Here is a 268,721-nt window from a genome sequence, read left to right as displayed (position 1 = left end):
AGGTTCCTTGCAGGTTTGGGGCTGCATTCTGGAAATGGAGTTGGAGATTTGGTCAGGATCAATAGTGTCCCCAATGCTGAGAAATACAGGTAGATACTTATTAGTGTCCCCAATGCTGAGAAATACAGGTAGATAATTATTCATAATGCCAGCAGGACAACAACCCCAAACATACAGCCAATGTCATTAGGAACTATCTTCAGTGTAAAGAAGAACAAGAAGTCCTGGAAGTGATGGTGGATTGAAGCCAAAGGCTTCACATCAAATATTGATTTGGTTTAGATGTTTCTTTTGCTGACTTTGCATTTTGTAAATTGATAAAGAATAAACAATTAAAATATAATTTAAAAAATATATATTTTTGAAAGCATTCTTACTTTACAGCATTTCTTCACACCTGCCTAAAACCTTTGCACAGTACTGTAGATAGGTGTGATGGTCAGACCTCTACATACATTTGGCCATTAAAGTGGAGTTCCACCCTAATTTTATACTTACCTCCATCTTCTCGCTCCGGGTCACCTGAAAAAGAAATGGATAATCGCATTTTTTTTTTTTTTACTTACCTCATAGCGAAGAAAATATACTTACCTCACTTCCTGGCTCTGCAATGATTCCTGGGAGCTGAACGTCATAGCTCCCAGGAATCATTGCGCCTGCACCGGCCCCGACGTCAGTTCCGGGGCGCACGCGTCATCCCCTTCTAAACTGCTTCTGGGAATGCCCAGAAGCTGTGGAGGGATGACGCGCGCGACCCGGAAGTGACGTCGGGGTCGGCGCAGGGCATCGTGGGACCGAAGAAGGCGGAAGAGGACCCCGAAGAGGATCTCGCTGGCTTCAAGCTGCCCACATCTGAGATGGCAGTGCTGGACAAGACGTTTTCAAGGTAAGTATTTGTCCTAACAGGTAAGTGCAGCCCGGGACAGATCAGGGGCTAGCCATTGTGGAATGCACTAGCCCTGACTGTCCCGGGGGTATTTAAAAAAAAAAAAAAATTCCAGGGTGGAACTCGGCTTTAAGGTTGAGGTGATGGATGGGTCTCTACATACTTTTAGCCATACAGGTAGGTGTGACAGTTGGGTCTCGACATACTTTGGCCATATGGGTAGATGTGATGGTCCGGTCTCTACATACCTTTGGCCATATCGGTAGGTGTGATGGGCGGGTCTCCCCATACTTTTGGCTATATAGGTAGGTGTGATAGTCAGGTCTCCCCATACTTTCGGTCATATAGGTAGGTGTGATGGTCGGGTCTTGACATACTTTTGGCCATATAGGTAGGTGTGATGGTTGGTTATCTACATACTGTTGGCCATATAGATAGGTGTAATGGTCGGGTCTCTACATACTTTTGACCATATAGGTAGGTGTGATGGCCAAACCTCTACATACTTTTGGCCATATAGGTAGGTGTGATGGTCAGACCTCTACGTACTTTTGGTCATATAGGTAGGTGTGATGGATAGGTCTCAACATACTTTTGGCCATATAGGTAGGTGTGATGGTCAGGTCTCTACATACTTTTGGCCATATGGGTAGAAGTGATGGTCCGGTCTCTACATACTTTTGGCTATATAGGTAGTTGTGATGATCGGATCTCTACATACTTTTGGCTATATAGGTAGGTGTAATGGTTGTGTCTCTACATACTTTTGGACATAAAGGTATGTGCAAGGGCGTAACTACAGTGGTTGTAGGGGTTGCAATTGCAACCGGGCCCCATGCTCCAGGGGGCCTGTGCGGCTCCCCTATACACCTGGATAGGAGGGGCGGCAGGGGGCAGCATGTAGAGAAATCACTGTCCTCCTTTTTCCTCCTATAGCTGCAGGAGGAAAATGGAGGAGATTGGTTGCTCTGTATGCTGCCCCCGCCACTCCTTGACCTGAAGGACCTAAAGGTGCTAAGAAAACCCTTGAGTGAATTTGTTTTGTTATCAAGAAGACCAACAAAAGAAGTGCCCACCAGTCCTAATCTGAAGGACCCGAAGTTGCTAAGAAGACCCTTGGAATTATTTGAGGTATCATGAAGTCCAACAAAAAATGCGTCCACTAGTCTTGACCTGAAGAACCCATAGGTACTAAGAAAACCCTTGGGTGAATTGTTGTGTAATCAAGGAGACCAACAAAGGACATGCCCACCAGCCTTGACCTGAAGGACCTTTAGGTTCTAAGAAGACCCTTGAAGGAATCGTTGTGGTATGAAGGAGACCAGTAAAAGAAATGCCCACCAGTCCTAATCTGAAGGACCCGAAGTTGCTAAGAAGACCCTTGGGTTATTTGTGGTATCGAGAAGTCCAACAAAAAATGCATCCTCTAGTCTTGACCTGAAGAACCCATAGGTACTAAGAAAACCCTTGGGTGAATTGTTGTGTAATCAAGGAGACCAACAAAGGACGTGCCCACCAGCCTTGACCTGAAGGACCAAAAGGTTCTAAGAAGACCCATGAAAGGAATTGTCATGGTATGAAGGAGACCAGTAAAAGAAATGCCTACCAGTCTTGACTTCTCCATGAATGCATGGACAAATTCTTTCCTGTGGAGAACATTGTGTCTGTTGTTGGGTTACATGATTTATTGTTATGGCATGATGCATTTTTTTCTTTTCTTAAGAGACGCTTTAAGATTTAGGCTGGAATAAAGAACTGTTCGCAATATTATAAACGTAAGCGAGAAACCTATTTTGCTTTCGTCTTCCACCAGCCTCTCCATTAAATATTCATATTGGCGTTGTATTTGGGATTCTTGGAGTGGTTGTCCTGGTTAGAGGTTACCATGGTGTTCATATGGAAAAGTAAATATAAAAAATGATTTTATGGAGATCCAGAATCATCAACGGCAAAACCTAAAGATCTGCTAAATGACTAACATTTGATGCCATATTTATGGAATAAAATAAAGAAAGTACATGTGTTTGAGTATATTCATAGCACAAAGGCTCCTTTGTCATGGATTTATTTTCATCATGTTAAAAATCTCTCTCTTGGCATTAAAATTAATAATGATGGATGAAATGTGTCAGTGTAGTTTTAAGGCAAAATTGGTATGCAAATCACCACAGTACCACTAGGTGGTGCACTATGTCAACATTTCAAGTTAGGAAGAATTAAAACATAATTTGGAACCAGGTCCACCATCCCTTATCCTCTATAATCCAACTTCTGGAATAGGAATTCACAGCTCTGTTCTTTTTTTTTTTTTTTTTTTTTTTTTTTTAAATTAAAATGTATGCCATAAAAAATAAAATAAAAATGAATATATATATATATATATATATATATATATATATATATATATATTTATATTTGTTTTTTTATGGCATACATTTAAATTTATTAAAAAAAAAAAGAACAGAGCTGTGAATTCCTATTCCAGAAGTTGGGTTATAGAGGATAAGGGTTGGTGGACCTGGTTCCAAATTATGTAATTATCCTTTATAATCCAACTTCTGGAATAGGAATTCACAGCTCTGTTCTTTTTTTTTTTTATAAATTAAAATGTAGGCCATAAAAAATATATATATATAAATATATATATATATATATATATATATATATATGTTTTTTTATGGCATACATTTTAATTTATAAAAAAAAAAAAAAAAAAAGAACAGAGCTGTGAATTCCTATTCCAGAAGTTAGATTATAGAGGATAAGGGATGGTGGACCTGGTTCCAAATTGTGTAATTATCCTCTATAATCCAACTTCTGGGATAGGAATTCACAGCTCTGTTCTTTTTTTTTTTTTTTTTTTATAAATTAAAATGTATGCCATAAAAAAAAAATAAATAAATAAATATATATATATATATATATATATATATATATATATATATATATAATTCTTATTATTATTATTATTATTATTTTTTTTAAATTTTTTTTTAGGTTGAAAAAAAAAATGCAAGTTCGAGAGCTTTAACCAATAAAAACAGTAACCAGTAAACAGATAAGTACTTAAATAAAATAAATTAGTAATAAACCTCCATTGATCCAGAGGAAGGCAAAAAAAAACAAAAACAAAACCTCGTCCAATTTGCACCAGCGGTGGAAAAACAAATCTCCAGTGTTCTTACCTATAAATACTTATATCTAGTTATAGATATTTAACAATCGCTTGTGCAGAGGTGGTCCACCACACACACTTGTAAGCATATTGATGCAAGTACAATCCAGAAAAAAGTTGTAAAATATGACGCAGGCAGTAGGTGCACTCAACTCAACTCAAAAAGGGTACAATTTTGGAATTTTCAAACATAATTTAATGAATGTTAACGTTTTGGCAGCCTGTTTTTCTTAAGACATCCTGCTGCCTGCTTTATATTTTACATATTTAATAATAATTATTTAAATACATATTTAATTATAATAAATAAATAAATAAATATATATATATATATATATATATATATATATACTGTATATATATATATATACATATACATATAGATATATATGTATATATATAGGTATATATATGTACATACATTATATGTATATATTATATATATATATATATATATATATATATATATATATATATACACACACACACAGTATATATATATATATATATATATATATATATATATACAGTATATACCGGTATATATATATATATATATATATATATGTTTGTACATACATTTTATATATATATATATATATATATATATATATATATATATATATACACACACACAGTATATGTGTACATATATATATATATATATATATATATATATATATATATATATATATATATATATATGTATATATGTGTGTGTGTGTATACTGTAGATAAAATATACACACACACTATACATATTTAAAATAATATGAATAAACATATTTTTGTACGCAAGCCGCAAAAAAAAACAGCTTAAATGAATAATTATAAGAAAAAATAATAACCAAAAATTGCTGTATAATAGCTCCAAGTAAAAATAAGAGTGACTACAGGACATTAGAATGGACTAAGGGGGTCAATTCAATAAAAGTTACCGCATGTGATAAGAAGGTCACATGACTCATTTTTTGGAAAATATTGCATGCAAAATAAAAAAGAGTAATTTCATCAAATTAAAATATTGAATGTGAGGTAAATACAGCACATTTGTTAAAATAGTGAGATAAATACTGCAAAAAAAAAAAAAAAATGAAATAAATAATTAAAGTAAATTCACTGGCAGTATTTTAGAAATATACAAAATAACGATTAGAGGAACATTGCACTGGCCAGGAAATAAAAAGTATACAATGTATCAGTGTGGAAATGTTCTCCTCTGAGGAATGTAAATAAATTGTAACATTTTATCAGAAGGAGATCATTTTGTGAATGAAAGCACACAGAAACTTTTCATAGTTTCACAATATTGCTGTGTGCTTTTTGGTAAAACCTGCAAAAAAAAAAAACAAAAACAAATAACAGCAAAAATAACGCCAAATTTAAGCTCTAAAAATTTCAAAACAAAAATGTTTAACCCATTTGGTAAATAACGCATGTTTTTTAGTGAATTTACTACTTTTGAGATAATTACCGCAATAATTATTTTTAACTCAAAAAATAATGCGGTATTTATCGCTTAGTAAATTGACCCCCTTTTATCTTTTTTTCTGTCTTTACAGTGACTAAGGACATAACCTTGTTACATGGCACCCCAAAAAGCATTATAACCATTATAAACCATTATATGTCCAAGACTGGCACACAACCATCCTTGAAAATAAAGCCATATTTTTGCCATGTTTTCAGTTGTGTGGTGCTATTTAAATGATGTAATGACTCTAAGTATGAAGTAATATTTTTTTTAGGGGAATCGTTTGTTACTAAGATGATGCAGAGTTACCTCTGTGACACCAGAGCCATTTGGTCTTGGAAATTTTTTTTAAAGCTTTATGTTCTTAAATAATTTTTTCTTTTAATAAATAACTAGATATTTTATAAATACACACACACAATCTTTGTTTTACAAAAAAAAATAAAATAAAAAATTCAATGTTTGACAAAAGATTCACAGAGCACTATAGACTAACAAATAAGCAAGCACAACAGTTGGAGTCCGCTTTCAGGCTGCCCCAGTCTAATTGAAACCTCACATTGAGCTGTACAAGGAACCGTGAATATACAATATGTTATAAAATCTAATATTTGTGAAACTTCCATCTAGTGGTGTGGGGGGGGGCACAACTAAGAGGGGTGCAAATAGGCGTGGCACTACCATAAGGCAGCCCTACAGCATGGGGGGCTGGCAGTAAAATCCAGATCTGCAGCCAATTGCTGGGGATTTGGATTTTAAAATGCCTGTCCCCCCCCCAGCAGGCAAACTAAAACCTCCACATTGCCCCCGATAGGATAGAGAGGGCAGCTTGGAGCTTTTAGTTTACCTCCTGTTTAGCTGCTGTCACTGAGAAAGCAGGGAGAATAGAGAGAAGATGGGGCATATTGGGCAGATCCTGATCCAGGGTTAGTGCAGAAATTGAGCCCCACGCTGTGTGTGGGGTTCAGTCCGGGGGTGCCGGTGAAGTAGGAGATCAGGGTGGAGAAGGCACCCCGCTGGTTACTGCAGCTGCAGCCACCACAGGAATTCCTGCTGGAGGTATTCTCCTGCCTATGCGGGACACAGGTAATCCTCCTATCCCTGGTGCTGCAGGACCGGTGAGATGTAGGGGGATTGTGTGTGTGATGGGGGAGGGGGGTATCCGGGGAGTGTGATCAGAGTGGACAGATCTGGGGGTATCTGGAGGTGTGATCAGAGTGGAGGGATCAGGGGGGATCTGGAGGTGTGATCAAAATGGAGGGATCTGGGGGTATAATCAAAGTAGAGGGATCTGGGAAGATCTGGAGGTGTATTCAGAGTGGAGGGATCTGGGGGGGGATCTGGAGGTGTAATCAGAGTGGAGGCATCTGTGGGTATAATCAGAGTGGACAGATATGGGGGTATAATCAGAGTAGAGGGATCTGGGGATATCTGGAGGTGTATTCAGAGTGGAGGGATCTGGGGGGGGGGGATCTGGAGGTGTAATCAGAGTGGAGGCATCTGTGGGTATAATCAGAGTGGAGGGATCTGGTGGGGTATCTGGAGGTGTAATCAGAGTGAAGGAATGTGGGGGGATCTGGAGGTGTAATCACAGTGGAGGCATCTGTGGGTATAATCAGAGTGGAGGGATCTGGTGGGGTATCTGGAGGTGTGATCAGAGTAGACAGATATGGGGGTATCTGGAGGTGTGATAACAGTGGAGGGATCAGGGGGGATCTGGAGGTGTGATCAGATTGCAGGGATCTGGGGGATCTGGAGGTGTAATCAGAGTGGAGGCACCTGTGGGTATAATCAGAGTGGAGGGATCTGGTGGGGTATCTGGAGGTGTGATCAGAGTGGACCGACCTGGGGATATCTGGAGGTGTGGTCAGAGTGGAGGCATCTGGGGGTATCTAGAAGTGTGGTCAGAGTGGAGGGATCTTGGGGGATCTGGAGGTGTAATTAGAGTGGAGGGATCTGGAGGAAACTGGAGGTGTTATCAGAGTGGAGGGATTTGGTGGGGTATCTGGAGGTGTGATCAGAGTGGAGGGATCTGGGGGGATCTAAAGGTGGGATGAGAGTAGGGGTATCTGGGAGTTTGATCAGGGTGGGGGTATCTGGGGGTGTGTGATCTGAGTGGCGGGTATCTGGGAGTGTGATCAGGGTGGGGGTGGGGTGTGATCAGGGTCGGAGTATCTGGAGGTGTGTGATCAGAGTGCGGGGGGTATCTGGGAATGTGATCAGGGTGCGGGGAGGGGGGTGTAGGAGGTGTGATCAGGGTGGGAGTATCTGGGAGTGTTATCAGGGTGCAAGGGGGGGGGTGTAGAAGGTGTGATTAGGGTGGGAGTGTGATCAGGGTGCGAGGGGGGTGTAGGAGGTGTGATCAAGGTGGGGGTATCTAGGGGTGTGTGATAAGAGTGTGGGGGGTATCTGGGAGTGTAATCAGGGTGAGGGGATATCTATGGAGGTGTGATTAGAGTGGGAGTATCTGGGGGCGTGTGATCAGGGTGGGAGTATCTGGGGTGTGTGATCAGAGTGTGTGGGGGGGGGGGGGGTATCTGGTAGTGTGATCAGGGTAGGGCTATCTACAAGTCCACAGGTTAGAAGGTATAAATTACTGGCCTTGCCCCCGGGTTCTGACAACCCATGCTACGCCTCTGCTTCCATCATCTTCTTTAGGAAGTGCCTGAACATATACAGTACCTGAAAAATCAGCACAAGGGATATACCTCACAGTCAGTAGGATGTGTCCGTTGTGCTGATTCTTCTTCTGCTAGTTGTAATGTTCCTCCGTCCATGCCCCCTAACCACCCTTGCCGCCGTAATCTTCCAGTGCGGTGAAGGTCAATACAATGAATGCGATGTTACAGGCTGTTATCAAGAGATAACGGAATGGAGGGGATTGAGCTATCAGTCGTCTGTCCATCCTCCATTGATTGAAGCTCTAAAGTACGGCTTATATTATTGGCAGATCAGGCAGAAAAGGGTGGACATAGTCTCTTGATGAGAGCCTGAGATAGCCCCTTAGCTGTATTAATCCCTGCCACACCATAAGAATACAGTGGAGTGGAGGGGTGGAGGAGGATCACAACTGATAGAAGAAGAATCAGCACAAGGGACATCCTACTAACTGTATTGTCCCTTGTGCTGGTTTTTCTTTTGTGTTTTTGGCTGCACTTAGGCTTTAATGAAAGCTTCAAAAAAGATTGAAAGAAACTTTGGAAATGACATGAAGAAGGTGAACGTTATACGAGAGGTATTGATTGAGGCTACCTGCCTGCATGCCACCATAATAAAGCCATCACCTTGATTACTGTTTCAGAATTTCGCAGGGCACGTTCGGCTTGTTCAATGACATAATAGAAAGTAAGCCAAAACCTCAAGATATCTACTCAGAACTGACCGGTCTGCGGGGAGAATGTATCTGATTGTTTCCGGAGATTACCATCTTAGTAAGTCATTGGTTTCAGTGTTGCGAAATGTCCTCATAATAGAACTCAATCAGTTGTAGAATACATGACTTCCCCTTTACAAGCGGAAACGATTTATTTCCTGGCTGAAGCCACAACAATGCTCTTTATTATCTCCATATTACCAAGTAGGTCAACATATCTCAGCTCTACATTATCTCATCAGTTAAGAGTCCTTTATGGGCCAATGTTATGCAGATAATGTAATATATGACTTAAAGTGAAACCTCACCCACCCACTTCCTGTCTTCTCACCCCTACTCCCCCCTCTCAAAATTAAACGTATTATTATTGTAAAAAGTTTTAGTTTATTTAAACATATATAAAATATATATAGGTGCCAACATGCATCTCTTGTAAACATCATAATACCAATATAATAAAAGCACAGGTCTGGTTCTTTAACAAGCTCTCTAATAGAGGTTCCTGAAAATCCAACGGGTTTCGCTTCCTGCTTCCTTAGGGCTTAGGGAAGCCAAAACAGTACTCATCTCAAGATACACCACATATATGTGTAGGTTCACTCCCAGCAAGCGCTGGGACAAATTGGGGACTCCGATGCACAGGGCTGGTGGCTCCGATTGCCGAAGAGCTGAAGAAGGGTTTGAAGGAGATGTGAACAGGGGATGCAGAGGTAAGCAGCTGTGTAAGAAGGCTGAACTCTGCACTCTGTGTGTAGTGCACCCCTAAACTTTGCACTGTGTGGAGTGCACCCCTAAACTTTGCACTCTGTGTGTAGTGCACCCCTAAACATTTCACTCTGTGTGGAGTGCACCCCTAAACTTTGCACTCTGTGTATAGTGCACCTCTAAACTTTGCACTCTGTGTGGAGTGCACCCCTGAACTTTGCACTCTGTGTGGAGTGCACCCCTGAACTCTGCACTCTGTGTGGAGTGCACCCCTAAACTTTGCACTCTGTGTGTAGTGCACCCCTAAACTTTGCACTCTGTGTGGAGTTCACCCCTAAACTTTGCACTCTGTGTTGAGTGCACCCCTAAACTTTTCACTCTGTGTGCAGTGCACCCCTAAACTTTGCACTCTGTGTGGAGTGCACCCTTAAACTTTGCACTCTGTGTGGAGTGCACCCCTAAACTTTGCACTCTGTGTGTAGTGCACCCCTAAACCTTGCACTCTGTGTGGAGTGCACCCCTAAACTTTGCACTCTGTGTTTTGTGCACCCCTAAATTTTTCACTCTGTGTGGAGTGCACCCCTAAACTTTGCACTATGTGTATAGTGCACCTCTAAACTTTGCATTCTGTGTGGAGTGCACCCTTAAACTTTGCACTCTGTATGGGGAGTGCACCCCTAAGCTTTGCACACTGTGTGGAGTGCACCCCTGAACTCTGCACTCTGTGTGGAGTGCACCCCTGAACTCTGCACTACGTACAAAGACAGTGGCGAAGTGTCTGTCTGACTCTGACATACACAATCATACACATTCACACACTCTCTGCGGCTGTCTCCATCTTTAGGCTGGGAGATGTCCAGTCGCCCTATGGCTGAAAATGGCGGGTTGGGGTGGGGCGGGGCTGGACTGTGCCTCACCTGTCCATTGGTGTAGGGTGGGGTGGCGTTGCAAGCCAAGCCCCGCCTATGCCGCCTCTCCTCACTGCTCAGTCAGTTTAGCAGTGAGTGAGTCAGCAGCCTGGCGCTGTCACAGAGTGTTTTTTTTTTATCACCTGATTAGAGCCAGAGTGTCTAATAGGCTTCAAAAAAGGGTGGGCCCGGGGCGCAGAGCAGTGCGCCCCAAGCCCACCCATTGTGTGACAATAGCGAATGAAAATTCGCTATTGTCACACGGATCCTCCTCCTGGCTAATCAGGAAGCGGGTCCAAGACCCGCTTCCTGATTGTCCAAAAGGCAAACGCATGCCATTGGCCGAGGAGGAGGTGGGAGGAGTCAAGGAGACGCAGGGAACTGAGGAGAAGCCGCCGCTGCAGGTAAGTCGCTCTGCATTGAAGGGGGCACGTTGGTCTGTCTGCATTGAAAGGGGGCATGCTGGTCATTCTGCATTGAATGGGGGCACGCTGGTCATTCTGCATTGAATGGGGGCACGCTGGTCATTCTGCATTTAAAGGGGGCATTCTTGTCACTCTGCATTGAAAGGGGGCACGCTGGTCATTCTGCATTTAAAGGGGGCATGCTGGTCACTCTGCATTGAAAGGGGGCACCCTGGTCATTCTGCATTTAAAGGGGGCATGCTGGTCACTCTGCATTGAAGGGGGCACGTTGGTCTGTCTGCATTGAATGGGGGCATGCTGGTCATTCTACATTGAATGGGGGCACGCTGGTCATTCTGCATTGAAAGGAGGCACGCTGGTCACTCTGCATTGAAAGGGGGCACGCTGGTCATTCAAACTTGTATTTAGATGCATTTTACTTTAATTACATCAGTATTTTCATAACAAGCAATACATGTGCTTAGGGGGTAAGGGTTTATTTAACAAAGCTAGTGGAAGAGACTCGAGTGCTAAAATCCCGCGGGTTACGGGGCGCAAATTACTTGCCTTGCCCCGGGTGCTGACAACCCACGCTACGCCACTGTACATAGAGCACCCCTGAACTCTGCACGTAGTACACCCCCCCCCCCCCCCAAACTCTACATTCTGTACATAATGCACTCCTGGTATTAAATGCCCCTTTAAGACCCTTCCACTGTTAGTAAATATTGACCACACACACTATTTGATGCGGGTTTAAGGGGTCTTGGTTGAGTTCCTGCACCTAATTTCTGAGAAAAAAGCCCTGGGTAGAACGATCCCCATTTCCCCAGTAGTAACAGCTTTACTTTTATAAAAACTTCAGAGCATTATTCCTTTTTCTATAGATCTGTGGTGTGCTTTTATTCTGTATAACACCTTTGCACCAAGTTCTATTAATAAACTCAGGAAGTGTGAAGGCCGTTATAAGCCGCTGCCTTCAGAAATTAGGTCATTTGTTATCTAATGGTCGCAGCTAACATGTCGGTCCTGGTTTTCATCCTGCTGCTGGGTAAGTACAATTTTGTTTAAAGTCTACTTTTGGTCTGAGATTCGTCCGAGAGTCACAAAGAAAGCTCTGGATTCAGTAAATCATTGTAGATCAGAGGGAAGGCACGGATCTGTCAGGACAGGAAGTGGTGGAAAATCTCACCAATAGGGACACCACATGAAAAAGGAGTTAGTAGAGCATGGAAAGGTGAACACTTCTGTCAATGAATTACTGCTTGTGTTATCCCATGACTACAGCTGTCACAGGGACAGAAAGTAAGGAAGAATCTCTCAAAGGTGGTCACAGATGGAAATAGAAACATGAATTGACTTGACGTAAAGTGGTTGTAAAGGCACAAGGTTTTTTACCTTCTGGGTGCAGCAGCCCCCCCTCCCCCAATACTCACCTGAGCCCAGGGCTGGCCTTACCATGGGTCCCACTGGGTCCATTGGACCCAGGCAGCACTTTGAGAGGGGCAACAGCAGTTTTGTGTGTCATCAGTTTGCGGCGCATTACGGGTGGGATTTCTCCATCTCATACTGCCACCCATAGTGCAAACTGATGAGTATGAGGAAGCGGAGTCATATAATTGGGCATGTAGACAAGGTGCTGTTGCATATAAATCTGAGTTTCTGATACATTTAATTTTAGTTTTGATTATCATGATATAAAATAAAATTGTGTGGACCTTTTGGTGGTGGGGGGGGGGGGGGGCAGCATTTCATTCTTGGACCCAGACAGCACAATGTCTGGGGCCAGCCCTGCCTGAGCCCCCTCTCTATTCATCGATATCCACAAGAGCCTTGGCTCTCCGGGGACTCGCACTCCTAATTGCCTTTTGGCAGCAGCGGGAGCCATTGGCTCCTCCTGCTGTCAATCACAGCCAGTTTGCCAATCAGGAGACTGAGGGGGTAGGGCCAAGCCTCGGCTACGTGTGTGAATAGAAAAACGAAGTTGCAACTCTGGAGCACATTCTTGAGCCTAATAATCGAGACTTTTTTTAGCTGAGAACACTATGTAAATGCTTTACTTTCTTATATGATAATCCCTGAGGAGTTTGGGATCAGAATCAAAAGTTCATGCATCAAAGTTCCTTCAGATATCTGGGAGCACTCAATGAGACACAGAGACGGAAGGTACGATGTCACAGAATGCTCGGCTTTATTCAAACAATAAAGAATCTTTTATAGAGAGAGTAAAAGGGGAAGTCCCTTTCCAGTAGATTATACATAGAATTGATACAAGAATAGCAATTTACCATTACGTGCTTCAAGTCGAGTACTTCCATATGAGCTAATTAAAATAAGGCATAGTTATAATTGGCATTACATTAGACTTGTTCTAAGGGTTAAGATAAGGTATAATTAGTTACTTCAAACGAGCTTGCTCTAAGGGTCAGTTTGACCACAAAGCGTAACGTCCTGGAAACTTTCAAGGACATTTACTTAGATAGGCTTTTTAATTAAGCTGAGTCTAGGGTTTTTAGTAATAAGATGGAGTTAAAGGAACAAACTGGAGGATAGATTATTCCTTCAGATTGGTTCCTTCTGGTTTTGCAAGCTCTCTGGATACTTCTGCATTGTGGTGGATGTGTGTAGGAGATACCCCCTGTTTTCATATTGAGTTCCCTGGAGGGGAAAAGCGTGTTTGACCTACGTGTTGATTCAGCGGGTCTACCAGTAAGGTGAGCGGCTTGAGCTACCTGTGGTGGAGGATTTTGGCACTGTGTCATCTACAGGTTATCTACTCATAACCACCACTCATCACCCATTGGGACTGTTGTGTGTCTTCCTTGCACCATCCTTTGTATTTGTTTATATTTTATATTTTTTCATATTTTATATATTAGCGCTGCACTGGTATTTTATTATGGACCATGTTTGAGATTTGATCATATGACCACGAGTGCATAGCTGCTTTACTGTTCTTTCAAGTTCTGTTTTGCGCTGTTTGGCTTTTTGTGAAGTCCTTGATGAACATCCAGTAACAATGAGTAGAATTGATGTGCGTTTTGATCACCCAAGTGCACCTCCACCAATATTGATATAAAATGCCTCCTTACCAGAGGCCTAGACCAGGGCCGTAGATATTTTTTTTTCCTGGGGGGGGGGGGGGGGGGGTTCAGCCTTGAGTACCCAGAGAACAATAATTATCACACCTGCCACGCTGTGACGAATTGTGGTGTGTAAAAATATACAGTATATACAGCGCCCCCAGCAGGCACATCTGTTAGTGAAGCAAATAGTAAACATGTCTTCAGTGTAAGCCGGGCCCTGAATGTCAGCCTCATGGATGAGACAAGTGGTCTTTCCAGTGGCAGTGCAGCTCCTGCAGCTGATAGGCTACACTAGCCTAGCTGCTGTGATATTGACTGATGCTCTGGGGAGGGGGGGGGTTGTTTGGACCCCCCTGATCCCCCCCTTATCTACGCCCCTGGCCTAGACTCAAAATTATAATTGTTTAGACAAGCGTGATATGCAAGTGTAGCACCCTCCTCCTAGGTAGGTGCTAGGTTGGAAAAAGCTTAGCAACTCTGTCTGATTATCAGGGGAGCCTGATTGCTAGTTCTGCCTGTTGCAAGTGTCCATGTGTGATTCATCTGGGCTGAGGGAGTGTCCGCACTGTATCCAATGGGAGAGCCTGTTGGACAGTGGAGGAAACCCAGCCAGTGACACACAGGCTTTTGTGGCTGTCCCCGTGGGTTGGGGACATTCTGGGATAGGTAATAAAAGTCAGGGGGCACATGTGACAGGGTGTCTTTGGACCGGAAGCCAGGTCCCAGGAGGAGGGTCTCTCCTCCTGTCAGGAAGAAAGGTGGTCACAGGCAGTTGGCCTAGTGCAGTGTTTCTCAACTCCGGTCCTCAGGGCACACTAATAGGCCAGGTTTGCATGAAAACTGAAATACATCACAGGTGATATCAATTGCTGCTCAGTGATTGCAGTACTCTAATCTGCATCTCCCCAAGGTAATACTTAAAATCTGGCCTGTTAGTGTGCCCAGAGTTGAGAAACACTGGCCTAGTGGACCAAGTGTGTGATGCTGAGCCAGGAGGTCCAGGATAATGACGAGTGGAGCTGAAAGCAGAGCAACCCAAGGAAAAACAGTGTCCATGAGTACCGAGAAGCTCGATAGGGGTCTGCCCAGGAAGGGGACCCCTCCAGTGGAGAGTCAGTGGACAAGGGTTAGCATGGCTGGAAAGTGAGAAAGGGGGTGCCAGGTTAGGACCCTGAAGAGCAATATATTCAGGAACATATCTTCTACTTCACTTCAGTGGCAAGGTGAAGCAGCGGCCTTGCCGCACACACTACAGTCAGTTGTCCTCAGAAATCATGTGTAGTTTAAGTTGGAGTATCCCACTCATCCCTTCTCCCATCCAAGTTCTAAAATAAAACACAAAAACTAAATCCCCTGTACTGTTCATTGTCTGAGCCAAGTCTTAAAGTGATAAGATTTTACAGACTGTTGCTATGGGTAACCCAGGGGAATCCACACTCAGCAGCTCCCTAGGGGGCAGTGCTACACAAGCATAGAAGATCCAATCAATTTCCTCTGTTATATTGCAGGTGGTGGTACTGCCATGGCGGATGGTAAAGTTTACTCCATAGTAGGGCCCATGAAGGAAAGATAAAACGGCCACATTGTGTAAAACTGCTTGACAGTTTATTAAAAGAAATCAGTGCTAAACACTTACAGAAATCCAGTAAAAAATGAGTATTAAGAGATCCAAGACATCCTAGAAGTCGATCGACCAGTATTCAGGGTTGGCGTGCCTGGTACCTTATGGACATGAACTCCACCCGACGCGTTTCGTTAGAATAAACGTCATCTGGTACTGGATGTTCATTAGGGAATTCACCTGCATTTTTTAGAACATTACTAGTTGTTCACATTTTATGGACACTTGTTTATTCATTATCTATGTTTAGCACCACAACATTTTTAATTGTTATCTTTTATACATGCCTAAGCGTTCAGCTTTAACAACATATAAAATGTAACGCTGATCAAGATCTCATTTGACAGATTAATTAAACATAATTTAATTTGATTCTGTAATAAAACCTCGCTTTGTTTTTCAGAGTTTACAGAAAAAACTGGTGAGTACCAAAAAGATACTGACAATAAATATTTGTTATAATAGTAATCATCATTAAAGTGGTTGTAAAGGCTGAAGGTGCATTCTATACATGAAGGTAAAAAAACCTCCCCCCACAGCCCATCCTAATACTCACCTGAGCCCCCTCTTAATCCAGCGATGTGCATGAGAGCCTCAGCTGTCTCGGGACTCCCTCTCCTCATTGGTTGAAACAGCAGTGGGCGCCATTCGCCCCCACTGTTGTCTACCACAGCCAGTGAGCCAATAAAGGGGGGTGGGGGGCGGGTCCGAGCAGCAGCTCTATGTGTCTTATGGATGCATAGATCAGGGCTCGGAAGCGAGCATGCAACAGTGCCACCATAGCAAGAGGCTCACTTTTGGGGGGCACTGGTCAAGGGGGAGGAGTCAGGGGACCTGAAAAGAAGAGGATCTGGGTTGCTCTGTGCAAAACCATTACACAGAGCAGGTAAGTATAACATGTTTATTATTTCTTTTTAACCACTTGCCAACCAGCCGGCAGGTTACCGCGAATTTCTGTACCTGTACAGCAGTGACAAGGAATCTTTATGGATGGATCGGGGGTCTAATAGACCCCAAACCCCTCCACTGCACTTAAAAAGTATTCATTGGCAGCCAAATAAACCTGAAGTGACGTCATGGCATTGTGACGTCACTTCCGGGTTACATGATCGGAGACCCGATGGAAGCCAAATCCGGCTTCGTTCAGGACTCCAACCAGCCAGCGGGAGACCCGGGAGATCCTCCACTGTGTGTTAAAAAGAACTTCAGTCTTGGAGCTCTGATTGTATTCTGATTTCTGTGCAAGTACACAACTTGGCAGTTTGATGGCGGGAGGTTTATAATTTTAAAAGCATTTCTAAATATACCAAAAGCACATAGGTATTGCTATTCTGACTTTAGCCCAGCCTTTTTCAACATTTTTACCCCAGAGGAACCCTCTTGAAGTTATTTTTTGGGCCTTGGGAAACCCTTGCTAAAACCAATTCAGTGATGGTCAGTGCAAAGAATGCTAAAAAGACCCAAGACCATTGGTAACAGGCAGCTGGCTCTACCAAGTGGTGCTCGCCTCTAAACCATGTAGGCACCTTCTAATAGGAGGTTAATCAGCCACAGCTTAAGGAACCTCTAAAAGGTACCCCAGGGTTCCAGCCTTTTTCATTATTTTTACCCCGTAGGAACCCTTTGAAACTATTTTTTGGGTCTTGGGAAACCCTTGCTAAAACCAATTCATTGGTGGTCAGTGGAAAGAATGCTAAAAAGACCATTGGTAACATGCAGCTGGCTCTACCAAGTGGTGCTCACCTCAAAACCATGTAGGCACCATCTAATAGGAGGTCAATCAGCCGCAGCTCAAGGAACCTCCAAAGGTACCCCAGGGTTCCAGCCTTTTTCATCATTTTTACCAGAGAGGAACCCTTTGAAACTATTTTTTGGTCTTGGGAAACCCTTGCTAAAACCAATTCATTAGTGGTCAGTGGAAAGAATGCTAAAAAGACCCAAGGCCATTGGTAACATGCAGCTGGCTCTACCAAATGGTGCTCGCCTCGAAACCATGTAGGCACCATGTAATAGGAGGTCAATCAGCCACAGCTCAATGAACCTCTAAAGGTACCCCAAGGTTCCAGCCTTTTTCATAATTTCTACCCCAGAGGATCCCTTTTAAAATGATTTTTTTGCGTCTTGGGAAACCCTTGCTAAAACCAATTCATTAGTGGTCAGTAGAAAGAACGCTAAAAAGACCCAAGGCCATTGGTAACATCCAGCTGGCTCTACCAAGTGGTGCTCGCCTCAAAACCCTGTAGACACCATCTAATAGGAGGTCAATCAGCCACAGCTCAATGAACCTCTAAAAGGTACCTCAGGGTTCCAGCCTTTTTCATAATTTTTGCCCCAAAGGAACCCTTTTGAAATTATTTTTTGGGTCTTGGGAAACCCTTGCTAAAACCAATTTATTAGTGGTCAGTGGAAAGAATTCTAAAAAGACCCAAGGCCATTGGTAACATGCAGCTGGCTCTACCAAGTGGTGCTCACCTCTAAACCATGTAGGCACCATCTAATAGGAGGTCAATCAGCCACAAGTCAAGGAACCTCTAAAGGTACCCCAGGGTTCCAGCCTTTTTCATAATTTTTACCCCAGAGGAACCCTTTGAAATTATTTTTTGGGTCTTGGGAAACCCTTGCTAAAACCAATTCATTGGTGGTCAGTGGAAAGAATGCGAAAAAGACCATTGGTAACATGCAGCTGGCTCTACCAAGTGGTGCTCACCTCAAAACCATGTAGGCACCATCTAATAGGAGGTCAATCAGCCACAGCTCAAGGAACCTCTAAAGGTACCCCAGGGTTCTAGCCTTTTTCATAATTTTTACTCCAGAGGAACACTTTGAAATTATTTTTTGGGTCTTGGGAAACCCTTGCTAAAATCAATTCATTGGTGGTCAGTGGAAAGAATGCTAAAAAGACCCAAGGCCATTGGTAACATGCAGCTGGCTCTACCAAGTGGTGCTCGCCTCGAAACCATGTAGGCACCATCTAATAGGAGGTCAACCAGCCACAGCTCAAGGAACCTCTAAAGTTACCTCAGGGTTCCATGGATGGAACCCTAGATGAGAATGGTTGCTTTAGATTTAAAATTTATCTGTAGGTCAACACAGTTCAACTCACTTCTACTGTTCTGTGTGTGTGGTTCTGTGTGATCTCCTCTCCTCTACAGGAGGTGCCATCAGACCGGTGGTGACCTTCACACCCAACTGGGGGAATATACTACAAGGGGACTCTGTGACTCTAACATGTAATGTTCCGTCTACTGTACCAGAGGAGCCCCGGACCTATCACTGGTACAAAGATAACCAACCAATACCTGGAGATCAACAGATCCTTCACATATTGAATTCAACAGAGGAGGACAGTGGAGATTACCGATGCCGGACCAATGCTGGTGATGTCAGTGATTCTATGTCACTAAATGTTTCAAGGAGTAAGTCGTCGCCTTGAAAAAATAATGTATTTATACTGAGATTACATTACACACAGGTGGACTCTATTTACTAATTAGGTGACTTCTGAAGGCAATTGGTTCCACTAGATTTTAGTTAGGGGTATCAGAGTAAAGGGGGTGAATACAAATGCAGCCACACTTTTCACAGATTTATTTGTATCATTTATCATTTTCCTTTCACTTCACAATTATGGCCACTTTGTGTTGGTTTATCACATAAAATCCCAATAAAATACATTTACGTTTTTGGTTGTAACATGACAAAATGTGGAAAATTCCAAGGGGTATGAATACTTTATCAAAGCACTGTATGCATCTATTAACAATCCTTCCATCTATCTATTTGTATTTCCATCTACCATTCTATCTATTCATACATTGTCTGTCTGTCTGTCTGTCTGTCTATCTATCTATCTGTCTGTCTGTCTGTCTGTCTGTCTGTCTGTCTGTCTGTCTGTCTGTCTATCTATCTATCTATCTATCTATCTATCTATCTATCTGTCTGTCTGTCTGTCTGTCTGTCTGTCTGTCTGTCTGTCTATCTATCTATCTATCTATCTATCTATCTATCTATCTATCTATCTATCTATCTATCTATCTATCTATCTGTCTGTCTGTCTGTCTGTCTGTCTATCTATCTATCTATCTATCTATCTATCTATCTATCTATCTATCTATCTATCTATCTATCTATCTATCTATCTATCTATCTATCTCTTTCTCATTCCAGATGAGGTCATTCTGCAGGGTCCCCCCTCGATCTATGAAGGAGACCCCCTGACTCTGAGATGCCGCCATGGGATCGGTTTCATAGAACTGAGTACGAGATTTTACAAGGACGGTAAACAGATCCAATATTCGGACTCGGACTCAGAGTTCCGTATAGATAAAGTAGATCTAACAACGACCGGAACATACAAATGTACAAAAGTAATAGCACGCTCGGGGAACTTCAAGTTCCAGGAGGTCTCTGATGAGCTCAATATCACTGTGAAAGGTAAGTCACTACAATAATTTACATACAGTATCTCACAAAAGTAAGTACACCCCTCACCTTTTTGTAAATATTTTATTCTATCTTTTCATGTGACAACACTGAAGAAATGACACTTTGCTACAATGTAAAGTAGTGAGTGTACAGCTTGTATAACAGTGTAAATTTACTGTCCCCTCAAAATAACTCAGCACACAGCCATTAATGTCTAAACTACTGGCAAAAAAAGTGAGTACACCCCTAAGTGACAATGTCCAAACCGGGCCCAATTAGCCATTTTTCCTCCCCGGTGTCATGTGACTCTTTAGTGTTACAAGGTCCGGCACTTCCAGGGTGACAACACTCTATCCTGCCTCCCTATTGTGCTACTCTGTTGTCACCCTGTCACATGGGATTCCCATGGAGACTTAAAGGGGCATTGTTGTCACATCAGGAAAGAAGGGAAATTCCATGCAGCCATTCCCAGAGTTCATGTAGATAGGAAGTGGCTGCAGGAGGTCAGGTTTAATGAAGAATGAAAAGAAGGGGAAAACTATATGATATTTTAGACAATGTGGCAATTGTTTATTATGATACGTTAGTAAACATAATGCCATTAAGTGAGACTTATAACTGAACAGACTATTTTCTCTCCAGTTCAAATGTATTTGTTTATAGGATTCAGGAACATACCTCATTCTGGCCACTAGATGGAGCTGTGGATCATAGAAAATAAATACTATGTGTTGCCATCTTGTGGTCACAATGCAGTATTTTACTTAATCCTATGAATGAATACTGGTAAACTAGAGAACAAAATAGCCAAATTATTTATTATTATTATTATTATTATTATTATTATTATTATTATTATTATTATAAAGTATTTATATAGTGCCAACAGTTTGTACAGCGCTTTACAACATGACAATTTAATTTTGCCACATGCACACAGAACAAAAATACATACATTCCCTTACATCAGGCTCCCAATTACAGTCCCCCCTTACATCAGGGCCCCCCTTATATCAGGGTGCTCATCACAATCCATCCTCACATAAGGGTTCCCCTTATATCAGGGTGCCCATCAGAGTCTCCCTTACATCAAGCCTCCCCCCTTATATCAGGGACCCCATTACAGCTTCTCCTTTCCTTTTATCAGGGTGCCCATCACATCCCCGCATACATCAGGGTCCCCCCTTATATCGGGGTGCCCATCAAAGTCCCCCATACATCAGTGTCCCCCCTTATATCTGGAACCCCCATCAGAGCTCCCCCTCTCCTTATATCAAGGTGCCCATCACAGGCCCTCCTTACATCAGGGTCCCCCCTTATATCAAGAGGCCCATCACAGTCTCTCCATACATCAGGGTCCCCCCCTTATATCAGGGGGCCCATCCCCATCCCTCCTTACATTAGGGTCCCCCCTTATATCAGGGGGCCCATCACAGTCTCTCCTTACATCAGGGTCCCCCCCTTATATCAGGGTGCCCATTACAGGCCCTCCTTACATCAGGGTCCTTCCCTTATATAAAGGGGCCCATCATAGTCCCTCCTTACATCAGGATCCCCCCTTATATCAGGGTGCCCATCACCGTCCCTCCTTACATTAGGGTCCCCCCCTTATATCAGGGTGCCCATCACAGTTCCTCCTTGCATCAGGGCCTCTCTTTATCTCAGGGTGCACATCAGAGTCCTCATTACATCACGTGTCCCTATCAGAGTCACCATTACATCATATGTCCCATTTCATCACATGTCCCCATCAGATTCCCCCCCTTACATCAGGATCTCCATCAGAGCCACCCTTACATCAGGTGTCCCCATCAGAATGTCCTCTACATCAAGGTTCCTATCAGAGTGCCCCCTTACACCTGGGTCCCCATCGGAACCACTCTTACATCAGGTTCCCAATCAGAGTCCCCTCTTTCATCATCAAGGTCCCCATCAGAGCCCCCCTATACATTAGAGTCCGATTCACATTCCCCATTACATTGGGTTCCCAATCAGAGTTCCCCATTAAAACTGCATGCACATTTATTTTGTGGGAATGGGGGGGGGGGGGGGGGGGTAAAATTGAATGTTTTCAGACTATTTGCTCTCTCTAGTTTAAAAGTATGCATTTAGGATTCAGGAAAATACATAATTTTGCCCACTAGATGGAGATGGTCAAAGAAAATAAATACTATGTCAATGCCATCTAGTGGCCATAATGTGTATTACTTAATCCTATGAATGAATACACTTGAACTGGGGATAAAATAGCCTTATAAAGTAATAACATTCAATTATGCCTCCATGCATACAGATCAAATGTACATGCAGTTTTAAAAGATAAATCGGTCTGCAAATTATTTATAAACACATCCCCCGTATAGAGGTTTTATATAGCCAGCCTCAATCTTAATCCGGTAATATGACATTGTTATGATTTCTTCTTTCAGAGCTTTTCTCCCCTCCGGAAATTAAAGTGACCCCGTCCAGGGTGACCCAAGGTGGTGAGATGACGGTGACATGTGACACCAGAATAAACCCTATGAGAGCCGGTACAGAGCTTCTGTTTGCCTTCTACAGTAATGGACGGACTGTGAGGGAGTTCAGTGTATCTGATACATACAGAGTGCGGTCAGCTCAGCTGGAGGATTCTGGGAATTATAGCTGTGAGTTTAGGGCCACGTGTGGCTCCGGGAGGAAGATGAGCCATGTGTTCAGCATCCGGGTACAACTACAAGGTAACACAATAAAATAAACTCTACATCAGGGTCCACATCAGAGCCCCACTTACATCAGGGTCCCCATCTGAGTCCCCCCTAAAACATCAGGGTCCTCCTCTGAGTCCCCCCTAATATCAGGGTCATCATCAGAGCCCTCTTACATCAGGGTCCCCATCTGAGTGCCCCCTTACATCAGGATCCCCATCTGAGTACCCCCTTAGATGAGGGTCCCCATCTGAGTACCCCCTTACAACAGGATCCCCATCTGAGTACCCCCTTACATGAGGGTCCCCATCTGAGTTCCCCCCTTACATCAGGATCCCCATCTGAGTCTCCCCTTACATCAGGGTCCCCATTTGAGACCCCCCCACATCAAGGTCCTCACCTGAGCCCCCCTTACATCATGGTCCCCATCTGAGTCCCCCCTTACATCAGGGTCCCCATTTGAGTCCCCCCTTACATCAGGGTCCTCATCAGAGCCCCCTTACATCAGGGTCCCCATCTGAGTTCCCCCTTACATCAGGATCCCCATCTGAGTCCCCTCCTTACATCAGGGTCCCCATTTGAGTCCCCTCGTACATTAGGGTCCTCATCTGAGCCCCTTACATCAGAGTCCCCATCTGGGTCCCCCCTAGCATCAGGGTCCTCATCAGAGCCCCCCTTACATCAGGGTCCCCCCTTACATCAGGGTCCCCACCTGAGTCCCCCCTAACATCAGGGTCCTCATCAGAGCCCCTCTTACATCAGGGTCCCCATCTGGGTCCCCCCTAACATCATGATCCTCATCAGAGCCCCACTGACATCAGGGTCTCCCCTTACATCAGGGTCCCCATCTGGGTCCCCCCTAACATCAGAGTCCTCATCAGAGCCCCCTTACATCAGGGTCCCCCCTAACATCAGGGTCCTCATCAGAGCCCCCCTTACATCAGGGTCCCCATCTGGGTCCCCCCCTAACATCAGGGTCCTCATCAGAGCCCCACTTACATCAGGGTCCCCCTTACATCAGGGTCCCCATCTGGGTCCCCCCTAACATCAGAGTCCTCATCAGAGCCCCCGTTACATCGGGGTCCCCATCTAGGTCCCCCCCTTACATCAGGGTGCCCACCTGGGTCCCCCCTTACATCAGGGTCCTCATCTTACACAAAAAATAAAAATAAAATAAACAATACAAATTAAAAATAAAAATAAATAAATGGAAAGTATAAACAATTTAAATTACAATAAACAATAAAAACTAAAAACAAAATGTAAAGGGAAAGTGTAAAAAATAAAATTAAAATAAACAATAATTGTTTATTTTTTTAAAGTGCCCCCATCCCCTCATGCTTGCACGCAGAGAAGCGAACACATACATAGGTCGTGGCATTCAAACCACACATGTGAGGTATCGCCACGGACATTAGAGCGAGAGAAATAATTCTAGCCCTAGACCTCCTCTGTAACTCTAAACTGGTAACCAGTAAACATTTTTAAATCATCGCCTATGGAGATTTTTAAGTACCGTAGATTGTCGCCATTCCACGAGTGTGACATGTTGGGTATCTATTTACTCGGCATCTTTCACATTATACAAAAAAACCTGGGGCCTTTATGTAGTCCTCTCATAACTTTGGTGGTCTTTGCACAGATCTTATCAGTTTTGGTCTAAGTGGAAAAGATGAAATGGTCCCACCACTTAGTGACTGCCCTATAGAATTTTTACGTCTACAGGGTGGCAGCTGTGCTCCACATCTTATATATATATATATATATACAGTGCATCCGGGAAAGTATTTACAGTGCTTCACTTTTTCCACATTTTGCTATGTTACAGCCTTATTCCGAAATGGATTATATTCATTATTTTCCTCAAAATTCTACAAACAATCCCCCATAATGACAACGTGAAAGAAGTTTGTTTGAAATCTTTGCACATTTAATAAAAATAAAAAACGAAAAAATTCCATGTACATAAGTATTCACACCCTTTGCCATGACACTCAAAACAGCTCAGGTGCATCCTGTTTCCATTTACCATCCTTGAGATGTTTCTAAAATTTGAATGGAGTCCACCTGTGGTAAATTCAGTTGATTGGACTTGATTTGGAAAGTCACACACCTGTCTATATAAGGTCCCACAGTTAACAGTCCAAGGAATTGTCTGTAGACCTCCGAGACAGGATTGTATGGAGGCACAGATCTGGAGAAGGGTAACGAAACATTTCTGCAGCATTGAAGGTCCCAATTGAAAGTGGCCTCCATCATCTGTAAATGGAAAAAGTTTGGAACCACCAGGACTCTTCCTAGAGTGGGCCATCCAGTCAAACTAAGTGATCGGGGAGAAGGGCCTTGGTCAGGGAGGTGAACAAGAACCCGATGGTCACTCTGACAGAGCTCCAGCGTTTCTCTGTGGAGAGAGGAGAACCTTCCAGAAGAACAACCATCTATCAGGCCTGTATGGTTGAGTGGCCAGTCGGAAGCCACTCCTCAGTATCGATCACCACTGTATAGCGCTGCATGATGGCGCAATTGTCAGTTAAATTACCGCAGTGCCATATCGCCAAAAATTGCCTGGTCATCTTGTGAGGTCAAGTGGTTAAAGACTGCACAAAAATATTGCAAAAAAAGTGAAAAAATAAATATCACACTATATAAATCTGATGGGATGACATAACCTTAATAACAACTTGATACAATATAACATTTAACAATATAATATTAGATGATACAATATTACAGAACACGACTTTAACATCTGTTCTTTTATCATTCCTCAGATTACACGGTGCAGAATATCATACGACTGGCGCTGTCTGGATTTGTATTAGTTGTCGTTGTATGTCTCGTTTTATTCTACAAGAAGTGCTAGAGGAGAGGAAAAACTCCAAAGACACTGGGAAAGGACAGATTTAATCTGGAGATACAAATAAAGTTTTTAGTGGATTTAATGGGTCATTGTTAAGATATCATTTAATTTTTTTTGTACCAAAAATGCATAAACTCATGGAATTGATAACAACCTATGCCAGACTTCTGAAGTATTAGGGGTCACTGGATGTCTCACCTTCTTCCACAAGAAGTGCCACTCTGACCAAGGATTTATTGGTGGGTTCTCTGGAGTAGTTTGAAGGCAAAAGTTCCTCAACCTTGGAAACCTAGAAATAGAAAAATTCAAGTCTGAAATCCATCGGTTGGAGGAAGATCTGTGTAAACTGGGATAACCCTAAGGATCCCTGAAGTAGTCTGAAGGCAAAAGTTCCACAACCATGGAAACCCAGAAAACCCAGAAATAGAAAAATTAAAGTCTGAAATCCATCGGTTGGAGGAAGATCTGTGTAAACTGGGGTAACCCTAAGGATCCCTGGAGTAGTGTGACGGCAAAAGTTCCTCAACCCTGGAAACCCAGAAAACCCAGAAATAGAAAAATTAAAGTCTGAAATCCATCGGTTGGAGGAAGATCTGTGTAAACTGGGGTAACCCTAAGGATCCCTGGAGTAGTGTGACGGCAAAAGTTCCTCAACCCTGGAAACCCAGAAATAGAAAAATTCAAGTCTTAAATCCATCGGTTGGAGGAAGATCTGTGTACCACTGGAGTAACCATAAGGATCCCTGGAGTAGTCTAAAGACAAAAGTTCCACAACCCTGGAAACCCAGAAAACCCAGAAATAGAAAAATTAAAGTCTGAAATCCATCGGTTGGAGGAAGATCTGTGTAAACTGGGGTAACCCTAAGGATCCCTGGAGTAGTGTGACGGCAAAAGTTCCTCAACCCTGGAAACCCAGAAATAGAAAAATTAAAGTCTGAAATCCATCGGTTGGAGGAAGATCTGTGTACCACTGGAGTAACCATAAGGATCCCTGGAGTAGTCTAAAGACAAAAGTTCCTCAACCCTGGAAACCCAGAAATAGAAAAATTCAAGTCTTAAATCCATCGGTTGGAGGAAGATCTGTGTACCACTGGAGTAACCTTAAGGATCCCTGGAGTAGTCTAAAGACAAAAGTTCCACAACCCTGGAAACCCAGAAAACCCAGAAATAGAAAAATTAAAGTCTGAAATCCATCGGTTGGAGGAAGATCTGTGTAAACTGGGGTAACCCTAAGGATCCCTGGAGTAGTATAAGTGCAAAAGTTCCACAACCCTGGAGTGAGTCAAGTACAGTAAGGCTTTATTTTTCATGAACTTAGAAGAAAATTCCAATGCATTTTGGTGGCTCAAAATTACTCGTTCATCAGGGCTTATGTTAACAGTGATGGAAGATAATAATGGACAATATATTGGTGTCAGTGGGAACCTAACTGAGAAGTAGAGATTGCTCATTGCTCAAGGAACCCCTGGCCACCTCTGGAGGAGCGCTGGTTGAGAAACCTTGGATTAGGGTATTTATTTCTTAACAATTGCTGAACGGGAGAGAGGTGGATGTAAGAAAATGATGGGGAAGGAGGAAGCTTTTCTGAAGATGATAGGTAAGTAAAAATAGCTTAACCTTATTCACTAATCTTCTTCGTGAACATTCATTTTCAAAGTAAAGATTGGTGCTGCAAGGTCAACAGCCTCTACAGTACTCCTTTAGTAGATCAACGTCAAAAAGTATAATTTCTATACAGGGTTTACCTTTTATTGCAAATACCGTATTTATCGGAGCATAACACGCACCTCAAATTTAGTAGGAAAATTTTAGGAAAAAAGCTTACATTTTAAATAAACAGCATTGAACTCAGAACTTTTTTTTTTTTAATCAAATGCAGTCTTACCAGTGCCCGTGAATGCAGCATCACCAGCGCAGTCTCCATCAATGCAGTCTCGCCAGCGCAGTGTCCCCAAAGCAGCCTCGCCAGCACAGTGTCCCCAAAGCAGCCTCGCCAGCACAGTGTCTCCAAAGCAGCCTCACCGGCGCAGTGTCCCCAAAGCAGCCTCGCCAGCACAGTGTCCCCAAAGCAGCCTCGCCAGCGCAGTGTCCCCAATGCAGATTTGCCAGCCCAGTGTCCCCAAAGCAGCCTCGCCAGCACAGTGTCCCCAAAGCAGCCTCGCCAGCACAGTGTCTCCAAAGCAGCCTCACCGGCGCAGTGTCCCCAAAGCAGCCTCGCCAGCACAGTGTCCCCAAAGCAGCCTCGCCAGCGCAGTGTCCCCAATGCAGATTTGCCAGCCCAGTGTCCCCAAAGCAGCCTCGCCAGCGCAGTGTCCCCAATGCAGCCTCGCCAGCGCAGTGTCCCCAAAGTAGCCTCGCCAGCGCAGTGTCCCCAATGCAGCCTCGCCAGTGAAGTGTCCCCTATGCAGCCTCGCCAGCGCAGTGTCCCCAATGCAGCCTCGCCAGTGCAGTGTCCCCAATGTAGCCTCGCCAGCACAGTGTCCCCAAAGCAGCCTCGCCAGTGCCATTGCAAAATATATATACACGCCATTGCACAGAGCGGCACAGAGTGGCACAGAGCGGCGATATAGTTAAAAAAAAAGCCGGGCAGCACTGAGGCAGAGGGGGCGGGCCGGGCCGAGGAGAAGGGAGTACGAGCGGCTGCTGTCATCTCACATCCCGGCACCTATGATAGACGTCAAACGTCCCGCATCCCGGCATTGGGCCACTGTGCTGTCTATCATAGGAGGTGGGACTTCCTATGACAGCAACCGCTCGTCCTTCCTTCTGCTCGGCCCAGTCCGCCCCCCTCTGCCTCTCAGCACTGCCCGGCTTTTTTTTTTTTTTTTATATATCGGCGTATAACACGAACTGGTGTTTTGCCCTCCATTTTTAGGAGGAAAAAGTGCGTGTTATACGCCGATAAATACGGTATATATCAGCTAAATACCTGAGATTACACAGTGCAGCATATAATACGACTGGTGATCTCAGGATTTGTATTAGCTGCTTCTGTATGCTTAATCTACTTCCACAAGTGGTAGAGATCAAGAGGAACTTCCAAGAAAATGCTGACTTTAGTAACCAATTGGCGCCTAAGGGTAAAACAAATGGTAATGCTTAAGCACAATTTTGCAACTTTGACATGTGTTAGTAAAACTGTACATATATCATCACAACTACTTTGTGCATCCAGGTGGATTTTACAGTGTTTTTTTTAGGACAGATTGGGCTTCTATTTGGTGGTAAATGACAATGGATAGCTCCTGATTTTATTTTTTTTAATTATCAAAGGAAAACTGGCCCAAAATAGTAAAACAATTATTTTTTTTTTTTTTCATTTTGCTGTATATTTCTTGTTATCTCCATAACCTTTCACCAAAGGACAACCCAAAATAAATTCTCATTTACATTTTGGGCTAACTCTACTGTTTTTTTTTTTTTAATTTATGAAAGTGTTTTTTTTTTCCTGTGTTTTTTTGTGTTTGAAAAACCGCCGCACGGCAAATTTGCAACACCAACCATTTTATTCTATAGGGTCTCTGGTAAAAAAAGAAAAAAAAAATAAATATATATATATATATATATATATATATATAATGTTTGGGGGTTGTAAGTAATTTTCTAGAAATAAAAAAGGAGATTTTTTTTTTATGTAGGAGTGAAGTGTCAGAATAAGCCTGGGAAGGAGGTGATTAAATAAAAGAACAATTTTTATGATATTTTATTTGTTTAATACCAAAAATATACATACAGATTTTGATAACAATATATTATGATAAAAAAATAAAAATAAATTCTTTAATTATGGGGAATACAGAAAGAAGTGGTCACTCCAATCTCCCACCATCAGGAGAGTTTAGGAAGGAAATACAGAGACGCTCCAAAGTAGAAATGAAGCTCGCATCACATCATCATCATATTTCTAGACGTTGATCGTGTAGTAGAGTTCAGTAAGTTTTTACTTTACAGTAATGTAGCACTGTCCCCGTAGGGCTTGCTGTGTGATGACTTGTTGTGCCTCCTCTGATTACCTGCAGACAGTCACTTAGGGCAGTGGTCCTCAACTCCGGTCCTCAGGGCCCACTAACAGGCCAGATTTTAGGTATTACCTTGGGGAGATGCAGACTGGAGTACTGCAATCACTGAGCAGCAAATTATATCAGCTGGGATGTATTTCAGTTATCTTGCAAACCTGGCCTGTTAGTGGGCTCTGAGGACCAGGGTTGAGGACCACTGACTTAGGGTACAGTTCACACGTTCATCCTTACTCCCGATGGCTCCTCACTCAATAAACAGTCCATGGGTATTGGTTTTTAGTAATTATTGTGGAACTTGGATGAGAATAGTAGGATACTCCCACTGGAACTATTTACATTGAATAAGGACAACTCTTACTTGGCCTCACCAGGTTGCTTGTGGAAGCAGTCACACTGCTTTAACCATGCTGCCACTTGTACGGAAAGGGTTAGGTCTCCTTACTCTATCTCCAGCAATAAACTTGATGAACTACATTATCTTGAGGATCTCTGCGCTTACACAGGGGAGAATGACAGGCGGCTTTGTTTACATCAGCCGCCTGCCTTTCTCCATCTGCAGCGGACGATCGCGAGTGACCGGCGGACATCCGAGCCACCGGTCACTCGCGCTGGAGTGTCCGAGCGGGCGAGTGACGTACCGGTATGTCACTTTGCCCAGGAGGGGCTGGCCGCCGCCGTATATAGTCGTGCGGCGGCCGGCAAGGGGTTAAAGAATAAGGTGATCTTGTGTTTACTTTGAATATCCAATCATGTGTAGGGATGAGTGGAGGGATTTAGCTGAAAAAATATTTTGCTGTAAAATGACCAATTTAATTGAAATGTATTATTGGGCTGGAGTTGACATTTGCTGTGATCATTTGGGGTGAGCTCAGACTGCACCTCTGGATCCACCAGTTGTCACTCCAGGAGCTAGGGGTGGTGAGGACCATAAATGGTGGAGTTTGATGGGGAAAAAAAAAGTCTTTATTTTATTTCTATTTGTTTTTCTAAAAAATGAATGGATGATGGGGGAGGGATGGGAGTGAGGGAGAGATTTATCTTAAGGTTGGGCCTTAAAGTAAGCAAAGGTTCAACCTTATTAAATATGTGACCATTAAATTACTTTTCAAAGTGAAGATTGACTTTGCAAGGCCAACAGCCTCAACTCCATTAGTAGATCAACGTCAAAGAATGAAGATCATTTCTATACGGGATTTATGTTTTATTTTGACCATGTATCCTCTGATTATCTCCTCAGATTACACGGTGCAGAATATAATACGACTGGTGATCTCTGGATTTGTATTGGCTGCCGCTCTCTGCTTCATCTACTTCCACAACAAGTGGTAGAGAAGAGGAAGAACTTCCAAGAAGCTTCCAACATCGGGGGCATTTATTATAGGATGGAAAATTGTTTTAGTTGACTGAAAGAACATTTTTTTTTAGGATATTTTATTTGGTTTATATGAATAAAAATGTATGCAGATACTTTATAAAAATAACAAGCAGAGAGATGCCCATGGAGCTCACACAGCCTACAATTTCCTGAGTTATGGGGAACTCCAATCTCCCACCATCAGGAGAGTTTATGAGGAAGGAAATACAGAGACGCTCCGAAGCAGAAATGAAGATTATTTTCAGATATTTTCAAGCTTTGCCACTTATAACCTAATATTAGAAACATTGCATGCTTTTGAAAAATACCTATACTCCTAATGTCCTCATTGTATGCATGGACAGTACATGTCTAGGGTAGTTCAGATCCCACCTGTTTAACCATATTACCAGGGGCAGACTGGCAACTTTCGGCCCAGGGGGCAAGACTCGGCCCCCCCCACTCTCCCTCTTCCCGTTCTCCTCCTTACCCCCATTCCAGGCTGAAGTCCTGCTCCAGGTACTATACTCACCGGCTGGCTAGCAGGGGGCGGTTGGGGGGAGCTGGGACATCTCAGTTGGGGCTGGCCAGGGGAGGAGATTCTCCAGTGGGGCATGGAACCCGCCTCTGCTCAGACAGTTTAAACTATCTATGCTGGGGAGGGAGGCCTGCACTCTGTCCTTATCTTCAACCTGCACTCAGTAGGTCAGTGGCGGGAACTTTTTACTTCTCTTCACCAGGAATCCTTTAGGCATGTCTGGGGCAGAAGTGGTGCAGCCTTTTCACAGGACGTCAGAGCGGCCCAGGGGGCAATTGCCCCCCTGCCCCCTGGCCCAGTCCTCCCCTGCATATTACCTGGATCAGTACCCAACACCACCCCCCTTTACCTTTATATGACAACACTAACTCAGCATTGGGATTAAATGGCCGGTTCAGCCTTTTATTAATCAAAACCATAAATAACAGAAAAACATAAAACAGTCAAACCAATCCAGATCAAAGAATGGTTGCAGATCCTTGATGATTCCATCTCCCTCAACTCTGGAGTCTGTGGTACCAATAAGTTAGGTTCTGTCCCCAGCCGCCAAAACACGGCCTCGAGGACTATCCTAACTGACTACAGACCCCTACCACCTTTCACTGCCCGGTCGGTCTAGACCAGTGGTGGAGAACCTTGGCACCCCAGATGTTTTGGAACTTCATTTCTCATGATGCACCAATACACTGCAGAATGCATGAGCATCATGGGAAATGAAGTTCCAAAACATCTGGGGTGCCAAGGTTCGCCATCACTGGTCTAGACTGAACAAGACCAACCATAGGACTCCATACCTGAGATGGATCCCACCATTTTATCGTACGACGCCATGTTTTGGACCCTCGTCAAAGACCTCAACCGCCAATGTCCAACCTCCTTAGTAGAGCGACAGAAACAGCATCACCAGGGCGGGCGGGAGGGAGGTTTCTCCTATGATCTCCAGTCTGCAAGTGAAGCCCTCCTTCTCCAACTACTCTCTCTCCTGCTCCTCTACATCACCTTGTCTGCTCTGCCAATAAGGTAAGAGTCCTGAACTCTCATATCCCAACAACTAATTTAACCCCCTACTGCCTGGTTTTCCTTCCACCCTGTCACGTATGCCCTATGCTTATCGTTTTCTTCAAGCTCCGGGCATGTCTATATAATGGGGTAATGCACGCTACATATAAGTCTGTTCTTAGACTGCAAATGAATAATAAAGAGGTTGGGGCTGAGTGCTTTTCCTCAGCAGGTTCTCCATAGTCAATGTTCATACAACTATCTGTATGGATCAGTGAATGGGATCTTCCATGAAAACTCAGCCAATGGTATGTATTTAGTGGAGCATGATGGGAAAGGGAGGAGCTTCAGACAGACTTTGAGTTATATAGACCCCAGCCATTGGTGTCTGAAGAGGAGGGAAATGCTGAATACTGCAAAAGGATAGAAAGGTTTAGCTCTGTCTTAAGGTGTTTTAACCACTTCAAGTCCTGACACTTTCACCCCCTTCCAATCCAGGCCAAATTTCAGCTTTCAGCTCTGTCACATTTTGAATTACAATTGCGGGGTCATGCAACACTGTACCATATGCATTTTTTTTATAATTTTTTCACACAAATAGAGCTTTCTTTTGGTGGTATTTGATCACTACTGTTTTTTTTTTGCTACATAAAATAAAAAAAAGAATGAAAATGTAAAAAAAAAGAAAAAAAAATTTTGCTTAGTTTTTGTTATAAAACTTTAATAAATAAAAATACAACGCAAATCAGTGTATATTATTTAGTCTTTGTGAAAGTTATAGAGTCCACAAACTCTGGAATATATATCTGACAATTGATCAGTTTAGACCATAAATGCAGGATGCTGGTATGATGTATTGCAGTGAGCAGGACACTAATATGGGGTATGGAAGTGATCAGCACGCTAGTATGGGTAATGGCAGTGATCAGGATGCTGGTATGGCCTATGGGGTGATCAGTACACTGCTATGTGGTATGGCGGTGATCAGGATGCTGGTATGCTGTATGGTGGTGATCAGGATGTTGGGATGGCAGTAATCAGGATGCTGGTATGGGGTATGCTGCTGATCAGGATGCTGGTATGGGGTATGGCAGTGATCAGGATGCTAGTATGGGGTATGGTGGTCGATCAGGATGCTGGTATTGGGTATTGCAGTGATCAGGACACTGGTATGGGGTATGGCAGTGATCAGGATGCTGGTATGGGATATGGCGGTGATCAGGATGCTGGTATGGGATATGGCGGTGATGAGAATGCTGGTATGGGGTATGGTGGTGATTAGGATGCTGATATTGCGGTGATCAGGATGCTGGTGTGGGGTATTGCAGTGATCAGGACACTGGTATGGTGTATGGCAGTGATCAGGATGCTGGTATGGGGTATGGCGGTGATCAGGATGCTGGTATGGGATATGGCGGTGATGAGAATGCTGGTATGGGGTATGGTGGTGATCAGGATGCTGATATGGCGGTGATCAGGATGCTGGTGTGGGGTATGGCGGTGATCAGGATGCTGGTATGGGGTATGGCAGTGATCAGAATGCTGGTAGGGGGTATGGCAGTGACCAGGTTGGCAGTGACCAGGTTTCTGGTATGGGGTATGGCAGTGACTAGGATGCTGGTATTAGGTATGGCAGTGATCAGGACACTGGTATGGCATAGGGGATGATCAGAACACTAGAATGAGGTATGTTGATGCACAGGACGCTGGTATGGGGTATGGCAATGATCAGGATCCTGATATGGGGTATGGCAGTGATCAGGATGTTGGTATGGGGTATGGTGGTGATCAGGGTGCTAATATGGTGTATGGCGGGGATCGTGAGGCTGGTAGGGACCCCATGTTGTTTTTTTATTTTTTTTCTTTATTTTATGTAAATTCTGTAAATCCTTCCAGGAAGGGGAATGATTTCATTTCCTTTCTGGCAGGATCTTAGCTTAGCTTGGTTAAATGATGAGGCTGGCATGGTAAGAGAAGAGCCAATGGAGAGAGAGATGGAGTAGGGAGTAAACTCTTTAATTGCTAGCTGTGGGATGGACATCCCTACTACTAGACACAGAAGGCACGCCTTCAAAACGGAAGGAACTGCTCATCGCTGATTTACAAAGAATTTATCAAAAGAGAAGTAAGGGGATCCATTTTTTTTCCTGCATCATACTTACATAGGTGGATGCAGCATCTGTCCCCTGTCGGCTCTAAGACTGACAGTCACCAGCTCTCTGCTCAAGGATCTCTGAGAACCGAGCGACTGGCTGTGTTTGATCGCTCGGTTCTCAGAAATCCTTGAGCAGAGAGCTGGTGACTGTCAGTCTTCCGCTCTCTGTTCTGCCCCCACCCCCTAGTTGACTGGAGCACTGCGCTGTTAAGGGTAGCGGGAGCAGCCAGCTCAGGCTCGAAACAACTCGCTGAGCGCCTGAGTTTACTTCCGGTCCAGACATGTGGGCGGATCCTGACTACCTTGTAGCAATTTTGCCCGAGCCTGGACCAGCTCTGTGAGGTCAGCCATCAGTCAGCTTCAGCCCGCTGTCTGCTGAAAACGGGTCACAGAATGCACTGCACTCCTGTAATCCACAGAAGAAGAACAGCCAAATGAGCTTTCCACATTCTTCTCCTTCGATTGACTGTATGAACTACCTCAATAAAATAGACTTGGATCGATCTACTGGCTGCTCCAAGTGTCTGGAGTTGATCCTTAGCTCCCTTGCTGTGGTGAAGTTGGGATAGTGCCATGTTAAGCTAAAGCTAGACTGTGCATCCCATGAGGAACACACATGGAGAAGTAAGGGTCCTGGTGGAAGCAACGGTGGGCAGACCTGGTCAGGCTAGGGCCGGGGTCCTCAATAGGCGGACTCCGGGCCTTTTCCGGACCCACACATGCTTTAATCTGGACCGCCAAAGCAGTCTAATTCCTTCTGTCATCAGCGGGGGGGGGGCAGAATGGAGAGGATCGGAGTGGCTGTGTCTTACACTGTGGCAGCACCGCATGATTACAAAATGCCAAGTTTTTCTGCTTACCCGGCGGAGAGGCTGTCATACAAAGTCCCGCCTCCTGGACACCGGCTTCTATCTATGATAGACAGAACACTGGTGACGTCTATCATAGGAGCTGGTCCAGGAGGCAGGACTTTGTATGAAAGCCTCTCCACCAGGTAAGCAGAAGAACTTGGCTTTTTGTAATCATGCGACTCTCTAATCTGCACTGGTCACTCTGCATTAATGGGGGCAAACACCCTGGTCACTCTGCATTAATGGGGGCACACACACTGGTCACTCTGCATTAATGGGGGCATGCACCCTGGTCACTCTGCATTAATGGGGGCACGCACACTGGTCACTCTGCATTAATGGGGGCACACACACTGGTCACTCTGCATTAATGGGGGCATGCACCCTGGTCACTCTGCATTAATGGGGGCACACACACTGGTCACTCTGCATTAATGGGGGCACACGCACTGGTCACTCTGCATTAATGGGGGCATGCACCCTGGTCACTCTGCATTAATGGGGGCACGCACACTGGTCACTCTGCATTAATGGGGGCACACACCCTGGTCACTCTGCATTAATGGGGGAACACACACTGGTCACTCTGCATTAATTAGGGCATGCACACTGGTCACTCTGCATTAATGGGGGTACGCACACTGGTCACTCTGCATTAATGGGGGCATGCACACTAGTCACTCTGCATTAATGGGGGTACGCACACTGGTCCCTCTGCATGAATAGGGGCACACACACTGGTCACTCTGCATTAATGGGGGCACACACACTGGTAACTCTACATTAATGGGGGCACACACACTGGTCACTCTGCATTAATGGGGGCACACACACTGGTCACTCTGCATTAATGGGGGCACACACACTGGTCACTCTGCATTAACGGGGGCACACACACTGGTCACTCTGCATTAATGGGGGCATGCACACTGGTCACTCTGCATTAATGGGGGCACACACTGGTCACTCTGCATTAATGGGGGCATGCACACTTGTCACTTTGCATTAATGGGGGCACACACACTGGTCACTCTGCATTAATGGGGGCACACTGGTCACTCTGCATTAATTGGGGCACTCACACTGGTCATTCTGCATTAATGGGGGCACACGCACTGGTCACTCTGCATTAATGGGGACACACTGGTCACTCTGCATTAATGGGGGCACACACTGGTCACTCTGCATTAATGGGGGCACACACACTGGTCACTCTGCATTAATGGGGGCACGCACACTGGTCACTCTGCATTAATGGGGGCACACACACTGGTCACTCTGCATTAATGGGGGCACACACTGGTCACTCTGCATTATTGGGGGCACACACACTGGTCACTCTGAATTAATGGGGGCACGCACACTGGTCACTCTGCATTAATGGGGGCACACTGGTCACTCTGCATTAATGGGGGCACACACACTGGTCACTCTGCATTAATGGGGGCACACACACTGGTCACTCTGCATTAATGGGGGCACACACACTGGTCACTCAGCATTAATGGGGACACACACCCTGGTCACTCTGCATTAATGGGGGCACACACCCTGGTCACTCTGCATTAATGGGGGCACACACCCTGGTCACTCTGCATTAATGGGGGAACACACACTGGTCACTCTGCATTAATGAGGGCATGCACACTGGTCACTCTGCATTAATGGGGGTATGCACACTGGTCACTCTGCATTAATGGGGGCATGCACACTAGTCACTCTGCATTAATGGGGGTACGCACACTGGTCCCTCTGCATGAATAGGGGCACACACACTGGTCACTCTGCATTAATGGGGGCACACACACTGGTAACTCTACATTAATGGGGGCACACACACTGGTCACTCTGCATTAATGGGGGCACACACACTGGTCACTCTGCATTAACGGGGGCACACACACTGGTCACTCTGCATTAATGGGGGCATGCACACTGGTCACTCTGCATTAATGGGGGCACACACACTGGTCACTCTGCATTAATGGGGGCATGCACACTGGTCACATTGCATTAATGGGGGCACACACACTGGTCACTCTGCATTAATGGGGGCACACTGGTCACTCTGCATTAATGGGGGCACTCACACTGGTCATTCTGCATTAATGGGGGCACACGCACTGGTCACTCTGCATTAATGGGGGCACACTGGTCACTCTGCATTAATGGGGGCACACACTGGTCACTCTGCATTAATGGGGGCACACACACTGGTCACTCTGCATTAATGGGGGCACACACACTGGTCACTCTGCATTAATGGGGGCACACACACTGGTCACTCTGCATTAATGGGGGCACACTGGTCACTCTGCATTAATGGGGGCACGCACACTGGTCACTCTGCATTAATGGGGGCACACTGGTCACTCTGCATTATTGGGGGCACACACACTGGTCAATCTGAATTAATGGGGGCACACACACTGGTCACTCTGCAATAATGGGGGCACACACACTGGTCACTCTGCATTAATGGGGGCACACACTGGTCACTCTGCAATAATGGGGGCACACACACTGGTCACTCTGCATTAATGGGGGCACACACACTGGTCACTCTGCATTAATGGGGGCACACTGGTCACTCTGCATTAATGGGGGCATGCACACTGGTCACTTTGCATTAATGGGGGCACACACTGGTCACTCTGCATTAATGGGGGCACGCACACTGGTCACTCTGCATTAATGGGGGCACACTGGTCACTCTGCATTAATGAGGGCACACACACTGGCCACTCTGCATTAATGGGGGCACACACACTGGTCACTCTGCATTAATGGGGGCACACTGGTCACTCTGCATTAATGGGGGCACGCACACTGGTCACTCTGCATTAATGGGGGCACACACACTGGTCACTCTGCATTAATGGGGGCACACTGGTCACTCTGCATTAATGGGGGCACACACACTGGTCACTCTGCATTAATGGGGGCACACACACTGGTCACTCTGCATTAATGGGGGCACACTGGTCACTCTGCATTAATGGGGGCATGCACACTGGTCACTTTGCATTAATGGGGGCACACACTGGTCACTCTGCATTAATGGGGGCACGCACACTGGTCACTCTGCATTAATGGGGGCACACTGGTCACTCTGCATTATTGGGGGCACAAACACTGGTCACTCTGAATTAATGGGGGCACACACACTGGTCACTCTGCATTAATAAGGGCACACACACTGGCCACTCTGCATTAATGGGGGCACACACACTGGTCACTCTGCATTAATGGGGGCACACTGGTCACTCTGCATTAATGGGGGCATGCACGCTGGTCACTCTGCATTAATGGGGGACACTGGTCACTCTGCATTAATGGGGGCACGCACGCTGGGCACTCTGCATTAATGGGGGACACTGGTCACTCTGCATTAACGGGGGCACACACTGGTCACTCTGCATTAATGGGGGCACGCACACTGATCACTCTGCATTAATGGGGGCATGCACACTGGTCACTCTGCATTAATGGGGGCACACACCGGTCACTCTGCATTAATGGGGGCACACTGGTCACTCTGCATTAATGGGGGCACACACACTCATCACTTTGAATTAATGGGGGCACACACTGGTCACTCTGCATTAATGGGGGCACACACACTGGTCGTTCTGCATTAATGGGGGCATGCACACTGGTCACTCTGCATTAATGGGGGCACCCACACTGGCCACTCTGCATTAATGGGGGACACTGGTCACTCTGCATTAATGGGGGCACGCACGCTGGTCACTCTGCATTAATGGGGGACACTGGTCACTCTGTATTAACGGGGGCACACACTGGTCACTCTGCATTAATGGGGGCACGCACACTGATCACTCTGCATTAATGGGGCATGCACACTGGTCACTCTGCATTAATGGGGGCACACACTGGTCACTCTGCATTAAAGGGGGCATGCACACTGGTCCCTCTGCATTAACGGGGGCACACAAACTGGTCACTCTGCATTAATGGGGACACACACACTGGTCACTCTGCATTAATGGGGGCACACTGGTCACTCTGCATTAATGGGGTCACTGTTCACTCTGCATTATTGGGGTCACTGTTCACTCTGCAATATTGGGGTCACTGGTCACTCGACATTAATGGGGTCACTGGTCACTCTGTATTGGATGGGGGCAAGTTTTGGGGAATTCCTTTATTCGTTGTTGGCGTTCTGTATTTGGAATTTGATGGTCACTTTTCCGGACCTCGGACTGAATGGAAATTTGGTAAGTGGACCTTTCAAGTTTACATTTGAGTACCCCTGGGCTAGGGGTTTGTGGTGGATAGTGGAGTTAAAGCACTATCTTGGGACCCCATGAAGACGTTAGGCCCAGTGTAAGAAGTGTCTTCAGCCCGTAGCAGTAATCACTGTGTTCTCCCAGCAGGGTCCCCTCCACCCACAGGGAGAACACAATAGTTCCATTAGAGGAGGGATTCTCCATCAACCCTGCCTATGTTGATAGGGGAATCGAGCGATTTTCTTTCCTACAACCTATGATTGCAGGAAAGAAAATTGCTTCCCCCATGGCCTGCCTTAGTCTGCCCTGATTCATGGGGATGCCGGAGAAGAGAATGTGGGTGACTCTGTGATGATCTCAGCCCGCCCACGGGTTACTCTTGAATTTTGTCCTCTGCCTTGGTTTTACCAGTGATGACATTTCCTATACTGTATATAAAAGTTGGGAAGTTAGAAGAGTCAGAACTTCTGCTTTACTGAGAGAAGCTGACATCTCGCTGGGCACTGCGACCATGTCTGCCGCCATCATCATCATATTCCTGTGTAAGTACAAAGACATTTCTTCTAGATTTCATCTGGGAGCCCTTCCTGTGTTACACCGACAAAGAGACACACCAACTATAACACACATAAATCACATAACACACACATACATACTATATAATACATACACAGACACAACACAAAGTGCAAAACACCCAACATAACACACAGCAAACAGAACATACAACACAATACATAACACACAGCAAACAGAACATACAACACAATACATAACACACTGCAAACAGAGCATACAACACAATACACAACACACAGCAAACAGAACATACAACACAATACATAACACACAGCAAACAGAACATACAACACAATACATAACACACAGCAAACAGGAGATACAACACAATACATAACACACAGCAAACAGAGCATACAACACAATACATAACACACAGCAAACAGAGCATACAACACAATACATAACACACAGCAAACAGAGCATACAACACAATACATAACACACTGCAAACAGAGCATACAACACAATACATAACACACAGCAAACAGAACATACAACACAATACATAACACACTGCAAACAGAGCATACAACACAATACATAACACACTGCAAACAGAGCATACAACACAATACATAACACACTGCAAACAGAACATACAACACAATACATAACACACAGCAAACACAATCTTGTATCAATAAGTAATAACATTATTATTGGGTCCAATTTAAAATAATTTAAATACGTTAAATTGTTACATTTTCCCAGTTCAGTTTATGTATAAAATAGATATACAGCTGAAATATGAGAGAGGATTCCAGACTGAAGGGGGGAGGGGAACACTAAATTATGGCTGGGTGTCTAGGCAGGGAAGAGGGGGGGGGGTGATCCCATCCTGCCTATGTAGAGCCCCCCCCCCCCCTATATCTCAGCAGTCTACATAGGCAGGAGGGGAGAGCTGGGATATACTGGAGGGATATAGAAAATAGATCAGATATGGGAAATTTTACATTTTGTGTTTTCTTTTCACAGCAATCATGGCGGGAAAATCTGGTAAGTGCAAATCTGGGATTGGGAATTCACCATAAAAATAATCCTTACAATTAATAAGTAATATTTGTATCAATGTTTGCAATTGATGTGTAGATAAAGTGTTTAATTTGATTACTTGTATTTGTTTTAATTTTGCACTCAATTAACACAGTTGCAAAAAAAAATAAAAAATAAAAGCTCCCTGCAAAAAAGGCAAAAATAAATAAATAAGGGCAAAACTGGGATTGGGAATTCACCATAAAAATAATCGTTACAATTAATAAGCAACATTTGTATCAATGTGTGGAATTGATGTGTAGATAAAATGATTCATTTGATTACTTGTAAAAAAAGAGGTAGAGGTATATTTTCTCATTTGCAGTCAAAGTAAGATAACATCTACTTTTTTTTTTTTTGTAAGCTCCCAATCACATAGAAGAGCTAAAAATACATCTCTGCTTACATTTGACTGCTTTTTATTTGCTGAACAATTCTACTTCCCTTCCCCCTGCATGTAATGGTAATGAGTGGGCTCGAGAGTTCACCATAATTAACCCTGTCTGTGCTGTGCTCGCAGATCTCAAAAAAGTAAAAAAATAAAAAAAAAATAAAAAAAAATTTAAAATTATTATTATTTCTTTAACATACTGTCACCAGTCAGTGTCCCTGATAATCGCCACACCAGTCATATAATGATGCTGTACTGCTACAAAAACAGCAATTATTTCCAAATAGTGCTCTAATAACACACGCAGTCTTTGATTTCATAAATATGTTTACAGTTCGAATTCGGCTGGAAGTTGATGTAAAATTCGATTTAAATTTCAATTAGAATTTTGGCGACAAAAAAATAGTGAAAAAAAAAAAAAAAACATTTCTCCAGTTTCTTCATTTTAATAAAAATTGTGACAAAAAAATGACAATTTAAAAAGCTCACACCATGCCTCTTATTGAATACCTTGGACTGTCTACTTTCCAAAAAGGGTTATGTGGGGGGTATTTTTTCTTTCCTGGGATTTTTGTGCCTCAAAAAATTAGACCGTCGGTACCTCAGGATTGATCAATTTTCACATATACAGAATATACCATAGTTTGTAGATGCAATAACTTTCACACAAACCAATTAATTAGACAGAGCGGTTCGTTTTGTTCCGTAAAAATATTCAAATTCATTATTCGGAGATTCGGATATATCCGAATACCTGAATTGCATTATAAACAAAGTTTATCGAATGCTCCGAATAACGAAACGAAATTCGTCCAAATTTCGGAAATTCTAATTGAATTTTACATCGACTTCCAGTCGAATTCGAACTGTAAACATATTTCTGAAACCAAAGACTGTGTGTGTTTTTAGTGTATTTGGAAATAATTGCTGTTTTTGTTATTCCAAAGATGATATAAAGAGTCATTGTCATCATTTCATGAAGATTTTTCTTTTGTTTGTTCACTTTGCCACATTCAAATCGAAAAAAAAAATAAAACTAAAGTTTTCGATTCAACCAATTCAAAATGGTCTCAACTGATCAATTCTCAGATATATATTCCATAGTTTGTGGATTTGAACATTTTGAATCGATAAAGTCCTTAACCACTTTAACACTGCTACTGCGGCACAGTGGCTCGTTATCGTCTGATGACCTAGACCTACGTCGCTAGACTCCTCCCCCTGTAGGCGGCGCTCGCGCGCGGCCGGAGGCGCGCTCCCGCTGTTTTCATTCACAGCGGGAGTCGGGCCAGGGGAGTAGCGGCGGCGATCGCCGCTGCTCTGCCCCGATTGTCGGGGAATCCAGTTTGGAGATCCGCCCGCCTGTGTAAACAGAGCGGGCGGATCTCCTAAGTGACAGGGAGTGACAGATCGGAGTGTTCAGCATAGTTGAACATCGATCTGTCCCTGGCTCACTCAGTCACCTCCCCCCCCCACACGTCAGTAAGCACCAGGCATACATTAACCCCTCCCTCTCCAATACAATTAACCCCTTCCCTGCCAGTGTCATTTTTACAGTAACAGTTCATATTTATAGCACTGATTACTGCAGTAATGTCACTGGTACCCCCAAAAGTGTCAAAAATGTCAGTCAAGGGTCCAATCTGTCCACCGCAATGTCGTAGTCCCGCAAAAAAAATCGCAGATCGCCGCCATTACTCGTTAAAAAAAACCCACCAAAAATGACAAATCTTTCCCTTAGTTAGTAAACGCAATAACTTTTGCGCAAACCAATAAAAATACGCTTATTGCGATTTTTTTTACCAAAAATGGGTAGCAGAAAACAAATTGGCCAAAAATTTAAAAAAAAATTGATTTTTACATCTTTTTTGGGGGGAATTTCATATAAAAAAAATGTTAAAAATATTGTTATTTTTTCAAACTAAACGCTCTTTTTTTGTTTATAGCACAAAAAGTAAAAATCGCACAGGTGATCAAACACCACAAAAAGAAAGCTCTGTTTATGGGAAAAAAAAGGACGTAAATTTTGTTTGGGTTCGGTGTCGCACGACCGCGCAATTGTCAGTTAAAGTCGCACAGCGACGAATCGCAAAAAGTGGCCCAGACGTAAGACAGCAAAATCCTCCGGTGGTAAAGTGGTTAAATTAAAAGACAATTTGAAAAAAGAGGAATTCTGAATACGAATCCCGAATACGAATTGAACAATTTACCCGAATTTAACTAAACTAAATAACTAGATTAACGAATCTAAACAAAACTAAACACATTTTTTTTCATCATGCACATATCTACAATTAATACACACTAAAATTGGGATTTTTTTTTCTTTTTTATCAGACATGTAGCAGAATACATTTTCGCCTAAATGTATGTTGAAATTTGATTTTATTTTTATGTATTATGACAGAAAGTAGAAAAAAAATGATGTTCAAAATTTTATTTTTAAATAAAAATCCCAGTAGTCATCAAATACTGTACCACCAAAAAGCTCTATTTGTGTAAAAAAAATAAATACATTTTGGTACAGCATTGCATGACCACTCAATTACCAGTTAAAGTAGCGCAGTGCCGAATATCTAAAAATAGCCTGATCATGAAGGGGATAAAACCTTCTGAGGCTCTAGTGCACAGGTGTCAAACTCGCGGCCCTCTAGCTGTTGCGGAACTACAAGTCCCATGATGCTTTTCAGTTACAAGTATGACTCCCATAGGCAGAGACATGATGGGATTTGTAGTTCTGCAACACCTGGAGGGCCGCCAGTTTGACACCCCTGCTCTAGTGGGTAAAAGTGAACTTGCTCTACTCCTTTAGTAGATAAAACTCATTGCTGGGTGCAGGGCTGCTATTAGAAATCGCGGGGCCCCATACAGACTACCTGGCAGGACCCCCTCAAGAAAATATTAAAGATATATTTAGCTAAAATTACAACAAAATCACTATTATCAGACACAAATATAACAAATCGCATAATTCCTGCTAAATCTAAAAAAAAAAAAACTATGTTAAATAAAAAAGAAGATGAGATGAGAAAAATATACAGGCTGGGCAGTTGGAGCTCAGTGATCAGAGAGACAGAGAGAGAGAAACAAAGTTACAATTTACAAATATAAAAGAAAGAACCCCCTTTGCTTGGTGGGACTTTAGAGGTAACAGTAGAAATCTCTCAGGAGAAAAGGTTTAATTATGTAAAAGGTGAAATTTATTTTGAAGAAAGAATATAAATGCTGAAAACATCATCATATCCACAATAGCATATAATCATTGACTTTGAACTATCATATAGTGATACAATACAATCACAGGTGAAAAGCAGAATCCTACGCGTTTCAAAACGTTGTCAAATTCAAAACTCTTCCTCAGGGAATCTGCATATATTCCTGAAAAGCATAATTGAATGTAAGTTACAAGTCCCAGGAAAGGACAAACACTTATTCATTTTACAATAGTGGTTTACATTGAAACAAGCAACTATGCAGCTGCGACACATCTTACCCCAAATGTACCTTGGAAATCTCTCTCAGCCCTCCAGTGATGCCACCAAACCCCCTCCCATGAAGTACCACCCCGTAGGGAAAGAGAATCCCCCAACATACAAAAGCCAAAACTGGAGGGAAGAAGAAATAAAGAAGAAAATAGTCAATAAAAGAACCCCTAGATGAATTGCCAGTTATGTTGAGGCCACATACCTGCAAAAGATAGAACCCCATAGGATTACCCTTCAGGGGATACAATGATTCTCCCAAAAGTCGAGAGCTAGAGTCAGGTGTGTTCCATTAAGAATTATTCTTCACCTGAAAATAGTGAGTGTGTTTTATAATTATCAAGTGAACTGGGGTAATGTGTTGATAATTATTTGCACAATAAAGATAAGTATACAAAGAAATTCACCTGTTATGATGATTTTCAGTATAGACAGAGAAAGAGTTTTTATAAAAAGTTCCAAGAGGTTACCCTCCGATGTATATATCTCCCGGACCTACTATATTGTTGATCTGTTGAAGGAGAGGAAAGGAAAGAATGGGGGAAGAGGAGGTACACCATGAGCCCTTTTGCTAGACTTGGGGCGACCACCCCCCCTGGCCTGAATGAAACGGAGAGCTATAGACCTTTCTTAGAGGGATTCTCTTCGGGTAAGACAGATTGAGAGGTCCTCTTCCCTCTACCAAACACAGGTGGAGCGGTTGCCCTATGCGAGTTTTTGGGCAACTACTATCTGTGCTTTTTCCTTTCTCTCATATATATTTTTTCAATACCTCCCCTAAATTCATCTAGGGCTTTGTAAACATTATATATCCTCCCCCCCCCCCTTCCCTTTTTCCTGATTCTGATGGAATATGTAAGAAAACACTATATTGAAATGTATGAGATATTCTATCTCCTAGTGGGTCAAATATTAATGTTTGCAGCACACCTTGAAGTGATTAGATATGTATGTATAAGTTTGTTGAAATAATTTGTGATTGCACCGTGCGACCCACATCCTCCAATTTTACCTGGAAATATGAGTGGGATGGTCATTCTACAGGCCCCCTCCAATGTGGGGGGAGTTCTGTCTCTTTCGTCTATTCCTCTTGTTCCCCCGTGGTCCCTTTCCACCCTCCAGGGTACTCCTCCTCCAACTATGATTCTTTTTTCCTTCCTCTTTTCTTTATATGGTTTTCTATTTTCTCCTCTTCTCCCCTTTTTTTTTTTTTTTCCTCCCCCCTTTTCCAGTGCAGGCCCACCAGCCAAAATTACCCCTAGCCATGAAATTAGCTATGCATGGTCTTTTTCCCTCGGGGGGCTCCCTGCCAGCCGAGAGCCCGGCACGGGTGAGACATCTCCAATGGGGACTAATTTTGGTTTTTGGCCCCCTACCATCTGGAGAATGAAGCGTTCTCAGAATGGTGATACCTGGTTGCAACCATGCCCCCAGGGATTTCACTTCTGAACCCCTAGTATTTTTAGGGGCACACGCATTACCCGTGCCTGGGGCGTTATCTGATATAGATTTTCCCCTTTTTGGAGCACTTAGATGACTAGGAGCTTTTATACAGCCATTAGATGGTTAATATTAGAATATTCATGTGCCATATGAATCGCATATGTATTGCACTGAATTGATATATTTCAGGCAAAGTCGCGTTCTGCTAAATGTTTTTTCCTTCTTTTCTTCCGGTCATTTTAAACTTGTGAATGTACATTTCTTAACGGTCCCGCTGTATCAATGCGCCGCTGTACTTTGGGCGGACATGTAGCCATGTCCATGTGAAGTAAGGGCGGATATGTTGTTGCCGCCAGCCTCGCAGGATCTCCGGCGGGAGACATAGGCGGAAATGACCTGCAGTCACGTCCGTCTGAAGTAAGGGCGGATGTGATGTCACCGCCAGCCCCGCGGGATTTCCCGCGGGAATGATAGGCGGAAATGACGTCACGGCAACAGCCGGGGCGGAAATGATACAATTAAACATGGATCCCGCGGGAGTTCCGCGAGACTCTCAGTCATCTAGCAGCATATAAGGGGACGCCGAGAGTCAGTACGGAGAGATATCTCTCCGAGCCACCACAGGACCGCTGTCCAGCTACGAACCTCGACCTGTATTAATAGTAAGTACTCTCCTGGGGACCAATGGACTTTTTAAACTTTGAGACATATATACTTAAGGGGTTTTCCTCTTTGCCCTTAGGATCTACAGGGGGAGCGCTACTGAGGCAAACACTATACATCTCTAGGGCTGATACGCCATTGGTCTCAGTGGACACTGTGATGCCAGGGATGTTGGTGGTTACAAGTTGAACGGTATTTGACAATTTTTTTCAGAAATAACCACCCTCATTAGAATAGATGGTTGCATATACAACAATGTATATATATATATATTTTCTTTATATATATTTTAGGTAACAGGTGGTATTATCATCTTAAACCCTGGATATACTGCCAAAGACTTCTGGGCAATATATCTATGGAGGTCGATAGGACACTTTAGACCTTCTGATAGAGCAGGAAGGTAAGACACATTAAATATGAGAAATCCAGAATTGTCCATGTACCACCTTCATTCAAAAGGGCTCATGGTGTACCTCCTCTTCCCCCATTCTTTCCTTTCCTCTCCTTCAACAGATCAACAATATAGTAGGTCCGGGAGATATATACATCGGAGGGTAACCTCTTGGAACTTTTAATAAAAACTCTTTCTCTGTCTATACTGAAAATCATCATAACAGGTGAATTTCTTTGTATACTTATCTTTATTGTGCAAATAATTATCAACACATTACCCCAGTTCACTTGATAATTATAAAACACACTCACTATTTTCAGGTGAAGAATAATTCTTAATGGAACACACCTGACTCTAGCTCTCGACTTTTGGGAGAATCATTGTATCCCCTGAAGGGTAATCCTATGGGGTTCTATCTTTTGCAGGTATGTGGCCTCAACATAACTGGCAATTCATCTAGGGGTTCTTTTATTGACTATTTTCTTCTTTATTTCTTCTTCCCTCCAGTTTTGGCTTTTGTATGTTGGGGGATTCTCTTTCCCTACGGGGTGGTACTTCATGGGAGGGGGTTTGGTGGCATCACTGGAGGGCCGAGAGAGATTTCCAAGGTACATTTGGGGTAAGATGTGTCGCAGCTGCATAGTTGCTTGTTTCAATGTAAACCACTATTGTAAAATGAATAAGTGTTTGTCCTTTCCTGGGACTTGTAACTTACATTCAATTATGCTTTTCATGAATATATGCAGATTACCTGAGGAAGAGTTTTGTATTTGACAACGTTTTGAAACGCGTAGGATTCTGCTTTTCACCTGTGATTGTATTGTATCACTATATGATAGTTCAAAGTCAATGATTATATGCTATTGTGGATATGATGATGTTTTCAGCATTTATATTCTTTCTTCAAAATAAATTTCACCTTTTACATAATTAAACCTTTTCTCCTGAGAGATTTCTACTGTTACCTCTAAAGTCCCACCAAGCAAAGGGGGTTCTTTCTTTTAAATTTATGACGGGATTATGGTAACATATTACCTTGAAGCTATCTACATATATTTACAATTTACAAATAAACTCCTGAGCAGAGATAAGTGCTGGGAGGGGGGCCCACACAAGGGAGGGGGATTAGTGAGGGACAACTGTCTCTTTATCAACAGATAAAAGCTGATAGCAGGGAGAGGGACAGATCAGATTCAGGTGCCGGAGGAAGATTTCTGTATTTGTTGTCCATCATTAATCCCCCTCTCTGTGTGGGCCCCCCATGTGTGCTCGGGCCCCCTACAAGAGGGCTGGTGGTCCCCCCCTATCAGCGGCCCTGGCTGGGTGTGTTGGATGCCTGCTCACCCAATGTGTGAGTGTCGGGTTTATCGTCCTCCAGAACTTACCTCACTGCCGGGTTCTTTTTCTCCTATTTATAGGTTGGTAATGATTTTCTTTGTCTTTCTGGATTGTAAAGTGAATGTTTTCTCTCATCTATATGATTTCATTGATGAACGTTGTGCTGTGTATGTGGTTATGTGTGATCTCTTCTCTCTTCTATAGGAGAGGCCATCAGACCGGTGGTGACCTTCACACCCAGCTGGGGGAATATTCTATACTATGACAATGTGACTCTAACATGTAATGTGCCGTCTACTGTACCAGAGAAGTCCCGGACCTATCAATGGTACAAAGATAACCAACCAATAACTGGAGATCAACAGATCCTTCACAGAACATCTTCTGGTATGCAGGACAGAGGAGATTACCAGTGCCGGATCAGTGCCGGTGATATCAGTGATCCCGTCACACTAAATGTTACACGCCGTGAGTTATCTCCTCATCTCCATAATTCCATTATATGAGGTCTGTAAATATAATATTATTTCTTTTCTCAGGTTATGTCATCCTGCAGAGACCTCCATCTGCTATTTATGAAGGAGACCCCCTGACTCTGAGATGTCATCATAGAAAAGATTATACTAGCTTTCCACCAAGATTTTTCAAGAATAATGAAGAGATAAAATCACAATTCCCGAACTCTGAGTTTCGTATTCACAAAGTAGAACTTAAATCAGCCGGATATTATAAATGTACTAAATGGATAGTATTTCCTGGTAGATCTGATTACCCTGAGTTCTCAGATGAATTCTCAGTCTCTGTGAAAGGTGAGTCCTTACAACACATCCTGGGGATGGTACGGGGATCTGGGGATGGATGGATATAGTGGAAAGAGCTCAGTGTAGGGATCTGTAGGGACATTGGATGGGACAGGGATAACATTTTGGGCCCTATGCACACTTGAGCTAAAAAACATCTGTTTTACAGGCATCTGACATTTTGTTTTTCTTTGCCTCTCGCTGCCCCTCCATGGTGACCTCGGTGTTCATGCACACATAGACATTTACAGGAGTTTAGAGGCAAAAAAACATTACTTGTGTGTTCAGGAGACGAGCGTTTTGACTGAAAAAACACTTGATAAGCCTAAATGTTTATAAATGCGTCAATGGGAGTAAAAAATGCCCCAGAATCAGTGCCCCATCATTGGTTATAATGGGGGGAATAGTGCCAGATTGATGGTGTCAGTAGGGGGAATGGTGCCCCATCATTGGTTATAATGGGAGGATTAATGCCCCATTGTTGACTTGGGAACTCAGCACAGGGATGGTGGGAACCCCTCATAATGGGCACAGCAGGTGTACAGACCCTAGAACTCAGCACAGGGATGGTGGGAACCCCTCATAATGGGCACATCGGGTGTACAGACCGGGGAACTCAGCACAGGGATGGTGGGAACCCCTCATAATGGGCACAGCAGGTGTATAGACCTGGGAACTCAGCACAGGGATGGTGGGAACCCCTCATAATGGGTACAGCAGGTGTATAGACCTGGGAACTCAGCACAGGGATGGTGGGAAACTGCCTTTCCACTCCCTGACAGCGAGGTGTGAGGTTGCTGGTTCCTTAGCTGGTGTGCTTCCAGAAGCCAGGGGCTAGAGTTGCTTCTCTGCCCCAGGAGGGATGCTGGATCCTGGGGAGGACCCTGGCGGGGGCCCCCTGGATAGGCCTGAGACTAGGCCTCAGTCTATGGAAGACATGGAGCTTGGCCCAAGGAGGGGTGAATCCCTGTCTACCTTTAGACGGAGGATTGTGGACAAGCTGACACGGATTGAGAAAGAGGAGGAGAAATTGGCATCTTTAAAAGCTGAATTTAAAAAGAAAAAGCTGTTTTGTGCCAAACTCTACAGCAAGAAGAGACCGGCTCTGAGGCCTGAATTGAAGGACTTGGAGCAAGCTTTGAAGAAGCAGAAAGAGTTGGTGAGCTCTCTGAAGGAAAATAGCGGAGCATTTAAGGAGAAATACAGGAATGAGGAGCGTTTCAGCCGTATGAGGAGAGGAGTCGTTTCCAGCATGGAGAGTGACCCAGTCAGTGAGGAGTTTCAGGTACCGACAGAGTCAGCAGAGAGTGAGAAAGTGGGCACGGAGGATGAGCCCAGCTCTTCAACACCTCAGACATCTGCTGAGCCCCCAATGGTGGAGGCCTCTGTCTCCCTCCCTCTGCAGCAGCAATGTGGAACATCTGAGCAGGAGGTTGAGGGGGGTACTGGGATGCTGGAGTTCATCGCTGAGCTGGAAACCCCTCTGGATGGAAGAAAGTTTCATTTTTCTGCGGATTCCTCAGATGAGGAGATGGATACTGTTCCTCGCCCTATGAAAGAGAGACCTGTGGAGAAAGGAAGATTCACCATAAAGTCTAAAAAAACCAGGAGGAAGTTTGATCCCGCCATCAGCCATCATACAGCAGAGGTAACAACGCAGCAAGCAGGTACAGTGTGTGTGCAAAGTGGTGATGTGAACTTTAATGACAATGTGCTTGCTGAGGGTTGTAGTGCTATGGGCTGTCAGCCCACACCCATAGACATTGTGCAGCATGCAGTGCAACCTGATGCACCTGCTGAAAAAACTTTAAATATAATTGGTGGGAAAACTGAAAATAACATTAAGCTTCTGGTTGAAGAGTCTGCAAAGAAAAGCACCATGGACAATGCAGAGGCTTTGCCTGGACCTGATACAGTGGCTGTTCCTGAGAATGGTGGAGGAGGTGCTGGTAGCAGTAGTGCTACAACTGTTTTGGATTCTGCAGTAGACACAACTGTGATTGAACCCAGGAAAGCAGCTGAGTGCTCAGAGCAGGGGGAGGGGGTGGGTGTTGTCTCTGCTGCTCCAAAGACTGCAAGGGATGTTTCAGGCTCCTTGTCAGCAGGTGTGGCTGTGTCTAAAGACAATGCTGTAATTACTGGTGGTATGTCTGGGAGGAAAACTTATGCTGGTGCTGCTACAGGATCTGGTAGGGGGGAACATGGAAATGGTTTATCTTCCTCACTTTTTAAAAGGAGGAATGTGGTTCAGCAGAGATGGGAAGGCGAAGGTATTCCCCCATATAGGAGAGCTGTGGTGGATAAGATTTTGCAGATGGGGTTTAGACCCGAAGATATCTTCGCCCTGATCAGTCCGACCGGCTCCTATGAGTATGATTTGTCCTTTATCCGTCCGGAGTCTTTGGACATATTTTGGGAGAAATATGAGCATGTGTGTAGGAGCCTGCCGGACTGGAGAGGGCTCATCCCCAAAGTTGTGTCACGTCAGCCACTCATTAAAATGGTGACGATTCTTGTGCGCAATGAGTCCATTCCACAAGGGGATTTATCTGTATGGCTGAGGAGATATGGAGACATCCTGAGCCCCTTACACAAAATTATGGATGATCGAGGAATATGGACGGGGGGGATGGTCTGTGCAGCTAAAACTGAGGGTTATTGATAATGTCATCCAGCATCTGCCATCCTCAGCTTTCCTGGGGAGGGACAGGCTGACCATATTCTATCCAGGCCAGCCAAAGCTGTGTAATAAATGTGGGGATAAAGGGCACTTTGCATCCTCCTGTCCAGTAATGAAATGCTCTCTGTGTCAGGATTTAGGACATTTGGCAAAAGATTGCAACATTATAAGGTGCAACTTGTGCAATGCGGTTGGGCATCCTTATAGCCAGTGTCCTGAGGCAATGCATAACCAGCCCGAACTCATGAAAGAGTTCTTCCGCCTGGACATGGAGGATGCTCAGAGCTCAGCAGCTAGGGTGCCTGCGATTCCCTCTGAGTCTGTGCCAATGCCCAGTGTGCCTGTGTCTTCCCAGTCTGTGCATTTGCCTAGTGTGCCTGTGTCTTCCCAGTCTGTGCGTTTGCCTAATGTGCCTGTGTCTTCCCAGTCTGTGGTGCCCCAGTCTGTGCGTTTGCCTAGTGTGCCTGTGTCTTCCCAGTCTGTGGTGCCCCCGTCTGTGCGTTTGCCTAGTGTGCCTGTGTCTTCCCAGTCTGTGGTGCCCCAGTCTGAGCCAATTCCCAGTGTGTCAGTGTCTTCCAAATCTGTGGCGCCCCAGTCTGTGCGTTTGCATGTATCAGTTACCGAGAATGTGTCCAATCCTTCTGTGTCTATGTCCTCCAAAATTGCAGAGGCCGCAAGAGGTGCTGATGCAGGGGCATCAAGTGCAGTGCCAGTCCCACCCCCTCAACATTTCAGGGCTTCTATTGGGGACCAGGGGATGCAGAGGAGTGGGGAAAATGGTGAAGAGGCTGGCCTGGTGGCAGATAAGGTAAGGGAGAGTGGGGGTGAAGCGGAGGGTAAGAGTGGGGAAACTGTAATTTGTAGTTTGTCCAAGGATGATGTGGAATGGTTGGAGGAGAAAAGGAAGAAGGGCAAAAGAAAAAAAAAAAGGTGTTCAGTTGCCCAAAGTCCTAAGGTTTTGCCTTTGACAAATAAGTTTGAGGTCCTGTCAGATGATGACAATGAATGGGACTCGTTGAGTACAGAATCTTCCATGGATGATGAGTCCCAGGGTGCACTGAAGCGCACTGGTTCTCCAGGGAGAGAGAGTAGTCAGGCTAAGAAACGGCTGCCTCAATTATCCTAATGGCAGTTCCCACTCCGTTAAAAGTGGCAACCATTAATGTTGCCAGCTTAAAATCAGTGAGTGCTCGTCATATGGCCTTATTTTTGCTCAGCGAGTTTGATGCTGACATTTTGTTTTTGCAAGAGACCCATCTCAGTAATCTAGCTGATATACATCTGGCAAAGAAGGAGTGGAAGCGTGGTCCCTCCTTTTGGTCTCTTGCGGCCGAGCCTTACAGCGGGGTTGCGGTCCTTTTTTCCGGTATGGTAACGTGCCGACGGGTAATTGAGGTAGAGATTGGGAGATGCATGATTTTGGATGTCTCTGTGAGGGGGCAGGACCTGCGCCTGATTAACATCTATGGTCCCCAGACAAAATGGGACAGGAAATGCCTCTTTACAAAGATAAAGCCTTTTCTTTTTACGGCTCAGCAGGTTATCTTTGGAGGTGACTTCAACACCATTACTAGGCCTAAAGACAGGAGAGGTTTCAGAGATAAGCTGGGCTATGACAGCCTTTTCCTGAATGCAATGGTTAGGGAAGCAGGTCTGGTAGATGCGCACATTAAGCGCTGCCCAGACAGCACGGGGTTCACTTTTCAGCGAGGTAATAGTCAGAGTAGGATAGATAGGTTTTTTTTAAAGGAGGACTCTTCTTTTTCGGCACCTGTGTGTCGGGCAGTGGAGTTTTCCGATCACTGTATTCTTTCTGTGACTCTGAATGCCTCAGGCGTGCCACCTAGGGGGAGGGGTATCTGGAGATTGAATTCAGCCCTCCTGGATGACGAGGAAGTAAGACAATCCTTTGAGGAATTTTTTCAGGCACAGGTAACTATCCTAGACTTTTGCAACAGTAAGTCAGAATGGTGGGAGCTTATAAAACAGCGGACTGTTAGGCTTTTCAAGGCCATAGGGAGAAAGAGACAGCAAGATAAGTATATCACCTACCAGCGTTTGCGGAGGAAACTGGACCGCCTTGTTTCGAATGGAGGAGATTCTGGGGCGATCTCTGAGGTGAAGCTCCTCCTGAGGAGACATCAATATGACCGGCACGCCTCTTTGGTTCAGGAAAGGGACTATGGGAAATACCATTCGCCTGACCCTTACCAGAATTGTAAACAGAGCGTAGCAGTTAAGACGGTCAATGGCCTGAAGGACAGTATGGGCACTCTGACGAAGTCTAGGTCAGGGATCCTGGAGGTCGTCAGGTCATACTATGCTGATCTCCTGGGAGGAAAGAACCTTGATCGGACAGGGATGTTGAGTTTTTTGGACTCTACACCAGGTCTGGAAAATATTGTTCCTTTGATGAATTTGACAGAGGAAATCACTGCAGATGAGGTGATCCAGGCTATTGATAAACTAGCCATCAGGAAAACGCCAGGGCCAGATGGTTTGACAGCCGAATTTTATAAATGTTTTAAGACGATCCTGGCTTCACACCTTGCGGAGGTTTTTAATGGCTGTTTGCATGAGGGTTCTCTCCCTCCTTCCATGAGGCAATCTGCAATGGTTCTTCTGTCAAAGGGCAAAGATCCTTCGATGATTGAGAATTGGCGCCCCATTAGCCTTCTTAATGTTGATAGAAAGATACTGGCAAAGATTTTTTTCTGGCGATTATCATCAGTGGCAGGCGATTTGTTATCCCATCACCAGCACTGCTCGGTCCAGGGTAGAAGCACTTTCTCAGCTGTGTTAGCTGTCCGGGAGGCCTTGGAGCGTTGTAGGGCTGCTGGTTGGGGTAAATATCTGCTGACATTGGATCAGGCTAAGGCCTTTGATAGGGTTAATCATGAGTACCTATGGCTCCTTCTTGGCAAGTATGGCCTGGAGGGGGGTTTCATTGATTGGCTCAAGATTTTGTACAAAGGGGCTGAAAGCTTTCCTCTGGTTAATGGTTGGGTTGGGCAGCCCTTTGTGGTTGGCTCAGGTGTGCGTCAGGGGTGTCCTTTGAGTCCTCTGCTATATGCGTTTGCAATCGACCCCTTCATTAGAAGGCTAGAGAGTGGACCATTGTGTGGGGTACCTTTGGGCATCGCTGGTGAGCCTCCTTTGAAGGTTGTGGCTTATGCTGATGACGTTTCTGTTTTTGTCTCTGGGACTGGGGAAGCGCAGGAGGTGGTCTCAGTGACAAGGCTGTATGCGGAAGCATCAGGTTCAAAGGTCAACCAGGACAAGTGTGAAGCTTTCTGGATGGGCGTGGAAGGTGAGAGCTTTGTTCTCCCGGATGACTTCCCGGAGCCCCAACAAAAAATTAGAGTTCTAGGCATTGAATTTGGCCCAGGTGACTATGGTCATGCAAATTGGGTGAGCAGGCTGGAGAATGCCAATGCCAAGGTGGCGAGCTGGAAAAGTTGGCGGTTTTCCTTAAGGGAAAAGGTTGATCTGATCAAAGGTTACCTGATTCCAATTTTTCTGTATGTCAGTTTTGTCTGCGTTTTGCCAGTGTCTCTCTATACCAGGATCTATAGTTGTTTCTTCCAGCTGTTATGGGGGAACAGAATAAACCTTGTCAAAAGGAGTGTGACTTATCTTCCTAGGCGGGAGGGTGGTCTAGGAATGATCAACCCTGTAGTCTTTTTCTCTCTGATGTTTGTAAAGTACAACCTTGGTAACATGTTGGCAGAGAGACCGCCTGGGTGGGTGGGTATTTTCCAGTCCTGGTTTAGGCCCTTTCTGCGAAACTGGGAAAATGGTGGGCCAGTGAAAAGCCTGAGGGTCAAGCATGATAAGCTCCCGACTTATGTTGCCCCGTGTTTGAAAATACTTCGGCAGTGGCAAGTAACAGCAGGGGAGATCAGATCTCTTCCAAGGAAACTTCTTGGGAAGCGGATCATGAGCTCTGTTTTTTGTGAACCACTGGCCTTAAGGGATTGCCCAAGCCTGGTTTTGAGGGAGGGCTTGCGTTTGATTAATTTGGAGAGAATCCCAATGAAGTTTAGGGATCAGGCTTGGCTCGCTTTCCATGGAAAACTATATGTGAAGGGCAACCTGAAGTTTCTTTCTGTGAGTGATCGGGGCTGCCCGAGAGTAGAGTGTGGAGGAGCGGTGGAGTCCATGGATCATTTTCTGCTTCAGTGCCCTTTTAATATAGAGGTGTACAAGAGGGTAGGGAGGGCTCTGAGTGTACCCTTCCTCCCCCATATGAGTTATGCAGAGTGGGTGTATGGGGCATTCCAGACTCACCGGGATTATGATTTGGAAACACTTTTTTTAGTTAGTCTAGTAGTCCGTTATTTCACGTGGAGTGCACGGTGCCAGGTATCCTTAAGGAGTAAAATCCTCCCTGTTGAGGTGGTGGTGCAGAACATTCTGGGTGAGGTTGGGAAGATTCGGGGTCTTGAGAAAGACAGGTGGCAGCAGGAGGCCTGGATAAAGGCGTGGAGGAATATCAGGACTCTGTAGCTGCTGCCTGTTGATCTCGGGGTGTGCGGCTTTTCTTTCTGTCCTTGCTTCACTCCCCTAGATTTTCAGATAAAATATATTTTTGATAAAAGGCTACATGCATGGTGACGGTGAAGTTCCTTAGTCTGGCTCTCTCGTAGGGTTTATGCTGTGCGCAATTTGGTTTATATATTATGTTCTTGCTTGGTTTTTGGTTTTGTATCGTTATATTTAATTATTTTGTAAATATGTTATTTATTAATTTATTTATTATGGTTTTATTGTATATAAGTTGTTGTTTGTAAGATTTTTCAATAAACAAAATTAACCCCTCATAATGGGTACAGCAGGTGTATAGACCCGGGAACTGAGCACATGGGTAGTGGGAAGCCCTCATAATGGGCACATCAGGTGTACAGACCAAGTAACTCAGCACAGGGATGGTGGGAACCCCTCATAATGGGCACAGCAGGTGTACAGACCCTAGAACTCAGCACAGGGATGGTGGGAACCCCTCATAATGGGCACATCGGGTGTACAGACCCGGGAACTCAGCACAGGGATGGTGGGAACCCCTCATAATGGGCACAGCAGGTGTATAGACCTGGGAACCCAGCACAGGGATGGTGGGAACCCCTCATAATGGGTACAGCAGGTGTATAGACCTGGGAACTCAGCACAGGGATGGTGGGAACCCCTCATAATGGGTACAGCAGGTTTATAGACCCGGGAACTGAGCACATGGGTAGTGGGAAGCCCTCATAATGGGCACATCAGGTGTACAGACCAAGTAACTCAGCACAGGGATGGTGGGAACCCCTCATAATGGGCACAGCAGGTGTACAGATTGGAGAACTAAGCTCACCAATAGAGGTCTCAACAATAGATACCCCAAGAGTCAGCAGATAAAAACTTAGAATTTCATCAAGAAAATAGAAACCTGTCTCCAGAAATTTGCCAATGTCATGATTTTCTCTTCTAGAGCTCTTCTCCACTCCGAAAATAAAAAAGACCCCGTCCAGGGTAATAGAAGATGATGAAATGACGGTGAGATGTGACACCAGACTGGATCCACTCAGAGGGGGCACAGAGCTGCACTTTGCCTTCTACAGAGATGGACGGACTGTGCGGGGATACACTGTATCTGATACATACAGAGTGGGGTCAGCTCAGCTGGAGGATTCTGGGAAATATACCTGTGAAGTGAGGACGGCGTCTGACACTGTAAGGAAGATGAGTGATGGGATCTATATCCAGATAAATGGTGAGCACATAACATTAAACCAGCATCTTGTTCCATCACATATTACCTCTATATAATGAGTGCTGCCATTAGAAATCATTGGGGCTGAATTGTGAGTATAAAAAATGGGGTTAACAGTGGGAGGGCCTTACAATCTGATCCTCCCTACAGTGTACAGGTGTCAGATATATGTAATGTAGAGTACACCTGGAGTATGTAACATACACAGGTATCAGCAGTGGGTAATGCACAGAGTTCAGGGGTTTGGAGTATGAAATATACAGGGGCCAGGAATATGTAATGTACAGGGGTCAGATGTATGTAATGTACAGGGGTCAGATGTATGTAATGTACAGGGGTCAGATGTATGTAATGTACAGGGGTCAGGAGTATGTAATGTACAGGGGTCAGGAGTATGTAATGTACAGGGGCCAGGAATATGTAATGTACAGGGGTCAGATGTATGTAATGTACAGGGGTCAGATGTATGTAATGTACAGGGGTCAGGAGTATGTAATGTACAGGGGTCAGGAGTATGTAATGTACAGGGGTCAGATGTATGTAATGTACAGGGGTCAGGAGTATGTAATGTATAGAGGTCAGGAGTATGTAATGTACAGAGTAGGGATGATCGAACTTTTGAAAAGTTTGGTTCGACCAGAACACCCGAACTTCCCGAAAGTTCGGTTCGGATTCCAGAACCCCTTTGAAATCAATGGGACCCGAACTTCTGGAATCAAAAAACACAATTTTGAAGCCCTAAAACCCAATAAATGCCCCTAAAAAGTGCCTAGGGTTCTGGGTCATGCCCCAGGGACTATTAATCACACAAAAAAAAGTTCTTAGCCGGCTTAGCGGTATCCCCGAGTGTGACTCGGGTGGATTTTCCCTGCTATTATCGGTATCCCCGAGTCACGCTCGGGGTAGATGTGCAGAGCTTGCAGCGGGGTTCCTTACCTTCTCCTGGCGATCCAGCGATGATCTTCCATTGCTGTGATCGCCAGCCGAGATCCCTGCCGCTCGTCTGTCGGTATGAGGACTTCCTGGTTCCGTTCCCTGCAGCAGCAATGCTGCATGGGAGCGGAACTAGGGAGGGAAATTCAAAGTTGCACCAAACATAAACACATACAAAGGAGGTGATACAGTGTAATCTGAGAGGATTACACTGTATCACTTTGGTAAAAGACACAGTGCCCTTTCAGTGCCCCTTGCCATTGTCATTTGTGAGAAATAAAATCATTTAAAAAGGGCATCAAAAAAGCGCTGTCCTACATATGCGCTTTTGGATCAGATGAGTGACTGCAACAGCGAAAAGGAGCTGCTCGCAAAACAGAGTGACAGTGAGTTGTGGGGAGATTTGTCATCTGACTCTGACACCGACACTGATCCAGAAAGTGACGCCGATGATCCCGCACCTAACCTAAGTGGTGTGCGCACTTGGTGCCCTCTAAACAGCGATGCGGACCAGGCAGCGCCCCCGAGATTCCGATTCACTGGATCTCCTGGGATGAAGGTTGATGTGAAGAGTGACAACCCTCTGGCGTATCTGAAATGATTTCTTACTGAGGAGGTAATTTTAAAAATCGATTCGTCACAGAAACCAACCGCTACCATGAGCAGCAATCCGCTAGGCTGCGTGCCAGATTTTCCCGATCCAGAAAATGGGAACCGGTCAGTAAAGAGGACATCTGGCAGTTTCTGGGACTCATCATCCTTCAGGGGGTGGTGGGGAAAGCGCTCCAGAAATGGTATTGGACCACCAATAAGATACTGGCCACTCCATTTTTTGGCACAGTGATGTCCGAATATCGTTTTTCACTCATCATGAAAAATTTACATTTCGCCAACAACGAAGAGTTTGATGAGGCCACGTATCCGGCGCCCAAACTCAAAAAAATCTGGGAGGTGTGCCTAATGATTGTCACCAACTTCCAGCGGACCTATGTGTCAGACAAGGATGTCAGTGTGGACGAAAGTCTGATGGCCTACAAGGGATGCCTGAGCTGGATACAATTTATTGCATCCAAAAGAGCACGGTTCGGGATCAAATTTTATATGCTCTGTGAGTCGTCCACAGGATATATATGGAATGCTATCATTTACACCGGGAAAGGTACAAAGTTCAATCCCAAGTACAGCTGCTATGGGATGGCCACATCCTCTGTCCTTTCACTGCTGGACCCGCTGCTGAACCAGGGATATTGCGTGACAACGGACAATTTTTACACCTCTCCAGGAACTTTATGAGGTTTTGCTCCTAAACAAAACAGATGGGTATGGTACTGTTAGGCCAAACCGGCGTGACATGCCATCAATGTTTAGCAGGAAAAAGCTAAAAAAAGGAGAGATGGTTGCCTTTCAAAAGGGTAAAATGATGGCAATGCGGTGGCGAGACAAAAATGACATGTGTCTCATGAGCACCGTGCACAGCACCTCCACTGCCATGGTCTGCACAAAACACGGAAAAGATGTGCTGAAGCCGCAAGTCTTGATCGACTATAATCACACAATGGGAGGTGTCGACCGAGCCGATCAGGCAATTACATTTTACCTGGCGATGCGGAAACAACAAAAAAAGTACTACAAAAAGATTTTCAGGCATCTCCTTGAACAATGCCTTTGGAACGCCTATATCCTTTACAAAGCAAACACTACCATACCTCTTGTTCATTCGGACTTTATCTGGAAGGTGGCTGAGCAGATTTTCGTCAACCACCCAACGCCATCAGTCCTGCTAACAGACCCGGACGATGCGCTGTTGACGTTGGCTATCTAGAACGCCTGACAGTTCGTCATTTTGTAGACTTTGTACCGCCCACCCCAAGAAAGTTAGCGCCTACCAGGATGTGCGTCGTTTGCTGTTCTAAGAAGGATGGCAATGGAAGAAAAGTCCGAAAGGAAACAAGGTACTATTGTCCTGATTGCAACGTCGGACTTTGTCTAGTTCCATGCTTCAAACTGTTTCACACTCAGGATGTGTATTGAATTTCTTTGTTTGACAAATTTCATTATTTTTCATTGCATTATTGAATAAAATTATATTATTGATTACATTATAATTCATGTGTTTGTGTTTCAAATTTATCACACCTGGGATGTCTACTAGAGTCTTGTTTTGGTAAGTTTTAAGTAAGTATTTACTAAGAATTGTAGGCCTTTAATACATAACGCCAAATTTCCATGCAAAAAATTGTACCGCTTTTGGTACAGAATTCCTGACATAATCATACCACCAGGGAGGTTAAAAATGTTCGTTTTTGATAGAGAGCCAATTATTGAAAAAATTATTGAAAAAAAAAAAAGAGATTTCTTTTGATTTAGTGTCTGGGGAGTCTAAAAATTGTACCTGTGAAGTTTCAGCTCTGTAGCATGTCCAGAACCAGAAAAAAAAGATAATTTTTCTTAGAATTTTTAGTAGTGCAGGGATGGGGTTCCGCTTCTTTCACACCTGGGCGTTTTTGTTTCAGGCGTTTATTGGGCATTTTTTGGGCGTCTTTGGAGGCAGGTATGACATCTGAACTTCTGTATAGGGGTATATATATACACACACACATATATATATATATATATATATATATATATATATATATATACACATCACATACACACATATAGGTGTGAAAGGAGCGGAACCCCATCCCTTCAGTAGCGCAGGGATGGGGTTCCGCTCCTTTCACACCTATATGTGTGTATGTGTGTATATATATATATATATATATATATATATATATATATATATATATATATATATATATATATATATGTGTGTGTGTATATATACCCCTATACAGAAGTTCAGATGTCATGCCTGCCTCCAAAGACGCCCAGAAAATACCCAATAAACGCCTGCAACAAAAATGCCCAGGTGTGAAAGGAGCAGAGCCCCATCCCTGCGCTACTGAAATTCTAAGAAAAATTATCTTTTTTCTCTGGTGGTCACCCTGTCATGGATGAGTTCGGTCACCCTGGCATAGCAGTCAGAGTCAGTTCACCCTAAACTACACTACGGTCACCCTGACACTTAACACTTTCCCTACAGAAACTAGATTATTGAATCTAACTATAGTGGTATATAGTACCCTAACTACACTGCATATCCCTTTCCTCACACTAATAATTGCAAAATGACACTTGAGCAGCAGGAGTAAAAGAAATGCTTCCACTCTATTGCACAGCCTCTCTATTACAGTGCTAGAGATTTGGTGGGGCTATGTTATATACTGGGGGGTGTATGGGGGGCGTATCCACTCTTGATTGGCCTCTGGACCCCCTAGTCACTCCAATCTGCTTTTACTGATGTTTCTGGGCCAATCACGGGCTTTTAAAGCCCAGTTCCTGTCCCATTGCATTTTGGACGGTTCTGGTGGCCGAATTCCGAACTTTTACCGCAAAAAGTTCGGAATTCGGCCGAATTTTGAACAGCCAATGTTCGGGTCGAACCGATGGTCGACCCGAACTGTTTGATCATCCCTAGTACAGAGGTCAGATGTATGTAATGTACAGAGTTCAGGGGTCAGAAGTATGTAATGTATTGAGGTCAGGAGTATGTAATGTACAGAGGTCAGATGTATGTAATGTACAGAGTTCAGGGGTCAGAAGTATGTAATGTATTGAGGTCAGGAGAATAAAATGTACAGAGGTCAGATGTATGTAATGTTCAGGGGTCAAGAGTATGTGATGTACAGGGGTCAGGAGTATGTAATGTATAGATGTAAGGAGTATGTAATGTACAGGGGTCAGATGTATGCAATGTACAGGGGTCAGATGTATGTAATGTACAGGGGTCAGGAGTATGTAATGTATAGATGTAAGGAGTATGTAATGTACAGGGGTCAGATGTATGTAATGTACAGGGGTCAGGAGTATGTAATGTATAGAGGTCAGGAGTATATAATGTATAGAGGTCAGATGTATGTAATGTACAGAGTTCAGGGGTCAGAAGTATGTAATGTATAGAGGTCAGGAGTATGTAATGTACAGAGGTCAGATGTATGTAATGTGCAGGGGTCAAGAGTATGTAATGTACAGGGGTCAGGAGTATGTAATGTATAGAGGTCAGGAGTATGTAATGTACAGAGGTCAGATGTATGTAATGTGCAGGGGTCAAGAGTATGTAATGTACAGGGGTCAGGAGTATTTAATGTATAGATGTAAGGAGTATGTAATGTACAGGGGTCAGATGTATGTAATGTACAGGGGTCAGATGTATGTAATGTACAGGGGTCAGGAGTATGTAATGTATAGACGTAAGGAGTATATAATGTACAGGGGTCAGATGTATGTAATGTACAGAGGTCAGGAGTATGTAATGTACAGGGGTCAGGAGTATATAATGTACAGGGGTCAAGAGTATGTAATGTACAGGGGTCAGGAGTATGTAATGTATAGATGTAAGCAGTATGTAATGTACAGGGGTCAGATGTATGCAATGTACAGGGGTCAGATGTATGTAATGTACAGGGGTCAGGAGTATGTAAAGTATAGATGTAAGGAGTATGTAATGTACAGGGGTCAGATGTATGTAATGTACAGGGGTCAGGAGTATGTAGTGTATAGAGGTCAGGAGTATATAATGTACAGAGGTCAGATGTATGTAATGTACAGGGGTCAGGAGTATGTAGTGTATAGAGGTCAGGAGTATATAATGTACAGAGGTCAGATGTATGTAATGTACAGAGTTCAGGGGTCCGAAGTATGTAATGTATTGAGGTCAGGAGAATAAAACTTACAGAGATCAGATGTATGTAATGTACAGGGGTCAAGAGTATATAATGTACAGGGGTCAGGAGTATGTAATGTATAGATGTAAGGAGTATGTAATGTACAGGGGTCAAATGTATGCAATGTACAGGGGTCAGGAGTATGTATGTATAGAGGTCAGGAGTATATAATGTACAGAGGTCAGATGTATGTAATGTACAGAGTTCAGGGGTCAGAAGTATGTAATGTATTAAGGTCAGGAGTATGTAATGTACAGAGGTCAGATGTATGTAATGTACAGGGGTCAAGAGTATGTAATGTACAGGGGTCAGGAGTATGTAATGTATAGATGTAAGGAGTATGTAATGTACAGGGGTAAGATGTATGTAATGTACAGGGGTCAGGAGTATGTAATGTATATATGTAAGGAGTATGTAATGTACAGGGGTCAGATGTATGTAATGTACAGAGGTCAGGAGTATGTAATGCACAGGGGTCAGGAGTATATAATGTACAGGGGTAAGGAGAATGTAATGTACAGGGGTCAGGAGTATGTAATATATAGATGTCAGGAGTATGTAATGTACAGGGGTCAGATGTATGTAATGTACAGGGGTCAGGAGTATATAATGTACAGGGGTCAGGAGTATATAATGTACAGGGTGCAGAAGTCAGGTGTATGAATGTAATGTACACTGTGCAATCCTCTTTAAATAGTCCCCTCTCTGTCCCATGGGATAATCAGTTCAGCAGGGGGATGGGGGACGGGAAGAGACTCTTTAATTACTTTTGAGATCAGGTGAAGTAATCCTCAGCTGCAAACATGCAAACATTTACATCATAATTCTGGTCTTTCCCAGCTGATTGATACAGGAGAAGAGACCGGAACTTTAGTTTATTGTCAGGTGCCACAGCCTGGAGGATTACTCCACCTATGCCCCAAAGTGATTATATAGTCCTCTCTCCGCCCCCCCCCCTGCTGAACTGATGGGGCCTGGGAAACTTTTGAGGTAAAGGTTACACATTCATTCATAGTGCTTCAAAGCATTTTAAATGTAAAGTCCTATATGCAGTGCCAGATTTAGATCTCAGGGGGTCCAGGGCACTTCACGTTGGGGGGCTCCACATAGAGATTAAATTACATGACACATAAAAGAGGTGACCTGAAATAATAAAGCCTAGGTCTTTCCCGAATTCAAACAATCTCATATATTTGGGTGAAATTTGCTAACAAAGTTTTACCCAATTCAACATCTCAGAGTGTCGAATTCACCCCTTGACCTTCTCTCACATCTTCCTCACTGCCTTCATTCCCACACAATGGGGTCGGGGCTGTTGCTTGGCATTTTCCAACATTTTTCAAACTTCTCCCTTCTTAGCCCACTTGTCTCTCATGAACAGGGCAATAAATTCCACATCGCAGTCATGTCAAAAGGAACATCTCAAAAAGTAAAATATGAGAAGTTGAAATGTAAAACATCTGCCAGAAGCCCTCATCCTTTTCTTTGCCTCTAACTTCTCCGTATCCTGACACCCACACACACTGTTCATTTTTTTAATAATAAAACTCATTTTTTATCTAGTTTTTTTTTTATAAAGTAGAAGGGGGGCCCAGGTAGGGGGGCCCAGGGGGCAATTTTCCCCTTTGCCCCCTTATAAATCCTGCTCTGCCTGTATGCTTTGCAAGCAAAGAAACTCATTTATTAAAAGAGTAAAGAATTCTCACCTTGTATTAAAGAATAAGGTGATCTTGTGTTTACTTTGAATATCCAATCATGTGTAGGGATGAGTGGAGGGATTTAGCTGAAAAAATATTTTGCTGTAAAATAATTGAAATGTATTATTGGGCTGGAGTTGACATTTTCTGTAATTACTGAATATATAAGGGGACCATTCGGCATTAGCTCAGACTGCACCTCTGGATCCACCAGTTGTCACTCCAGGAGCTAGGGGCGGTGAGGAACATAAATGGTGGAGTTTGGTGAGAAAAAAGTCTTTATTTTATTTGTATACATTTTTCTAAAAAATGAATGGGTGAAAGGGGAAGGATGGGGGTGGGGGAGAAATTTATCCTAAGGTTCGGCCAAAAAAAAGCACAGCTTCAGACGAGACAAGCGGGGATTTTAAAATGTTGTGCCCAAAATCCTCAGCAAAGAATAGCTAAAAGTTATTTAAATGTTATTAAATAATACACAAAAATATTTTTTTTAAAAAACAACCACTTATGTGTGACATATCAGTGTTACACATGGGGATACACATCATACAGTTGGATGGATCGACGCGTTTCACTCACGAAGTGAGCTTCTTCAGGATCTAGATGTATTAACAATCTTCATGGTAGATGCCTTATAATAAGTAAACAACATGGTGTAAATGGCAATACAACGTATCAATCTGATAGACATTAGTTTGTGGATATTCAATATATCGTCGTCTTTCAGGGGGTTCCCCACCTATTTTCCTTATCCACATGTAACAGCCATAGTCAATCTATATTGAAGACACCTTTTCGTTCAAGGCATCTATTGATCTAACCTTATTCAGGGTAAGGTTATGACCTGGTTTGGCTTCTCCCATTTTTATCCCTTTGTCTTCTGCTCCCCCCCCCCTCCAATGGTTTGCTCCATTTAGGTCTCCAACATTTATTCCCTCCCCCCCTTTTTTATTTTTATTTTAATATCCTTCTAGACTTAGCTTGTTCTCTCTTTGCTCCCCTCACTGTTGATGTATCTAACATGTATGATGGTATATTATATAGTTATGTGTTGACTGAAATTGATATGTTGTATTGACATTTATACCATGTTGTTTACTTATTATAAGGCATATACCATGAAGATTGTAAACACATCTGAATCCTGAAGAAGCTCACTCCGTGAGCGAAACACGTCGATCCATCCAACTGTATGATGTGTATTCCCATGTGTAACACTTATGATATGTCACACATAGGTGGTTGTTTTTTTAAAAAATTATTTTTGTGTATTATTTAATAAAATTTATATACTTTTTAGCTATTCTTTGTTGAGGTTTTTGGGCACAAATTTTAAAATTCCCGCTTGTCTCGTCTATTGTGACAGACTTGATACATTTACCCATTTCGTAACTTTAGGGGATGGTGCCAGAATTTTATAGACAGACACATACTCTCCACCCAATTTCTATTAAGCACAGCTTCACCTCATTAAATATGTGAACATTAAATTAGGGAAGATTGACTTTGCAAGGTCAACAGCCTCTACTCCATTAGTAGGTCAACGTCAAAGAATGAAGATCATTTCTATACCGGATTTATATTTTATTTTGACCATGTATCCTCTGATTATCTCCTCAGATTACACGGTGCAGAATATAATACGACTGGTGATCTCTGGATTTGTATTGGCTGCCGCTCTCTGCTTCATCTACTTCCACAACAAGTGGTAGAGAAGAGGAAGAACTTCCAAGAAGCTTCCAACATCGGGGGCATTTATTATAGGATGGAAAACTGTTTCAGTTGACTGAAAGAACTATTTTTTAAATGATATTTTATTCGGTTTATATGATCAAAATTTCAAGCAGATACTTTATAAAAATAAAATATAAAAATAACAAGTAGAGAGATGCCCATGGAGCTCACACAGCCTACAATTTCCTGAGTTATGGGGAACACAGAAGTGGTCACTCCAATCTCCCACCATCAGGAGAATTTATGAAGAAGGAAATACAGAGACGCTCCGATGCAGAAATGAAGATTATTTTCAGATATTTTCAAGCTTTGCCACTTTTGACCTAATATTAGAAACATTGCATGCTTTTAAAAAATACCTATACTCCTAATGTCCTCGTTGTATGCACGGACAGTACATGACTAGGGTAGTTCAGATCCCACCTGTTTAACCATATTACCTGGATCAGTACCCAACACGACCCCCCTTTACCTTTAAACTACAACACTAACTCAGCATTGGGATTAAATGGCCTTTTATTAAACAAAACCATAAATAAATAACATAAAAACATAAAACAGTCAAACCAATCCAGATCAAAGAATGGTTGCAGATCCTTGACGATTCCATCTTCCTCAACTCTGGAGTCTGTGGTACCAATAAGTTAGGTTCTGTCCCCAGCCGCCTATACACGGCCTCGAGGACTATCCTAACTGACCACAGACCCCTACCACCTTTCACTGCCCGGCCGGTCTAGACCAGTGGTGGAGAACCTTGGCACCCCAGATGTTTTGGAACTTAATTTCCCATGATGCACCAATACACTGCAGAATGCATGAGCATCATGGAAAATGTAGTTCCAAAACATCAGGGGTGCCAAGGTTCGCCATCACTGGTCTAGACTGAACCAGACCAACCATAGGACTCCATACCTGAGATGGGTCCCACCATTTTATCGTACAACACCATGTTTTGGACCCTCGTCAAAGACCCCCAACCGCCAACATCCAACCTCCTTAGCAGAGCGACAGAAAACAACATCACCAGGGCGGCTGGGAGGGAGGTTTCTCCTATGATCTCCAGTCTGCATGTGAAGCCCCTTCACAACTCCCCTCCAACTACTCTCTCTCCTGCTCCTCCCCATCACCTTGTCTGCTCTGCCAATAAGGTAAGAGTCCTGACCTCTCATATCCCAACAACTAATTTAACCCCCTACTGCCTGGTTTTCCTTTCACCCTGTCATGTATGCCCTATGCTTATCATTTCCTTCACGCTTCGGGCATGTCTATATAATGGGGTAATGCACGCTACATATAAGTCTGTTCTTAGATTGCCAATGGATAATAAAGAGGTTGGGGCTGAGTGCTTTTCCTCAGCAGGTTCTCCATAGTCAATGTTCATACAGTCGTCTGCATGGATCAGTGATTGGGCTCTTCCATGAAAACTCAGCCAATGGTAGCAATAAAATTGATCCCCCACAGTCAGCAGCAATATACCCCCCCCCCCAGCAGCAATAGACCCCCAGCAGCAGCAAAAGATCAACAGATCTCCCAGCAGCCAGCATCAATAGACTCTCTAGCAGCCAGCAACAGTAGACCCCCTCCCCAAACAGTAGATCCCTTCCAGCAACAATTAACCCACATTATCAAAAGATCCTCCACCAGCAACAATAGATTGCCATTCAAAAATAGATCCCATCCAGCATCAATAGATCCAGCATCAGTAGACCCTCTAGCACACCTTGCCATGGCATACATTCAGTGCTAGAGGTGCCGGAACTGCGTTCCCCCACGTTCCCGCTGAAAAAAAGCCCTGGCAACAACTAATTTAACCCCCTAATGCCTGGTTTTCCTTCCACCCTGTCATGTATGCCCTATGCTTATCATTTCCTTCAAGCTCCGGGCATGTCTATATAATGGTGTAAGGCACGCTACATATAAGTCTGTTCTTAGATTGCCAATGGATAATAAAGAGGTTGGGGCTGAGTGCTTTTCCTCAGCAGGTTCTCCATAGTCAATGTTCATACAGCCGTCTGCATGGATCAGTGATTGGGCTCTTCCATGAAAACTCAGCCAATGGTATGTATACAGTGGAGCATGATGGGAAAAGAAGGACCTTCGGACAGACTTTGAGTTATATAGACCCCAGCCATTGGTGTCTGAAGAGGAGGGAAATGCTGAATACTGCAAAAGGATAGAAAGGTTTAGCTCTGCCTTAAGGTGTTTTAACCACTTCAAGTCCCGACACTTTCACCCCCTTCCAGTCCAGGCCAAATTTCAGCTTTCAGAACTGTCACATTTTGAATTACAATTGCGCGGTCATGCAACACTGTACCCATATGCATTTTTTATCATTTTTTCACACAAATAGAGCTTTCTTTTGGTGGTATTTGATCACTACTGTTTTTTTTTTTTGCCACATAAAATAAAAAAAAGAATTAAAATTTTGAAAAAGAAAAAAACATTTTTGCTTAGTTTTTGTTATAAAACTTTAATAAATAAAAATAAAACTTTAATAAATAATCTTTCTTCAACAATTTAGGCCAAAATGTATTCTGGTAGATTTTTTTTGGTAAAAACAACGCAAATCAGTGTATATTATTTAGTCTTTGTGAAAGTTATAGAGTCCACAAACTATGGAATATATATCTGACCATTGATCAGTTTAGACCATAAATGCAGGATGCTGGTATGATGTATTGCAGTGAGCAGGACACTAGTATGGGGTATGGAAGTGATCAGCACGCTAGTATGGATAATGGCAGTGATCAGGATGCTAGTATGGCCTATGGGGTGATCAGGACACTGCTATGGAGTATGGCGATGATCAGGATGCTGGTATGGGGTATGGTGATGATCAGGATGTTGGGATGGCGGTGATCAGGATGCTGGTATGGGGTATGGTGATGATCAGGATGTTGGGATGGCGGTGATCAGGATGCTGGTATTGGGTATTGCAGTGATCAGGACACTGGTATGGGGTATGGCGGTGATCAGGATGCTGGTATGGGATATGGCGGTGATCAGAATGCTGGAATGGGGTATGGTGGTGATCAGGATGCTGATATGGCGGTAATCAGGATGCTGGTGTGGGGTATTGCAGTGATCAGGACACTGGTATGGGGTATGGCGGTGATCAGGATGCTGGTATGGGATATGGCGGTGATCAGAATGCTGGTATGGGGTATGGCAGTGATCAGAATGCTGGTAGGGGCTATGGAGTATGGCGGTGATCAGGATGCTGGTATGGGGTATGGTGATGATCAGGATGTTGGGATGACGGTGATCAGGATGCTGGTATGGGGTATGCTGGTGATCAGGATGCTGGTATTGGGTATTGCAGTGATCAGGACACTGGTATGGGTTATGGCGGTGATCAGGATGCTGGTATGGGGTATGGCGGTGATCAGGATGCTGGTATGGGGTATTGCAGTGATCAGGACACTGGTATGGGGTATGGCGGTGATCAGGATGCTGGTGTGGGGTATTGCAGTGATCAGGACACTGGTATGGGGTATGGCGGTAATCAGGATGCTGGTATGGGATATGGCGGTGATCAGAATGCTGGTATGGGGCTATGGAGTATGGCGGTGATCAGGATGCTGGTATGGGGTATGGTGATGATCAGGATGTTGGGATGGCGGTGATCAGGATGCTGGTATGGGGTATGCTGGTGATCAGAATGCTGGTAGGGGGTATGGCAGTGACCAGGTTGGCAGTGACCAGGTTGCTGGTATGGGGTATGGCAGTGACTAGGATCCTGGTATTAGGTATGGCAGTGATCAGGACACTGGTACGGCATAGGGGATGATCAAAACACTAGAATGGGGTATGTTGGTGCTCAGGACACTGGTATGTGGTATGGCAGTGATCAGGATGTTGGTATGGGGTATGGTGGTGATCAGGGTGCTAATATTGGTGTATGGCGGTGATCGTGAGGCTGGTAGGGACCCCATGTTGTTTTTTTCTCTATTTTCTGTAAATTCTGTAAATCCTTCCAGGAAGGAGAATGGTTTAATTTCCTTCCTGGCAGGATTTTAGCTTAGCTTGGTTAAATGATGAGGCTGGCATGGGAAGAGAAGAGCCAATGGATAGAGAGATGGAGTAGGGAGTAAACTCTTTAATTTCTAGCTGTGGGATGGACATCCCTACTACTAGACACAGAAGGCACGCCTTCAAAACGGAAGGAACTGCTCATGGCTGATTTACAAAGAATTTATCAAAAGAGAAGTAAGGGGGTCCGTTTTTTTTCCCTGCATCATACTTACATAGGTGGATGCAGCATCTGTCCCCTGTCGGCTCTAAAACTGACAGCCACCAGCTCTCTGCTCAAGGATCTCTGAGAACCGAGCGACTGGCGGTGTTTGATCGCTCGGTTCTCAGAAATCCTTGAGCAGAGAGCTGGTGACTGTCAGTCTCCGGCTCTCTGTTCTGCCCCCACCCCCTAGCTCACTGGAGCACTGCGCTGTTAAGGGGGCGGGAGCAGCCAGCTCAGGCTCTAAGCGACTCGCTGAGCACCTGAGTTTACTTCCGGTCCAGACATGTGGGCGGATCCTGACTACCTTGTAGCGATCTTGCCCGAGCCTGGACCAGCTCTGTGAGGTCAGCCATCAGTCAGCTTCAGCCCGCTGTCTGCTGAAAACGGGTCACAGAATGCACTGCACTCCTGTAATCCACAGAAGAAGAACAGCCAAATGAGCTTTCCACATTCTTCTCCTTCGATTGACTGTATGAACTACCTCAATAAAATAGACTTGGATCGATCTACTGGCTGCTCCAAGTGTCTGGAGTGGATCCTTAGCTCCCTTGCTGTGGTGAAGTTGGGATAGTGCCATGTTAAGCTAAAGCTAGACTGTGCATCCCATGAGGAACACACATGGAGAAGTAAGGGTCCTGGTGGAAGCAACGGTGGGCAGACCTGGTCAGGCTAGGGCTGGGGTCCTCAATAGGCAGACTCCGGGCCTTGTCTGAACCCACACGCGCTTAAATCTGGACCGCCAAAGCGGTCTCCTTCCTTCTGTCATCAGCGGGGGGCAGAATGGAGAGGATCGGAGTGGCTGTGTCTTACACTGTGGCAGCACCGCATGATTACAAAAAGCCAAGTTCTTCTGCTTACCCGGCGGAGAGGCTGTCATACAAAGTCCCGCCTCCTGGACACCGGCTCCTATCTATGATAGACAGAACACTGGTGACGTCTATCATAGGAGCCGGTCCAGGAGGCGGGACTTTGTATGAAAGCCTCTCCGCCAGGTAAGCAGAAGAACTTGGCTTTTTGTAATCATGCGATTCTCTAATCTGCACTGGTCACTCTGCATTAATGGGGGCAAACACCCTGGTCACTCTGCATTAATGGGGGCACAGACACTGGTCACTCTGCATTAATGGGGGCACACACACTGGTCACTCTGCATTAATGGGGGCACGCACCCTGGTCACTCTGCATTAATGGGGGCACGCACACTGGTCACTCTGCATTAACGGGGGCACACACACTGGTCACACTGCATTAATGGGGGCACACACACTGGTCACTCTGCATTAATGGGGGCACACTGGTCACTCTGCATTAATGGGGGCACGCACACTGGTCACTCTGCATTAATGGGGGCACACGCACTGGTCACTCTGCATTAATGGGGGCACACTGGTCACTCTGCATTAATGGGGGCACACACTGGTCACTCGGCATTAATGGGGGCACGCACACTGGTCACTCTGCATTAATGGGGGCACGCACACTGGTCACTCTGCAATAATGGGGGCACACACACTGGTCACTCTGCATTAATGGGGGCACACTGGTCACTCTGCATTAATGGGGGCACACACACTGGTCATTCTGCATTAATGGGGGCACGCACACTGGTCACTCTGCAATAATGGGGGCACACGCACTGGTCACTCTGCATTAATGGGGGCACACTGGTCACTCTGCATTAATGGGGGCACACACTGGTCACTCTGCAATAATGGGGGCACACACACTGGTCACTCTGCATTAATGGGGGCACACTGGTCACTCTGCATTAATGGGGGCACACACTGTCACTCTGCATTAAAGGGGGCACGCACACTGGTCCCTCTCCATTAATGGGGGCACACACTGGTCACTCTGCATTAATGGGGGCACACACACTGGTCACTCTGCATTAATGGGGGCACACTGGTCACTCTGCATTAATGGGGTAACTGGTCAATCTGTATTGGATGGGGGCAAGTTTTGGGGAATTCCTTTTTTGTTGTTGGCATTCTGTATTTGGAATTTGACGGTCACTTTTCCGGACCTCGGACTGAATGGAAAATTGGTAAGTGGACCTTTCAAGTTTACATTTGGGTACCCCTGGGCTAGGGGTTTGTGGTGGATGGTGGAGTTAAAGCACTATCTTGGGACCCCATGAAGACGTCAGGCCTGGTGTAAGAAGTGTCTCCAGCCCCTAGCAGTAATCACTGTGTTCTCCCAGCAGGGTCCCCTCCACCCACTGGGAGAACACAATAGTTCCATCGGAGGGATTCTCTATCAACCCCGCCTATGTTGATAGGGGAATCGAGCGATTTGCTTTCTTACAACCTATGATTGCAGGAAAGAAAATTGCATCCCCCATGGCCTGCCTTAGTCTGCCCTGATTCATGGGGGTGCCGGAGAAGAGAATGTGGGTGACTCTGTGATGTGTCTGCAGCCCGCCCACGGGTTACTCTTGAATTTTGTCCTCTGCCGTGGTTTTACCGGTGATGACATTTCCTATACTGTATATAAAAGTCGGGAAGTTAGAAGAGTCAGAACTTCTGCTTTACTGAGAGAAGCTGACATCTCGCTGGGCACTGCGACCATGTCTGCCGCCATCATCATCATATTCCTGTGTAAGTACAAAGACATTTCTTCTAGATTTCATCTGGGAGCCCTTCCTGTGTTACACCGACAAAGAGACACACCGACTATAACACACATAAATCACATAACAAACACATACATACTATATAATACATACACAGACACAACACAAAGTGCAAAACACCCAACATAACACACAGCAAACAGAACATACAACACAATACATAACACACTGCAAAGAGAACATACAACACAATACATAACACACAGCAAACAGAGCATACAACACAATACATTACACAAAGCAAACAGAACATACAACACAATACATAACACACAGCAAACAGAACATACAACACCATACATAACACACAGCAAACAGAGCATACAACACAATACATAACACACAGCAAACAGAGCATACAACACAATACATAACACACAGCAACCAGAACATACAACACAATACATAACACACTGCAAACAGAACATACAACACAATACATAACACACAGCAAACAGAACATACAACACAATACATAACACACAGCAAACAGAACACACAACACAATACATAACACACAGCAAACAGAACATACAACACAATACATAACACACAGCAAACAGAACATACAACACAATACATAACACACAGCAAACAGAACATACAACACAATACATAACACACAGCAAACACAAACTTTTATCAATAAGTAAGTAATAACATTACAATAGGGGCCAATTTAAAATAATTTAAATATGTTAAATTGTTACATTTTCCCAGTTCAGCTGAATTGTACTGTAACTGTATTGTCTTCCCTCATATTGTAAAGCGCTGCGCAAACTGTTGGCGCTATATAAATCCTGTATAATAATAATAATAATAATAATAATTTATAAAATAGATATACAGCTGAAATATGAGAGAGGATTCCAGACAGAAGGGTTGAGGGGAATACTAAATTATGGCTGGGGGGTCTAGGCAGGGAAGAGGGGGGGTGATCCTGTCCTGCCTATGTAGAGCCCCCCCCCCCCCCTATATCTCAGCAGTCTACATAGGCAGGAGGGGAGAGCTGGGAAATACTGGAGGGATATAGAAAATAGATCAGATATGGGAAATTTTACATTTTGTGTTTTCTTTTCACAGCACTCATGACGGGAAAATCTGGTAAGTGCAAATCTAGGATTGGGAATTCACCATAATCCTCACAATTAATAAGTAATATTTGTATCAATGTGCGCAATTGATGTGTAGATAAACTGATTAATTTGATTACTTGTATTTGTTTTAATTTTGAACGCAATAAAAACAGTTGCAAAAATAAATAAATAAATAAAAGCTACCTGCAAAAAAAAAAAAAAAAAAAAGTGCAAAACCTGGGATTGGGAATACACCATAAAAATATTAGTTACAATTAATAAGTAATATTTATATCAATATGCACAATTGATGTGTAGATAAACTGATTAATTTGATTACTTGTATTTGTTATAAATTTGCACTCAAATAAAACAGTTGCAAAAAAAATTAAAAAATAAAAGCTCCCTGCAAAAAAAAAAGTGCAAATCTGGGATTGGGAATACACCATAAAAATAATATTTACAATTAATAAGTAATATTTGTATTAATGTGCGCAATTGATGTGTAGATAAACAGATTCATTTGATTACTTGTATTTGTTTTAATTTTGCACGCAATTAAAACAGTTGCAAAAATAAATAAATAAATAAATAAATAAATAAATAAATAAAAGCTTCCTGCAAAAAAAAAAAAAAGTGCAAAACTGGGATTGGGAATTCACCATAAAAATATTAGTTACAATTAATAAGTAATATTTATATCAATGTGCGCAATTGATGTGTAGATAAACTAATTAATTTGATTACTTGTATTTGTTTTAATTTTGAACGCAATTAACACAGTTGCAAAAAAATAAAAAATAAAAGCTCCCTGCAAAAAATGCAAAAAAAAAATGCAAAAAAAAAAAAAAAAAGAGGTAGAGGAATATTTCCACATTTGCATCCAAAGTAAGATAACATCTACTTTTTTTTATAAGCTCCCAATCACATAGAAGAGCTAAAAATACATCTCTGCTTACATTTTACTGCTTTTTACTTGCTGAACAATTCTACTTCCCTTCCCCCTCTATGTAATGGTAAAGAGTGGGCTGGAGAGTTTACCATAATTAACCCTGTCTGTGCTGTGCTGGCAGATCTCATTATCAGTTGTAAACTAGATGAGTGCACTTAAAAGTTAAAGACATTGCGGCTAATTTCGAGTAAATTCTGGTAAATTCTATGGTAATGCACTTTCTAAAACTCTGTCTCTGACTCTATTCTGACTCTATTCTGAACAAGAAAATAATCTGCCTATAGAGTACGATGTATAATCCGCTCCAAATAAACATCTAGGAAGATAAGAAATATATATATTCTGAATGTTGCTGAGACAATCCCACATCTCTGACTTCTTCTCCAATAATGCCGTGTCCTGGGTTGTGTCTCAGGATTACAGTATTCTCTATATTAGAGTTATTGAGAATGCATATTAGCTGAGCAAGGGTATTAAATAAGAGAATCGCGGTTGCTAGTGGGCAGGTCCTATATATTTAGGGGCGGGGCCCTTCAGAAAGTGGGCATGGCCTGGGTGTGACTGTCCAAAAAGTGGAGGTGTCATGTGTGGGCTGTGGGTGGGGGGTGTCCGGTGGTCAGAGCGGATTATGGATCCCTTTTCCCCCGGTCCCGCTGATCATGTGATTGCTATGTGATCACATGATTACAATGTCAACAAAGCTGTTATAAATTAATTCATTCATAACAGCTGTGTTGACTATTTTGTGATTGGCCCACAGCTATCACATGGTATCTGAGCCAATCACAGCACCTTGTACCATGTGATGTCATTATCTGTAGCCAATCGCAGCACCCTGTACTATGTGATGTCATTATATGTAGCCAATCATAGCACCCTGTACCATGTGATTATTTGTAGCCAATGACAGCACCCTATACCATGTGATTATCTGTAGCCAATCACAGCCCCTGTACCATGAGATTATTTGTAGCCAATGACAGCACCCTATACAATGTGATTATCTGTAGCCAATCACAGCCCCTGTACCATGTGATTATCTGTAGCCAATCACAGCACCCTGTACCATGTGATGTCATTATATGTAGCCAATCACAGCACCCTGTACCATGTGATTATCTGTAGCCAATCACAGCCCCTGTACCATGTGATTATCTGTAGCCAATCACAGCACCCTGTACCATGTGATGTCATTATATTTAGCCAATCACAGCACCCTGTACCATGAGATTATTTGTAGCCAATGACAGCACCCTATACCATGTGATTATCTGTAGCTAATCACAGCCCCAGTACCATGTGATTATCTGTAACCAATCACAGCACCCTGTACCATGTGATGTCATTATATGTAGCCAATCACAGCACCCTGTACCATGTGATTATCTGTAGCCAATCACAGCACCCTGTACCATGTGATTATCTGTAGCCAATCACAGCACCCTATACCATGTGATTATCTGTAGCCAATCACAGCTCACTAGTGATCACAGCTATTATAAATGCTGAACTCATCAAAATTTTGCTGTTACAATAATCTTAATTGTAAGGGGAAACAAAATGTAAAAAAAAAAATAATCCCTGATCACTCCCTCAGAATAGTGCAGTGTTACTATGATGTCACCGAATTACACTGATGAAAGTATTTAAAAAAATAGTAAAAAGTGAAAAAAAAAGGTGAAAAAATGAAAAAAATTTAATTAAAAATTATTATTATTATTTCTTTAACATACTGTCACCAGTCAGTGTCCCTGATAACTGCCACACCAGTCATATAATGATGCTGTACTGCATCATCTTTGGCTTAACAAAAACAGCAATTATTTCCAAATAGTGCTCTAATAACGCACAGTCTTTGACTTCAGAAATATGTTTACAGTTCGAATTCGACTGGAAGTCGATGTAAAATTTGATTCAAATTTCAATTCTAATTTTGATGACAAAAAAAAAAAAAATTGTGAAAAAAAAAACTTTTATCCAATTTCTTAATTTTTAATAAAAATTGTGACAAAAAAAAATGTATCCAGTTTCTTCATTTCTATAAAAATTGTGGCAAAAAATTGACAACTTTAAAAAGCTCCCACCATGCCTCTTATTAAATACCTTGGACTGTCTACTTTTCAAAAAGGGGATATTTGGGGGGTATTTGTACAGTCCTGGCATTTTTGTGCCTCAAGAAATGAGACCGTCAGTACCTCAGGATTGATCAATTTTCTAATATACAGAATATACCATAGTTTGTAGACGCTATAACTTTCACACCAATCAATTCATTCCAAATAAATATTACATTTTTTCATTATTGGGAGATTCGGATATATCCAAATACCCGAGTATAAACAAGGTTTACTGAATGCTCAAAATAACAAAACTAAGTTCGCCCGAATTTCGGAAATTCGATTTGAACTTCGAATTGAATTTTACATCGACTTTAAGTTCAATTCGATCTGTAAACATATTTCTGAAATTAAAGACTGTGTGTGTTATTAGTGTATTTGGAAATAATTGCAGTTTTTGTTAAGTCAAAGATGATTTAAAGAGTCATTGTCATCATTTGATTAAGGTTTTATTTTTTTATTTGTTCACTTTGCCACATTTGATTAAAAAAAAAAAAATTCTAAAGTTTTCAAATCAACCGATTCCAAATTTATCATTTTGAACATTTTGAATTGAAAAAGCCAGTATATTCGAAGAAAATTCGAAAAAGACATAAAAACAAATTCCGAATACGAATCCCGAATACGAATTCCAAATACGAATTCAACGAATCAACCGAATTTAACAAAACGAAATAACTAGATTAACCACTTTACCACCGGAGGATTTCGCTGTCTTACGTCCAGGCCACTTTTTGAGATTCGGCGCTGTGCGAATTTAACTGACAATTGCGCGGTCGTGCGACGCTGTACCCAAACAAAATTTAAGTCCTTTTTTTTCCACAAACAGAGCTTTCTTTTGGTGGTATTTGATTACCTGTGAAATTTTTACTTTTTGCGCTATAAACAAAAAAAGAGCATTTATTTTGAAAAAATAACAATATTTTTAACATTTTTTATATGAAATTCCCCCCCAAAAAATGTAAAAATCAAATTTTTTTAAATTTTTGGCCAATTTGTTTTCTGCTACCTATGTTTGGTAAAAAAAATCACAATAAGCGTATTTTGATTGGTTTGCGCAAAAGTTATTGCGTTTACTAACTAAGGGAAAGATTTCTGTCATTTTTGGTGGTTTTTTTTAACGAGTAATGGCGGCGATCTGCGATTTTTTTTGCGGTACTGCGACATTGCGGCGGACAGATCGGACCCTTGACTGACATTTTTGACACTTTTGGGGTTACCAGTGACATTTCTACAGTAATCAGTGCTATACATATGCACTGTCACTGTAAAAATACACTGGTAGTGAAGGGGTTAACTTTATTTGGGAGGGAGGGGCTGTGTGTGTCCCTAGGGGCGAGCTTTCTACTGTGATTGGCTGTGGCTTGAACTGTAAGGACACTGATCAACGGTTCTACATAGTAGATCCGTCTGATCAGTGTTTTTACACCGAGGAGAATGACAGGTGGCTTGTTTACACAAGCCGCCTGACTTTCTCCCTCTCCCCCGACGATCGCCGAGTGACCGGCGGACATCGGGTCCGCCAGTCACACGCGCGGGGGGGTCCGTGACCGCGTGGGAGCGGGAGCGCGCCTCCGCGGGCACGCGCTCGCTCCCCAAACCTTCTCAGGCTAGTGACGTTAATTAACGTCACTCTGCCTGGCCGGGGCTGACCGCCGCAGTAAGTTTACTTGCAGCGGTCGGCAAGCGGTTAAACTAAACAAATTTTTTCGTCATGCACATGTCTACAACAGTGTTCATTTTGGCAGCAAATTTCAATTTAGTTTTAGTCTTAGGACTAAAATGGCATTTTAGTTTTAGTCCCATTTTAGTCTTCTGCAAGTGTTTTAGTTTTAGTCGTATTTAGTCGACTAAAACTCCAGTACATTTTAGTTGACTAAAACGTCCTACATTTTAGTCGACTAAAACTCATTTTAGTCATCTATAATGGAATGGGTGTAGTTCAATTGTAATTTGTAATGCATTATTTAAGCATTTCTCTACAATTTCCAAACTCATTATATACTACTGCTGGTCCTGGAGTGAAAAATCGAATATGTTATTATTTATGGTGGTATTAAGCTTTCAGCATGCACCAGTGTTAATTTTGGCAGCAAATTTCGATTTAGTTTTAGTTATAGTCTTTTGACTAAAATGCCATTTTAGTTTTAGTCGTATTTTAGTTATCTGAATTGTTTTAGTTTTAGTCGTATTTTAGTCGACTAAAATTGTGTTAATTTAGTCAACGAAAACATTTTAGTCGGTTTTAGTCGACGAAATTAACACTGGTCTACAATTAATACAGACTAAAATTGGGATTTTTCTTTTTTTTTTTTATATCAGACATGTAGAAGAATACATTTCAGCCTAAATGAAAGATTCAATTTGATGTTATTTATATGTATTATGACAGAAAGTAGAAAACATTTTTTTTTTTTATATTTGTTTTCAAATAAAAATCCCAGTGGTGATCAAATACCACCAAAAGAAAGCTCTGTTTGTGTAAAAAAAAAAGATAATGTAATTTGGGTACAGCCCTGCATGACCGCACAATTACCAGTTAAAGTAGCGCAGTGCCGAATAGCACAAATTTGCCTGATCATGAAGGGGGTAAAACCTTCTGGAGCTCTAGTGGGTAAAAGTAAACTTGCTCTTCTCCTTTAGTAGATAAAAGTCATTGCCGGGTGTGTTGGATGGCTGCTCACCCAATGTGTGAGTGTCGGGTTTATCGCCCTCCAGAACTTTCCTCACTGCCGGGTTCTCTTTCTATTTATAGAATGGTATTGACTTTCTTTGTCTTTCTGGATTGTAAAGTGAATGTTTTTGCTTTTTTTTTTTTGAAAATTCTTTTTATTTGTTTCAAAAAGAACAACATACAAAAACATAGCCATTGGGCATTCCCTGGCTCAACAACAAAACAAAAAGAACAAAATAAAATAAAATAAAATACACAGCAACAAAAGGCAAAAACAACCCCAGACAAGGCTGCACCCAACTGCTACTTCATAAGGGTGTTCAACGCACAAGGATCCCGGGGACAGGAGCAATCCGTTCACTGCGTGAAGGTCCATCAGTTCAATGGAGAAGAAGATCTGAACAGAGTCCACTGCATGTAGGGGGAATAATTAGCAATAGCAAATACAATTAGGGGTCCTAAGTCGACACAGCAGGGCCCCCCGCATCATTGGTAGTATCATCAGACTCCAACCAAATGTCCCACACCTTTGAGAATTTTTGCGGGCAACCCCTGTTAGCATAGGTTGCTTTGTAAAGTGGGATTACTGAGTTCACAAGAGATTTCCACGAGGAAACGGTGGGTGCAGCAGGCTTCCGCCAGTGGAGAACCACCATTTTCCTAGCGTAGAACAACAGAAGTCCTAAAAGAGTGCGAGACGCTACAGAGTGGGCCAGATCATTCACAAGCCCCAGAATACAATACTCCAGCTTTAGAGGCACGCGGATGGTGGTCACTCGAGCAACAAAGTCCAGAATCCGGGTCCAGTACTCCACCAGGGGTGGGCAATGCCAAACCATGTGTGTATACGCGGCGTCCGGCGCTCCGCAGCGCCAGCAGACCGCAGGCGTATCAGGGAAGGCCCTGTGCAGTCGAGTCGGGGTTAGATGAAACCGATGAAGGATTTTAAACTGCACAAGGCGGTCCCTGGCGGCCACCAGGTGACGGAATGGGTAATCCCAGACGTCCTCCCAGTCCTCCGCATCAAGGCCGGGAGCCTCTGCCACCCAGAAGGCCTGCAGAACCTCCAGCCCCGAGTGCACACTGGGGAGCAGGGTACTATAGATAGTGGAGAGCGGTTTTTTTAAAGTCTCGTTTCGGAGAATGGCCTCTAAGTCAGCTAGCGTGAAGTCGCAAGAAAAAGTACCGAACTGTTTGTGGAAGGCATGGCGGAGCTGCAGGTACCTGAAAAAGTGGGAATTGGGTAGGGAGAAATCGGCCTTCAGTTGGTCGAACGACGCAAGCTCCTCCCCCTGACAGATGTGAGAGAGAGACAGAATGCCCTTGGAGGCCCACACGGAGGGATCCGGGATGGAGAAAAACTCCGGTAACTCCGGATTCATCCATAGGGGGGAATTCGGGGAACGCCGACCAGGTCCCAACCGAATGTAGGGCGATTGCAACTTCCATGCCCTAATCACTGCCAACATCGAGACAGTGACAGGGTACGGGGCCCTCGGTCCACGCAGCAACAAGTTACGTAAAGCCTCATAGGAGCCCAGCAGGCCCGCCTCCAGGGCCACCGCGGCATTGGAGGCATCCGAGATCAGCCAGTTGTGTGCATGCGTCAAAAGTCCCGCCACGAAGTAACGGAAAAAATCCGGACACGCCAGTCCCCCCCGAGTCCAGGGTCGCTGTAGGATCGTCAGTCGAAGCCTAGGAGGGCGAGAGTTCCAGATAAAATTAAGGATGCGAGAGTGGAGCCGACGAAAAACGGCCTTCGGTATCCAGACTGGGGAGTGACGAAGCACATATAGGAGAGGGGGCAACAGCTTCATTTTGACTAGGTTAATGCGGCTAATCAGGGTCAAGGGGAGATTAGCCCAGGAGCGCAGCTTGGTCCCGAATTTCAACAGCAAGGGAGATAAATTAAGGTCACAAAAGTCTCGAATGTCAGGGGATATCACTATGCCCAGATATTTGAGCCTGTCAGTCCAACACAGGGGCAAGGACGGGTCCGCGTGGGCACGGGCCCCCGCGTCCACCGGAAGGATAAGCGACTTGTCCCAGTTCACTCGCAGACCAGACAAGGAGGTGAAGACTGCCAACAGATCCAGGGCCGAACGGAGCGACCGGCCGGGGTCCCGGAGGAAAAGGATAATATCGTCAGCATAAAGCGCCAACTTTTCCTCCAAGGACCCCACCCGGATCCCCCCGACCGCCCCGGAACCACGAACAGCCGCCGCCAGAGGCTCAACAGCCAAGGAAAACAAGGCAGGCGAGAGAGGGCACCCCTGGCGAGTGCCCCGCGCGATCGAAAAGGGACAAGACAGCCTCCCCCCCAACTTAATCCGAGCACTGGGGTGAGCATAAAGCATGGCAACCCACTTACAAATAACAGGGCCAAAACCAAACCTTTCCAGAACTAACATCATATAGGACCAGTCCACCGAATCAAATGCCTTTTCTAAATCAAGCGCCACCATCACACGTGTACTCTGAGCCTCCGCTGGGACCTGCAAATGAGTGAACACTCTGCGTATGTTAATATCAGTGGATTTGCCTGGCATGAAGCCAGTCTGGTCCATGTTGACCAAGTAGGGAAGGACCTTCATCAATCTATTAGCAAGCAGTTTGGTAAGTATCTTCAGGTCATAATTCAAAAGAGAAATGGGCCTGTAGGCCGAGCACAAAGTAGGATCCTTCCCCGGTTTATGAATTAAGACTATGTGCGCCAAAGACATGGACTCCGGGAGAGCTCCCAAGTCAAGGCAAGATGCATAGGTCTTCAAGAGCCTAGGAGCTAGTTCAGAGATATACATCTTGTACCAATCCCCCGGCAGGCCATCGGGACCAGGGGTCTTCCCAGGGGGGAGGGAGCGAATAGCCAGCTCGACCTCCTCCAATGTAAAGTCCGCCTCCAGGAGAGCCACGTCCTCCGGGGCCAGAGTGGGCAGCGCCAACTCCCCGAGAGACCCCAAGTCCCGACCCCCCGGCGGGGGGGGGTCCGCCCGGTACACACGTTCATAGAAATTACGAAATTCCAGGAGAATATCAGCAGGATCCCGAAGGACATTGCCATCCGCAGATTGTATGACTGGAACCACCGTCTGGAACCTAGAGTCCGCGGACAAGTTAGCCAAAAGCCTGCCATTCTTGTCCCCGGACTCGAATATCCTGGCCCGCAGCGACCCCACCTCCGCCTCAGCGGCCGATGACACATGTAGGTGCAACGCCCTCCGAGCCTGGGCCAGGGAGGAGTACGCCTCAGGGGAGGGATCCAAGGCAAACGCAGCCTCGGACTCCTTAACCACTGCCTCCAAATCCGTCCTCGCCGAGGCGCACCCCACCCGCGCAGCCTTAATAGCGGAGATATAGTCACCACGAATAGTGGCCTTGAAAGCATCCCAACACACCAAGGCGGATGTGGTGAGGTCATTAACCTCCCAGTACTGGGCAATCTTACCAGACACCCCCTCCACCACCCGTTGATTCTGAAGCCACCCACAGCCCAGCCTCCAGCCACCCCGCTCCCCCGGATCACCCAGCCGCAGCTGAATCTCAAGCGGGGAGTGATCCGAGAGACCGGCGGGCAGGTAGCCGGCCGACAGCACAAATGGCAGGACTGAGGGAGAGCAGAATGCAAGATCTATACGGGAGCCGGAGTGGTGTGACGAGGACACGTGAGAATAGAACCGATCCTGCGGGTGTTTCCACCTCCACAGTTCTGTGAGCTGCAAGGTCGAGGCCCAGGTGCACAGCTCAGAGCAGGATTGACGATTCGCATTCGAGGTGTCCAAGTCACCATCCAGGATGCTGTTAAAATCCCCAGCCACAAAGATGCGCTGGGTCGAGAATTCGGCCAAGCGATCATAAATGTGGTACAACACAGCACTAGAAAAAGGTGGGGGGACATACACGTTGACAAAAATAAACAGTTTACCCGCAATCTCAAGAGCTAGGATAACATATTGACCCTTGGGATCCGTTATAACCCTCTCAACACGACAGGGCAGGGCCCTATGTACCAAAACGGAGGTCCCCCTGGCGTAAGTGGAGTAGGTGGCGTGGAAGGTATGACTCACCCAGCGCCTGCGTAGTGCCAATACAGCACTCCCCGTCAGGTGAGTCTCCTGGAGGAAGACCACATGTGGTTTAGAGGATTGGAGATATTTGAATAGCAAAGCACGCTTGAACTTGCTATTAAGGCCCCGCACGTTCCAAGATAGCACCTTAATGCGGTCAGCCATAGCATTGGGAGAGAAAATGGGGCAGGAGAAATAGGAACAGCGGCGGGGGAGCCAGGGGCCAGATGAGAGACCAACCACGCCACCCCTCAGTATCTAGTGCAGGGAAGCAAGCAGCTCGGACTGCGACCCACAAGGAGTCAGCGACACACAGTGAAATAGCACATTGCACAATGAATAGTAAAACACAGTACGGGTATGCAGCCAAAAACCAAAAAAGAAAAAAAAGAAAAGACAATAAACAAGAACACATATAAACCCCTGTCAGCCAGAGAGCAACAGTGCTACAGGCCAACTTCATCCCAAAAACCTAGAAGAGAAAACAACACACTATCGACTAGGAAAATGCCCAGACAATAGTCATCTGGCACTAGGCCAGGAGGGGAGTAGCCGGAGGGCTAACCAGAGGCAAGGCCGGCCGACGGTCCCAACAGTCCCAAGGACCAGGAACAGCAATCTTGTGGGAAAAGTCCAATAGAGGCCGTCACCAGTCCCAGCTCCAGGGACACATATGTAGAAAAGGGGGAAAATAGCAAAAAATAAGGGCAAAAAATAAAACTACTCAGGGGCATTGATGTGGAGAGTCAGAGATCATCCGGGGAGAGGGGGTCCCCTCCAGTTACAGTCCAACAAGACAACTCAAAAAGGGGGGACAGAGGGGGGAACAGGGAGTCTAGCCAGCAAGGCCAACAGAGTAGGGACAAGGAAGCTCACCGCAAGCTGAGCAACCAAGCGTCCGCGTCATCAGGAGAATCAAAAAACTTGACAGAGCCAGCATGTTGCACACAGGGTCGGCTGGGATAGAGCATGGAATACTTGATTTCTTTTTCACGGAGCCTCCGCCGCACATCATTAAAGGTCTTCCTCTTTTTCTGAAGCTCTGCAGAGAAATCAGGGTATAGATGAACTGCAGCGTTTTCGTAAGGCAAAGTGTCATGCTTGCGGGCCTCACTCAGTATACGGTCCCTGTCACGATAGTTCAGGAAGCAGACCAAGAAGGGGCGAGGGGGGGCCCCAGAGATCACACGGCCTGTAGGGACTCTATGTGCCCTCTCAACGACGTAGGTGGGAGCCAGGTCAGTAAGGTGCAGGAGGTCCTTGAAAAAACGTTCGGCAAAATCAGCAGGCCTATCCCCCTCAGCCCCTTCAGGCAGTCCCAGCACCCGCACATTATTCCGCCGCTGGCGATTTTCGGCATCATCCGCCTTAGCTAATAGCATCTGAACTGTGTGCTGAAGGGAGGAAAGGGAGGCAGAGTGCTGGGTAGTGAGGTCCTCAGCCGAGGAGATACGCTGTTCAGTGTCCGTAAGCCTCCCCCTAATCTTGTCCAAGTCAGCCCGGATAAGATTGCACTCCTCCGCCAAATAATCGATCCTGGCCAATAAGGAAGTCTTACTCTGCTCAATGGCAGATAAAATCATGACAGTGTCACTTGCCTGGACCGGGATGGATGCAGATGGAGCAGCAACAGATTCCGCCGGGAGCTCCATGTTGGTAAGTAGAGCACGCAGGCCTTCCAAGATGGCGTCCGGAGGCACCGCCGGCGGGGAGGCCGGCTTCTGTTTCGCAGCGGCGGCCGCGGATTTGCCCTTCCCGGGCATGTCGGACGTAGCCCACCAGTGTCCCGACCCTCCACAGGTCCGGCAACGGCAGGCAGAAGCGGGGTGAAGGATGTGTGAAACGAAGGATTAGTCAGGGTCCCCGGAGCTCCAGGCAGGCACGTCTGGTCCGCTCTACATCCGGTCACGCCCTCTCTGTTTTTGCTTTTTTAAACAGAAATTCTCCCATCTATATGATTTCATTGATGAATGTTGTGCTGTGTATGTGTTCTGTGTGATCTCTTCTCTCTTCTATAGGAGAGGCCATCAGATCGGTGGTGACCTTCACACCCAACTGGGGGAATATACTACAAGGTGACCCTATGACTATAACATGTAATGTGCCGTCTACTGTACCAGAGGAGCCCCGGACCTATCACTGGTACAAAAATAACCGAACAATACCAGGAGATCAACAGAGACTTCACATAACATATTCATCAGAGGAGGACAGTGGAGATTACCAGTGCCGGATCAGTGCCGGTGATATCAGTGATCCCGTCACACTAAATGTTACAGCCAGTGAGTTATCTCCTCATCTCCATAATTCCATTATATGAGGTCTGTAATTATAATATTATTTCTTTTCTCAGGTTATCTCATCCTGCAGAGACCTCCATCTGCCATTTATGAAGGAGACCCCCTGACTCTGAGATGTCATCATATAAAAGATTATACTAGCTTTCCACCAAGATTTTTCAAGAATAATGAAGAGATAAAATCACAATTTCCAAACTCTGAGTTCCGTATTCAGAATGTAGATCTAAAAACAGCCGGACATTATAAATGTACTAAACGGATAGTATATCCTGGTAGATCTGATTACTATGAGTTCTCAGATGAATTCTCTGTCTCTGTGAAAGGTGAGTCCCTACAACACGGCACATCCTGGGGATGGTACGGGGATCGGGGGATGGATGGATACAGTGGAAAGAGCTCAGTGTAGGGATCTGTAGGATCATTGGATGGATGGGACAGAGACAACATGTTAGGCCCCATGCTCCCTTGAGCTCAAAAACATCTGACATTTTGTATTTCTTTGCCTCTCTATGCCCCTCCATGGTGACCTCGGTGTTCATACACACATAGACATTTACAGGAGTTTAGAGGCAGTAAAACGTTACTTGTGTGTTCAGGAGAGGAGCATTTTGACTGAAAAAAACGCATGACGAGCCTAAATGTTTGTAAACGCGCCAACACACGTCTACGCACATTTAGCGTTTGAGCATTTTTGTAATTTCAGTGGCAGGATACATTAATATTCTAGCCCAGGGAGCTCCAAACTTTTTAAGCAAAGGCCAGTTTAGTGTCCTTCAGGCTTTAGGTGGGCCAGACTGTGGTCAGTGGGAGTAGAAAATGCCCCGGCATCAGTGCCCTATCATTGGTTATAATGGGAGGAATAGTGCCCTATCATTGGTTATAATGGGAGGAATAGTGCCCCATCATTGGTTATAATGGGAGGAATAGTGCCACATCATTGGTTATAATGGGAGGAATATTGCCCCATCATTGGTTATAATGGGAGGAATATTGCCCCTTCATTGGTTATAATGGGAAGAATAGTGCCCCATCATTAGTTATAATGGGAGGAATAGTGTCCCATCATTGGTTATAATGGGAGGAATAGTGTCCCATCATTGGTTATAATGGGAGGAATAGTGTCCCATCATTGGTTATAATGGGAGGAATAGTGCCCCATCATTGGTTATAATGGTAGGAATAGTGTCCCATCATTGGTTATAATGGGAGGAATATTGCCCCATCATTGGTTATAATGGGAGGAATAGTGCCCCATCATTGGTTATAATGGGAGGAATATTGCCCCTTCATTGGTTATAATGGGAAGAATAGTGCCCCATCATTAGTTATAATGGGAGGAATAGTGTCCCATCATTGGTTATAATGGGAGGAATAGTGTTCCATCATTGGTTATAATGGGAGGAATAGTGTCCCATCATTGGTTATAATGGGAGGAATAGTGTCCCATCATTGGTTATAATGGGAGGAATATTGCCCCTTCATTGGTTATAATGGGAAGAATAGTGCCCCATCATTAGTTATAATGGGAGGAATAGTGTCCCATCATTGGTTATAATGGGAGGAATAGTGTCCCATCATTGGTTATAATGGAAGGAATATTGCCCCATCATTGGTTATAATGGGAGGAATAGTGCCCCATCATTGGTTATAATGGTAGGAATAGTGTCCCATCATTGGTTATAATGGGAGGAATATTGCCCCATCATTGGTTATAATGGGAGGAATAGTGCCCCATCATTGGTTATAATGGGGGGAATAGTGCCCCATTGTTAATATTAATGAGAAGAATAGTGCCAGATTGATGGTGACAGTGGGGGGGGGGGGGGGGGGGGGGTGGTACACCATCATTGGTTATAATTGGAGGAATAGGGCCCCATTGTTGATATTAATGAGTAGAATAGTGCCAGATTGATGGTGACAGTAGGGGCAATGGTGCCCATCATTGGTTATAATGGGAGGAATAGTGCTCCATTGTTTATATTAATGGGGAGAATAGTGTCAGATTGATGATGACAGTAGCGGGGATAGTGCCATATCATTGGTTATAATGGTAGGAATAGTGCTCCATTGTTGATATCAGTGAGAAGAATAGTGCCAAATTGATGGAGTCAGTAGGGGTAATGGTGCCCATCATTGGTTGTAATGGGAGGAATAGGGCCCCATTTTTGATATTAATGAGGAGAATAGTGCCAGATTGATGGTGTCAGTAGGGGGGAAGGTGCGCCATCATTGGTTATAATGGGAGGAATATTGCCCCATTGCTGATATTAATGGGGAGAACAGTGCCAAATTGATGGTGTCAGTAGGGGAATGGTGTCCCATCATTGGTTATAATGGGAGGAATAGTAATCATTGTTCATATTAGTGAGGAGAATAGTGCCAGACTGATGGTGTCAGTAGGGTAATGGTGTCCCATCATTAGTTTCATTTTGTGGAATTGTGCCCCAAGGGCCAGATAAAGTCAAACAAAGAGCCACATCCAGCCCCCTGGGCCACAGTTTAGAGACCACTGTTCTAGCCAATGAAATAAATAAGTGCCCAAGGGCTTGATGTGCTTAAATGCGCCTAAACACGTAAGCAAAAATGTGGCTTAGACACCTTTTTCAAGCTGCTTTCTTCTCCAAGAGAAAAGCCTTTACAAAAGCCCCGGTGTGCATGAGGCCTTATGGTGTCAACAGAAAACACACAACTCTCTGATAACCTCATATCTGAATAGAGATGACATCACATCATAAATATGGTGATTGTTCCAGAATAACAGATTATCCCCTTAGAGGGGAACAAAGAGTAAGATCCCACTCCTTCTTATAGTGGTGCTAAGCCCACGAGGAACCTATAAATGCAAATATATTTACTTCCAGTAACTTTTCTCTTTATACTAAGAAATCAATTAGCCTACAGCTCCGCCTTTAAAGCGGTTTCAAAGGCAGAAGATTTTTAACCTTAAAAGAGAAGTGTGGGGTTATGTTTTTTCCAGGATCATACTCACCTAGGTGGAAGCAGTATTGGTCCAATGTTGCATCTGTCCTCTGGCGCCTCTAAGACTGAGAACCGAGCGATTGAACACCGCCGATCATTCGGTTCTCACAGCTCCCTGAGCAGAGAACTGGTGACTGTCATTTACCGGCTCTCTGCTCTGCCCCCTCCTCCGCACATACTGGAGCGCTAGGCTGTGGAGGGGGCGGGAGTGGCTGGCTCAGCCTCTCAGTGGCCCTCTGCTTCCTACTGTATTATAATGTAGTGTATTCTAAGTAAGTAAGAGAGCTTACAATCTAAGAGGGAGGATCGGGAGATACAAGAGGTAATAACTGTGGGAGGGATGGGCTGATGGAGAAAATAAAAGTACAGTTGTTAGATGGTTTCAAGATAAGCTTCTCTGAAGAGATGTGTTTTCAGGGATCATCTGAAAGTGGACAAAGTAGGAGATAGTCGGACAGATTGGGATAGAGCATTCCAGAGGATGGGAGAGGCTCGGGAGAGTTCCTGGAAGTGGGCATGGGAAGAGGTGACAAAGGAGCTAGAGAGCAGGAGGTCCTGGGAGGAATGAAGAGAACGAGTTGGTTGGTATTTTGAGATCAGGTTAGTTATGTACCTGGGCGCCAAGTTATGGATGGCTTTGTAAGTTATGGTTAGTAACTTGAATTTAATTTGTAGGTTGAGTGGCAGCCAATGGAGGGATTGGCAAAGAGAGGTAGCAGTGTGGTTTGTAAAGTTGATGAGCCTGGCAGCAGTGTTCATGATGGACTGAAGGGGGGATATTCTATTTATAGGTAAGCCAATGAGGTGGGAGTTGCAGTAATTGAGACGAGAGATGACCCGGGAGTGGATTAGAAGCTTTGTGGTGTTGTTGGTTAGGAAGGGACGTATCTTGAAGATGTTGCGGAGGTTGAGGCAGAAAGCTTTGGACAGTGACTGGATGTGTGGCCAAAAGGATAGTTCAGAGTTCAGAATTACACCTAGAACCTTGACATGGGGGGACGGGTTGATGGTTGAGCCGTTGATTTTGACAGAGAAATCAGGAGAAGAGCAACATCGGGGAGGAAATATCATGGGCTCGGTTTTGGATAGGTTGAGTTTGAGGAAGTGATGTAACTTTGTAAAAAATACTAGTTAATACAACATAATGCAACCTCAAAGCACTGCTAAACTGGCAGAACCACTGCATAGCAGGAAAAACAAGTGCGCCTTAAGCAGGCTTTAGGGAACACATCTGTAAATAAAAATAAATAAAAATTCAGCAGGGACAATGAGAAACCCTCATAATGGACATAACAGGTGTGTATACCCAGGAGCTCAGCACAGGCATGGTGGGAACATCTCATATTGGACATAACAGATGTGCATACTAAGGAGCTCAGCGCAGGCATGGTGAGAGCATCTCATATTGGACATAACAGGTGTGCATACTAAGGAGCTCAGCACAGGCATGGTGGGAACATCTCATAATGGACATAACAAATGTGCATACCCAGGAGCTCAGCACAGGCATTTTGGGATCCCCATAATAGGCATAACACATAAGTTCTGAGGTCTCACCAATACGGACCCCAAGAGTCAGGTAGTTTAACCCTCCAGCATTCACCAAACACTTAAAAAACGGGAAAACTGAACCTTATAGTTGGTGGATTGATATTCCTCCATTCTCTGGAGTTGAATTCTATCTTGGTGAAGCTTAGCTTCTTCAGACACTCCCTTGTTCAACATTGTGAGTAATCGGCTGACATTCTTACTTTGCAGTATTGATGTTTTGAACTGAATTCCCACCAGAATCCCCCTCTCTATTGAGCTTTCTTATCTTCTACTTGCCTTTGCGGGTTCTTTGCTGGTACTTCAGTTTCCTTCCACTAACCATACACATAGCTGGGTTCTGGCTAACTCTATGGACTTGGAAACCATACAGAATCTCCTTTCAGGGACTCAGGGCCAGATTAACATAGGGGCTATTGGAGCTGTAGCTCCAGGCCCCTACCTTAATATAGGCCCCGGGTTGGCCATATTCCCTGTTACCGCTCTTCTGTCACTTGTAAACACAGAAGTCTGGCTTCTATGCTCGCTTCCCCAGGCAGCTCCCTCAGAACCTCCCCACACAGCACGAAGGCCGGACAAGGAGGGACAGTTGCCGATGCATGGATGTGTTTATGGGCTTCAGAGACAGCATCCAGTGTTGAATTAGGCATGCATGGCTGCACCCTTCCTCCTCTGGGTGCATGCCAAGGCACGGCCCTTAAGGCCCTTCAAAATCCTCAGCACCAAGCCCATGATGCTCTTAATCCGGCCCTGCAGGAACTAATGTCAGAGATTCAGTTTACTTCTATTTATTTGATGATGTAAGAGCAGGTAGGAAATCAGCTTAAAAAAACGTAGAAATGTATCAAGTGAATAGAATCACGACTCCATAAATTTGTCATTGTCATGGTTTTCTCTTCCAGAGCTCTTCACCCATCCAGAAATAAAAATGGCTGATTATTGGGTAATAGAAGGACGTGAGATGACGGTGAGATGTGACACCAGACTGGATCCGCTCAGAAGTCGCACAATGCTGCACTTTGCCTTCTACAGAGATGGACGGGCTGTGTGGGGATACGATGTATCTGATACATACAGAGTGCCGTCAGCTCAGCTGAAGGATTCTGGGAATTATACCTGTGAAGTGAGGACGGTGTCTGGCACTGTGAGGAAGATGAGTGATGGGATCTATATTAGAATATACAGTAAGTGTTTTTAAAAACTGATACGGTCTTCATCTTGCTTTTTAAAAAAAGGGTAACCCCTACAAAGAACCATCATATTTTAAGTTTGGCACACCTGAAGTCGCAGACACACCTACTTACAAAGGCTCTTAATAAGTGGCCTCCTTCTTTTGTTTTATATAATGGACAACAGAGGACCTGGGACCCATCAATGATTCATTGGCTGATCACAGATGGGAAGGACTCTTGTAGAAATGTAAGTTTTGGGTGGACAGTGTAACGGAACAGGGCACCCCTGACCGGGTACCTCCATTGACAGATGCTCCTAGTGCTTCCCGAGGGCTCCAAGCACTCAACACCAGACACCATAACCGCTTAAGACCCCACGAACCGCCGCAGCTTGGTTAGGGTCTTGGCATCTCCTACCCACCCTGGACCTATGACAAGGCTCCAGGTTCCCGTGGGTGAACCTCTCTTTCCCCAGAGAGTGCAGCAGAACAAGCTCTTACACAAGCTCTCCCTTGTAGCCGATTCCCCCAATGAGAGACAGGACTCTAGATTGAGGGTGAAGTTACTCTAGAACAACTTTATTAAACAAGAAAACAGACTTATATACAGTTTTCACCCACAAGGTTACCACCCAGGTGGACCTTGTTAAAGACTGAGACGTAACATTCACCATCCAATAGGAACAGAGTTTTAAACTCTCATACAGTGTACACAAAAGTATACAATGTGGGATAATCCCCCCTCCCCCTTAGCATCCAATCCACATACCTATACACATCCCATAATAAGTTTCTCTTAAGGCAGACAGACAGAACAATGTGAGGTCATTAACACTTAACAATGAGACAGGGCAATCCCCATTCCCTCCCAATACACAACAACAGGAAAACCTGTCTGACATTGAAAGATATGTAATATACACAGCATTTAGGAAGAACAGATTTCATGGCAAATGGGAATAAATCTTTATATTCCTATATGGAGATATTGCTGGCAAATATGACTATCCCATCTGAAGCAATTCAAACCATTAATTATCTGTTTTTAACTTCCAGTGACGGTGAATACTGTCACATATCTTCCTCCCAAAGGAACCAGACCTCCAATCGGTCTGTGCCTGAGTTAGTCGGGTAACAAGTCCCAAAGAGTCCATCCATCATGGCAGCTTCCTTGACAAAGTTCCACATAGTTTGTAAGTTTGTCTTGGCAAGGCGCATGGCGCTCTCATCGCCGATCAGTCTGTGACAGTCTGGATTGGGCAGGCCAGACTGGGGTTCTTGGGCACCCTGTGTCCCTAAGATACACAGGGTGATTTAGACATAAGAGGAGCCTAGTAGGCTGAGAGAAGAACTTTCCAACCTCTCTAAGGTAGGCTGTGTTCCACAGGCCCTCCCAATGTCTGCACCCACCCAGTACCCCAAACAAATTGTCGGGAAAACAGTGTTACTCTCCCAGCCAACCTCTGACTCTCTCGCAGAACATACCCGCTGCTGGGAATAAGTGTGGACTGGCCCTTCTCCTGGGAGTCCTTTCAGTCACTGGAGAGAAGACAGGGTGGTGGGGCTCACTTTGTCAGGCTGTTGGGGATCTGGGCCGACTGTCCAGCATCCCTGGATTGTACAAATGAAGACTGTAGCTTTTGCGGATGCTGGGCAGAGGTTGGTAGCACTCTGCCCTGTTGCCAGCTCTTCTGCTGGGTTGGGGTTGGCAAATACTACCCCCAGAACCTGGTTGGGGGTCTGCTGTAGAGAGGAGGGATCGCTTACCTCCTCCTCCTGGTATTCCTGTGGGGTAGGTTGGGGATCTGGACCGGCCGCCCAGCATCCCTGTAGGTCTGGTGCAGAGACCGCGGTCCCATCTGCACCATTGGGGTCAGGTCTGTGGTCTCCCTGTGGTTGGGGAGAAGGATTAGTTGTCGCCTCTCCCTGGAAGGTACACTGCTGCTGGGAAGGAAGGATGACACCTTCGGCTCCCTGTAACTCCTGCTGTAGCTGGGGACCTGGGCCGGCTGCCCAGCCTCCCTGTAGGGCAGGTAGAGAGACCTCGGTCCCATCTCCACCTGCCATCGGTGGGTCTTCACAGTACCCCCAGTCTGTACTGTCTCTCCAACTGAAGAGTTGTGGGTCTGGATCTGCCACCAGGGACTCCGGCTCTGCTTGCAGGGTAGATTGGGGTGGAATGGAGCAGAGCAGGCATTGGTAGTCCTGCTCCAGTTCCCACTCCATTCTGACCAGATGAATCAGGTCTGACCCCAAGTCATTCACTTTGGGGAGACCCAGTAGGGCTTCCCTGGTGTCCCAGCACCGAAACTCTGCTGGACATCCAGAGTCCCTCTCCTCAAAGGCCTCCCACAGCAAGCCCGGGCCACTATAGTCCTCACCTTCCGGCATATTGTCGTCAGCCATCCAGTGGTCGTGCCGGGTGGCGTACCACTTTAGTGCCCGGTAAGCTTCATCCAGCCACAACTCCTTCCACATCAGGTTCCACAGCTCCGTCACCCACCCCACTCATCCAGGGGTTGCTCTTCTAGGAAAGGTAACCGCAGGGCAACGTATACCTGGAACCGCTATTCTTCGCTGGGAAGGTTCTCTCTCCGCCTCCACTGCGCATTCTCTAAGGCCTCATACCACATTTCCTTTCTAGTGAAATCTCTCCAGTCCAGTATGGCTTCCTCTGATACAGGCCCATCCTGTTGGACCAAGTGTTGCTGCAACCTCCAGAGAAACTCTTCCTCATATGGGGACGGTGCAAATAATAATGTTATGGTCTAATAATTTATCCAAATGCATAAAAAAAAGAAGAGAAAGGGGGGAGAAAGCCCACCCAAAAGGTGGGATCCATACCTTAGTATGCTCACAGTTCAGCTCAGGGTTCAATGTGTGGCCGTATAAAATGAGAGCCGTCCGTGGACGTCTGCATCGGGAGATGTGGGAGTACTGCTCGTGACCACAGATACACACATCGAAGGACCTAAGGAAAGTTGTGCATCTCCATTGAGTAATTAGTAGTAGGATAACTGGCAGTCCCAAAGATTTCGAGGAGAATTATTACTATATTGTCATTGGGGTGAGTATGATTATTGCCAACAAGCATTTATAGTGTGACTGCCAGGAAGAAGAAAAAGAAAAAAGATGGTGTCCAGCTATAAGAAGAGTGCTTGTGTGTCTTACACCAGATGTGAAATATCTATTGAAGGGCTAGGGCAAATAGATTGGGAAATGATGATGCTGGCATGGGAAGAGAAGAGCTAATAGAGAAAGAGATGGAGTAGGCAGTAAAGTCTTTAGTTGCTACCTGTGGGATGGACATCCCTACTACTGCCGGCTCTAAGACTGAGAACTGAGTGATCAAACACCGCCAGTCGCTTGATTCTCAGAGTTTCTTGAGCAAAGAGCTGGTGACTGTCAGCCTCCAACTCTCTGCTCTCCCCCCTCCTTCCCACCCCCCCAAGCTCATTGGAGCACTCGGGGTGAAGGGGGTGGGACCATGGGAGTGCCCAGCTCAAGCTCTCAGCAGCTCATTGAGCGCCTGAGCTGAGTGCTGGTCCACACATCTGGGTGGATCCTGACTTCCTTGGTTGGTAACACACAGCAAACAGGAGATACAACACAATACATAACACACAGCAAACAGGAGATACAACACAATACATAACACACAGCAAACAGGACATACAACACAATACACAACACACAGCAAACAGAACATACAACACAATACATAACACACTGCAAACAGAACATACAACACAATACATAACACACAGCAAACAGAACATAAAACACAATACATAACACACAGCAAACAGAACATACAACACAATACATAAGACACAACAAACAGAACATACAACACAATACATAACACACAGCAAACAGAACATACAACACAATACATAACACACAGCAAACATAGCATACAACACAATACATAACACACAGCAAACAGAGCATACAACACAATACATAACACACAGCAAACAGAACATACAACACAATACATAACACACAGCAAACAGGACATACAACACAATACATAACACACAGCAAACATAGCATACAACACAATACATAACACACAGCAAACAGAGCATACAACACAATACATAACACACAGCAAACAGGATATACAACACAATAAACAACACACAGCAAACAGAACATACAACACAATACATAACACACAGCAAACAGGAGATACAACACAATACATAACAAACAGCAAACAGAACATACAACACAATACATAACACACAGCAAACAGGAGATACAACACAATACATAACACACAGCAAACAGAGCATACAACACAATATATAACACACAGCAAACAGAACATACAACACAATATATAACACACAGCAAACAGAACATACAACACAATACATAACACACAGCAAACAGGACATACAACACAATACATAACACACAGCAAACATAGCATACAACACAATACATAACACACTGCAAACAGAGCATACAACACAATACATAACACACAGCAAACAGAACATACAACACAATACATAACACACTGCAAACAGAACATACAACACAATACATAACACACAGCAAACAGAACATACAACACAATACATAACACACAGCAAACAGAGCATACAACACAATACATAACACACAGCAAACAGAGCATACAACACAATACATAACACACTGCAAACAGAGCATACAACACAATACATAACACACAGCAAACAGAACATAAAACACAATACATAACACACAGCAAAGAGAACATACAACACAATACATAACACACTGCAAACAGAGCATACAACACAATACATAACACACAGCAAACAGAGCATACAACACAATACATAACACACAGCAAACAGAGCATACAACACAATACATAACACACAGCAAACAGAACATACAACACAATACATAACACACAGCAAACAGAACATACAACACAATACATAACACACAGCAAACAGAACATACGACACAATACATAACACACAGCAAACAGAACATACAACACAATACATAACACACAGCAAACAGAACATACAACACAATATATAACACACAGCAAACAGGACATACAACACAATACATAACACACAGCAAACAGAACATACAACACAATACATAACACACTGCAAACAGAACATACAACACAATACATAACACACAGCAAACAGAGCATACAACACAATACATAACACACAGCAAACAGAACATACAACACAATACATAACACACAGCAAACAGAACATACAACACAATACATAACACACAGCAAACAGAGAATACAACACAATACATAACACACAGCAAACAGAACATACAACACAATATATAACACTCAGCAAACAGAACATACAACACAATATATAACACACAGCAAACAGAACATACAACACAATACATAACACACAGCAAACATAGCATACAACACAATATATAACACACAGCAAACATAGCATACAACACAATATATAACACACAGCAAACAGAACATACAACACAATACATAACACACAGCAAACAGAGCATACAACACAATACATAACACACAGCAAACAGAGCATACAACACAATACATAACACACAGCAAACATAGCATACAACACAATATATAACACCAGGGCTTTTTTTCTCAGAGAATAGGCGCAGGAACCCACCCTTCCCAGTCAAATCCAAACTTTTCATTATTCGGAGATTCGGATATACCTGAATAAACAAAGTTTATCGACTGCCCTGAATAATGAAACTAAATTTGCCCGAATTTCGAAAATTCAAATTGGAATTTGAATCAAATTTTACATCGACTTCCAGTCGAATTTGAACTGTAAACATATTTCTGAAATCAAAGACTGCGTGTGTTATTAGAGCGCTATTTGGAAATAATTTGCTGTTTTTGTTAAGCCAAAGATGATATAAAGAGTCATTGTAATCATGGGATGAAGATTTTTCTTTTGTTTCTTAACTTTGCCAAATTCAAATCAAATTTCAAGTAAACCTATTCCAAATTTATCGACTTAAACATTTTGAATCGATAAGGTCGATAAATTCAAAGAAAAAGATGAATTCCGAATACGAATTCCGAAAACGAATTAAACGATTTAACCAAATTTAAGTAAAAAAAATAACTAGATTAATGAATCTAAATGAAAGCAAACAAATTTTTTTCGTTCATGCACATCAATGTACACTTATTGGGATTTTTTTTTTTTTTTATTAGACATATAGCAGAATACATTTTCGCCTAAATGTGTGATAAAATTTGATTTAATTTAAATGTATTATGATAGAAAGTAGAAAATATTTTTTTTTTCAAAATTTGTTTTCAAATAAAAATCCCAGTGGTGATCAAATACCACCAATAGAAAGCTCTATTTGTGTAAAAAAAAAAGAAAAAGATAACAATGTAATTTTGGTATAGCATTGCATGACTGCACAATTACCAGTTAATCACTTACCGCATACTAACGTATATTTACGTCGGCAGACTTTGCGGGGTTATACCGGGATGATGCCTCTAGCTAGAGACACCGTCCCAGTACCGTGGTTTAGTGCCAACGGTCGGCTTTCCGTCGGTAACGACCGATGCGGCTCGGGAGCAGCTCAATTGTTACCCGGGTGAGCGGGAGGGGAAGACCCCCCCCTCCCGCCGCCTTCCGTGACTTTGCTCGGGGCTCCCGTCCCACCGGGAGCACCGAGCACCCAGCCGGCACGTCCGCCGGCTGGATGGAGTCCCGATGAATGCCGGAAATGGCTTCGATTGGGTCTCCGATGACGTAACACGGAGGCGGCGTCCATGACGTCACTTCCGGTTCCTGTGCTGCAAAAGGCGGCAAATTTAAAAAACGTCTGTATGCAAAAACGCCGGTTTCGGCGTTTTGCATACATGGAAGTGTAGTGGAGAGGTTTGGGGTCTTTTAGACCCTCGATCCCTCCATAAAGAGTACCTGTCACTACATATTGGTGTCACAAGGGATGTTTACATTGCTTGTGACAGCAATAAAAGTGATCAGATTTTTATTTTTTTTTTTTAAAAACCTGTAATAAAGTTAAAAAAAAAAATAAATAGGAAAAAAAAAAAAAAATTTTAGCCGCCCCCGTCACCGTTAGCTCGCGCACAAAAAAAAATGTATACGGAAGTCGAGCCGCGAATGAAATCGCTGTTCAAACCACACATGTGAGGTATCGCCGCGATCGCCAGAGCGTGGGCAATAATTAAAAAAAAAGAGCTACACTCTAAATCTAAACTGGTAACCGTTAAAGAAAAATTTAAAGCGTCGCCTATTGAGATCTCTATTGACCGTAGTTTGTCGGGGCGCAATTTTAAACCGAAACATGTTGGGTATCTATTTACTCGGCGTGACATCATCTTTCACAATATACAAAAAAAATGGGCTAACTTTACTGTTTAGTATTTTTTAAATGCAGTGAAATGTGATTTTTCAACATTTTTCCCAAAAATATGGCGTTTTAAAGACCGCTGCGCAAATACCGCGTGACAAAAAATATTGCAATGACCGACATTTTATTCTCCAGAGTCTTTGCTAAAATATATATATATATATATAATGTTTGGGGGTTCTAAGTAGTTTTCTAGGAAAAAATACTGATTTTAACTTGTAAACAAAAAGTGTCCGAAATAGGGCTGGGGCTTAAGTGGTTAAAGTAGCGCAGTGCCGAATAGCTGAAAATGGCCTGGCCGATAAACCTTCTGGAGCTCTAGTGGGTAAAAGTGAACTTGCTCTACTCCTTCAGTAGATAAAAGTCATTGCCGGGTGTGTTGGATGGCTGCTCACCCAATGTGTGAGTGTCGGGTTTAACGTCCTCCAGAACTTTCCTCACTGCCGGGTTCTTTTTCTCCCATTTATAGGTTGGTAATGACTTTCTTTGTCTTTCTGGATTGTAGAGTGAATGTTTTCTCCCATCTATATGATTTCATTGATGAACGTTGTGCTGTGTATGTGGTTATGTGTGATCTCTTCTCTCTTCTATAGGAGAGGCCATCAGACCGGTGGTGACCTTCATACCCAACTGGGGGAATATTCTACAAGGTGACTCTGTAAATATAACATGTAATGTGCCGTCTACTGTACCAGAGGAGCCCCGGACCTATCACTGGTACAAAGATAACAAATCAATACCTGGAAATCAACAGATCCTTCACAGAACATATTCTAATGTGCGGGACAGTGGAGATTACCAGTGCCGGATCAGTGCCGGTGATATCAGTGCTCCCGTCACACTAAATGTTACAGCCAGTGAGTTATCTCCTCATCTCCATAATTCCATTATATGAGGTCTGTAATTATAATATTATTTCTTTTCTCAGATTATGTCATCCTGCAGAGACCTCCATCTGCCATTTATGAAGGAGACCTCCTGACTCTGAGATGTCATCATATAAAAGATTATACTAGCTTTCCACCAAGATTTTTCAAGAATAATGAAGAGATAAAATCACAATTCCCGAACTCTGAGTTCCGTATTCAGAAAGTAGATCTAAAAACAGCCGGACATTATAAATGTACTAAACGGATAGTATATCCTGGTAGATCTGATTACTATGAGTTCTCAGATGAATTCTCTGTCTCTGTGAAAGGTGAGTCCCTACAACACATCCTGGGGATGGTACGGGGATCGGGGGATGGGTGGATATAGTGGAAAGAGCTCAGTGTAGGGATCTGTAGGATCATTGGATGGATGGGACAGGGACAGCATTTTAGGCCCCATGCACCCTTGAGCTAAAAAACATCTGACATTTTGTATTTCTTTCTCTCTCGATGCCCCTACATGGTGACCTCGGTGTTCATGCACACATAGACATTTACAGGAGTTTAGAGGCAGAAAAACATTACTTGTGTGTTCAGGAGAGGAGCGTTTTGGCTGAAAAAAACACATGACGAGCCTAAATGTTTATAAATGCAACACACAGCATTTAGTGCTTGAGCATTTTTTTCATTTCAGTGGCCAGATACATTAATATTCTAGCCCAGGGAGCTCCAAATTTTTTAAGCAAAGGGCCAGTTTAGTGTCCTTCAGGCTTTAGGTGGGCCAGACTGTGGTCAGTGGGAGTAGAAAATGCCCCGGCATCAGTGCCCCATTTTTGGTTATAATGGGAGGAATATTGCCCCATCATTGGTTATAATGGGAGGAATATTGCCCCATCATTGGTGATAATGGAAGGAATAGTGCCCCATCATTGGTTATAATGTGAGGAATAGTGTCCCATCATTGGTTATAATGGGAGGAATATTGCCCCATCATTAGTTATAATGGGAGGAATAGTGTCCCATCATTGGTGATAATGGAAGGAATAGTGCCCCATCATTGGTGATAATGGAAGGAATATTGCCCCATCATTGGTTATAATGGGAGGAATAGTGCCCCATCATTGGTTATAATGGGAGGAACAGTGCCCCATCATTGGTTATAATGGGAGGAATAGTGCCCCATCATTGGTTATAATGGGAGGAATAGTGCCCCATCATTGGTTATAGTGGGAGGAATAGTGCCCCATCATTGGTTATAATGGGAGGAATAGTGCCCCATCATTGGTTATAATGGGAGGAATAGTGCCCCATCATTGGTTATAATGGGAGGAATAGTGCCCCATCATTGGTTATAATGGGAGGAATAGTGCCCCATCATTGGATATAATGGGAGGAATAGTGTCCCATCATTGGTTATAATGGGAGGAATAATGCCCCATCATTGGATATAATGGGAGGAATAGTGCCCCATCATTGGATATAATGGGAGGAATAGTGCCCCATCATTGGATATAATGGGAGGAATAGTGTCCCATCATTGGTTATAATGGGAGGAATAGTGCCCCATCATTGGTTATAATGGGAGGAATAGTGCCCCATCATTGGATATAATGGGAGGAATAGTGCCCCATCATTGGTTATAATGGGAGGAATAATGCCCCATCATTGGTTATAATGGGAGGAATAGTGCCCCATCACTGGTTATAATGGGAGGAATAGTGCCTCGTTGTTGACTTGGGAACTCAGCACAGGGATGGTGGGAACCCATCATAATGGGCACAGCAGGTGTACAGACCTGGGAACTCAGCACAGGGATGGTGGGAACCCCTCCTAATGGGCACAGCAGTTGTACAGACCCAGGAACTCAGCACAGGGATGGTGGGAACCCCTCATAATGGGCACAGCAGGTGTACAGACCCAGGAACTCAGCACAGGGATGATGGGAACCCCTCATAATGTACAGACTGGAGAACTAAGCTCGCCAACAGGGGTCTCACCAATAGATACCTCAGAAGTTAGGATATCAAAACTTAGAATTTCATCAAGAAAATAGAAACCTGACTCCAGAAATTTGCCAATGTCATGATTTTCTCTTCCAGAGATCTTCTCCACTCCGAAAATCAAAGTGACCCCGTCCAGGGTAATAGAAGGAGATGAGATGACGGTGAGATGTGACACCAGATTGGATCCACTCAGAGGGGGCACAGAGCTGCACTTTGCCTTCTACAGAGATGGACGGAATGTGCGGGGATACAATGTATCTGATACATACAGAGATGGACGGACTGTGCGGGGATACAATGTATCTGATACATACAGAGATGGACGGAATGTGCGGGGATACGATGTATCTGATACATACAGAGATGGACGGAATGTGCGGGGATACGATGTATCTGATACATACAGAGATGGACGGAATGTGCGGGGATACAATGTATCTGATACATACAGAGTGCGGTCAGCTCAGCTGGAGGATTCTGGGAAATATACCTGTGAAGTGAGAACGGCGTCTGACACTGTGAGGAAGATGAGTGATTGGATCTATATCCAGATACATGGTGAGTACATAACATTAAACCAGCATCTTGTTCCATCACATATTACCTCTATTTAGTGGGGGCTGCCATTAGAAGCAAGCAGCGTATCTGACACGCCCCCCTTTGGTGGAGAATTGTGGGTATCACACAACAGTGGGAGGGTCTTAAAATCTGATCCTTCCTACAGTGTACAGGTGTCAGATATATGTAATGTGCCCAGGGGGGGGGGGGGGCAGGTAGGGGGGCCCAGGGGGCAATTGTCCCCTTTGCCCCCCTTATAAATCCTGCTCTGCCTGTATGCTTTGCAAGCAAATAAACTGATTTACTAAAGGAGTAAAGAATTCTCACCTTGTATTAAAGAATAAGGTGATCTTGTGTTTACTTTGAATATCCAATCATGTGTAGGGAATTAGGGATGAGTGGAGGGATTTAGCTGAAAAAATATTTTTCTGTAAAATGACCAATTTAATTGACATTTATTATTGGGCTGGAGTTAACAATTGCTGTAATCAGTGAAATTACAAGGTGACCATTCAGCATGGGCTCAGGCCGCACCTCTGGATCCACCAGTTGTCACTCCAGGAGCTAGGGGTGGTGAGGAACATAAATGGTGAAGTTTGGTGAGAAAAGAAAGTCTTTATTTTATTTGTATTTATATTTCTAAAAAGTCGATGGGTGATGGGAGAAGGATGGGGGTGGGGGAGAGATTTATCCTAAGGTTGGGCCATAAAAAAGCACAGCTTCAGATGAGACAAGCGGGGATTTTAAAATTTGTGCCCAAAAACCTCAGCAAAGATTAGCTAAAAAGTATATAAATGTTATTAAAATATACTCAAAAATATAAAAAAAAAAAACAACCACTTATGTGTGACATATGGTAAGTGTTACACATGGGAATACACATCATACAGTTGGATGGATCGACGCATTTCACTCCCAAAGTGAGCTTCTTCAGGATCCAGATGTGTTAACAATCTTCATGGTATATTCCTTATAAGTAAACAACATGGTATAAATGTCAATACAACATATCAATTTGATAGACATTAGTTTGTGGATATTCAATATATCGTCGTCTTTCAGGGGGTTCCACACCTATTTTCCTTATCCACATATAACAGCCATAGTCAGTCTATATTGAAGACACCTTTTTGTTCAAGACATCTATTGATCTAACCTTATTCAGGGTAAGGTTATGACCCGGTTTGGCTTCTCCCATTTTTATCCCTTTGTCTTCCTCCCCATCAATGGTTAGCTCCATTTTTGGTTCCCCCCCCCTTTTTTTTTTATATCCTTCTAGTTTTAGCCTATTCTCTCTTTTCTCCCCTCACTGTTGATGTATTTAACATGTATGATTATATATTATATATTTATGTGCTGACTGAAATTGATATGTTGTACTGACATTTACACCATGTTGTTTACTTATTATAAGGCATATACCATGAAGATTGTAAACACATCTGGATCCTGAAGAAGCTCACTCCGTGAGCGAAACACGTCGATCCATCCAACTGTATGATGTGTATTCCCATGTGTAACACTTATATGTCACACATAAGTGGTTGTTTTTTTTTTTTTTAAATCTCTTTTTGTGTATTATTTATTAAAATGTATATACTTTTAGCTATTCTTTGTTGAGGTTTTTGGGCACATCATTTTAAAATATCCGCTTGTCTCGTCTATTGTGACAGACTTGATACATTTACCCATTTCGTAACTTTAGGGGATGGTGCCAGAATTTTATAGACAAGACACATACTCTCCACCCAATTTCTATTAAGCACAGCTTTACCTCATTAAATATGTGAACATTAAATTACTTTTCAAGGTGAAGTTTGACTTTGCAAGGTCAGCAGCCTCTACTCCATTAGTAGATCAACGTCAAAGAATGAAGATTATTTCTATACCGGATTTATGTTTTATTTTGACCATGTATCCTCTGATTATCTCCTCAGATTACACGGTGCAGAATATAATACGACTGGTGATCTCTGGATTTGTATTGGCTGCCGCTCTCTGCTTCATCTACTTCCACAACAAGTGGTAGAGAAGAGGAAGAACTTCCAAGAAGCTTCCAACATCGGGGGCATTTATTATAGGATGGAAAATTGTGTTAGTTGACTGAAAGAACTATTTTTTTATTTTATGATATTTTATTCGGTTTATATGATCAAAAATTCATGCAGATACTTTATAAAAATATAATATAATAATAACAAGCAGAGAGATGTCCATGGAGCTCACACAGCCTACAATTTCCTGAGTTATCGGGAATACAGAAGTGGTCACTCCAATCTCCCACCATCAGGAGAGTTTATGAAGACGGAAATACAGAGACGCTCCGAAGTAGAAATGAAGATCGCATCACACAGATATTTTCAAGCTTTGCCACTTATGACCTAATATTAGAAACATTGTATTTTTTTGAAAAATACCTATACTCCTAATGTCCTCATTGTATGCATGGACAGTACATGACTAGGGTAGTTCAGATCCCACCTGTTTAACCATATTACCTGGATCAGTACCCAACACCACCCCCCTTTACCTTTAAATTACAATACTAACTCAGCATTGGGATTAAATGGCCCGTTCGGCCTTTTATTAACCACTTAAGCCCCAGAAGATTTTACCCCCTTCTTGACCAGGGCCTATTTTGTGATTTGGCACTGCGTGACTTTAACGGACAATTGCGCGGTCGTGCGACGCTGTACCCAAATGAAATTGACGTCCTTTTTTCCCCACAAACAGAGCTTTCTTTTGGTGGTATTTGTGCAATTTTTACTTTTTGCACTATAAACAAAAAAAGAGCGACAATTTTGCAAAAATAATATTTTTCACATTTTTCTATATGAAATTCCCCCAAAAAAATGTAAAAATCTAAATTTTTTTAACATTTTTGGCCAATTTGTTTTCTGCTACATATGTTTGGTAAAAAAAATTGCAATAAGCGTATTTTGATTGGTTTGCGCAAAAGTTATTGCGTTTACTAACTAAGATAAAAAAAACACCAAAAATGACAGAAATTTTTAACGAGTAATGGCGGTGATCTGCAATTTTTTTTTTGCGGGACTGCGACATTGCGGCGGACAGATCGGACCCTTGACTGACATTTTTGACACTTTTGGGGGTAACAGTGACATTACTACAGTAATCAGTGCTATACATATGCACTGATACTGTAAAAATGACACTGGCAGGGAAGGGGTTAACTTTATTGGTGGTGCAGGGGTTAAGTGTGTCCCTAGGGGCGTGCTTCTAACTGTAAAGGGGTGTGGCTAGTGATGTAACCTTAGAGACATACGATCCTACATAGCAGGATCGTATGATCTCTGCAGTTAGACCAGGGAGAATGACATTCAGCTTTGTTTACATCAGCCGCCTGCCTTTCTCCCTCTCCACGGGGAGATCGAGAGTGACCGGCGGACATCGGGTCCGCCAGCGGTTAAACAAAACCATAAATAACTTAAAAACATAAAACAGTCAAACCAATCCAGATCAAAGAATGGTTGCAAATCCCTGACGATTCCATCTCCCACATTTTTGGAGTCTGCGGTACCATTAAGTTAGGTTCTGTCCCCAGATGCCAAAAAAAACACCTGGAGGACTATCCTAACTGACCACAGACCCCTACCACCTTTCACTGCCCGGTCGGTCTAGACCAGTGGTGTAGAACCTTGGCACCCCAGATGTTTTGGAACTTCATTTCCCATGATGCACCAATACACTGCAGAATGCATGAGCATCATGGGAAATGTAGTTCCAAAACATCTGGGGTGCCAAGGTTCGCCATCACTGGTCTAGACTGAACAAGACCAACCATAGGACTCCATACCTGAGATGGGTCCCACCATTTTATCGTATGACACCATGTTTTGGACCCTCGTCAAAGACCCCAACCGCCAACATCCAACCTCCTTAGCAGAGCAACAAAAAAAAGCATTACCAGGGCGGCCTGGAGGGAGGTTTGTCCTATGATCTCCAGTCTGCAAGTGAAGCCCTTTCACATCTCCCCTCCAACTTCTCTCTCTCCTGCTCCTCCCCATCATCTTGTCTGCTCTGCCAATAAGGTAAGAGTCCTGACCTCTCATATCCCAACAACTAATTTAACCCCCTACTGCCTGGTTTTCCTTCCACCCTGTCATGTATGCCCTATGCTTATCATTTCCTTTAAGCTCTGGGCATGTCTATATAATGGGGTAATGCACACTACATATAAGTCTGTTCTTAGATTGCCAATGGATAATAAAGAGGTTGGGGCTGAGTGCTTTTCCTCAGCAGGTTCTCCATAGTCAATGTTCATACAACCATCTGTATGGATCAGTGGTTGGGCTGTCAGGATTATTGGGGGTAATTAAATAAAATAAAAATACATTGAATTATTAAAAGCTATATGTATATTCAGTCTTATATATATATAGATTGTGAACAGCACAGCTTCCATCTTATTTGAAGGTGAATGAAAGTTCATATATGTTCTTTTGCAAAATGTCTCTTACAAGAGAGTCTAGAATTTCAATAGAAGATCTCTGTCTATCTTGATCGTAAATAAGTGGTACATGGACATCTCATCAGATAAGGGTCATTTTAGCCAGACACCAACAGTCAGTGATGGCCAGTCTCGCTTGTAATCTTATCTGTATTTTAACATTTAAACTATATAAGTTTTAAAGATACATTATATCATGTGTGAGAAGATATTAGCAATAATTATGTCATTATATTATGTAAGGCATATACATATTTAGAAATTATCTGTATACCATATGCTGGGTTTTATATTCTTGCACATAAAAATCTTACTTAGGTAAAACCAATTCCACTTAAATCGCTTCACTTATAGGGAGTGTTTGTATAAGATTTGTTTCAGTCTTGGCTAGGTGATATAAATCCTACAATACTAACCTAGATGTCTGAAGTGTTTGACAGAATCCAAATAATTAATGGTCTTTCACTAGCCATAGGTCAAAAAGGTCATCAGATAATAATAGTGGTAATTATTCTATATGTTGAATCTAATGAACAGTACAATACTGCCCCCTTTGGAGATGCTACTAAATGCAGTCTCGGGGTAACTCAGTATTTTCCAATATAAATATATATATTGTATTAATAATTATCTTTATAAATGGCTTTACCAGATCCAATCTCTGCCAAGATGAGTGATGGAGATATTAGATGGACATTTATGTATGTATTGAGAGTATGGACAAGTTTATATGTTGCTTTTATGATTACTCTTAAATATAAAGAAATCATCCTTTAATTTTATTATCCAAAGTATTGGGTTAATTGAAGAGGCGTGACTATGACCTCACCAGTTAATGAATAAAATGTCCCAACCAATGGGGATAATGTTCCTCCCACTGGGTTTAACTTATGGTAATTTTAATAGTCCTTTGTTCAATACAATATAAAAAGAAGAACCCAGATGTAAGAGACACATTACACTACTGACAACACACATTACACCTACAACACACACGCTACTCACATCCATCTATATACTCATCTACACATACTCCATCTTGCTCCATCATTTATCTGAAACTTTGAGGGACGCCAAATGAAACTCCTCCCTAACTGGCCACCAATTTAAGAAGGCATCCATCTTAAGGACTCTGGTAACGACCATTTGAAGCAAACAGCCATCTTAAGTGTGGTAAATATACCTTGCTGTTTATTTGAGTTTATTCAATATTGTTTATTTCCTTCCTTATATGTTTTATATTGCATATTTAAGGGTAATACGATTACAATCCCAGCCGTTTAAACCATAGTAGATTTTTCTCTAAAAAGCTGATTTTTGTTTTTATACATTTTTATGAATTTAGCGCAATATTTGCGATTTTAGTCTCCCGTTTTGCATAGCTTATCCTCGCTCCATCTGCAGTGGAGTGACTATCGGCTGCGCAATTCACAGACAATTGTGGTCTGATTATATAGACACTTACCTATGGTTTATGCTATACCTGGGGAAAAAGGTAATCTTGTTTTATTTATACTTTCATTATTGAGCTACATATAACATTGCATTTATTGTTTTAAGTTTGTATTTTATGTAAAGTTATCTTTTTGTTTCATTTCCAGTTTGATCATTTATTGTGAATTCATGTCTTGTGAATAAATATTCTTATATATATTCCCTACTGTACACTGTATTCACTAAGATTGGTATATGTTTTTAAAAAGAAATTAATCAATTAAAAAGAACTTGTTACATATTGATTTGTGGAAATAAGTTGAGATTCTCCTTCCTTACAGATCTTTGCTTATTGACATAAATAGACACTGTTATATTCAGAGCAGTATAAATATCCTAACAGGGCTCTTCCATGAAAACGCAGCCAATGGTATGTATACAGTGGAGCATGATGGGAAAAGGAGGAGCTTCAGACAGACTGAGTTATATAGACCCCAGCCATTGGTATCTGAAGAGGAGGGAAATGCTGAATACTGCAAAAGGATAGAAAGGTTTAGCTCTGTCTTAAGGTGTTTTTAACCACTTCAAGTGTCCAGGCCAATGTTCAGCTTTCAGCGCTGTCACACTTTGAATGAAAATTGTGCGGTCATGCAGCACTGTACCCGTATGCATTTTTTATAAATTTATTTCACACAAATAGAGCTTTCTTTTGGTGGTATTTGATCACCACTTTTTTTTTGCTACATAAAATAAAAAAAAGAATGAAAATTTTGAAAAAAAAAAAAATTTTTGCTTAGTTTTTGTTATAAAACTTTAATACATTTAAAAAAAATAATCTTTCTTCATAAATTTAGGCCAAAATGTATTCTGGTACATTTTTTTGGTAAAAACAAGCCAAATCAGTGTATATTATGTAGTCTGTGTTAAAGTTATAGAGCCAACAAACTATGGAATATATTTCTGAAAATTGATCAGTTGAGACCATAAATGCAGTATGCTGGTATGATGTATTGAAGTGAGCAGGACACTAATATCGGGTATTGAAATGATCAGGATGTTGGTATGAAGGTGATCAAGATGCTAGTATGGGTAATGGCAGTGATCAGGATGCTGGTATGGCCTATGGGATGATCAGAACACTGCTATGGAGTATGGTGGTGATCAGGACACTGGTATGGGGTATGGCGGTGATAAGAATGCTGGTATGGGGTATGGTGGTGATCAGGATGCTGGTATGGCAGTGATCAGGACACTGTTATGGGGTATGGTGGTGATCAGGATGCTGGTATGGGGTATGGCGGTGATCAAGAGGCTGGTATGGGGTATGGCGGTGATCAGGATGCTGGTATGGGGTATGGTGGTGATCAGAATTCTGGTTTGGGGTATGGCGGTGATCAGGACACTGGTATGGGGTATGGCGGTGATCAGGATGCTGGTATGGGGAATGGCGGTGATCAGGATGCTGGTATGGGGTATGGCGGTGATCAGGACACTGGTATGGGGTATGGCGGTGATCAGGATGCTGGTATGGGGTATGGCGGTGATCAGGATGCTGGTATGGGGTATGGCAGTGATCAGGATGCTGGTATGGGGTATGGCGGTGATCAGGAGGCTTGTATGGGGCATGGCGGGGATCAGGATGCTGGCATGGGGTATGGCGGTGATCAGGATGCTGGTATGGGGTATGGTGGTGATCAGGAAGCTGGTATGGGGTATGGCGGTGATCAGGACACTGGTATGGGGTATGGTGGTGATCAGGATGCTGGTATGGGGTATGGTGGTGATCAGGACACTGATATGGGGTATGGCAGTGATCAGAATGCTGACTTCAAAGTTTTGGCGTATGGGTTCCCCTTAATATCCATACCAGATCTGAAGGGACTAGTAGGGACCCCATGTTGTTTTTTCTTTATTTTCTGTAAATTCTGTAAATCCTTCCAGGAAGGGGAATGATTGAAACTCTTTAAGTGCTACCTGTGGGATGGACATCCCTAATAATGGACACAGAAGGAACACCTTCATAAGGGAAGGAACTCCTCGTGGCTGATTTACAAAGAATTGATAAAAAGAGAAGTAAGGGGTCCATTTTTATTTTCTGCATCATACTTACCTAGGTGGATGCAGCATCTGTCCCCCGCTGGCCCTAAGACTAAGAACTGAGCGATCAAACACCGCCAGTAGCTCGGTTCTCAGAGTTCCTTGACCAGAGTGCTCTCTGGTCTGCCCCCCTCTCCCCAGCTCACTGGTGGGCACGAGCGACCAACTAATGCTGTCAGCAACTCGCTGAGCACCTCATCTGGATCCTGGTCCAGACATGTGGGCGGATCCCGACTTCCTTGTAGCGATCTTGCCCAAGCCTGGACCAGCTCTGTGTGGTCAGCCATCAGTCAGCTTCAGCCCGCTGTCTGCTGAAAATGGGTCACAGAATGAACTGCACTCCTGTAATCCACAGCACAGCCAAATGAGCTTTCCACATTCTTCTCCTTCAAGTGACTGTATGAACTACCTCAATAAAATAGACTTGGACCAATCTATTGACTGCTCCAAGTGTCTGGAGTGGATCCTTAGCTCCCTTTGCTGTGGTGAAGTTGGGATAGTGCCATGTTAAGCTAAAGCTAGACTGTGCATCCCTTGAGGAACGCACATGGAGACGTAAGGATCATGGTGGAACCAACGGTGGGCAAACCTGGTCACGCTAGGGGGTTTGTGGTGGATGGGGGAATCGAAGAACTATCTTGGAACCACATGAAGATGTCAGGCCGGGTGTAAGAAGTGTCTCCAGCCCCTAGCAGTAATCACTGTGTTCTTCCGACAGGGTCCCCTCCACCCACCGGGAGAACACAATAGTTCCATGGGAGGGGTTCTCCATCAACCCCGCCTATGTTGATACGATCAAGCGATTATCTTTCCTACAACCTATGATTGCTGGAAAGAAAATTGCATCACCCATGGCCTGCCTTAGTCTGCCCTGATTCATGGGGGTGTCGGAGAAGAGAATGTGGGTGATTCTGTGATGATCTCAGCCCGCCCACGGGTTACTCTTGAATTTTGTCCTCTGACGTGGTTTTACCAGTGATGACATTTCCTATACTGTATATAAAAGTCAGGAAATTAGAAGAGTCAGAACTTCTGCTTTACTGAGAGAAGCTGACATCTCGCTGGACACTGCGACCATGTCTGCCGCCATCATCATCATATTCCTGTGTAAGTACAAAGACATTTCTTCTAGATTTCATCTGAGAGCCCTTCCTGTGTGACACCGACAAAGAGACACACCAACTATAACACACATAAATCACATAACACACAAATACATACTATATAATACATACACAGACACAACACAAAGTGCAAAACACCCAACATAACACACAGCAAACAGAGCATACAACACAATACATAACAAACATCAAACAGAGCATACAACACAATACATAACAAACATCAAACAGAGCATACAACACAATACATAACACACAGCAAACAGAACATACAACACAATACATAACACACAGCAAACAGAGCATACAACACAATACATAACACACAGCAAACAGAACATACAACACAATACATAACACACAGCAAACAGAGCATACAACACAATACATAACACACAGCAAACAGAGCATACAACACAATACATAACACACAGCAAACAGGACATACAACACAATACATAACACACAGCAAACAGAACATACAACACAATACATAACACACAGCAAACAGAGCATACAACAAAATACATAACACACAGCAAACAGGACATACAACATAATACATAACACACAGCAAACAGAACATACAACACAATACATAACACACAGCAAACAGAACATACAACAAAATACATAACACACAGCAAACAGGACATACAACACAATACATAACACACAGCAAACAGAACATACAACAAAATACATAATGGCTGGGGTTCTAGGCAGGGAAAAGGGGGGGGGGGGTGATCCCGTCCTGCCTATGTAGAGCCCCTCCCCCCTATATCTCAGCAGTCTACATAGGCAGGAGGGGAGAGATGGGATATACTGGAGGGATATAGAAAATAGATCAGATATGGGAAATTTTACATTTTGTGTTTTCTTTTCACAGCACTCATGACGGGAAAATCTGGTAAGTGCAAATCTGGGATTGGGAATTCACCATAAAAATAATTCTTACGATTAATAAGTAATATTTGTATCAATGTGTGGAATGGATGTGTAGATAAAGTGTTATATTTGATTACTTGTATTTGTTTTCATTTTGCACACAATTAACACAGTTGCAAAAATAAATAAATAAATAAATAAAAGTTCCCTGCAAAAAATAGAAAAATGTGCAAATCTGGGATTGGGAATAAACCATAAAAATAATAGTTACAATTAATAAGTAATATTTGTATCAATGTGTGTAATTAATGTGTAGATAAACTAATTAATTTGATTATTTGTATTTGTTTTAATTTTGTACGCAATTAACACAGTTGCAAAAAAAAAAAAAAAAAAAAAAAAACTCCCTGCAAAAAATGCCGAAAAAAAAGAAAAAAAAAAAAGAGGTAGAGGTACATTTCCACGTTTGCAGCCGAAATAAGATAACATCTACTTTTTTTTCATAAGCTCCCAATTACATAGAAGAGCTAAAAATACATCTCTGCTTACATTTTACTGCTTTTTATTTGATTAACAATTCTACTTCCCTTCCCCCTGTATGTAATGGTAAAGAGTGGGCTAGAGAGTTTACCATAATTAGCCCTGTCTGTACTGTGCTGGCAGATCTCATTATCCGTTGTAAACTAGATGAGCGCACTCTGTCCTAACAAAAAGTTAAAGACATTGCGGCTGATTTCTAAGTAAATTCTGGTAAATTCTATGGTAATGCACTTTCTAAAACTCTGTCCCTGACTCTATTCTGAACAAGAAAAAAATCTGCCTATATAATCCGCCCCAAATAAACATCTAGGAATATATTTTCTGAATGTTGCTCAGACAATCCCACTTCTCTGCCTTCTTCTACAATAATGCCGTGTCCTGGGTTGTGTCTCAGGATTACAGTATTCTCTATATTAGAGTTATTGAGAATGCATATTAGCTGAGCAAGGGTATTAAAATAGAATGGTGGTTGCTCGTGGGCAGGTCCTACATATTAACGTTAAAAATGAAAAAAAAAATGTAATTAAAAATCATTATTACTATTATATATATATATATATATATATATATATATATATATATATATATTTTTTTTTTTTTTTAACATACTTTCACCAGTCAGTGTCTCTGATAATTGCCACACCAGTCACATACTGATGCTGTACTGCACTGACGACAAGAAAAATAGTGAAAAAAAAAAACATTTCTCCAGTTTCTTCATTTTAATAAACATTGTGACAAAAAAAATGTATCCTGTTTCTTAATTTTCATAAAAATTGTGACAAAAAAATGACAGCAGCTCACACCATGCCTCTTATTAAATACCTTGGACTGTCTACTTTCCAAAAAGGGGTTATTTGAGGGGTATTTGTAATGTCCTGGCAGGATTGATCAATTTTCAAATATACAGAATATATCATAGTATGTAGACACCATAACTTTCACACCAACCAATTAATTAGACATGTGCGGTTTGTTTCATTCCGAATAAATATTCAAACTTTTCATTATTCGGAGATTCGGATATATCCGAATTGCAGTGTAAACAAAGTTTATCGAATGCCTCGAATAATGAAACGAAATTCGTCCAAATTCCAGAAATTCGAATTGAAATTTGAATCTAATTTTACATCGACTTCCAGTCAAATTCGAACTGTAAACATACTTCTAAAATCAAAGACTGTGTGTGTTATTAGCAGAGTTGTATAAAGTACTTGAAACTTGAGTAGAAGTGGAAGTGCTCGATGAAAAAGTGACTTGAGTAGAAGTACTAAAGTATTCAACATTTTTTGTACTTAAGTATTGCAAGTAGTTTTTTTTTAAAAAAAAATTGCTACTCAAGTACTGAAAGTAAAAGTACAAGTACTGTGTTATGTAGTTATTAAAGAAAGAAGTCAAACGTTTATTAAAGTTAAAGTTAAAGTTGTGAAAGAAAGAAGTCAAAAGTACACATGACATTATACACATTTTTTGGAGCTTCATGAAACCTGCCATCTACTGTTCTGGCAGTGGTAATTTTTATAATAGTAACGAGTAACTATGCAGCACAAAAAAAAAATATCGGAGTAGAAGTATTGAAATCATTGAAAAAATGTAGTGAAGTAAAAGTGGAAGTAGGAGAAAAATTAACACAGTTGCAAAAAAAGAAAAAAGAAAATTCTACTCCAGGAAAGTACAGATACCGCCTTTCCGTACTTAAGTACAGTAGTGAAGTAGTTCTACTTAGTTACTATACATCTCTGGTTATTAGAGCACTATTTGGAAATAATTGGTGTTTTTGTTAAGCCAAAGATGATTTAAAGAGTCATTGTAATCATTTGATGAAGATTTTTCTTTTGTTTGTTCACTTTGCCGCATTAACCTCCCTGGCGGTATGATTGTTTCGGATTTTAGGTGCTGAAAGCAGTACCATTATTTTGCATGTAATTCTTAAAGTGGAGTTCCGCCCATTTTAGTAACTTTAGATGTATGTAATCCCCTTTAAAACGACTTTGGAAACTTTTTTTTTTTTGCTAATAAATACCTTATTTTCTGCTTTATTCATCCTCTCCTCACTTCCGGGTCCGGTCGGCGATTACGTCATTCGGCGATTCGCAGGGTGTGCTGGGATGTATCTCAGGGCATGAAATCTCGCATTATTACACAGGAGATGAGCTGTACTGCATGCTCTGCCCCGCCTCCGCCCTGCCTCCTCCCAGTGAGCTCAGTGAGGATATAAAAATGCTTTCAGTCCTCGCTCACTGAGAGGAGGCGGGGCGGAGCACGGCCTCAATACAATACATACAGTACAGCTCACTGAGAGGAGGCGGGGCGGAGGTGGGGCAGAGGCGGGGCAGAGGCGGGGCAGAGCACGCAGTACAGCTCATCTCCTGTGTAATAATGTGAGATTTCATGCCCTGAGATACATCCCAGCACCCCCTGCAAATCGCCGAATGACGTAATCGCCGACCGGACCCGTAAGTGAGGAGAGGATGAATAAAGCAGAAAATAAGGCATTTACAAGCAAAAAAAAAGTTTCCATTGGTAAAAGCTGTTTTAAAGGGGATTACATACATCTATGTAATCCAATTTATTAAAAAATAACTGTGCGTTCTTCTTTGTAACATCTCGGGTATGATAAAGTTTGAAACACAAAATCATAAATTATAATATAATAAATAACTATAAATAAGTTAAAGTATAAATATATATATAGTACAGTAAAACTGCAGGCAAGGGCACTGGGGGGCAAACTAAGGTCAATATATTTTATTTAGTAATGTAATCCAATAGGATTACAATATATCAGTGTGTTTGTGTGTTTTACTTTTTGAATTTGCCGCTGGTTCCACCCCCCTGCGACACGACGCTCGCAGGGAACGGAAGCTGGGGCACAGAGCATCAGGCGGAAGATCTGGCCGCCATACACTGCGGGAACACATCGTGGGATCCCGGGGACAAGGTAAGTAACCTCTCTTTCAGGATCCAGCTATGCTAAATTAAACTAAATACATTTGGGAGCACATGGTTGCTAATGGGTGGATAGGAAGCAGGTGGGAGGGAGCAGCCCAAACTTCCCCCACCCCACTTTCATCCACGACTGGTATGGTATCTCAATGCTCTAATAGCAATGTTCTTAAGATGGTACAAACTGAAAACGACCAGCTGAAAAGCATACACCTCCAATCCCTTGGCAGATGCAGTGTAAAACACAGATTGGGACTTTATATGAGGCAATTTGCCTGTATAGCTCAGTGCCTCCATCCCTAATTTCATAAAATATTTGGGACTTTACATGAGACAAGCAGGTCATGCTATGGTCTCCATCCCTGTATATGAAAAAACTGGGGTCAAATTTGACTGCATCCACCAAAAACGCACGAAAATCGCACGGTGAGACTTTAAATGAAGCACCAGCCTGTAGGCAAGGTGCCTCCATCCCTAGTTACATAGACAATGTGGGCTATGTGGGACTTTAAATGAGACACCGGCAGGTATGCCCAGTGTCTCCATCCCTGTATCGGAAAAAACAAATTGAAAAGGATTATAAGTGGTGCATGGAAGTCAGCCAGCCCCCAGTCTGATGTACTCACCCTCCAGTCTGCCACCAACCAAGTAGATCTGTCTCAATATACATAAAGAACAGGGGTTTAGTTGACACACATTTGCAAACGCATGTGTAAGCTGCAGAGCTACTTCACGGCACCCTGTTTTATCTGCAGTCCCTAACACTTTTTAAATTTAAGTGTCTCCACTCTGGGAGCACATGGTTGCTAATGGTTGCTAATGGTTGCATAATTTGATTTTATTTATATGTATTATGACAGAAAGAAGAAAGAAAACATTTTTCAAAATTTTATTCTTAAATAAAAATCCCAGTGGTGATCAAATACCACCAAAAAGCTCTATTTGTGGGGAAAAAAGAAAAAGATAAAAATGTACTTTGGGTACAGCACTGCATGACTGCACAATTACCAGTTAAAGTAGCGCAGTGCCGAATGAAGGGGGTAAAACCTTCTGGAGCTCTAGTGGGTAAAAGTGAACTTGCTCTTCTCCTTTAGTAGATAAAAGTCATTGCCGGGTGTGTTGGATTCCTGCTCACCCAATGTGTGAGTGTCGGGTTTATCCTCCTCCAGAACTTTCCTCACTGCCGGGTTCTTTTTCTCCTATTTATAGGTTGGTAATGACTTTCTTTGTCTTTCTGGATTGTAAAGTGAATGTTTTCTCTCATCTATATGATTTCATTGATGAACATTGTGCTGTGTATGTGTTCTGTGTGATCTCTTCTCTCTTCTATAGGAGAGGCCATCAGACCGGTGGTGACCTTCACACCCAACTGGGGGAATATACTACAAGGTGACCCTATGACTCTAACATGTGATGTGCCGTCTACTGTACCAGAGGAGCCCCGGACCTATCACTGGTACAAAGATAACCAACCAATACACAGAGATCAACAAACCCTTCACAGAACATCTTCATCAGAGGAGGACAGTGGAGATTACCAGTGCCGGATCAGTGCCGGTGATATCAGTGATCCCGTCACACTAAATGTTACAGCCAGTGAGTTATCTCCTCATCTCCATAATTCCATTATATGAGGTCTGTAACCACTTCTGGACCGGAAAGATTTGCCCCTCCCCAGGCCATTTTTTTGCGATTCAGCATTGCGTTATTTTAACTGACAATTGCGCTGTCGTGCGACGCTGTACCTAAATAAAATTGGCGTCCTTTTTTTCCCACAAATAGAGCTTTCTTTTTGATAGTATTTGATCACCTGTGCGATTTTTATTTTTTGCGCTATAAACAAAAAAAGCGACAATTCTAAAAAAATTTAAAAAAAAACACAATATTTTTCACATTCTGATATATAACATTCCCAAAAAAAAAAAATGTAAATTAAAAATCTTTTTTTTTCATCCTTTTAGGCCAATTTGTATTCTGCTATGTTTGGTAAAAAAAAAAAATTGCAATAAGCGTATTTTGATTGGTTTGCGCAAAAGTTATAGCGTTACAAACTAGGGGGAAAGATTTGTCATTTTAAATTTTTTTTTTTTACTAGTAATGGCGGCGATCTGCGATTTTTAGCGGGACTGCAACATTGCGGCGGACAGATCGGAACCCTAACTGACATTTTTGACACTTTTGGGGGTACCAGTGACATTACTACAGTAATCAGTGCTATAAATATGCACTGTTAGGGAAGGGGTTAACCTAATGGGTGATCAAAGGATTAAATGTTTGCCTAGGGGGTTGTTTTCTAACTGTGAGGGGAAGGGGCTTGTGAAATGACCATAGAGGCCTGTGATCCTACATAGGAAGATCACAGGCGCTCTGTGATCATTTCAAAGAGAACAACGGTTGGCTGTGTTTACAACAGGCGATTGGCCTTCTCTCTCAGTGGGAAGCGATCGCAGGAGCCCGTCGGCAATCAGTGCCGCCGGTCCCATGCATCAGCATCCCCGCTGCCTAGCAGGGGTGAGAGTGCGCCATCGGCAGAGCGCACTTGTCCCCACGAGTGCTCCCGTGAATTGCCCGTACCCGATTCGTGCAGCCAAGCCAGCCTGCTGCAGTATATATGCAGCGGGCGGTCGGTCGGTAATTGGTTAAATATAATATTATTTATTTTCCCAGGTTATGTCATCCTGCAGAGACCTCCATCTGCCATTTATGAAGGAGACCTCCTGACTCTGAGATGTCATCATATAAAAGATTATGGTAGCTATCCACCAAGATTTTTCAGGAATAATGAAGAGATGAAATCACAATTCCCGAACTCGGAGTTCCGTATTCAGAAAGTAGATCTAAAAACAGCCGGACATTATAAATGTACTAAACGGATAGTATATCCTGGTAGATCTGATTACTATGAGTTCTCAGATGAATTCTCAGTCTCTGTGAAAGGTGAGTCCCTACAACACGGCACACCCTGGGGATGGTACGGGGATCGGGGGATGGATGGATATAGTGGAAAGAGCTCAGTATAGGGATCTGTAGGATCATTGGATGGATGGGACAGAGACAACATTTTAGGCCCCATGCTCCCTTGAGCTCAAAAACATCTGTTTTACAGGCATCTGACATTTTGTATTTCTTTGCCTCTCTATGCCCCTGCATGGTGACCTCGGTGTTCATGCACACATAGACATTTACAGGAGTTTAGAGGCAGAAAAACATTACTCGTGTGTTCAGGAGAGGTGCGTTTTGACAGAAAAAGCGCATGACAAGCCTAAATGTTTAGCGAGCTCAACAAAAATAAGAAATGCAAATAAATTGACATCTAAATAATCCAAATTGTTGGTGATTCCCACACAATATAAAAACTTTGAAATAAAGTTGTAAAGAAAAAATAGTGTACAAATGAATATATAAAAAGGCATGTTATCCTTAACCACTTAAGCCCCGGAAGATTTTACCCCCTTCCTGACCAAGGGTTTTTTTGCGATTTTTTACTGCATGACTTTAATGGACCATTGCGCGGTCGTGCGACGCTGTACCTAAACGAATTTGACGTCCTTTTTTTGCCACAAACAGAGCTTTCTTTTGGTGGTATTTGATCACCTGTGCGATTTTTTGATCATGCGCTATAAACAAAATAAGAGCGTCAATTTTGCAAAAATAGCAATATTTTTCACATTTTTTTATATGAAATTCCCCCAAAAAAAAAGTAAAAATCAAAATTTTTTAACATTTTTGGCCAATTTGTTTTATGCTACATATGTTTGGTAAAAAAATTGCAAAAAGCGTATTTTGATTGGTTTGCGCAAAAGTTATTGCGTTTACTAACAAAGGGAAAGATTTTTGTCATTTTTGGTGTTTTTTTTTTTTAACGCGTAATGGCGGCGATCTGCAATTTTTTTGCGGTACTGCGGCATTGCGGCGGACAGATCGGACCCTTGACTGACATTTTTGACACTTTTGGGGGTACCAGTGACATTACTGCAGTAATCAGTGCTATACATATGCACTGTTACTGTAAAAATGACACTGGCAGTGAAGGGATTAATTGTATTGGAGAGGGAGGGGTTAAGTGTGTCCTAGGGGCGTGTTTCTAACTGTGATTGGACATGGCTACTAGTGTAAAAACAGAGATCAACGGTCCTACATAGTAGAACTGTCTGATCTCCATTTTTACACAGGGGAGAATGACAGGCGGCTTGTTTACATCAGCCGCCCGCCTTTCTCCCTTCCCGGGGAACGATCGCAAGTGACCGGCGGACATCGGGTCCGCCGGTCACACGCACTGACTTCTTAGGGAACGAGACGGGGCGGGTGCGAACCTCAGCGGGCGTGTGCTCGCCCGCTATTGGCTCACAAGCCGGTGACAGGCTAGTGACGTACCGGTACGTCACTTTGCCTGGCCGGGGCTGACCGCCGCAGTATATGTACTTGCGGCGGTCGGCAAGTGGTTAACACATATAGGATGAATAAAGTCCTCGGATCATTCACACTGATCCCAAAACAACCAAAGAATGAACTTCAATAAATCAGGAGATCTTCAATCCAGTCATCAATGAATCAATATATCCTTATATGTGAAGTAGAGGGAGTAGCCCCTTACCAGATAACGTTGCAATGTGAGCCTTAATCGTGAACAAGCACTTTCCACACGTGAATAAAGTGAACGATCACCCAAGTGTGAGTGCAAACTTCTTACCAGAAGTATGAAGAGGGTATACATGAACCAATGTTGATGTATGGATGCGCCCGGTGAAAGGTGTCCAATGGCGGCTCCCTGCACTCTGGGCTTTGGAGGGGGCGGGAGCAGCCCGGGTCAGCCTCTTAGCAGGTGCCGGTCAAGGCATGTGGACAGATCCTGACTTCAGTGCCGCAATCTTTCCCCCAGCCTGGACCGGCTCTGTGACATCAGCAGACAGCGGACTTCAGCCAGTTGTCTACTGAAAATGGGTCACAGGAGTGCAGAACGAACAGCACTCCTGTGATCCCCAGGAGGAGTACAACCAAATGAGCCTAGGCTGTACTTCTCCCTTAAAGGCAGGAAGTTTTTTTTTTTATCTTAATCCAAATCTGGTGCAGCTGTTTTTAGAAACCAATCAGCTTCCAGGTTGTCAAAGCCTAATTGGACAAACTGAAGTTAGATGCTTATTGGCTGTCATGTACCAGTTTCTGAGTGCTCCAGTTTAGTAAATCTTCTCCTATGAGTTTTTCGGCTCCCATTCACACCTGAGCATTTTGTAGCTTGAAGCTCGAAGCTACAAAACGCTGGAAGAGAATAAATCAATGATTCTCTGTGGAGCCGGTTCACATCTCCACTCCAAGTCGCCTGAAGCCAAATGCCTGAAGCTCAAAAAAGTTCTGGAGCTTTTTTTGTAGCTTGAATCGGGCAGATTTGGGCATCTTTGGCAAGTTTTTATGCCATAGAAACGCATGATTTGCACGTTTTTATGTGCTTTTGCGCGCTTTATCACGCGACTTGGCACATTTTTCTGACCCAGGAAGTGGATGAATAACAAAGCAAGATGGTCTTTTGATCTATTGGCTAATAAAAAACGCCCAAGAGCAAAAACGCTGCATAAAACGCATCAAAGTCACTCATAAAACCCCTCCAAAATCGATCATAAAACCGCGCAAAGACTCTACACTCAGGTGTGAATGCAGCCTTATAGAAGGTTTCCCAGGCATAAGGACTTATAATTCACTCTGACCTCTTGGTTTCAGCTCTTCTGGCTGAATAGCTCAGAGGTCCTCAGCTTTCTATGCCTCCCGCTTACTATGCCATTATGCTCCTTTATATTGCCATAAGGGGCGGAGCACATTACTGCTTCTCCTAATTCTGCCCTGTGTTCATTCTCTTTTATTGATAAGTTAATGAAGGGGGGGAGGTATCGCGCTTCAGGGAAGAAGCCACGTGACCGGAAGTGGCGTAACACGTAGGGCGGTATACCGGAAGTGACGTTGGAAGCGGAGGAACAGTCCGCAGGATTGCTGTACTCAAATTTATGCTCTTAAATCCCCGTTTCTATGTGAGTGCATTATATTTTAGCTTTCAATAAATGTTTTTACGAAAATACTGCACTATATAAGCACTTTTTTCAAGACAGCGCGAGACTCATACTATTACCTCTTTTATTGATAGCTTCAATTCTTTAAAAAGTGAGGTAAAAAGAGCAAATGAAAGGAAGGAATAAGATGCAAATAGACCCCCTTTCTCACTAATAGACATATGCATTTTGTTTCGTTATGATTTGTTTTTCGGAACAAAATTTCATTTTTAGAGATTCAGATGTATATAAACTCTGACACAGGACTCTGGATATCTTGGGGTACAGTCAGAGCAGCAAAAAAGTTGAACTGCCTTCCTTTGTATTAACAAATTAGGTCTTCCTCCATGAGTACAATATAATGGGCATGTTTTTACTCCTAATCTCGAAAACTTGAACTGACGAACACACACACATAGGTTGGCCTGGATGGACTACTGTCTTTTTCCAGCCCTCTCTACTACATAACTTTGAAACCTCAAAGCACTGCTAAACTGGCAGAACCACTGCATAGCAGGAAAAACAAGTGTGCCATAAGCAGGCTTTAGGGAACACATCTGTACAATAAAATAAATAGAAAATTCAGCAGGGACAGTGGGAACCCCTCATAATGGACATAACAGGTGTGCATATCCAGGTGCTCAGCACAGGCATGGTGGGATCCATTATAATGGACATAACAGGTATGAATCTGCAGGAGCTCAGCACAGGCATAGTGGGAACATCTCATAATGGACATAACAGGTGTGCATACCCAAGAGCTCAGCACAGGGATGGTGGGAAAACCTAATTATGGGCATAACAGGTGTGCATATCCAGGTGCTCAGCACAGGCATGGTAGGATCCATTATAATGGACATAACAGGTATGAATCTGCAGGAGCTCAGCACAGGCTTGGTGGGATCCCACATAATGGGCATAACAGGTGTGCAAACCCAGAGCTCAGCACAGGCATGGTGGGATCCATTATAATGGACATAACAGGTGTGCATACCCAGGAGCTCAGCATAGACATAGTGGGAACCGCTCATAATGGGCATAACAGGTGTGCATAGCCAGGAGCTCAACACAGGCATGGTGGAAACTCCTCATAATGGGTGTAGCACTGCCCCCCTGAGGGCTGCTTGTTTTTCACACTTCTGGATTCCCCTGGGTTACCCGTAGAAACTGCATGCAGAATCTTGACACTTTACTTCTTGACTCAGTCAATGAACAGTCTAGGGGTTGTTGTTCTTGTTGTTTTATTTGATATGGGGTTGGGAGAAGGGATGAGTGGGATACTCCCAACAATTGAACTATTCACAATGCTGAGGACTTTTATCTGAGAATGTGGCCAGGGCGCAGCTTCATCCTGCCAATAGATGATTCTGAAGTAATGTTCCTTAAGTACTTATCTTCAGGGCACTCGCTTATTACCCCCTTTCTATCCACCAGCTGACACCCGTCCTCTGACTACTCTACTCCAGAGTGGCCCCCTTCCTGGTCAGGCCCTTAGGCACAATTCTCTGTACTCACAATACTGCTTTCCAGGTTCTCCATTGCCTCAACTCCTTCAGTCAGCTCTCCTGGACCTCTGGGTTCAGCTCCACACTTCTGGCTCACCAGGCCGACTGCCTGTGACCATACTCCAATCACTGCAGAAGAGGAGGCAGCGGCCACCCTTCTTCCAGGACTCTGCTCACCAACCAAAGACCAACTGTGCCCCTGGCTTTTTATAATACTCCCCACAATGCACTGAGACAGCAGTCTGTGCCAATCCCTGGGGCTGCATAAAAGCCTATGTCATTGGCCAGGTTTCCTCCACCATCCAATGTGCCTCCCCATTGGATCAGTGGGGACCCTCCATCATATGAATCGCAAACTGAGCACATTGAGCAGACCTAACTCACAGATCCTGCTCCCTGTTAAGCAGAGAGAATATAGATTGTCCTGCTGCTCCTCTGATAGGCAGATGGAGCAAAAAACTATTCTCGCTCTCTAGCACCTACCTAGGAGGGTGTTACACTGGCATAACAGGTGTGCATACTCAGGACAGGCGCTCAGCACGAGCATGGTTTGAACCCCTCATAATGGATATAACAGGTGTGCAGACCGGAGAAATAAATAAGTTCTGAGGTCTCACCAATATGGACCCTAAGAGTCAGATTTAACCCTCCAGCATCCACCAACACTTAAAAAACAGGAAAACTGAACCTTATAGTTGGTGGATTGATATTCCTCCACTCTCTGGAGTTGAATTCTATCTTGGTGAAGCTTAGCTTCTTCAGACACTCCCTTGTTGAACATTGTGAGTAATCGGCTGACATTCTTACTTTGCAGTATTGATGTTTTGAACTGAATTCCCACCAGAATCTCTCTCTCCATTGAGCTTTCTTATCTTCTACTTGCTTATGTGGGTTCTTCCCTGGTACTCCAGTTTCCTTCCATTAGCCATACACATAACTGGGTTCTGGCTAAATCTATTGACTTGGTAACCATACAGAATCTCCTTTCAGGGACTAATGTCAGAGATTCAGTTTACTTCTATTTATTTGATGATGTAAGGGCAGGTAGGAAATTAATTAGCTTATAAAAACTTAGAAATGTATCAAGTGAATAGAAACACGACTCCAGAAAGTTGTCATTGTCATGGTTTTATGGTTTTTTCTTCTAGAGCTCTTCTCCCGTCCGGAAATAAAAATAGCTGATTATTGGGTAATAGAAGGAGATGAGATGACGGTGAGATGTGACACCAGACTGGATCCGCTCCGAAGCCGCATAACGTTGTACTTTGCCTTCTACAGAGATGGACGGACTGTGCGGGGATACGATGTATCTGATACATACAGAGTGCCGTCAGCTCAGCTGGAGGATTCTGAGAAATTTACCTGTGAAGTGAGGACGGTGTCTGACACTGTGAAGAAGATGAGTGATAGGATCCATATTAGAATATACAGTAAGTGTTTTTAAAAACTGATTCAGTCTTCATCTTGCTTTTTAAAAAAAGGTGACCCCTACAAAAAACCATCATATTTTAGGTTTGGCACACCTGAGGCCACAGACACACCTACTTACAAAGACCCTTCATAAGTGGCCTCCTTCTTTTGTTTTATATAATGGACAACAGAGGACCCGGGACCCACCATTCATTGGTTGATCAGAGGTGGGAAGAACTCTTGTAGAAATGTAAGTGTTGGGTGGACAGGATCCTTTAATCTCTTGTTGACCAGCCGCCGCCACACTTTTACTGCGGCAGGTTGGCTCTATTACGCGAAACAACATACCTGTACGTCCTTTCGTGTGTAGCACCCTACAGGTAGGTGCTAGGTAAATGTATAGTGGGCCTTGTTTGCCTAACAGCAGGGCTGGGGTTTATTTAGTTAGGGTGTCAGGGCTTCCAGATGTGCCTGCTGAAGGGGAAATATCCCCACTGGCTCCTGTGAGAGGCTTCTCATAGGGCAGTGTGGGAAGCCCAATCAGGGAACACATCCAAGCTTGTAACTACCCCAGGAGGCAGATTAGACTGCAAAGGATTCTGGGAGTGGGTATAAGTTTGGGGGAAGTGCGTGACAGGGTGTCTTTGGCGGGAGCAGAGTCCCAGGAGGGAGGGTACGGCTGTCTCTCCTTCTGTCTGAGGAAAGCAGATGTCTCGGGGTGTCACCTGAGAATACAGAGAGTGCTGAGCTGAGGGGATCCGGTGTGCCGAGAGCCTGCAGAGCGCGAGAGGGGTCCAGTCCCAGGAAAGCCTACACAGGTCGTGAGTACTGCGGATTGCCCCTGGGGGTCTGCCAGAGACAGAGGGGACCACTCCGGAAGAGGTTCTGGGATCCAGTGCCAGCTAGCTGAAAGGGGGTGCCTAGGTTGGGGACCCTGAAGTTACAGAGGGGGGTACATAGTCAGTGAACCCCGAAGAATTTAAGGTTAAAGGGGGCACCTGCAGTTGGACCCTGGATTGTACAGAGTGTGTCAGTTAACAGTTGCAGCTTTACAGAAATCTACAATGTACTACCTCAAGCCAGTGCCAGGCGGGAGGGGAGTATTCAGTGACTTTGCAGTACAGCAGTGTCAGTAATTCTAAAATTTACAGTCCTGGGTCTTCTGGACTTATTGTCGAGGATTCAGCACTTCTATCAAGCTACAGTGTGTTCTCAGTGTTAGTGAGCGTCGGCTGGCGTCGGCTGGCGTCAAGGAAGCACCAATGGGCATTTTTCCAGGATTAAGTCCCAAGTGTAATTAGTTAAGCCTAAAGGAGTATCCCACTCATTCCCTTCTCCCGTCCCCCTTTTCTACAATAAAAACCACAAAACAAAGATGGCGGAGTTGTCAATGTCTCAGTGTTCACACCCAAGGTCGCAGCTCACATGGGCTGGAGAGGTAACCGGTAACAATGGCAGACCCACATCAGGCCACAGGCCTGGAAAACCTGCTACACGTGTAATAGGCAGTGAGGGCACATGTGCTCCGATTGGCCAGAGGGTTAGCCAATCAGCGGGTCCAGTGAACACGATGTCCGCTGGCCTCCCGCAAACGCTCCCCATAGAGGCGGAACGTGGGTCTGCTGATGTAAACAAGGCAGACCGCCGTTCTGTCTTAGATGAACACAAGGATCTTGTGTTCCTGCTATTTAGGACATGGATCTCTGTGCTCATCTAGTAGTTCCATCCCCCACACAGTTAGAAAGCACTCCTGGGTACACACTTAACCCTTTGATCGCCCCTGGTGTTAACCCCTTCCCTGACAGTGTCATTAGTACAGCGACAGTGCATATTTGTAGCACTGATCACTGTATTGGTGTCCTGGGCCCCCCCCAAAAGTGTCAGTTAGGTGTCTGATCTGTCCGCCGCGATGTGGCAGTCTCGCTAAAAGTCGCTTTACTAGTAAAGAAAAATAAAATAAATAAAAATGACATAAATCTTTCCCCTGGTTTGCAGACACGATAACTTTTGTGCAAACCAATCAAAATACACTTATTGGACATTTTTTTACCAAAAATATGTAGCAGAATACAAATTGGCCTAAATTGATGAAAATTTTTTTATTTATTTATTTATTTATTTATTTTATTGGATGTATTTTATAGCAGAAAGTAAAAAATTGTTTTTTTCAGAATTGTCGCTTTTTTTGTTTATAGCGCGAAAAATAAAAAACGCACGCGTGATCAAATACCCCCAAAAGAAAGCTCTATTTGTGGGGAAAAAAGGACATCAATTTTATTTGGGTACAGTGTTGCACAACCGCGCAATTGTCAGTTAAAATAACTCAGTGCCTAATCGCAAAAAATGGCCCGTCATTAAGGGGGTAAAACCTTCCGGTCCCAAAAGTGGAACTTCCACTCATTTGCTCCCCCCCCCCCTCCGGTGCCACATTTGGCACCTTTCAGGGGAGAACGGGTATCTGTTTTTTACAGGTACCCTTCCTCCCTTCTCCTCCCTCGTAAGTGCCTTCCCCCTTCTCCTTCCCCGCTGCGCTTTTCGTGCACGTGCAGAAGGGAACTGACTGTGAATCCAAAAGGCTTCATTACCGGTTTCCCTTAGAAAGAATGGCGGCAGAAGCACCTGGCAGCCGATCTAAAAATCGGCTGGGATGCTGACATCACGGGCTCCCTGGACAGGTAAGTGTCTATATATTAAAAGTCAGAATCTCCAGTCCTTCAATAAACTGTTCTAGGACCAGAGGACAATGAAGAACTCCAACCCAAGCCTGTATGTCAAGACTAAAAAAAATGTGACCGAGTAACCACTATCTCTCATGGCTTTCAAATACCTTGATGGTCAACTGGTGGATGTCTATGAGATTGGAAGTTCATTTATGCTGAGCCAGGGCTATAGCTATGAATTATGTGGCCCATAATGCATAATTAGCGAAATAATTAAGGGCCCCCATCTCTTTATTCTGTGTCTCAAATACAGTTCCTCTAGTGATACAAAGACCAACGGCTTTCAGAGCAAAAGACATTCCAATATCACATAGTCTGCTCTGGCTTTAGTTACCCTCTTGTCATGAGCAGACCACAGAACCTCAGCAAATGTCATTAATACTCAGCTAAAATAATTGATAATGGTTCTGCGCTAGGATGTATGCAAGAAGGCTGCAGTCCGCCTCACATATCTCAACACATGGGATATGGAATTAAATACATTTAGGAAAGCTGTATAGATGGCGCTGCCTAAAACATGTGTACAGGCATACCCCACTTTTAGGTACACAATGGGACCAGAGCATGTATGTAAAATGAAAATGTACTTAAAGTGAAGCAATACCTTTTTTCATTTCTCAATGCATGTAAATACACTAGCTCTATAGGAAATCTTGGTCAGCTTGACATGGCACTGCTCCAAAACCATAAGTGACAGGGACACCAAACACGTTAAGGGGACCAAGGACTATGACATGGTAGATTACCTAGGCAAGCTGGCCGGCCACAAAATAGGATATGTTGTAGCCCTGTGTCTTCTCTTGGTGATCCCTAAGTTTGGTGTCCCTATCACTTATGGTTTTGGAGCAGTCCCATGTCAAGCTGACCAAGATTTCCCATAGATGCCAATGTTAGACAGGGAGCAGTGCCATGTCAAGCTGACCAAGATTTCCCTTAAATGCCAATATTAGATGGGGAGCAGTGCCATGTCAAGCTGACCAAGATTTCCCATAGATGCCAATGTTAGATGGGGAGCAGTGCTATGTCAAGCTGACCAAGATTTCTCATAGACACCAATGTTAAAGAGGGGCAGCAGAGCCATGTCAAGCTGACCAAGATTTCCCATAAATACCAATGTTAGACAGGGAGCAGTGCCATGTCAAGCTTACCAAGATTTCCCATAGACACCAATGTTAAAGACGGGCAGCAGTGCCATGTCAAGCTGACCAAGATTTCCCATAGATGCCAATGTTAGACAGGGAGCAGTGCCATGCCAAGCCGACCAAGACTTCCCTTAAATGCCAAAGTTAGATGGGGAGCAGCGCCATGTCAAGCTGACCAAGATTTCCCATAGACGCCAATGTTAAAAACCGGAAGTAGTGCCATGCCAAGTTGACCAAGCTGTGTCCGCAAGTGTACGTAAAGTGAGTGTACGTAAAACGGGGGGTGCCTGTATAATCTTCATAAAAAATAAATAATAAAAAAGGCCAATAGAAACGAAGGGTGCTATTCCCAAAAAGCAATTCATACATTAAATCATAAGTGATATATTACATACTGTACATAATACAATAGTGATCAAATATAAAAAAGAAATAAAAATATAAAAAACTCCAACAATCTATGTCATAGAAGTCCAATAATGCAAAAAAAAAGTGCTTGCAGTACAAAAACGTGCAAAAAAATGCAATAAACAAACAATCACATTAATGTCATAATCCAAAAATGTGTAAGTCATTGTAGGATAATAAAGTGATAAGTGCCAAAAAAAGTGCAATGACAGTCTATGATGGTGAAATACAAAGGTGAATCCACTCGTGCTCCCCCCCCCCCCCCCTCAGGTCTGCACTGCACTCACCAAAAGATTAAACCCCTACAGGGGTCACAGACACCAACAGGTATCTAAAAATGTATCAAAGAGTTTCCAAGGGGCGGATGCGAAGAAAATAACCCAGATCCAATGGTGGGAGACGCCAATCCACCCTATGGTAAATAGGCCATCGCATACGCAATGTGAAAGGTCAAAGAAACAGGTAGGAGGGGCTGGCGGGTAACTGGAAAATGGTATATCTCCTTCTCCACCTCAATATGTCAGGTCACTGGGGGCTCCCCATCACAGGGTATATGGATAAAAAGAGGCATCTCATAGTGTAAATCCATATATTATAGGTTTATTAATAAAAGTAAATGTACTTACATGAGAACAATGGATAACAAGCAGTGAATGGAATTCTGTGTATATATACCACCATGTATATAACCCATTGATTTCTGTTTCCATTTCGTATGATTTCCTCTTGTTTTCACAACTAATATTATTGTCTTTATTTTTTTTTTATTTCTACAGGCAGAGCAGTCTTTGGGACAATCCTTGCTGTGGCCATAGTTGGGGGCCTTGTGGTCATTGTCCTATCTGCTGTCCTTATCTGGAGATGTAAACATAGAAAAGTCCCTTCTGCTTCAAATCAAGGATCACCCCAAGGGATGGCCACTACGGGTAACAATGTTGTTACATGTGTGCTGGGTTGTCCTAAAGTATATAAAAATACTTGTTGATCTTGCCATAAAATGGGTATCTAAACATCACTGTGAGGCCTGTTAGGCAACAAAGTTTGACCATGGTATAGCCCAGGCATCCTCAAACTACGGCCCTCCAGCTGTTGCGAAACTACTCATCCCATGAGGCATTGTAAAACTCTGACATTCACAGACATGACTAGGCATGATGGGAATTGTAGTTCCTGAACAACTGGAGTGCCATAGTTTGAAGACCCCCTGGTATAGCCAGTAATCAGCACTCAGTAACAGACCTGGTTTCCGCTATACAAATCTGGATGAGGACATTTGGGCAGGGGCTGTTAATCAGTTTTACCAGCACAGGACACATAAAGGACCCCAATACAACCCCAATTCCAAAAAAGTTTGGATGCTGTGCAAAATCAACATAAAAACAGAATGCGATGCTTTGCAAATATCATAAATCCAGATTTTATTCACAATAGAAGATAGAAAACATATCAAATGTTTAAACTTAGAAAATTATATATTTTTAGGAAAAAATAAGGTAATTTTGAAATTGAAGTTTTATAAAAAGTGTGGGACGGGGCAACATGGGTGTTCGCAGAACTTTTTTCAGGGGGGGCATCATGTTAAGGTTGCCCATGCTCCACCCCTTTTCGACAATGTCATGAAGGTGAGCTGTGACTCACGAGTATTTCTTTTTAAAGGGGAAGTGGCAGAATTTATTTTTAAAGTGTTTGTTAACCTAAACAAAAATATCGATGCTGTTCCATTAAAGCATGTTATACAGCACAGTGCTTGCGCTGTGTAATTTGGCCCCTTCTATCACCTAAAATACCTGGTTGATCCTGCCTGGCTATGTTCTCCCCTCTGTAAACTGACCACGGTATATCATGGCTACTGAGCCCTGACACCATGGTCAGTCTCCGTGTTTCCGTCATCCGCAGCCCTCCTGTCCTCCTCTGTCCTCTCTCCCCTCTCCCTCCTTGCCTGTCTGTTCCAGTGTCAGTGCCCACATCCTACTCTCCATGTGCTGTAGTTTCATTTAAAGTTTCATATCCTGTCTACAGTCTGTTTAATAATCCTGTGTGCCCCTGTGTCTGTGTTTTATAAAAATAAGCTGTTCTTTACCAGTTTTTAGAACGCCGATCGCCGCTCACGTGACCTGTCGCCTCTCTCCTCCTCTGGGCCTCTCCTCCTCCCTCCTCCTCCCCTCCTGACTGATGTCAGCAGGGAATATTCAGCCCCACTCACTGCAGGCAGCTGTTAGACAGGGAGAGGAAAGCCCACGGGTCACGTGAGAGGCGATCGGCGCTCTGAAAACTGGTAAAGAGTTGTTTATTTTATCCTCAGGAGGGATGTGTTGGAGCTGGAGAGAGTCCAGAGAAGGGCAACTAAACTGATTAGGGGGTTGGAGGACCTTAACTATGAAGAGCGGCTGCAATCGCCCGATTTATTTTCCCTGGAGAAGAGACGTCTTAGAGGGGACATGATAGCAATTTATAAATATCTTAATGGGGATCTCAGCTTAGAAAAAAAGCTGTTCATTCGAAGGAATTGCATGAGGACTCGGGGGCATACAATGCGATTAGAGGAGAAGCGTTTTAACCTCAGGCAACGAGGAGGGTTCTTTACTGTTAGGGCTACAAGATTGTGGAATTCTCTACCACAAGAGGTGGTTTCTGCGGGAAGTATGGTGACTTTCAGAAGACTCTTAGACGTACATCTCAAGGATCAGAACATTAAGGGCTATGTTAGATGATTACAGCCACACACACCTACACAGGTTGAACTGGATGGACTATTGTCTTTATTCAACCTCACCTACTATGTAACTATAACTATGTAACTATGTAACTATATACACAGACACAGGGGCACGGGCACACAGGATTATTAAAGGAGAAATTGAGATTCAAGAAATCCCCCTTGCGGATGCCCATGCAGGGCAACACATAACTGGCAAAGTACGTGGAACTAACAGGAAAGAGCTGGAGAAAAGTTTACAACTAATTAGGGTAATTGGCAAAATGTCAGTAAAACTATTAGGTATGAAAAGAGCAACTTAGAGAGTCAGAGTGTCTCAGAAGTAAAGATGAGGAGAGGTTCACTAATCTGTGAAAAGCTGCATCTAAAAATTTTTAAACAATTTTGGAATAATGTTCCTCAATGTAAAATAGCAAAGACTTTAAATCTATCATCATCTACAGTGCATAATATCATCAAAAGATCCTGAGAATCTGATGATATCTCTGGGACAAGGTTGGAACATATTATTGGATGGCAGTAAACTTCAGGCGGCACTGCATTAAAAACAGGCATGATTCTGTGATTAACATAACTGCGTGGGCTCAGGAATACTTCTAAAAATTGCTGTCTGTGAACACAGTACACTGTAGCATCCAAAAATGCAGGATAAAGCTCCATCATGGAAAGGGGAAACCATATCTGACCATGATCCAGAAACACCACCATCTTCTCTGGGCTAAAGCTCATTTAACCACTTAAGCCCCGGAGGATTTGGCTGCTAAAGGACCAGGGTTTTTTTTGCGATTTTTTACTGCGTGACTTTAACGGACAATTGCGCGGTCGTGCGACGCTGTACCTAAACGAATTTGACGTCCTTTTTTTCCCACAAACAGAGCTTTCTTTTGGTGGTATTTGATCACCTGTGCGATTTTTTGATCACGCGCTATAAACAAAAAAAGAGCGTAAATTTTGCAAAAATAACAATATTTTTCACATTTTTTTATATGAAATTCCCCAAAAAAAAAAGTAAAAATCAAAATTTTTTAACATTTTTCGGCCAATTTGTTTTATGCTACCTATGTTTGGTAAAAAAAATCGCAAAAAGCGTATTTTGATTGGTTTGCGCAAAAGTTATCGCGTTTACTAACAAAGAGAAAGATTTTTGTCATTTTTGGTGTTTTTTTTTTTAACGCGTAATGGCGGCGATCTGCGATTTTTTTTTCGGTACTGCGACATTGCGGCGGACAGATCGGACCCTTGACTGACATTTTTGACACTTTTGGGGTTACCAGTGACATTACTGCAGTAATCAGTGCTATACATATGCACTGTTACTGCAAAAATGACACTGGCAGGGAAGGGGTTAACTTTATTGGGAAGGGAGGGGTTAAGTGTGTCCTAGGGGCGTGCTTTCTACTGTGTAGGGACATTCCTATTGGTGTAAAAGCAAAGATCAACCGTTCTACATAGTAGAACGGTCAGATCTTTACTTTTACACAGGGAGAACTGACAGGCAGCTTGTTTACACAAGCTGCTCTGTCTTTCTCCCTTCACAGGAGCGATCGCAGTGTGACTGGCGGACATCGAGTCCGCCGGTCACACGCACTGACTTGCCTGTGAACGAGCCGCGGCGGGCGCGCGCCTCGGCGGGCGCGCGCCCGCCCGCGATAGGCTCGCAAGTCAGTGACAGGCGAGTGACGTACCGATACGTCACTCTGCCTGGCCGGGGCTGACCGCCGCAGTATATAGTCGTGCGGCGGTCGGCAACCGGTTAAAATGGTCTGTTGCAAAGTGAAAAACTGTTCTGTGGTCAGAAGAATCACATTTTGACATTCTTTTTGGCAACCATTGGTGCCATGTCTACCAGATTAAAGAGGCTTGTTATCAGTGCTCAGTTCAAAAGCTGGCATCTCTGATGGTATGGGGGCATTGTGTATGGAATGGGAAGCTTGCACATGTGGAAAGGTGCCATCAATGCTGAAAGATATATCCAAGTTTTAGAGCAGCATATCCTCCCATCCAGACAATATCTTTTTCAGGGAAGGCCTTGCATGTTTCAGAAGGACAATGCTAAACCGCAAACTGCATCTATGACAACAGCATGGCTTTGTAGTAGAAGAGTGTAGATGCCTAAATGGTCTGCCTGCAGTCCAGATCTTTCACCAAATAAAAATATTTGTCGCGCCTTGCAATAAAAAATATGACAAAGAAGGACTGTTGAACAGTCCTATGTAAGGCAAGCATGGGACAACATTCCTCTCCCAAAACTCCAGCAACTGGTCTCCTCAGTTTTCAAACATTTACAGAGTGTTGTTAACCACTTGCCGACTGCCGCCCAACTATATACGGCGGCAGTCAGCCCCTCACAGGCAAAGTGACATATGGGTACGTCACTAGCCTGTGAGGCTCTAGGGAGCGAACGCGTGCCGCCGGAGGCGCGCTCCCGCTCACTCACGGACCCCCCCCGCGCGAGTGAGCGGCGGACCCGATGTCCGCCGCTCACTCGCGATCCTCCGGTACAGCGGGAGAAAGGCAGGCGGCTAGTGTAAACAAAGCCGCCTGTCATTCTCCCCTGTGTAACAGCACAGATCTCTGCTGTTACACACACAGCCACATCCAATCACAGTTAGAATCACGCCCCTAGGGACACACTTAACCCCTCCCTCTCAAAAAAAGGTAACCCCTTCACTGCCAGTGTCATTTTTACAGTAACAGTGCATATGTATAGCACTGATTACTGTAGTAATGTCACTGGTACCCCCAAAAGTGTCAAAAATGTCAGTCGGGGGTCCGATCTGTCCGCCGCAATGTCGCAGTCCCGCAAAAAAAATCGCAGATCGCCGCCATTACTCGTTAAAAAAAACAATAAAAATGACAAAAATCTTTCCCTTAGTTAGTAAACGCAATAACTTTTGCGCAAACCAATCAAAATACGCTTTTTGCGATTTTTTTACCAAACATATGGTAAAAAAAAAATTGGCCTAAAATGTTAAAAAATTTTGATTTTTACATTTTTTTTGGGGAATTTCATATAAAAAAAATTGAAAAATATTGTTATTTTTGCAAAATTGTCACTCTTTTTTTGTTTATAGCGCATGATCAAAAAATCGCACAGGTGATCAAATACCACCAAAAGAAAGCTCTGTTTGTGGGAAAAAGAGGACATCAATTTCATTTGGGTACAGTGTCGCACGACCGCACAATTGCAGAATCGCAAAATAGGCCCTGGTCAGGAAGGGGGCAAAATCTTCCGGGGCTTAAGTGGCTAAAAGAGGGGATGCTACACCGTAGAAAAATCGAGTAAATAGCAGCACTCAGAGAGTGTAAATTCCAAGTAGTCCCCCAGTGAGATAAAATAAATGCTGTAAGAGTAAAACACCAGTATGTCCACCACCAGGAGAACAAAAACATGCAGTCTCTTACCAGATGACCCAGGTTAGACAGCAATCAAGTAAATCTCAAGTCAATCACTTGGACATTTGGATTCAGTCAGGCAAGGCATAAATCAATCGCTTGGGCGTTAGGATCCAATTATATAATCCATACGGACAAATACTCCACGGTGTACATGTAAGGAAATAATAGAGCAATCATTGCGCAGATATCTATAAAAATTTTAATAAACCAACAGAAAGCCTGCACACAAGGTACTCACATTATTTCCAAAGCAACAGACGTAAAAATGACAAAGAAGTGGTGTAAGTTTGTTTCAATCCAAAAACATGGCCGACCTCCAGTAGCATGCAACGCCAGTGTCATGTGGTTAAGCTCCTCCCAACATGTTTCGTCATAATTGACATCATCAGGGGGCGTTGAAAACACGGCTCCGTCCAAACCTTTTTGAGACTTGTTGCTGCCACCAATTTCAAAACTACATTATGTTTTTCTAAAAATGGTCCATTTTCTCAGTTTAAACATTAGATATGTTTTCTATTATCTACTGTGAATAAAATATGGGCTTATGAGATTTGAAGATCATTGCATTCTATTTTTATTTATGCTGTACAGAGGGTCCTAACTTTTTTGCAATTGGGGTGGAGTTTTAGGGCATTTCCAAGGCAGCCACTGGCCCAAACAGCTGTGACTGCCCTGTCCTGCAGCTGCACGTACACAAAGGGTCAGGGATGTTTATGTCACCATTGACCCATTAGGTGTAATGGCCATATTTAGTAAATGTCAATGACCTTCTATGGACATGTGGTCACATTAGGTCAATTATATCACATGCACCTCCTCCCTTTTTGGTACATGCAGCTGTGGGGTGGGGAATGCCCTGACTGCAGCTAATTAGGCCAGCCACCACGTGACAGACTCCCACAGGTTTGGTCATACACCTGCTGTGCACATTGTAAGGGGGTTCCCACTATCTCTGAAGGAAGTAACAGTTGGAGCTGGGACACATAAAGGACTGCAAAGGCACCCAAAAACTCCCAGGTGGACAGGAACAGAGCCAGGAATTTCTCACTTTTGAGATAAAGACATATAAGATGTCAGGGGATGCCTTGTCCCACCAGGCTCACTCTAAACCTAAAATAATTATTTCGGGTGGACTGAACTTTTCAGGAGGGTTATAATCTGATGACCTTGAAGTTTTTCCTTACATTTACTAATTGAAACATTTTGTTTGATCTCCAGTAAATGGTGCAAACCCAGATCCACAAGATGTTTGCTACACCTACCTAGAATTAAGCCACTTGCCTAAAGGTAAGTTCAGTTAAACTGAACAGTAGTGTTTTGCCAAGAATTACCCAAATGGCCTAGTGGGGCTTTTAAACTTCTGTCAAATTTAACCTCTTTCTGTCCTCAGTTTGTATATTAACGTTCCCCAGTGCAATGCCCAGTTCTGTGGATACATTTTTTAATGTCCTCTGGTTGAGATCTACCAGTTGAAACTCTGGGCGGGTGACTCTCAGTTCTGACAGCCGACATCTCCAATTGCCACTGAGGATTTGGAACAAATCAGAGTGGTTCCCAATCAGATGTTCTCCATATTAGACTGATTTACCATATGAAGAATGGAAGCTTTACTGACATAATAAGCTTTCAGCCTTTCAGAGGCTACTGTAGCCTTTGGTTTTGACAGTGTGTATCTGTTTAATACTGTAATTGTCAGATACAGTTAGAGCATTAAAAATTGAATAAAACAATAATTAAATATAGGGAAAAAAACAGTGTTCTAGTGTCACAAGGCAGTAGTGCTATTCACTAAGCCACAGTATTTTTTTTATCTAATCTGATGCATGATGCTGTGGCTAAATTTGGCCTTTGCATGCAGACCTTAAAAACATCTTGTCATAAAGAGATAAAGTTTAACTGAGAGAGGAATTAGAATCCCTGTCATGTTTCTTCTCTGTCTGTTCCCCCTTTATGTCATGTTTACTGTTAAAATTGAAAGTTAAAAGAAAATCCCACATTTTGGGTTGTCACCAGAACAAGAAAATAATGGCAATTTTAAAATGAAACTGCAATGCATAATGCAAAATGCAGATGTACTAGATGATCAAAAATCATAGATCAGTCCAACTGTCCATGCTAGTTGACTAAACCTTATACCTTTTGTAACCATTAGATATTGGTAGACATGTTGGCCTTCATGTTGGTCTTGCAATGTAATATAATTTTTAATATTTTTTTGCATTTCATCCCTATAGGAACTAAAGTCAGAAATGTAAGTATGAAACACACATTAAAATAATATTTGACTCCGTATTTGAGATTAGTAGTCTCGCGGTGCCACAAAACGTGTTGATGACGATGCTGTAAACTGCTGCATGACCAATAATTACTTACCTTTTGATGAGAACCCAACTCAAAGTTTCTTCTTTCACCATGAAGCCCCTCTACTGAATTCATCCCTATTTTGGGGGAGAAAGTCTTCTGCTCCATAACAAGGGACATGCTAAATGCAGGAGAGAGCTGTCAGGGATGTTGAACGATTATTTGAGTAAGCTATATTGATCGTTTAATCAATCGATTAAGAACAGTGCCTCCAATACAAAATAAAACAATGCATTAATAAATAAATAAGCTGACTAATTAGTTAGTCCCAAGATTCCTTTTCAAGGCAAAAGTTCTTTGAGTAACACAATAGGATCAGGTGTAAGTATGGACTGAGGACAATAAAAAGAAACAACATTTATTTTACAGAAGTCGCTTTACATACACCATAAATAAAAGTCAGATTGACATATTAACAGACACTATTTTGCAATGAAGTTTTAAATATTAATATGTACCACATCCGTACATTATTAAAGCAAACAAATATTCCTCCTCGTAGATATCCTAACAGTTCTTATTAACTAACTATATTCTTTGGTCCAGCCAGATTGGTTGTGCAGCCAGATCAAAGGGTATAGTCCGTCTATAAAGGATGCCCATATGGCACAATATAATAATCTAATTGTGGGGTGTTAGGAGATTGAAAGGGGATATCAAATTGACTAACAGGAAATATTGCAAACAAGATAAATCAGCAAGAAAATGGAAACAATATTTACCTTCCAAAAGCAAATGTAGGCTTTAAAATTTCTGCTGACCAGACCCCCAAAAGATGGCTGTCAATCAATAGGTGCAGTTGGTCTGCCCCAAAATGTGGTCTAACTATAATGGATCTGTGTGTCCTGGCTTCAATGAAATGGGTCAGATGATGAGTCTCCCAGATAATGTGTCTCTTGATCTTGATCTGTGATAATGAGGTGTATTTCAGATCATCCCTTTCTGACTACTTTACTTGCCATATATTCAGTGAAGACAATTCAACTCATAAACACTGCCCAGAGGGTGTAACCTTATTTCTCGATGTTAACCTAGCTTATTGATTAACGATTTGTATAATCAAGCAATAACTGACCTGACCACCAGATGGCACCCTGGGACTAGAAATGTGTATCATCAGCTTATCAAGGAAAATCTAAATCTTGTAGTAACTAATCTGTTATAGAATAAACTAATCTTTTACTCTAACAGATTTAAGTTAGTGAACCTAAAGACCTAGAATGCCTTTGAGGGTCTTGCAGCCTTCTAATTTGTGGTAGCAGCATTTAAATGGAAAATCTTAACTATAAAGAGGCGGAGTCCATAATTAAAAAATTGATGATACATATAAACACATAAAAATAATTTACAAACTTTAAACTGCTATTTGGGTATGGCTACATTATAACACACATAGATTGAACCAAACTGATAATGAATAGAACAAATCAAAGAAAACATGAGATTAAGGCTGTCTTTTTAGTCCTTTTTAGATAAAATGACAGTTTATCCTGATTACATCTTTTTCATATATCATCATGTTTTATCCATACATATGCACATCAAAACATTAATGCACCCTTTGAGAATCCTTTCCAACAATGTACTCAACAATATCACGATTTTGTCTGATACTATATTCAAGTTAAATAGGCTCTTATTTCTCCCTCTCTGGATTGACCTGTCCTGTGCCCAGCCTTAGAAGGTTTATCTTTCAAGCTAAGTTCACCTTTACAAACAAAAATAATAACTGCACATTTTTTTGCTGGTAAAAAAATATCTATTTATCATTTTTTTTGTTAGGAGCCCTTAAAGCATTGCTTGCAGCAGATCGTGGGTGTAATACCATGGTCCTGCAGACTATCAGCGTATCTAGCTGTCCGTACCTCCAATATGGGTAGGCAGTTGCACTTTGACAGAAAGAATCAATGGACTACCAAAGCACTCAACAGCACTCTGGTAGTTCATTGAGATCTGCAAGCCAACAGCTGACATTTGCTTAGCTTAAAAGGCTCAAAATAGGGTTGCAAGACAGCATGTAAAAAATACAAAAAAAATAAGATAGTTCTTTCTCCAGTAACCAAAATGGCCGACATTTGGCAGCGCATCCAGGGCTGCAATCAGAAACCATTGGGCCCCATACAGCCTAGTTGACAGGGCCCCCTTCATGTTATATACATTCATACAAAGTGGTGCCTCTCCTTCTAAATGACAACCCCACGCAACCTGCAACAGACATGCATAGCACTGCCAAAAAATATTGCACCACTCTTTGGGAATTCAAAACATATCTGTCGCAAGGTGCACTGGGGTGTTATTCACAAAGCCATAGCATAAATAGGCATTAAATACCATTGCAAATATCTGCTTGGATGACAGGAGATGACCCCAATAGTTGTTAAGGCCAGATCAGCCCTTTAGGGGGAGGCCAGGAGACACATATGAGGAACGACATTGCTTATCCCCAAACACAATATCACTGCTGAACAAATATGAGCGAATACATCGCTAATAGTAGGGATGATATCACTGTCCCTAAATATAGGGATGTCATTGTTGCTTCGCAATGCAGGATCACAGCACTGCTCCCCCCCCCTAAAATATGAGGGTTAATACCAGCACAGCACGCGTCCATTTTGGTATGGAGTGCAGAGGCCAGGAGGTGATCTCACTACATACCCAAAGCCAAAGCTTAGGGCCCCTCCCTATCACTTAGGGGGCCTCATTCACATATTTGGCTAGAGAGGCTGCATTCTGATGGTCCCAGCTGCTGCCATGCAAGAAGCAGGGGGGGGGGGGGGCAATGCAAGTCTGGGTGATGGTGCTCCCAACTTAAAATTCAAGCCATCAATAGGGTAGGCTGTCATTGGAGGGTTGCCAAGGAATGCAGCATGTCCAACTAATTCACCTTCCATTCCTGATGCTCCAACAACAGACAGTGAGTTAGGTTGACACATGGGAGGACTGGGCCAGGGTCAGTGGGGCAACTCCCCCCTGGGCTGCTCCGATGCCCCATAAAAAGGCTGCACCGCTTCTGCCAAAGACATGCCTAAAGGATTCCTGGTGAAGAAGTGTAAAAAGTCCCTCTCACTGACCTACTAAGTGTGGGTTGAAGACAAGGACAGAGCGCAGACCCCCCCCCCCCCCCCCCAGCATGGATCGTGTAAACTGTGTCTGAGAAGAGGCCGGTTCCATGCCCCACTGGAGACTCTCCTCCCCCAGCCAGTCCCAACCGAGCTGTCCCAGCTCCCCCCAACCGCCCCCTTCTGGCCAGGTCGGGAACCCAGATCACGGTCCGTGAATAGAGAGAACCTGGAGTGGAGCTTCAGCCTGGAATGGGGGTCAAGAGGAGCCTTGGAAGAGGGAGAGTGGGAAGGGGGCTGAGTTGCTCCACCATGGGCCTCTGGTTTTCCAGTCAACCCCTGGGTGGACATGCTGCATTCCCTTGTAATTCTGTGGCAGCTGTGAGGGAGATGCCTGAACTCTACACGTTACACTGTGTAGGACTCATTCTTCTTCGAAGCTTAACCTTCTGATCCAACAGGGCTCAGGTCCAGTAAGCGAGGGATGGCAGTACCCCTTTCCCCTCATCAGTGGCCCCTGAGAACATCCCTATAGCTTTGTATCTAGTGGTGCAAAGTTCCTAGAGCACTGTTTTAGAAATCGTGAGATGATATAATGTCTTCACTAACCTGTCATACGTCACAATTCTTTCCCAGGATGGGTTGACAGTTACCTATGCTACTGTGAAGGATCCAGATATCTGAGTGGGTATATGAGACTCAAACCAGATGGAGCATCTTTACTGTCTAGGATGTTAAAAAAAGTTCTAATGAGGTCAACATATCCCGAAGCTCTAATACCAAGCTACTGTCAAACCCTCCAGCTAAAATGATTGGACTGGATGGAGTGAAGAAGCATTGGAAACTTTTAAATGCTCTTTGTGTCCCAGTTGGGGAGATTTCCTGTCACCTTATTTTCTGGCTGACACCTGTCACTGGGACGAGAAGTTAGGATGAGGAGACAGAGAGCAATCATTACAAGGCAGAGGTTCTAATCTTTGAAAAAAAATGCTTTGCCTGGATTTGGCTATTTTATGAGTAAATGCAGCAGGCATCTTCTTCAGTCAACCTGTGAATTACGTAATTTGTAAGTGTTACAAGTTTTGTTTTGGCTGTAAATAAATGATTTAATTTCATGAAACATGTTCGGAGTTTATTTTGACCCCTTCATGGAAGAAGGTTCAAGAAGAAGAGCTTTATGTGTGCTCAAGGAGAACCTTTTCCTTTCTGTTTTTTTGTTTGTTGTATTGTTTTTTACAATTAGTGTTTGTACTTGCTACAATTACGCCATTATCTGGTTGGGAGGAAAGATTATGCAAGTCTCCGTGTATGTAAGAGTCTCTGGAACCAAATAATTGCGCCATATATTCAGCAGACAACTGAGAGAAGTTTGGGTGTTTTATTTTATTTCATAAAATATTTTATATCCCAGGAAGAGATTGTGGCTATAACCCCAAAAATTACTTTTAGAGTGTTTTCACACTTGCACTTTTGGTGCGCACCCGGGTTCGATTGACGTAAGAATTTGGTTATTTTTGATGATGTGAACACTGGTTTTGAACTCGGGTGCGCACCCGCGAACCGTACCCGAGTCCACTTGAAAGGGTGGTCTGGGGTACAGTTCATGTGAACTCCAGTACAGTTAGCTTCTGATGAGAACGCAATCGTACCAAAGCAAGCAATTCTGGCCATTTTGGCACCTTCTCGTTTACAGCGGTTGCCAAGCAACATGAGTATGCGTCGGCTGCAGCTTGATAATGCAAGTGTACCGCTGTTCGAATACAAAAATCAAATGTGAACACAGTCCATCAGGGGCAGGGGGAGGGGGAGCAATCGAACTCGGGTTCGGACCAGGCAATCGCACCAAGTGTGAAAACACCCTTAGAGAAGGATGGGATGGATGTTGGGAACCTAAAAATTGAAAACCTTTTATGCATAAAAAAGTACCATTGAAGTAAAAAGAATCTTCATGCCTCTGTTTTATATAATTTGACTGGGTAGTCTATGGAGGTATCCACTAGGATCAACGAGTAAAATTCAAGTTTTTTTTGTAGAAATCAGTAGCCAATGAGCCAATGAGTGATGAGCCTATTGTACCTTGGCTTGGTTCATGGGACAGTTGCCAAGCAGTCCACAGGTTCTAAATGTTACATAGAAACAAAGAAGAGTGCTGGTAAAAAAAAAAGGCCAATCGAGTCTGCTTCATTATATATATATATATATATATTTATACATATATATATATATATATATATATATATATATATATATGTAAATGAATACATATGAATACATATATATATATGTGTGTATATATATATATATATATATATATATATATATACATGAATATATATATATATATATATATATATATATATAAATATATATATATATATATATATATATATATATATATACACAGTATCTCCCAAACGTGAGTACACCCCTCACATTTGTGTAAATATTTTCTTCTATCTTTTCATGTGACAACACTGAAGAAATTACACTTTGCTACAATGTAAAGTAGTGAGTGTACAGCTTGCATAACAGTGTAAATTTACTGTCCCCTCAAAATAACTCAACACACAGCCATTAATGTCTAAACCGCTGGCAACAAAAGTGAGTACACCCCTAAGTGACAATGTCCAAATTGGGCCCAATTAGCCATTTTCCCTCCCCGGTGTCATGTGACTCCTTAGTGTCACAAGGTCTCAGGTGTGAATGGGGAGCAGGTGTGTTAAATTTGGTGTTATCGCTCTCACTCTCTCATACTGGTCACTGGAAGTGCAACATGGCACCTCATGGAAAACAACTCTCTGAGGATCTGAAAAAAAGAAATGTTGCTCTACATAAAGATGGCCTAGGCTATAAGAAGATTGCCAAGACCCTGAAACTGAGCTGCAGCACGGTGGCCAAGACCATACAGTGGTTTAACAGGATAGGTTCCACTCAGAACAGGCCTCGTCAGGGTGGACCAAGGAGGTTGAGTGCACGTGCTCAGCGTCATATCCAGAGGTTGTCTTTGGGAAATAGACGTATGAGTGCTGCCAGCATTGCTGCAGAGGTTAAAGGGGTGGGGGAGGGGTCAGCCTGTCAGTGCTTAGACCATACGCCGCACACTGCATTAAATTGGTCTGCATGGCTGTCGTCCCAGAAGGAAGCCTCTTCTAAAGATGATGGACAAGAAAGCCCACAGTTTGCTAAAGACAAGCAGACTAAGGACATGGATTACTGAAACCATGTCCTGTGGTCTGATGAGACCAAGATAAACTTATTTGGTTCAGATGGTGTCAAGCGTGTGTGGTGGCAACCAGGTGAGGAGCACAGACAAGTGTGTCCTGCCTACAGTCAAGCATGGTGGTGGGAGTGTCATGGTCTGGGGCTGCATGAGTGCTGCCAGCACTGGGGGGGCTACAGATCATTGAGAGAACCATGAATGCCAACATGTACTGTGACATACTGAAGCAGAGCATGATCCCCTCCCTTTCGTAGACTGGGCTGCAGGGCAGTATTCCAACATGATAATGACCCCAAACACACCTCCAAGATGACCACTGCCTTGCTAAAGAAGCCATACCTTGTGAAATTAACAACATTGGACTCCAAACAAGGTCCTCACTATTGTATGATCCAGCTAGACCAGCAATCCTGGGTGCAAACCAGCAATGTCCACCCTCAAATGTAAATATGTTACGTTTTGTTTGAGATCTGATTGGTTCTCACAGATTAGGGTGCTATCACCTGAGTGTACTATGCAGTGAGGTAGCAATGGAATCTATACCTTGCCAAAGTGACAACATTGGACTCCAATCAAGGTCCTTACTATTGTATGATCCAACTAGACCAGCAATCCTGGGTGCAAACCAGCAATGTCCACCCTCAAATGTAATATGTTCCCTTTTGTTTGAGATCTGATTGGTTCTCACAGATTATTCCTTTCTACATTTTCACGGCATTGTTTTTAACTCTTATGAAATGTCTATATATTAACCACTTCCCGCGAATCGACGTAGCCCTACGTCGGCTGCAGGAAGTGGTTGTACTGGGGTAATGCCTGCCGGTAGAGGCATCATCCCGGTACCATTTTTTAGAGCCGGTGGTCGGCTTTCAGTTGGTAATGGCCATTGCCGCTCGGGAGCTGCTCGGTCCTTATCCCAGCGAGCGGGAGGGGATGCCCCCCTCCCGCTGGCTTCCTCGGCTCTGCCCAGGTCTCCCGTCCCACCGAGAGACCCAAGCAACCAGCCGGCACCTATGGAGTCCTCGATTTGGCTTCGATTGGGCCTCCGGTGATGTAACCCGGAAGATGGCGTTCATGACGTCACGTCCGGGTTACTCGGCGACTAAAGGCGACAAATTTAAAAAACTGTCAGTATTCAAAAATGCAGTTTTCAGCATTTTGAATACATTGAAGTACAATGGAGGGGTTTGGGGTCTTTTAGACCCCCGATCCCTCCATAAAGAGTACCTGTCACTGCCTATTACTGTCACAAGGGATGCTTGTGACAGCAATAAAAAGTGATCAGATTTTTTTTTTTTTTAAAAACCTGTACTAAAATTAAAAAATTAAATAAAATAAATAGGAAAAAAAAATAAAGAATTTTAAAGAGCCCCCGTCGCTGTGAGCTCATGCTCAAAAGAAAACGCATACGGAAGTAGCGCCCGCAACAGAAAGTGCTGTTCAAACCACACATGTGAGGTATCGTCGCGATCCCCACAGCGAGAGCAATAATTCAGAAACAAGAACTACTCTGTAACTCTAAACTGGTAACCATTAAAAATTTTTAAAGCGTCGCCTATGGAGATTTTTATTGTCCGTAGTTTGTCGCCATTCCGCGGGTGTGCGCAATTTTATACCATAACATGTTGGGTATCTATTTATTCAGCGTGACATCATCTTTCATAATATTTTTAAAAAATGGGCTAACTTTACTGCTTATTTTTTTTTAAATGCAGTGAAATTGCAACGACTGCCATTTTATCCTCTAGAGCAGGGGTGTCAAACTCAATTTAATCGCGGGCCGCATCAGCATTATGGCTGCCCTCAAAGGGCCAGTTATATCTGTCGGATTAGATGTCCAGAGCACCTCATGCCCCCTTACATAAGATGTCAAGAGCCCCCTACCAACATCAAGTCAAGAGTCACCCACCCTTCCTTACATCACAATGCACCCTCTTACCTTGTGCTACTGCCAGGGAGATGCGGGTGGATCTGGGAAGAAGAAAGTACAAGGTCTGAAGGAGGGCTGGAGTCAGCTGAATGCTGAGACCAGGGGAGGCAGAGACAAGGTGGTGCTGTGGCTGCACAGTGAGGTGCAGGATCTGTAGGAGGAGTTTTGCCCTCCTTTCTGCTGCAGACTGCTGAGAAGCGGGGTTGGGCATAGACGAGCCTTTTTACAGCAGCACAGAGAAGCACAGGATCTGGCAAAGGAGTTCTGTCCGCTCTGCCGCTGACTACTGAGACAAGGTGGGGGCAGAGGCAAGGGGGGTGCCACAGCTGCAGGAGAGGTGTGAGGGCCACATTAAATGGACAGGGGGGCCACATTCTGCCCGCGGGCCTTGTGTTTGACACCTGTGCTCTAGAGTCTTTGCTTAAAAAAAAAAAAAAAAAAAATATATATATATATATATATATATATATATATATATATATATATATAAAATGTTTGGGTGTTCTAAGTAATTTTCTAGCTAAAATACAGATTTTATCTTGTAAACAACATGTGGCAGAAATGGGCTCCGTCCAGAAGTGGTTAAACTCAGGAAATGTGAAGACACTCATAACTTCTGCTTCTTAGGAAGATTTGTCACAACTTCTACGTCCGAGCTACCATGTCTGTCGTCCTCGCCATCGTATTCCTGTGTAAGTAGAAAGTTTTTATTATTTCTATTATCTGGGTATCAGCTGAGTGTCTTTCCTTTGAGATAGCATGAAACACACAAAACACCCCATTAATATCAACCTGCTGAAGGCTTCACATATTTATATTTGCGTCTGTTGTAGACAAAGTATGGTGACCCTTCTTCTTATTATTTGGTATTTACCATCTAATGGGCACCATACAAATTGTCTTATTTCATGAGAAATACATAATGTTACAAAGGTTTAGTATAACCCGCAGTCAGTGATGGTGGATTACATATCACCGCAAGGAGCTATGAGCATTTCTTCACTAACTCTGCTTTATAAGTATTGATTGTAAGCTCTGTTGGTGGTCTTGTCACGCAGGCTGGAAAACTCACATTTATCTAGCACTGCAAATCTGATTTTCAGAAGAGCTTTGTTTTAATTCCCAATGTCAATAATAAAGGTGTCATCTCTAGGGAGAAAAATATAGCTAAAGGTTTGGGGGGCAATGCTAGGGTATGGTATCAACAGGGCTTTTCTTCTTAGAGAATATGTGCAGGAACTCTTCCTTCCGAGTCACCCTTCATCTCTGCCCCCACCGATCCTTGGTTCCACCACCATCCCACCCCCCAGTACCGACTCATTTAGAGAATACAGAACCAAGTATCATTTTGTGGTGCTAAGTAATTTGTATGGAATTTGTTAAAGACAAGAAAGACAGTAAAACAGTTACCCTGTAGCTAGTGACAATGGATCTCATAGCAATAATAGATCCCTCCCAGCAACATTAAACTCCAAACAGCCAGCATCAATAAACCCTCCAGCAGCCAGCAACAATAGACCCCCTCCCTCAACAGTATATCCTCCCAGCAACAATTTACCCCCACCTCCCAGAAACATAAGACCCACTCCTAGCAGTTATAGATCCTCCACCAACAACAATAGACCCCTGCTACAAAAATAGATCACCTCCAGCAACGATTGATTCCCTAGTAGCCAGCATCAATAGAACCTCCAGCACACCCCCACCACCCCTTGCCATTACATACATTCAAGGCTGGAGGTGCCGGTACTGCGTTCCCCCGTGTTCCCGCTTAAAAAAAAGCCCTGGGTATCAGATTATGTGTTCTGGGTCTACTGCCAGGTGCCCCTTGTCTACTGTTATTACTAGGGATAGAAAGATTATCGGCAAGGCCGATATATATTGGTGGCCGATATGCACTTTCCCCAATATATCGGCCCCGGAACTGGCCGATATTGCCAATATTTTTGTGACGTCATTCTGCCTTCTTAAGCCGCCTCCCTCGCCTTGGACAGCCTCGTCTGGAGTCAGGACTAGTCTGGTGGGAGTGTATCACAGACATACACCCACCCACTGCAGCCCGGTGCCAGCCAGCCACCCACATCCACAGGCCCTGTACCAGCCAGCCAGCCTCCCACAGGCCCTGTACCAGCCAGCCAGCCTACCAAAGGCCCTGTACCAGCCACCCACAGGCCCTGTACCAGCCAGCCACCCACAGGCCCTGTACCAGCCAGCCAGCCACCCACCCACAGGCCCTTTACCAGTCACCCACAGGCCCTGTACCAGCCAGCCAGCCACCCACAAGCCCTTTACCAGCCACCCACAGGCCCTGTACCAGCCAGCCAGCCACCCACAGGCCCTTTACCAGCCACCCACAGGCCCTGTACCAGCCAGCCAGCCACCCAGCCAGCCAGCCACAGGCACTGTACCAGCCAGCCAGCCACCCACAGGCACTGTACCAGCCAGCCAGCCACCCACAGGCCCTGTACCAGCCAGCCAGCCACCCACAGGCCCTTTACCAGCCACCCACAGGCCCTGTACCAGCCAGCCAGCCAGCCACAGGCACTGTACCAGCCAGCCACCCACAGGCACTGTACCAGCCAGCCAGCCACCCACAGGCCCTGTACCAGTCAGCCACCCACAGTCCTGTGCCAACCAACCCCACACCACAGGGTGCCAGACAGCCAGCCACCCACCACAGGGTGCCAGCAAGCCAGCCATTAAGCATTAAACAAAAATTAACATGTTCAGTACCAGATTTGTGTCAAAAATTGTCTTTTTTTTTCAAAACTTTAAATGAACAAAATATCGGCCCATATCGGCTGATACCGATACATTGTGACCAAAATATCTGTATCGAAAACGGCCCTGAAAAAAACATATCGATCTATCCCTAGTTATTACAATATTGTTTTAAGTTATATCCCCTTTCCTAGTACATTCCAGAATCCCGGTATCTCCACCTCCTGACATATACATCTCAGGAGGGGCTGGGGGTTTTGGCTGTTGGGTTTTGTAAAGGGGGAGCTGGTGGCTTCATAGTTCTATCCTGATGGCTCTATGATTAAGCTCCAGTGATGAAGGGAAATGCATCAGGGTAGCTGTCACACCAGGTGGATTTTGATTGTTGCATCCATTTGCTGTATAATACATTTACATTGGCCTTTTTGGTCAGTAGTTCTTTTCTGAAGACTTATATGCAGTAGTGATGACTCATTGACTGGAACTGCATAGCGAGCAATAAGAAGGGTTGGGCTGCTGATTGAAATACGCTTCATAAAGGTGGTGGTGAAGGGTTTACTGGAGGCTACATACTGCATACTAGAAGAGTTTTGGTAAGGGGGTTGATAAAGGATGCATGAAAGGATATTTTAAGTAATTGAATATGTCCAATCACTGTGTAAGGGGGCTTATGGGGTGAATATAAGGGCTTCACAAGGAGTGGCAACATAAGGTCCGGTTGCTTAACCCAGCCTCTCCAAACCACAGTTTTAAGCCTCGTACACACGATGAGAATATTGGATGAATGATCGTTTTTATTTTTGCATACTAGTCTCTATATTGAAAACCAAAAGGTTACTAAAGTTACGAAAATTCTTGTACAACTTCGGAAGGGTTGTAATGTATTCTGTTGTTTCCAAGCAGGCGTGGTCTTAGTCTTCTGATTTTTTTTTTTTTGTTGATGAACACTGTACTGATTAAATGAAAATCATACAATCTGGTATCATACAAGAAAAATGTTCATGTTTGTCCCTTCAGATAATTACGGATCAACTCTCGTAAACTGTGTACTAGCAATCAGATTATTGTATGATAGTTTCGAAAGCCTCCGATTTTCTCATTATGTTGTCTATGCCAGCCTTTTTCAACCAGTGTGCCCAGGCACCCTGGGGGCCTTGAGGTTTCTTCAGGGGTGCCTTGGCAAAAAATGCCTAAACCTTGCCCAAATATTGTATACAGGTGGTGGGTGGATGAAGCCTGATGCCTAGAGACTGTCTATAATTTTGAAGGGTGCCTCGAGATTGTCCATAATTTTGAAGGGTGCCTCGAGATTGTCCATAATTTTGAAGGGTGCCTCGAGATTGTCCATCATTTTGAAGGATGCCTCGAGATTGTCCATCATTTTGAAGGGTGCCTCGAGATTGTCCATCATTTTGAAGGGTGCCTCGAGATAGTCCATAATTTTGAAGGGTGCCTTGAGATTGTCCATAATTTGGAAGGGTGCCGCCAGATTGTCCATACTTTTGAAGGGTGCCTCCATATTTTCCATAATTTTGAAGGGTGCCTCGAGATTTTCCATAGCTTTGAAGGGTGCCTCGAGATTGTCCATAATTTTGAAGGATGCCTTGAGATTGTCCATAATTTTGAAGGGTGCCTCGAGATTTTCCATAATTTTGAAGGGTGCCTTGAGATTGTCCATAATTTTGAAGGGTGCCTTGAGATTGTCCATAATTTTGAAGGGTGCCTCGAGATTGTCCATAATTTTGAAGGGTGCCTCGAGATTGTCCATAATTTTGAAGGGTGCCTCCAGATTGTCCATCATTTTGAAGGGTGCCTCGAGATTGTCCATCATTTTGAAGGGTGCCTTGACTGAAAAAAGGTTGAGAAACTCTGGTCTAGGCATTCGTGTTTTCATGCTTACTTATTAACTAAGAGAAAGTGGCAGATTGATCTTTTTCTGGTGACCTTAAAAAATTGTGATCCTAACAACATCTTTATTATAAAAAAAACTATAATTTCTAACTGATAACAAAAGAAAAAATGATTTAAATACATTAGATATGTTTTAATGACATGTACTGTTCATAATATTTTCTAAAAAGTGTATTTTGGCTTTTCAGCTTTGAATGTGAGAAGATCTGGTGGTGAGTATAGAGCTGATACTGGATAATATACCATAAATACAATAATAGTACAAAAATGTTGATCTAAACATTTTCTAAAAAAAGAAAAGGGTTTGGGTCACTAATTATAATTTTTTTTTATGGATTTTCAATAATGTGGTGGTAGATGACTTTATACAAATAGTGTCGGTTAGCAAAAATTTGCACACAACTGAGATAAAATATTTATCTCAACGTATCATAAAAATGCTTGTTGGAAAGGCCCTTTGTGCTGAGATATCAGTTTGTATCAAACTTAAATTCATCTGGAATTTTCCAAAGTTCAAAGTCAATAGGAGATGGTTTTTGATGGTCACAGTTGGCTCTATGGAGGGTTTCCTCAGGATCCAGATTTTCAAATTATACACCTTATAATAAGCAAACAACATACTATAAATGTCAATGCAATAAAATAGTCTATACATATAATCTTATTAATATATAATATAACAATATACAAATGACATTCATATACATCAGTAATAGGAGAAGCAAAACAGAAGCAAACAACCAGTGGAGAGAAAAAAAAAGGGGGGGGGGCGGCAAGAAAAAAGAAGATAAAAATTAAGTTAAATTAAAAATAATGTGAGGGACCAAAATAGCATTTTGCTTTTTTTTTTTTAATCCTACCTAAAACACATTGACCCTGAAACTAACTGACATTGATACTAATTCAAAGAAATAAAAAAATCCTGTCCAAAAAAATAATGATTTTGACCTTTGACCTTGACCTTTGACCCAAACACTAACCCTGGTACTGATCTAGATCACACTTTGATATAGGTATGTTTTAAAATATTTTTTTTAAAATCATTTTTTAATAATTATTATGTCTTGACTGCGTGACCCGCTGTACTTGTACGGCGGTCCGGGGGAGGGCTCCTCCGTGGAGAGAGAATGACGGTCGGATGTTGTAAACACAGCAGACCGTTGTTCTCTCTGGAATGAAAACAGAGCTCCTGTGATCCTCCTATTTAGGATCACAGGTCTCTGTGTTGATTCCACAAGTCCCTCCCCCATACAGTTAGAAAACACCCCCCTAGGCTCGCACTTAACCCTTTGATTACCCCTGGGTCAACCCCTTCCCTGCCAGTGTCATTAGTACAGTGTCAGTGCATATTTTTAGCACTGATTACTGCAGTAATGTCACTGGTCCCCCCCAAAAGTGTCAAAAATGTCAGTTAGGGGTCGTTGAGCATCGCCATTACTAGTAAAAAATAAATAAATAAATCAAAATGACATAAATCTTTCCCCTAGTTTGTAGACACGATAAATTTTGCGCAAACCAATCAAAATACGCTTATTGGGATTTTTTTTTTTACCCAAAATATGTAGCAGAATACAAATTGGCCTAAAATGATGAAAAAATTAAATTTTTCCTTTTTATTTTTATTTGGAATGTTATATAGTTTTTTCTGAATTGTCGCTCTTTTTTCGTTTATAGCGCAAAAAATAAAAATCGCACAGGTGATCAAATACCACCAAAATAAATCTCTATTTGTGGGAAAAAAAGGACATCAATTTTATTTGGGTACAGCGTCGCATGACCGCGTAATTGTCAGTTAAAATAAAGCAGTGCCGTATCGTAAAATATGGCCTGGTAAGGGGGCAAATCCTTTCGGTCCAAAACTGAACAAAAGAAATAATTGCACTGCATGCACGATACGCGTTTTGCCGCATTCCAGAAGTGCCTAGGTGTGAATGCAGCCTTAATAAGACATTGAAAAAAATATTTTTTTATAATGAAACGTCAAATTTTTTATCTAGTATTTTATAAAAAGAACAACACATTGAAGGATGAGTTCACCATTGAGAACATGTTCCACGTTCCACCCGTTTTTAGGGTGGAACATGTTACATGTTCCTGCTCCTGCAACTCTCATACCAACCAAACCCACCCCCCCTCCCCCACGACAGGAAACTTCCCTTGGCACCCCCTGTCACATGGCCACATCATTCATTTACAGAGATCCTTTATAATAATATATTGCACTACAGGGGCGTAGATAAGGGGGTCAGGGGGGTCCAAACCCCCCCCCCAGAGCATCGGTCAATTTCACAGCAGCTAGGCTAGTATAGCCTATCAGCTGCGGGAGCCGCATTGCCACTGGAAGACCACCTGTCTCATCCACGAGGTGGACAGGCAGGGCCCGGCTGACATTTGAGCCATGTTTACTATTTGCTTCAATACCAGATGTGCCTGCCTGGGGCGCTGTATATACTGTATATATATATACACACACCACAATTTGTCACAGCGTGGCAGGCGTGCTAATTATTGTTCTCTGGGTACTCAAGGCTGAACCCCTCCCCCCCACAGGAAAAAACATTATCTACGGCCCTGTTGCCCTTGTTAATATTAGGTAACATATAAATATTGGAACTACCACCATTTTATTCTCCATTGTGTCTGCTTTCAGAAAATATATAGTAATTGGGGATTCTAAATACTTTTCAGGCCTGAAATTATTTTTTTTAAATGTGTGCCAAAAAATGCCAAAATGGCTCTGGCAGCGAAAGGATTAAGGGGAATAGTTTTCATTTCAGCAAGCAGAGATTTAACAAGGTTTTGGAAAATCCCCGTACCTAGGACTACACACATTCCCATTTCTATAGAGAATGTTTTTTTCTCATACAAGATGTGTCCTCCTATCTGTGTTTTGCTGCACACTGTGCTATCTATGTGTTCTGTGTGATCTCTTTTCTTCTATAGGAGAGGCCATCAAACCTGTGGTGACCTTCACACCCAACTGGGGGAATATTCTATACTATGACAGTGTGACTCTGACATGTAACGTGCCGTCTACTGTACCAGAGGAGCCCCGGACCTATCAATGGTACATAAACAATTCACTGATAGAAGGAGATCAACAGAGACTTCATATCATTGGACCTTCAGTATATCGGGACAGTGGAGATTACCAGTGCCAGACCATTGGTGGTGATATCAGTGATCCCGTCTTCCTAAATGTTACAATAAGTGAGTCATCATCTCATCTCCATCATTACAGATTGTTGGGTGTGAATAGAACAACCTAAAGTACTTTTTATTACATTTCAGATTTTGTCATCCTGCAGAGACCTCCATCCTCCATATATGAAGGAGACCCCCTGACTCTGAGATGTCATCATGCAATATATTATAATGCAACAAACACAACATTCTACAAGGACGATCGGGAGATTCAATCATCAGAATCTGACTCCAAGTTCCATATTCCTAATATAACGATGAATCAGTCTGGACTGTACAAATGTACTAAACAAATACACCGCTATGATCGTTCATTTGTGTCTGATAAATCAGATGTATCCTTTATCTCTGTGAAAGGTAAATTAAAGTCCTATTTAAAACTGTATGCTTAGAAATATTGGTTGATCCAGGGGAAGGTAAACTCTCATAAAGTGACCCTGTAGCGGAAATAAAAATAAAAAAGTCCCCCCCTGGGTTCACACTGATGCAAATTGGATTGGGTTTCCCCATATCCAATTGGCATGACAGGAGAGCGTGGCCGGCTCTCACTGGTTCACACAGTTCCTGGGCAGCCGTGGTCCACACTGGAAAAGGGTCTTGTGCGTCTTTGGCTCCATTTCAGGTGCGAGTTCAGGCAAAAATTCGGACCGGATTCGCACCTGATTCAGTGTACAGGGATTCACCAGACCCCCGCGGCATCAGTGTGACTGTGAACCCAGCCTTAATATTCACCCGTACCACCGCCCGTTTCTTGGGCAGAGCGAAACAGTTGACAAAATCCTCACATTCAACATACTCCCGGATGTGTTGGATGTCTGAGTCTTTCCCAATGTGGTTCCATCTACTGGACCCCCCTACGTCAAAACAAAACACTCATAAGGAGAAAAATGATTTTTAGTCCTGATCATAGTAATCAGCTAAAGAGCAATCAATGTGGTTGATTTACTAAAATCGACTGTTGAAATTTATTGCAAATAGACTGTGCACTCCGAAACTTGTACTTATTTAGCTTAGTAGGTGTAAAGTGTTACATAGTTACATAGTTACATAGTAATTGTTGAGGTTGAATAAAGACAATAGTCCATCCAGTTCAACCTGTGTAGGTGTGTGTGGCCGTAATCATCTCACATACCCCTGAATGTCCTGATCCTTCACTTTGTAAAGAATACCCAATCAGGTGGAAAGACTTGTAACGGAACCGGGACCCACAATGAGCTTGTGGGCTTCCATCAGAATACCGATTCCTCCAGTCTGAACATATATATCAGATATTCTAGCTGCCCCCCTACAAAACTAGCCGAGAATAGCTTGTATAAGATCTGGAACATTTATTGAACAAACTCACACCGAATATATTCCCCACCAGGTCAGGTGCCTGATTACATTATCCTATGCAGATGAAATTGTGTACAGAAATATAATTAACCTGAGTTATTTACCTAGCCATCTGGACAGAAACAATAGGTGAGGTAATAAACAATAGGACAGCCATGCTTAACAGAAAACAGATCACACCTCAATACACAGACAAAAGCAGGAGACCACCAGTAACAGACCGTCTCTTACATTGAAGAACATGGAGCAGAGGCCAATGTGACCAGCTCTTTCAATGAACATGTTCAGAATCAAACATACCAGGAATAGTCTTCATATATTTCTTGAGGTATATAGTTGATAACTATTACTGTCCCATTTGAAGTAATCCAAACCACATTCTCAGTGTTCATTAAGTATCTGTCCATCATTTCCTTGGTCACCCTGTGTCCCTAAAAGACACAGGGTGACTTACACATAAGAGGGGCCTAGGGAGTAGGGATGATCGAACGGTTCGGGTCCACCATCGGTTCGGCCCGAACATTGGGTGTTCGAGGTTCGGCCGAATTTAGAACTTTTTGCCCAAAAAGTTCGGAATTCGGCAACCAGAACCGACCAAAATGCAATGCTTCAGTAAATGGGCTTTAAAAGCCCGTGATTGGACCAGAACCATTAGCAAAAGCCAATTGAGGGGGCAGGAGAATGCTAGGAATGTGATTGGAGTGACTAGGGGGTCCCTAGACCAATCATTAGTGAATACGCCCCCCCAGTATATAAGATCGCCCCCGCCATATTCCTAGCATTGTTATACAGGACATGGAAGAGAGTGGAAGCAGTTCTGTTAATTTTACTTTAAAAGTGTCATTTAGCTATTTATTAGTGTGAGAAATGGGATATCTAGTGTAGTTAGAGTGCTCCTTTACACTTAAGTTAGCTTCAAAAATGTAGTTTCTGTAGGGAAAGTGTTAAGTGTCAGGGGACCGTAGTGTAGTGTAGGGTTAACTGGCAGTGACTGCTATGGCAGGGTGACAAAACCCTTCCATAGCAGGGTGACCGCTATAGAGAAATGATAATTTCTCTGAATTGTTTCGGCACACCCATATGGCTTCTCACCAGCCAAGCATTTTTTATGCTGCAGGGGCTGCCACTGCCAGTGCATTTTTGAGGACATGTTTGATGTCAGACATGACATCTGAACATGTGTATAGGGGGTATATATAGACATATATGTCTGAATATATACCCCTAGACATATATAGGTGTGATAGTAGCAGAAATAAATGCTTGCGCTAATGAAATCATTTACAGTAATATATTTCTGCTACTATCACACCTATATATGTCTAGGGGTATATATACAGACATATATGTCTATATATACCGCCTATACACAAGTTCAGATGTTTTGCCTGCCTCAAAAGAACCCAAAAAAATGCCAAAAAAACGCTAGCGTCAAATAAAAAAAATGCCCAGGTGTGTTTTTGCTGGCATTTTTGGGGGGGTTTTGGAGGCAGGCAAAACATCTGAACTTGTGTATAGTGGTGTATATACACACATCCATATATTTATATACACACCTAGACATATATAGGTGTGATAGTAGCAGAAATATATGCTTGCGCTAATGAAATCATTTACAGTAATATATTTCTGCTACTATCACACCTATATATGGCTAGGTGTCTATATACATATAATTATGTTTGTATATATACCACTATACACAAGTTCAGATGTTTTGCCTGCCTCAAAAGAACCCAAAAAAATGCCAAAAAAAACACTAGCGTCAAAAAAAAAAAATGCCCAGGTGTGTTTTTGCTGGCATTTTTTGGGGGGTTTTTGGAGGCAGGCAAAACATCTGAACTTGTGCACAGTACCACTATACACAAGTTCAGATGTTTTTCCTGACTGCAAAGAACCCAAAAAAATGCCTGCTTTGAAACCGGCAAGGTGTGAAAACCGGGGGAGAAGCCATATTCCTGTGCTGAAAGTTTTCTAATACAAACAATCTTTTTTTTCATGGTTCTGGACATGCTACAGAGCTGAAACTTCACAGGTACACCTTTTAGACCCCCCAGACACAAAATCCAAAGTCAAAATCAAAAAATCTCTTTTTTTTTTTTTTCAATAATTGGCTTTTTTTATCAAAAATGACAATTTTTAAGAACGTTTTTTTGTGTGATTAATAGTTAATGGGGCATGACCCAGAACCCTAGGCACTTTTTAGGGACATTTATTGGGTTTTAGGGCTTCAAAATTGTGTTTTTTGATTACCGAAGTTCGGGTCCCATTGATTTCAATGGGGTTCTGAAATCCGGGCCGAACTTTCGGGAAGTTCGGATGTTCTGGCCGAACCGAACTTTTCAAAAGTTCGATCATCCTTACTATGGAGCTGAGAGAGGTATTTTTTAACCTCTCTAAGGTAAGCTGGGTTCCACTGACCCCCCAACTAAAGTGATTCCCGTCACAGGGCTATAAAAAAAATAAATAAAGCATATTAGCAACTGCACTTGGAGAGTACACAGTCTATTTCCCCTTAGTAAATCCACCTCTTTATGTCTTCAAATTTCCTCAGTCTGTTCTCATAAACGAGGTCCTCCATACTGCTGTAGTTGGCTTTCTCTGCACTCTTGACTTTAGACCGGGGTATAGCTTAAAGACAGAACTCTTTTTTTTTTTTTTAAATCACTTAAAAACAGGGACTTTCAGCAATTATCCACTCTAAATATATATTCAATATGTAATAAACCATACAAATGTATTGCATATAGCCCAGCATAACCAAATGAGGGAATTCATGGTAAATGGGCACAGCAGGTGTACAGACCCGGTAACTCAGCACAGGGATGGTGGGAACACCTCATAATGGGCACAGCAGATGTACAGACCTGGGCACTCACCCCAGGGATGGTGGAAACCCCTCATATTGGGCACAGCAGGTGTACAGACCAGGTAACTCAGCCCACAGATGGTGGGAACCCTTCATAATGGGCACAGCAGGTGTGCAGACCTGGGAACTCAGCACAGGTATGGTGGGAACCCCTCATAATGGGCACAGCAGGTGTACAGACCAGGGAACTCAGCCCAGGGATGGTGGGAACCCCTCATAATGGGCACAGCAGGTGTACAGACCTGAGAACTCAGCCCAGGTATGGTGGGGACCTCTCATAATGAGCACAGAAGGTGTACAGACCTGGAAACCTCAGCACAGGGATGGTGGGAAACCCTTTATAATGGGCAAAGCAGGTTTATAGACCCAGGGACCCAGCACAGGGATTGTGGGAACCTCTCATGGTAGACACAGCAGATGTATAGACCCAGGAACTCAGCACAGGGATAGTGGGAACCCCTCGTAATAGACACAGCATATGTACAGACCCGGGAACTCAGCACAGGGATGGGGGGAACACTTTTTAATTGGCATAGCAGGTGTACAGACCTAAAAAATCAAGGCAGGCATTGTGTAAACCCTCAAAATGGGCATAACAGATGTGCAGATGGGAAAACCATAGAAGTTGTCAGGTCTCAGCAATATAGACCCCAGGAGTCAGGTAGTTTGACCCTCCCGATTCCACCAAACACTTAAATGTCAGGAAGACTGAGCCTTATAGTTGGTGGGCTGATATTCCTTCATGCTTTGGAGTTTTTTCCCATCTTGGTGAAACTCAGTTTCTTCAGGCACTCCCTTGTTCAACATTGTGAGTAAATGGCTGACATTCTGCTTTGCAGTATTGATGTTTTGAACTGAATTCCCACCAGAAATGCCTTCTCCATTGAGGTTGTCTACCTTCTACATGTTTATGTGGTTCTCTTCTGGTACTCTAGTTTCCTTCCATTAACCATACACATAACGGGGTTCTGGCTAACTTTATGGATGTGATGACTATAAAGAAATTCCTTTCAGGGACAGATCAGAGATTCAGTTTACGTCCATATATTTGATGATGTATGTGCAGAAAGTGACTCACTCAGCATACAAAAAACTTAGAATGTTAAGTGAATAGAAAGCTGACTACAGAAATGTATCATTGTCATGATTTCCTCTTCCAGAGCTCTTCTCCCGTCCGGAAATAAAAATAGCTGCTCATTGGTTAATAGAAGGAGGTGAGATGACGGTGAGATGTGACACCAGACTGGATCCACTCAGAGGTGACACTGAGCTGCACTTTGCCTTCTACAGAGATGGAGGGACTGTACAGGAATACAATGTATCTGATACATACAGAGTGCCATCAGTTCGACAGGAGGATTCTGAGAAATATACCTGTGAAGTGAGGACAGTAAATGACACTGTGAGGAAGATGAGCGATGGGCTCTATATCCATATATACAGTAAGTCTTTAAAAACTGCTTCTATCATCAGCATGCTTTTAAAAAAGAGTAATCCCCTAAAAAAACAATCATATTTTGGTTTTGCCACATCTGCACACCTACTTATCAAAAAATGCAAGTGCAATGAGGTTTCAAAGGAAATATGTAGATAGATAACCATGGTGAACAACTGCTTATCTGAGCAGTAATAAGATGTAGCACCCTCTAGTGTGCTACTAGTGTTAGAGTAGGTAAAACTGATTTTGACTCATGCATAAACCCTATGAGTCCTAATCTGGGTCATGGTTATTAGAGTTCAGGGCTGGCTGACTCATGCAGACAAGTCTCTGGTGCCTCCCCCTGGGTCTGGAAGTTTGGAGAAACTTATAGAAGCTAGTGGGTGGAGGCCAGGAGAATTTTTCTGCATATTTAGGGGAGCTTGACCAATCCCTGGTTGGTGGGCCTGGCAGAGTGGTTGGGCTAGACCTTAGATATTAGATGAGTCATGCTGGCAGGAGAGTCGGATGGAAGATGGAGAAGCAGTGCTGAAAGGACTGTGGTTGGCCCTCGAGGGTCCCCTAATGGGGAGGGGCTCGACCTCGGGCTGGGGCTCAGGTGCTGGCCTGGAAGGATCCTACCACCAGAGAAGTTGGAAGGAGGCTTTCCTGGTAGGCAGTAGGGGCAAGGAGAGGAGAGTGTGAGTACTACAGAATGGTGCAGGGACTAACATATAGCAGATCTCTCTCAAAGATAGTGGTGTGTTTAAATCTTCCCCACCCTGCCCTAGAAGATCTCCAGACAGTCAGTCAGTTAGAGCTGGGATGAGTGTCTACAGTGGAGAGCAGATACTTCAGGATGCAGTTCACAACACAATGTGTTAGTTTCCAAAGGGACTGAGAGTTCCTAGCCTGTAAGGAGCTGTTGTTGATCTAACAGACTGTTAGCTCCTAAAAGAAAGATCACGTGGAGTTGTTCTGGATAGAGGAGAAGAATTAATTGGAGCTGTAAATAGTGAGGAAGTTGTCTCTGGTTTTGTTACTGTCAAGTTGGGCATCCCATAATTCCCATCCCCTGCCAAAGTATTACCCCCCTAATAAAAACACAAAAACAAATCTCAAGGACTGTTCACTGTGTGTCACATACCGGATTCAAGGCCAATATGCTGAGAGGGCTCCCCTTGCAGCTAAGTGCGGCACACCCCTGAAGGTGGTACAGGAGGTGTAGTGCCCAAAGTAGCACAGGTTGCCAGCAGGGTACTGGAGAGCGGAACCGGTGGACGCCTGGAGTGTGCTGGAGAAGACAGGACACACAGCAAGGCAGATGTCTCTTGAGAGCTGCAGAGGAACTTAGCAATCTTGTGCACAACTGGAGGCAGAGGTAAAGTCCAGGCTGAGGGTCAAACATGGGTGGTCAGTCCAAGGATAAGGCAGGAGGAAATAGAAAAGTCTGTAATGTAAGCCGGGGTCATACACGGGAAGACTGACGGGTAGTGAAGAGGAGACCTTGAGGCAAGTCCGGGTCATACATGGATGATCAACAAGAGCAAGGTTGGTGAAGCCAGAGGGTCAACACCAGGAGGAGGAGATCAAACAAAGTCAGGAGTAAGCCAGGTCACAACAGGGAAATTTAAAGGAAGTGTACAGAAGCTAAGGAACAGGGGAAAGCTGACAACAATCCAGCAATTAAATGGATCCTACAGCAGTCTTTTATAGGCCAGCAAGTGGCCGCGTCTGTCACGCATTGCGTGCACCGTTGCGTACAATTCGCGCCGTTGCGTACGCACGTTTGCCGTTCCCGCGCCAGGGCGTACAGAGATGTGCCGGATGTGCCCATTTGTACTACTGACAACATTGCCAGTCCTTCTACGCACATTTCCCTGACACTGTGTCTGTATGAGAGTTGAAGATGTTATGTGCCTGGCTGTGCAGCAGTGGGGAACCCTATCATCTGCAACCCCTACGGGAGTAGTGCTACAGAGAAATGAGCACAAAACAACAAATTTAATTATTTATTGGTTGAACTGGATAGACTTGTGTCTTTTTTCGGCCAGACTAACTATGCAATAAATAAAGGAGCACTCCCAGCCCTGTGGAAATCAATAGAGCCACGAGCCCAGGAATAGATAAAATCAAATTTCAGTTTAATGTGTAGTGAATTGTGATCTATTCATGGGCTTGTGGCTCTACCTGCCTGCACGGCCGCCGAAGAGCCGATCAAAGCCGCATTCGGCTCTGATTGGCTCTCAAAGCAAAAACCCGGAAGTGATGACATGGTACTGGCGCCAGATTAAAAAAAATGACAGCATTCAAAACAGCCAAACTTTGCGTTTTGAATGCTTTTAAGTGCAGAGCCCCAGATCCCTCCACAAGAGTACCTGTCAAGTAAAAAAAAAAATTTTTTAAATGTACGAAAATATCAGCCAATATCGGCCGATACCGATACGCGATGACCAAAATATCGGTATCGGCAATAAAAAAACAATATTGGTCGATCCCTAGTGTTAACCCCCTCCCTGCCAGTGCATTAGTACAGTAACAGTGCATATTGTTAGCACTGATTACTGTAGTAATGTCACTGGTCCCCCCAAAAGTGTCAAACATGTCAGTTAGGTGTCCAATCTGTGTGAGCCTAGGGGGTGTTTCCTAACTGTGGGGGGGGGGGGTGAGCTTGTAATAGCAACATAGAGACCTGTGTTCCTAAATAGCAGGGACACAGGGGCTCTGTGTTGATACCAGAAAGAACAACGGTTTGCTGTGTTTACAACTCGGGGATCAATTATGGGTGTCCGGCGGCAATTGTGGCCGCTGGTCCCACGTCTCGGCTTCCCCGCTGGCGAGTGGGCGTGCCCCCACAGGAGTGCTCCTGTGAACCGCCGTACAAGAACCTGCCGACCTGCCGCCGTATATTATACGATGGCTGGTCGGCAAGTGGTTAAAGCATACAAAGTACTTTTGAGAGACATTCGCTAAGTCATTAAATGTAATAATGAGAATTACTGTATGAAGGCTCCTTCGAAAATCTCCTAGTGCATTGCCAACGTAGGTTTATCTCTGCTAAATTTCAAGCTTTAGAAATAAAATACAAAAAAAAGCTGTGCTTGGATTAAAAAATCTAAAAGATATAAAAATGAAATCGTTCATTTGCATAAAGCAAGCTGTTAACACATATGTAGGATAAAACATCAATAGCATAAAAAGAAGGGAAGGTGTAGCGCTATGCTATTCAAAATAGTCCATAAATAATTAAGAAGGGTACGGCGTCATCGCTGACGATACGCGTTGGGTGGGACTTGGACGTGTGACGTCATCGCGCATTGGGACGCAGCGGCCATCTTTTTGGTGTGAAACCAATTCAGCATTCTTGGTTTTACAGCGTTTTACAATCCTGCCAAATGTAAGTGTTTGAAATTACCCTTCTTAATAAATGTTTGATCTTTTGGAATGTACTACTCTATGAGCATTCTTCTTTTTGGGCCCTTGGGATCTATATCTCTGGATATTTGATGCAAAAGGAGTTGGAGTGTCGTTCCTAACGACAGAGGATATTAAAGATACCTCATGCTATATCACATTGGCCAGAGGGTAAGAGCCAGAGGCAGTGTGTTCATTCGGTGTTTGGTGATGGCTTTCATCTGCACTTCTGCCCGATCGATCGACATATATCTTCTCACATCTGTATTCAAGTTTTATTTATGGACTATTTTGAATAGCATAGCGCTACACCTTCCCTTCTTTTTAAATTTCAAGTTTGCACGATAGCAAGTCCAGTCATTACCCATTGATGTCCTTACTTTGTGTGATTTCCTCCAATTTTCACAACTAGATATATCATCATTTTTATTTTCTTTCCTACAGGCAGAGAAGTCTATGTGACAATCCTTGCTGTGGCCACAGTTGGGGTTCTTCTGATCATTGTAATTTCTGCTGTCCTTATCTGGAGATGTAAAAAAAGAAAAGGGTCTTCTGCTTCAAGTCAAAGATTACCCCTAGAGACGGCCACAATGGGTAACAATTTTATCATGGATGTGCTGGGAGGTGTTAAAGGATATCTCAACCCAAGAAAAAAAATGTAATATATTGCAGCTTACCAGTCTCGATGTGGTGGCTGCATCATTTTTATTATTCAAATTAAGAGTTTTTTTTGCTAGTATAAAAAAATACTTGTTGATCCTGCCATAAAATGCAGTGTCCTTGTCACTTCCTGCGAGCAATGTTATCAGCCCTCCAAGATATATTTTGCTGCTACAAGCTCCCCAACAATGCTGCTCCTCCATAGATACAGTGCAGTAAGTGACTGTTGTCCCCCCTGGGACAGGAATTAATAACCTGAAAAAGAAAATGAATGCGGTCAGTACATCTAAGGACTGGTAAGCTGTCATACAGGCGTACCCCACTTTTAAGTACACAATGGGACCAGAGCATGTATGTAAAACAAAAATGTACTCAAACTGAAGCAATACCTTCTTTCACTTCTCAATGCATGTAAATACACTAGCTCTATAGAAAATCTTGGTCAGCTTGACATGGCACTTCTCCCAAATAAGTGACAAGGACGTCATACTTGGGAAGCACGTTAAGGGGACCCAGGACTATGACACGGTAGATTACCTAGGCAAGCTGGTCGACCAAAAAATAGGATTTGTTGTAGTCCTGGGTCCCCTCTTGGTGCTCCCTAAGTTTGGTGTCCCTGTCACTTATGTTTTGGGAGCTGACCAATATTTTCAAGCTGACCAATGTTTCCCATAGGCGCCGGTGTTAGACGGGGAGCAGTACCATGTCAAGCTGACCGAGATTTCCCTTGGACGCCAATGTAACACAGGGAGCAGTGCCATGCCAAGCTGACCAAGATTTCCCATAGACACCAATGTTAAAAACCGGGAGTAGTGCCATCTTAAGCTGACCAGGCTGTGTCCGTACTCGCGAGTGTAGGTAAAGTGAGTGTGCGTAAAGCGGGGAATGAATGTATATTACTTTTTTGGGTTTAGTTTTAGTAAATCAACCCAAATATGTCCTCATGGTTACATTTAGTTAATGTCCACTACCTTATATGAATGTGTGGTCACAATTAGGTCACAAGCATCCCCACCCCATTGTGTACTTGCTGCTACGAGAAGGAAAATGCTCTGACCCACAGCTGATTGAGCCAGCTGGGATGCCACCACGTGACAGCTTCCCATGAGTTAAACCAAAACGAGTTTGGACTGAGTTTGGATCTAACCCAGCTCTTTCGTTCTTGTCACCATTAGAGATATTAATGAATAATTGGGCCACCTGGGATGCCACCATGTGAAAGCTTCCCATGTGTTAAACCAAAACGAGTTTGGACTGAGTCTGGACCTAACCCAGCTCTTTCGTTCTTGGCACCATTAGAGATAATAGTAACTGATTGGGCCAGCTGGGATGCCACAATGTGACAGCTTCCCATGTGTTAAACCAAAACCAGTTTGGGCCGAGTCTGGATCTAACCCAGCTCTTTCATTATTGGCACCATTAGAGAAAATAGCGACTGATTGGGCCAGCTGGGATGCCACCATGTGACATCTTCTCATGTGTTAAACCAAAAACGAGTTTGGACCGAGTCTGGACCTAACCCAGCTCTTTCGTTCTTGGCACCATTAGAGATAATAGTGACTGATTGGGCCAGCTGGGATGCCACCATGTGACAGCTTCCCATGAGTTAAACCAAAACGAGTTTGGACTGAGTCTGGATCTAACCCAGCTCTTTCTTTCTTGGCACCAATAGAGATAATAGTGAATGATTAGGCCATCTGGGATGCCACCATGTGACAGCTTCCCATGAGTTAAACCAAAACTAGTTTGGACCGAGTCTGGACCTAACTCAGCTCTTTCTTTCTTGGCACTATTGCAGATAATAGTGACTGATTGGGCCAGCTGGGATGCCACCATGTGACAGCTTCCCATGTGTTAAACCAAAACCAATTTGGACCGAGTCTGGATCTAACCCAGCTCTTTCTTTCTTGGCGCCATTAGAGATAATAATGACTGATGGTAAATGATTGACAGTAATTGTTGCACTTTGTGGTTTGTTTAGTTGTTAACATAGGACTTCTTTATTACACATGGGATTTCCTTCTATCACAACATAAATGTTGACTTTGATGGGCCTCCTGTGGCTGAAGGTTTAAAGCAGAACTATAGGCAAAACTTTTTTTTTCATTTTGGATAGCGTAATGGAGGGTTATAACCCCTGTCAGATTTTTTTTTGTTATCTGTGTCCCATTGCGGAGATATCCCTTCACTTCCTGTCCTATAGCCTAACAGGAAGTGAGAGAAAATCCCTGCAAAAAAAAGAAAGAAATTCCTTGTTCCCATTGGAAGATATCCCCTCAATTACATTTCTGGGGACAACCCAAAATGTGGGATTTTCTTTTTTTTTTTTTTTTTTCCAACAAGTTTATTGAAGAGTAATGAGGTTAACAACATATAATTATACTTTTCACATTGTATGTAGAAATAACAATCCTATCTGATCCAATAACATTATAAACGAGTAAGTATCAATTTACATTAGGCAAAAGAAATAATCAGATATCAAGGAAAACGTATGCTGTAACACGTATTAGTACAGGAATGATAAAACTGAGGTGATTCGCCCTTTAGAGTGCGAAGTTTTATGTTGAATCAACATAGCCCATGAAATATGGCTGTTAAGGGCTAACTTCTTTTTTTTCGCTTAATCAAGCTAAAATAACATAAAAAGAGGAAGTATATCAAAGAGGAAGTAGGGGAGCGGACCCTCTGACCCGCATTGGGTCCGCAGGGAAGGGGGAGGAGTAAGCTAGAAAAGTGAGATGGAGAAGAGGGGAAGGGAAGGCAAGGAAAGTGGGCGGAGGGGAGGCGGGTAAGGACCGAAGCAACTTATGTGTCTAGGTCACTATAAGAATCATGGCTATAATAACTGATAATACGGAGGAGGTGGATTAACTAATTATTAAATGAGTTAATAAGCTGTTCATATTCGGCGGAATATCGGAAAATGATCCAATCTTTCCATATTTTGAGATATTTGTTTGGAGAGTCATGTACTGTAGAAATTAGCTCCTCCATTTCGGAGATTTTGTTAATCTGTGTGAGCCAAGTGTGTAGGGATGGGACTTTCGTGGTACCCCATAGTCTGGGGATGCAAAGCTTAGCAGCATTTATCATGATCATGGGAAGGGATTTGAAGTACTTAGGAGGCGAGTTAGGGTGAAAGTGCAATAGGAACTGAGCTGGATGTAATTGTAAGTCTTGGGTGGTAATTTTGAGTATGTAGGATTTGACCGTATTCCAAAATGGCTGTATCAGGTGACAAGACCACCAGATATGTAGCAAATCTGCATGAGATTGTTTGCACCTCCAACATTCATTTGGGATAACTTTGTTATATTTGTTAAGCAGGAATGGGGTGCGGTACCATTTGGTAAGTATCTTATAATTATTTTCTTGAATGGATACATTTATTGATCCTTTTAAGATGTTACGATATATTTTTTCCCATTGGGGGTCCGTCAGAGTTAAGTCCAAATCGATGCCCCAGTCATTACATAGTTTGCCAAGTTGTATAGGGCAGGAATCCCATAGAAGGGAGTGTATAGCTGATAGCAGGTGTCGCTGGGGTTGTTGAAGTGCACAAATTTGTTCAAATTTGGAAAGAGGTGCCTCTTTAGGATTTTTTTTCAGGCGTGCGGAGACAAAGTAATGAAGTTGTGTGTATTCCCACCAGGTCAATGCAGGACTAAGTAAAGCATTTTTGAGATCTTGAAAGTTGGGAAATTTCCCATTTTGTAAGAGGTGGAAAATGCGAATCCCTATGTCATTGGGAACCGAACGTAGGGTGTGTGAGGATTGACCCGGTGGGAATTGCGAGTTGTCTAGTAAAGGGGTAAGGAGGCTATGTTTCCGGACTAGTTGGTGTTTGGCGTTTGCTGTATGAAAACAACGAATGGTGGGACCTATTAACGGGTGTTTTTTTAGGGAGTCCTGTAAGGAGGAATAAATTAGCCAAGGGGTACTTTGAATGGGAATCGGAGAGAGAGAGTCTTCCAATTCAACCCAATCCTTTTTGTGCTTCTGTGAGTGCCAGTCTGCTATGCGTAAGAGGTGGGATGCTTGGTAGTACAAGTAGATGTCTGGGATTCCCATTCCACCTTTGGATTTGGGTCTGGAGAGTGTCTCAAATTTAATACGAGGGGCTTTGTGATGCCAGATAAAGGATCTGATGGCCTTTTTTAAAGAGGAGAAGAAGTGTAAGGGCAGTTGAATGGGAATTGTTTGTAGTAGGTAGAGGATACGCGGAAGCACATTCATTTTAACAATTGCAGCTCGACCGAACCAAGAAAAGTGTACCTTATTCCACTTTTTAAGGTCTTGGAAAATATCCTGAGAAATAGGAAGATAGTTTTTTTTGAATAGGTTATTTAGATCAGTGGGGATTTCGATACCCAAGTATGTGATGGTATCCGTTTTCCATTCGTAGGGGAATGATTGTTTACACTGTTCAACTATTGGGTCAGGGAGGGATATGTTAAGTGCTTCCGATTTGGATCTATTTATTTTGAAGTTAGAAATGTATTGAAATAATTTCAATTCTTTTTGTAAATTGGGGATTGAGATAAGGGGGTTGGAGAGGAACAGCAGGACATCATCTGCATAGGCAGCAATCTTATATTGGTTAGAGTTGGAATGTACACCGGAAATGTCAGGATTAGTTCTAATACTATTGAGAAGGGGCTCAAGTGTGAGTATGAATAGAAGAGGAGACAGGGGGCAGCCCTGACGGGTTCCATTGCTGATGGAGAAGGCATTTGAAAGCGAGCCGTTAACACGTACTCTGGCTGACGGGCTGTGGTAAAGTGCAAGTATAAGGGACATCAATCTGGGTCCCAGACCAATTGACTGGAGAATCGCTTCTAAGTAGTCCCAGGCCAGCCTATCGAATGCCTTCTCTGCATCAAGAGATAGCAGAAAACCGGTCTGTGAGGAAGAAGAAAGAATGTGGTGTATGTTAAGGGCTTTAAGTGTGTTGTCCCTAGCTTCCCTGCCAGGCACAAAGCCAACTTGGTCAGAGTCAATCAGGGACGGAATGAAAGAAAGGAGGCGGTTAGCTAGTATTTTGGCAAATATTTTCAGATCTACATTGAGCAGTGAAATTGGACGGTAGTTTTGAACTCGTGTGGGGTCCTTTCCTGCTTTTGGTATAACGGAAATATGTGCTTCCAGGAGTCTGGAGTGGCTGGAATTCGAATTGGAAAGACTGTTGAATGTTTTCAGAAAGGGTACGGCCAAGATATCTGCAAAGGATCTATAATAGGCTAGAGAAAAACCATCAGGGCCAGGGCTTTTCCCTGGTTTCATTTGCTTCAGAACCAGATTAAATTCTTCACTCGTAAGTGGACCATCAATGTTGGAGGACTGTTGATTGGTGAGTGGTTTGAAGCCGTTTTGAAGTAGGTAGTCCCTGATAATTTCAGATCTAGAACTATCAGTCGCTTGAGGTTTGTGTTCAGGTGGTAGGTTATAGAGAGAGGTGTAGTATTGAGTGAAAGCTTGTGCAATTTCAGAATTAGAGTGATTTTTTTTGCCTGTGGAGTCTGTTATGCAGTGGATGGTGTTCTGAGCTCTTTTTGCCGCCAAGGCCCTGGCCAAGTATTTACTGCTTTTATTGTTAAATTCGTAGAATAGCTTTTGTGATAGTATGAAGCGCTTCCTGACTTTGATGTTAAAAAACTCTCTGATCTTATTCCTGACCTGAGATAACTCCTCTAAATGTTGAACAGCATGCGATCGTTTATGTGTGAGTTCCAGTTTCTTAGCTTGCGAGAAGAGCTCAGAAATGCTTTTTTGTGCTGCTTTTTTCCTATGTGCCCCCATTTTGAGCAGTGTACCCCGGATCACGCACTTGTGGGCCTCCCATATAGTGGAGGGAATCATGTCACATGTATCGTTTGTTAGGAAATATTCAGATAGTTGAGATCTAATTATTTCCGCGTTTTTGGGATGCATAATAATAGACTGGTCAAGTCGCCAGATTTTTTCATGTTTATTAATTTGAGGGATCGCAAGTGTGACAGAGATAGCACAATGATCTGAGATACACATCGGATCTATAGTCGCTTTTTTGAGTAGATGAATGTCTTTTTGCGTGATAAAGAGGTAATCCAACCTCGAATATCTGTTATGTGGAGTAGAGAAGAATGAATAGTCCCTGCCGGACGGATTTAGTAAACGCCAAGTGTCGTGTAAGGACAAATCTTGTAGTTGTTTCTTGACCTGTTTAAGTGCCTTGTACGGCATAGATGAGGCCCCGGTTGAAGTATCCACTATGGGGTTAATTGCAAGATTGAAGTCTCCTCCGAGGAGGAGACATCCCTCTTGGAAAGATGTAAGGATTGTGGACATTTCTCTAAAAAAACTAACTTGTGCTGTGTTGGGTGCGTAGATATTAGCCAAAGTCAGTGGAGTGTTCCACAAGGAACCCTTCACGAACACGTACCTGCCCTCTTTGTCAATCAGGGTGTCCGTGATTTCAAAAGGGATGTGTTTCGCTATCAGAATAGAAGCCCCCTTGGTTTTGGCGAGACTGTTAGTCGCGTGGAACATCAACGGAAATTCTCTGACATGCCATTTCGGAATACGGTCAGTCTTGAAATGTGTCTCCTGTAAAAACACTATGTCTGCTTTAAGAGAATGGAGGTAGAGGATTAGTTTGGACCTTTTTTCGGGAACATTAAGTCCTTTAATGTTAAGTGAGATGATTTTAAGATGTTTGAGTGCAGGTGTGTAAGATGAAGTAGCCATGATGATGAGGATCGCAAATGACAAGGGAAGGGGGGTGGAAAAAGACGAAGGGAAAAAAAAAAAAAAAAAAAAAGGGGAGGGGAAGCGGTGGTTTGGGAAGCAAGAAAGAAGAAAAAGAAGAAAAGAGCAATTCCCCCTTAAAGTAGGAGGGGGATCACAGGCCAACAGCAGAGAAAGACCTGCTTTTAACTGCTATGGGGATAGATAATGTTGGATTTAGTCAGCTCAAATGTGAGCTGTGTGGGAAGGTGGTAGGAAGCGTGCGGTGTCTGGAGGGTACCAAAGATCGACCAAAACGTGGGAAAAACCCATGGTATCCCCACCCGACCACCTAAATAAAAACTTATTAGGTGTTCATTTCTATGAGGTAACATTGAACCTGGGGTAATAGCAATATAGGAGTAAAAACAACATTATAACTGGAAGGATAATTACCTTTGGCAAGTATAGACAGCACCATCATTATGGCATAGGTCGAGGTCAAGAGAGGAACTGAGTGCACATACCTGTGTCCCGAGAGGAGCACTGGAACATATCACGCAAGAGTAAAAGTTTCTGTTACATATGGTCAGAAGATAAGAAATAGGGAATGAAAAGAACAAAAAGTTAAAAACTTTGATACCATATTAGTATACAGCCAAAACAACTTGAGAAATATTGCCATCTAGTGGCATCAATCGGAACTAAACCACAACGGGGATCTTAAAGACACCCATGGCAGTGGATCCCGAGTAAATGCTCCAATGCTCCTCATCCGAACCAATATTAAACTTAGACTAATAAAGAAAGGTATATGATTCTGGGTAAAGAACTAAGTAGAACCAAAAACCTGACTCGTCCTTCAACCAGGCACTTACAAACCCTTGTGGAACCGCTGCAAATCAATGAGAAGTATAAAACAGCACATTAGTTCTTGAGAAACATTATGCATAGGAAGAAAAGAGAGTAGACCCGCCCCCCAAGGTCCCAAGAGAGTCCAGGGGTAGCCACTCCCAAGTCCTTGTGAGCCGCTTCAAATTGGTAAAAAAAAAAAAAAAAAAAAGGGGCTCGCATGAATGGGTTTTCTTCGGGTGTCCAATGTGAATTAGAGTCGTGGTTTAAAGTGCTAAAAATCTGACATCACATTTGTACTCTTGGATACTGCTGCAGAGCGTTCCTAAGGCTGCAGAGCGTTCCTTTAGTAAACATCCTCTCTGACGTTCGATGAAGAAAACAGTGTGGATGTCATGTACCGGGGCGGAGTGGAAGGAGGTGAAGCAAGAGGAGGGTATATTCAGTATATGCGAGGTCTCCTATGGGCGGGAGATGAAGGAGCGCTGCCCTGGTTACGGCCTTGCCTGTACCCTGGTGAGGCAGGACGATTGGGTGAAGGTCGGCGTCTTCTGATGTGTTCAGGGTCCTCTTGATGATGAACATCCATGTCCTCTATTTGCATATTAGGAAGTTGTCTGCTCACATGTGACCAACCGGGAATCTCAATTAAAGGAATGCCCAGAGAGTTGCAAAAGGTTGCTGTATCTTCAGGATGTCTGAGTGAGGCAAAGCGACCCCTAGAGCCGGCAAACAGACAAAACGGAAATTTCCATTTATAGGGAATTTCCCTTTCTCTCAGGATATTCAATAATGGACGTAAGTCTTTGCGCTTTTGCAAGGTTATTGGGGAAAGGTCCTGGAACAGCTTTACCTCAGTGCCCTGATAAAGTATGCGACCTCTTATCCTGGCGTTATGGAGGATCTCCTCTTTTAATTTAAATTGCGCTAGACAGCCAATAATGTCCCTTGGAGGATCCGAGTCCCTCCCTTTAGGTCTTAGGGCCCTGTGGAGCCTCTCTATTTCTATTGGGGTATCGGGTGGTCTTCCCAACAGGTCATTAAAGATTGTGAGGGCAGTTTGAGTCAGTTGGGCAGGTTCTATCGATTCGGGGAGACCGCGAATGCGAATGTTGTTTCGACGACCTCTGTTCTCAAGATCCTCCAGATGTCTGTGGAGGTCTCTGATCTGGGAGGAATGATCAGATATCTCTCTCTGTGCACTCAATATATCTGCATCTTGCCTATCAGTAATTTCTTCCACCTCTTCCAGTCTATCAGTGATGTTATGCATCTCTTTTTTAAGGTCAGCAATGGCGGCTGAAAAGGTAGCTGAAAGGGTAGATTTAATGTCGTCTGCTATGGCTTTAAGGTCTTGTAGTGAAACACAGTGTGAGGATGAAGCATGACCAGGCATATCAGTGCGCACAATCTGAGCAGGTGGATAGACAGGTGGACAGAGTGAGAGGTCACCAGGAGAAGGGGTTTTTGGTGCCTGTGGAGTGTGTGTCTCTTTTATCTGCATGCTGTTAGGTGCTGCCAGTGCTGCTGCTTGTGCAGTTTCTCCTGTCAGTTTTTTAAACATATCAGGAACCTGGATCCCTGAATGCTGTTCTTGATCCCGTGGGGAGCGAGAGCGGGTTGAAGAAGAAGATCTATCTCCTTTTCCCATGGTGAAGCTTTAAGGTTACCTCAAATGCTGCAATATCAGGCGGACGGGTGGGGGAGCCCCTTCTTTACATATTCCCCGCCATGCGTGATTAGCGCAGAGCTGCCAGTGAGGTCAGAGAGGGGTTAGCGGGTGTGCAGGACAGTGGCCAGTAGGATTAATAAAAATTTAGGTGCTATTACTGGGTCTGGTGGAGGTTTGCTGCTTGCTAGATGAATCTGTCCCCTTCTGCAGCCAAGATGGCGGACTGTGCTGTGCTGTGTATGCTGCCTGTTATAATGGGGCCTTGCTGCGGGGAGCTGGAGGGGATGGAGAGCTGAGGGGGCACCCAAAAGGATGGAGGAGGGCCTCTAGGGACTTCGGTCTTACCGGATCCAGGAGCCGGCGATCGCGGCAGGCAGGGCTTCTAGGCGAGGCCCCGGCTTCAGTGGTGAGGTAGGCCTCAAAAAAACGATCCTCTAAAATCCGATTTTTTGACCAAATATAGATATATATCAGTCCTGGTGGTCAAGGTGGGTCCCCCCAAGATGTTTATATCCCCCAGAGAGCGGGGATGGAGGAGGATTGGAGAGGATTGAGTTCGGGGATAGTGGAGCTCTCCTCGGACACGTCCGTCCCGCACGGCTTCCGGTCACGCCCCCCGTGGGATTTTCTTTTACTTTCACTTTCACTTTCAATTATAAAATTAAACAGGACAAATGGAGAGGGTGAAGCTCTTTAACGGGGGTGCAGACAACAATAAAACCTGACAGGTGTTCTAATCCTTCTGCATTCTATATAAAACTAAAATCAAACTTTTGTCTTTAGTTATACTTTAAGTACCTCCTGCTGTGCACATTGTAAGGGGTTACATTGAAGGATTTAATAGGTGGAGATGAGACACATAAAGAAGGATGGAGGCACCCAAATCTCCAAGGTGGACAGGAACAGAGCAGGAATTATGTCTGGGAAATCTCAGTTTTGGGGTATCAAAGCAAAATAAAAAGTTAGGGGCTTCCTTAAGCCCAGTAGGCTTCATCGAAAACTAAAACATCACTTTTGGGTGCACTGGCCCTTTCAGGAGGGTTATAACTTGATGACCTTGTGGCCTTTCCTTACATTTATTGATTAGGACATTTTTTTTTTACCTTCTTCCCCAGTAACTGATGCAAACCCAGATCCACAAGATGTTTGCTACACCTACCTAGAATTAAATCACCTGCCTAAAGGTAAGCTCAATATTTTTATGGCAAGAATATCGGAAAGTTTTCTAGTATGGTTTTTAATGTTCTGTCATATTTTACCCCTTTCTGTCTTCAATCTGTATATTAAATGTCCCCGGTAAAATGCCCCATGCTGAGGATACATTAAAAAATTATTTTCATTTGAGGTCCATCAGCTGACACTATGCAGAGGGTGAAAAAAATATCATATATTTACTGTATATTATATTATTTTGATGATTATGGCTTACAGCTAGTGACACCCCAAACTTCAGTATCTCAGAAAATTAGAATATTACATAAGACCAATGAAAAAAAAAATATTTTTAATATAGAAATGTTGGCTTAGTGAAAAGTCTGCCCATGTTCGGTATAATATGCGCTCAATACTTTTTTTTAAGGCCCCGTTCACACTGGGGCGACCTCATAGGTCGTGGCGCGCTGCTCGCACCGCGACCTTGGAGCGGCCGGCACGGACTTCATAACATTGAAGTCTATGCAGGTCGCTCCGGGTCTCCCCAAAGAAGCTCCGGACCCTTTTTCTAAGTCGGAGCGACTTGTGTCGCTCCTATTAGAACAGGTCCACAGCTTCTCTATGGCAGGCGACCTATGGCGACCTGTCAGGCGACCAGGTCGCCTGACAGGTCGCCCCAGTGTGAACGGGGCCTAACAGGTAAATTTTTTTTATTGAACAAATAAAACAACAAACAAACATTAACAAATAAGGCACAACACCCTACACATAGGGTACCAATAATACAAGAGAAGGGATAAGTACCGAAAAAAAAAAGCTTGAACATCCATGATCAGATCACCAAAGAAAAGCGTAAGCCATCAGGTTATATGATTAATCAAACTAAAGTATAGCAGTCGGAAAATATGAAGCTCATGGAAACTAGACAAAAAAAAAATAGGGAATTTTAAGGCATATAATAAACAATTCAAGCCCTGTTGGATAACAATTCTAACTCACATCGTCAGCAACAGGAGACATTGGCACACCACAGCATCAATCCAGGCAGACCAAATTTTGTCAAATTTTCTAGGACAGTTCCTACTCTCGTAAGTGAGACGATAGAGTGGAAGCGTCCTAGCGACAGCGACTATCCAGGTTGTCCGGGTGGGAGGCTCAGGCAGCTTCCACCGGAGAAGGATTTCTCTCCTAGCATAAAATAGAGCATAGGTAATACACAATTTGGCATATTTATCCCCAACCACCTCCCCCCACCTATATTTTTAATATAGAAATGTTGGCTTAGTGAAATGTCTGTCGATGTTCGGTATAGTATGCACTCAATACTTGGTCGGGGGGCTCCTTTTGCATTGTTGGGTCTGGTGTCTCTCATCTTCCTCTTGACGATACCCTACAGATTCTCTATGGGGTTTAGATCAGGTGAGTTTTTCTGGCCAGTCAAGCACAGTGATACCATGATCATGTGACCAGGTATTGGTAGTTTGGCAGTGTGGGCGGTGCCAAGTCCTGCTGGAAAATGAAATCAGCATCTCCATAAAGTTGGTCAGCAGAGGGAAGCATGAAGTCCTCTAGAATTTCCTGCTCGAGGGCTGCACTGACTTTGGACTTGATAAAACACAGTGGACCTCTCCCGTCCCCCACTGCAATGGGTAGATATGCAGAATCCAGGTGTATAGAGTCAAAAGGAGACACAAGCGCACAGCCGCCCTTGCATAATATAGTTTTTATTAAAGACATTAGACAAAACTTATAGTTGATGCACTCCCATAATTCTAGATGGTTCCGGGCATGTACAGTAGCCGGTTCCCTTCTCTTCTCCTGGATGGCTTCTTTAAAGCGGAGTTCCAGCCATTCACTCACCTGTCCAACGGTCCATCGATGCGGCCGCCCGAAGCCTCGATCCTCTCCCGGCATCACTGCTGTGGGCACCCGGCTGTGACAGTTTGCGGCTTCACAGCCGGGTACCCACTGCGCATGCGCGAGTCACGCTGCGCGTCTTGATTGGCCGGCAATCTTCTGGGACCTCTGACATGTCCCAGAAGATTGCAGGGAGGGAGGGGGAGAGGAGAACTTCCGTTCAGGGCGCCGCGGCGCTCCGAGCGGAAGTGGGAGCGGGTACCTGTCAAAACTAGGTACCCGCTCCCCCCCAAAAAAAATGACATGCCAAATGTGGCATGTCAGGGGGTTAGAATACCTAAAGCGGAAGTTCCAATTTTGGGTGGAACTCCGCTTTAAGCTGTATGGAGCTCGATCGCTGCTCCTACTGTACCCGATGGCGGGACCCGAGTCCTCTTTGCTGAGGCTCCGGCGTTCACAGCCCAGTGCGTCTGGACGCCAGGGCCCTGCTGGAAGACTGTAGATCATGGGTGTCCAACCTGCAGCCCTCCAGCTGTTGCGGAACTACAGGACCCATGAGGCATTAGTAGGGAAAGTCCCTTTAGGCATTGCAAAGTTGACAGTTGCAAGCATAACTCCGAAAGGCAAAGGCATGATGGGACTTGTAGTTCCGCAACAGCTGGAGGGCCACAGGTTGGACACCTATGCTGTAGATGGTGGGGAGAGAAGGACGGAACGACAGTACATGCCCACTTGGTTGGTATGACGACGCATTTCAGAGGCGTGGCCTCCTTTTTCAGGTCATGCCCACAGTATTACCCAACCTCATTTTATTAGCAATAACCCCTCCTTTGCCACTCATCTTAAAGGGGCCATACTACAATCACAAAGGGAATGGTATAGAAAGGCTAAAAACAAACCATAATGGCAGTCAAGAATACATTAAATTTTAACACATTTAAAAACATGTTAGAATCCTTTTTGCTCGTAGCTTTCTAAAAGGGTTATTTTATATATATTTTTTTAAATGTTATTTTTTAACAAGTTTTTAAATGTGTTAACTCACATCACCATCTACAGTCTTCTGGCAAGGCCATGGCGTCCATGTGCAGTGGCGACCGCGCCGGCAGGTCCAGGCACAGGCGCACTGGGCTGTGAACCCCCGGAGCCTTGGCAAGGAGGACTCGGGTACACTAGGAGCAGCGATCGAGCCCTGTACAGCTTGAAGGGGCCACCCAGGAGAAGAGAAGGGAACAAGCTACTGTACATGTCCTGAACCATCTAGAATCATGTGACTGCATCAACTATAAGTTTCGTCTATTGTCTTTAATAAAAACTATATTATGTGAGAGCGGCTGTGCGCTTGTGTCTCCTTTTGACTCTTTGTACAGATCCTTTGTCTGCCACCCAGTGAAATCAAGGAGAGCTGGAACGACCTAGCATCAGAAAAGTCCTCTAAAAGACTACTTACCAGCCAGCTTTGGAGTGTGTATCTGGTCAGTGCATTAACTGGTGAAAAAAATTATTTTTCTGGTGTAGAATCCAGCTGTACTAGATCAAAGATCGGTCCAAACGTTTGTGTCAATTGATTAAAATTGTTTATTCTTCAATGATTAAACCTTTTGTAACTGTTAGATATTGGTAGACATGTTGGCCTTTATGTTGGTCTTCTTGCAATATGATGTAATTATTATTATTATTATTATATTTATTTATGTATTATTAGTTTATTAATATTATTTTGTGTTATTATTATTATTATTAATAATAATATTTTTTTGTTTACATTTCATCCTCCGTAGGAAATAAAATCAGAAATGTAAGTATGCAAATACTTTTCGCACTATATTTGGGGGTGATAGTATCACAGTGCCAAAAAATGTGTTAAAAACTGTTGTATAACCAATATTTACTTACCTTTTGATGAGAACACCTTAAAGTTTCTTCTTTCCCCATTTCTATTTTGGGGTTGAAGTCTTCCACTTAAAAACAAGGTACATACTGATAGGAGAAGTGCGCAGAGTGACCGAGAGATGAGCTCATTGGATTGCTGCTTCTCCCTTCACTGTCCAGTCACAGGTCCCGGGAGGGACAATATCTTATTAGGGATTACTGAACCGCAGCAGAGAAAAAAATGGGCTGTGCTGTATGGCAGAGCTGTGTAAATCTCATGACTGGATAGACAGAAATAGAACATTTTCAACAACCCCCACAGGGCTGTAAAAAAAATAAAAAAAATAAATAAAAAATAAAAAATAATAATTAAGGGGTAATTCTCACGGGTATTCTGGTTGCATGAATGAGTGGTTTGGTCATGTCCGAGGGGGCCACCTGTTAGACTTGGTTTACTATTCCTGTCCGCTAGGCTGTGTGGGGCCCCATGATTTCTAACAGCAGTCCCCATTCACATCTCCGGCTGATTCCACTCTGCTAGTCCCAGACGTGAGGCAGGAGCGGGGCCAGTGCGAGTCTCATTGGCAATACTCACAAGTCAAAAGTTGAGCCACCAACAAAATAGTGATTTGGTCATTTCAGAGAGGCCACCTGTTAGACTTGGTTTACTGTTCCTGTCAGCTAGGCTGTGTGGGGCCCCATGATTTCTAACAGCAGTTCCCATTCACATTTCCAGCTGATTCCACTCTGCTACTCCCAGACGAGAGGCAGGAGCGGGGCCAGTGTGAGTCTCATTGGCAATACTCACAAGTCAAAAGTTGAGCCACCAACAAAATAGTGGTTTAGTCATGTCAGAGAGGTCATCTGTTAGACTTGGTTTACTGTTCTTGTCAGCTAGGCTGTGCGGGGCCCCATGATTTCTAACAGCAGTCCCCATTCACATCTCTGGCTGACTCCACTCTGCTAGTCCCAGACGAGAGGCAGGAGCGGGGCCAGTGCGAGTCTCGTTGGCAATACTCCCAAGTCAAAAGTTGACCAACAAAATAGGTTGTCACTGAAGTGGGTGCAAAGGATTGCGGCACATCCATCTAATTTATTGCCCGTCCTGGATGTTCCAGCAACAGTCAGTGAGTTAGGTGGACATGCTGCATTCCCTCACGATTATGTGACAGCTGCGGGGGAGATACCTAAACTCTATACTCTACACTGTGCAGGACTCATCCTACTTCCAAGCTAAACCTGATCCCCTGCTGATCCAATTGGGCCTTGGCCCACTACTTGGGGAATGGCTGTTCCTCCTATCAGCGGCCTTAGCAACATCCCTATAGCTTTTATAAATAGTGGTGTAAAGTTCCAAGAGTAATGTTGTGGAACACCTCAGATGATATAAAGCCACCTAATGTCTCCATTCACTAACCTGTAATACGTCACAATTCTTTCCTAGGATGGGATGACCGTCACCTATGCTACTGTGAAGGATCCAGATAACTGAGGGTGTATATGAGACTCAAACCTGATGGAGCATCTTTACTGTCCAGGATAAAACAAAAAAAAAAATGAAAAAGGATAAAAAAAAAAGTAAAAAAATGTCCTTATGTTTTCAGCATATCCCGAAGATCTAATACAAAGCTATTAATACAACCTCCAGCCAAAATAATTGGATTTGATGAAGTGAAGAAGGAGTAGGACCTTTTAGATGCTCTCTGTGTCCCAGTAGGGGAAATGTCACCTTCCTGAAGAAGAGGTCCTGCGTGGCCCCAAAATGTCTCGATTTTGCTGTGACGGGATCATTAAAGCTTTGGACCCCTTTTGGAGATCCTGTTGTACTGGTGACATATCCTTCTTTCCCAGTTGAGGAAATTTCCCCTCACTTGCTCTTCAGGGGACCGGAAGTAAGGACAGATCTCCCCAGTGGAAGTAAGGATGGATCTCCCCAGTGAAATTAAGGATAGATCTCCCCAGTGGAAGTAAGGATAGATATTCCCAGTGGAAGTTAGGATAGATTTCCCCAGTGGAAGTAAGGATAGATCTCTCCAGTGGAAGTAGGGATAGATCTCCCCAGTAGAAGTAAGTATAGATCTCACCAGTGGAAGTAAGGATGGATCTCTCCAGTGGAAGTAAGGATGGATCTCCCCAGTGGAAATAAGGATAGATCTTCCCAGTGGAAGTAAGGATAGATCTCCCCAGTGGAAGTAAGGATGGATCTCTCCAGTGGAAGTAAGGATGGATCTCCCCAGTGGAAGTAAGGATGGATCTCTTCAGTGGAAGTAAGGATGGATCTCCCCAGTGGAAATAAGGATAGATCTTCCCAGTGGAAGTAAGGATAGATCTCCCCAGTGGAAATAAGGATAGATCTCCCCAGTGGAAGTAAGGATGGATCCCCCCAGTGAAAGTAAGGATAGATCTCCCCAGTGGAAGTAAGGATAGATCTCCCCAGTGGAAGTAAGGGTAGATCTCTCCAGTCGAAGTAAGAATAGATCTCCCCAGTGGAAGTAAGGATAGATCTCCCCAGTGGAAATAAGGATAGATCTCCCCAGTGGAAGTAATGATAGATCTCCCCAGTGAAAGTAAGGATAGATCTTCCCAGAGGAAGTAAGGATAGATCTCCCCAGCGGAAGCAAGGATAGATCTCCCCAGTGGAAGTAAGGATAGATCTCCCCAGTGGAAGTAAGGATAGATCACCCCAGTGGAAGTAAGGATAGATCTCTCCAGTGGAAGTAAGGCTAGATCTCCCCAGTGGAAGTATGGATGGATCCCCCCCCCAGTGAAAGTAAGGATGGATCTCTCCAGTGGAAGTAAGGATACATCTCTCCAGTGGAAGTAAGGATGGATCTCCCCAGTGGAAGTAAGGATGGATCCCCCCAGTGAAAGTAAGGATGGATCCCCCCAGTGGAAGTAAGGATAGATCTCCCCAGTGGAAGTAAGGATAGATCTCACCAGTGGAAGTAAGGATGGATCCCCCCAGTGAAAGTAAGGATGGATCCCCCCAGTGGAAGTAAGGATAGATCTCCCCAGTGGAAGCAAGGATAGATCTCCCCAGTGGAAGTAAGGATAGATCTCCCCAGTGGAAGTAAGGATAGATCTCCCCAGTGGAAGTAAGGATAGATCTCCCCAGTGGAAGTAAGGATAGATCTCCCCAGTGGAAGCAAGGATAGATCTCCCCAGTGGAAGTAAGGATAGATCTCCCCAGTGGAACTAAGGATAGATCTCCCCAGTGGAAGTAAGGATAGATCTCCCCAGTGGAAGTAAGGATAGATCTCTCCAGTGGAAGTAAGGATGGATCCCCCCAGTGAAAGTAAGGATAGATCTTCCCAGTGGAAGTAAGGGTGAATCTCCCCAGTAGGGACACAGAGAGCAATAAAAATTGAGGTCAAAATCCTTCCAGAAAAAAACATTGACCAGAGTTGACTGTTTAATCAGTAAATGCAGCATTTACCCTACTTAAGCAATCTGTGAATTAAGACATTTGTAATTGTTACAAGTTGTGTTTTGGCTGTAAATAAATGATTTCCTTTTATAAAACACGTTTGGAAATTTATTTTGACCCCTTTATAAAAGAAAGGTCAATAAGAAGAGTTTTATGTGTGCCTATGTTCAACGTTTTTCTTAATGGAGCATGGCAAATAAAAGTTACATTGTATGGTCTTTTCCATGGCTTCTATGTGTGGTTGTTGGATTCCTCCTATCAGGGAGAGTCTGAGCTCCCTCCACCCTGACATGTGATCAGAGGAAGACAGCGCTGTTCGGGGGGCTCCAAAGGAGGTCAGTCTAGTGAGTATGATGCCAAGTATAAATATTAAAATTCATATAGAATATAAAAACGCAGAGAAGTCACGTGACTTGATAAAGTCACGTGTCTGTGACGCAACGCGTCGGGAAAAGCCGTGGTGACGTCACTTCCGGTCTATGGCCGAGACAGTGGAAGTAAGGAAGTAAGGTGTGAACAAGGTAGGTGAAGACTAAGTCAAGCTCCAGATTTAAATGGCCAAAGTACAGTTTCACTGTAAAGTTGAACGGAACTCCAACATTTAGAACCTCATTTTTTTTTTATTGTGTGGAAATAACATGGTGTGGGCATATTTTTGCCAGTCATAGGCTGTGTGTCTTAGAATAAGAGGGAGGTGAAGCCTCCATCAATCTACATTCAATATCCCACCCCATTACGTTTAGCTGGTTAGAGGGCATGGAAGAGGAGGGAGGGCGAGGGCTGTCATTTACCACTGTATATACACCCACATGTGTGACTCTATAGTGACTGATTGAGTATAAACTGCATGTAATACACCATTTATTTAGAGTTTTTTATGATGTGGGTTTTGGCTCGTGAAGTGGCATACCTGTACAATGTATACAATGTACTATAGCAAAACTGATATTTACAAAGAAATAAAATCACTTCAGGTTCTTTTTTCCATCTGCATCTCATTCAAGAGATTTTCCATCACTTCCTGTCCTGTAGATGCAACAGGAAGTGAATGTAAATCTTTCCAAAGTGAGGTAAAATCCTATTAAGTCAGTTGTCACCAGAACAGGTGTCCCAATGGAAGTTTCCCCTCTTTTCTTGTTTTGGTGACAACTCTATATTTTGTTTTTTCTCTCATTTTCAGCCCTGGTGACAACAGTCCTCAGGAAAGATTGAGAGACTAAATCTTCTGAAAAAGGAAATTGATGTCAGGTCTACCTGTTTCCCACTATCCAAAATAACACAAGATGTTTGTTCTTTAGATACACTTTGAATACACAAATGTTCAAATACATATTGTACATTTATTATATGTAAATTGTTATTAATATTAGTAGTAGTAGAAGTAGTATCATTTCTTCTTGCTATTATTATTATTATAATTATTATTATTAGTATTGTTTTTATTATTAGTAATAGTAGTAGAAGCAGTATAACTTCTTCTTCCTATTATTTTTTTATTATTATGATTATTATTATAATTTTTAGTAATATTAGTAGAAGTAATATTACTTCCTATTGTTATTATTAGTAATAGTAGAAAAAGTAGTATAATGTTGTCTTCTTCTTCTTCTTCTTCTTCTTCTATTTCTTCTTCTTCTTCTTCTTCTTCTTCTTATTATTATTATTAGTAATAGTAGTAGAAGTAGTATTATTTATGCTTCCTATTATTAATATTAAGATTATTATTAATAGTAGTAGTACTAATAGTAGTAAAAGTAGTATCATCTCTTCTTCCTAATATAATTATTATGATGATGTTATTATTGTTATTATTAGTAATAGTAGAAAAAGTAGTATAATATTGTCTTCTTCTTATTATTATTATTAATAATATTATTATTAGTACTAATAGTAGTAAAAGTAGTATAATTTCTTCTTCCTATTATTATTATTATTATTATTATTATTATTATTATTATTGTTGTTGTTATTATTAGTAATAGTAGTAGAAGCAGTATAATTTCTTCTTCCTATTATTTATTATTATTATTATTATTTTTAGTAATATTAGTAGAAGTATTATAATTTCCTCTTCTTCTTCTTCTTCTTCTTCTTATTATTATTATTATTATTATTAGTAGTAGTAGTAATAGCAGTAGAAGTAGTATCATTTTTTCTTCCTATTGTTATTATTAGTAATAGTAGAAAAAGTAGTATAATGTTGTCTTCTTCTTCTTCTTATTATTATTATTACTATTAATAATATTATTATTAGTAGTAATAGTAGTATAAGTAGTATCGTTTCTTCTTCCTAGTATTAGTATTATCATTATTATTATTCTTATTATAATTATTATTATTAGTAGTAGTAATAGTAGTAGTATCATTTCTTCTTCCTATTATTATTATTAGTAATAGTAGTAGAAGTAGTATTTCTTCTTCTTCTTCTTCTTCTTCTTATTATTATTATTATTATTATTAGTAGTAGTAGTAGTAGTAGTAGTAGAAGTAGTATTATTTATGCTTCCTATTATTATTATTATTATTATTAATATTATTATTAATAGTAGTAGTATAAGTAGTATCATTTCTTCTTCATATTATTATTATTAGTAGTACTAATAGTAGTAAAAGTAGTATCATTTCTTCTTCCTATTATTATTATAATTATTATTGTTGTTATTATTATTAGTAATGGTAGTAGAAGCAGTATAACTTCTTCTTCCTAATATTTATTATTATTATTAATATTATTATTATTATCATTTTTAGTAATATTAGTAGAAGTAGTATAATTTCTTCTTCCTAATATTGTTATTATTATTATTATTAGTAGTAGTAGTAGAAGTAATAGTAATAGTAGTAGAAGTAGTATCATTTTTCTTCCTATTGTTATTATTAGTAATAGTAGTAAAAGTAGTATAATGTTGTCTTCTTATTCTTATTATTAATAATATTATTATTATTAGTAGTAAAAGTAGCATAAGTAGTATCATATCTTCTTCCTAGTATTATTATTATTATTAATATTATTATTATTATTATTATTAGTAGTAGTAGTAGTATTAATATTAGTATAAGTAGTATCATTTCTTCTTCCTAGTATTAGTATCAATTTTATTATTATTATTATTATTATTAGTATTAATAGTAGCAGTTTCATTTCTTCTTCCTACTATTATTATTAGTAATAGTAGTAGAAGTAGTATTATTTCTTATTCCTATTATTGGTATTAATATTATTATTAATAGTAGTAGTAGAAGTAGTATAATTTCTTCTTCATAATATTATTATTATTATTATTAGTAATAGTAGTAAAAGTAGTATCATTTCTTCTTCCTATATTATTTTATTTTGGTTTCACCAAAAATTGATGGCTGCTGTTTGTATGTTCTCGTAGAATTCTATCACTAGGAGGCGCCATTTTTCAATATACATTCAATGCTGTGATTACGTTCCCTGTATGTGGAGTAAGTTTGCTGTCTTACCTTCACGAGACGAGGAGGGCACTTTAGACTAGTACTTGATTGGACCCGCAGCAGTGGATGCTTGGAGTGTAAAGCCCCGTACACACGTACTGATCGTCGGCCGAACGATCGGCCGTCTTTTGTCCAGGGCTGGCCTGTCTGTTGAGAACTGCAAAAGACTGCACACGAATTCTGTCAGCCAACAACAGCCGACTGCAGAAGTGATGTCATGTAATGGTTAACTTTCCTTGTCTTTTTTCTTTTCTGAGCATGCCCAGTCTTGCTAATCTGCTGTCTGTCGGCCGAATTTTGTACTGACTGGTGAACAATCGGCCGTTCTGGTGACGGCCAACAAATATTTTAAAGTCTGCACGACAGATTCTGTTCGGCCGAAAATGCGCTGTCGGCTGTCGGAAGCATCATACTAACAAGCCTACAATCGGCCGATCGGTCGGCGGCCGAATATTTACGGCCAACAAACGGTACGTGTGTACGAGGCTTAACTCTTGCATGTTTCACTGACAGCTAAAACTGAACACCAAGCAAGATTCCTCAGTGTTGTATATTCCAGCTAGATTAGCAACCCCAGTTATAAGGTCAGCAATGTACCCACTAAAATATACTGTAATATGAAATTTATTTAGGCTTTCATACCCGATAAGGGACTTTTATCAGGACTAGCTACACTGATCTGAGATCTGATCAGCTATCACAGATTATTAATCTTTTTACAATCTTACAACATCAGATTTCATTCTGGTGAAATGTATATAAATAAAACTCAGGAAGTGAGAAAATGATCATAACTTCTCCTTCTTAGAGAGAGTCTCAAGGTCAAGGTCATGGCTAACCATGTCCATCTTCCTCGACATCGTATTCCTGTGTAAATAGAAAAGTCTTTATTTTTATTATTATCTGCATATCGAGTGTCTTTGAAATTGTGTGAAGCACACGAAACAACTCATTACTATGAACCTGTTGGAGGTTCTATGTAAAACACACTCATTATATTTGCATCAATCGTGGACAAAGTATGATAGCCCTTCTTATTCTTCCACCTTCTTCTTCTCCATTTCCTTCTCCTTCTTCTTCTCCATTTCCTTCTCCTTCTTCTCCTTTCTTCTTCTCTGTCTTCTTCTTGTTCTACTTTTTCTCCTTCTCCTTCTCCTTCACCTTCTTCATCTTGTTCTCCTTCTTCCCCTTCTCCTTCACCTTCTTCATCTTTTTCTCCTTCTTCCCCTTCTTCTTGTTCTCCTTCTTCCCCTTCTCCTTCTTCTTCTTGTTCTCCTTCTTCCCCTTTCTCCTTCTCCTTCTCTGTCTTCTTCTTGTTCTCCTTTTTCTCCTTCACCTTCTTCATCGTGTTCTTCTCCTTCACCTTCTTCAACTCGTTCTCCTTCCCCTTCTCCTTCTTCTTCTTGTTCTCCTTCTTCCCCTTCTCATTCTTCTTCTTGTTCTCCTTCTTTCCCTTCTCATTCTTCTTCTTGTTCTCCTTCTACCCCTTCTCATTCTTCTTCTTGTTCTCCTTCTCCCCCTTCTCATTCTGCTTATTGTTCTCCTTCTACCCCTTCTTTTTGTTCTCCTTCTTCTCCTTCTCATTCTTCTTCTTGCTCTACTTCTTTCCCTTCTCATTCTTCTTCTTGTTCTTCTTCTTCCCCTTCTCGTTCTTCTTCTTGATCTCCTTCTACCCCTGCTCAATCATCTTCTTGTTCTCCTTCTTCCCCTTCTCATTCTTCTTCTTGTTCTCCTTCTTTCCCTTCTCATTCTTCTTCTTGTTTCCTTCTACCCCTTCTTTTTGTTCTCCTTCTTCTACTTCTTTCCCTTCTCATTCTTCTTCTTGTTCTCCTTCTTCCCCTTCTCATTCTTCTTCTTGTTCTCCTTCTTTCCCTTCTCATTCTTCTTCTTGTTCTCATTCTACCCCTTCTCATTCTTCTTCTTGTTCTTCTTCTTCCCCTTCTCATTCTTCTTCTTGTTCTCCTTCTTTCCCTTTTCATTCTTCTTGTTCTCCTTCTTTCCCTTCTTTTTGTTTTCCTTCTTCTCCTTCTCATTCTTCTTCTTGCTCTACTTCTTTCCCTTCTCATTCTTCTTCTTGTTCTTCTTCTTCCCCTTCTCGTTCTTCTTCTTGATCTCCTTCTACCCCTGCTCAATCGTCTTCTTGTTCTCCTTCTTCCCCTTCTCATTCTTCTTCTTGTTCTCCTTCTTTCCCTTCTCATTCTTCTTCTTGTTTCCTTCTACCCCTTCTTTTTGTTCTCCTTCTTCTACTTCTTTCCCTTCTCATTCTTCTTCTTGTTCTCCTTCTTCCCCTTCGCATTCTTCTTCTTGTTCTCCTTCTTTCCCTTCTCATTCTTCTTCTTGTTCTCATTCTACCCCTTCTCATTCTTCTTCTTGTTCTTCTTCTTCCCCTTCTCATTCTTCTTCTTGTTCTCCTTCTTTCCCTTTTCATTCTTCTTGTTCTCCTTCTTTCCCTTCTCATTCTTCTTCTTGTTCTCCTTCTACCCCTTCTCATTCTTCTTCTTGTTCTCCTTCTCCCCCTTCTCATTCTTCTTCTTGTTCTCCTTCTACCCCATCTTTTTGTTCTCCTTCTTCTCCTTTTCATTCATCTTCTTGCTCTACTTCTTTCCCTTCTCGTTCTTCTTCTTGTTCTCCTTCTTCCCCTTCTCGTTCTTCTTCTTGATCTCCTTCTACCCCTGCTCAATCTTCTTCTTGTTCTCCTTCTTCCCCTTCTCATTCTTCTTCTTGTTCTCCTTCTTCCCCTTCTCATTCTTCTTCTTGTTCTCCTTCTTTCCCTTCTCATTCTTCTTCTTGTTCTTCTTCTTTGTCTTCTCATTCTTCTTCTTGGTCTTCTTCCCCTTCTCATTCTTCTTCTTGTTCTCCTTCTACCCCTTCTCATTCTTCTTCTTGTTCTCCTTCTTCGTCTTCTCATTCTTCTTCTTGTTCTCCTTCTTTCCCTTCTCATTCTTCTTCTTGTTCTCCTTCTTCCCCTTCTCATTCTTCTTCTTGTTCTCCTTCTTTCCCTTCTCATTCTTCTTCTTGTTCTCCTTCTTCCCCTTCTCATTCTTCTTCTTGTTCTCCTTATACCCCTTCTCATTCTTCTTCTTGTTCTCCTTATACCCCTTCTCATTCTTCTTCTTGTTCTCCTTCTTCTCATTCTCATTCTTTTTTTCTTCTTCTTGTTTCCTTCTACCCCTTCTTTTTGTTCTCTTTCTTCTACTTCTTTCCCTTCTCATTCTTCTTCTTGTTCTCCTTCTACCCCTTCTCATTCTTCTTCTTGTTCTCCTTCTCCCCCTTCTCATTCTTCTTCTTGTTCTCCTTCTACCCCTTCTTTTTGTTCTCCTTCTTCTCCTTTTCATTCTTCTTCTTGCTCTACTTCTTTCCCTTCTCATTCTTCTTCTTGTTCTCCTTCTTCCCCTTCTCGTTCTTCTTCTTGATCTCCTTCTACCCCTGCTCAATCTTCTTCTTGTTCTCCTTCTTCCCCTTCTCATTCTTCTTCTTGTTCTCCTTCTTCCCCTTCTCATTCTTCTTCTTGTTCTCCTTCTTTCCCTTCTCATTCTTCTTCTTGTTATCCTTCTTTCCCTTCTCATTCTTCTTCTTGTTTCCTTCTCCCCCTTCTTTTTGTTCTCCTTCTTCTCCTTTTCATTCTTCTTCTTGCTCTACTTCTTTCCCTTCTCATTCTTCTTCTTGTTCTCCTTCTTCCCCTTCTCGTTCTTCTTCTTGATCTCCTTCTACCCCTTCTCATTCTTCTTCTTGTTCTTCTTCCCCTTCTCATTCTTCTTCTTGTTCTCCTTCTACCCCTTCTCATTCTTCTTCTTGTTCTCCTTCTACCCCTTCTCATTCTTCTTCTTGTTCTCCTTCTTTGTCTTCTCATTCTTCTTCTTGTTCTCCTTTTTTCCCTTCTCATTCTTCTTCTTGTTCTCCTTCTTCCCCTTCTTCTTCTTGTTCTCCTTCTTTCCCTTCTCATTCTTCTTCTTGTTCTCCTTCTTCCCCTTCTCATTCTTCTTCTTGTTCTCCTTCTTCCCCTTCTCATTCTTCTTCTTGTTCTCCTTCTTTCCCTTCTCATTCTTCTTCTTGTTCTCCTTCTTCCCCTTCTCATTCTTCTTCTTGTTCTCCTTCTTTCCCTTCTCATTCTTCTTCTTATTCTCCTTCTTCTTCTGATTTTGTTCTTCTATGATATCCACTCGCAGCAGTGCTCTGCCCCCCGGCCCACCCCTTTTTTTAAATAAAACCCCAAATTAGCCGTGCTTGGTCACACTATGGATAATGAAAGGCAGCCAGTACAAAGGCAAGATCAGACCACAAATAAATATAACAATAAGGGGTACAGCGCCACATAAATAAATGAATAAAGAATATCAATGAATTGGAAAAAAGAAACCTTCTTTTTGTTCTCTTTCTTCTACTTCTTTCCCTTCTCATTCTTCTTCTTGTTCTCCTTCTTCCCCTTCTCATTCTTCTTCTTGTTCTCCTTCTTTCCCTTCTCATTCTTCTTCTTGTTCTCCTTCTACCCCTTCTTATTCTTCTTCTTGTTCTCCTTCTCCCCCTTCTCATTCTTCTTCTTGTTCTCCTTCTACCCCTTCTTCTTGTTCTCCTTCTTTGTCTTCTCATTCTTCTTCTTGTTCTCCTTTTTTCCCTTCTCATTCTTCTTCTTGTTCTCCTTTTTTCCCTTCTCATTCTTCTTCTTGTTCTCCTTCTACCCCTTCTCATTCTTCTTCTTGTTCTCCTTCTACCCCTTCTCATTCTTATTCTTGTTCTCCTTCTTTCCCTTCTCATTCTTATTCTTGTTCTCCTTCTTTCCCTTCTCATTCTTCTTCTTGTTCTCCTTCTTCCCCTTCTCATTCTTCTTCTTGTTCTCCTTCTTCCCCTTCTCATTCTTCTTCTTGTTCTCCTTCTTTCCCTTCTCATTCTTCTTCTTGTTCTCATTATACCCCTTCTCATTCTTCTTCTTGTTCTCCTTCTACCCCTTCTCATTCTTCTTCTTGTTCTCCTTATACCCCTTCTCATTCTTCTTCTTGTTCTCCTTCTTCTCCTTCTCATTATTTTTTTCTTCTTCTTGTTTCCTTCTACCCCTTCTTTTTGTTCTCTTTCTTCTACTTCTTTCCCTTCTCATTCTTCTTCTTGTTCTCCTTCTCCCCCTTCTCATTCTTCTTCTTGTTCTCCTTCTACCCCTTCTTTTTGTTCTCCTTCTTCTCCTTTTCATTCTTCTTCTTGCTCTACTTCTTTCCCTTCTCATTCTTCTTCTTGTTCTCCTTCTTCCCCTTCTCGTTCTTCTTCTTGATCTCCTTCTACCCCTGCTCAATCTTATTCTTGTTCTCCTTCTTCCCCTTCTCATTCTTCTTCTTGTTCTCCTTCTTCCCCTTCTCATTCTTCTTCTTGTTATCCTTCTTTCCCTTCTCATTCTTCTTCTTGTTTCCTTCTCCCCCTTCTTTTTGTTCTCCTTCTTCTCCTTTTCATTCTTCTTCTTGCTCTACTTCTTTCCCTTCTCATTCTTCTTCTTGTTCTCCTTCTTCCCCTTCTCGTTCTTCTTCTTGATCTCCTTCTTCCCCTTCTCATTCTTCTTCTTGTTCTTCTTCCCCTTCTCATTCTTCTTCTTGTTCTCCTTCTACCCCTTCTCATTCTTCTTCTTGTTCTCCTTCTACCCCTTCTCATTCTTCTTCTTGTTCTCCTTCTTTGTCTTCTCATTCTTCTTCTTGTTCTCCTTTTTTCCCTTCTCATTCTTCTTCTTGTTCTCCTTCTTCCCCTTCTCATTCTTCTTCTTGTTCTCCTTCTTTCCCTTCTCATTCTTCTTCTTGTTCTCCTTCTTTCCCTTCTCATTCTTCTTCTTGTTCTCCTTCTTCCCCTTCTCATTCTTCTTCTTGTTCTCCTTCTTCCCCTTCTCATTCTTCTTCTTGTTCTCCTTCTTTCCCTTCTCATTCTTCTTCTTGTTCTCCTTCTTCCCCTTCTCATTCTTCTTCTTGTTCTCCTTCTTTCCCTTCTCATTCTTCTTCTTATTCTCCTTCTTCTTCTGATTTTGTTCTTCTATGATATCCACTCGCAGCAGTGCTCTGCCCCCCGGCCCACCCCTTTTTTTAAATAAAACCCCAAATTAGCCGTGCTTGGTCACATTATGGATAATGAAAGGCAGCCAGTACAAAGGCAAGATCAGACCACAAATAAATATAACAATAAGGGGTACAGCGCCACATAAATAAATGAATAAAGAATATCAATGAATTGGAAAAAGGAAACCATGCATCTGTGTTAAAGCGGTAGTATACCGCTTTTTTTCACTTTTAACTACAGGTAAGCCTATAATATGGCTTACCTGTAGGTACAATTAATATCGCCTAAACCGGCGCGGTTTAGGAGATATTTGCAGTGCATGCAGCTGCTCACGCGAGCGGCGCATGCACTCTGAGAGTCCTGCGGACCTTCAGCTTCCCTTGCCGGGAGCTTGCCGGAAAATGACTCCCGCGCGCATGCACGGGAATGACGTCATCGCGGCTCTGGCCAATCACAGCGCCGGAGCCACCGAACCCGGAAGAGACGCTGTGGGATCATGTCAGCGCCCGCAGCGGTGTCCGGGGGTCCGTGTCAGGGCTTCGTTCTTAGGTAAGTTTTTCATAATGAGCTATTATGCGATGTATACTAGCTCATTATGCCTTTGTCTTGCAGGTTTTTTTTTATTTTTTTATTTTGGGTTTACAACCACTTTAAATAGAAAACCAAAGATACACTCAAAGGTCAGTCCATAAGTCCCACAGAATTAAATGATTCACTTAGAGCAAATAAATGCAGAAGATTGAGGAGAGTCCGGCACCAAGAACAGGATCAAATCTAAAAAGGATGCATCACTACGTGCACAGAAGAAGATATCTGTTTACCAGATCATTTGACCATTGGTTAGGAATGGTCAAACAGGCATGTGTTAGGATGATGAACTCAGAAATTAACAGCACATCACCAAGCTCCAGTAGCGATCCAATTCCTGTGAACAAGTGGCGCCTCCAAACCTCCCAATTCTAATCAGCTGTACAAGCCAAATTACCTACAGTATTGTTCACATGTCTGTAAGCTCTCCTAGCTCCTTTAGTGAAGGACAGAGCAGACTGAACAGAGCAGCACAAATGATCCCCTTCCCTCATAGGGCAGAAGCTGAATGTAGTAAGGCATGGAAGTCCTCTATGTGCACCATATAGAAGGTTGGGCAGGATGGCCCGGGGGGGGAGGGGGGCTGGATTTTTGAAGTCCCGATGGCGTCCTGGTAGGCAGAAATGGTTGTGGCTAGGAACAATAGAAGAAGAAGGGATGTGAGGAATAGATGGGATGCCATAATGTATAAACAAGTGAGGAGATGAAGGGTCCATTCAGCGTAGTATAGAAATTGGTATGGAAACGGGTGAGCTTGTCTACCCACTGCCGTATGCTGATGTGGTGATTACATCCGCAGGGGAACAGTAGGTCGGTATGTTAAGCTTAATCCAAGGGGTTGCTCATTGGCAGAGTTGGTGGGTGGCAAGTCGGTAGAGTTGGTGTAGCAGTGAAGAGAAGTGCATGGATGCGTGGCAGCTCGAAGGAATGCAGACCATTTACGGTCAAATTTAGCAGGGTTCTTGGATTCTGAGGTTTTAATGTCCAGAGCCTCTCTGTCATGGAGTTGTTATAAGCTCAACTGCACATCCTCGATCGTTGGAGGCGAGGACTGTATCCATTTAGATAGTATGGCTCTCCTGGCAGTCATGTAGCAGGTGGTTAGCCAGGTCTTGTGAGACGTGAGGATATTAGACTGCATTTTGGAGGATTTATGTAAGACCACATCAAAGTTTCCTAAAAGCAACAGGTAAGGGTCCGTATGAGGAGCTAGACCAGTGGGGGAGGCCACATACAGTTCCACTTCCCTCCAGAAGGAATGTATTGGTGGGCAGAGCCATAGTCTATGTGTAAGTGACGGTTTGGATGTACTATTCTTATCAGCATATTTCCCCCAAAAGGGTGTTTGCTTCTATTCTCATCAGTACGTCTTAACCAAAGGATTGATTGTAGGTTGTAACCTGAGTTTACACTTTGTATTGGTACATCTACATTAGACGATTACCTGTTGGTTGGAACCGAGTTTATAATTCATATTGGAGTTTACAATTCATATTGGTACATCTTACCAAAAGAGTGTCTGTTTCTATTTTCATCTGTACATCTACCCCAAAGGATTGCCGGTAGGCCCCTGCCCGTGTTTACCATTCTTATCTCCAAAAAAGCTTGCCTGTATGGTGTCGCTAGTGTACTATTCAGTAAGATAGCAATGGACCCCATACCTTGCCAAAGTAACAACACTGGACTCCAAACAAGTGTCCTTACTATTATATGAACTAGCTAGACCAGCAATCCTGGGTAAATGGAAAGCAGAGTCCACCCTTAAAATGTAATATGAGTTTTGTCTAGACCAGGGGTGTCCAAACTATAGCCCTCCAACTGTTCACGAACTACAATTCTCAATATGCCTAGCTTTGTCTGTCAATGTCGGCGTTTTACAATGCTTCATGGGACGTGTAGTTCCGCAACAGCTGGAGGGCCGTAGTTTGGACACCCCTGGTCTAGACTATCATATCAGATAAGGCAGACTCAATACCTAAATTGGCTATCACAAATTATTCCTCTTTCTGCATTCTCACGACATTGGTTTTAACTCTTGAGAAATGCCTATAAATAAAGTTCAAGAAGTACAAAGACCGTCAAAACTTCTGCTTCTCAGGACAGTCACATCTTCTAGGTCCCGTCTACCATGTCAGTCTTTCTCGCCATCGTGTTCCTGTGTAAGTAGAAAGATCCTTGTTTTTTTTCATTCTGAGTATTCTTTTATTTTATTCTGATTATCAGCTAAGTGTCTTTCTTTTGAGATTGTGTGAAATACAAAAAAAAAAAAATCATTACGTTGAACCTGTTGGGTTCTCTACGTATAATACGCTTATTATATTTGCATCTGTTGTGGACAAAGTAAGTTGACCCCTCTTCTTCTTACTTTATGTTCACCATCTAAAGGGGAATGTATGGTCTGTCTTATTCCATAAGAAATACATTATGTTATAATTGTTTAGTAAAACCCGCTCTCAGTGATGGTGGATTTCATCTTACAGAACGGAGTTACAGAAGGTATCTGGGCAGAGCATATTTTTGACTAGTGCTGCTTCACAAGTATTGATTGTACGCTCTATTCGTGGTCTTTTTACTCAGGCTGGAAGGATCCCATTTATCTAGATAAGTCAGAGCCACAAATGTGATTTTCAGAAGAGCTTTGTTTTTAATTGCCAAAGTAAATGATGAAAATGTAGTAAGGTTGGGTACTGAGGTCCACCACCAGACTTATACACTTCATGAAGGATTGGGGGGTTCTGGTTGTTTGGTCCAGTTAAGGGGGGTCTGGTGACTTCATAATTCTGTTCTGGAATATATAGAATGAATCGGCGCTATTTTCAAAATTGTTGAAGGATAAATATAATTTCTAAAGGATAAATAAATGATATTAGGGTATCATAAACACATAAATAATATTTTATTCCACGGATATTTGGATATATTTATATCAGTATATGGCACTTTGATTTCAAAGAAAAACCCCCAAGGTAGAGTGTGGGACTTTATGGGTAACAATAAACTATATAATGGGTAATATTATTTCTAAAAGATTTTTATTGAAAATTACACCATATATGACTGATTCTTGGTAATTATACATAGTGCAGGATATCACAACTTGATCTGGCCATGTTACAGAAATGGCTCATTCATTACATTGAAACGATACACAATAAAAACACAGTGTTCCTAAAGGAGTGGTAAATAATCCAACGCGTTTCGATACATGTGTGATAAATGACATAAATCTTCGTCAGGGATTCTGATTCCACTCCTGACGTCCTACACTTTGCTGTATCCTTTGTAGATATCCTACATATTCATTCAAATGGAAGCTAGAGACAAGTATACAGAATTCCTGCTTCTTAATCCCAAAGTATTCGCATCCAGATGATCACTATTTAAAAACATACAAAAAGTGTCTGTAGAGCATACTATCCCCCTCAGTTTCAACACATCAAGAAAAATGGAGCATTCATTCATCGTTCATCTTGACACTTGGTCTAGGTCCAGGAGTTTTGTAGGACCAAATAAAGGAACCAACAGAAAACCCACTATATAGGAGAGGTTCTGGGCCTTTACTTGAAGTCCTGGCAATTAATTTTCAACGACATCCGCCATGGTTGTATCGCTTGACGAGGGAAAATCTCCACCCAGTCAAGGAGAGGCTTTCCAAATACTCTATCCCGTCCTATTGGTCATCCAGTTGAGTAACTTTAGATTGTCACGGAAAAATGCCACCCAGTCAGGGGAGGAGATTCTTATGCTTAACCACGTCCTGATGGTTAGTTTTCTTTAGTTGTCCATTTAAAGTCTTCCCAGACTGGAGATCCTGATAGGCAGTTTGTGGAGAGAGATAGCACTTTGATTTACTGAGTTATTATTTATATATTTATTTTGTACTCCACAGATATTTGGATATATTTATTTTTATTGGATGGCACTTTGATTCACTGTCACCTTTAGAGTCGGTTCACACTGGGGCGACACGACTCTCTACTACTTCGGGGGCGACTTGTGCATTTCCATGCACCACGACTTCGGAGCGACTTGCAGGGACTTCACATAATGGAAGTCTATGCAAGTCGCTCCGAGGTCGCCCCGAAGTAGTACAGGACCCTTTTTCTAAGTTATTAGAACGGGTCCTGTAGCGGTCAATGGACCACGAGGGAGCACGACTTGTCAGGCTGACAAGTCGCGCTAGTGTGGACCGGCTCTAACTCACCTTTTGTGGAATCCCTCTGTGGGTTTATTTATTTTATTTTTAGGCATTTATCGTCACCTGCACTCTGCTGAGTTATTTATTTATTTCAATATATTTATGTGTTTATGATACCCTAATATCATTTATTTATCCTTTAGAAATTATATTTATCCTTCAACAATTTTGAAAATAGCGCCGATTCATTCTATATATTCTTGATCATCTGGTATTTCGGTGAAAATACAGAATTGGCTGCTTTTTTTACCTATTATTCTACACATTTATTTTCATCTCCTGCTTTTATTTTCAGCTTCTGCTTTGCTATAAATACCTTCTGGCAGCGCACGGGCTTCCTTTCTATTTTTTCACATAATTCTGTTCTGTTTGACTGGAATTGCATAAGAGTGACGGGGAACAGTCTGGCTGTTGATTGAAATAAGCTTCATTTAGGTGGTGGTGGGTTGGCTGGTGGCTACGTAAAGCATAAATGTCTTGGTAAAGGGGTTATGATGGATGCCTGGAAGGATTTTATAGGTAAATGAACATGTCCACTATGTAAGGGGTCTTATGGGGTGAAATAAAGGGCAACTGATGCCTACCCAATGGTGGAATGGCAACATACAGTCTCATTACTTAACCCGACTTCTCCAAACCACAGTTTGTCACCTAAGACAGAGTGGCAAATTCAATCTTCTTCTGGTGATCTGGGAAAATTTACATAACGGGTATAAAAAAAAGTATAATATTTTAACTGAATATTAGAAGAAAAATGATTGAAATGCATCAGAAATGATTTAATGACATGTACTGTACATAATAGTGTCTAAAAAGTGTTTTTTGGCTTTTCAGCTTTGAGCGTGGGAAACTCTGGTGAGTACAAATCTGATACTGAACAATTTGCCATAAATACAATAATACTATGAAAAATAATGTTTTTTTTTTTTTTGTAAAAGAACAGATTTGGATTATATGGATTATAATTTTAATAACTTTGCATTAAAGCGTTATATTAACACCCAAAAGCAAACATTTGTTATATTGCAGCTTACCAATTCTTACGTGCAATGGTTGTATTAGTTTAGGCTTTTTTTCATCTATTTTGATCTAGTAATCGAGTCAGTAAGTCTGTTGTTTTTCAACAGAAAAGCTCTCTTAACCACTTAAACCACTTAAGCCCCGGAGGATTTGGCTGCTCAAAGACCAGGGCCTATTTTGCGATTCGGCACTGTGCGACTTTAACTGACAATTGCGCTGTCATGCGACGCTGTACCCAAATGAAATTGACGTCCTTTTTTTCCCACAAACAGAGCTTTCTTTTGTTGGTATTTGATCGCCTGTGCGATTTTTATTTTTTGCGCTATAAACAAAAAAAGAGCATACATTTTGAAAAAATAACAATATTTTTCACATTTTTTTAAAATGAAATTCCCCCCCCCAAAAAATGTAAAAATCAAAATTTTTTAACATTTTTGGCCAATTTGTTTTCTGCTACATATTTTTGGTAAAAAAAAAAAAATCGCAATAAGTGTATTTTGATTGGTTTGCGCGAAAGTTATTGCGTTTACTAACTAAGGGAAATATTTATGCAATTTTTATTGTTTTTTTTTTACGATCTGCGATTTTTTTTTGCGGGACTGCGACATTACGGTGGACAGATCGGACCTTTGACTGACATTTTTGACACTTTTGGGAGTACCAGTGACATTACTACAGTGATCAGTGCTATACATATGCACTGTTACTGTAAAAATGACACTGACAGGGAAGGGGTTAACTTTATTAGTGATCCAGGGGTTAAGTGTGTCCCTAGGGGGTGACTCTAACTGTAAAGGGGCGTGGCTTGTGATGTAACCACAGAGACATACGATCCTACATAGCAGGATCGTATGATCTCTGCAGTTATATCAGGGAGAATGACAGACGGCTTTGTTTACATCGGCCGCCTGCCTTTCTCCCTCTCCAGCGGGAGATCGCGAGTGACCAGCGGACATCGGAGCCACCAATCACTCACGCGGGGATGTGCGGGAACTAGCGGGGGTGGGAGCGCGCCTCCGGCGGTGCGCGCTCACCCCCTAGAGGCTCCTGGGCGAGCGACGTAGCCCTACGTCGGTTTGCCCAGGAGAGCCAGACTGCCGCTGTAAATAGTCGTGCGGCAGTCAGCAATTGGTTAAGAGCGGGCCTATTTTTGACACTTGACAAGCTAAAATCAGTTTTTCTTATTTTGCTAGAAAACTACTTAGAACCCCCAAACATTATATATATATATATATATATATATATATATATATTTTTTTTTAGCAGAGACCCTAGAGAATAAAATGGAGATCGTTGCAATATTTTTTTATCATAATTATAAACATAAATAGACAGCGCTAACAGGTGACAAAATGTGAAATAAATTATAAATATATATAAATGTGCTACAATAATTAATTGGTGCCCTAAAACATTGATGCTCTAAAAAAATTGATTGGTACAACCAAAAGGTGTATTTATAAACAATACATATATAATAAATAATAAAGTGCTATGATTAAGTGTCCATAATATAACCATTAAGGTGCAAAGTGATTTGTTAAGGTGCAGTCCAATAAATGTTTCTTCAACAGAAAACTAAAGTGCCAAACAGGTGCTCGAATCCATAAAAGTGCCCAAGTGCTCTTCAGGAAAAAAGGCCCCCAATGGGGATGCACTCACCAGATTTTGGGTAAAAATGAGCCTTGAACATGTATAATGTTCCTTGATCGGATCACAGGATCAATGCAGCTACCCTAGCATATGAGATATCCCTCAAACGGATGGATGGATGACATGCACCTCATAGACTGGCTCCTTAATAATTCGTCTCCTCTCTCTCTCCCATGTGTGTTTCAAATACAAAGAGAGAAGCCATACATAGTGAAGCCCGTAGTATTTATTTAAAAACAGAATGGTAAGAATAATACTCACAAAGTATCTTTAAAAAATCGGCAATGAACAGCATTAAGCAGCCTAGCACAGTCAATCCTCTAATTTCCGTGTCGCTGCCGGCGTGCGTTCCACGGTGGTTAACAGGAAATGACGCTGCAAAAGCTCCGCTGCCCGGAAGTGCGTCGACGCGTTTCGCCCGCCTTAATGGGCGTTATCAAAGACATCACTTCCGGTAAGGCGGCTTGTGTTTTTATACTTAATTGACTCTACTCGCAGCCAATCGAAGGAGAAAGGGGGGTGGCATATACTCTATCTATCAGCTTCCTGTTGACAGTCTACTACTAAGCGTGTCCCCACGGTGCAAATAGCAACTCAATCCGCAATATTTATTTGGATGAATAAAATAAATTAATGAATATATGCAAATCTATCGAAAATTAAAATCACCACCTCATTTCCTGTTGCCGATAACTTATTATATTGTTAAAAAACCTTAAAATTTATTACACTTCATAAAATTCATAAATACAAATCATACATATCAGCGTTATTCAAAAAAATCTTATTTGTTTAATAAAACAATTCAGATAAAAAGGTCGATATTGTAGCAAGAATATATATTAGTATCTATTATTTTCAAAATCCCAAAAAGAATAAAAAAACGAAAAAAAATATAAAAAATATATATAAATATATAATGAAAAAAAATATGTGAAGAAAATATGTGAAAAAAATTATAAAAAATGAAAATAGTAATAAATAAAAATAAAATAAAAATAAAAATAAAAATAAAAATAAAAATAAATATAAAAATAAAAATAAAAATAAAATAAAAATAAATATAAAAATAAAAAAATAAAAATAAGAAAAAAATAAAATAAATAAAAATAAAAATAAAAATAAGTATAGCAAATAAAAAATAAAAAATAAAAAATAAAAAATAATAAATAATAAACAAAATAAAGTAGAAATGAAAATAATAATAAAAATAAAAATAAAAATTAAAAAAGGAAACAAAGATTTACTTAAACAATGTGGGATTCAAAATAATCAAAATTATGCCTCAGCCTTAGAAGAAAAAAACAGAGAAGGGGGAAGGGGAGGAAAATTTTTTTACCAGTTAGACAGAAAACAGTTCAGATCCAATTCTATATTGAGACCCCGGGGCTGTAAGGTCCCGAGGCGATGAATCCATTGCGTTTCATTTTTAGAGATTGCTCTCTTTAGATTACCCCCCCTCCAATGTGGTTCAACCCTATCTATACCACAAAATGCTAACCCTCTGGGATCACTATTGTGGACCAATCTGAAATGATTGGATACGCTGTGGTGACGAAATCCCTTTTTGATGTTAGTCACATGCTCCCGCAATCTTACTCTGAGTTCTCTCGTTGTTCTGCCCACGTACTGTAGCCCACATGGGCACGTCAACAGATACGTTACATGGGTAGATGAACACGTGATAAACTTGTCTATGGTATACTGTTTCCCATCGACAAGGGACCTAAATTCGGAGGTTTTGCGTTTCCTATGCCTCGAAGTTTTACATATTGCACATCTCCCACAGCTAAAATAACCGACTTGATCTAAAAATGTACATGTTTTAACCGGAGGGTTTACCACATTATGCGCCAGTTTCAATCTTAAAGTGCTTGGTTTAGCGTAGACGAATTTAGGCCTTGAAGGTAAAATCGTTTTTAAAATGTCGTCCTTTAAAAGCAATGGCCAATGTTTTTTTATAATGTGTTCTACTTGTTTGTATTGCCTAGTAAAACCTGTCATAAAAGCCAAACCGTAGTTGTTAGAATGATTTGAATCTTTTGTTTTATCCTTCAACAGCTCTTTCCTATCAATCTTCCTGATGTTTTCTTTAGTGTTGATGAGTTCCTTGGAGTTGTAACCTTTTTCTTCAAATCTTTTTATTAACAAATTGGCTTGCTGATCGTAGTCTTCTTCCCGGTCACAGTTCCGTCTTACTCTAAGACGGAACTGTGACCGGGAAGAAGACTACGATCAGCAAGCCAATTTGTTAATAAAAAGATTTGAAGAAAAAGGTTACAACTCCAAGGAACTCATCAACACTAAAGAAAACATCAGGAAGATTGATAGGAAAGAGCTGTTGAAGGATAAAACAAAAGATTCAAATCATTCTAACAACTACGGTTTGGCTTTTATGACAGGTTTTACTAGGCAATACAAACAAGTAGAACACATTATAAAAAAAACATTGGCCATTGCTTTTAAAGGACGACATTTTAAAAACGATTTTACCTTCAAGGCCTAAATTCGTCTACGCTAAACCAAGCACTTTAAGATTGAAACTGGCGCATAATGTGGTAAACCCTCCGGTTAAAACATGTACATTTTTAGATCAAGTCGGTTATTTTAGCTGTGGGAGATGTGCAATATGTAAAACTTCGAGGCATAGGAAACGCAAAACCTCCGAATTTAGGTCCCTTGTCGATGGGAAACAGTATACCATAGACAAGTTTATCACGTGTTCATCTACCCATGTAACGTATCTGTTGACGTGCCCATGTGGGCTACAGTACGTGGGCAGAACAACGAGAGAACTCAGAGTAAGATTGCGGGAGCATGTGATTAACATCAAAAAGGGATTTCGTCACCACAGCGTATCCAATCATTTCAGATTGGTCCACAATAGTGATCCCAGAGGGTTAGCATTTTGTGGTATAGATAGGGTTGAACCACATTGGAGGGGGGGTAATCTAAAGAGAGCAATCTCTAAAAACGAAACGCAATGGATTCATCGCCTCGGGACCTTACAGCCCCGGGGTCTCAATATAGAATTGGATCTGAACTGTTTTCTGTCTAACTGGTAAAAAAATTTTCCTCCCCTTCCCCCTTCTCTGTTTTTTTCTTCTAAGGCTGAGGCATAATTTTGATTATTTTGAATCCCACATTGTTTAAGTAAATCTTTGTTTCCTTTTTTAATTTTTATTTTTATTTTTATTATTATTTTCATTTCTACTTTATTTTGTTTATTATTTATTATTTTTTATTTTTTATTTTTTATTTTTTATTTGCTATACTTATTTTTATTTTTATTTTTATTTATTTTATTTTTTTCTTATTTTTATTTTTTTATTTTTATATTTATTTTTATTTTATTTTTATTTTTATTTTTATTTTTATATTTATTTTTATTTTTATTTTTATTTTTATTTTATTTTTATTTATTACTATTTTCATTTTTTATAATTTTTTTCACATATTTTCTTCACATATTTTTTTTTCATTATATATTTATATATATTTTTTATATTTTTTTTCGTTTTTTTATTCTTTTTGGGATTTTGAAAATAATAGATACTAATATATATTCTTGCTACAATATCGACCTTTTTATCTGAATTGTTTTATTAAACAAATAAGATTTTTTTGAATAACGCTGATATGTATGATTTGTATTTATGAATTTTATGAAGTGTAATAAATTTTAAGGTTTTTTAACAATATAATAAGTTATCGGCAACAGGAAATGAGGTGGTGATTTTAATTTTCGATAGATTTGCATATATTCATTAATTTATTTTATTCATCCAAATAAATATTGCGGATTGAGTTGCTATTTGCACCGTGGGGACACGCTTAGTAGTAGACTGTCAACAGGAAGCTGATAGATAGAGTATATGCCACCCCCCTTTCTCCTTCGATTGGCTGCGAGTAGAGTCAATTAAGTATAAAAACACAAGCCGCCTTACCGGAAGTGATGTCTTTGATAACGCCCATTAAGGCGGGCGAAACGCGTCGACGCACTTCCGGGCAGCGGAGCTTTTGCAGCGTCATTTCCTGTTAACCACCGTGGAACGCACGCCGGCAGCGACACGGAAATTAGAGGATTGACTGTGCTAGGCTGCTTAATGCTGTTCATTGCCGATTTTTTAAAGATACTTTGTGAGTATTATTCTTACCATTCTGTTTTTAAATAAATACTACGGGCTTCACTATGTATGGCTTCTCTCTTTGTATTTGAAACACACATGGGAGAGAGAGAGGAGACGAATTATTAAGGAGCCAGTCTATGAGGTGCATGTCATCCATCCATCCGTTTGAGGGATATCTCATATGCTAGGGTAGCTGCATTGATCCTGTGATCCGATCAAGGAACATTATACATGTTCAAGGCTCATTTTTACCCAAAATCTGGTGAGTGCATCCCCATTGGGGGCCTTTTTTCCTGAAGAGCACTTGGGCACTTTTATGGATTCGAGCACCTGTTTGGCACTTTAGTTTTCTGTTGAAGAAACATTTATTGGACTGCACCTTAACAAATCACTTTGCACCTTAATGGTTATATTATGGACACTTAATCATAGCACTTTATTATTTATTATATATGTATTGTTTATAAATACACCTTTTGGTTGTACCAATCAATTTTTTTAGAGCATCAATGTTTTAGGGCACCAATTAATTATTGTAGCACATTTATATATATTTATAATTTATTTCACATTTTGTCACCTGTTAGCGCTGTCTATTTATGTTTATAGTTTTTTCTGGTATTTTACCTAGTGAGCAGCAGCTTCAGGTTTTATACATTGTTTTTATTTTTTCACCAAAATATACATCACAGCGCGGAAAATAATTTATTGTTTTACACAATATTTTTTTATCACACCGCATTTGCGCAGCGGTTTTCCAAACGCAATTTTTTTGGGAAAAATTCACTTTTTTAAATTAAAAAATAAGAAAACAGTAAAGTTAGCCCAATTTTTTTCCACAATGTGAAAGATAATGTTACGCCGAGTAAATAGATACCCAACATGTCACGCTTCAAAATTGCGCATGCTCGCGGAATTGCGACAAAGATTGGCACTTAAAAATCCCCATAGGCAACAATTTAAAAATTTCTACAGGTTACCAGCTTAGAGTTACAGAAGAGATCTAGGGCTCAAATTATTGCTCTCGCTCTAACGATCGCCGCGATACCTCACATGTGTGGTTTGAACACCGTTTACATATGTGGGCGGGACTTGTGTATGCGTCAACTTCTGCACGTGAGCTCGGGGGCCGGGGCGCTTTAAATTCTTATTTTATTCTTCTTATTTATTTTACCTTTTATATTTTATTTTCACACTGTCCCTTTTGATAACATTTTTTTTGATAAGAGGGCACTTTAATTTTTTTTCCTATTTATTTTATTTATTATTTTTTAATTTTACACAGTTTAAAAAAAAAAAATGTGATCATTTTTATTCCCATAACAAGGAATGTAAATATCCCTTATAATAGAAATAGGCATGACAGGTCCTCTTTATTGTGAGATTTGGGGTCAAAATGACCTCACACCTCACAACTACACTAAAAAATTGTTAAAAAAAATCGGCTCTTTAAACCGGTTGCTAGGCAACGACGTTTGACGTCGCTCCGGTCCTCCAAGATCATGGAGTTGAGTGGGGACCATCTTTCCCTCACTCGACTTCCTGTCTTAGAGGATCCGGGACTGGATAGTTTTACCCGCTGCCGGCGGGTCCGGTAAGCGGGGAAAATGGCCGGGACGTAGCGGAAGGGGGGGGGGCACCTCTTCCGCCGCACTGTAAGGGTGATCCCGCGGCAAATCCGCTGCTGGGACCACCCTTATCTGAAAGCCGATCGCCCGCCGTTAAAAAAATACCAGGGTTATGTCAGCTATCTGCTGCCATAACCCCGGAATTTAGCGTCAAAGGACCGACGTAAATTGACGGCGGGTAAGTGGTTAAAGTTACAGGCATGGGACAGACCATTTAACACTGACAGGGGGTGTGCATTTATTTATTTAGGTAAGACCTTTATCCCAAAAAGAAAAAGCTGTTTGCTGTAACTGTTTATAAAGCATTAATCCCTTCCCAAACCCGCTATAGAAAGGACCTTCATGAAAGCAGAATACAAATTGGCCTAAAAGGATGAAAAATTTAGATTTTTTTTTGGGGGGGGGGGGGGTGTTATATAGCGGAATGTGAAAAATATTGTTTTTCTTTTCAGAAACATTGCTCTTTTTTTGTTTATAGCGCAAAAAATAAAAATCGCACGGGTGATCAAATAGCACCAAAAGAAATCTCTATTTGCGGGAATAAAAAGACATCAATTTTATTTGGGTACAGCGTCGCACGACTGCGCAACTGTCAGTTAAAGTAACGCAAAAAATGGCCTGGTTAGAATGTTTTGAGAGTTTTAAAGTGTTACTAAACCCACAACAGTAAAATCAGTCTGTATATGAAGTAAAGAATGCTTTTTATACTCACTGTGGAACCCGAGGGGTTAATCCTCCGCATTGTGTAACAAGGCTGTTCGATCCTGTCCTCTTTGATCCTCCAGTTCTTCCACTTTCCTCAATCAATCTCTAGAAATTTACTGAGCCTGGGGATGGGCTCAGTTGGGTGTGTATTGCTAGAGAGTTTTTTTTTTTTTTTTCTTGGGAGGGTGCATGTGATCAGCACAGGGCCAATCAGCACTGCCCAGACAGAGGGTCAGGGGTCCTGCGCCCTGATAAGGCGATCGTGGGAGAATGAAAACCCCTCCTACAAGCTTTAACCAGACACTCATAGAAGTCACAAGACTGCTATATACTGCTAATGATAAAGGGACTAAAATCATTGCCATTTCTATAGAGAATGTTCTTTTCTCATACAAGATGTGGTCACCTATCTGTGTTTTGCTGCACACTGTGCTATCTATGTGTTCTGTGTGATCTCTTTTCTTCTATAGGAGAGGCCATCAAACCTGTGGTGACCTTCACACCCAACTGGGGGAATATTCTATACTATGACAGTGTGACTCTGACATGTAATGTGCCGTCTACTATACCAGAGGGGTCCCGGACCTATCAATGGTACAGAAACCAGACACTGATAGAAGGAGATCAACAGAGACTTCATATCATTAGATCTTTAGTACGTCGGGACAGTGGAGATTACCAGTGCCGGACCATTGGTGGTGATATCAGTGATCCCGTCTTCCTAAATGTTACAGACAGTGAGTCATCATCTCATCTCCATCATTACAGATTGTTGGGTGTGAATAGAACAACCTAAAGTACATTTTATTATATTTCAGGTCATGTCATCCTGCAGAGACCTCCATCCTCCATATATGAAGGAGACCCCCTGACTCTGAGATGTCATCATGCAATATATTATAATGCAATAAACACAAAATTCTACAAGGATGATCAGGAGATAAAATCATCAGAAACCGACTCCGAGTTCCATATTCCTAATATAAGGATGAGTCAGTCTGGACTCTACAAATGTACTAAACGAATACAACACATTGATCTGTCAAATGTCCAGGAGCGCTCAGATGTCTCCTTTATCTCTGTGAAAGGTAAAATAAAATCCTATATAAAACTCTATCCTTAGAAACTTTGGTTGATCCAGAGGAAGGTGAAAAAAAATCTTTAAAGGGATCCTGTTGTTGAAATTGACCTTAAATTTCACCATGCAGCCTGCTAAAGTGACTTTTTTTTTTTTTGGGGGGGGGGGGGGCGACAACTTTTTTTTAACAAAAACATATTTATGTCAGCATTGACATGATGATTACATGTCTTTATTTATGAGAAAAGCCACTGACAGATGGCACTGCACTTCTCTATAGATACACTCCAACTGCACCTAGAAAAAGATTTGTTTCTTAAAAGATTGAGTTTTTTTTTTTTTTAATGAACATTAAAAAAAAAAAAAAAAAAGAAAAAAAAACATATATATAAAGTGTGCTTCTGTTATGTTCATAAGCCTTAGGCCCCTTTCACACTTGTGCGACTTGTCCTGCGATTTGGAACTGCAAAATTGCATTATTTCCAATGAGTACCGTTCGTATCTGGGTGACTTGAAGTCGCACTGACTTCATAGTAGTCTCTGCACTACTTTGGCCCGATTTTGATGCATTTTGAGGTCAAAAGACATCAAGCCCAGTCAAAATCGCATCAAAATCGCAGGCAACAAAGTCGCAGCAACATAGCGGTAAAATCGTGCGACTTTAAAGTCGCACAAGTTTGAAAGGGGCCTTAAAGGGATAGTAAAGTCAGAAGGTGCATTAAGATAAAAAAAGCCTCCTGTGTGGAGCAGCCCCCCTCACCCCCCTAATATTTACCTGAACCCATCTTTATCCAGCAAGGTTGCAGGAGTTTTATCAGCTTCCCAGGACTCCCCTCTTCATTGGCTGAGACAGGAGCACGGCACCATTGGCTCCCGCTGCTGTCAATCAAAGTCAGTCAGCCAATCAAGAGACAGAGGGGTAAGGGCAGGGTCACAGCTCAGTGTCTGAATGGACACAGGGAGCTGTGGCTTGGCTTGGGTGCCCCCCATGGAAAGCTGTTTGCTGTGGGGGCATTGAACACCTCATTAAAGCCCTTTAGTACAGACTATCAGTGTCCATCAATGCCCATCAGTGCCACTTCATCAGTGCCACCCCATCAGTGCAGCCTATCATTGCCCATCAGTGCAGCCTCATCAGTGCCCATCAATGAGGGGGAAAAATGACCTGTTTGCAAACTTTTATAACAACCTATGAAAAAGTTTTTTTTTTTCTTCAAAATTCTCGGTCTTTATTCATTTATTAACCACTTAATGACCAGATTTTCCCCCTTAATGACCAGGCTATATTTTGCGATTAGGCACTGCGTTATTTTAATTGACAATTGCGCGGTCGTGCAACGCTGTACCCAAATAAAATTGATGTCCTTTTTTTCCCACAAATAGAGCTTTCTTTTGGTGGTATTTGATCACCTGTGCGATTTTTTTTTTGTGCTATAAACAAAAAAAGAGCGACAATTCTGAAAAAAAAAAATATACAGTATATATATACATATATATATATATATATATATATATATATATATATATTTCACATTCTGCTATATAACATTCCCAAAAAGAAATCATTTAAAAATCAAAATTTGTTAACATTTTAGGCCAATTTGTTTTCTGCTACATATTTTTGGTAAAAAAAATCGCAATAAGTGTATATTGATTGGTTTGTGCAAAAGGTATAGCGTTTACTAACTAAGATTTATGTCATTATTTTTTACTAGTAATGGAGGTGATCTGCTATTTGTAGTGGGACTGCAACATTGTGGCGGACAGATCGGACCCCTAACTGACATTTTTGACACTTTTGGGGTGACCAGTGACATTACTACAGTAATCAGTGCTAAAGATATGCACTGTCACTGTAATAATGACACTGGCAGGGAAGGGGTTAACAGTGTGGGTGATGAAGGGGTTAAATGTGTACCTAGGGGCGTGTTTGTAACTGTATGGGGGTGTGGCTTGTGTATATGATCATAGAGACATGTGATCCTATATAGAAGGATCACAGGCGCTCTGTGATCATTCCAGAGAGAAGAACAGTCAGCTGTGTTTACAACATCCGACCGTCCTTCTCTCTCAGCGGGGAGCGATCGCAGGTGTTAGGTGGCAATCGGAGCCGCCTGCCCGCTGCATCTGCTTCCTCGCTGACGAGCAGGGGCGGGAGCGCACCACCGGAGGGGCAGGATCGCCCTTTAGCTCCCTGAGTGCAACCAACGTATACCTACTGCAGTTTCCACAGGAGCGCCTGCCTGCCGCAGTAAAACTGCAGTGGGCGGTCGTAAACTGGATAAATGACACTGGCAGGGAAAGGGTTAACACTGGGGGTGATCAAGGGGTTAAATGTGTTTCTTATATGTGCTTACTAACTGTGTGGGGGATGTACTGAACAGAGGCACAGAGAGATTGGTCAGCTTAGCTGAATCACATGATCTTTCCCTGCCTCTCTGACAGGAGAGCCGTTTTACATTGTTTACATTCCAGACGGCTCTCCTGTCAATTTTGCCGAAGATTACTGGAGGTTGGCGGTGATCGAGCTCCTCCCACAGTCTGCCTCCCGCTGTGTCTATGTAGATCTATGGAATTATGCACAGCTGAGCCGACCTGCCACAGTAAATCTGCGTGGGACGGTTGGCAATTGGTTAAGGACATTGCCTGCTTGAAGTCTGTATGTCTGTGTTGGTTACCTCCAGTGTCTCGGCTGACCGCTCACCATCCAGATATACATTTAGAATAAATGACTTGTGACAAAGCTGACCATGCCGGGCTCTCTATTACTGTAGTGGATACAACAGATCCAATTAGTTCAACACTGATGGACATTTCTCTATATCCATTGCACAGCATTGTGTGATTGTCAACATTTAGAGAATAATAATTAATGTATTTCCATCATTTTCCATTTCTAACGATTTCCTCTTCCAGAGCTCTTCTCCCCTCCAGAAATAAAAGTGACCCCGTCCAGGGTAATAGAAGGAGATGAGATGACGGTGAGATGTGACACCAGACTGGATCCGCTCAGAGGGGGCACAGAGCTGCACTTTGCCCTCTACAGAGAAGGACGGAATGTGTGGGGATACAATGTATCTGATACATACAGAGTGCCGTCAGCTCAGCTGGAGGATTCTGGGAATTATACCTGTGAAGTGAGGACAGCGTCTGACACTGTGAGGAAGATGAGTGATGGGCTCTATATCCAGATAATACATGGTGAGTGTGTAACCCTGAATGAATGGCTTTGGTCCAATCATACATTATCCTCATATATACTTCTCATTTCTTTATTCCCCCGCCAGTCACATGTTGAGGGAATAGAGTTCATACTGACCAATCATTGTCATCCTTTCCTCTTCCAGAGCTCTTCTCTCCTCCACAAATAAAGGGGCCTTCATCCAGTGTAATAGAAGGAGGTGAGATGACGGTGAGATGTGACACCAGACTGGATCCGCTCAGAGGTGGCACAGAGCTGCACTTTGCCTTCTACAGAGATGGACGGAATGTGCGGGGATACAATGTATCTGATACATACAGAGTGCGGTCAGCTCAGCTGGAGGATTCTGGGAATTATACCTGTGAAGTGAGGATGAGATCTGGATCTGTGAAGAAGAGAAGTGATGGGATCTATATCCAGATACATGGTGAGGATATAAAAGTAAATTAAGTCAATGAGATCTCCAGGCATTGGCAGAAAACACTTCCAGCTTTCCCAATATTCAGTATACGGTGTCACAATATCAGGTGCACTAGTCACCGAATCCTGCGAGCTACTACAACCACTACTGATCCAATAAGGGAAGCTCCAAGCTCTAATCACCATCTCATTCTAAAGTGTGTAATAACATGAAAAACCAACACATAGTGCTGTGCTAAATAATACAAAGCAATCACAAATAATTAAAAATAAATATGGTGGATGATAACAACTGTTATATCCCAATTGTAACAAACGTGTGCTACACTAGAGATAGCATGTGAAATAATCAAACTTGTGATGTATTCAAATTTAATAAAAACAATATAGTCCACTACTGTAGTTTCAAACTCAAAAAAGGGGGCTAATAATACATTATGTATTCCCGATAGTGTTTGTCAACATAGCCTGAAAAACGTTGTTCAAAAAAAATGTATCCTGTGTGAGTCCCTTTGGCTGTGGGGCTCGTGGAACCCAGATTACTTTAGAGAAGTCAGGAAACTCCTTGTCCAGCTTCCCCGGCCCCTCTTATGTGTAAGTCACCCCGTGTCTATTAGGGGCACAGGGTGACCAAGAACCCCAGTTGGGTCTGCACTAATGAGACTCACTGTACAATCACACTGAACTCAGCATTTCGTGTTACACCGGTTATCCTGGGTTCTATATGTGTGGTTTGTGTTGAAACAGTGAGGGGCTCTTTCACTTGGGACAATAATATTTCTGAACAATACCCCTCAGGAAATATAAACAGATAAACAATTTGACTTTTCAGATTACTAGAATATTGCAGGAGTGTCTCATAGACCCTTGCTAGATAGTGAGGTGGGGTGGGGTTTGGTATTGTTAAGTACCTGTATTCCATTGTTCTATTGTTTCTGTCTGCCTTAAGATCAACCTATTATGGGATGTATATGTATATGTGGATTGGCTGCTAAAGGGGAGGGGTTGTCCCACAGTGTATATCTCTTTGTAGTAAAACAAAACCTCCTGCGCTCGAGTGCTGTCTGATGGAGTAGAAAGAGGTGCACTACTAACTCAGATGTAGAGAGAGCTGTTTGGTCTTGCTGCCCCCTTCAGGATCAAGGGTATCCAGAACCACTGATAGAAAGGAAAAAAAGAAAAAGAGGGGCGCACCGACCTAGTGCATTACCATAAAACCATTTATTAAAATATTAAAAAGTGTACAAAGTACTCACAAAACTGGTGTGATACAACACACATCAAAGTAGCATATACAGTCTCCAAAGTAGCCAGGTCCCAGTTGTGACGAATGGACATGCAGATAGTCGCATGGGGCTGCTGTGGCTAGGCTGACGCGTTTCAGGGGCGAGCCCCCTTCCTCAGAGCCAGAAAAAATGCAGCATTCATTAGATGTGTTAACATAATTAAAACATTTACCCATCCTTCTTATCTAATGACCTCTGACCTGTCGGCTAGTGAGAAGCCATTACTTATTTGGATTGTGACACAACTGTCAGACATCTAGACTAGGTTGGTATATTTACGACACCTTTGAGCACTTAAACGAGACTAAAGCAATTCTTATATAAACACTCCTACCACATGCCTTAAAATGAAGTAATTAGTATTCACTTTAGTTTTAAGTCTAAGTAAGATACTACTATGAGAATATAAACCCAAAATGTGATACAACATTCCTAAATATATATGTATATGCCTTACATAAGATAATGACATAATTATGGCTAATATCTTCTCACATATAATAATGTACCTTTAACATTTATATTTTATATGTCTGATGAAAAACACTGAGCCCTTGTCTATTGTTAAATACTTATAGACAGACTGACACTACCATCCCCTTAACATCTGTTATCTGATAGAGATGTCAATGTATCAGCTTATTTATGACAAAAGAAAATAGAAATGTCTGCTGAAATTATAAGACCCTATTGTTGAAATTCTATGCTCTCTTGTAAGCTTGTAAGAGACATTTTGTTTAACAAGTATATATGAACTTTGTTTGACCTTAAAAACAAAATGGAAGTCATGCTGCACCATTCAGAATCTTATATGCATAATATGAATACATGGCTTTTAAAATCACTTTTCTTTTTACCTATTATTATTTTAATCAACCCCCAATAACCCCGAAAGCCACAAACATGGACACACATGAAAAACAGGAACAAAAAATATATATTATCGTCCAGACGCCAGAGTGATCCCAACCGGCAATCGCCGTGTATTTATCCCAGCCTCACTAGCTTGAGCCCCCAGAGATCCACACAGGGAAACTCCACATTTACCTCTTCAATTGATAGGATATACACGGCGAGTGGTTGGAGTTCTTCTGTATGGGATTACTCTGGCGTCTGGACGATAATATATATTTTTTGTTCCTGTTATTCTTGTGTGTCCATGTTTGTGGCTTCTCATTGCCTGCGGCGAGTCCATACTCCCATTTATGTGGGTCTGGTTTATTTTGTCCGGGTATTCTTTCTTGTTTATACATTCTATTTGAATATGTTTCCATTGTGAACCAAAGTAACAATAAAGATAATATTTTTACAATTATACCCTTCCGCCACTTTTTTGCCAACATAATAGCCTTCCTTTTTTCTGTGCTTACACAGGATACATTTTTTGCACATAGTCCACTACTGTGCAGTTTTTAAACAAATGTATTGTGATGATCCTCCCCTTCACCGATATCCATGTTATACAAAGTGCTCACTCTTATTTCTCCTTTCGTAATGTTAAGTGAACACGTCCATCTGCCACCACAATGCGATGAGTGCCCCCCCCCCTTTTTTTTGCTGTGTTCTCACCTCAAATAGTGTGACCTCGCACTTAAGTTCAGTTCAATAACGCCTTTTTGCCTCTCCTAGGCGTGTGTGTCCAGTAAGCTTACTGTGAATGACCAGTAAGCCCCAATGTGAGCTCCTTGTCTCCTCAGTACCATTCCAATTGTCACATATGAAGAAAGAATTCAATAGTCCTTATACCTCTGTATGTATCAGATACAATGTATCTGATACATACAGAGATGGACAGACTGTGCGGGAATACAATGTATCTGATACATACAGAGTGCCGTCAGCTCAGCTGGAGGATTCTGGGAATTATACCTGTGAAGTGAGGACGGCGTTCAACACTGTGAGGAAGATGAGTGATGAGCTCTATATCCGGATAGGGCAGATACACGGTGAGCTTGAAGAATTGAGTAAGCCTCTGATCTGTACATGTTCAGTCTCAGATATCACTTTATGGAAAATTCATTGCTCTGAGAATCAGCCTGTATAGATTGTTTGGCAACTTGATGACTTGAGAAGATCCACAGGCAGTGTTATCTCATCAAGATGCAGAAGTGAAATCCATTATAGCTTGCTCTAGGCTCACTTTGGGTTTTATACTTGCAGGTGAAAAGACATTTTGATATAAAAGCCTCCCGATTCTCCAGAAAGAAATACTAACATTGCACGCAGAGAAAAAGGGAGTTCCTAGCTAAGGACTAAAATATCTAACACTAGACAGAAGTAGGGTATAGAGGAACATATCAAAACACAATAAATGACTATAAAAATACTGCTGTGGCAGCACTGTATAATAATACATTGGTAAATCTGGTAATATAAAAGTACACTATCTACATAGAACAAATCCAATCCAGTATTTTGGTGTCTGGACACATTTTCCCTAAATAACACATGTGATCCTGAAACTGTCAATTCACTATACCGTTTTGTGGTATGCGGTAATTAAGCAGTGGTCCAGGCATGCAGTAATGATGGAAGTGATGACTTTGGTCAGACTCATCACATCTCAATGGGCAGGGCATGGAAATGTTTAGAAAAGGGTGCCAAATAAATGAGCCTTTGGCTAGTCTAACCTCATTTGCCAGCTGGACGTTGCATTAATTTCCCATACATTCCTAATGGAGCTATTCGCAGCCAATTTTTTTGGAGTTTCAGGCATTTCATGGAGTTTCACCCATGACCAAGTTGCTGGCTTTCCTGCACTTTGTGGGCCTCCTATCAGATGGTAGCTGGAGAGGTGGTTGGAGTATCACAGCCATCTTTCTCAAGTTTGGTTGCTAAGGCCCTGCAGGGTTTTAGGCCAATTGCCCCCAAATATATCCACCTGTCTAACACACGTCAGGTGTAGGATCAGTTTAAGAACGATTTCTATGCTGTAGCTGGAATTCCCAATGTCATGGGTGTAATAGACTGTACCCATGGGCCTTTTTTTGTCCCCTCTGATAAAGAACACATCTACAGTAATAGGAAGGGGTACCACTCACTAAAATACAGGTTGTCTGTGATGCATTCCTGATGTATATTCGGAAATGTGATCACCAGCTTCCCAGGATCGGTCCATGATGCCCACATATTAAGGCAATCCTAGCTCTACCACCATGTTGACACTAACAGAAAAACCGGAGGTTGGCTTCTTGGTGAGACACTTTTTATTATCAAATATGTCTCAATGCATGCCACATACATAATACATGGAAGTCTATCTTTACATGTTACACTCCTGTGTTTATACCTTGCACACCAATTATACACAGCACATTTTTAGCCTTGGCTGCTAAAGAAATGGCTCCACCAGATCCTCAACCTGGCGGAAGGCGGCGGAGCTGTCAGATGGTGGGAGCCAGCATCGGGAGCAAAGCTTTTCTTTTTTGTTTTGGTCAGCGGTGTGATTGACGATGGATCTACACCGGGAACATTTTTTGTACTTGTCAAATACTGCCTACTGTATATTGTTACACTAGACTTTTTTTTGGTAAATTAGTTGAGGTACTATGTACTCCATATTCATTCACATGGGGGGGGGGTTAGGATCTGGGGTCAAAGGGGGCTTCCTGATTCTGATAAGCCCCCTCCCCACAGACCCCCAAAACCACCAGCCAGAGCTGTTGGGAAGTTGCCCTTGTCCCTATCAACATGGGGACAAGGTGCTTTGGGGGGGGGTCAGAGCCTCTTCTACCCCAAAGCACCCCCTCATGTTAAGGGCATGTGGCCTGGTATGGTTAAGGAGGGGGTCACTTACTCACCCCCCCCCCTTTACTAACATGCCAGGCTGCATGTTAAGATAAGGGTCTGGTAAGGATCTTTTTTTTTTTTTTTTGGCGTGGGAGTTCCCCTGAAAATCCCTACCAGACCTGAAGGGCCTGGTATTGATTGGGTGGGCCCACGACATTTTTTTCTTATTTTTATTGCTGGCAATTCTTTTTTTTTTTTTTTTACATTTAGCTATCAGTGGGGAAGCCTGCTGACAGCTGATGACTCATTGGTTGGTAAGGATGCATCAGCCGCCCGCTCCTTAACAACCATGACAGTTACTGGTTGTTAAGGATGCTGGTAGCTGCGTATTCCTTAACAACCTGCTGTTTTCAGTTTGTGTTAAGGATGCCGGCTTCTGCCAGTGGTGAATTACTGCAGGCTTTCACTACTAAAGTACCGCATGACTTCATAAAATAAACTCATGTGGTATTTTAGTAGCGTTTTTTTAGTGGATGCCCAAAAACTTTTTGAAAAATGCTGTGCGGTATTTTACTGCATATTTGGATGTCGTAAGATACTGCTTTGTAAATGGAGCCCAATGAGAGCCAATTATTTAAAGGAATAGATTAGCCAGTCCACTTTCTATTAAAGCTTGGGCTCACAACAGCAGCCATATTGTCCATGTATGTTGGAGCTGTTAGAGAGAGCTGATAATTCAGTTTAGGGAGAGAAACATTTTTTAATGAATTATTATTATATATGTTTTACTATTGTTACACGTCCCCATGGCAGTGCCAAGCTTCCCGTGCCTTTAGTTTGACAAAAGATTGTGAATTAGCCCTAAAAAGGGCCAAAATAACATAATTCCCGCCTCCCTTTTCTTCTTTCCTTCTTTTCTTCTGCTTTTTCAGTTTTTTCTTCTTCTTTTATTTTCCTCCTTTTTCTTCTTCTTTTTATTCAGCTTTTTCTTCTTTTTCTGCTTTTTCTTCTTTCCTTCTTTTTCTGTTTTTTCATCTTCTTTCCTTCTTTTTCTTCTTTTTCTCCTTTTTATTTTTTTCTATTTCTTCTATTTCTTCTTTTTCTGTTTTTTTCTTCTTCTCTCCTTCTTTTTCTGCTTTTTTTCATCTTCTTTCCTTTTTTTTCTGCTGTTTCTTCGGCTTTATTCTGTTTTTTCTTCTTTTTCTTCTTTTTTTTCTGCTCTTTTTTCTGCTTTTTCTTCTTCTTCTTTCTCTGCCTTTTCTTCTTCTTTCTCTGCCTTTTCTTCTTCTTTCTCTGCCTTTTCTTCTTCTTTCCTGCTTTTTCTTCCTTTTTGTTTATTTATTTATTTTTTCTTATTTATTCTATTTCTTCTTTTTTCGTCTTTTTCTTCTTTCCTGCTTTTCTTCTGCTTTTTCTTCTTTTTTTCTGTTTTTTCCTGCTTTTTCTTCCTTTTCTTTTATTTCTTATATTTCTTCCTTTTCTGCTTTTTCTTCTTCTTTCCTGCTTTCTCTGTTTTTTTCGTCTTTTTTTTTCTGCTTTTTCTTCATTTTCTTCTATTTCTTCTTTTTCTTCTTTTTCTGCTTTTTTTCCCTGCTTTTTCTTCCTTTTCTTTTATTTCTTATATTTCTTCTTTTTCTGCTTTTTCTTCTTCTTTCCTGCTTTCTCTGTATTTTCTGCTTTTTCCTAATTTTCTTCTATTTCTTCTTTCCTTCTTTTTCAGCCTTTTCTTCTTCTTTCCTGCTTTTCCTTCTTTTTCTTCCTTTTCTTTTATTTGTACTTTTTCTGCTTTTTCTTCTTTTTTTTTTCTTTTTCTTCTTCTTCTGCTTTTTCTGCTTTTTCTTCCCCATCCTTAGATGGACCCAAAGCAATATGATGTCCAAATAAGTCCCTGATGTTGGGGATTTGAATCTTCTCTTTTCTTTAACCATCAACTATATTTAATAATGATTACAGCTAAGTAACATTTAAGGCTCTAATAAAAATAAAAAAATGGTATTGTATTTTTTTAACCTCCTTTATGTGAAGACACTGAGAAGAACATTTATTGCAAAAGTTCCTAAAACAAAAAGTTAAATACAAAGTGGAAATACATATGTTTAATGGTTGACCTACCAATGGATTTGTAATTTTGGTCAGACCATCTTGTAACTTACGTTCCTTCTCAGCCCGTTATGGGATTATCTCCTAGGTCATTTTTGTTACTTTCTATGTCACCTCTCCTCCTATTGGAGGACTATTGGAACATAAAACAACATCATTGCTTTTGTCCAATGAGAAGGAAGCTTCTCCAGACCCTTCAGAGTTTGTAATAGTTCAAAATCACACAAAAAAGTTCTAAAAATTGTATAACTTCCATCTCTGATTCTCTCCTCAGATTACACGGTGCAGAATATAATACGACTGGTGATCTCTGGATTTGTATTGGCTGCCTCTCTATGTTTCATCTACTTCCACAACAAGTGGTAGAGAAGAGGAAGAACTTCTAGGAATCTGAGGACCTCAATGAAACATCTAAGTGAAGAAGTCTTGGTTAAATTTAAAGGAAATTCTGCATTTTTCAATAAATTAATGTTCCCAAATAACTTGAGATTGATCTAAAGAAGTATAAAAGAGTAAACTAACGAGCTTATACACAGCATAGAGTGAGCAGTGGACAAACAGAAGTGGTCACTGAGCTCACACCTCGAGGGGAATTTACCAGGAAGGAAATAAAATGGTTTTCTTGATAAAACTAAGATAAGATCCGAAATACAAATGTCACACTTTACTGATTATGCTGTTAAAATTATGAAATATATATTATATTAATATATATTATTCAAAGTTCTGAAGACGAAAGAAAGAATCAAGTGTTTTTTTTTTTATATTATTTTTTTTAATAATGGTCAGGTTAAGATGAAATATTATATATTAATATGTTGTATTCCTATTTTTAGCCAACAGATAACATTGTAGGCAAATTTTTCTTATATGTTTCTTACCTCTAGAGCTTTCTTTTGGTGGTATTTTATCACCGCAAGGCTTTTTCTTTTTTTGCTAAACAAATAAATACAGACTGAAAAGTTTGAAAAAAAATGCTTTTGTTTATGTAATAAAATTTTGTAAATAGATATGTTTTTTCCTGCACTGATGAGCACTGATGAGGCTGCACTGACAGGCACTGATGAGGAGGCACTGATGGGGTGGCACTAATATACGGCACTGATAGGCAGCACTGATATGCAGCACTGATGGGCACTGATATGTGGCACTGCTGGGCACTGATAGACAGCATTGATGGGCACTGATAGGTGGCACTGATGGGCACTGATAGGCGGCACTGATGGGCACAAATAGGTGGCACTGATGGGCACTGATAGGCGGCACTGATCTGCACTGATTGGTGGCACTGATGGGCACTGATAGGCCCCTGGTGTCATGGGCGGGCATCCCTGGTGGTTCTAGTGGCACCCCCCTCCAAGGGTCTGCACTGGTAATCAATGCTCTGATTACCAGTGCAGACCCCCCCCCCCCCTGTCAGGAGAGCCGCAGATCGGCTCTCCTCTACTCGTGGTTGTCAGGCACGAACTGAGGAAAGCCGATCAACGGCACTTCCTATTTATAATGTGACCAGCTGTGATTGGACACAGCTGGTCACATGGTAAAGAGCCTACGTCAGTAGGCTCTTAACCGAGATCAGAGATGTGGTGAGTCAGAGTGACACGCCGCAGAGCGCATTATCCTGCCGCCGTCATATGACGTCCGGTCAGGATAATGTGACCACCTTCAGTTTAGTGCGAATGGGGGCCTTCATGCTCCAGTGTTTTAAGAGGGACCCCCGTATAAAAAGCATAAAGGGCAAGGAGCTGTACTGGGTGGCAAAACGTACTTAGACCCCCGGTACAAACAAAAAATGGTGGAAATGTTACCACCATCACAGATTTCAGATTCACACGTTCGGTACATCTCTACAGCTGTACTCCGGATCCAGCATAAGGGAACGCCTAGACCGACAGGTGTCTGACTACATCGGGTTAACGGCCGATGTGGATACTCTGAGGAGTGATAAACCCCTGGACTACTGGGTGGGCAGGCTTGACCTCTGGCAAGAGCTTGCACAATTTGCAATGGAACTGTTGGCTTGCCCCTCGTCCAGTGTCCTGTCCGAAAAGACGTTCAGCGCAGCAGGGGAGATCGTGACCGATAAGCGCACTCGCCTAGCTCATGACAGTGTTGACTACCTCACATTTATAAAAATTAATGAGGCATGGATCTCAGAGGAATTCAACACATGTGACCAGTAGACCATGTTTGATTACAATTCCTCATAACAGACCACAAATATCTGCCAGACTGCCATCCACCTACAACAATTCATGGTCCTTGTCTTCGGTAAATACAGCGTCATAAAAGGCATTTCATGTCCATTGAATGCCTAATTTTTGGGGCCTTTCATGGCTGACAATTATTTTTCCTGTCAATGCCTAATGTACCTCCAGCCACAGAATACAACATTCTCAGCTGTCAGGTAAACCCATGTGGGCTAATTTTTGGGGCCTGGAATGGGCGACACTTACTTCTGTATCCTGTGAATGCCTAATGTACCTTCAGCCACAGAATACAATGTTCTTAGCTGTTAGGTGAATGCATGTGGGCTAATTTTTGGGGCCTGGAATGGCCGACACTTACTTATGTATCCTGTGAATGCCTAATGTACCTCCAGCCACAGAAGACAACGTTCTTTGCTGTCAGGTGAACGCGTGTGGGCTAATTTTTGGGGCCTGTACCGGCCAACACTTATTTCTTTATCCTGTGAAAGCCTAATATTTCAGACTGGAATTGAAAATCAATGGGTCTATAAACGTTCCGCCAAATTGTGGAACGGATGCAGACCCATTTTACAGACCTGTGAATGGACCCTATATGTATTTGACATGTAGCTACTGGCTGCTGTTAGTTCTGGCTGATTTAGAGAAAAAAAAAACACATTTTTTTGTTGAACAAAAACAAACAAAAAAGAAATGTAAGGGCAACTTTTCCAATAGCAATACTTCTGTTATGACATTTTCCATGTTGTGGGACTATTTGTGCACAGCTAGTAAGTCTTTTGTGGCTGCAAATATGACCTAAAGGTTTTTAAAGTTTGTCTGCCATTAAAGTCAATTTGGCCCGCAGCGAACTTGCGGTTCGCGAACATTTGAGAAAGTTTGCGGATAACGTTCACGAACCGCCCCGGCCGATGTTCGTCCATCACTACTCTTTATGTGTACTAGCTGCCTCTGTGTGTTTTATCTACTTCCACAACAAGCGGTAGGGAGGAGGAAGAACTTCCAAGAAATTGATGACCTCAGTGAAACTTTGAGGATCTAAAAAACGCATTGGTTGATGTAAAAAATTAAAAGGAACTCTCAGTTAGAACTCAATAATAATCTTACCTAGACATTGGGAAAAAATAAAATAAAAACTGAAACATTTAAATCATGCACCACATGGGGAGCCATGGACAAAGCAGAAGTAATCTCAATACTGGATGGACAGAAATACAATTTCTTTGGCTGGAAAAAACATCTCCCATATACAGTATGTATCTCATCTGTGTATTCAGCTGTTTGCCTGGAGGCCAGGTTTATTGTGCAGGTCAGTACAATGTGGTTAACAGCAAAGGTGGTGGAAATGATTTCCTCCCAGAGCCAGTCTTCTGATTCTTACATTACACCCAAACACATCGTCCAATAAAACATGTAAGACTAAAGGGACCCTTTCACTAACTCAGCACAGACAAATCAAGTTTTTTAAATGTGTATTTACAGAATTTTTCTTTTCAATAAACCATGTGTAAGGAAAGGCTTGCAAATAGACAAGCTAACTCCTCTGGAGGGACTTCTGCGCACAGGCCAACACATGTTCCCTCCTGTGCTCGCAGGAATTGGGCACTAGCTAATGCATATGCGCACACGTGCCCTCACGCATTCTTGTGCGCCAGCGCTTAAGTGCGCCTGTGACAAATGCTGGCGTCAAATGGGCTATTTCAACTTTGTCTTCAGTCTCCTCTGTAACCTGTGACCCTGTAAATCTGTATCCAGTTTCCAGTTGCTTACCCAGCTTGTCTTGACCATTCTCTGAACTCCACCTGCACTGACCTTGGCTTGTCCCCTGACCTCTTGTCAGTGTCACCTGTGGGACCAAGGGATGGGGAGTCCACCATGGGGATTGTGAACCCAACAGCTGATGGCTGAGGGTCAATGGCTCAGAGAAGCAGCTACACAGGGTTGCAGCCACGGTCCTGGAGGGGGAGCTAAAGCACAAGATTTCCCAGAGCGTGGAGTCTAAGAGCCAACAGGTTTTCACTAGAGCCTCTGATGTTGAGGATGGACTTGGCTGCAGCTGACTCCCGGTCGCAGCCCCCAGGGTCTCCCAGCTCACGCTCACGACTGGCTCTGATTGATGGAGAGGAAGCAGCAGTAAAGGGCCACAAGGGATAGTCAGGACAACAAACTAAAGGTCGGGGCAACAAGCAGATGGGGATGGTCAGAAGGACAAGCCAAAGGTTGGGGTAACAAGCAAACAGGGATGGTCAGGTGAACAAGCCAAAGTCAGTAAACAGAGATCAGACGTAGAGCACATGGCAACAAACACTCAGGAAAGCCTTCACACAATTGTTGCTTGGGCAAAGACGGCTTGCAGTGAGGCGGTTAACCTCCCCGGCGGTATTCTCGAGTGTGGCTCGGGGATAATATACAGTGCCAAAATTGGTAACCCTGAGCCACACTCGGGATTACCCCACAATCAAACTTACCTTCCACTGTGATCCCCGTGGACCTCCAGCCATCCTCCTGCTGTGTGCTCAGCCGATGCCGTCACCTGTCTTCCAGGTCCCTTCCATGCGAGCTCTGTGATGCAGAGGGATGGAACTGGCGGGAGATTAAAAGTACAAAAAAAAAAATGTCATGATACAGTGTAATCCATCCTGTCTGTGTATGACCCGGCCTGCCTGACTCTGCAGCGTTGCCTGCTGTCGCTGGTGCATGCTTCCCACCTGCTCACCTGCTTACTGGAGCCATCGGATGTCTTCTCTTGCCCAGCACATGCCCTGCTACTAGTAAGATCTACAGGCACTCATGTCACTCTGTGCTCCTGCTTCTTCTGTCTGCACTATCAGGGGCCCCAAGTCATAGGTGTAAGAGAGGTCTTCCTTATCATATTTATAGATAGAATTCAGAGAGTAGTGGTTAATGATTCTTACTCTGAATGGTCTAAGGCTATCAGTGGTGTGCCCCAAGGTTCAGTGTTGGGACCCTTACTTTTTAATATCTTTATAAATGATCGAGTCTGGGATTAAAAGTACCATTTCAGTCTTTGCAGATGACACCAAGCTTTGCAGTGGAATAACTTCTTTACAGGATGTCTCCAATTTACAAGCCAACCTCAATGCACTGTTTCATTGGGCAACTATGTGACTAATGAGTTTTAATGTTGATAAATGTAAAGATATGCACTTGGGAACTAAGAATATGCATGCATCATGCATACTAGGTGAAGTAGAACTGGGGGAATCCATAGCGGAGGAGGATCTGGGGGAATCCATAGCAGAGAAGGATCTGGGGGAATCCATAGCGGAGAAGGATCTGGGTGTTCTGGTAGATCCTAAGCCTAATAATAGCATGCAATGCCAAGCTGTGGTTTCCAAAGCAAGCAAAGTCCTTTCTTGTGTTAACAGAGGCATGGACTCCAGAGAGAGAGAGAGATATCATTTTGCCCCTGTACAAATCATTAGTAAGACCTCATCTGGAATATGCAGTTCAGTTTTGAGCACCAGTTCTTAAAAAGGATATCGGGGAACTGGAGAAAGTGCAGAGAAGGGCAACCAAACTGATAAGAGGCATGGAGAAGATAAGCTATGAGAAAAGATTAGAGGAACTGAATTTATTCTCTCTTGAGAAGAGGAGAATAAGGGGGGATATGATCACCATGTATAAATACATAAGGGGGGATATGTTCACCATGTATTATACATAAGGGGGGATATGATCACCATGTATAATACATAAGGGGGATATGATCACCATGTATAATACATGAGGGGGGATATGATTACCATGTATAATACATAAGGGGGGATATGATCACCATGTATAATACATAAGTGTGGATATGATCACCATGTATAATACATAAGGGGGGATGTGATCACCATTTATAAATACATAAGGGGGGATATGATCACCATGTATAAATACATAAGGGGTCCATATAGTAAACTTGGTGTTGAGTTGTTCACTTTAAGGTCAACACAGAGGACAAGGGGGTTCTCTTTACGTCTAGAGGAAAACAGATTTAATCTCCAAATACAGAAAGGTTTCTTCACCGTAAGAGCTGTGAAAATGTGGAATAGACTCCCTCCAGAGGTGGTTCTGGCCAGCTCAGTAGATTGCTTTAAAAAAGGCCTGGATTCTTTCCTGGGTGTACATAATATAAGTGGGTACTAATATTTATAGGTAAAGTTGATCCAGGGAATATCTGATTGGCTCTAGGGGGATCAGGAAGGAATTTCTTTCCCCTGCTGTAGCAAATCGGATCATGCTTTGCTGGGGTTTTTTCGCCTTCCTCTGGATCAACTGCGGTTATAGGATTGTGTATATGGGATTGTATGGTTGGGTTTTCAATACTGTTTTTTTTTTTAACTATGTAACTCTATCGGGCTCTGCTGCCAGGTGCATGATATGTTTTATTCACTTTTAATGTGCCTTTGAATTTGTTAAGAAATGCGACTACTCAAGGAGAGTCAATTCCCTAGCGCAGTCTCCTCCCTCATTGCACAACCTAGCCCTCTTTCTTCTTTTAGCAACAGTTACTGTTATAGTTACAGAGAGATGAATACTATAGAATCTTTACTATACTTATCAGCATATTTCCCCCAGAAGGGTGCTTGTTTCTATTCTTATCAGTACATCTTACCCAAAGGATTGCCTGTAGGTTGTAACCGGAGTTTACACTTTGTATTGATACATCTACATCAGAGGATTTCCTGTAGGTTGTAACCGAGTTTACAATTCATATCAGGACATCTTACCAAAAGAGCTCCTGTTTCTATTTTCATCTGTACATCTACCCAAAAGAATTACCGGCAGGCACCAGCCCATGTTTACCATTGTTATCTACAAAAAAGATTTCCTGTATGGTGTCGCTAGTGTACTATTCAGTGAGATAGAAATGGAAGCCAAACCTTGCCAAAGAACCCAACACTGGTCTCCAAACAAATGTCCTTACTATCATATGAACTAGCTAGACCAGCAATCCCGGGTACAGGGATAGCAGTGTCCACCCTAAAATGTAATATGAGTTTTTCTATCATATCAGATAAGGTAGACCCAAGATCTGATTGGCTATCACAAATTATTCCTCTTTCGGCATACTCACAGCATTGGTTTTAACTCTTGTGAAATATCTATAAATAAAGTCCAGGAAGTGCGAAGACGGTCAAAACTTCTGCTTTTCAGAAGGACAGTCACAACTTCAAGATCCCATCTACCATGTCAGTCTTTCTTGCCATCGTGTTCCTGTGTAAGTAGAAAGATCCTTGTTTTTTTTCATTCTGAGTATTCTTTTATTTTATTCTGATTATCAGCTGAGTGTTTTTCTTTTGAATTTTTGGAACACAAAAAACAACTCATTACGTTGAACCTGTTGGGTTCTCTACGTATAATACACTTATTATATTTGCATCTGTTGTGGGCAAAGTAAGTTGACCCTTCTTCTTCTTACTTTGTGTTCACCATCTAAAGGGGAATGTATGGTCTGTCTTATTCCATAAGAAATAGATTATGTTATAAATGTTTAGTACAACCCGCTCTCAGTGATGGTGGATTTCATCTTACAGAACGGAGTTACAGAAGGTATCTGGGCAGAGCATATTTTTGACTAGTGCTGCTTCACAAGTATTGATTGTACGCTCTATTCGCAGTCTTTTTACACAGGCTGGAAGGATCCCATTTATCTAGATAAATCAGAACCACAAATGTGATTTTCAGAAGAGCTTTGTTTTTAATTGCCAAAGTAAATGAAGAAGAAAGATGACTGTCAGCTGTAAGGAGAAAAATGTAGTAAGGTTGGGTACTGAGGTCCACCACCAGACTTATACACTTCATGAAGGATTGGGGGGTTCTGGTTGTTTGGTCTAGCTAAGGTGGCCTGGTGGCTTCATAATTCTGTTCTGTTTGACTGGAATTGCATTAGGGTGACGGGGAACAATTCTGGCTGTTGATTGAAATAAGCTTCATTTAGGAGGTGGTGGTGGTGGGTTGGCTGGTGGCTACGTAAAGCATAAATGTCTTGGTAAAGGGGTTATGATGGATGTATGGAAAGATTTGATGGGTAAATGAACATGTCCACTATGTAAGGGGATTTATGGGGTGAATAAAAGGGCAACTGATGCCTACCCAATGTACAAATGTCACCTAAGAGAGAGTGGCAAATTCAATCTTCTTCTGGTGATCTGAGAAGATTGGCATAATTGGTATAGAAAAAAGTATAATATTTTAACTGTAAATTAGAAGAAGAATTATTGAAATGCATTAGAAATGATTTAATGAAGATGTACTGTACATAATAGTGTCTAAAAAGTGTTTTTTGGCTTTTCAGCTTTGAGAGTGGGAAACTTTGGTGAGTACAGATCTGATACTGAACAATTTGCCATAAATACAATAATACTGTGAAAAATAATGTTTATCTTATTTTTATTTTTTGCAAAAGAACAGATTTGGATTATGGATTATAATTTTAATAACTTTGCATTAAAGAGTTATTAACACCCAAAAGAAAACATTTGTTATATTGCAGCTTACCAATTCATATGTATAATGGCTGTATTAGTTTGGGCTTTTTTTCATCTATTTTGATCTGGTAGTCCAGTCAGTAAGTCTGTTGTTTTTCAACAGAAAAGCTCTCTTAACCATTTTAGCGGGCCTATTTTTGACACGGGGTGTGTACAAGCTAAAATCCGTTTTTATTTTTTTTTTGCTAGAAAACTACTTAGAACCCCAAAACATTACATATTTTTTTTTTTTTAGCAGAGACACTAGAGAATAAAATGGAGATCATTGCAATATATTTTATCACACAGTTTTTGCGCAACGGTCTTCCAAACGCCAATTTTTTGGAAAAAAAACACTTTTTTAAATCTAAAAATTGGAAAACAGTAAAGTTAGCCCAATTTTTTTCCACATTGTGAAAGATGATGTTATGCTGAGTAAATAGATACCCAACATGTCACGCTCGCGGAATGGCAACAAACATTGGTACTTAAAAATCCCCATAGGCGACAATTTAAAAATTTCTACAGGTTACCAGCTTAGAGTTACAGAAGAGGTCTAGGGCTCAAATTATTGCTCTCGCTCCAACGATTGCGGCGATACCTCACATGTGTGGTTTGAACACCGTTCACGAATGTGGGCGGGACTTGCGTATGCGTCTGTTTCTGCGCGTGAGCTCGGAGGGAAGGGACGCTTTAAATTCTTATTTTCTTTTTCTTATTTATTTTACCTTTTATATTTTATTTTCACACCGTCCCTTTTGATAATTTTTTTTTTTGATAACAAGGCACTTTCATTTTTTTTTCCTATTTATTTTATTTATTTTTTTTATTTTTACACAGTTTTTTCTGGAAAAAAAAATGTGATCATTTTTATTCCTATTACAAGGAATGTAAACATCCCTTGTAATATAAATAGGCATGACAGGTCCTCTTTATTGTGAGATCTGGGGTCAAAAAGACCTCACAACTACACTAAAAAATTGTTGGAAAAAAATCGGCCCTTTAAACCGGTTGCTAGGCACAACGTTTGACATCGCTCCGGTCCTCCAAGACCATAGAGTTGAGTGGGGGCCATCTTGCCCTCACTCGACTTCCTGTCTAAGAGGATCCGGGATCTGATTGGTTTCTCCGCTGCCGACTGGTTCGGTAAGCGGGGAAAACGGCTGGGACGCGGCACCTCTTCCCCCGCACCGTAAGGGGGACCCCGCAGCAAATCCGCGTTGGGACCACCCTTATCTGAAAGCCGATCGCCCGTTGTTTAAAAAAATACCAGAGTTATGGCAGCTATCTGCTGCCATAACCCCGGAATTTAGCGTTAAAGGACCGACGTAAATCGACGGCAGGTAAGTGGTTAAAGTTACAGGCATGGGACAGACCATTTAACACTGACAGGGGGTGTGCATTTATTTATTTAGGTAAAACCTTTATCCGAAAAAGTTGTTTGCTGTAACTGATTATAAAGTATTAATCCCTTCCCAAACCCGCTATAGAAAGGTTCTTCATGAAAGCAGAATACAAATTGGCCAAAAAGGATGAAAAATTTAGATTTTTTGGGGGGGGGGGGGATGTTATATAGCAGAATGTGAAAAATATTGTTTTCCTTTTCAGAATTGTTGCTCTTTTTTTCTTTATAGCGCAAAAAATAAAAATAGCACGGGTGATCAAATAGCACCAAAAGAAATCTCTATTTGCGGGAATAAAAAGACATCAATTTTATTTGGGTACAGCGTCGCACGACCGCGCAATTGTCCGTTAAAGTAACGCAAAAAATGGCCTGGTTAGAATGTTTTGAGAGTTTTAAAGTGTTACTAAACCCACAACAGTAAAATCAGTCTGTATATGAAGTAAAGAATGCTTTTTATACTCACTGTGGAACCCGAGGGGTTAATCCTCCGCATTGTGTAACAAGGCTGTTCGATCCTGTCCTCTTTGATCCTCCAGTTCTTCCACTTTCCTCAATTCATTTCTAGAAATTTACCGAGCCTGGGGATGGGCTGCACGTGCTCAGTTGGGTGTGTATTGCTAGAGAGTTTTTTTCTTTTCTCGGGAGGGTGCATGTGATCAGCACAGGGCCAATCAGCACTGTCCAGACAGAGGGTCAGGGGTCCTGCGCCCCGATAAGGCGATCATGGGAGAATGAAAACCCCTCCTACAAGCTTTAACCAGATACTCATAGAAGTCACAAGACTGCTATATACTGCTAATGAGAAAAGGTATTTAGCAGTTTAGATTTACTAAAATAATTGAATTTTCATGTTCTGTGTGCTGTGGGAGACCAGATATAGTGACTGCAGAGTCCTGGGGAGATCAGATATAGTGACTGCAGAGTCCTGGGGAGACCAGATATAATGACTGCAGGCTCCTGGGGAGACCAGATATAGTGACTGCAGGCTCCTGGGGAGACCAGATATAGTGACTGCAGAGTCCTGGGGAGAGCAGATATAGTGAATGCAGGCTCCTGGGGAGACCAGATATAGTGACTGCAGAGTCCTGGGGAGATCAGATATAGTGACTGCAGAGTCCTGGGGAGACCAGATATAATGACTGCAGGCACCTGGGGAGACGAGATATAGTGAATGCAGGCTCCTGGGGAGACCAGATATAGTGACTGCAGAGTCCTGGGGAGAGCAGATATAGTGAATGCAGGCTCCTGGGGAGACCAGATATAGTGACTGCAGAGTCCTGGGGAGAGCAGATATAGTGAATGCAGGCTCCTGGGGAGACCAGATATAGTGAATGCAGGCTCCTGGGGAGACCAGATATAGTGACTGCAGAGTCCTGGGGAGAGCAGATATAGTGAATGCAGGCTCCTGGGGAGACCAGATATAGTGAATGCAGGCTCCTGGGGAGACCAGATATAGTGACTGCAGAGTCCTGGGGAGATCAGATATAGTGACTGCAGAGTCCTGGGGAGACCAGATATAATGACTGCAGGCACCTGGGGAGACCAGATATAGTGACTGCAGGCTCCTGGGGAGACCAGATATAGTGAATGCAGGCTCCTGGGGAGACCAGATATAGTGACTGCAGGCACCTGGGGAGACCAGATATAGTGACTGCAGGCTCCTGGGGAGACCAGATATAGTGAATGCAGATTCCTGGGGAGATCAGATATAGTGAATGCAGGCTCCTGGGGAGACCAGATATAGTGACTGCAGAGTCCTGGGGAGAGCAGATATAGTGAATGCAGGCTCCTGGGGAGACCAGATATAGGGAATGCAAGCTCCTGGGTTTAGTAACACTTTAAGTAATCCTCAGGTTTAAAATAATTTTTTAAAATGCAAAAAAAGTTCTGCCAGCTAATGGGTTAAGTGGAATCGTTTTCATTGTTGCAAACAGAGATTTACCAACATGTTGTAAAATCTCTGTGCCCGGGACTAAAATCATTGCCATTTCTATAGAGAATGTTCTTTTCTCATACAAGATGTGTCCTCCTATCTGTGTTTTGCTGCACACTGTGCTATCTATGTGTTCTGTGTGATCTCTTTTCTTCTATAGGAGAGGCCATCAAACCTGTGGTGACCTTCACACCCAACTGGGGGAATATTCTATACTATGACAGTGTGACTCTGACATGTAATGTGCCGTCTACTGTACCAGAGGAGTCCCGGACCTATCAATGGTACAGAAACCAGACACTGATAGAAGGAGATCAACAGAGACTTCATATCATTAGTTCTTCAGTATATCCGGACAGAGGAGATTACCAGTGCCAGACCATTGGTGGTGATATCAGTGATCCCGTCTTCCTAAATGTTACATATGGTGAGTCATCATCTCATCTCCATCATTACAGATTGTTGGGTGTGAATAGAACAACCTAAAGTACATTTTATTATATTTCAGGTCATGTCATCCTGCAGAGACCTCCATCCACCATATATGAAGGAGACCCCCTGACTCTGAGATGTCATCATGCAATATATTATAATGCAATAAACACAAAATTCTACAAGGATGATCAGGAGATAAAATCATCAGAAACCGACTCCGAGTTCCATATTCCTAATATAACGATGAGTCAGTCTGGACTGTACAAATGTACTAAACGAATATACCTCTATGATCCGTCAAATGCCTATGAGCACCCAGATGTCTCCTTTATCTCTGTGAAAGGTAAAATAAAATGCTATATAAAACTCTATCCTTAGAAACTTTGGTTGATCCAGAGGAAGGTGAAAAAAAGCTCTTTAAAGGGATCCTGTTGTTGAAATTGACCTTAAATTTCACCATGCAGCCTGCTTTTTATTTTTTTTTTTATTTATTCTTTTTTTGGGGGGCGGGACAACTTTTTATTTATCAAAAACATATTGTATGTCAGCATTGACACATTGGTGAGATTACATGGTTTTATTTATGAGAAAAGCCATGCCACTGACAGATGGCACTGCACTTCTCTATAGATACACTCCAACTGCGCCTAGAAAAAGATTTGTTTCTTAAAAGATTGAGTTTTTTTTTTTTTTATGAATATTAAAAAAAAAAAAAAAAAAAAACTTATGTATTAAGTGTGCTTTTGTTACTTTCATAAGCCTCAGGCCCCTTTCACACTTGTGCGACTTGTCCTGCGATTTGGGACTGCAAAATCGTTCTCCGTTATGTCCAATGAGTACCGTTCATATCTGGGCAACTTGAAGTCGCACCGACTTCATAGTAGTCCCTGCACTACTTTGGCCCGATTTTGATGCGTTTTGAGGTCCAAAGACATAGGCATTGCTTCAAGCCCAGTCAAAATCGCATCAAAATTGCGGCAACAAAGTCACGGCAAAATCGCTGTAAAATGGTGCGTCTTTGAAGTCGCACAAGTGTGAAAGGGGCCTTCAAGGGATTGTAAAGGCAGAAGGTGCATTCTATGCATTAAGATAAAAAGCCTCCTGTGTGGAGCAGCCCCCCCCTCACCCCCCTAATATTTACCTGAGCTCCATCTTTACCCAGAAAGGTTGCAGGAGTTTTATCAGCTGCCCGGGACTCCCCTCCTCATTGGCTGAGACAGCAGCGTGGCACCATTGGTTCCCTCTGCTGTCAATCAAAATCCGTCAGCCAATCAAGAGACAGAGGGGTAAGGGCAGGGTCACAGCTCAGTGTCTGAATGGACACAGGGAGCTGCGGCTTGGCTTGGGTGCCCCCCATGGAAAGCTGTTTGCTGTGGGGGCATTGAACACCTCATTAAAGCCCTTTAGTACAGACCATCAGTGCCCATCAATGCCCATCAGTGCCAATCCATTAGTGCCACCCCATCAGTGCAGCCTATCAGTGCCCATCAATGCAGCCTATCATTGCCCATTAGTGCCCATCAGTGCCCATCAGTGCAGCCTATCATTGCCCATTAGTGCAGCCTCATCAGAGCCCATCAGTGCAGCCTATCAGTGCCCATCAGTGCAGCCTATCATTGCCCATTAGTGCCCATCAGTGCCCATCAGTGCAGCCTATCATTGCCCATTAGTGCAGCCTCATCAGAGCCCATCAGTGCAGCCTATCATTGCCCATCAATGCAGCATATCAGTGCCCATCAGAGCAGCCTCATCAGCGCACATCAAAGAAGGAGAAAAATGACCTGTTTGCAAAATTTTATAACAACCTATGAAAAAGTTTTTTTTTCTTCAAAATTTTCGGTCTTTATTCATTTATTAACCACTTAATGACCAGATTTGCCCCCTTAATGACCAGGCTATATTTTGCGATTCGGCACTGCGTTATTTTAATTGACAATTGCGCGGTCATGCAACGCTGTACCCAAATAAAATTGATGTCCTTTTTTTCCCACAAATAGAGCTTTCTTTTGGCGGTATTCGATCACCTGTGCGATTTTTATTTTTTGTGCTATAAACAAAAAAAGAGCGACAATTCTGAAAAAAAAATATACAGTATATATATATATATATATATATATATATATTTCACATTCTGCTATATAACATTCCCAAAAATAAATAATTTAAAAATCAAAATTTTTTACCATCTAAGGCCAATTTGTTTTCTGCTACATATTTTTGGTAAAAAAAAAAAATCACAATAAGCGTATTTTGATTGGTTTGCGCAAAAGGTATAGCGTTTACTAACTAAGATTTATGTCATTTTTTTTTACTAGTAATGGCGGTGATCTGCGATTTGTAGCGGGACTGCGACATTGCGGCGGACAGATCGGACCCCTAACTGACATTTTTGACACTTTTGGGGGGACCAGTGACATTACTACAGTAATCAGTGCTAAATAATATGCACTGTCACTGTAATAATGACACTGGCAGGGAAGGGGTTAACAGTGTGGGTGATCAAGGGGTTAAATGTGTACCTAGGGGCGTGTTTCTAACTGTGGTGGTGGGTGCGTGGCTTGTATATGATCATAGAGACCCTGATCCTATATACAGTAGAAGGATCACAGACACTCTGTGATCATTCCAGAGAGAAGAACGGTCAGATGTGTTTACAACAGCCGACCGTCCTTCTCCCTCTGCGGGGAGCGATCGCGGGTGTCAGGCAGCAATTGGAGCCGCCTTCCCCTGTGCATCGGCTCCCTGTGCGTGACCAACGTAGACCTACGTCGGTTCACGCAGGAGCGGGTATAACTGCGGCAGAGGAGCGGGTATAACTGCGGCAGCGGTCATAAACTGGATAAATGACACTGGCAGGGAAGGAGTTAACACTGGGGGTGATCAAGGGGTTAAATGTGCTTACTAACTGTGTGGGTGGATGGATTGAAGAGAGGCACAGAGAGATCGGTCAGCTTAGCTGAATCACACGATCTTTCCCTGCCTCTCTGACAGGAGAGCTGTTTTACATTGTTTACATTCCAGACGGCTCTCCTGTCAGTTTTGCCGAAGATTGCGGGAGGTTGGTGGCGATCGAGCTCCTCCCACGGTCTGCCTCCCGCTGTGTCTACGTAGATCTATGGAATTATGCGTAGCCGAACTGACCTGCCACAGTAAATCTGCGTGGGACGGTTGGCAATTGGTTAAGGACATTGCCTGCTTGAAGTCTGTATGTCTGTGTTGGTTTCCTCCAGTGTCTCGGCTGACCGCTCACCATCCAGATATACAGGTAGAATAAATGACTTGTGACAAAGCTGACCATACCGGGCTCTCTATTACTGTAGTGGGCACAACAGGTCCAATTAGTTCAACACTGATGGACATTTTTATGGACATTTCTCTATATCCATTGCACAGCATTGTGTGATTGTCAACATTTAGAGAATAATAATTAATGTATTTCCATCATTTTCCATTTCTAACGATTTCCTCTTCCAGAGCTCTTCTCCACTCCAAAAATAAAAGTGACCCCGTCCAGGGTAATAGAAGGAGATGAGATGACGGTGAGATGTGACACCAGACTGGATCCACTCAGAGGCGGCACAGAGCTGCACTTTGCCTTCTACAGAGATGGACGGAATGTGCGGGGATACAATGTATCTGATACATACACAGTGCGGTCAGCTCAGCTGGAGGATTCTGGGAAATATACCTGTGAAGTGAGGACGGTGTCTGGCACTGTGAGGAAGATGAGTGATGGGATCTCTATCCAGATAATACATGGTGAGTGTGTAACCCCGAATGAATGGCTTTGGTCCAATCTTACATTATCCTCATATATACTTCTCATTTCTTTTTTCCCTGACAGTCACATGTTGAGGGAATAGAACTCATACTGACCAATCATTGTCATCCTTTCCTCTTCCAGAGCTTTTCTCTCCTCCAGAAATAAAAATGACCCCGTCCAGGGTAATAGAAGGAGATGAGATGACGGTGACATGTGACACCAGACTGGATCCGCTCAGAGGCGGCACAGAGCTGCACTTTGCCTTCTACAGAGATGGACGGACTGTGCGGGGATACAATGTATCTGATACATACAGAGTGCGGTCAGCTCAGCTGGAGGATTCTGGGAATTATACCTGTGAAGTGAGGACGGTGTCTGACACTGAGAGGAAGATGAGTGATGGGATCTATATCCAGATACATGGTGAGTGTGTAATCCAAATGAATGGCTTTGGTCCAATCTTACATTATCCTCCAGATACATGGTAAGGATATAAAAGTAAATGAAGTCAATAAGATCTCCAGGCATTGGCAGAAAACACTTCCAGCTTTCCCAGTATTCAGTATACGATGTCACAAGATCAGGTGCACTAGTCAAGGAATCCTGCGAGCTACTACAACCACTACTGATCCAATAAGGGAAGCTCCAAGCTCTAATCACCATCTCATTCTAAAGTGTGTAGTAACATTAAAAAATCAACACATAGTGCTGTGCTAAATAATACAAAGCAATCACAAATAATTAAAAATAAATATGGTGGATGATAACCACTGCTATATCCCAATTGTAACAAACGTGTGCTACACTAGAGATAGCATGTGAAATAATCAAACTTGTGATGTATTCAAATTTAATAAAAACAATATAGTCCACTACTGTAGTTTCAAACTCAAAAAAGGGGGCTAATAATATATTAGGTATTCCCGATAGTGTTTGTCAACATAGCATGAAAACATTGTTAAAAAAAAATGTATCCTGTGTGAGTCCCTTTGGCTGTGGGGCTCGTGGAACCCAGATTACTTTAGAGAAGTCAGGAAACTCCTTGTCCAGCTTCCCCGGCCCCTCTTATGTGTAAGTCACCCCGTGTCTATTAGGGGCACAGGGTGACCAAGAACCCCAGTTGGGTCTGCACTAATGAGACTCGCTGTACAATCACACTGAACTCAGCATTTCGTGTTACACCGGTTATCTTGGGTTCTATATGTGTGGTTTGTGTTGAAACAGTGAGGGGCTCTTTCACTTGGGACAATAATATTTCTGAACAATACCCCTCAGGAAATATAAACAGATAAACAATTTGACTTTTCAGATTGCTAGAATATTGCAGGAGTGTCTCATAGACCCTTGCTAGATAGTGAAGTGGGGTGGGGTTTGGTATTGTTAAGTACCTGTATTCCATTGTTCTATTGTTTCTGTCTGCCTTAAGATCAACCTATTATGGGATGTATATGTGTATGTGGATTGGCTGCTAAAGGGGAGGGGTTGTCCCACAGTGTATATCTCTTTGTAGTAAAACAAAACCTCCTGCGCTCGAGTGCTGTCTGATGGAGTAGAAAGAGGTGCACTACTAACTCAGATGTAGAGAGAGCTGTTTGGTCTTGCTGCCCCCTTCAGGATCAAGGGTATCCAGAACCACTGATAGAAAGGAAAAAAAGAAAAAGAGGGGCGCACCGACCTAGTGCATTACCATAAAACCATTTATTAAAATATTAAAAAGTGTACAAAGTACTCACAAAACTGGTGTGATACAACACACATCAAAGTAGCATATACAGTCTCCAAAGTAGCCAGGTCCCAGTTGTGACGAATGGACATGCAGATAGTCGCATGGGGCTGCTGTGGCTAGGCTGACGCGTTTCAGGGGCGAGCCCCCTTCCTCAGAGCCAGAAAAAATGCAGCATTCATTAGATGTGTTAACATAATTAAAACATTTACCCATCCTTCTTATCTAATGACCTCTGACCTGTCGGCTAGTGAGAAGCCATTACTTATTTGGATTGTGACACAACTGTCAGACATCTAGACTAGGTTGGTATATTTACGACACCTTTGAGCACTTAAACGAGACTAAAGCAATTCTTATATAAACACTCCTACCACATGCCTTAAAATGAAGTAATTAGTATTCACTTTAGTTTTAAGTCTAAGTAAGATACTACTATGAGAATATAAACCCAAAATGTGATACAACATTCCTAAATATATATGTATATGCCTTACATAAGATAATGACATAATTATGGCTAATATCTTCTCACATATAATAATGTACCTTTAACATTTATATTTTATATGTCTGATGAAAAACACTGAGCCATTGTCTATTGTTAAATACTTATAGACAGACTGACACTACCATCCCCTTAACATCTGTTATCTCATAGAGATGTCAATGTATAAGCTTATTTATGACAAAAGAAAATAGAAATGTCTGCTGAAATTATAAGACCCTATTGTTGAAATTCTATGCTCTCTTGTAAGCTTGTAAGAGACATTTTGTTTAACAAGTATATATGAACTTTGTTTGACCTTAAAAACAAAATGGAAGTCATGCTGCACCATTCAGAATCTTATATGCATAATATGAATACATGGCTTTTAAAATCACTTTTCTTTTTACCTATTATTATTTTAATCAACCCCCAATAACCCCGACAGCCACAAACATGGACACACATGAAAAACAGGAACAAAAAATATATATTATCGTCCAGACGCCAGAGTGATCCCAACCGGCAATCGCCGTGTATTTATCCCAGCCTCACTAGCTTGAGCCCCCAGAGATCCACACAGGGAAACTCCACATTTACCTCTTCAATTGATAGGATATACACGGCGAGTGGTTGGAGTTCTTCTGTATGGGATTACTCTGGCGTCTGGACGATAATATATATTTTTTGTTCCTGTTATTCTTGTGTGTCCATGTTTGTGGCTTCTCATTGCCTGCGGCGAGTCCATACTCCCATTTATGTGGGCCTGGTTCATTTTGTCCGGGTATTCTTTCTTGTTTATACATTCTATTTGAATATGTTTCCATTGTGAACCAAAGTAACAATAAAGATAATATTTTTACAATTATACCCTTCCGCCACTTTTTTGCCAACATAATAGCCTTCCTTTTTTCTGTGCTTACACAGGATACATTTTTTGCACATAGTCCACTACTGTGCAGTTTTTAAACAAATGTATTGTGATGATCCTCCCCTTCACCGATATCCATGTTATACAAAGTGCTCACTCTTATTTCTGCTTTCGTAATGTTAAGTGAACACATCCATGTGCCACCACGATGCGATGAGTGCCCCCCCCCCTTTTTTTTGCTGTGTTCTCACCTCAAATAGTGTGACCTCGCACTTAAGTTCAGTTCAATAACGCCTTTTTGCCTCTCCTAGGCTTGTGTGTCCAGTAAGCTTACTGTGAATGACCAGTAAGCTCCTTGTCTCCTCACTCCTTTCCTCCTCAGTACCATTCCAATTGTCACATATGAAGAAAGAATTCAATAGTCCTTATACCCTTAAAAGTATAACTCTATTAAAAAGAATAGTATGGGTACTCACACATTGCTGGTGCTTCCAGCGCACCAGTCTATACACCATAAAAACTCTTCCAACAGCCTGTAAGCTGTGAGCCTACACTCCTGGAAGCTGGTTCCGCCTAGCCGCCAAGTGCTGTCACTGTACTTGCCCCTCCCCTACGGGTGTCAACTTCATACGAGGGATAGTCTATTGGACAGTGGACTGCTAAACCCTGTGCCATTTTCTTGTAGTTCCTTGAGTGCAGTCATTTTCTGTATAATCGAGCCCTACAGCAAGGGGGCGCTCTTTACGTCTAGAGGAAAACAGATTTTGTCTTCAAATACGGAAAAGTTTCTTCACTGTAAGAGCTGTGAAAATGTGGAATAGACTCCCTCCAGAGGTGGTTCTGGATAGCTCACTAGATTGCTTTAAAAAAGGCCTGGATTCTTTCCTGGGTGTACTTAATATAACTGGGTATTAATATTTATAGGTAAAGTTGATCCAGGGAATATCCAATTGTCTCTCAGGGGATTAGGAAGGAATTTTTTTTCCCCTGCTGTAGCAAATCGGATCATGCTTTGCTAGGGTTTTTTCACCTTCCTCTGGATCAACTGCGGGTATACAGCGGTTTAGACATTAATGGCTGTGTGTTGAGTTATTTTGAGGGGACAGCAAATTTACACTGTTATACAAGCTGTACACTCACTACTTTACATTGTAGCAAAGTGTCATTTCTTTAGTGTTGTCACATGACACAAAATCCTTTATATCATAGATTCTATTTGTGTTAGATGTTACAAATGATGACCTCTTCTTCATATTACTGGGTACTCTCACATAGCTATAGCATCAACCACAGCTATGGAATCCGTTAAAATAACAAAAGGAACATTTCCGACTTGTTGGAGGTTCTATGACTTTCCTATTTAACCTATCCCATAAATTAGGGGCTCTTTTGCACACAAATTTTGGTGTAACTGATAATGTGTCTCCTATCACCTTATCCTGTTTCAACACTTGCAAATATTTTCTTATACCCTGTTTCACGGCTTTATATTGGATATTATAATCTAAAGCCATTGTGAAACCCCTATCGGCGCCCTCTACTTTGTCCACAATTAAATTCTCTCATATCTTGTATTTTCTTCTGCTCTTTTTTCAGAAATTCGTCCAGGTACCCTTGATCCTTAACCATTTTTGTGAGTCTTTCCGATTGAGCTTCATACTCATCTATGTGCGTGCAGTTTCTCCTTAGCCTTATATATTGTCCCCTGGGTATATTTAACACCAAGGGGTTGTGGTGGCAACTGGTTAGTGGGATATACGCATTTCTGTCAGTACTCTTAAAATACGTTTTTGTTTGTATCTTCTGATTTTTAATTATTTAATTATGATCTCAAGATCCAAAAAATGTATACATTGTTTACTAATCTGATATTATGCGTATTAACATTCATGCTCAATAATAATGTTTCTAGCTCTTCCTCATCCCCTTATAATCAGCAGATCATCAAGGAAACATCTATATAATATTATTTTTGGATCTTGGCATGACATCCTTTCTTCCTCCCATTTGGCCATATATAAATTGGCTACACTTGGTGCACATTTTGCACCCATCGCCACACCTCTCATTTGTAGGTAAAAGGTCTCATCATGCCAAAAATATGATTTAAACAAAAGTCCAAGCATTTGGGGATAAACCTATTATGTTTTGTACTTAGCTTCCCATTTTTATTTACTGCCATAATAGTAATATTTTTATTTTTATTTACTGCCATAATAGCTTCTTCATGGTTAATATTAGTATAAGGTGGGGAAACATCAGCTGTTGCCATCACTGTATCCTCTGTGATCGCACATCCCTGTAACCACTGCAACGTGAGTTTGGTATCCTTTAAATAATCTGCCGTCTTCTGTACCAGGGGTTGTAAATGTATGCCTATATGTTCTCCCAAACGGGTGGTGAGTGAATCCGTTCCACTGATAATGGTCTTCCAGGGGGATTGACAGTTATCTGTATGGATCTTGGGGACATAATATATTACTGGTATTCTACAGGCTGAAAGTAATAGATATTTCTCCTTTTTTAGCTCCTTCTTATACTGTGTAGTTGTATTAGATAATATCTCATATGTGCCCCTATCTGCTAATAACCTGTTCATTTCTTGCTTAAATTGCCCCATCGATAGAATAAAAATGGCCCCCCTTTATCCGCTGGACAGACTACTATATACTTCCTTTTTTCCACGGATTTGATACCCTTTCTGATATGTTGTTGCTCGTATACTTTTTTTTAGTGGGTATCCTCCTAATTTCTTAGTTACCAACTTTTTGAACATATCAATACACTTGTTATCAGTGATTTTAGGATTAATTCCTAAGCAAGGTATTTATTTTTAATTATTTTTGATTGCTTTGTATTATTTAGCGCAGCACTATGTTTTGATTTTTTTAAGATCAGGTGCACTGCCTTCTGAAGTCTAAGGGTAGAATAAATGCGTTATAAACCTTTCTACCTGCACCTTTGTGTTTTCAATCGGAATAAGATGTCTGTTGATCATGTGGTGTCTTGGTGTCATTTGTTATAAATAAAAAATTTGTGCAAATCTCTAAAAGAATAGAATAAAACTCAACATCAAAAAGATTATAGAATTAATATAAATCTGGCTGCAATCACCGAAAACGCGTATTCGCTCCACATAATTATTCGAAAAAAGTGTTGCGCCAGAGTTTAAGCAAACTAAAATAATTCTATATGCAAAATAAAAAATTCACTGTGAAATGACACTGATGAGCCTGCATTGATAGGCAGCACTGATGTATACTGATAGGTGGCACTGATGGGCACTGATAGACAACAGTGATCGGTGAGATTGATGAGGAGGCACTGGTTGGCAGCACTGATAAGCACTGATTGGCAGCACTGATGGGCGCTGATTGGCAGCACTGATGGGCACTGATTGGCACCGATAGGTGGCACTGATGGGCACTGATAGACAACACTGATAGGTGAGACTGATGAGGAGGCACTGGTTGGCAGCACTGATGAGCACTGATTGGCAGCACTGATGGGCACTGATTGGCAGCACTGATGGGCAATGATTAGCAGCACTGATAGGCACTGATTGGCAGCACTGGAAGGCAGTGATTGGAAGCAATGGTAGGCACTGATTGGCAGCACTGGTCGGCCTGGGCTTCACATGTTGAGGTACTACAACTCATACTGACCAATCATTGTCATCCTTTCCTCTTTAGGGCTCTTCTCTACTCCAGAAATAAAAGTGACCCCATCCAGGGTTCACATGTTGAGGTACTAGAACTCATACTTACCATTGTCATCCTTTCCTCTTTAGAGCTTTTCTCTCCTCCAGAAGTAAAAGTGACCCCATCCAGGGTTCACATGTTGAGGGAATAGAACTCATACTGACCAATCATTGTCATCCTTTCCTCTTCAGAGCTCTTCTCTACTCCAGAAATAAAAGTGACCCCGTCCAGGGTAATAGAAGGAGGTGAGATGACGGTGAGATGTGACACCAGACTGGATCCGCTCAGAGGCGGCACAGAGCTGCACTTTGCCTTCTACAGAGATGGACGGAATGTGCAGGAATACAATGTATCTGATACATACAGAGATGGACGGACTGTGCGGGGATACAATGTATCTGATACATACAGAGATGGACGGACTGTGCGGGAATACAATGTATCTGATACATACAGAGTGCCGTCAGCTCAGCTGGAGGATTCTGGGAATTATACCTGTGAAGTGAGGACGGCGTTCAACACTGTGAGGAAGATGAGTGATGAGCTCTATATCCGGATAGGGCAAATACACGGTGAGCTTGAAGAATTAAGTAAGCCTCTGATCTGTACATGTTCAGTCTCAGATATCACTTTATGGAAAATTCATTGCTCTGAGAATCAGCCTCTATAGATTGTTTGGCAACTTGATGACTTGAGAAGATCCACAGGCAGTGTTATCTCATCAAGATGCAGAAGTGAAATCCATTATAGCTTGCTCTAGGCTCACTTTGGGTTTTATACTTGCAGGTGAAAAGACATTTTGATATAAAAGCCTTCCGATTCTCCAGAAAGAAATACTAACGTTGCACGCAGAGAAAAAGGGAGTTCCTAGCTAAGGACTAAAATATCTAACACTAGACAGAAGTAGGGTATAGAGGAACATATCAAAACACAATAAATGACTATAAAAATACTGCTGTGGCAGCACTGTATAATAATACATTGGTAAATCTGGTAATATAAAAGTACACTATCTACATAGGACAAATCCAATCCAGTATTTAGGTGTCTGGACACATTTTCCCTAAATAACACATGTGATCCTGAAACTGTCAATTCACTATACCGTTTTGTGGTATTTACCGCAAAACTCTGAAAACGCTTAGTAAAAACCTCATGAACAGGCGTTAAACTCAATTTAAAGATGGAAATAATTAAATAAATGCATGCGGTAATTAAGCAGTGGTCCAGGTATGCGGTAATGATGGAAGTGATGACTTTGGTCAGACTCATCACACCTCAATGGGCAGGGCATGGAAATGTTTAGAAAATGGTACCAAATAAATTAGCATTTGGCTAGTCTAACCTCATTTGCCAGCTGGACGTTGCATTGCTTTCCCATACATCCCTAATGGAGCTATTCAAAGCCAATTTTTTTGGAGTTTCAGGCATTTCATGGAGTTTCACCCATGACCAAGTTGCTGGCTTTCCTGCACTTTGTGGACCTCCTATCAGAAGGTAGCTGGAGAGGTGGTTGGAGTATCACAGCCATCTTTCTCAAGTTTGGTTGCTAAGGCCCTGCAGGGTTTTAGGCCAATTGCCCCCAAATATATCCACCTGTCTAACACACGTCAGGTGTAGGATCAGATTAAGAACGATTTCTATGCTGTAGCTGGAATTCCCAATGTCATGGGTGTAATAGACTGTACCCATGGGCCTTTTTTTGTCCCCTCTGATAAAGAACACATCTACAGTAATAGGAAGGGGTACCACTCACTAAAATACAGGTTGTCTGTGATGCATTCTTGATGTTTATTCGGAAATGTGATCACCAGCTTCCCAGGATCGGTCCATGATGCCCACATATTAAGGCAATCCTAGCTCTACCACCATGTTGACACTAACAGAAAAACCGGAGGTTGGCTTCTTGGTGAGACACTTTTTATTATCAAATATGTCTCAATGCATGCCACATACATAATACATGGAAGTCTATCTTTACATGTTACACTCCTGTGTTTATACCTTGCACACCAATTATACACAGCACATTTTTAGCCTTGGCTGCTAAAGAAATGGCTCAACCAGATCCTCAACCTGGCGGAAGGCGGCGGAGCTGTCAGATGGTGGGAGCCAGCATCGGGAGCAAAGCTTTTCTTTTTTTTTTGGTCAGCGGTGTGATTGACGATGGATCTACACCGGGAAAATTTTTTGTACTTGTCAAATACTGCCTACTGTATATTGTTACACTAGACTTTTTTTTGGTAAATGAGTTGGGGTACTATGTACTCCATATTCATTCACATGGGGGGGGGGTAGGATCTGGGGTCAAAGAGGGCTTCCTGATTCTGATAAGCCCCCTCCCCACAGACCCCAAAACCACCAGCCAGAGCTGTTGGGAAGTTGCCCTTGTCCCTATCAACATGGGGACAAGGTGCTTTGGGGGGGGTCAGAGCCTCTTCTACCCCAAAGCACCCCCTCATTTTAAGGGCATGTGGCCTGGTATGGTTAAGGAGGGGGTCACTTACTCACCCCCCCCTTTACTAACATGCCAGGCTGCATGTTAAGATAAGGGTCTGGTAAGGATCTTTTTTTTTTATTTTGGCGTGGGAGTTCCCCTGAAAATCCCTACCAGACCTGAAGGGCCTGGTATTGATTGGGTGGGCCCACGACATTTTTTCTTATTTTTATTGCTGGCAATTCTTTTTTTTTTTTTTTACATTTAGCTATCAGTGGGGAAGCCTGCTGACAGCTGATGACTCATTGGTTGGTAAGGATGCATCAGCCGCCCGCTCCTTAACAACCATGACAGTTACTGGTTGTTAAGGATGCTGGTAGCTGCGTATTCCTTAACAACCTGCTGTTTTCAGTTTGTGTTAAGGATGCCGGCTTCTGCCAGTGGTGAATTACTGCAGGCTTTCACTACTAAAGTACCGCATGACTTCATAAAATAAACTCATGTGGTATTTTAGTAGCGTTTTTTTAGTGGATGCCCAAAAACTTTTTGAAAAATGCTGTGCGGTATTTTACTGCATATTTGGATGTCGTAAGATACTGCTTTGTAAATGGGGCCCAATGAGAGCCAATTATTTAAAGGAATAGATTAGCCAGTCCACTTTCTATTAAAGCTTGGGCTCACAACAGCAGCCATATTGTCCATGTATGTTGGAGCTGTTAGAGAGAGCTGATAATTCTGTTTAGGGAGAGAAACATTTTTTAATGAATTATTATTATATATTTTTTACTATTGTTACACGTCCCCATGGCAGTGCCAAGCTTCCCGTGCCTTTAGTTTGACAAAAGATTGTGAATTAGCCCTAAAAAGGGCCAAAATAACATAATTCCCGCCTCCCTTTTCTTCTTTCCTTCTTTTCTTCTGCTTTTTCAGTTTTTTCTTCTTCTTTTATTTTCCTCCTTTTTCTTCTTCTTTTTATTCAGCTTTTTCTTCTTTTTCTGCTTTTTCTTCTTTCCTTCTTTTTCTGTTTTTTCATCTTCTTTCCTTCTTTTTCTTCTTTTTCTCCTTTTTATTTTTTTCTATTTCTTCTATTTCTTCTTTTTCTGTTTTTTTCTTCTTCTCTCCTTCTTTTTCTGCTTTTTTTTCATCTTCTTTCCTTTTTTTTCTGCTGTTTCTTCGGCTTTATTCTGTTTTTTCTTCTTTTTCTTCTTTTTTTTCTGCTCTTTTTTCTGCTTTTTCTTCTTCTTCTTTCTCTGCCTTTTCTTCTTCTTTCTCTGCCTTTTCTTCTTCTTTCCTGCTTTTTCTTCCTTTTTGTTTATTTATTTATTTTTTCTTATTTATTCTATTTCTTCTTTTTTCGTCTTTTTCTTCTTTCCTGCTTTTCTTATGCTTTTTCTTCTTTTTTTCTGTTTTTTCCTGCTTTTTCTTCCTTTTCTTTTATTTCTTATATTTCTTCCTTTTCTGCTTTTTCTTCTTCTTTCCTGCTTTCTCTGTTTTTTTCGTCTTTTTTTTCTGCTTTTTCTTCATTTTCTTCTATTTCTTCTTTTTCTTCTTTTTCTGCTTTTTTTCCCTGCTTTTTCTTCCTTTTCTTTTATTTCTTATATTTCTTCTTTTTCTGCTTTTCTTCTTCTTTCCTGCTTTCTCTGTATTTTCTGCTTTTTCTTAATTTTCTTCTATTTCTTCTTTCCTTCTTTTTCAGCCTTTTCTTCTTCTTTCCTGCTTTTCCTTCTTTTTCTTCCTTTTCTTTTATTTGTACTTTTTCTGCTTTTTCTTCTTTTTTTTTTTTTTTCTTCTACTTCTGCTTTTTCTGCTTTTTCTTCCCCATCCTTAGATGGACCCAAAGCAATATGATGTCCAAATAAGGCCCTGATGTTGGGAATTTGAATCTTCTCTTTTCTTTAACCATCAACTATATTTACTAATGATTACAGCTAAGTAACATTTAAGGCTCTAATAAAAATAAAAAAATGGTATTGTATTTTTTTAACCTCCTTTATGTGAAGACACTGAGAAGAACATTTATTGCAAAAGTTCCTAAAACAAAAAGTTAAATACAAAGTGGAAATACATTTGTTTAATGGTTGACCTACTAATGGATTTGTAATTTTGGTCAGACCATCTTGTAACTTACGTTCCTTCTCAGCCCGTTATGGGATTATCTCCTAGGTCATTTTTGTTACTTTCTATGTCACCTCTCCTCCTACAGGAGGACTATTGGAACATAAAACAACATCATTGCTTCTGTCCAATGAGAAGGAAGCATCTCCAGACCCTTCAGAGTTTGTAATAGTTCAAAATCACACAAAAAAGTTCTAAAAATTGTATAACTTCCATCTCTGATTCTCTCCTCAGATTACACGGTGCAGAATATAATACGACTGGTGATCTCTGGATTTGTATTGGCTGCCTCTCTATGTTTCATCTACTTCCACAACAAGTGGTAGAGAAGAGGAAGAACTTCTAGGAATCTGAGGAACTCAATGAAACATCTAAGTGAAGAAGTCTTGGTTAAATTTAAAGGATTTTCTGCATTTTTCAATAAATTAATGTTCCCAAATAACTTGAGATTGATCTAAAGAAGTATAAAAGAGTAAACTAATGAGCTTATACACAGCATAGAGTGAGCAGTGGACAAACAGAAGTGGTCACTGAGCTCACACCTCGAGGGGAATTTATCAGGAAGGAAATAAAATGGTTTTCTTGATAAAACTAAGATAAGATCCGAAATACAAATGTCACACTTTACTGATTATGGTGTTAAAATTATTAAATATATATTATATTATATATATTATTCAAAGTTCTGAAAACGAAAGAAAGTATCAAGTGGATTTTTTTTTTATATTATTTTTTTTAATAATGATCAGGTTAAGATGAAATATTATATATTAATATGTTGTATTGCTATTTTTAGCCAACAGATAACATTGTAGGCAAATTTTTCTTATATGTTTCTTACCTCTAGAGCTTTCTTTTGGTGGTATTTGATCACCGCAAGGCTTTTTCTTTTTTTGCTAAACAAATAAATACAGACTGAAAAGTTTGAAAAAAAATGCTTTTGTTTATGTAATAAAATTTTGTAAATAGATATGTTTTTTCCTGCACTGATGAGCACTGATGAGGCTGCATTGACAGGCACTGATGAGGAGGCACTGATGGGGTGGCACTAATATACGGCACTGATAGGCAGCACTGATATGCAGCACTGATGGGCACTGATATGTGGCACTGATAGGTAGCACTGATATGCAGCATTGGTGGGCACTGATAGGTGGCACTGCTGGGCACTGATAGACAGCATTGATGGGCACTGATAGGTGGCACTGATGGGCACTGATAGGTGGCACTGATGGGCACTAATAGGTGGCACTGATGGGCACTGATAGGCGGCACTGATCTGCACTGATTGGTGGCACTGATGGGCACTGATAGGCGGCACTGGTGGGCATTGGTGGGCGGCACTGATAGATGGCAATGATGGGCACTGGTGGGCAGCACTAATTGGGAGGACACTGGTGGGCAGCACTGATATGGAGGGCACTGGCAGGCTCCCTGAGCCCTGATTGCTATCCCTGGTGCTCATGGTGGGCATCCCTGGTGTCATGGGTGGGCATCCCTGGTGTCATGGGCGGGCATCACTGGTGGTTCTAGTGGCACCCCCCTCCAAGGGTCTGCACTGGTAATCAATGCTCTGATTACCAGTGCAGACCCCCCCCCCCCTGTCAGGAGAGCCGCAGATCGGCTCTCCTCTACTCGTGGTTGTCAGGCACGAACTGAGGAAAGCCGATCAACGGCACTTCCTATTTATAATGTGACCAGCTGTGATTGGACACAGCTGGTCACATGGTAAAGAGCCTACGTCAGTAGGCTCTTAACCGAGATCAGAGATGTGGTGAGTCAGAGTGACACGCCGCAGAGCGCATTATCCTGCCGCCGTCATATGACGTCCGGTCAGGATAATGTAACCACCTTCAGTTTAGTGCGAATGGGGGCCTTCATGCTCCAGTGTTTTAAGAGGGACCCCCGTATAAAAAGCATAAAGGGCAAGAAACTGTACTGGGTGGCAAAACGTACTTAGACCCCCGGTACAAACAAAAAATGGTGGAAATGTTACCACCATCACAGATTTCAGATTCACACGTTCGGTACATCTCTACAGCTGTACTCCGGATCCAGCATAAGGGAACGCCTAGACCGACAGGTGTCTGACTACATCGGGTTAACGGCCGATGTGGATACTCTGAGGAGTGATAAACCCCTGGACTACTGGGTGGGCAGGCTTGACCTCTGGCAAGAGCTTGCACAATTTGCAATGGAACTGTTGGCTTGCCCCTCGTCCAGTGTCCTGTCCGAAAAGACGTTCAGCGCAGCAGGGGAGATCGTGACCGATAAGCGCACTCGCCTAGCTCATGACAGTGTTGACTACCTCACATTTATAAAAATGAATGAGGCATGGATCTCAGAGGAATTCAACACATGTGACCAGTAGACCATGTTTGATTACAATTCCTCATAACAGACCACAAATATCCGCCAGACTGCCATCCACCTACAACAATTCATGGTCCTTGTCTTCAGTAAATACAGTGGCATAAAAGGCATTTCATGTCCATTGAATGCCTAATTTTTGGGGCCTTTCATGGCCGACAATTATTTTTCCTGTCAATGCCTAAGGTATCTCCAGCCACAGAATACAACGTTCTCAGCTGTCAGGTAAATGCATGTGGGCTAATTTTTGGGGCCTGGAATGGGCGACACTTACTTCTGTATCCTATGAATGCCTAATGTACCTTCAGCCACAGAAGACAACGTTCTTATCTGTCAGGTAAATGCATGTGGGCTAATTTTTGGGGCCTGGAATGGGCGACACTTACTTATGTATCCTGTGAATACCTAATGTACCTTCAGCCACAGAATACAACGTTCTTTGCTGTCAGGTGAACGCGTGTGGGCTAATTTTTGGGGCCTGTACCGGCCAACACTTATTTCTTTATCCTGTGAATGCCTAATATTTCAGACTGGAATTGAAAATCAATGGGTCTATAAACGTTCCGCCAAATTGTGGAACGGATGCAGACCCATTTTACAGACCTGTGAATGGACCCTATATGTATTTGACATGTAGCTACTGGCTGCTGTTAGTTCTGGCTGATTTAGAGAAAAAAAAACAAATTTTTTTGTTGAAAAAAAAAAAACAAAAAAGAAATGTAAGGGCAACTTTTCCAATAGCAATACTTCTGTTATGACATTGTCCATGTTGTGGAACTATTTGTGCACAGCTAGTAAGTCTTTTGTGGCTGCAAATATGACCTAAAGGTTTTTAAAGTTTGTCTGCCATTAAAGTCAATTTGGCCCGCAGTGAACTTGCGGTTCGCGAACATTTGAGAAAGTTTGCGGATAACGTTCACGAACCGCCCCGGCTGATGTTCGTCCATCACTACTCTTTATGTGTATTAGCTGCCTCTGTGTGTTTTATCTACTTCCACAACAAGAGGTAGGGAGGAGGAAGAACTTCCAAGAAATTGATGACCTCAGTGAAACTTTGAGGATCTAAAAAACGCATTGGTTGATGTAAAAAATTAAAAGGAACTCTCAGTTAGAACTCAATAATAATCTTACCTAGACATTGGGAAAAAATAAAATAAAAACTGAAACATTTAAATCATGCACCACATGGGGAGCCATGGACAAAGCAGAAGTAATCTCAATACTGGATGGACAGAAATACAATTTCTTTGGCTGGAAAAAACATCTCCCATATACAGTATGTATCTCATCTGTGTATTCAGCTGTTTGCCTGGAGGCCAGGTTTATTGTGCAGGTCAGTACAATGTGGTTAACAGCAAAGGTGGTGGAAATGATTTCCTCCCAGAGCCAGTCTTCTGATTCTTACATTACACCCAAACACATAGTCCAATAAAACATGTAAGACTAAAGGGACCCTTTCACTAACTCAGCACAGACAAATCAAGTTTTTTAAATGTGTATTTACAGAATTTTTCTTTTCAATAAACCATGTGTAAGGAAAGGCTTGCAAATAGACAAGCTAACTCCTCTGGAGGGACTTCTGCGCACAGGCCAACACATGTTCCCTCCTGTGCTCGCAGGAATTGGGCACTAGCTAATGCATATGCGCACACGTGCCCTCACGCATTCTTGTGCGCCAGCGCTTAAGTGCGCCTGTGACAAATGCTGGCGTCAAATGGGCTATTTCAACTTTGTCTTCAGTCTCCTCTGTAACCTGTGACCCTGTAAATCTGTATCCAGTTTCCAGTTGCTTACCCAGCTTGTCTTGACCATTCTCTGAACTCCACCTGCACTGACCTTGGCTTGTCCCCTGACCTCTTGTCAGTGTCACCTGTGGGACCAAGGGATGGGGAGTCCACCATGGGGATTGTGAACCCAACAGCTGATGGCTGAGGGTCAATGGCTCAGAGAAGCAGCTACACAGGGTTGCAGCCACGGTCCTGGAGGGGGAGATAGAGCATAAGATTTCCCAGAGCATGGAGTCTAAGAGCCAACAGGTTTTCACTAGAGCCTCTGATGTTGAGGATGGACTTGGCTGCAACTGACTCCAGGTCGCAGCCCCCAGGGTCTCCCAGCTCACGCTCACGACTGGCTCTGATTGATGGAGAGGAAACAGCAGTAAAGGGCCACAAGGGATAGTCAGGAGAACAAGCCAAATGTTGGGGCAACAAGCAAACAGGGGTGGTCAGGTGAACAAGCCAAATTTGGTACACAGAGATCAGACGTAGAGCACATGGCAAGAAACACTCAGAAAAGCCTTCACACAATTGTTGCTCGGGCAAAGATGACTTGCAGTGAGGCGGTTAACCTCCCTGGTGGTATTCTCGAGTGTGGCTCGGGGATAATATACAGTACCAAAAGTAGTAACCTTGAGCCACACTCGGGATTACCCCACAATCAAACTTACCTTCCACTGTGATCCCCGCGGTCCTCCATCCATCCTCCTGCTGTGTGCTCAGCCGATGCCGTCACCTGTCTTCCAGGTCCCTTCCCTGCGAGCTCCGAGATGCAGAGGGATGGAACCGGTGGAAGATTAAAAGTACAAAAAAAAAAAAAAAAATGGCATGATACAGTGTAATCCATCCTGTCTATGTATGACCCGGCCTGCCTGACTCTGCAACTTTGCTTGCTGTCTAGCTACTAGCAAGATTTACAGGCACTCATGTCACTCTGTGCTCCTGTGTCTTCTGTCTGCACTATCAGGGGCCCCAAGTCATAGGTGTAAGAGAGGTTTTCCTTATCATATTTATAGATAGAATTCAGAGAGTAGTGGTTAATGATTTTTACTCTGAATGGTCTAAGGTTATCAGTGGTGTACCCCAAGGTTCAGTGTTTGGACCCTTGCTTTTTAATATCTTTATAAAGGGTGGGGGGTCTGGGATTAAAAGTACCATTTCAGTCTTTGCAGATGACACCAAGCTTTGCAGTGGAATAACTTCCTTACAGGATGTCTCCAACTTACAAGCCAACCTCAATGCACTGTTTCATTGGGCAACTATGTGGCAAATTAGTTTTAATGTGGATAAATGTGAAGTTATGCACTTGGGGACTAAGAATATGCATGCATCATACATACTAGGGGGAGTAGAACTGGGGGAATCCATAGCGGAGCAGGATCTGGGTATTCTGGTAGATCTTAAGCTTAATAATAGCATGCAATGCCAAACTGTGGTTTCCAAAGCAAGCAAAGTCCTTTCTTGTATTAACAGAGGCATGGACTCCAGAGAGAGAGATATCATTTTGCCCCTGTACAAATCATTAGTAAGACCTCATCTGGAATATGCAGTTCAGTTTTTGGCTCCAGTTCTTACAAAAAAATATCAGGGAACTGGAGAAAGTGCAGAGAAGGGCAACCAAACTGATAAGAGGCATGGAGGAGCTCAGCTATGAGGAGAGATTAGAGGAACTGAATTTATTCTCTCTTGAGAAGAGGAAATTAAGGGGGGATATGATCAACATGTATAAAAACATAAGGGGGGATATAATCTCTATATGTGAATACATAAGGGGGGGTATGATCTCCATGTATAAATACATAAGTGGGGATATGATCTCCATGTATAAATATATAAGGGGGGATATGATCACCATGTATAAATACATAAGGGGGGATATGATCTCCATGTATAAATAAATAAGGGGGATATGATCTCCATGTATAAATACATAAGGGGGGATATGATCACCATGTATAAATACATAAGGGGGGATATGATCTCCATGTATAAATACATAAGGGGGGATAGGATCACCATGTATAAATACATAAGGGGGGGGGGATATGATCCCCATATATAATACATAAGGGGGGATATGATCACAATGTATAAATACATAAGTAACAATATGATCTCCATGTATACATACATAAGGGGGGATATGATCACCATGTATAAATACATAAGGTGGGATATGATCCCCATGTATAATACATAAGGGGGGATATGATCACAATGTATAAATACATAAGTAACAATATGATCTCCATGTATAAATACATAAGGGGTCCATATAGTGAACTTGGTGTTGAGTTGTTCACTTTAAGGTCAACACAGAGGACAAGAGGGCACTCTTTATGTCTAGAGGAAAACAGATTTCTTCTCCAAATAGAGAAAGGTTTCTTCACCGTAAGAGCTGTGATAATGTGGAATAGACTCCCTCCAGAGGTGGTTGTGGCCAGCTCAGTAGATTTCTTTAAGAAAAGTCTGGATTCTTTCCTGGGTGTACATAATATAACTGGGTACTAATATTTATAGGTAAAGTTGATCCAGGGAATATCTGATTGCCTCTCGGGGGATCAGGAAGGAATTTGTTTCCCCTGCTGTAATAAATTGGATCATGCTTTGCTGAGGTTTTTTCGCCTTCCTCTGGATCAACTGCGGGTAAAGGATTGTGTATATGGGATTGTATGGTTGGGTTTTCAATACTGTTTTTTTTTTTTTTTTGGTTGAACCGGATGGACTTGTTTCTTTTTTTCAACCTGACCAACTATGTAACTACATCGGGCTCTGCTGCCAGGTGCATGATATGTTTTATTCACTTTTAATGTGCCTTTGAATTTGTTAAGAAATGTGACTACTCAAGGAGAGTCAATTCCCTAGCGGCAGCATCCTCCCTTATTGCACCACCTAGCCCTCTCTCTTCAGTTACTGTTATAGTTACACAAATTATTCCTCTTTTGGCATACTCACGGCATTGGTTTAACTCTTGTGAAATGTCTATGAATAAAGCTCAGGAAGTGCGAAGATGGTCAAAACTTCTGCTTCTCAGAAGGGCAGTCACATCTTCTAGGTCCCGTCTACCATGTCACTCTTTCTCGCCATCGTGTTCCTGTGTAAGTAGAAAGATCTTTGTTTTTTTTTTCATTCTGAGTATTCTATTATTTTATTCTGATTATCAGCTGAGTGTCTTTCCTTTGAATTTTTGGAACACAAAAAACAACTCATTGCGTTGAACCTGTTGGGTTCTCTACGTATAATACGCTTATTATATTTTCATCTGTTGTGGACAGAGTTAGTTGACCCTTTTTCTTCTTACTTTGTGTTCACCATCTAAAGGGGAATGTATGGTCTGTCTTATTCCATAAGAAATTTTGTATTTGTTTTGTATATAAGAACAATGTAGCGCTAATCATCAGTAAAAAGTTCTCAGAACGATTAAAAAGTCCATGTAAAGTCCCAATATGATCAGATGAAAAATGTAGCGAATCCGTGATACCACCACCAGACACCCAGTTCACACTGACCCTTACCACATAATGATGATCCCCATGACAGAGATCCCAAATGCCAAAAATAGACTCAGTAGGACTCAATATGTATCCTGGATAATATGCGTCCTTCTCTGGAAGTCCCAGGTCAGTAGTCACAGGTATGTAAGGAATGAAGCACAAAGCAGTATCATAGCGCAGACCATTTATTAACCAGATCAAAATAATGGATTAAAAACACTTACAAGGATCCAATCATAACGAGCATGTAAAGCAGTCCAAATTGTTTCCAAGCATGTTCCGCCACGGCAATCCACCAAAATGATGGCCGCCACGTCTCCTCACGGTGTCTGGTGGTGGTATCACGGATTCGCTACATTTTTCATCTGATCATATTGGGACTTTACATGGACTTTTTAATCGTTCTGAGAACTTTTTACTGATGATTAGCGCTACATTGTTCTTATATTGCTTTTAGATCTGTTTTTTATTCCAGATTCTGTGTAGCAGCTTTTCTATTTGGATTTTATTACCAACTTCTGAAGTTTGTATGTTTGAAGCTTTGAATTTCAGTTAGCGCAGCAATTTTCTTTATTATCGTTTGTTTAGTATAACCCGTTCTCAGTGATGGTGGATTTCATCTCACAGAACGGAGTTACAGAAGGTATCTGGGCAGAGCATATTTTTGACTAGTGCTGCTTCACAAGTATTGATTGTACGCTCTATTCGTGGTCTTTTTACACAGGCTGGAAGGATCCCATTTATCTAGATAAGTCTGAGCCACAAATGAGATTTTCAGAAGAGCTTTGTTTTTAATTGCCAAAGTAAATGATGAAGGCAGATGACTGTCAGCTGTAAGGAGAAAAATGTAGTAAGGTTGGGTACTGAGGTCCACCACCAGACTTATACAGCTCATGAAGGGTTGGGGGGTTCTGGTTGTTTTGTCTAGTTAAGGGGGTCTGGTGGCTTCATAATTCTGGTCTGGTAGCTGTTTGACTGGAATTGCATAAGAGTGACGGGGAACAGTCTGGCTGTTGATTGAAATAAGCTTCATTAGTTGGCTCAGCATTTGTTTACAGCTACGAAATTGACCATTGCCCGATCTTGGAAGACCCCATTGCTTAGTTTTGAGGCGGTCAAGAACCGTATGAATGATATCCTAATTAATGAAAAGTTGACTGCGATAGTTTCTGATTCTCACGCTAAGTTTCTTAAGGTTTGGGACCCCTGGATCTCGAACGTTGCCCCTTCCAGATTCCAGACCACCCTTCCCTCTTTTTAATGCCTCCTGGACGCTCGCCCCGCAGGACCCGTTCCCTCCTCTTCCTTCTCCCCCTTTCTTTAGTCTTCTTCTATTGTCATTTCTTTCTTTGTTTGTCCTACTTTCTCACCCCTTCTTTCTCTTTCCTTTGTCTTCTAGTGTTGTTTTCCTTTCTGGCTCGGTACTCTCAGGCCCAGCCCCTGTTTGCTCATTGGAACGTACTAGAACTTCTTCTTTTGATAGTCTTACTGCATTATAAACCACTGGGGGGACTTTCGGTCCCTGTCTATGGATTTTTGCTTGCTGATATCCTTTATTTGGTCTGTGATGTTTTAAGGTTGGCTCACGCCCTAAGTCTGTATCATGTTTTGCTGCTATCTGTTTTCCTGCGTTCCATTTTCTTTTATCTAATTGTACACATACACCATGTTTTGATGTATGTTTATGCCTTTTCCTAAAATAAAAACTTCATTAAGGTGGTGGTGGGTTGGCTGGTGGCTACGTAAAGCATAATTGTCTAGGTAAAGGGGTTATGATGGATGCATGGAAGGATTTGATGGGTAAATGAACTTGTCCACTATGAAAGGGGCCTTATGGGGTGAATAAAAGGGCAACTGATGCCTACCCAATGGTGGAGTGGCAACGAACGGTCTGGTTGTGTAGCCCGACCTCTCCAAACCACTGCTTGTCACCTAAGAGAGAGCGGCAAATTCAATTGTAGCACTACTCCCTTGGGAGCTGCTGGTGATGGGTTCCCCTGGGTTACCCATAGCAACAGCACAATAGTTTAGCGCAGGGATTCCCAAACTACGGCCCTGCAGTTGTTGAGAAACTACAATTCCCATCATGCCTTGTCATGTATGTGAATGTCAGAGTTTTCCAATGCCTCATGAGATGTGAAGTTCTGCAACAGCCGCAGACCCGTAGTTTGGGAATCCCTGGTTTAGTGAATTTAACGTGCCCGGCTCAGTCAAGAAACAGTCTAGGGATTTTGTTTTTTGTTGTTTTATTGAGAACTTGACTGGGAGAAGGGAATGAGTGGGATACTCCAGCTTGAATAAACTATGCACAATTTGCTGGGACATTTAACTGTACTTGAGTGCGGCAAGGCCACTGCTTCACCTTTTCAATAGCGATGAAGTCGTAATAAATGAACTGCTTTAGATAAGCTGTACTGTACTGCAGAACACTCTTCAGGACCCTTCCTGGCACCCCATTCTGTTCCTATTCTTCAGGGTTCTTTACATGGCACCCCCTTTACTATAACATTCAGCTAGTTCCTTGATCCCTCTGACTTCACTGGAGTGGTCCCCCTTCCTGGGCCAGACCCTTTGGCAGGTCCCTCAGTACTCACAGAGACTGTTTTTTCCAAAATACTCTGCTAGCAGCTCCACCGTCAGTTACACCGGATTCTCTGCAGTTCAGCTCCACACCTGGTTCACAAGGCCGACTGCCTAAGACCACCTTCCTCTCACACTGCAGGAGGAGAGACAGCCGTCCACCTCCTCCTGGGACTCTGCTTCCCGCCAAAGACGCCCTGTCACATGTCCCTCCAGTATTATGGTCAATCCCAGGATGCACTGCAAGAATGCCCTCCCACTGGGACTGCCATAAAACATGATGTGTCACTGGCTAGGTTTCCTCCACTGTCCAACAAGCTCCCTCATTGGATGCAGTGGGGACACTCCCTCAGACCCAGTGAATCACACCTGGAATCATGTGACAGGTAACCTAATAGATCAGGCTCCCCTGATAAGCAGAAGGAGCAATAAATGCTTTTACCTAGCACCTACCTAGGTGATCTGAGAAAATTTACATAATTGGTACCGTATATACTCGAGTATAGCCGAGTTTTTCAACATGTTTTTTCATGCTGAAAAAGCCCCCCTCGGCTTATACTCGAGTCACTGTCTTTTTAAAAATGGCACCGCCCGGCGCCGATGTGTCACCGCGCATGCGTCGCATGCCCGGGAATAGCCAAACGTGTACAGGCTTTCCCGAGCATCGGCGGCGCATTCGCGGTGACGTATTGGCGCCGGGCGGCGTGATTATTAAATCAAAGGCGCCTCACCGACAGGTAAGTGAGACTCCTCCGAAACCCCTGCATTTCCTCATGCAGTGCTGCGGGCATGGTACAGGACATTCTCCTGTACCGTGCCCACAGCACTGCGTATCCTGTGCCATGCCTGTACCTACTGTGCCATGCCTATACCTACTGTGCGATGACTGTACCTACTGTGCCATGCCTGTACATACCGTGCCATGCCTATACCATCACCTGTACCATGACCTGTGTCATGCCTATACCATCACCTGTGCCATGCCTATGCAATCTCCTGTGCCATGCCTGTACCATGATCTGTGCCATGCCTGTACCATGACCTGTGCCATGCCTATACCATGACCTGTGCAATGCCTATACCATGACCTGCGCCATCTCCTGTACCATGCCCGCAGCCCCTGTTTTGTGTCTCGTGGTGTTCCAGTTGGGTCCAGTAGCTGCTGCATTTCCCACCCTAGGCTTATACACGAGTCAATATGTTTTCCCACTGTTTTGTGGTAAAATTAGGGGCCTCGGCTTATATTCGGGTCGACTTATACTTGAGTATATACGGTATATAAAAAAAAAAAAAAGTATAATATTTTAACTGAAAATTAAAGGAAGAAAAATGATTGAAATGCATCAGAAATGATTTAATGACATGTACTGTACATTATAGTGTCTAAAAAGTGCTTTTTGGCTTTTCAGCTTTGAGCGTGGGAAACTCTGGTGAGTACAAATCTGATACTGAACAATCTGCCATAAATACAATAATACAGTGAAAATAACAATGTTTAATAATAATATTAATAATGATAATTAATAATAATAATTAATAATAATAATAATAATAACAATAATAATATTAATAATGATAATTAATAATAATAATAATAATAATAATAATAATAACAATAATAATAATAATAATATTAATAATGATAATTAATAATAATAATAATAATAATAAAAATAATAATAATAATAATAATAATAATAATAATAATAATAATAATAACAATAATAATAATAATATTAATAATGATAATTAATAATAATAATTAATAATAATAATATTAATAATGTTTAATAATTAATAATGTTTATCTTAAAGTTTTTTTTTTTTTTTTCAAAAGAACAAGTTTGGATCATGGATTATAAATTTAATAGCTTTGCATTAAAGCAGTATTAAAACCCAAAAGCAAACATTTTTTATACTGCAGCTTACCAATTCTTACGTGTAATGGTTGTATTAGTTTAGGCTTTTTTTTTCATCTATTTTCATCTGGTAATCCAGTCAGTAAGTCTGTTGTTTTTCAACAGAAAAGCTCTCTTAAAGTTACAGGCATGGGACAGACCATTTAACACTGACAAGGGGGTGTGCATTTATTTATTTAAGTAAAACCTTTATCCCAAAAAGAAAAGTATTAATCCCTTCCCACACTCGCTATAGAAAGGAACTTCATGAAAGCAGAATACAAAGTGGCCTAAAAGGATGAAAAAATTTTGATTTTCACATTTTTTTTTGGGAATGTTATTTATCAGAATGTGAAAAATATTGTTTTTTTTTTTTTTCAGAATTGTCGCTCTTTTTTTGTTTATAACGCAAAAACTAAAAATCGCACAGGTGATCAAATACCACCAAAAGAAATCTCTAATTGTGGGAAAATAAGGACATCAATTTTATTTAGTTGCAATGTCGCACAACCGTGCAATTTTCCCTTAAAGAAATGCAGTGCCGAATCGCAAAAAAATGGCCTGGTCGTTAACCACTTCAGCCCCGGAAGATTTTACCCCCTTCCTGACCAGGCCCTATTTTGAGATTCACAACTGTGTTACTTTAACGGACGACGCTGTACCCAAACGACATTTACGTTCTTTTTTTCCCCACAAATAGCGCTTTCTTTTGGTGGTATTTGATCACCTCTGCGATTTTTATTTTTTGCGCTATATATAAACAAAAAAAGAGCGACAATTCTGAAAAAAAAAAATATATTTTTCACATTCTGCTATATAACATTCCTAAAAAATAAAAATTTTAAAATCTAATTTTTTTTTAACATTTTAGGCCAATGTGTTTTCTGCTACATATTTTTGGTAAAAAAAAAAAAAAATCGCAATAAGCGTATTTTGATTGGTTTGCGCAAAAGTTATTGCGTTTACTAACAAAGGGAAAGATTTCTGTCATTTTTATTGTTTTTTTTTTTCTACTAGTAATGGCAGCAATCTGCGATTTTTTGCAGGACTGCGACATTGTGGCGGACAGATCGGACCCCTAACTGCCTTTCTTGACACTTTTGGGAGGACCAGTGACATTACTACAGTAATCAGTGCTATAAATATGCACTGTCACTGTAATAATGACACTGGCAGGGAAGGGGTTAACCCTGTGGGTGATCAAGAGGTTAAATGTGAGCCTAGGGGAGTGGTTCTAACTGTGGGGAGGGGCATGGCTTCTAAAATGATCATAGAGACATGTGATCCTATATAGAAGGATCACAGGAGCTCTGTGACCATTCCAGGGAGAAGAACGGTCAGCTGCGTTTACAACACCCGACCGTTCTTCTCTCTCAGCGGGGAGCGATCTCGGGTGTCAGGCGGCAATCAGAGCCACATGACACATGTATCGGCTTCTCCGCTGACGAGCGGGGGCAGAAGCGCGCCACCGGCGGCTCGCGCTCGCCCCCGGCGGTGCGCTCGCCCCCTAGACTCCCCAGAGCGAGAGACGTACATGTACGGCGATTTGCCTGGGAGTGGCTGCCTGCCACAGTACATCTGCGGCAGGGGGTCGGCAAGCAGTTAAGGGGGCAAATCCTTCCGGTCCAGAACTGGTTAACTATAAACCGATGACCTTTAGGGGCTTTTAATGCTTCACCAAAGATTGTCACAGAAGATTGTTGCCATTTCACAGATACATGCAATTTTAAGACTTGACATGTTGGGTATCTATTTACTCGTCATAACTTTTATATTTTACCAAAAATTGGGTAATATATGGTGTTTACTGATGTTCTGTGATATAAAAAAAATTGGAGCTACCTCCATTTCATTTTCCAAGAATCTTTGCTTTCAGAAAATATGGAATGTTTTGAGAGTTTTAAAGTGTTACTAAACCCACAACAGTAAAATCAGGCTGTATATGAAGTAAAGCATGCTTTTTATACTCACTGTGGAACCCAAGGGGTTAATCCTCCACATTGTGTAACAAGGCTTTTTCGATCCTGTTCTCTTTGATCCTCCAGTTCTTCCACTTTCCTCAATCCATCTCTAGAAAATTACCGAGCCTGGGGATGGGCTGCACATGCTCAGTTTGGTGTGTATTGCTAGAGAGTTTTTTTTTTTTTGTGGAAGGGTGCATGTGATCAGCACAGGGCCAATCAGCACTGTCCAGACAGAGGGTCAGGGGTCCTGCACCCTGATAAGACGATCGTGGGAGAATGAAAACCCCTCCTACAAGCTTTAACCAAATACTCATAGAAGTTACAGGACTCCTATATACTGCTGAAGAGAAAAGGTATTTAGCAGTTTAGATTTACTAAAATTATTGCATGTTCTGTGTGCTGGGGGGACCAGATATAGTGAATGCAGGCTCCTGGGGAGACCAGATATAGTGACTGCAGGCTTCTGGGGAGACCGGATATAGTGACTGCAGGCTCCTGGGCAGATCGGATATAGTGACTGCAGGCTCCTGGGGAGACCGGATATAGTGACTGCAGGCTCCTTGGGAGACCAGATATAGTGAATGCAAGCACCTGGGGAGACCGGATATAGTGAATGCAGGCTCATGGGGAGATCAGATATAGTGAATGCAGGCTCCTGGGGAGACCAGATATAGTGACTGCAGGCTTCTGGGGAGACCGGATATAGTGACTGCAGGCTCCTGGGCAGATCGGATATAGTGACTGCAGGCTCCTGGGGAGACCAGATATAGTGACTGCAGGCTCCTTGGGAGACCAGATATAGTGAATGCAAGCACCTGGGGAGACCGGATATAGTGAATGCAGGCTCCTGGGGAGACCAGATATAGTGAATACAGGCACCTGGGGAGACCGGATATAGTGAATGCAGAGTCCTGGAGAGATCAGATATAGTGAATGCAGGATCCTGGGGAGACCAGATATAATAACTGCAGGATCCTGGGGAGATCAGATATAGTGACTGCAGGCTCCCAGGGAGACCAGTTATCGTGACTGCAGGCTCCTGGGGAGACCAGATATAGGGACTGCAGGCTCCTGGGGAGACCAGATATAATGAATGCAGGATCCTGGTTAGACCAGCTATAATGAATACAGGATCCTGGGGAGATCAGATATAGTGACTGCAGGCTCCCAGGGAGACCAGTTATCGTGACTGCAGGCTCCTGGGGAGACCAGATATAGGGACTGCAGGCTGCTGGGGAGACCAGATATAATGAATGCAGGATCCTGGGGAGACCAGCTATAATGAATGCAGGATCCTGGGGAGATCAGATATAGTGACTGCAGGCTCCTGGGGAGAACAGATATAGTGACTGCAGGCTCCTGGGGAGACCGGATATAGTGACTGCAGGCTCCTGGGGAGATCGGATATAGTGACTGCAGGCTTCTGGGGAGACCGGATATAGTGACTGCAAGCTCCTTGGGAGACCAGATATAGTGAATGCAGGCACCTGGGGAGACTGGATATAGTGACTGCAGGCTTCTGGGGAGACCGGATATAGTGACTGCAGGCTCCTTGGGAGACCAGATATAGTGAATGCAGGCACCTGGGGAGACTGGATATAGTGAATTCAGGCTCCTGAGGAAACCGGATATAGTGAATGCAGAGTCCTGGAGAGATCAGATATAGTGAATGCAGGCTCCTGGTGAGATCAGATATAGTGAATGCAGGCTCCTGGGGAGACCAGATATAGTGACTGCAGGCACCTGGGGAGACCAGATATAGTGAATGTAGGCTCCTGGGGAGAGCAGATATAGTGAATGCAGAGTCCTGGGGAGACCAGATATAGTGAATGCAGGCTCCTGGGTTTAGTAACACTTTAAGTAATCCTCAGGTTTAAAATTATTTTTTAAAATGCAAAAATGGTTCTGCCAGCTAATGGGTTAAGTGGAATCGTTTTCATTGTTGCAAACAGAGATTTACCAACATGTTGTAAAATCTCTGGGCCCAGGACTAAAATCATTCCCATTTCTATAGAGAATGTTCTTTTCTCATACAAGATGTGGTCACCTATCTGTGTTTTGCTGCACACTGTGCTATCTATGTGTTCTGTGTGATCTCTTTTCTTCTATAGGAGAGGCCATCAAACCTGTGGTGACCTTCACACCCAACTGGGGGAATATTCTATACTATGACGATGTGACTCTGACATGTAATGTGCCGTCTACTGTACCAGAGGAGCCCCGGACCTATCAATGGTACAAAGATAACCAACCAATACCTGGAGATCGAAAGAGTCGTCACATTCCATCTTCAGTAGTGCGGGACAGTGGAGATTACCAGTGCCAGACCAGCGATGGTGATATCAGTGATCCCGTCTTCCTAAATGTTACACTAAGTGAGTCATCATCTCATCTCCATCATTACAGATTGTTGGGTGTGAATAGAACAACCTAAAGTACATTTTATTATATTTCAGAATATGTCATCCTGCAGAGACCTCCATCCTCCATATATGAAGGAGACCCCCTGACTCTGAGATGTCATCATGGAAAAGTATTTAATTCAACAAACACAAAATTCTACAAGGATGATCAGGAGATAAAATCATCAGAAACCGACTCCGAGTTCCATATTCCTAATATAACGATGAGTCAGTCTGGACTGTACAAATGTACTCAACGAATATACTACCATGATCTGTCAAATGCTCGTGAACGCTCAGATGTCTCCTTTATCTCTGTGAAAGGTAAATTAAAATCCTATTTAAAACTCTATCCTTAGAAATTTTGGTTGATCCAGAGGAAGGTGAAAAAAAAGCTCTTTAAAGGGACCCTGTTGTTGAAATTTACCTTAAACTTCACCATGCAGCCTGCTAAAGTGACTTTTTTTTTTTTAATGGGGGGGGGGCAACTTTTTTTATCAAAAACATATTTATGTCAGCATTGACATGATGATTACATGGCTTTATTTATGAGAAAAGCCGTGCCACTGACAGATGGCACTGCACTTCTCTATAGATATACTCCAAGTGTACCTAGAAAAAAGATTTGTTTCTTAAAAGATTGAGTGTTTTTTTTTTCTAAATAAATATTTAAAAAAAAAACATAAATATTAAGTGCCCATTCAGACTGGCGCGATCCGACTTTGGGGGACGACCTGTGAAGTCGCGGTGCACAGCATGCACCGCGACTTGCAGAGACTTCATATAATTGAAGTCAATGCAAGTCACCTCCAGGTCGCCCCGAAGTAGAACAGGACCCTTTTTCAAAGTCGGAGCGACTTGTGTCGCTCCTATTAGAACGGGTCCTGTGCTAATCAATGGCAAGCGACCCACCGCGACTTGTCAGGCGACTTGGTCACCTGACAAGTCGCGCTAATGTGAATGGACTCTAAGTGTGCTTCTGTTATTTTTGTAAGCCTTAAAGGGATTGTAAAGGCAGAAGTTGTATTCTATGCATTAAGATAAAAAGCCTCCTGTGTGGAGCAGCCCCCCTCACCCCCCTAATATTTACCTGAGCCCATCTTTACCCAGCGATGTTGCAAAAGTTTTATCAGCTGCCCAGGACTCCCCTCCTCACTGGCTGAGACAGCAGCGTGGCGCCATTGGCTGCCACTGCTTTCAATCAAAGTCAGTCAGCCAATCAAGAGAGAGAGGGGGCGGGGCGGAGCTCAGGTGCCCCCCATGGAAAGCGTTTTGCTGTGGGGGCATTGAACACCTTGTTAATGCCCTTTAGTACAGATTATCAGTGCCCATCAATGCCCTTTAGTGCCACTTCATCAGTGCTACCCCATCAGTGCAGCCTATCAGTGTCCTTCAGTGCCCATCAGTGTAGCCTATCAGTGCCCATCAGTGCAGCCTATCATTGCCCATTAGTGCAGCCTCATCAGTGCCCATCAATGAAGCCTATTAGTGCCCATCAGTGCAGCCTATCAGTGCCCTTCAGTGCCCATCAATGAAGGCTATTCGTGCCCATCAGTGCAGCCTATCAGTGCCCATCAGTGTAGCCTATCAGTGCACATCAGTGCAGCCTCATCAGTGCTCATCAATGCAGCCTATCAGTGCCCATCAGTGCAGCCTATCAGTGCCCATCAGTGCAGCCTATCAGTGCCCATCAGTGCAGCCTATCAGTCCCTATTAGGGCCCATCAGTGCAGCCTCATCAGTGCACATCAATGAAGGAGAAAAATTACGTTTGCAAAATGTTATCACAAACTATGAAAAGTTTTTTTCTTTTCTTCAAAGTTTTCGGTCTTTATTCATTTATTAAGCAAAAAATAAAACCCTGAGTGGTGATTATTTACCACCCACCAAAAGAAAGCTCTATTTGTGTGAAAAAAAATGTAATTTGGGTACAGTGTTGCATGATCGCGCAATTGTCATTCAAAGTGTGACAGCGCTGAAAGCTGAGAGTTGTCCTGTGCAGGAAGGGGGTATAAGTGCCTGGTATTGAAGGGGTTAAATTTCATTATTCCAAAGTCATTGTCCACAGTGGAGATGTTTCTTGATAATGCGATCATTTCTTCATACCTCCATTACGATTTGGGAAAGCGACCACCTCTGAGTTATATTTGGTGCCACAACACACTAAAAGGGCATTTGGCATGTTTGTGATGTGTTTTGTCTTTGTTATTTTTTTATTTTATTTGTGAATAGAGTTGAGCGGACACCTGGATGTCTGTGTTCGGGGGGGTTCGGCCGAACTTGAAAAAAAGTCCGGGTCCGTGACCTGGACTTTTTCCGAACTTTACCCGGACACCGAACCCCATTGAAGTCAATGGGGACCCGAACTTTCAGGCACTAAACTGGCTCTAAAAAAACAATGGAAAGGGCTAGAGTGCTGCAAGTGGCAGCAAAATGTAGTTAAGAGCATGGCAAGTGCTCTGCAAACAAATGTGGAAAGGGAAATAACTTAAAACAACAAAAAAAAAAACAGAAAAATAAAACTATTTTCTTCATCTGTGAAGGACGAGGTCCATATGGAGTAGGAGGGAGGTTGAGGTGGCGGTGGATGTGGCGGTGTAGGTGGAAGCGGTGGTGGAGGGGGGACGAGGTAGCCAACACTGCTTTTTTTTAGTCATTTTAAATTAGGGTACACCCCAAAAGAGTGAGAAAGATCAAAAATATAACAATGGCTGGGTAAGGTCGGTATCCATCTCTATTCTGCACAAGGTACGGAAAAGTCCTGTGGGATCCATGCCTGGTTCATTTTAACCACTTACCGCATAGTAACGTACCGATACGTCGGTACACTTTGCGGGTTTATACCGGGATGATGCCTCTAGCTAGAGGCATCATCCCGGTACCGTGGTTTGAAGCCGACGGTCGGCTTTCCGTCGGTAAAGACCGATGCGGCTCGGGAGCCGCTCGATCGTTACCTGGGGGGGCGGGAGGGGACGTCCCCCCCCCTCCCGCCGCCTTCCGTGGCTTTGCCCGGGGCTCCCGTCCCACCGGGAGCCCCGGGCACCCAGCCGGCACGTCTGCCGGCTGGATGGAGTCCCGATGAATGCCGGAAACGGCATTGGTCCGGGCTCCGATGACGCAACCCGGAGGCGGCGTCCATGACGTCACTTCCGGGTTACTGTGCTGCAAAAGGCGGCAAATTTAAAAAACGTCTGTATGCAAAAATGCCGTTTTCGGCGTTTTGCATACAGGGAAGTGTAGTGGAGGGGTCTAGGGTCTTTTAGACCCTCGATCCCTCCATAAAGTGTACCTGTCACACATATTGCTGTCACAAGGGATGTTTACATTGCTTGTGACAGCAATAAAAGTGATCAGATTTTTTATTTTTTTTAAAAACCTGTAATAAAGTTTAAAAAAAATAAAAAATAAATAGGAAAAAAAATAAAGAAAATTTCGCAAGTCGAGCCGCAAATGAAATCGCTGTTCAAATCCCACATGTGAGGTATCGCCGCAATTGCCAGAGCGTGCGCAATAATTTAAAAAAAAGAGCTACACTCTACCTCTAAACTGGTAACCGTTAAATAAATTTAAAGCGTCGCAGATTGACATCTCTATTGTCCGTAGTTTGTCGCCATCCCACGGGGGGGCGCAATTTTAAACCGTAACATGTTGGGTATCTATTTACTCGGCGTGACATCATCTTTCACAATATACAAAAAAATGGGCTAACTTTACTGTTTAGTATTTTTTAAATGCAGTGAAACGTGATTTTTCAATTTTTTTCCCAAAAAATGGCGTTTTAAAGACCGCTGCGCAAATACCGCTTGACAAAAAGTTTTACAATGACCGACATTTTATTCTCCAGAGTCTTTTCTAAAAAAATATACATAATGTTTGGGGGTTCTAAGTAGTTTTCTAGGAAAAAATACTGGTTTTAACTTGTAAACAAAAAGTGTCCGAAATAGGGCTGGGGCTTAAGTGGTTAATGAACGTAAGCTTGTCCACATTGTCTCTGGACAGGCGGCTGCGCTTGTCTGTGATAACGCCCCCAGCCGTGCTAAATACACGTTCAGATAATACACTGGCTGCAGGGCAGGCCAGCACCTCCAAGGCGTAAAGGGCAAGCTCAGGCCATGTGCCCAATTTGGAGACCTGGAAGTTGAAGGGTTCTTCTGAGGTGCTGGTGGTGCCCTGGCTGTGTTGGCGACCTCTTCCTCCTCCTCCTCTGCCTTGGCCTTGTGCTTCCACTGTGGCCCCGCTGTCAGGTGGGAATGCCAGCAGCATCGCGTCTACCAGTGTGCGCTTGTACTTGCGCATCTTGCGATCACACTCCAGTGAGTGAATTAAGGACGGTACGTTGTCCTTGTAACGGGGATCCAGCAGCGTGGCCACCCAGTAATCAGCACAAGTTAGAATGTGGGCAACTCGGCGGTCGTTGTGGAGACACTGCAGCATGTAATCGCTCAAGTGTGCCAGGCTGCCCAGAGGCAACGAAAGGCTGTCCTCTGTGGGAGGTGTATCGTCCGTGTCCTCTGTATCCCCCCAGCCACGAACCAGTGATGGCCATGAGCTGGCCTGGGTGCCACCCTGCTGTGAACATGGTTCCATCTCCTCCTCCTCATCCTCCTCATCCTCCAGAACTGTGCCCCTGCTGGACAATTGTGTCCCTGGCGCTTGTGGGTGCAGGAAATAACCCTCTGAGCCACTTGTGAATGACTGCCCTAAAAGTCATGGAAATGATTCCTCTTCATCCTCCTCCTCCTCCTCCTCATCCTGTGCCATATCCTCTTCCATCATCGCCCGATGCGTTTTTTCAAGGAGGCATAGAAGTGGGATAGTAAAGCTGACAACGGCATCATCGGCACTGGCCATGTTCGTGGAGTACTCAAAACAGCGCAGCAAAGCACACAGGTCTCGCATGGAGACCCAGTTATTGGTGGTGAAGTGGTGCTGTTCCGCAGAGCGACTCACGCGTGCGTGCTGCAGCTGAAACTCAACTATGGCCTGCTGCTGCTCGCACAGTCTTTCCAGCATGTGCAAGGTGGAGTTCCACCTTGTGGGCACATCACATATGAGGCGGTGAGCGGGAAGGCCGAAGTTACGCTGCAGCGCTGACAGGCGAGCAGCAGCAGGGTGAGAACACCGAAAGTGCGCACAGACGGCCTGCACTTTCTGCAGCAGCTCTGACATATCGGGGTAATTTTGAAGGAACCTCTGCACCACCAAATTCAGCACATGCGCCAGGCAAGGGATGTGCGTCAAACCGGCTAGGCCCAGAGCTGCTATGAGATTTCGCCCGTTATCGCACACCACCATGCCGGGCTTGAGGCTCGCTGGCACCAACAATTCATCGGTCTGCTGTTCCATGCTCCTCCACAACTCATGCGCGGTGTGGGATTTTCCCCCCAAACATGCAAGTTTTAAAACTGCCTGCTGTCGTTTACCCCTGGCTTTGCTGAATTTGGTGGTGAAGGTGTTACGCTGACCGGATGAGGAGGTGGTAGAGGATGAGGAAGTGGAGTAGGAGGAGTTAGGAACAGGAGGCAAACTGAAGCGCCCTGCAATCCTCTGTGGTGGAAGGAGATGCGCCAAACAAATTGAAAGGGTGTATCTCACACGTACCGATACAGATTATGCCGCAATTTTATTTTTTTCACCCCAAAAGGGTGTATATTGAATAGCGGAATAGAAAAAAGTATATAAAACGGTGTATCTCACACGTACAAACACAGACTAGGCCCCGATTAAAATTTTTTTACCCCAAAGGGAGGATGAGGAAGAGGAGTAAAAGTAGGAGGAGTTCGGAACAGGAGGCAAACTGAAGCGCCCAGCAATCCTCGGCGGTGGAAGGAGATGCGCCAAACAAATTTAAAAGGTGTATCTCACACGTACCGATACAGACTATGCCGCAATTTTATTTTTTTCACCCCAAAAGGGTGTATATTGAATAGCGGAATAGAAAAAAGTATATAAAATGGTGCATCTCACAAGTACAAACACAGACTAGGCCCTGATTACAATTTTTTGTACCCTAAAGGGAGGATGAGGATGAGGAAGAAGAGTAGGAGGAGTTCGGAACAGGAGGCAAACTGAAGCACCCTGCAATCCTCGGCAGTGGAAGATGCACCAAACTAATTTAAAAGGTGTATCTCACACGTACCGATACAGACTATGGCGCAATTTAATTTTTTTCACCCCAAAAGAGTGTATATTGAATAGCGGAATAGAAAAAAGTATATAAAAAGGTGTATCTCATACGTATCGATACAGACTATGCCGCAATTTAATTTTTTTTACCCCATAAGGGTGTAGATTGAATAGCGGAATAGAAAATAATATATAAAAAGGTGTATCTCAGACGTACAAACACAGACTATGCCGCAATTTAATTTTTTTCACCCCAAAAGGGTGTATATTGAATAGCGGAATTGAAAAAAGTATATAAAACGGTGTATCTCACACATACAAACACAGACTAGGCCCCGATTACAATTTTTTGTACCCTAAAGGGAGGATGAGGAAGAGGAGTAGGAGGAGTTCGGAACAGAAGGCAAACTGAAGAGCCCTGCAATCCTCGGCGGTGGAAGATGCACCAAACAAATTTAAAAGGTGTATCTCACACGTACCGATACAGACTATGCCGCAATTTAATTTTTTTTTACCCCAAAAGGGTCTAGATTGAATAGCGGAATAGAAAATAGTATATAAAAAGGTGTATCTCACACGTACAAACACAGACTATGCCGCAATTTAATTTTTTTCCCCCTAAGGGTGTACATTGAATAGCGGATTAGAAAATAGTATATAAAAAGGTGTATCTCACACATACAAACACAGACTAGGCCCCGATTACAATTTTTTGTACCCTAAAGGCAGGATGAGGATGAGGAGTAGGAGGAGTTCGGAACAGGAGGCAAACTGAAGCACCCTGCAATCCTCGGCGGTGGAATATGCACCCCAAAAA

At 42.6% G+C, this 268,721-nt stretch overlaps 5 protein-coding genes and 1 long non-coding RNA gene across 6 annotated transcripts in view; all 6 read left to right on the top strand.

Annotated features, from left to right (window-relative positions):
* Positions 1-32,715: 32,715 nt before the first annotated feature.
* Positions 32,716-69,626, top strand: LOC309543167. The gene is made up of 3 exons (XR_014224763.1): positions 32,716-32,819; positions 68,863-68,895; positions 69,486-69,626. It is a non-coding gene; the product is annotated as an uncharacterized lncRNA (long non-coding RNA).
* On the top strand, positions 49,309-67,560 carry LOC309543160 (high affinity immunoglobulin gamma Fc receptor I-like). Its single transcript, XM_082242548.1, has 4 exons — positions 49,309-49,566; positions 49,638-49,907; positions 58,049-58,330; positions 67,347-67,560. Exons 1-4 carry the CDS (start codon positions 49,488-49,490, stop codon positions 67,436-67,438), a joined length of 723 nt encoding a protein of 240 aa, XP_082098674.1. The 5' UTR covers positions 49,309-49,487; the 3' UTR covers positions 67,439-67,560.
* A 4,609-nt stretch (positions 69,627-74,235) lies between the features above and the next one.
* LOC309543151 (Fc receptor-like protein 5) lies at positions 74,236-218,403 on the top strand. Its single transcript, XM_082242536.1, has 11 exons — positions 74,236-74,297; positions 113,091-113,150; positions 114,057-114,077; positions 118,874-119,137; positions 120,209-120,478; positions 126,230-126,511; positions 155,025-155,291; positions 155,373-155,642; positions 209,917-210,201; positions 210,348-210,629; positions 218,012-218,403. Exons 2-11 carry the CDS (start codon positions 113,120-113,122, stop codon positions 218,101-218,103), a joined length of 2,064 nt encoding a protein of 687 aa, XP_082098662.1. The 5' UTR covers positions 74,236-74,297; positions 113,091-113,119; the 3' UTR covers positions 218,104-218,403.
* On the top strand, positions 206,299-207,045 carry LOC309569792 (low affinity immunoglobulin gamma Fc region receptor II-b-like; the record flags this gene model as incomplete). The annotated part of the gene is made up of 2 exons (XM_082275796.1): positions 206,299-206,659; positions 206,741-207,045. 2 exons carry the CDS (start codon positions 206,299-206,301, stop codon positions 207,043-207,045), a joined length of 666 nt encoding a protein of 221 aa, XP_082131922.1.
* Positions 218,404-229,830: 11,427 nt separating the features above from the next.
* On the top strand, positions 229,831-238,668 carry LOC309569903 (high affinity immunoglobulin gamma Fc receptor I-like; the record flags this gene model as incomplete). The annotated part of the gene is made up of 5 exons (XM_082275894.1): positions 229,831-230,191; positions 230,273-230,542; positions 233,674-233,958; positions 234,104-234,385; positions 238,640-238,668. The coding sequence occupies 5 exons, from the start codon at positions 229,831-229,833 to the stop codon at positions 238,666-238,668; spliced, it is 1,227 nt and encodes a 408-aa protein (XP_082132020.1).
* Positions 238,669-252,508: 13,840 nt separating this feature from the next.
* The window catches only part of LOC309569902 (high affinity immunoglobulin gamma Fc receptor I-like), a gene marked incomplete at both ends in the record, with an annotated part of 105,878 nt that continues 89,665 nt past the window's right edge, over positions 252,509-268,721 (top strand). Inside the window, 3 exons of the mRNA XM_082275893.1 lie at positions 252,509-252,539; positions 256,925-256,945; positions 261,489-261,752. Of these exons, the coding sequence (XP_082132019.1) occupies positions 252,509-252,539; positions 256,925-256,945; positions 261,489-261,752 (316 nt within the window). The remainder of the gene's footprint in view (positions 252,540-256,924; positions 256,946-261,488; positions 261,753-268,721) is intronic.

The sequence above is a fragment of the Pelophylax lessonae genome, assembly GCF_965119305.1.
Source record: "Pelophylax lessonae genome assembly, chromosome: 13".
In the NCBI taxonomy this organism is placed as follows: domain Eukaryota; kingdom Metazoa; phylum Chordata; class Amphibia; order Anura; family Ranidae; genus Pelophylax; species Pelophylax lessonae.
Note: the sequence above shows the minus strand (reverse complement) of the source record. Positions and strands in the feature narration are given on the sequence as shown.

What these genes read in the sequence shown, in the direction of transcription:
- LOC309543160 (XM_082242548.1), top strand. Translation starts at nt 49,488, where the DNA reads ATGCAGGACAGAGGAGATTACCAGTGCCGGATCAGTGCCGGTGATATC. An exon ending in CACACTAAATGTTACACGCC is followed by an intron (nt 49,567 to 49,637) that starts GTGAGTTATCTC and finishes TTCTTTTCTCAG; the next exon opens with GTTATGTCATCCTGCAGAGA. An exon ending in GATCTATATCCAGATAAATG is followed by an intron (nt 58,331 to 67,346) that starts GTGAGCACATAA and finishes TTATCTCCTCAG; the next exon opens with ATTACACGGTGCAGAATATA.
- LOC309543151 (XM_082242536.1), top strand. Translation starts at nt 113,120, where the DNA reads ATGTCTGCCGCCATCATCATCATATTCCTGT. An exon ending in CTTCCTAAATGTTACAATAA is followed by an intron (nt 155,292 to 155,372) that starts GTGAGTCATCAT and finishes ATTACATTTCAG; the next exon opens with ATTTTGTCATCCTGCAGAGA. An exon ending in ATCCTTTATCTCTGTGAAAG is followed by an intron (nt 155,643 to 209,916) that starts GTAAATTAAAGT and finishes TTCCTCTTCCAG; the next exon opens with AGCTCTTCTCCCCTCCAGAA.